Consider the following 275,902-nt stretch of genomic DNA (forward strand, 5'->3'; position numbering starts at 1 on the left):
CAGAGAGGGAGGAGGGGGGGGGGGAGGATTCAGGAGGGAGGAGAAGGGAGAAGGTGGCAAAGAGCTTCCTAGGGTTAGAGGCAGATGCTTGGAATTTAGAGTGGTAGAAAGTGGCTTTAGCAGCAGAGACAAAAGAGGAGAATGTAGAGAGGAGGGAGTGAAAGGATGCCAGGTCCGCAGGGAGGCGAGTTTTCCTCCATTTCCGCTCGGCTGCCCGGAGCCCTGTTCTGTGAGCTCGCAATGAGTCGTCGAGCCACGGAGCAGGAGGGGAGGACCGAGCCGGCCTGGAGGATAGGGGACATAGAGAGTCAAAGGATGCAGAAAGGGAGGAGAGGAGGGTTGAGGAGGCAGAATCAGGAGATAGGTTGGAGAAGGTTAGAGCAGAGGGAAGAGATGATAGGATGGAAGAGGAGAGAGTAGCGGGGGAGAGAGAGCGAAGGTTGGGACGGCGCGATACCATCCGAGTAGGGGCAGTGTGGGAAGTGTTGGATGAGAGCGAGAGGGAAAAGGATACAAGGTAGTGGTCGGAGACTTGGAGGGGAGTTGCAATGAGATTAGTGGAAGAACAGCATCTAGTAAAGATGAGGTCAAGCGTATTGCCTGCCTTGTGAGTAGGGGGGGAAGGTGAGAGGGTGAGGTCAAAAGAGGAGAGGAGTGGAAAGAAGGAGGCGGAGAGGAATGAGTCAAAGGTAGACGTGGGGAGGTTAAAGTCACCCAGAACTGTGAGAGGTGAGCCATCCTCAGGAAAGGAACATATCAAGGCGTCATGCTCATTGATGAACTCTCCAAGGGAACCTGGAGGGCGATAAATGATAAGGATGTTAAGCTTGAAAGGGCTGGTAACTGTGACAGCATGGAATTCACAGGAGGCGATAGACAGATGGGTCAGGGGAGAAAGAGAGAATGTCCACTTGGGAGAGATGAGGATCCCAGTGCCACCACCCCGCTGACCAGAAGCTCTCGGGGTGTGCGAGAACACGTGGGCAGACGAGGAGAGAGCAGTAGGAGTAGCAGTGTTATCTGTGGTAATCCATGTTTCCGTCAGTGCCAAGAAGTCGAGGGACTGGAGGGAAGCATAGGCTGAGATGAACTCTGCCTTGTTGGCCGCAGATCGGCAGTTCCAGAGGCTGCCGGAGACCTGGAACTCCACGTGGGTCGTGCGCGCTGGGACCACCAGGTTAGAGTGGCAGCGGCCACGCGGTCTGAAGCGTTTGTATGGTCTGTGCAGAGAGGAGAGAAGAGGGATAGACAGACACATAGTTGACAGGCGACAGAAGAGGCTACGCTAATGCAAAGGAGATTGGAATGACAAGTGGACTACACGTCTCGAATGTTCAGAAAGTTAAGCTTACGTTGCAAAACATCTTATTGACTAAAATGATACAGTACTGCTGGCTGGTGAAGTAGGCTAGCTAGCAGTGGCTGCGTTGTTGACTTTGTTTGAAAGTGTAGCTGGCTAGGTAACCTCGATAACTGGCTAGGTAACCTCGATAACCTCGATAATTACTCTAAACTACACAATTATCTTGGATACAAAGACAGCAAAGACAACTATGTAGCTAGCTAACACTACACTAATCAAGTCGTTCCGTTGTAATGTAATAGTTTCTACAGTGCTGCTATTCGGTAGAAGTTGGCTAGCTGGCTAGCTAGCAGTGTTGACTAGGTAGGAGAACGGCGGCGCGGCGGACAAAAATAGCTGGCTAGCTAACCTCGATAATTACTCTAAACTACACAATTATCTTAGATACAAAGACAGCAAAGACAACTATGGAGCTAGCTAACACTACACTAATCAAGTCGTTCCGTTGTAATGTAATAGTTTCTACAGTGCTGCTATTCGGTAGAAGTTGGCTAGCTGGCTAGCTAGCAGTGTTGACTACGTTAGAAGGACGAAAATAGCTGGCTAGCTAACCTCGATAATTACTCTAAACTACACAATTATCTTTGATACAAAGACGGCTATGTAGCTAGCTAAGAAAAAAATGCTAAGATCAAACAAATCAAACCGTTGTACTGTAATGAAATGAAATGAAATGTAATACTACCTGTGGAGCGAAGCGAAATGCGACTACTATAAAAACTCAGTTTAGCTGGCACGCTTCATTCAATAATCCACCGGTTTCCCTCCTTCAAAATGCATACAAAATGAATCCCATACGTTACAAATCAACTTATCCAAACAAGTGAAACAATGTTTATAATCAAACCTCAGTTCCACTAATATGTAAATAAATTATCAAATTTAAGATGGAGAATAGTATGTTCATTACCGGAGAAAAATAACAAAGAACGCGCTTTCACCCATGCGCATGGTAACACTACAGCCAAAATGGGAGCCACTTAGAAGAACTACAACTTCTAGCTCATTTTTCCAAAAACCAGCCTGAAACTCTTTGAAAAGACTAGTGGACGCCGAAGGAACTGCAATCTAGGAGGACTTCGCCTCAAAATTCACATGAAAGCCATTGGAAACAGTGGCAGGATGAAATGTTAATTTTTTGGGATGGTTTGTCCTCAGGGTTTCGCCTGCAATATCAGTTCTGTTATACTCACAGACATAATTATAACAGTTTTAGAAACTTTAGATTGTTTTCTATCCAAATCTACCAATTATATGCTTATCCTAGCTTCTGGGCCTGAGCAACAGGCAGTTTACTTTGGGCACGCTTTTACTGCCCCCTACCCAAGAGAGTTTATTGCAGACAGAGAAGAGCTACAATTTCTTAATCATAGCCTCAATTTTGTCCATCACATTGAATATAGTTATGGAGATTCCCTGTAATCCTAGATTCAGATCTTTCAGGCGAGAAAAAACATCACCCAGATAGGCCAGTCGTGTGAGAAACTCGTCATCATGCAAGCTGTCAGACAAGGGAAAACTATGGTCAGTTAAGAAAACTTTAAGCTTGTCTTTCAATTAAAAATAACGTGTCAATACTTTGCAACTTGATAACCGGTGCACTTCTGAATGTTGTGAGAGCTTTACATGGTTGCTGCCCATATCATTACATAGTGCAGAAATACACAACATTTCAGGTGCCTTGCATTAACAAAGTTATCCATTTTCGTTGTAGTGTCCAAAACATCTGTCAAGCTGTCAGGCATTCCCTTTGTAGCAAGAGCCTCTCGGTGGATGCTGCAGTGTACCCAGGTGATGTCGGTGACAACTGCTTGCACGCGCATTACCACTCCCCTATGTCTTCCTGTCATGGCTTTTGCGCCATCAGTACAGATACCAACACATCTTGACCCCCAACGTCCGTTTGATGTCACAAAGCCGTCCAGTACTTTAAAAATATCCCCTCCTGTTGTCCTGGTTTCCAGTGTTTTGCAGAAGAGGATGTCTTCCTTAACTTCTCTGCGCTACGGATCCCTTTTACGGGATCACTTTCCTGAACAACCACTAGAATTGCAGGGCGCCATATGCATAAATATTACTAAAAATATTTATAATCATGCAATCACAAGTGAAATATACAAAAACACAGCTTAGCTTGTTGTCAATCCACCTATCGTGTCAGATATTGAAAATATATTTTACAGCGAAAGAAATCCAAGCTTTTGTGAGTGTAGCTTTCAATGCTACAACAGCTAGCCCCAAATTAGCATGGTCACGAAAGTCATAAGAGCATTAAAATTAATCGCTTACCTTAGATAATCTTCGGATGTTTCCACTCACGAGAATCCCAGTTACACAACAAATCTTCTTTTTTTTCGATAAATATTACTTTTATCACAAAAAAACGCCATTTGGGTTGTGCGTTATGTTCAGAAAACTACAGCCTCGTTCCGGTCCTGAAAGGAAGAAGAAAATTCCCAAACGTATCAGATAAAAAAATATTACTAAAAATATTTATAATCATGCAATCACAAGTGAAATATACAAAAACACAGCTTAGCTTGTTGTCAATCCACCTATCGTGTCAGATATTGAAAATATATTTTACAGCGAAAGACATCCAAGCTTTTGTGAGTGTAGCTTTCAATGCTACAACAGCTAGCCCCAAATTAGCATGGTCACGAAAGTCATAAGAGCATTAAAATTAATCGCTTACCTTAGATAATCTTCGGATGTTTCCACTCACGAGAATCCCAGTTACACAACAAATCTTCTTTTTTTTCGATAAATATTACTTTTATCACTAAAAAACGCCATTTGGGTTGCGCGTTATGTTCAGAAAACTACAGCCTCGTTCCGGTCCTGAAAGGAAGAAGAAAATTCCCAAACGTATCAGATAAAAAAATATTACAAAAAATATTTATAATCATGCAATCACAAGTGAAATATACCAAAACACAGCTTAGCTTGTTGTTAATCCACCTATCGTGTCATATTTTGAAAATTTATTTTACAGCGAAAGAAATCCAAGCTTTTGTGAGTGTAGCTTTCAATAGTAGAACAGTTAGCCTTATATTAGCTTGGTTAGCTTGGTCACGAAAGTAAGAAAAACAATACAATTAATCGCTTACCTTTGATAATCTTCGGATGTTTCCACTCACGAGACTCCCAGTTACACAACAAATCTTCTTTTTGTTTCGATAAATATGACTTTTTATTAAAAAAAACGCCATTTGGGTTGCGCATTATGTTGAGAAAACAAAAGCCGTGTTCCGTTCGACAAATTCCAAAAAGTATCCGTAATGGTCGTAGAAACATGTAAAATGTTTTTTATAATCAATCATCAGGTTGTTTTTAACAAACATAATCGATAATATTTCAAACGGACCATAACCTATTCTTTAAGAGAGAAACGGAAAATGGTGAGCCCCTCTGTCGCGCGCAGGAAATATTCAGAGGACACATGACTACTTTTGAAAAATGTCGCTCATTTTTCAAAATAAAAGCCTGAAACTATGTCTAAAGCCTGGTCACAGCCTGAGGAAGCCATTGGAAAAGGAATCTGGTTGATACCCCTTTAAATGGAGGTTAGACGGGCCAGGAAACACAGTTTTTAAAAAATTATCGCTTCCGGGTTACATTTTCTCAGGGTTTCGCTTGCAGAATAAGTACTGTTATACTCACAGACAATATTTTGACAGTTTTGGAAACTTTTGAGTTTTTTCTATCCTAATCTGTAAATGATATGCATATTCTACGATCTGGGCCAGAGAAAATGTCCGTTTACGTTGGGCACGTTATTAAAAAAAATAATAATAACAATTCTGACCCCTAGCGCTAAGAAGTTAATTGACATCCCATAAACGTAAAAGACATATGCCAGGAGCTGTGCCAGTCCCACCACATCTGACTCATCCATCTGTAACGCATAGATTTCACTGGTTTATATGCAAAGCAGTAATTGTTTCAAAACATCTCTTGCCATTTCACTGATGCATTGTGAAACAGTGTTGGTTGTTGAAGGCACTGTCTGTATAGTTTTTGGGGCCTTTTCCCTCAGCATTGTCCCAGCCATATCCTGGCAGGAAGAATTAAGTCCTCCACAATAGTATGGGGCTTGTCTGTCCTCGCCACTCGGTAGCTCAACATATAAGACGCTTCTAGCCCCTTCTTATTAATGTCATCTGTTGCTCTTATACATGTCTTATTACTCGAAAGTCGTCTTAATTCTCGCTCAAAAAACTCCTGTGGCTTATTTTTCAAATTGGCATGTTTTGTTTCTAAATGTCTGCGTAAGAGTGAAGGTTTCATCGAGTTGTGAGATAGTACTTTTGAACATATAACACACTCTGACTGAGGAAAGGCACTACTCCCAATATAAGTGAACCCCAAATCAATGTAATTCTCATCATATTTGCGCCTCTTTGATGGTCCAACGTCCCTATCTGTTGTTCGGTTCTTTCCCGGGTAAGGGGGCAGTAGATTCACAACTGTCAGTGTCCATGCTAGCTGGTCTATCAACAAATGTAGAATTACTGATGCTAGCATTGAATGTGCCCGTGGAAGCAGAACAACTTGTGTCATTGACAGGTGCCGGTTTAGTACTGCTGGTAGTATTAGTACTACCAGTAGAGCTGGTATGTGTCTCTATGGACGCTGGTATGTGTCTCTATGGACATATATTCTCCGCCTCGGGCTCGTCAGTGTCGTGAAAGAAGAAAAAATGATTCTGCTAGTCCGTGGTGAGTAATCGCAGTCCAGATGTCTAGAAGTTATTTTCGATCAAAAGAGACGGTAGCGGCAACATTATGTACAAAATTTGTAAAAAAAAAAAGTTACAAACAACGCAGATAAGCAAAAAAAAAAACTAGCGGTTGGGGGCACGTAAAACGCCTGCCTTCTGCTCCAGCGCCATTTTTTTTCATGTGACCTATGCTGATGTAGACCTTAAACAGAAGGCCAAAGCCAAGAAGAAGAAAGGTAAGACTGGACATCCCTCCTTCCATATTCCCCCTATCATAACCTCACACCTCTGAACCCATATTGATTAGCTGTATAATATTCTGTATATAACTGTTATATTATTCTGATGTTTTATCCTCACTCCTTACAGAAACAGAAACCCCACCTGAGGCAGATTCAGTCTATTCTCAAGTGAAGCCAGGCACATCCCCAGGTAAGACTAATAGCCATATGCTACTGATATTTAATGTGATACTAATTTGGAACTAATTATCAGATATCAAAGTATAAGCTATCTATTTAAAATATGTCTCTTTGTTTTATTCTTAAAAGTGTGTTTGACTGCATGTCCTAAACAACTTTGTGTGATGATATGTTGCAGGTCCTTGAGGGGGAAAGGGATGGAGGGATGGAGGGATAAAAGGATGGAGGGATGGAAATATGGAGGGGTGGAGTGAGGGAAGGATGAAGGGATGGAAAGATAGGATGGAGGGATGGATGGACGATTGGAAATATTGTGGGATGGAGGGATGGACGGACGGAACAATGGAGAGCGAAGGAGAGATGGCGGGATGGAGGGACACACCATCAGAGGAGGAGCAGAAGGAACCCAGCAACATGGATTATGCACGTTCAACGAACACAAGCAAACACACACACAATAACATATTGTACATTAAGGATTTTTGTCTTATTTTATTTACCAACAGATGTATTATACTTAGGGTTAGGGTTAGCATGGTTTAATTGTGTTTCACTGTAACAGTTTTTTATTATAATGTTTAATGATGATGGATCTTATCTGCAGCTACAGTAATTGTGTCTGCTTTGTATTGTGTATTCCACATGTTTTTTTGTGTAAGTTTAGTAAAACGTATTATCTTTGATTTATTATATCTGTAATTCAGATGATAGAATAACATATTTGTATATGCATTTCCAAAATATTACAAGAATTATTCAGGTTTTCATCTAATTGCCTGTACTTTTACAATATCTTTGCATTTTGCTTTTTTAATAAGACATTTTTTATCCACCAGATGGAATGAGTGCTTTCTTACAGTTAATAGATTTTGTCATCGTCATCAACTTTTCCATAAAACCTAACTTGTTCAAAACTCCTTTCAGCCTAGTATAGATCTCAGGCTCCACAATGTGTGAGTTAAAGGGACAATGTGCTATTTCTACATCCATTTTGGACTTATTTATATCTAACCATTGAATCTTGAATGTAACATTAATGCCCCATGAGCAAAGTTCAAATGCCATACCCCATCTGAAGACCCATTGAGATTTTCAGAATGACTTTTTGGGGAAGATTGTCCCTGAAGAGAACAATTCTTCTCAGTTGTATGATGTCATATACTCTGCAGGAGTTCTGAGGAGCTAGTAACCTACGTATGAATGACTACCTGTTCTCCCATATTACCTGTTCATCCTACAGACAGGTCAAAACGATTAATGACATTAGTGGTGTATGACTCTGACTGATATTTTCAGTGTCCCTGCATGGTCCGGAAGGTCACTGTTCCAGTTCGGGGGTTTCTGTGTCTATGTGTTTATGTCTATGTGGTCAGACAGACAGCCGGCAGCCAGGTCATTGTCACTGGTTCTGATAAAATAAACCAGGTTGCCACGGAGACCACAAGTCACAGGAAGTGACAACACCACAAGATGTTGCCTGGAACATAGAAGGGGGGCCTTTGTCAGTAACCTGGGACCCACTACCTTCCCAAAAAGTTGGCAGGTGTTTCATGTCCCTCAGTCACACTGACCTATGAGCATGCAGAACAAGTCATGCCAATGTAACAGTGTGATGTTGTTCCCCTAGATTATGCACCAAGTTGCACACAAGGACCAATTCAAATAGGCCAGGTCAAGACGGGATGTTAATAACTTGATAATAAAAAATAATTATTCTGTGGTTTTTAAAAATTTAATTACAACTGCATAGCTAATGGTTTTCTTTGGTGTACAAACACTTTTTCATATCAATATTGTACATACATGTGATTGTAAAAGTTTTGTATATTTTGGTTTGGCCCATCACGGGTTGTCTGTATTTCCGTACCCCCTTATTGTTCTCTTTTGTCTGACCTTTGGCTAGCAAGGTGCCTGAGAGCTAGGACTGCGCCAAGGGATAACATAATGTGTGTTGTCTCTTTGTGTGCAGGGCAAATAAAAATAATTCAACTAGCAGACCTTCAGTTGTGGCAGCGTCCTAATTAAAAGTACACAACGCAGAACGAACCACGCTACACAAACACTTCTGCAGGCATATGAAGCCAAGATGAAAATGCCCACAAACTGATTTGATATTTTTGCTCTCTCTAACTCACTCTCTCTAACCTCCCCCCCCCCCACCCCCACTCTCTCTCGTTCTGTCTCTTTCTCACTCTCTCTCTCTAACCCCCCCCACCCCCACTCTCTCTCTTTCATTCTCTTTTGTTCTCTCTCTCTCTCTCTTCCCCCGAGCCCTCTATCTACCTCCTTTCTCTTTCTCTGCAACTTTGAGTGGTCTGCTCATAAAGTAACAAGTTACCGGTATCTGTGAAACACCAAGACCACGAACCACACAACCAGTAGCAGCTTGGAAACACATGCTCCACCACCATCAGACTGATCAACACAGTGACAGACCCCAAACACACCCACGCCTCATCTTCTAACTCTCAAGCTGAGTGAAGGGGTATTTTCAGAGAGCAACTATAGAATGTGACCTCCTTTTCAGCTAACAAACAGGAATTATTTTATAGAACAGCTGCCCTCATCAAAAGGAAGTCTGCTCTTTCTCTACTCTACAATTCCTTCTCTGTGTTTATCGGTTAGTCAACTGCTAGCTACCAGTGACAGTGATAGATAAGGACATACAGCCTGAGGAAACAGTCAAATCCTTACAGAGATGTCTGGGGGTCCCTTCTCCTGCTTCTCCAAACAGGGAATACTACTTATCCTATTCTCCAACCTCCACTATGGTAAGTTTTGTAAAAAATATATATATTATCTTAGCTTTGAATCTATTGCATGGACTTTCTTGAATTATAAAGTTAGTAAAACCGTTAGCTTTCTCTAACTTCCTTGTTTGTCTTTGCAACGGTGTGTATTGACTGTAGAATACCTAGCCATCAGTGATTGTTTGGGTATTTAGAATCTTTTGCTTTACTCCTTTTTGATAAAACTTACATAATACCTATATTCAGGAACATATCATGATGAAGTGATTCTGCTGTTTTGAATGAGTGCCAATGGTGTGGTTGGGTCAGCAGCTGTTGCAGTGTGTTGGATTCGGGGTGAACTTTGAACATTGAGATATTAAAGACATGATAGATCAGACGCATAGTGTATAAAGGATTGAAAGAGACTGGGTTTTATGTCAGAAGGTAATGGGTCTCTGTAGAAGGACACATGGCTTTGGAATGTGTTGGGTGGACGGGAGGAGGTCACAGGGGAAGCAGATTGACATCTGTGGATTAGGCGAAGGAGGGGTTGAGGTCAGGTCAGATCCACTGAAGGGAGAAAAAATTGATTATTATCCTATTACCCTCTTCCTGTTGAACCATAAGATGTAAGGATTGGTGAGAAGGAGGAGTATATATACTTGTGATCGAGTATATATACTTGTGGAGTATATATACTTATGATAGAGTATATATACTTGTGATGGTGGGAGCATGTCTTTGTCTGACTACAGCTGTGTTGACCCTTTGGGAAGAATTCAACTTGTTTAAAACCTGTTTAGGCCAGGGGTGCCGCTAGCGGCACTCCTCCCACATTCCATTGAAAAGGCAGAGCGGCAAATTCAAAAAAAATAATTGAAATATTTAACTTTCACACATTAACAAGTCCAATACAGCATTTGAAAGATAAACATATTGTCAATCCATCCAACATGTCCGATTTTTTAAATGTTTTACAGAGAAAACACCACATATATTTATGTTAGGTCACCACCAAATAAAAAAAGACAGACAGACATTTTTCACAGCACAAGTAGGCTGCAGGTAGCATGCACAAGCCAACCTAACTAACCTAGAACCAACCTAAATAACCTAGAAAAAACTACCTCAGATGACAGTCCTATAACATGTTACACAATAAATCTATGTTTTGTTCAAAAAAATTGCATATTTTAGCTATAAATCAGTTTTACATTACTGCTACCATCATAGCTACAGTCAGAAATCGCACGGGAGTAGCCAGAGTAAATACAGACACCAACTACCTAATTACACATCATAAAACATTTCAGACAAATATATGGTGGATAGCTAATGAAAGACAAATATCTTGTGAATACAGACAATATTTCCGATTGTTGAAGTGTTTTACAGCGAAAACACCACATATATTTATGTTAGTTCACCACCAAATACAAAAGACAGACAGACATTTTTCACAGCAACGGTAGCATGCAAGTAGCTAACCTAACTAACCTAGAACCAACCTAGAACCAACCTAAATAACCTAGAAAAAACTCCCTCAGATGACAGTCCTATAACATGTTACACAATAAATCTATGTTTTGTTCGAAAAATGTGCATATTTGAGCTATAAATCAGTTTTACATTACTGCTACCATCATAGCCACCATCACAGCTACAGTCAGAAATCGCACGGCAGTAGCCAGAGAAAATACAGACACCAACATCAACTACTAATTACACATCTTAAAACATTTCAGAACAATATATGGTGGATAGCTAATGAAAGAATAAGATCTTGTGAACAGAGCCAATATTTCCGATTTTTGAAGTGTTTTACAGCGAAAACACAATATATCGTTATATTAGCTTACTACAATAGCTAACACACAGCAGCATTGATTCTAGTCAAACGGTAGCATAGCACAGTTCGACAGATATATATGAAAAAGCATCCCAAATTGGGTCCTTATCTTTGTTGATCTTCCATCAGAATGTTCTCCAAGGGGTCCTTTGTTCAGAACCGACTTTATTTGGATCCATAACGAACGATTTCCCTCAGAATTAGCAAACACACTGGCTGTGCGTTGCTAGCCTCTCGTTCTTGAACCAATTCTTGCGACGCATCACGTCTAAAGTCCAGAATAAATTTCAATAATATAATTAAACTATATTGAAAAAACATACTTTAGGATGATATTGTGACATGTATCAAAGAAAATCGAAGCCAGAGATCATATTCACCTTTAAAAAGGTTCTTCCATGAGCCGAGTACAGGTCCTATTTCGCGCCCAAGAAAAAAATGAAAGTGCGCATGTCTCAGTCCAAGAGGTTGTGTTCAGTCCCTGGTCGAGATAATCAACTGATTTCTTCTCTCACTTCCGCATGACACCCAGGCGAAGGCGTATGACGTGTTTCTACAGTCATAAGTGACATGCCCTTTTATAGACAAGCTCCTGAAGAGAGAGTTCGCTTTTGGAAATCTCACTTCCGGTTAGGAAATGGTCTGTAAAAGGAGTTCTGTTTCACTTAGAGAAATAATTCAAACGTTTTTAGAAACTAGAGACTGTTTTCTATCCAATAGTAATAATAATATGCATATTGTACGAGCAAGAATTGAGTACGAGGCCGTTTAAAAATCATACGATTTTCACCAAAAGTGAAAATAGCACCCCCTGGTCCCCAACAGGTTAAGCTTCTCTAGTGTCTAAGAACCTAACAATTGCTTCTAGAACGTAACAGATCTTAACACCCTGTGCCTAATGGCTGTAATTCATGACAGATGTATTTTCGTGTAAGGGTTTATAATTCATTTCTTCAGACTGACATGTATTTATAATGTAGCCAACGCTATATATGATACATTTCAGGTGAATAATTACACATTTAACACAGTGGGAGTTGTACTTGTGAGCTGAGGAGGGGTTATCAGATCCACCCCCACTTCTCTTTTCCTGTCATCTCATCCTGTTCTACTGAATGTGGGGGAGGAGTGGACTTTAATGAAGTGAAATAGGACCCACACACTCAGATATGTAAAGATATAAAGCGAAAATATGTAAAGTGTCATGTACAGTATAAATGAAACCTGGAAATGGGCTATGTAAATCTAATCCATTATTATCTATTATTGATTAGGTAGGACTTTGCGTTGCAGTTTATTATTGTCTAATTATTAAATGTAGGCACACTGTAACAAGTATTATTAAAGTGTAACAATGAGTAATTACAGTACTTGCTACATCTTACTTACATTAATAATTACACAGTAATAAGATCATTGTAACATAGTGTCCAACCATTGATTGATGTCAGAATAACGTGTGTATTTGTGTGTTTTCAGTTGTGGGTGTTCCTCTGATCATCAACAAGAGACTGGGGGACTCCGTGGAGTTGCTGGCAGGCTTAGAGTGGGGACATTTCAAATCCTTGGTGTGGAAGTATATCGGAAAGGTTATTGCAGAATTCAACTCAGAAGTTGTATATTCACCTGGATCCCAGTTTGAGGGGAGACTAAAGATGAACACCAAAAACGTCAGTTTAACAGTCAGAGAACAGACACTGCAAGACTCAGGGGATTTTCTACTTACAGGCGAAGGGGACAAAGGTCAGATTGACAGTAAGACCAACACTCTGAAAGTCCACGGTAGGCTGTTTTCATCTTTTCTGCATCCTGTTTTGATATCATTCTTATTTTTATACATGACCACAGCTGATGATCTTTACACTATAACACTGAATTTGGGGTTTTACACTGACCTTACTCACCATGCTTTGTTACATTTCAATCACATTTTCAAGTTTAATCCTCAGTCGTCTTTCTTCTGGTTTTATGGCTATGGTAGGATTCATTTAGAGGACTCATTATGAGTCTCTATCTCTCTCCTGGTTGGTCAGAGCCTATATCCAAGGTGGCGATCCAGAAAAATATCAAGCTATTGGCCAACCACTCCTGTACGGTACGGCTGGAGTGCAACGTGTCCTGCTACCCCAACCTTACCTACACCTGGGAGAGAGACAATGAGATCTATGGGGACGCCCAGCAGATTTACTTCTCTCTCTCACCAGCAGAGAGAGACATCAGTGTAAAGTGCAATGCCTCCAACCTGGTCAGTTGGAAAACTGCCTTTGAGACAGTAAAGTGTAGAAATGACACAACCACCCCAGGTACCTAGACATCATAATAATCCCTTCTATACACTTTTCAGTGTGCTTATACGCTTATGTTGTCAAATATAATATGTAATGCATGTGATTACATTGGATTTATATGATATAGAGCCATTTAGTCTTTATCATATTGTATAGTCTAATCATGTGTGTTGAACAATATGTGACAGGACTGGCGTGGTATACCATCTATATCGGAGTACCAGTGGGAGGCGCTGTGGTGCTGATTCTTATTGTAGCTGTGGCAATGTGCTACTGCAGGTGCCGAAGTAACACAGGTATGTACAGCTTAGGGGCCTCCACTATACTTAAGGTGACATTTCTGTTTGTTCTAGAAGTATTCTTCAGCTGATATGATTTGCTAGAAATTAGAAAAAGAGTGAGACCCCTCATTAATTACTGGGTATGTTTGTTGATATCCTGTACGAAATGTATCTGATTGGTTGATATTTTGTTCTTATAAAACACAGCAGATCTAACTGACAACGCAATATATGCTGATGTTATGATCAACACAAGAAGTAGAGATGTAAGTATGCATTGCCATTATTATGTATCTGAGTGTGTGAAGCTGTATGTACTGTATTGTAATGGGCTGTATTTTGATTCCAGACAAGATCAAACAGTCATGTAAACCCAATATCCATCTATGAGATCTGTCAGTGATCTGGTTATCCCAAGATTGAACAAGGTAAGATATAAATGGTCATAATGGTAGAATGTCTGTGGTTGAATGGAAGACTATGCTGTCTACTTTGAGAATAGTCTATACCTTTCTTGATGCTGAAACAGTTTCTCCTTGATTATCTGTCACATGTAGCCGCAGACTCTGTATGACAAGATCGCATTTGGACGCCCAGAAGGCCCCCCTTGTCCCTACCAGAAAGTACTGTGAGCTGAACAGGATGTGGTCATAGGCTGGGCCTTGCATAGATATAGAACCCTCTGCATCCTCTGCATCTTAAACGTGTACATTCTGTAGATAGGCCTAGATGTTTCTTTTGAATTTCATCACGATCTACACAATTTGCTTACAATTTGATGATTGTACTCTTCTCCCTTTATTAATGATCATATATATAGTGTATCATCAGGCCTTATGCCTTTCTTTGAGGGCCTAGTTACAATTAGATTCTGAAATGTGTCATAGGCAGTTATAGGTGTTGTGATCAGACCAGCTCATATGTCGTATTTCTAGTTTCTAGATTAAATAAAATAGTTGTAGATAATAGTATGACATTGATTAGTGGGGTTGATTTATGTCTGTGTACTCTTTTGCATTAGGATTATGTGCTCGCCAGGCATCGATGAGGTTGTAATCAGAGAGTATATGATGGAGAGTCTTTGTTACATGTGGACTGTAGTTGTTCTTATTTGATTTGTCCGCATGTCCATAATGGCATTAATGTCTGTCCCAATAACCAGATGGAATTCAATTCATTCCCAAAAATATTCCATTCACAGAATAAAAAATGTTTCTACCTTTTTGCATACGTTGAGTGCCTTGCTTTTAGAGTGAATTGTAATTAACACTCACAACTGTACTTGTTAGCGACAGAGGCATGATTGTTGTATTGAATGGTTTTCAGTACTGTAGCCTTCACCAAGTGAATGTCTAAGTGGATATGTTACCTTTAAAATTAACTCATTATGACAACACATTACATATATCATAAAGCCCCTGAGGGCATAGTTACACCCTAACACACTGGTCTGAAACTCCTGGTTTAGTCAAATTATGCCGGCTTGCAAAGGGATGTGTCATTTCTATTGGAATCCAGTCAAAGTTAGGATATCCAACTATTTCAAATTTCAGTCACATGCAACCTGCATTCAGAATGACTGTTGGGGTAGAGAAGATTGATTATTGAGACTACCTAAATTATATAAACTGGAACAAACATATCAGTAATGTGTGAAATAAGTCCAACTAGTAACAGATAGGATTAGTTTAGAAAAATGTATGTTATCTATGTTTGTGTAGCATAAGATTATTCAACCAGTCATTGTACATGCAAATACACAGGTATTGAAACAAACCATTCTGAAAATCAACCTGTGAAGAGATCATGCTGGAATAATGATAATGATGATGATTGGTGTAACGGCAGTCTAGCTCTTCCTCCTCCTCGGACAAGGAGAGGCGAGAAGGATCGGAGGACCAATGTGCAGCGTGGTAAGTTTCCATGATTTAATATACACGAAACTATACACAATACAAAATAACAAACAAACTAACCGTCACAGTCCCGTGTGGCACAATCACTGACACAGGAAACAACCACCCACAAAATCCCAACACAAAACAAGCCACCTATATATGATTCTCAATCAGGGACAACGATTGACAGCTGCCTCTGATTGAGAACCATATTAGGCTGAACACAGAAACAGACAAACTAGACACACAACATAGAATGCCCACCCAGCTCACTGTCCTGACCAACACTAAAACAAGCAAAACACATAAGCACTATGGTCAGGACGTGACAGTACCCCCCTCCTGAGGTGCGGACTCCGAACGCACCCCTAAAACTCAAGGGGAGGGTCTGGGTGGGCATCTGTCCGCGGTGGCGGCTCCGGCGCAGGACGAGGACACCACTCCACCATTGTCTTTGTCCCCCTCCTTAGCGTCCTTTGAGTGGCGACCCTCGCCCCCGACCCTGGTCTAGGAACCTTCACAAAGGTCCCCCCTAGATAGAGGAGACAGCTCAGGACAGAGAGGTAGCTCGGGACAGAGAGGTAGCTCAAGACAGAGAGGTAGCTCAGGACAGAGAGGTAGCTCAGGACAGAGAGGTAGCTCAGGACAGAGGGGCGACTCCGGACTGAAGGGCAGCTCCGGACTAATGGCAGCTCCGGACTGAGGGGCAGCTCCGGGCTGAGGGGCAGCTCCGGGCTGAGGGGCAGCTCCGGGCTGGAGGGCGGCTCCGGGCTGGAGGGCGGCTCATGACTGGAGGGCGGCTCATGACTGGAGGGCGGCTCATGACTGGAGGGCGGCTCATGACTGGAGGGCGGCTCATGACTGGAGGGCGGCTCATGACTGGAGGGCGGCTCATGACTGGAGGGCGGCTCATGACTGGAGGGCGGCTCTGGCAGCTCCTGGCGGCTCTGGCAGCTCCTGACTGGCTGGCGGCTCTGGCAGCTCCTGACTGGCTGGCGGCTCTGGCAGCTCCTGACTGGCTGGCGGCTCTGGCAGCTCCTGACTGACGGACGGCTCAGATGGCACTGGGCAGACGGATGGCTCAGACGGCGCTGGGCAGACGGATGGCTCAGACGGCGCTGGGCAGACGGATGGCTCAGACGGCGCTGGGCAGACGGATGGCTCAGACGGCGCTGGGCAGGCAGGCAGCTCAGATGGCGCTGGGCAGACGGATGGCTCAGACGGCGCTGGGCAGACGGATGGCTCAGACGGTGCTGGGCAGGCAGGCAGCTCAGACGGCGCTGGGCAGGCAAGCAGTGCAGGCGGCGTTGAGCAGACGAGCAGTGCAGGCGGCGTTGGACAGACGGCCGACTCTGACCTGCTGAGGCGCACAGTAGGCCTGGTGCGTGGTGCCGGAACTGGTGGTACCGGACTGGAGACCCGCACCTCAAGGCTAGTGCGGGGAGCAGGAACAGGGCACACTGGACTCTCGAGGCGCACTATAGGCCTGGTGCGTTGTACCGGCACTGGTGGTACCGGGCTGAGGGCACGCACCTCAGGGCGAGTGTGGGGAGAAGGAACCGTGCGTACAGGGCTCTGAAGACGCACAGGAGGCTTGGTGCGTGGTGCCGGAACTGGAGGTACTGGGCTGGAGACACGCACCACAGGGAGAGTGCGTGGAGGAGGAACAGGGCTCTGGAGACGCACTGGAAGCCTGGTGCGTGGTGTAGGCACTGGTGGTACTGGGCTGGGGCGGGAAGGTGGCGCCGGATATACCGGACCGTGCAGGTGTACTGGCTCCCTTGAGCACCGAGCCTGCCCAACCTTACCTGGTTGAATGCTCCCCGTAGCCCGACCAGTGCGGGTTATTCCACCTCCCCGCACTGGTCGGGCTACGGGGAGCATGTGTGGGCTGTGTTGGCGAACCGGGGACACCATACGTAAGGCTGGTGCCATGTACACCGGCTTCATGGCACCTGGCTCAATGCTCAATCTAGCCCGGCCAGTGCGGGGAGGTGGAATAACCCGCACCGGGCTAAGCACACGTACAGGAGACACCGTGCGCTCTTCCGCATAACACGGTGTCTGCCCGTACTCCCGCTCTCCATGGTAAGCATGGGAAGTGGGCGCAGGTTTCCTACCTGACTTCGCCACACTACCCTTTACCCCCATCCCCCCCCCCCCCCACAAGAAATGTTTGGGTGAGCCTCTCGGGCTTCCAGCCGCTCTGCCTTGCTAGCGCCTCATAATGCCGCCTCTCCGCTTTTGCTGCCCCCAGCTCTGCTTTGGGGCGGCGACACTCCTCTGGCTCTGCCCAGGGTCCTTTACCGTCCAGAATTTCCTCCCATGTCTATTCCTCCTGGTACCGCTGCTGCTGTCGCTGCTGCCCGTTGCCACGCTGCTTGGTCCGAGTTAGGTGGGCGGTTCTGTAACGGCAGTCTAGCTCTTCCTCCTCCTCGGACGAGGAGAGGCGAGAAGGATCGGAGGACCAATGTGCAGCGTGGTAGGTTTCCATGATTTAATATACACGAAACTATACACAATACAAACTAACCGTCACAGTCCCGTGTGGCACAAACACTGACACAGGAAACAACCACCCACAAAATCCCAACACAAAACAAGCCACCTATATATGATTCTCAATCAGGGACAACGATTGACAGCTGCCTCTGATTGAGAACCATATTAGGCTGAACACAGAAACAGACAAACTAGACACACAACATAGAATGCCCACCCAGCTCACGTCCTGACCAACACTAAAACAAGCAAAGCACATAAGCACTATGGTCAGGACGTGACAATTGGTGTCGTTTTGAGCAAAGAATCATTTTGTATTTTACTCAACAAGCTTGTTCAAATTCAACTGACTTCAAGCAGAGTTTGTTGATTTAAGACTCTAACAGATTGGCTCAAATTCTTGTCCTTTTTAAGTCCACTCAACTTGCATAATAATGATAATTAAGCAATTGGTTAAGTTTGACTTTTTCCAGTGCACAGTGTATAAAATTACAAGGCTGAGGAACTTCACATTAGGTCACCTGTTTGTCATAGTTGAGGGGTCATGGTTTGCTCTCTTCGTCTTTAGCAGTGTGGGTTTGTGAAGGAAGGCGCTGTGTGATGCTGATCAGAGAGAGTCAAATAGAGAAATGGTTGTAATCATATGCGAAAACCTGCGAAAACCTTGTTGTTGGGCTGATGAGGACACATGAAAAGTTGTGCAGGGATTTATGTCCTTTCAGAGAGAAGAATGACATTGTTCTTGCAGCATACATTTTCTGTAGTTCACTCATTAATTTATCTCTTTTACATTCAATCTACCACTGTGATCAGTACTTTCCTGGGTTATTACTTTGAACAGTTGACAGACTGTAACTCAAGAACATCTACATGCAGTTGACCTCCAAATAGCTACAACATAAACCAAATGATAAACATGCCATGACGTCAAACCTTTGACACCTCTCCTAGTGTCATTAAAGACTGTCCTGAACATGTCAACATGACCAGGTATGATAAATATAATATTGACTTCACTTTTTGTACAACTATGTTTTATCCACTAAGTTTCTTTCTCTGATACATACTACAGTTCTCTCTTCCTCCCACAAAAAGACCACAGATCTGATGTGTCAATTTTTTACTTTTACAGCAACAGGAAGTTGTGTAGAGATGAACATGACATCAGATGCTATTTTTTCTGTTTCTCTTTTAGCATCTGTACCTTTCTAATTCTGTCAAAGCCCCATTCGTGTCACAGCCACATGAACTGTAGGGGTCCAGAAGACTTGCCAGAGGCTTAGAATGGAGTATACTTTATAATATAAATATATAATATAATATAAATATAATATAAACTAATATGATGACATAGAGAGATGAAGGAATAAGGGGACAGACCCAGTAGACTGAGGGATTATGTTGTTGCTAAGTGACCAATCAAATAAAAAACTTTGTTCAATCAGTTAAACAAAGCATATTAATTATAAGTGTAGACAATATATTCAGTAAACAAAAAAAAACATATTTGATTATATGTGGGTACATGTGTTTGTGTGTGTGAGTGAGAGTTAGGCTACATGAAGGAGATTATTGGGTAGTTTGGTTCATCAGGCTGACCCCCTGTCACGGCTGTCAAAAGGAGGAGACCAAGGTGCAGCGTGGTGAGCGTACATATTCCTTTTTATTAGAAATGACGCCGACAAAAACAATAAACAATACAAAACAACAGTGAAGCTTAAGAGCTATGTGCCACAAACAACGTTAACTTCCCAAAAAGACAGGTGGGAAAAAGGGCTACCTACGTATGGTTCTCAATCAGAGACAACGATAGACAGCTGTCCCTGATTGAGAACCCTACCCGGCCAAAACATAGAAATACAAATAATAGAACATAGAATACCCACCCCAACTCACACCCTGACCAAGCCAAAAATTTGATTGATTGATTATTTCGATATTGTGATCCACAAGAATGTGGAGTAGTTACAGGCCTGTCCCTGAAGGGGGCGATAAGAAACCCCAGACGTTTACCATAGTATACAAACTAAAGGTGAAGTCAGTAACTGCTTCCCCTGTAACCTTTCTCCTGGTTTCTTCACAAATGTTGTACATGTGTCCCACACTCTACACTCTACAACATACCACTTAGATATTTTTAGAGGTAAATAGTTAACGAAAATAGATTAATGTATTCAACATGTAATGATGTGAAGCTAAATGAACCTCTAGACTTTAACCTAGAAACCCAGTTCCCCAGTTACAGCTTTGAAACTCCTCCCATCTCTGGTCAGTGGTAATAAATAACACACAAATCAAATGTTATTTGTCACATCCGCCGAATACAAAAGTGAAATGCTTACTTACAAGCCCTTTACCAACAATGCGGTTTTAAGAAAATACAAAAAAATATAAATATATATATATATAATGTATATAAAAATAAATTAATAAATAAGTAAAAAAATAATTTACAAAAAGAGAAGCAATTGAAAAAGTTTAAAATAATGACAAAAATAAACAATAGGCAAGCACAAACATTATACACACACCCACACACACACACACACACACACACACACACACACACACACACACACACACACACACACACACACACACACACACACACACACACACACACACAAACAACACACACATAATACAGTACATGAACAATAGCCCTAATAAACATCACAAATACAAACAAATTGAAATACAACCATAAGCAACACAATAACAAACATATCTATGTAGACAGTAGCTAACTAAACATATTACTCATAACAGAACCATCTGAGGTGTGTGTGTGTGTGTGTGTGTGTGTGTGTGTGTGTGTGTGTGTGTGTGTGTGTGTGTGTGTGTGTGTGTGTGTGTGTGTGTGTGTGTGTGTGTGTGTGTGTGTGTGTGTGTGTGTGTGTGTGTGTGTATATTGTTTGTGTTTGCCTATTGTTAATTTTTGTCATTATTTTAAACTTTTTTCAATTGCTTTTCTTTTTGTCAATAATTTTTTTACTTATTTATTCATCTATTTTTATGAGTGAGAGAGAGAGTGATTGAGAAGTGAGAGGTGGCTGGAGATGTCCATTTCCATTGTGCCACAACTGAGGTTAGCTGGCTTGGCTTGCCACCTGACAACTGAGCAAAGGTTTGAGTGAAGGCCTACACTTACTTATCTATCTATTTTTACATTTCTCAAGAATCTTTCTCTCTGTTTTTCTGTGTGCGGTGAAGAGGTGTGATCTCAGAGTGAAGTGGTGGGATCTAAGCAGACTGTCATCATATAGGAAGTAAAGGGGTTTGTTAGAAGGACTGTAGTCATAGAGAAAGTCACTTGTCTGTGGGGACAGAATGGAGCACACCTTGCTCTGTTTGCTGCTATGTAAGTACTGAGTTAGTGTGTTTGTTTATGAACACTAATTACCTGATTTACTAAGAATTTAAAAGAAAAGGGAATAAGACATTAATCAAAATGAAGACAGTTTCACGCTTTAGCTTTGTTTTTGGTGTTTTAGCCCTTATTGAGAAAATATTAGTAAATGGCACTCAAAGGAAATTGCAGCAAATATGGTTAGATATGAAGTAAGAAAGTGACCACCCTACATTGATGTTGCATCTCTGTGAGAACCTGAGCTTGTATAGCCGATGCCATGCAGACCTGGTTAGTGTGGTGCTGTGCATTTAACCAAGTCATTAATCAGGAACTAAAGAGTGGTGTTAACTCAGTGGTTGCAAAATGTGCTGTCAATGACAATGAATATAAAATGCAATATTTGTTGGATGTGTTGTATAATCAAGTTGTGATTATTGTAAATGGTTGAGGGTTCCTTCACTACAGTCATAGTAAACTGTGTTAAGAGATTAATGAGTGGTGTTTTGGTGTTTTTGGTCTCTGTACACTCTCTGTGTGCAGAACATGGGAAGTCAGTGGCCATTTAAAGCTGCAGTCCGTAATTCAAACTACCACAAAATGGCCACCCTGACACTTTTTGTGGTATATGGCTGAGGGATGGGGCTAAGGAAATTCATTCATCTGCATTGTTTACAGTAGTTGTCATAACATAACCATATATTTTGGTTTATGATGGGATCAGACAGTTTTGAGGGAATTAAAAGTTATACTCTTCAAGAATAAATGCCAACGACTAATTTAATGATAAAAAATGTGTATAGAAATCATAGATTGCACCTTTAAAATAAAGTACAGAGTGGATTTGGTAATCAGTAACATGATTATGGCATGTTATTATTTATTTCAAGTTAATATTGGAGCAATGTGACTTTCTTTGTTGCAGTGCTGAGTACACACATCTACTCTGGACACTCTGAAGACGATGATGGTAGATATTTTTACACTTGATCAAGCCTCCATCTCTTAATGCTTCATCAAATGTTTTATTTGTAATTTTTAAGCTACTTTTGGAAAGACATATTTTGTGTTTTGAATGTCTCAAAATAACATGTGTATAGTATTGTTTCATGCTGGTTTTATTTTGTGCAGGAAAGGCAAAGGCTGTTCTGACCATAAACCCCACATCCTCCCAGATATTCAGTGGAGAGTCTGTCATTCTCAGATGTCACATACAAAGGGGAGAAGTCACTGACTGGGAATACACATGGAGCAAGGATGCTGTAGACTTATTCAGTAGGGAGCATAAATATGAGATCAGTGAGGTTATGATTTCAAACAATGGAGACTACTCGTGTCTGGGTAAACATATTGATAATGGGAAGTATTCTATGTGGAGTGATGCAGTCAGACTGACAGTGACAGGTATATCATCTTATCACTCAAGTGCCTCCATGCCCATAACCACTTGACATAGATACATCTCTCTACATTAGTGTCACTGGTGAGCTCACTATTAATCTTCAATCACTATCTGGACTTTATGAATTTTGAGCCAAGGAGGGTTAATCTAAATACAGATATACTGTGTAGACTGTAAATTCTAACTGAATAGAGTCAACATACCCCTATTTGAAATAAACTTTAATCAAAACTTAAACCTTTCACGGCTACTAAACCCGGATCCGGGAGCACCCCCCACAGTAAAAAAAGCTGACTAGCATAGCCTAGCATAGCGTCACAAGTAAATAGTAGCATCTAAATATCATTAAATCACAAGTCCAAGACACCAGATGAAAGATACAGATCCTGTGAATCCAGCTATCATTTCTGATTTTTAAAATGTTTTACAGGGAAGACACAATATGTAAATCTATTAGCTAACCACTGATAGCAAAAGACACAACTTTTTTTCTCCACCATTTTTTTCCTGCATCAGTAGCTATCACTAATTCGACTAAATAAAGATATATATAGCCACTAACCAAGAAACAACTTCATAAGATGACAGTCTGATAACATATTTATGGTATAGGATATTTTTTTTTAGAAAATGTGCATTTTTCAGGTATAAATCACAGTTTACCATTGCAGCTGCAATCTGAAATAGCGTTGGAAGCAGCCGGAATAATTACAGAGACCGACGGCAAATTATAATTACTCATCATAAAACACTTCTGAAAAATACACAGCCTACAGCAATCGAAAGACACAGATCTTGTGAATCCAGACAATATTTCAGATTTTCTAAGTGTTTTACAGCGAAAACACAATATAGCATTATATGAGCGTACCACAATAGCCAGAATCACAACCGCATTTACCAGCTGTAAATGTTAGCGATCGTAACAACCCAACAAAAGATATATAATTTTACTAACCTTGATATACTTCATCAGATGACAGTCCTTGTCACGTTCCTGACCTGTTTTCTCTTGTTTTGTATGTCTTTATTGGTCAGGGCGTGAGTGTTGGGTGGGTAGTCTATGTTTTGTATTTCTATGTTGGGTTTTGTGTTCGGCCTGGTATGATTCTCAATTAGAGACAGGTGTGTATCATTTGTCTCTGATTGAGAGTCATACTAAGGCAGCCAGGGTTTCACTGGGGTTTTGTGGGTGTTTGTTCCTGTGTCAGTGTTTGGGCCACACAGGACGGTTGAAGGTTAGTCACGTTTGTTGTTTTGTAGTTTTGTAGTGTCTTGTTTGCTGTTTTCATTAAAAGTATGATTAATCACCAATCCGCATCTTGGTCCGATCCATGCTCCTCCTCGTCTGAGGAGGAGAACAACAATGACTGCCTTTACAGAAACACCCACCACAACAGGACCAAGCGGATTGGAGCCAGAGGAAAGGAACTAAAGCAATGGAGAGAAGAGGAATGGAGTTGGGAACAAATATTCAACGGAGAAGGACCCTGGGCTAAGGTTGGTGTGAATCGCCGCTCGCGGGAGGAGAAGAAGGCAGCCACAGCCCAGGAGCGGTGGATTAAGGAGGCAGCACGTATGAGAGGCTGGAAGCCCGAGAGGCTCACCCAAACATTTCTTGGGGGGGGGGGGGGGCTAAAGGGGAGTGTGGCGAAGCCGGGTTGGATACCTGAGCCAACTCCCCGGGCTTGCCGTGGAGTAAGAGGGCGTCGTACTGGTCAGACACCGTGTTATGCGGTAAAGCGCACGGTGTCCCCAGTACGCGTGCTTAGCCCAGTGCGGGCTATTCCACCTTGCCGCACTGGGAGGGCTAGGTTGGGCATCGAGCCGAGTGCCATGAAGCCGGCCCAACGTATCTGGTCTCCAGTACGTCTCCTCGGGCCGGCGTACATGGCACCAGCCTTACAGGTGGTGTCCCCGGTTCGCCTGCATAGCCCAGTGCGGGCTATTCCACCTCGCCGCACTGGCAGGGCTACGGGGACCATTCAACCTGGTAAGGTTGGGGAGGCTCGGTGCTCAAGAGCACGTGTCCTCCTTCACGGTCCGGTATATCCGGCGCCACCTTCCCACCCCAGCTCAGTACCACCAGTGCCTACACCACGCACCAGGCTTCCAGTGCATCTCCAGAGCCCTGTTCCTCTTCCACGCACTCTCCCTATGGTGCGTGTCTCCAGCCCAGTGCCTCCAGTTCCGGCACCACGCACCAAGCCTCCTGTGCGTCTCCAGAGCCCTGGACGCACTGTTCCTTCTCCCCGCACTCGCCCTGAGGTGCGTGCCCTCAGCCCGGTACCTCCAGTTCCGGTACCACGCACCAGGCCTATAGTGCGTCTCAGCCGGCCAGAGTCTGCCGTCTGCCCAGCGGTGCCTGAACGGCCCGTCTGCCCAGCGGTGCCTGAACTGCCCATCTGCCCAGCGGCGCCTGAACTGCCCGTCTGCCAAGCGCCATCTGAGCCATCCGTCTCCCCAGCGCCATCTGAGCCATCCGTCTCCCCAGCGCCGTCTGAGCCATCCGTCTCCCCAGCGCCGTCTGAGCCATCCGTCTCCCCAGTGCCGTCTGAGCCATCCGTCTCCCCAGTGCCGTCTGAGCCATCCGTCTGCCAAGTGCCGTCTGAGCCATCCGTCTGTCCCGAGCCATTAGAGCCGCCCGTCTGTCCCGAGCCGTCAGAACCGATAGTCAGTCAGGAGCCGCTAGAGCCAGTCGTCAGTCAGGATCTGCCAGGGCCGCCAACCAGACAGGATCTGCCAGAGACGCCAACCAGACAGGATCTGCCAGAGACGCCAACCAGACAGGATCTGCCAGAGACGCCAACCAGACAGGATCTGCCAGAGACGCCAACCAGACAGGATCTGCCGGAGCCGTCAGACAGTCATGAGCTGCCCTACAGTCATGAGCTGCCCTACAGTCATGAGCTGCCCTACAGTCATGAGCTGCCCTACAGTCATGAGCTGCCCTACAGTCAGGAGCTGCCAGTCAGTCAGGAGCTGCCAGTCAGTCCGGAGCTGCTGCCCCTTATCCCGGAGCTGCTGCCCCTTATCCCGGAGCTGCTGCCCCTTATCCCGGAGCTGCTGCCCCTTATCCCGGAGCTGCTGCCCCTTATCCCGATGCTGCCCCTTTATTTAGGTGGGTTGAGTTGGAGGGTGGTCATTGGGAGGGGGATACGGAAGCGGGGAGTGACTATGGTGGGGTGGGGACCTCGTCCACCGCCAGAGCCGCCACCGTGGACAGACGCCCACCCAGACCCTCCCCTAGACTTTGTGCTGGTGCGCCCGGAGTTCGCACCTTAAGGGGGGGGTTCTGTCACGTTCCTGACCTGTTTTCTCTTGTTTTGTATGTCTTTATTGGTCAGGGCGTGAGTGTTGGGTGGGTAGTCTATGTTTTGTATTTCTATGTTGGGTTTTGTGTTCGGCCTGGTATGATTCTCAATTAGAGACAGGTGTGTATCATTTGTCTCTGATTGAGAGTCATACTAAGGCAGCCAGGGTTTCACTGGGGTTTTGTGGGTGTTTGTTCCTGTGTCAGTGTTTGGGCCACACAGGACGGTTGAAGGTTAGTCACGTTTGTTGTTTTGTAGTTTTGTAGTGTCTTGTTTGCTGTTTTCATTAAAAGTATGATTAATCACCAATCCGCATCTTGGTCCGATCCATGCTCCTCCTCGTCTGAGGAGGAGAACAACAATGACTGCCTTTACAGTCCTGTAACATCATATTACACAATGCATATAGCTTTTGTTCGAAAATGTGCATATTTAGCAGCATAAATCGTGGTTATACTATGTAATCAGTACAAACATTGCATGCATTCTGGCCGGCGCCATCTTGGATTAGCGCCTATTCTAATAAAAATACTATTCATAAACTTGACTAAAAAATATAAGTTGGACAACAATCGAAAGATAAATTAGTTCTTAATGCAATCGCTATGTTAGATTTTTAAAATTAACGTTACTAGACATATAGTGTGCGTTGCAGCCAGACCAGTGCCTGCAAACATTGTGATCAAACACTATTACATTTTTCCACATAAATACGGAATAACATCATAAATAGTTCCTACTTTTGGACGAGCTTCCATCAGTATCTTGGGCAATGTGTCCTTTCTTCAAAAGAATAGTTGCTTTGTTGTAAAACGTCCTCTTCACCTTTGGAATTAGCTGCTATGTCGCACACACATGTCCAAATCCTCAAACGAAATACTAAGGAAATTCAGAAAAATAGCAATATACTCGCATAAACTGATATAAATCGGTTTCAAATAACTTCGTTATGATGTTTCTAACACCTATATTTAATTAAATTACAGACGGATACATCTCTGGTCGATAACTGAGCGTTCCAAAATTTCATCCTGAGTTCTTGCCTTGCGCCATGACGAAGGAGGAAAAGAAATGTACTCTCGTTCCTTCTGGCTTTATAAACTCGGACAGCTACGCAGAGAGCCCATTCCACTTCTCATTGGTTACTGACATCCAGGGGAAGGCGGGTGCAGTTCATTTCCAGCCATAGGATATACACAGACTTTTAAACTGAACCCAGATCAGAGCATAATTCTCAGACCTTCGCAAGTCATGTCAGGATTTTTGCTGTAGAAGGAGTTCTGTTCCACCCACAGACATAATTCAAACGGTTTTAGAAACTAGAGAGTGTTTTCTATCCAATAGTAGTAATAATATGCATATTGTACGAGCAAGAATTGAGCACTAGGCAGTTTAATTTGGAGACCAATTTTCGCTAAGTCGAAACAGCACCCCGTATAGTGACAAGAAGTTAAATGCAACAGCAAAATTATTTAAAATGACCAAGCATGTATCCAGATGTTTTGATATTCTGCTCTCTGTTTTCTTAGCTGTTCCTGAAACTACACTGACCGTAAATCCAGACCCTGCATACACTGGAGAGACAGTAACTCTGACGTGTTCAGTGGGATCTGACAGTGGCTGGAGGTATACATGGTACAAATACAACACTAACAAAGTAGTGACCTTGTCTAGCAGACACACTACAACAGGAGCCACCTTCACCATCAGTAGAGCTGCTGAGTCTGACCAGGGTATCTACTGGTGTCAGGGAGAGATCCAGTCCAGATCCATATCATCAATCATCAGTGATCCTGTCACTATCACTGTGAAAGGTGAGTTACTTTATGTGTTTTTTTAATCAAACAAATGGACACAATTTATATTGAGTCAATCATGTAGATGTGGTCTGTGTGTCAGTATGAATGGAAAAATGAATAGTTACAGTACTACCTACAGAAGTAAGATCATACGTTGGAGAGATTTGTGCTCTGACTGCATTTGTCTTCATATATAACTGTGTTTCCACAGCTCTGCCCACGGCCTCAGTGAAAGCCTCTCCACGCGGTCCCCTCTATTCTGGAGAGACAGTAACTCTGACGTGTTCAATGGGGTCTGACAGTGGCTGGAGGTATACATGGTACAAAGACAAAAAAATGAAAGTAGTGACCTTGTCTAGCAGACACACTACAAAAGGAGCCACCTTCACCATCAGTAGAGCTGCTGAGTCTGACCAGGGTCTCTACTGGTGTCAGGGAGAGATCCAGTCCAGATCCATATCATCAATCATCAGTGATCCTGTCACTATCACTGTGAAAGGTGTGTGTGTGTGTGTGTGTGTGTGTGTGTGTGTGTGTGTGTGTGTGTGTGTGTGTGTGTGTGTGTGTGTGTGTGTGTGTGTGTGTGTGTGTGTGTGTGTGTGTGTGTGTGTGTGTGTAGACATCACTGTATATGTCAGTATTCTGATAGACCTTGGTAAGTCAGACAGTTCAGAGTGCATAGTGTATGTTCAGAAATGACAACTTATGATATGGTCATGTTGTGATAAATGCTGATCAAAATTATTTTACATTCTAATGTGTGTGATAATGTTTATTTTCTGTGTTGTGTCTGTGCAGAGAGACCTGTGGCTGTTCTGACCCTCCAACCCATCTGGCCCCAGATATTCAGTGGGGAGACTGTCACTCTCAGTTGTGACATTCAAGGGGGAGAAGAGATTGAGTATGTGTTTTATAACAGTGGGAAGTCGGTCTACACGAATACAGAGCCTGAGTACAGAATCAGTCCTGCAAAGAATTGTCTATATACCTGTGAAGGTCTTCAGAAAACAAATGGCTTAAAACACTCCCAGACAAGTAATGCTATACAATTGACTGTGTTAGGTAAGTCTGTTTTAATGGGATTGAAAGAGAAAGACAGAAGGGATGAGGTCAAATAGCAGACAGTGGTTTCAATGATGTAACAAAACTATAGTTTGATTGTGGGGTGAGGTACAATACCATAATAACAAAATGGTTAAACATTTTAAAGACTGAACATTTGATTTGTGTCATTTCCTTCATAACAGATAAACCCCAAGCTGTCCTGAGTGTCTCTCCTCAGTGGCTGAACCCTGGAGACTCAGTTACTCTGAGCTGTGGGGTTAAAGAGTCATCTACAGGCTGGAGGTTCTTCTGGTACCGAACTGTTCCCTACACAGCTGGGTTACTCTCCCTATCGGACAGGTCCTACTCTGTAGAGCCTCTATCTGGCAATGGGACTAGTGAAGACTCCTACACTCTGATCCCTGCTGGTCTTAGTCACACAGGAGGATATGTGTGTAGAGCTGGGAGAGGAGACCCAGTCTATGACACACTCTACAGTGAACCTCAGTTTCTCTGGTCAGGAGGTAACTAACTGCATTGAAACAGCATTTTATCACATTTAAGTCACCCTCATGTGTATATATAACCACTGTGTACGTTTGACTCTGTCACTCTTTATTTCAGATCCGCAACCATCAGTGTCTCTCAAAATAAGACCTAACAGAACTCAACACTTTACATCAACGTCTCTCTCACTAAGCTGTGAGGAGAAGAGGAACTCTACTGGATGGAGACTGAAGAGATACAGAGAGAAAGCAGTGGAGTCAGAGTATGTCTCTAACTGGGGATCAAGAGCAGGGTCCACATGTACCATCAGGTCCACATACACAGGGAACAGTGGAGTGTACTGGTGTGAGTCTGGATCAGGAGAGTACAGTAATGCTGTCAACATCACAGTGGATGGTACGTCTGTTGTACAACAGTCACTAACCTTTTTAACATTACAATGTTTGATAATGATGTTCAATTCTGTAACTGAATGGTTGCATCTCATAAAATACAAGCTCATGTTGGTGATTACTCCAGATTTACAGTATTATTTATATATTATGTTATACAGTTGGCAATCTGATCCTGGAGAGCCCTCCCTATCCCATAACTGAGGGAGAATCTATGACTCTCAGCTGTACAAATAGATATCAGGAAACAAACCCGAACCCCAAGGTTGATTTCTACAAAGATGGAGTTCTCATCAGGAATGAGACCACAGGAGAGATGACCATCCCTACAGTTTCCAAGTCAGAAGAAGGCTTCTATAAGTGTAAATCTAATGAAGGAGAATCACCAGAGAGCTGGGTGACAGTGAGAGGTGAGAAAAACAATTATGATCACATGACCTTTTCATAATATCTGTGGTCAGCTGTGATTTATAGTGTTAAAAAGTGTACTGTAGGTTTGGAGTTACAACCTCTGCTACTTTATTTATTTTCTACAACTACCTCAGAGTCGGATGGTGATTTGCTGTTCTCTCTCCAGGCGTAACTCCTGGACCGTCTACATCAGTCCTCGTAGGAGTGGTTGTGGGCCTGGTTGTTGCTGGTGTTTTACTGGCCATTCTCCTGGTACTGCTGTGTCGATATAAAAAAGCCGGAGGTGAGACTTTTATCAATTCATATTTATCTTTTTGGTTCATGTTTAGGAGAAAAATGTCTAATTACAAAAGTTTTAAACATTAACGAATTGATACAATATAATATTACGCATTTCTCATTACAGGTTCCTGTTGCAACAGAATATTCTGGTGAGTACACCTGTCTTTCAACTTTTCATACAGTAAAATAGGATCTGTGTGTTTCATGAGTATCTCTCTCCCTGTAGGCCCCCCCAGCCCCAGAGGACCAACCTGGACCCCCAACAGGACCAAGGATCTACCCAGGGCCGGGCTCCTGATGCTGAGTATAATAATCTGCAGCATGGTCAGTCTCTCGTCCCAGACCACTGTCACTCTCCTCTCTGTAACTTCACATACTGACTTTTCACCATTCACTTTATATAGATGTTACCGTACTCTATGTCCCTAGGCAAGCTTATGGAAAACCAACCTATTAATCTAACTCTCTCTACTTTGACCAACAGGTGTCGCTAACATCTATGATACAATCACGCCCTCAGACAGTAATGACAATGGTACTGGGAAAGGGAAAGGGGGATACCTAGTCAGTTGTACAACTGAATACCTTCAAATGAAATGTGTCTTCTGCATTTAACCCAACCCCTCTGAATCAGAGAGGTGCGGGGGGGGGGGGGGGGCTGCCTTAATTGACATCCACGTCTTCGGTGCCTGGGGAACAGTGGGTTAACTGCCTTGCTCAGTTGCAGAACGACAGATTTTTCCCTTGTCAGCTCAGGGATTCGATCCAGCAACCTTTCGGTTACTGGCCCAGCAACCTTTCGGTTACTAAACACCAGGCTACCTGTATGTTTTAATTTAGCATGAATACAGTATAGAGTTGTTGTTGCTGTTATTCTTCATATGTTTAATATGACTAGCATACTAACAGTAAGTAGAGATATTAGTGTATTACCGGTATATTTCAGATGCTGGTGCTGCTACTGCTGGACCAAGTGATGTGATGTACGCCAAGATTCAACTCAAAAAGTTGGACAAGAAAAAGAAAAGTAACTCTCAACTGTCACACAAAATGCAGCAGTGTTTTTTACTCATCAAATTTGATAAAAACATACAAATTCTCTTCACCTCCTCAGAAATGACAGCTGATCCAAAAGAAAATCCAGTCTATTCTGAGGTCAAGACAGGGAAGACCACAGGTGAGACTCATTCTACAGGTTGGCAGTCAGTAAAATCTAAATGTGCGATTTGGGAGTTTCAAAAAGGATGCAAAATATTCAATAAGCTACTTCCTTAATTTGCTGACTGGAAATGTCAATTTTCAGCAGCAACTGGACCTGTGGATGTGACCTATGCTGAGGTTGACCTTAAACAGAATGCCAAAGCCAAGAAGAAGAAAAGTAAGACTGGACATCCCTCCTTCCATATTCCCCCTATCATACCCTTACACCTCTGACCCCATATTGACTAGGTGCATAATATTCTGTATATAACTGTTATATTATTCTGATGTTTTATCCTCACCCCTTACAGAAACATCAACCCCACCTGAGGCAGATTCGGTCTATTCTCAATTGAAGCCAGTCACAGCCCCAGGTAAGACTAATAGTCATATGTGATTGATAATTAATATGATACTAATATGGATCTAATTCTCTGATATCAAAATATAATGTATTTAAAGTATGTCTCTTTGTTTAATTCTTAACAGTTTATTTGACTGCATGTCCTGAACAACTTTGTGTGATGACATGTTGCAGGTACCTGAGGGATGGAGGGATGGAGGGATGGAAGGACACACCATCAGAGGAGGAGGAGGAACCCGGAACATGGATTTTGTTCGCTCAACACACACAAGCAAACACACACATGCACAAACACACACGCAATAACACCTTGTACATTAAGGCGTTACTTATTTTATTTACTTATTTTATTGTATTTAAGCATGGTTTAATTGTGTTTCACTGTAAAAGCATATTTTTTCTACTATATGGTGCAATGATGATGCATCTTATCTGCAGCTACTGCAATTGTATCTGCTTTGTATTGTGAATTGAGTTTTATTGTTGATCTATTCATATGATAGAATAACATATTTGTATATGAATTTCCCAAAAAGTATTATCCACGTTTTCTTCTAATGGCCTGTACTTTTACAATATCTTTGCATTGTGCTTTTTTAATAAACTATTTTTTATCCACCAGATGGCATGAGTGCTTTCTTACAGTAAATAGATATTGTCCTCATCATCATCAACTTTTCCATACAACCTCATTTGGTCAAACCTCCTTTCAGCCTAGTAATGATCTCACTCTCCACAATGTGTGAGTTAAAGGGCAATCTGCTATTTCTACATACATTTTTGGACTTAATTATATATACCCATTGAATCTTGAGAAATATAACATCAATGCCCCATGAGCAAAGTTCAAAAGCCGTACCCCATCTGCTGAAGACCCGTTGAGATTTTCAGAATGACTTTTGGGGGAAGAGTGTGCCTGAAAAGAACAGTTCTTCTCAATTTTATGATGTCATATACTCTGCAGGAGTTCTGAGGAGCTAGTAACCTACGTATGAATGACTACCAGTTCTCCCATATTGCCTCCTCATCCTACAGACAGGTCATAACGATTAATGACATTAGTGGTGTATGACTCTGACTGATATTTTCAGTGTCCCTGCATGGTCCGGAAGGTCACTGTTCCAGTTAGGGGGTTTCTGTGTCTATGTGTTAATGTCTAAGTGGTCAGACAGACAACCGGCAGCCAGGTCATTGTCACTGCTCCTGAGAAACAGTCACAGGAAGTGACATCACCACAAGCTGTTATATGAAACGTAGAAGGGGGGCCTCTATCAGTAACCTGGGACCCATTACCTTCCGAAAAAGTTGTCAGGTGTTTCATGTCCCTCAGTCACACTGACCTATGAGCATGCAGAAGAAGTCATGCAAACACTTCTGCAGACATATGAAGCCAAGATCAAACTGCACAGACACTGTTATGACATTTTTGCTCTCTCTCGCTCGCTCTCTCTAACCCCCCCTCTCTCCCCCCTCTCTCTCTCTCTGTCTTTCTTTCTCTTTCTCTGTCTCTGTCTCAATCTCGCTCTCTGTCTTTCTCTCTCTTCTCCCGAGCCCTCTATCTAGCTCCTTCCTCTTTCTCTGCAACATTGAATGGTCTGCTCATAAAGTAACAAAGCTACCGGTATCTGTGAAACACCATGACCATTAACCACACAACCAGCAGCAGCTAGGAAACACATGCACCAAAACCACCACCATCACACTGATCAACACAGTGACAGACCCCAAACACACCCACGCCTCATCTTCTAACTCTCAAGCTGAGTGAAGAGGTAGAATGTGACTTATTTTTCAGCTAACATACAGGAATTATTTTATAGAACAGCAGCCCTCATCAAAAGGAAGTCTCTGCTCTTTCTTCTCTGTGTGTTTTGGATAGTCAACTGCTAGCCGTCAGTGACAGTGAAAGACAAGGACATACAGCCAGAGGAAACAGCCAACACCTTAAAGAGATGTCTGGTGGTCCCATCTCCTGCTTCTCCAAACAGGGAATACTACTTCTCCTACTCTCCAACCTCCACTATGGTAAGTTCTGTAACTATTCTTATTTATTTCAACATTTTAAACACAGTAGAACCATCAATGAGGATGACACAAACAAGTTTAAAAACGTATCCCCATTGTGGTCCTCTTGAATATACAATAAAACAAAAATACAGTGTACACAAGATAACATGAAAACAAAATACATCTCAAATACATCTCATGAATAGAGAGGAACCTGTAAAAGGAATAAAATAGATTACCAAGTAACGTTCATTGAAACAATTATACATGCACAGTTTTGAAGCATTTTGAACATAAACCATGTCTTAAAGGTATATATCAAATCAAATCAAATCAAATTTTATTTGTCACATACACATGGTTAGCAGATGTTAATGCGAGTGTAGCGAAATGCTTGTGCTTCTAGTTCCCGACAATGCAGTAATAACCAACAAGTAATCTAACCTAACAATTCCACAACTACTACCTTATACACACAAGTGTAAAGGGATAAAGAATATGTACATAAAGATATATGAATGAGTGATGGTACAGAACGGCATAGGCAAGATGCAGTAGATGGTATAGAGTACAGTATATACATATGAGATGAGTAATGTAGGGTATATAAACATAAAGTGGCATAGTTTGAAGTGGCTAGTGATACATGTATTACATAAAGATGGCAAGATGCAGTAGATGATATAGAGTACAGTATATACATATACATATGAGATGAGTAATGTAGGGTATGTAAACATTATATTAAGTGGCATTGTTTAAAGTGGCTAGTGATATATTTTTACATAATTTCCATCAATTCCCATTATTAAAGTGGCTGGAGTTGAGTCAGTATGTTGGCAGCGGCCACTAAATGTTAGTGGTGGCTGTTTAACAGTCTGATGGCCTTGAGATAGAAGCTGTTTTTCAGTCTCTCGGTCCCTGCTTTAATGCACCTGTACTGACCTCGCCTTCTGGATGACAGCGGGGTGAACAGGCAGTGGCTCGGGCGGTTGTTGTCCTTGATGATCTTTATGGCCTTCCTGTGACATCGGGTGGTGTAGGTGTCCTGGAGGGCAGGTAGTTTGCCCCCGGTGATGCGTTGTGCAGACCTCACTACCCTCTGGAGAGCCTTACGGTTGTGGGCGGAGCAGTTGCCGTACCAGGCGGTGATACAGCCCGACAGGATGCTCTCGATTGTGCATCTGTAGAAGTTTGTGAGTGCTTTTGGTGACAAGCCGAATTTCTTCAGCCTCCTGAGGTTGAAGAGGCGCTGCTGCACCTTCTTCACAACGCTGTCTATGTGGTTGGACCAATTCAGTTTGTCCGTGATGTGTACACCGAGGAACTTAAAACTTTCCACCTTCTCCACAACTGACCCGTCGATGTGGATAGGGGGGTGCTCCCTCTGCTGTTTCCTGAAGTCCACAATCATCTCCTTTGTTTTGTTGACGTTGAGTGTGAGGTTATTTTCCTGACACCACACTCCGAGGGCCCTCACCTCCTCCCTGTAGGCCGTCTCGTCGTTGTTGGTAATCAAGTCTACCACTGTAGTGTCGTCCGCAAACTTGATGATTGAGTTGGAGGCGTGCATGGCCACGCAGTCGTGGGTGAACAGGGAGTACAGGAGACGGCTCAGAACGCACCCTTGTGGGGCCCCAGTGTTGAGGATCAGCGGGTTGAAGATGTTATTACCTACCCTCACCACCTGAGGGCGGCCCGTCAGGAAGTCTAGGACCCAGTTGCACAGGGCGGGGTCGAGACCCAGGGTCTCGAGCTTGATGACGAGTTTGGAGGGTACTATGGTGTTAAATGCTGAGCTGTAGTCGATGAACAGCATTCTCACATAGGTGTTCCTCTTGTCCAGATGGGTTAGGACAGTGTGCAGTGTGGTTGCGATTGCGTCGTCTGTGGACCTATTGGGTCGGTAAGCAAATTGGAGTGGGTCTAGGGTGTCAGGTAGGGTGGAGGTGATATGGTCCTTGACTAGTCTCTCAAAGCACTTCATGATGACGGAAGTGAGTGCTACGGGGCGGTAGTCGTTTAGCTCAGTTACCTTAGCTTTCTTGGGAACAGGAACAATGGTGGCCCTCTTGAAGCATGTTTGAACAGCAGACTGGGATAAGGATTGATTGAATATGTCCTTAAACACACCAGCCAGCTGGTCTGCGCATGCTCTGAGGACGCGGCTGGGAATGCCGTCTGGGCCTGCAGCCTTGCGAGGGTTAACACGTTTAAATGTTTTACTCACCTCGGCTGCAGTGAAGGAGAGCCCGCAGGTTTTGGTAGCGGGCCGTGTCAGGGGCACTGTATTGTCCTCAAAGCGAGCAAAAAAGTTACTTAGTCTGTCTGGGAGCAAGACATCCTGGTTTTCTTTTTGTAATCCGTGATTGACTGTAGACCCTGCCACATACCTCTTGTGTCTGAGCTGTTGAATTGCGACTCTACTTTGTCTCTATACTGGCACTTAGCTTGTTTGATTGCCTTGCGGAGGGAATAGCTACACTGTTTGTATTCGGTCATATTTCCGGTCACCTTGCCCTGGTTAAAAGCAGTGGTTCGCTCTTTCAGTTTCACGCGAATGCTGCCATCAATCCACGGTTTCTGGTTTGAGAATGTTTTAATCGTTGCTGTGGGTACGACATCGTCAATGCACTTTCTAATGAACTCGCTCACCAAATCAGCGTATTCGTCAATGTTGTTGTTGTTGGACGCAATGCGGAACATATCCCAATCCACGTGATCGAAGCAGTCTTGAAGCGTGGAATCAGATTGGTCGGACCAGCGTTGAACAGACCTGAGCGCGGGAGCTTGCTGTTTTAGTTTCTGTTTGTAGGCTGGAAGCATTAAAATGGAGTCGTGGTCAGCTTTTCCAAAAGGAGGGCGGGGGAGGGCCTTATATGCGTCGCGGAAGTTAGTATAACAATGATCCAAGGTTTTACCAGCCCTGGATGCGCAATCGATATGCTGGTAGAATTTAGGGAGTTTTGTTTTCAGATTAGCCTTGTTAAAATCTCCAGCTACGATGAATGCAGCCTCAGGGTGTGTGGTTTCCAGTTTACATAGAGTCAGATAAAGTTCGTTCAGGGCCATCGATGTGTCTGCTTGGGAGGTAATATATACGGCTGTGATTATAATCGAAGAGAATTCCCTTGGTAGATAATGCGGTTGACATTTGATTGTGAGGAATTCTAAATCAGGTGAACAGAATGACTAGAGTTCCTGCATGTTGTTATGATCACACCACGTCTCGTTAATCATAAGGCATACACCCCCGCCCCTCTTCTTACCAGAAAGATGTTTGTTTCTGTCGATGCGATGCGTGAAGAAACCAGCTGGCTGCACCGACTCCGTTAGCGTCTCTCGAGTGAGCCATGTTTCCATGAAGCAAAGAACGTTACAGTCTCTGATGTCTCTCTGGAATGTTACCCGTGCTCGGATTTCATCAACCTTGTTGTCAAGAGACTGAACATTGGCGAGTAGTATGCTAGGGAGTGGAGCGCGATGTGGCCGTCTCCGAAGCCTGACCAGAAGACCGCTTCGTTTGCCCCTTTTACGGCGTCGTTGTTTAGGGTCGCCGGCTGGGATCAGATCCATTGTACTGGGTGGAAGGCAAAACACAGGATCCGCTTCGAGAGAGTCATATTCCTGGTTGTAATGATGGTAAGTTGACGTTGCTCTTATATTCAGTAGTTCCTCCTGACTGTATGTGATGAAACCTAAGATTACCTGGGGTACCAATGTAAGAAATAACACATAAAAAAACAAAATACTGCATAGTTACCTAGGAACGCGAAGCGAGGCGGCCATCTCTGTCGGCGCCGGAAGTTATTTAAACTCCCTAGTGTATTGACAGATGTTATATGGTTTGGTACACCATTCCATTCCTCTGCACCAGTGTTTAGGAAAGAGCTTTTTCCAGCCATGCTCCTATAGAGCATAGAGAAGCACTTCCGGTTGGAGCGAGTAGTCGCATTCCGCTTCGCTCCACAGGTAGTATTTTATTTCATACATTTCATTTCATTTCATTACAGTACAACGGTTTGATTTGTTTGATCTTAGCTAGCTACATAGCCGTCTTTGTATCAAAGATAATTGTGTAGTTTAGAGTAATTATTGAGGTTCGCTAGCCAGCTATTTTCGTCCTTCTAACGTAACGTAGTCAACACTGCTAGCTAGCCAGCTAGCCAGCTAGCCAGCTAGCCACCGAATAGCAGCACTGTATAAACTATTACATTACAACGGAACGACTTGATTAGTGTAGTGTTAGCTAGCTACATAGTTGTCTTTGCTGTCTTTGTATCTAAGATAATTGTGTAGTTTAGAGTAATTATCGGTTAGCTAGCCAGCTATTTTCGTCCGCCGCGCTGCCGTTCTCCTACCTAGTCAACACTGCTAGCTAACACTGCTAGCTAGCCAACTCCTACTGAATAGTAGCACTGTAGAAACGATTACATTACAACGGAACGACTTGATTAGCGTAGTGTTAGCTAGCTACATAGTTGTCTTTGCTGTCCTTGTATCCAAGATAATTGTGTAGTCTAGAGTAATTGTCGAGGTTACCTAGCCAGTTAGAGGTTACCTAGCCAGCTACACTTTCAAACAAAGTCAACAACGCAGCCACTGCTAGCTAGCCTATTTCACCAGCCAGCAGTACTATATCATTTTAGTCAATAAGATTTTTTGCAACGTAAGCTTAACTTTCTGAACATTCGAGACGTGTAGTCCACTTGTCATTCCAATCTCCTTTGCATTAGCGTAGCCTCTTCTGTAGCCTGTCAACTATGTGTCTGTCTATCCCTCTTCTCTCCTCTCTGCACAGACCATACAAACGCTTCACACCGCGTGGCAGCTGCTACTCTAATTTGGTGGTCCCAGCGCGCACGACCCACGTGGAGTTCCAGGTCTCCGGCAGCATCTGGAACTGCCGATCTGCGGCCAACAAGGCAGAGTTCATCTCAGCCTATGCTTCCCTCCAGTCCCTCGACTTCTTGGCACTGACGGAAACATGGATTACCACTGATAACACTGCTACTCCTACTGCTCTCTCCTCGTCTGCCCACGTGTTCTCGCACACCCCGAGAGCTTCTGGTCAGCGGGGTGGTGGCACTGGGATCCTCATCTCTCCCAAGTGGACATTCTCTCTTTCTCCCCTGACCCATCTGTCTATCACCTCCTTTGAATTCCATGCTGTCACAGTTACCAGCCCTTTCAAGCTTAACATCCTTATCATTTATCGCCCTCCAGGTTCCCTTGGAGAGTTCATCAATGAGCTTGATGCCCTGATAAGTTCCTTTCCTGAGGATGGCTCACCTCTCACAGTTCTGGGTGACTTTAACCTCCCCACGTCTACCTTTGACTCATTCCTCTCTGCCTCCTTCTTATCACTCCTCTCCTCTTTTGACCTCACCCTCTCACCTTCCCCTCCTACTCACAAGGCAGGCAATACGCTTGACCTCATCTTTACTAGATGCTGTTCTTCCACTAATCTCATTGCAACTCCCCTCCAAGTCTCCGACCACTACCTTGTATCCTTTTCCCTCTCGCTCTCATCCAACACTTCCCACACTGCCCCTACTCGGATGGTATCGCGCCGTCCCAACCTTCGCTCTCTCTCCCCCGCTACTCTCTCCTCTTCCATCCTATCATCTCTTCCCTCTGCTCAAACCTTCTCCAACCTATCTCCTGATTCTGCCTCCTCAACCCTCCTCTCCTCCCTTTCTGCATCCTTTGACTCTCTATGTCCCCTATCCTCCAGGCCGGCTCGGTCCTCCCCTCCTGCTCCGTGGCTCGACGACTCATTGCGAGCTCACAGAACAGGGCTCCGGGCAGCCGAGCGGAAATGGAGGAAAACTCGCCTCCCTGCGGACCTGGCATCCTTTCACTCCCTCCTCTCTACATTCTCCTCTTCTGTCTCTGCTGCTAAAGCCACTTTCTACCACTCTAAATTCCAACCTTCTCCTCCCTCCTGAATCCTCCTCCCCCTCCTCCCCCCTCCTCCCTCTCTGCGGATGACTTCGTCAACCATTTTGAAAAGAAGGTCGACGACATCCGATCCTCGTTTGCTAAGTCAAACGACACCGCTGGTTCTGCTCACACTGCCCTACCCTGTGCTTTGACCTCTTTCTCCCCTCTCTCTCCAGATGAAATCTCGCGTCTTGTGACGGCCGGCCGCCCAACAACCTGCCAGCTTGACCCTATCCCCTCCTCTCTTCTCCAGACCATTTCCGGAGACCTTCTCCCTTACCTCACCTCGCTCATCAACTCATCCTTGACCGCTGGCTACGTACCTTCCGTCTTCAAGAGAGCGAGAGTTGCACCCCTTCTGAAAAAACCTACACTCGATCCCTCCGATGTCAACAACTACAGACCAGTATCCCTTCTTTCTTTTCTCTCCAAAACTCTTGAACGTGCCGTCCTTGGCCAGCTCTCCTGCTATCTCTCTCAGAATGACCTTCTTGATCCAAATCAGTCAGGTTTCAAGACTAGTCACTCAACTGAGACTGCTCTTCTCTGTGTCACGGAGGCGCTCCGCACTGCTAAAGCTAACTCTCTCTCCTCTGCTCTCATCCTTCTAGACCTATCGGCTGCCTTTGATACTGTGAACCATCAGATCCTCCTCTCCACCCTCTCCGAGCTGGGCATCTCCGGCGCGGCCCACGCTTGGATTGCGTCCTACCTGACAGGTCGCTCCTACCAGGTGGCGTGGCGAGAATCTGTCTCCGCACCACGTGCTCTCACCACTGGTGTCCCCCAGGGCTCTGTTCTAGGCCCTCTCCTATTCTCGCTATACACCAAGTCACTTGGCTCTGTCATATCCTCACATGGTCTCTCCTATCATTGCTATGCAGACGACACACAATTAATCTTCTCCTTTCCCCCTTCTGATAACCAGGTGGCGAATCGCATCTCTGCATGTCTGGCAGACATATCAGTGTGGATGACGGATCACCACCTCAAGCTGAACCTCGGCAAGACGGAGCTGCTCTTCCTCCCGGGGAAGGACTGCCCGTTCCATGATCTCGCCATCACGGTTGACAACTCCATTGTGTCCTCCTCCCAGAGTGCTAAGAACCTTGGCGTGATCCTGGACAACACCCTGTCGTTCTCAACTAACATCAAGGCGGTGACCCGTTCCTGTAGGTTCATGCTCTACAACATTCGCAGAGTACGACCCTGCCTCACACAGGAAGCGGCGCAGGTCCTAATCCAGGCACTTGTCATCTCCCGTCTGGATTACTGCAACTCGCTGTTGGCTGGGCTCCCTGCCTGTGCCATTAAACCCCTACAACTCATCCAGAACGCCGCAGCCCGTCTGGTGTTCAACCTTCCCAAGTTCTCTCACGTCACCCCGCTCCTCCGCTCTCTCCACTGGCTTCCAGTTGAAGCTCGCATCCGCTACAAGACCATGGTGCTTGCCTACGGAGCTGTGAGGGGAACGCCACCTCCGTACCTTCAGGCTCTGATCAGGCCCTACACCCAAACAAGGGCACTGCGTTCATCCACCTCTGGCCTGCTCGCCTCCCTACCTCTGAGGAAGTACAGTTCCCGCTCAGCCCAGTCAAAACTGTTCGCTGCTCTGGCACCCCAATGGTGGAACAAACTCCCTCACGACGCCAGGTCAGCGGAGTCAATCACCACCTTCCGGAGACACCTGAAACCACACCTCTTTAAGGAATACCTAGGATAGGATAAAGTAATCCTTCTAACCCCCCCCCCCCCCCTTAAGAGTTAGATGCACTATTGTAAAGTGGTTGTTCCACTGGATATCATAAGGTGAATGCACCAATTTGTAAGTCGCTCTGGATAAGAGCGTCTGCTAAATGACTTAAATATAAATGTAAATAGAGCAGCGGTCTCTTATTGGCAACACTGGCTCTGGTGTGATGCTATGAGAGTCTCCAATGAAATTAAAATAACCAGACAGGTAACTGGGGGAAAGGTCATGTATCACTTTAAAAACCATCAACAGTTTAATCTGCACCACCACCAGATCAACTGGAAACTGGCACTTTAGTTTGTTTTGGGCCGTTGGAAGTTTGTCCTTCAGATTTTTTGTTATGCCACTGAATCATGAGATACAAGCATAGTCATAGTGGCCCTGTATCAGAGATGTTGCCAGGGTCCTCATTGTCTCTCTATCCAGGAACTTGGCTACCTTTGCCAGGAACCTGGTCCTGGAGTGAACATTCCCAATGGCCTTCAGAGCCACAAGTTCGCATGTCATGTGTTGGTCCCAGTTCACATCCCAATGAATGTAACAGAGCATTTTTCCTTCACCGCTACGTCATTAATTAAACTTGACCGAGAAGTTGGAGAGTTTTTCACTTTGTGTTTGGAACCAAACAGGATACATTCTGTCTTGCCTAAATGGATAACCACTGACTGACTTTAGTCAGTTGGCTGCTTAGGGTCTTTTCAATGGTCTCCTTATTCTAATGTGAAACCAAGAGGGTAGAATCATCCCCAAACAGGATCTATTGCATGTGCTTGCTTGCATGATAAAGTAAGGAAAACCATCAGCTTTCTCTAACTTCCTTGTTGGTTTTTACATGGTGTGTGTTGCCTGTAAGAATGCCTAGTCATCAGTGATTGGTTGGATATCTCGAAACATTTGCTTTATTACTGTTTGATAACACCTACATAATACCTATATTCAGGAACATAACATGATGTATTGATTCTGCAGGAGACCCAAATTGGTCTACACGGACAAGTTCTGGCCTGGTTTAGATCTTATGACCCTGTGCCTAAAGGCTGTCATTCATTACATTTAAGGTCATATGGGACTGTATCAAATTATTGTTTCTATTACATAATATGATACATTGCAGGACTAGGATAACTGCAGTTATGTCTTAAATTCTTCAATGAACTGTAACTGTATTTAGTCTTAATTCATGACTGACATTTTTTTTATAAGGGTTTATAAAACATTACGTCAGACTGATATGTAATTATAATGTTGCCCATGCAGTATATGATGCATTTCTGGTGAATAATTACACAGTAAAACAGTGGTATTTGTACTTGTGAGCCGAGGAGGGGTTATCAGATCCACCCCCACTTCTCTTTTCCTGTCATCTCATCCTGTTCTACTGAATGTGGGGGAGGAGTGGACTTTAATGAAGTAAAATAGGACCCACACACTCAGATACATAAAGATATAAAGTGAAAATATGCTAAGTTCCACGTACAGCATAAATGAAACCTGGAAATGCGCTATATAAATCCAATCCATTATTATCTATTATTGATTAAGTAGGACTTTGTATTGTAGTGTATTATTGTGTAGTTATTCATGTTGGCACACTGTCACAAGTATTACAGTCACACTGTAACAAGTATTAGAGTGTAACAATGAGTAATTACGTCACTTGCTACATCGTACTACATGAATAATTATACAGTAATAAGATCATTGTAATATAGTGTGCAACCATTGACTGATGTCAGAATGTTTTATTTCACCTTTATAACGTGTGTATTTGTGTGTTTCAGGTGTAGGTGTTCCTCTGATCATCAACAAGAGAGTGGGGGACTCCGTGGAGCTGCTGGCAGGCATAGAGAATGGACATTTCAAATCCTTGGTGTGGAAGTATATGGGAAAGGAAATTGCAGAATTCAACTCAGAAGTTGTATATTCACCTGGATCCCAGTTTGATGGGAGACTAAAGATGAACACCAAAAACTTCAGTTTAACAGTCAGAGAACTGACACTGCAAGACTCAGGGGATTTTCTACTTACAGGCGAAGGGGACAAAGGTCAGATTAACAGTAAAACCATCACTCTGAAAGTCCACGGTAGGCTGTTTTCATCTTTTTGCATCCTATTTTAAATATCATTCTTATTTATATCCATAACCATGGCTGATGATCTGTAAACTATAACACAGGTTTTGTGGTTTCATACAGACTTTACTCACCATGCTTTGTTAAATATCATCACATTTTCAAGTTGTCTTTCTCCTGGTGGTATGGCTATGGTAGGGTTCATTTAGAAGACTGATTATGAGTCTTTATCTCTCTCCTGGTTGGTCAGAGCCTATATCCAAGGTGGCGATCCAGACAGACATCAAGCTATTGGCCAACCACTCCTGTACGGTACGGCTGGTGTGCAACGTGTCCTGCTACCCCAACCTTACCTACACCTGGGAGAGAGACAATGAGATCTACGGGGACGCCCAGCAGATTTACTTCTCTCTCTCACCAGCAGAGAGAAACATCAGTGTAAAGTGCAACGCCTCCAACCTGGTCAGTTGGAAAACTGCCTTTGAGACAGTAAAGTGTAGAAATGACACAACCGCCCCAGGTACCTAGATATCATAATAATCCCTTCCATACACTTTTCAGTGTGCTTATACGCTTATGTTGTCAAATATAATATGTAATGCATGTGAATACATTGGATGTATATGATATAGAGCCATTTAGTCTTTATCATATTGTATAGTCTAATCATGTGTGTTGTAGAATATGTGACAGGACTGGTGTGGTATACCATCTATATCGGAGTATCAGTGGGAGGCGCTGTGGTGCTGATCCTCACTGCAGCTGTGGCAATGTGCTACTGCAGGGGCCAAAGTAACACAGGTATGTACAGCTTAGGGGCCTCCACTATTCTTAAGGTGAAATTTCAGGTGGTTCTAGAAGTATTCTTCAGCTGATATGATTTTTTGGGGGGATTTGCTAGAAATTAGAAAAAAGAGTGAGACCCCTCATTAATTCCTGGGTACGTTTGTTGATATCCTGTATGAAATGTATCTGATTGGTTGATATTTTGTTCTTATAAACCACAGCAGATCTAACTGACAACACAATATATGCTGATGTTATGATCAACACAAGAAGTAGAGATGTAAGTTTGCATTGCCATTATTATGTATCTGAGTGTGTGAAGCTGTATGTACTGTATTGTAATGGGCTGTATTTTGATTCCAGACAAGATCAAACAGTCAGGTAAACCCAATATCCATCTATGAAACTGTCAATGATCTGGTTATCCCAAGATTGAACAAGGTAAGATATAAATGGTCATAATGGTAAAATGTATGTGATTGAATGGAAGACTATGTAGTCTACTTTAAGAATAGTCACTACCTTTCTTGATGCTGAAACAGTTTCTTCTTGACTGTCTGTCACATGTAGCCGCAGACTCTGTATGACAAGATCACATTTGGACGCCCAGAAGGCCCCCTTCTCTCCCTACCAGAAAGTACTGTGAGCTGAACAGGATGTTGTCATAGGCTGCGCCTTCCATAGATATAGATCCCTTTGCATCCTCTGCATCTTACACGTGTATATTCTGTAGATAGGCCTAGATGTTACTGCTTAATTTCATCACAACCTGCACTATTTGCTTTCTTTTTCACGATTGTACTCTTCTCCCATTATTAATTATCATATGTACAGTATATCATTGGGCCTTATGCATTTCTTAGAAGGCCTAGTTACAATTAGGAGATTCTGAAATGTGTTGTTCACAGAATAAAAAAATGTTCTACCTTTTTGCGTACCATGAGTGCCTTGCATTTAGAGTGAATTGTAAATAAACACTCATGACTGTATTTGTTTGCGACAGAGACATGATTGTTCTATTGAATGGTTTTGAGTACTCTAGCCTTCACCAAGTGAGTGCCTAAGTGAATATGTTGTCTTTAAAATGAAACTCATTAAGACACACATTACATATATCATAAAGCATTTGAGGGCCTAGTTACACCCTAACACACTGGTCTGAAACTCCTGGTTAACAGGCCACATCAAGCCTGCAAGTCACATTATGTTGGCTTGCAAAGTGCTGTTTATTTCCTATTGGAATCCAGCCAGAGTTAGGATATCCAACAATTGGAACTTTTAATCACACGCAACCTGCATTCAGAATGACTGTTGGGGTATGGAAGATTGATTACTGAGACTACCTAAATCATATTAACTGGAACAGCCATAACAGTAAAGGGTGAAATAAGTCGAACTACTAACAGATTGGATTAGTTTGATTGGTTGATTAATCTTATGCTACACAAACATAGATAACATAATTTTTTCTAAGGTACATACAAATACACAGGTATTGAAACAAACCATTCTGAAAATCAACCAGCAAGAGATCATGCTGGAATAATGATAATGATGATGATTGGTGTCGTTTTGAGTTGTTTTGAGCAAACATTAATTTTGTATTTTACTCAACAAGCTTGTTCAAATACAACTGACTTCAAGCAGAGTGTCTTGACTAAAGACACAAACACTTTGGCTTAAATTCTTGTCATTTTTAAATTAAGTCCACTCAACTTGCATAATAACGCTAATCAAGCAATTGGTTAAGTTTGACTTTTTCCAGTGCACAGTGTATGAAATTACAAGGCTGAGGAACTTCACATGAGGTCACCTGTTTGTTATAGTTGAGTGGTCATGGTTTGCTCTCTTCATCTTTAGCAGTGTGGGTTTGTGAAGGAAGGCACTCTGTGAAGCTGTCTTTTCCCGCTGTGATCAGAGAGAGTCAAATAGAAAAATGGATGTAATCATATGCAAAAACCTGCGAAAACCTAGTTGTTGGGCTGATGAGTACACATGAAAAGTTGTGCAGGGATGTATGTCCTTGTCAGAGAGAAGAATGACAATGTTCTTGCAGCATACATTTTCTGTAGTTCACTTATTAATTTATCTCTTTTACATTCGATCTACCACTGTGATCACTACTTTCCTGGGTTATTACTTTGAACAGTTGACAGACTGTAACTAAAGAACATCTACATGCAGTTGACCTCCAAATAGCTACAACATAAACCAAATGATAAACATGCCATGACGTCAAACCTTTGACACCTCTCTTAGTGACATTAAAGATTGTACTGAACAAGTCAACATGACCAGGTATGATAAATGCAATATTGACTTCACAAAAACAAACATATTTGATTATATGTGGGTACATGTGTTTGTGTGTGTGAGTGAGAGTTAGGCTACATGAAGGGGATTATTGGGTAGTTTGGTTCATCAGGCTGACCCCCTGTCACGGCCGTCAAAAGGAGGAGACCAAAGCACAGCGTGGTGAGCTTACATATTCCTTTTGATTAGAAATGACGCCGACAAAAACAATATACATTACAAAACAACCGTGAAGCTTAAGGGCTATGTGCCACAAACAAAGTTAACTTCCCACAAAGACAGGTGGGAAAAAAGGCTACCTAAGTATGGTTCTGAATCAGAGACAACGATAGACAGCTGTCCCTGATTGAGAACCCTACCCGGCCAAAACATAGAAATACAAATAATAGAACATAGAATACCCACCCCAACTCACACCCTGACCAAACCAAAATAGAGACATAAAAAGAGATCTAAGGTCAGGGCGTGACAGTACCACCCCCCCAAAGGTGCGGACTCCGGCCGCAAAACCTAAACCTATCGGGGAGGGTCTGGGTGGATATCTATCTGCGGTAGCGGCTCAGGTGCGGGACGACGACCCCGCTCCACCACTGGCTCACCCCACTTTGGTGGCACCTCTGGTGTGGGGACCCTCGTTGCGGGCCCCGAACTGGGCACCCTCGTTGCGGGCCCCGGACTGGGCACCCTCGTTGCGGTCCCCGGACTGAGCACCCTCGTTGCGGTCCCCGGACTGGGCACCCTCGTTGCGGGCCCCGGACTGGGCACCCTTGTTGCGGTCCCCGGACTGAGCACCCTCGTTGCGGGCCCCGGACTGGGCACCCTCGTTGCGGTCCCCGGACTGGGCACCCTCGTTGCGGTCCCCGCTCTGTGCACCGTCGTTGCGGGCCCCGGACAGGGCACCCTCGTTGCAGGCCCCGGACTGGAGACCGTCGCTGGGGGCTCCGGACTGGGGACCGTCGCTGGGGGCTCCAGACTGGAGACCGTCGCTGGAGGCTCCGGACTGGAGACCGTCGCTGGAGGCTTAAAGGCTATGTGCCACAAACAAAGTTAACATCCTACAAAGACAGGTGGTAAAAAGGGCTACCTAAGTATGGTTCTCAATCAGAGACAACGATAGACAGCTGTCCCTAATTGAGAACCCTACCCGGCCAAAACATAGAAATACAAATAATAGAACATAGAATACCCACCCCAACTCACACCCTGACCAAACCAAAATAGAGACATAAAAAGGGTCTCTAAGGTCAGGGCGTGACACCCCTAGTCTTCACTTGAAGTTATTGAGGGATGATGAGGTTTTGACAATGTGAAGATAAGAATTCCAGAATTTGGTACCTCTGTATCTGATAGAAGCTGCATTGTGACATATCAGACTTCACAGGCTTTACTTACCACTGGTTAATAAATAAAGAACAGATTTCAGGTCAGACCAGTTATACCACCACAATCTCTCTCTCTGACCAGGCTGGTCAGAACCAGTGCGAGGGTACAAGGACAAGACCGCCCCAAAATTCATATCTCATTTTATCTCTCCACATCAACGTCACTGGTGAGTTCATTATTCATCTTCAATCACTATCTGGACTTTCTGAATTCTGAGCCAAGGAGGGTTAATGTAAATACCATACTGTAAACACTTAATTCTAACTGAATGGAGTCAACATACCCCTATTTAAAATAAACTTTAATCAAAACTTAACTTCAACAGATAAATAATTTTATATTAACCAAGCATGTACCCAGATTTTACATTGTAGTCTGTGTTTCCTTAGCTCTGCCTGAAACTACGCTGACCGTGAATCCAAACACTGCAGACACTGGAGAGACAGTAACTCTGACATGTTCAGTGGGGTCTGACAGTGGCTGGAAGTATACATGGTACAAAGACAACAGTAAGAAAGTAGTGACCTTGGCAGACACACTACAACAGGAGCCACCTTCACCATCAGTAGAGCTGCTGAGTCGGACCAGGGTCTCTACTGGTGTCAGGGAGAGATCCAGTCCAGACCCACATAATCAATTATCAGTGATCTTGTCACTATCACTGTGAATGATGTTGTGTGTGTGTACGTGTCTGTGTAGAAATGTGTAGTAATGTTTTGCATTGTCCACTACTTTATTTATTTTCTACAACTACCTCAGAACCTGATAGTGATTTGCTGTTCTCTCTCCAGGTGTAACTCCTGGACCCTCTACATCAGTCCTAGTAGGAGTGGTTGTGGGCCTGGTTATTGCTGATGTTCTACTGGCCATTCTCCTGGTACTGCTGTGTAGATATAAAAACGCCATAGGTGAGACCTTTATAATTTCTCATTTAACTTTTTGGTTCATGTTTAGGAGAAAAATGTCTAATTACAAAAGTTTAAAACAGTATTATAATATTCATTTCTCATTACAGGTTCATGTTGAAACAGAATAATATCACGAGTACACATGTCTTTCAACTACGTTCCTTTTCACACAGTAAAATCTCATCTGTGTGTTTCATGACTATCTTTCTCCCTGTAGGCCCCCCCAGCCCCAGAGGACCAAACTGGTCCCCCAACAGGACCAAGGATCTACCCAGGGCCAGGCTCCTGGTGCTGAGTATACACATCTGCAGCATGGTCAGTCTCTTAATCCAGACCACTCTACCCTCTCTGTAACATCACACACTGACTTTTCACCATCCACTCTGTATACAACATGTTACCGTACTCTATGTCCCTAGGCAAGCTGAGGGAAAACAATCCAATTAATCTATCTCTCTCTTTTTTGACCAGCAGGTGGCGCTAACATCTATGATACAATCACTCCCTCAGACAGTAATGACAGTGGTACTGTACACTTTGTTAAGTTAAGCATGAATACAGTATTGAGTTGTTGTTGCAGTTGTTCTTCACATGTTTAATATTACTAACATACTAACACTAAGTAGAGATATTAGTGTATTACCTGTATATTTCAGATGCTGATGCTGCTACTGCTGGACCAAGTGATGTGACTTACACACAGATTCAACTCAAAAGGTTGGACAAGAAAAAGAAAAGTAATACTCAACTGTCATATAAATTAATACAAAATGTAGCAGTGTTTTTTACTCATCAAAATTGATAGAAACGTACAAATTCTCTCCACATCCTCTGAAATGCCAGCTGATCCAACAGAAAATCCAGTCTCTTCTGAGGTCAAGACAGGGAAGACCACAGGTGAGAACCATTCTACAGGTTGGCAGTCAGTGAAATCTAAATGTGCGATTTTGGAGTTTCAAAAAAGATGCAGAATATTCAATAAGCTACTTCCTTCATTTGTTGACTGGAAATGTTCATTTTCAGCAGCAACTGGACCTGTTGATGTGACCTATGCTGAGGTTGACCTTAAACAGAAGGCCAAAGCCAAGAAGAAGAAAGGTAAGACTGGATATCCCTCCTTCCATGTTCCCCCTATCATAACCTCACACTTCTTTGACCCCATATTGACTAGCTGTATAATATTCTGTATATAACTGTTATATTTGTCTGGTGTTTTATCCTCACCCCTTACAGAAACATCAACCCCACCTGAGGCAGATTCGGTCTTTTCTCAAGTTAAGCCAGGCACAGCCCCAGGTAAGACTAATAGCCATATGCTATTGATACTTAATATGATAGTAAAATGGAACTAATGCTCTGATATCAAAGTATAAGCTATCTATTTAAAATAAGTCTCTTTGTTTGATTCTTAAGAGTTTATTTCACTGCATGTCCTGAACAACTTTGTGTGGTGACATGTTGCAGGTACCTGAGGGGCGAAGGGATGGAGGGATGGAGGGATGGTGGTATGGAAGGATGGAACAATGTGGAGAAGGAGGGATGGAGGGACACACCATCAGAGGAGGGAGCAGAAGGAACCCAGCAACATGGATTATAGAAGGTCAAGGTACACAAGCAAACACACACACACACACACACACACACACACACACACACACACACACACACACACACACACACACACAATAACATATTATACAGTAAAGATTTTTTTCTTATTTTATTTACCAACAGATATATTATACTTAAGCATGGTTTAATTGTGTTTCACTGTAACAGATGTTTTATTATAAGGTGTAATGATGATGGATCTTATCTGCAGCTACAGTAATTGTATCTGCTTTGTATTGTGTATTGCATTGTGATGTTGATTTATGTCTGTCATTCAGATGATAGAATAACATATTTGTATATGTATTTCCCAACAAGTATTATTCACGTATTCTTGTGAATGGCCTGTACTTTTACAACATGTTTGCATTGTGCTTTTTAATTAAAATAAATGTCTCCACCAGATGGCATGAGTGCTTTCTTACAGTAAATGGATATTGTCATCATCATCAACTTTTCTATAAAACCTAATTTGGTCAAACCTCCTTTAAGCCTAGTATAGATCTCAGACTCCACAATGTGTGAGTTAAAGGGGCAATCTGCTATTTCTACATACATTTCTGGACTTAATTATATCTACCCATTGAATCTTGAGAAATATAACATAAATGCCCCGTGAGCAAAGTTCAAAAGCCGTACCCCATCAGCTGAAGACCCTTTGAGATTTTCAGAATGACTTTTTGGGGAAGAGTGTGTCTGAAGATAACAATTCTTCTCAGTTGTATGATGTCATATACTCTGCAGGAGTTCTGAGGAGCTAGTAACCTACGTATGAATGAGTACCTGTTCTCCCGTATTACCTGTTCATCCTACAGACAGGTCATAACGATTAATGGCATTAGTGGTGTATGACTCTGACTGATATTTTCAGTGTCCCTGCATGGTCTGGAAGGTCACTGTTCCAGTTAGAGGGTTTCTGTGTCTATGTGTTAATGTCTATGTGGTTAGACAGACAGCCGCCAGCCAGGTCATTGTCACTGGTTCTGATAAAATAAAGCAGGTTTCCACGGAGACCACACGTCACAGGAAGTGACATCACCACAAGATGTTGCCTGAAACATAGAAGGGGGGCCTTTGTCAGTAACCTGGGACCTACTACCTCCCGAAAAAGTTGGCAGGTGTTTCATGTCCCTCAGTCACACTGACCTATGAGCATGCAGAAGAAGTCATGCACATGTAACAGTGTGATGTTGTTCTCCTAGATTATGCACCAAGTTGCACACCAGGACCAATTCAAATAGGCCAGTTCAAGAGGGGATGTTAATCATTTGATAATAAAAAAGAATAATTCAGTGTATTTTTTTATTTAATTACAGCTGCATAGCTAATGGTTTTCTTTGGTGTACAAACACTTTTTCATATCAATATTGTACATACATGTGATTGTAAAAGTTTTGTATATTAAGGTTTGGCCCATCGCTGGTTGTCTGTATTTCCGTACTCCCTTATTGTTCTCTTTTGCCTGACCTTTGGCTAGCAAGGTGCCTGAGAGCTAGGACTGCACCAAGGGTTAACATAATGTGTGTTGTCTCTTCGTGTGCAGGACAAATGAAAATAATTCAACTAGCAGACCTTCAGTTGTGGCAGCGTCCTAATTAAAAGTACACAACGCGGAACGAACCACGCTACACAAACACTTCTGCAGGCATATGAAGCCTAGATGAAAATGCCCACAAACTGCTTTGATATTTTTGCTCTCCCTCACTCACTCTCTCTAATCCCCCCCCCCCACTCTCTCTCTCTCTCTCTCTCTCTCTTTATCTATTTCTCTATTACTTTCTCTCTTTCTCTCTCTGTCTCTGTCTCACTCTCTTTCTCTTCCCCCGAGCCCTCTATCTACCTCCTTTCTCTTTCTCTGCAACTTTGAGTGGTCTGCTCATAAAGTAACAAGTTACCGGTATCCGTGAAACACCAAGACCATGAACCACACAACCAGCAGCAGCTAGGAAACACATGCTCCACCACCATCAGACTGATCAACACAGTGACAGACCCCAAACACACCCACGCCTCATCTTCTAACTCTCAAGCTGAGTGAAGGGGTATTTTCAGAGAGCAACTATAGAATGTGACCTCCTTTTCAGCTAACAAACAGGAATTATTTTATAGAACAGCTGCCCTCATCAAAAGGAAGTCTGCTCTTTCTCTACTCTACAATTCCTTCTCTGTGTGTATCGGTTAGTCAACTGCTAGCTACCAGTGACAGTGATAGATAAGGACATACAGCCTGAGGAAACAGTCAAATCCTTACAGAGATGTCTGGTGGTCCCTTCTCCTGCTTCTCCAAACAGGGAATACTACTTATCCTATTCTCCAACCTCCACTATGGTAAGTTTTGTAAAATAAAATAACAAAAATATCCTGTTCGTGCTTTGAATCTATTGCATGGGCTTTCTTGAATTATAAAGTTAGTAAAACTGTTAGCTTTCTCTAACTTCCTTGTTTGTCTTTGCAATGGTGTGTATTGACTGTGGAATGCCTAGCCATCAGTTATTGGTTGGGTATTTAGAATCGTTTGCTTTACTCCTGTTTGATAAAACCTACATAATACCCATATTCAGGAACATATCATGATGAAGTGATTCTGCAGTTTTGAATGAGTGCCAGTGGTGTGGTTGGGTCAGCAGCTGTTGCATTGTGTTGGATTCGGGGTGAACTTTGAACATTGAGATATTCAAGACATGATAGATCAGACGCATAGTGTATAAAGGAGTGAAAGTGACTGGGTTTTATGTCAGAAGGTAATGGGTCTCTGTAGAAGGACAGATGGCTTTGGAATGTGTTGGGTGGACGGGAGGAGGTCACAGGATTGCTATTGGGGAAGCAGATTGACATCTGTGGATTAGGCGAATGAGGGGTTGAGGTCAGGAGGTCAGGTCAGATCCACTGAAGGGAGAGAAAATGGATTATTATCCTATTACCCTCTTCCTGTTGAACCATAAGATGTAAGGATTGGAGAGAAGGAGGAGTATATATACTTGTGGAGTATATATACTTGTGATCGAGTATATATACTTGTGATGGTGGGAACATGTCTTTGTCTGACTACAGCTGTGTTGACCCTTTGGGAAGAATTCAACTTGTTTAAGTTTCTCTAGTGTCTAAGAACCTAACAATTGCTTCTAGAACGCAACAGATCTTAACACCCTGTGCCTAATGGCTGTCATTCATTAAATTTAAGGCGATATGGGACTGTATCAAATGATTGTTTTTATTACATAATAAGATACTCTGCAGGACTAGGATAACTGCAGTTATGCCCTAAATACCACACCTCATTGAGTTGTAACTTTATTTTGTCTTAATTCATGACAGATGTTTTTTCGTGAAAGGGTTTATAATTCATTTCTTCAGACTGACATGTATTTATAATGTCGACAACGCTGTATATGACACATTTCAGGTGAATAATTAAACATTTAACACAGTGGGAGTTGTACTTGTGAGCTGAGGAGGGGTTATCAGATCCACCCCCACTTCTCTTTTCCTGTCATCTCATCCTGTTCTACTGAATGTGGGGGAGGAGTGGACTTTAATGAAGTAAAATAGGACCCACACACTCAGATACATAAAGATATAAAGTTAAAATATGTAAAGTGTCATGTACAGTATAAATGAAACCTGGAAATGAGCTACGTAAATCTAATCCATTATTATCTATTATTGATTAGGTAGGACTTTGCATTGCAGTGTATTATTGTGTAATTATTAAATGTAGGCACACTGTAACAAGTATTACAGTGTAACAATGAGTAATTACAGTACTTGCTACATCTTACTTACATGAATAATTACACAGTAATAAGATCATTGTAACATAGTGTCCAACCATTGATTGATGTCAGAATAACGTGTATTTGTGTGTTTTCAGGTGTGGGTGTTCCTCTGATCATCAACAAGAGAGTGGGGGACTCTGTGGAGCTGCTGGCAGGCTTAGAGAGGGAACATTTCCAATCCTTGGAGTGGAAGTATATGGAAAAGGTTATTGCAGAATTCAACTCAGAAGTTGTATATTCACCTGGATCCCAGTTTGAGGGGAGACTAAAGATGAACACCAAAAACATCAGTTTAACAGTCAGAGAACTGACACTGCAAGACTCAGGGGATTTTCTACTTACAGGCGATGGGGACAAAGGTCAGATTAACAGTACGACCATCACTCTGAAAGTCCACGGTATGCTGTTTTCATCTTTTTGCATCCTATTTTGATATCATTCTTATTTTTATACATGACCACAGCTGATGGTCTTTACACTATAACACTGAATTTGGGGTTTTACACTGACCTTACTCACCATGCTTTGTTACATTTCAATCACATTTTCAAGTTTAATCCTCAGTCGTCTTTCTTCTGGTTGTATGGCTATGGTAGGATTAATTTAGAAGACTCATTATGAGTCTCTATCTCTCTCCTGGTTGGTCAGAGCCTATATCCAAGGTGGTGATCCAGAAAAACATCAAGCTCTTGGCCAATCACTCCTGTATGGTACGGCTGGTGTGCAACGTGTCCTGCTACCCCAACCTCACCTACACCTGGGAGAGAGACAATGAGATCTACGGGGACGCCCAGCAGATTTACTTCTCTCTCTCACCAGCAGAGAGAAACATCAGTGTAAAGTGCAACGCCTCCAACCTGGTCAGTTGGAAAGCTGCCTTTGAGACAGTAAAGTGTAGAAATGACACAACCACCCCAGGTACCTAGATATCATAATAATCCCTTCCATACACTTTTCAGTGTGCTTATAAGCTTATGTTGTCAAATATAATATGTAATGCATGTGATTACATTGGATGTATATGATACAGAGCCATTTAGTGTTTATCATATTGTATAGTCTAATCATGTGTGTTGAACAATATGTGACAGGACTGGCGTGGTATACCATCTATATCGGAGTATCAGTGGGAGGTGCTGTGGTGCTGATTCTTATTGTAGCTGTGGCAGTGTGCTACTGCAGGGGTCAAAGTATCACGGGTATGTACAGCTTAGGGGCCTCCACTATATTTAAATTGACATTTCTGTTGGTTCTAGAAGTATTCTTCAGCTGATATGATTTTGGGGGGGATTTGCTATAAATTTGAAAAAGAGTGAGACCCCTCATTAATTCCTGGGAATGTTTGTTGATATCCTGTATGAAATGTATCTGATTGGTTGATATTTTGTTCTTATAAAACACAGAAGATCTAACTGACAACACAATATATGCTGATGTTATGATCAACACAAGAAGTAGAGATGTAAGTTTGCATTGCCGTTATTATGTATCTGAGTTTGTGAAGCTGTATGTACTGTATTGTAATGGGCTGTATTTTGATTCCAGACAAGATCAAACAGTCAGGTAAACACAATATCCATCTATGAAACTGTCAGTGATCTGGTTATCCCAAGATTGAACAAGGTAAGATATAAATGGTCATAATGGTAACATGTCTGTGATTGAATGGAAGACTATGTAGTCAACTTTGAGAATAGTCTATACCTTTCTTGATGCTGAAACAGTTTCTTCTTGACTGTCTGTCACATGTAGCCGCAGACTCTGTATGACAAGATCGCATGTGGACGCCCAGAAGGCCCCCCTTGTCCCTACCAGAAAGTACTGTGAGCTGAACAGGATGTGGTCATAGGCTGTGCCTTGCATAGATATAGAACCCTCTGCATCCTCTGCATCTTACACGTGTACATTCTGTAGATAGGCCTAGATGTTACTGCTTAATTTCATCACGATCTACACAATTTGCTTACAATTTGATGATTGTACTCTTCTCCCTTTATTAATTATCATATATATAGTGTATCATCATGCCTTATGCCTTTCTTTGAGGGCCTAGTTACAATTAGATTCTGAAATGTGTCATAGGCAGTTATAGGTGTTGTGATCAGACAAGCTCATATGTCGAATTTCTAGTTTCTAGATGAAAGAAAATAGTTGTAGATAATAGTGTGACATTGATTAGTGAGGTTGATTTATGCCTGTGAATAGAAAGTGTACTCTTTTGCATTAGGATTATGTGCTCGCCAGGTATCGATGAGGTTGTAATCAGAGAGTATATGATGGAGAGTCTTTGTTACATGTGGATTGTAGTTGTTCTTATTTGATTTGTCCGCATGTCCAAAATGGCATTCATGTCTGTCCCAATAACCAGATGGAATTCAATTCATTCCCCAAAATATTCCATTCACAGAATAAAAAATGTTTCTACCTTTTTGCATACGTTGAGTGCCTTGCTTTTAGAGTGAATTGTAATTAACACTCACAACTGTACTTGTTAGCGACAGAGGCATGATTGTTGTATTGAATGGTTTTCAGTACTGTAGCCTTCACCAAGTGAATGTCTAAGTGGATATGTTATCTTTAAAATTAAACTCATTATGACAACACATTACATATATCATAAAGCCGCTGAGGGCCAAGTTACACCCTAACACACTGGTCTGAAACTCCTGGTTTAGTCAAATTATGCCGGCTTGCAAAGGGATGTGTCATTTCTATTGGAATCCAGTCAAAGTTAGGATATCCAACTATTTAACATTTCAGTCACATGCAACCTGCATTCAGAATGACTGTTGGGGTAGAGAAGATTGATTATTGAGACTACCTAAATCATATAAACTGGAACAGCCATAACAGCAGTGGTGGGCCGTCAGGGCCTGCAAGGCCTTCTCTGCTGGCCTAAACATCATCAGAATATAATTTTTTTTTAAATATATTTTCCCACAAATATGTATTAAATTATTCCCCAGAGTAAGAGTTATACTCTTCATTTCATAGCTTTCCTCTTGGTTGCACTGCTTCCAGCCCCAGGTTGAGATTTGGAGGGCTGGTCTTTACGTTAGATCTTTTATCCAATCATATTCAGCCATCATGTGTTGCCAGGGGTCTAAAATCTGCCCTCAGGCCTTCAGAATCAACAGTGCGGGCGCTTGTAGCTTAAAGTGAATGGAAATTAAAATTTTGTGTCAACCAATCAGCTTTAGAGTTGGCTATTGTACGCCTGCTGGCTGGCTCCAGTGTTACACAGGAGCCAGCTAGCAGGCGTAGGGCGTCCACGTCTTTTGATTGGATTACCAATATTGAGAGGCAGGTCCTATGGGCAGGTCTATGCAGATCTAGGAAACTAAATTTGATAAACGAATTAATTCGCGTTCTACTGTCTTTTGAACCCACAATGGCGGAAGGAGAAGAAGATATCGATTTGGTCGAGGATATAATTATAACGCCATTCTCAAGACGAACTTTTCAAGAAAAGTTAGACATTGTAAGGAGAGGTCGCCCGACGCCACAAAGCCTGTCACAGGCGGGAAAGGGGTTCGTTCGTTCGCCACTTTCAAAGTTTCAACTATGAGCGCTGTCAATGGCTCACAGGCTCCGAGAAGCACTGCAAACTGTACTGCTGGGAATGCCTATTATTTGCAAGTGATCGATTTGGTGTTTGGAGCCACACTGGCTTTGCAAACTTGAGTTGTCTAACCAAGGCAGCAACGAGACACCAAAGTACGGCTGGGCACTTACAAGCAATGGTGCTTTTGAAAACGTTTGGGGACACCAGAGTGGAGCTACAGCTCTCACTCGTCCTGCGTTATGTGACGGACACGGGAGTCAAGGAGCGATTTATCCGGTTTGAAGATGTGACAAGCGGCAAGCGAGCTGATGACATTGCCGCTCTTATTTTCCGTTTCTTGGAGGAAAATGAATGTAGTCTGGATAAAGTTGTGGCACAGTGTTTTGATGGCGCAGCAGTCATGGCATCTGGACTCAATGGGGTGCAGGCTAAAGTTAAGGAGAGGGCACCGATGGCCTTATTCATTCACTGCTATGCACATCGACTAAATTTAGTACTGACTCAAGGAGCCTCAAAGCTTAAAGAATGCAAGGTCTTCTTTGCCAACCTCAATGGCCTTGCAGCATTTTTCTCACGATCCCCTAAGCGCACGCAACTGTCTAATAATCAGTCTTTGGTGTGTAGGCATACAATGCATGTTATTTTTTATTAAATGTGTATGTATGTTTCGCATTTTATTTCGTTAATATTAAATAGCCTATATATTAACAAAATAAAATGGCAAATAGCCTATGTTGCAAATTATTTGTTTTCTTTTATTTTCAGTGAATAGTTATGTGTCTTTATCATCACGGTGAAACTGCTTTGGGTGCGACAATGCGCTGTTTAGTGAACACACTGTATTTATTTTTTGGGGGACTTAAAGCTCAAAGTTTGTGGACCAGAAATGGATAGAAGAAGAATATTAATATAACTCTGTTGCACTCGACTATGTACTTGCCTATTAGTTGAACTGTACTGTATTGTACTCTTCCCCTGCAATTCTCTGAAAAAAATGTCAATTTCAAGGTGACGCAACGCCTGGTTATACTGCGTTTCTGTCTAAATGTATAGTGTCTAGAGCCATGGCATCTAAATGATGGTAATAACAGGTGGATTAATTCGGGTGGGACTGTGTAGGACCTCACTGAAGGCCCAGGCGCCAGGCCCACGGCACGCTACTGCATAACAGTAATGTGTGAAATAAGTCCAACTAGTAACAGATAGGATTAGTTTAGAAAAATGTATGTTATCTATGTTTGTGTAGCATAAGATTACTCAACCAGTCATTGTACATGCAAATACACAGGTATTGAAACAAACCATTCTGAAAATCAACCTGTGAAGAGATCATGCTGGAATAATGATAATGATGATTGGTGTCTTTTTGAGTTGTTTTGAGCAATCATTAATTTTTGCATTTTACTCAACTAGCTTGTTCAAATACAACTGACTTCAAGCAGAGTTTGTTGATTTAAAAACTCACACATTGGCTCAAATTCTTGTCATTTTTAAGTCCACTCAACTTGCATAATAATGCAAATTAAGCAATTGGTTAAGTTTAACTTTTTCTAGTGCACAGTGTATGAAATTACAAGGCTGAGGAACTTCACATTAGGTCACCTGTTTGTCATAGATGAGGGGCCATGGTTTGCTCTCTTCCTCTTTAGCAGTGTGGGTTTGTGAAGGAAGGCGCTGTGTGATGCTGATCAGAGAGAGTCAAATAGAGAAATGGTTGTAATCATATGCAAAAACCTGTGAAAACCTAGTTGTTGGGCTGATGAGTACACATGAAAAGTGTCCTTGTCAGGGATTTATGTCCTTGTCAGAGAGAAGAATGACATTGTTCTTGCAGCATCCATTTTCTGTAGTTCACTTATTAATTTATCTCTTTTACATTCGATCTACCACTGTGATCACTACTTTCCTGGGTTATTACTTTGAACAGTTGACAGACTGTAACTCAAGAACATCTACATGCAGTTGACCTCCAAATAGCTACAACATAAACCAAATGATAAACATGCCATGACGTCAAACCTTTGACACCTCTCCTAGTGACATTAAAGATTGTACTGAACATGTCAACATGACCAGGTAAGATAAATGCAATATTGACTTCACTTTTTGTACAACTATGTTTTATCCACTAAGTTTCTTTCTCTGATATATACTACAGTTCTCTCTTCCACCCACAGAAAGACCACAGTGTTGATGTGTCCATTTTTTACTTTTACAGTAAGAGGAAGTTGTGTAGAGATGAACATGACATGAGATGCTATTTTTTCTGTTTATCTTTTAGCATCTGTACCTTTCTAATTCTGTCAAAGCCCCATTCGTGTCACAGCCACAGGAACTGTAGGGGTCCGGAAGACTTGCAAGAGACTTAGAATGGAGTACACTTTATGTGCAACTCTGCGATGATGATTAATGTATTTCTCTGGATTTTGAATATTGTTAGCTAACAATTTCCTTTATTGGACAAGAAAAATTCTCATTCATAGAATATGAAGTATGTCATATATGCACAATAAATGTGGCAACTGATGATGACGTTGTTTGGTTACAATGTGTTTTCTGACTGCAGAGAAATGGAGTTGTTGGTCACTACAGCTTTTAATCAGGTTGTAGCATGAGCCTGAGAAGCATATAATATAAACTAATATGATGACATAGAGAGAGGAAGGAATAAGGGGACAGACCCAGTAGACCGAGTGGTTATGTTGTTGCTATGTGACCAATCACATCTTAGTTTCTATATTGTGTTCGACAAGAATGTGGAGTAGTTACACGTCTGTCCTGAAGGGGGCGATAAGAAACCCCAGATGTTTACCTTGTTTCTTCACACAGTGTCTCAAACTCTACACACTACAAGGTACATACAACTAAGGTTAGTTGTCTAGGCTTGCCACCTGACAACTTAGCAACGGTTTGAGGGGAGGCCTACACTATCTATCTATCCATCTTTTATTTATTGAGGTTAGATGCCCAAATTGGCTGATATGAAAACCACACCACAAATATAAGTTAAAAAAAACTTTGTTCAATCAGTTAAACAAAGCATATTAATTATAAGTGTAGATAATATATTCAGTAAAAAAACAAACATATTTGATTATATGTGGGTACATGTGTTTGTTTGTGTGTGTGTGTGAGAGTTAGGCTACATGAAGGGGATTATTGGGTAGTTTGGTTCATCAGGCTGACCCCCTGTCACGGCCGTCAAAAGGAGGAGACCAAAGCACAGCGTGGTGAGCTTACATATTCCTTTTTATTAGAAATGACGCCGACAAAAACAATATACATTACAAAACAACCGTGAAGCTTAAGGGCTATGTGCCACAAACAAAGTTAACTTCCCACAAAGACAGGTGGGAAAAAAGGCTACCTAAGTATGGTTCTCAATCAGAGACAACGATAGACAGCTGTCCCTGATTGAGAACCCTACCCGGCCAAAACATAGAAATACAAATAATAGAACATAGAACACCCACCCCAATTCACACCCTGACCAAACCAAAATAGACATAAAAAAAAGATCTAAGGTCAGGGCGTGACAATACCCCCCCCCCAAAGGTGCGGACTCCGGTCGCAAAACCTAAACCTATAGGGGAGGGTTTGGGTGGGCATCTATCTGCGGTGGCGGCTCAGGTGCGGGACGAAGACCCCGCTCCACCACTGGCTCACCCCACTTTGGTGGCACCTCTGGTGCGGGGACACACTACAAACACACTACAACAGGAGTCACCTTCACCATCAGTAGAGCTGCTGAGTCTGACCAGGGTCTCTACTGGTGTCAGGGAGAGATCCAGTCCAGATCCATATCATCAATCATCAGTGATCCTGTCACTATAACTGTGAAAGGTGAGTAACTGTGTGTGTGTGTGTGTGTGTGTGTGTGTGTGTGTGTGTGTGTGTGTGTTACGCACACCTCTGAGAAGAGGGAACGCAACTCCCTGCTACAACTCAACTCTCTGTGAAGTGCAAGAGGTATGAACTGTAGGTGGGAGAAAGGACGACAAAGGCAGAACTTACCGTTTACTAGGATTTATTTCCTACACGGTAATATGGGGAAAAGGGTCTGGACGGAACCAAAGCAAAGAAAGTAAATATCAAAACTCCCCCTCTCCTATCTAACCTGCCTACTCACTTAACTTACCTAACTTAATTGAGGCCACGGGTGCCGCTAGCGGCACTCCTCCCACATTCCATTGAAAAGGCAGAGCGGCAAATTCAAAAAACAATATTGAAATATTTAACTTTCACACATTAACAAGTCCAATACAGCATTTGAAAGATAAACATCTTGTCAATCCATCCAACATGTCCGATTTTTTAAATGTTTTACAGAGAAAACACCACATATATTTATGTTAGGTCACCACCAAATAAAAAAAGACAGACAGACATTTTTCACAGCACAAGTAGGCTGCAGGTAGCATGCACAAGCCAACCTAACTAACCTAGAACCAACCTAAATAACCTAGAAAAATCTACCTCAGATGACAGTCCTATAACATGTTACACAATAAATCTATGTTTTGTTCCAAAAAATTGCATATTTTAGCTATAAATCAGTTTTACATTACTGCTACCATCATAGCTAAAGTCAGAAATCGCACGGGAGTAGCCAGAGTAAATACAGACACCAACTACCTAATTACACATCATAAAACATTTCAGACAAATATATGGTGGATAGCTAATGAAAGACAAATATCTTGTGAATACAGACAATATTTCCGATTGTTGAAGTGTTTTACAGCGAAAACACCACATATATTTATGTTAGTTCACCACCAAATACAAAAGACAGACAGACAGTTTTTCACAGCAACGGTAGCATGCAAGTAGCTAACCTAACTAACCTAGAACCAACCTAGAACCAACCTAAATAACCTAGAAAAAACTCCCTCAGATGACAGTCCTATAACATGTTACACAATAAATCTATGTTTTGTTCGAAAAATGTGCATATTTTAGCTATAAATCAGTTTTACATTACTGCTACCATCATAGCCACCATCACAGCTACAGTCAGAAATCGCACGGCAGTAGCCAAAGAAAATACAGACACCAACGTCAACTACTAATTACACATCATAAAACATTTCAGAACAATATATGGTGGATAGCTAATGAAAGAATAAGATCTTGTGAACAGAGCCAATATTTCCGATTTTTGAAGTGTTTTACAGCGAAAACACAATATATCGTTATATTAGCTTACTACAATAGCTAGCACACAGCAGCATTGCTTCTAGTCAAACGGTAGCATAGCACAGTTCGACAGATATATATGAAAAAGCATCCCAAATTGGGTCCTTATCTTTGTGGATCTTCCATCAGAATGTTCTCCAAGGGGTCCTTTGTTCAGAACCGACTTTATTTGGATCCATAACGAACGATTTCCCTCAGAATTAGCAAGCACCATTAGCTAGCATTGCTAGCCTCTCGTTCTTGAACCAATTCTTGCGTCGCATCACGTCTAAAGTCCAGAATAAATTTCAATAATATAATTAAACTATATTGAAAAAACATACTTTAAGATGATATTGTGACATGTATCAAAGAAAATCGAAGCCAGAGATCATATTCACCTTTAAAAAGGCTCTTCAATGAGCCGAGTACAGGTCCGACTTCGCGCCCAGGAAATAAATAAAAGTGCGCACGTCTCAGTCCAAGACGTTGTGTTCAGTCCCTGGTCGAGATAATCAACAGATTTTTTCTCTCACTTCCGCATGACACCCAGGCGAAGGCGTATGACGTGTTTCTACAGTCATAAGTGACATGCCCTTTTATAGACAAGCTCCTGAAGAGAGAGTTCGCTTTTGGAAATCTCACTTCCGGTTAGGAAATGGTCTGTAAAAGGAGTTCTGTTTCACTTAGAGAAATAATTCAAACGTTTTTAGAAACTAGAGACTGTTTTCTATCCAATAGTAATAATAATATGCATATTGTACGAGCAAGAATTGAGTACGAGGCCGTTTAAAAATCATACGATTTTCCCCAAAAGTGAAAATAGCACCTCCTGGTCCCCAACAGGTTAACACCACCTGGTGCCCTAAACCAAAATACAGGGGGTGGTCCGCCCAGGTCTTACCTAGTGTGCCTAGACAATGAATATACTACGGGTATATGTATGCCCGCGGGCCTCTTGCCTAAGCACTCCCTAAGTGCCTTCCCCTTCCCCCCTGGGAACAAATGAAACAGAATAATTATTAACAATTTCACAAACACTTTACAACAAAACTGAGTAAACTAACTCAGGACACTAAAGAACAACAAACACAGAACATAGCAAAGCTGCTACCAACAACAACTAACATAGTAAATTACCCCAAAGCCATCAGCCTCCTCTCTTAGCAAATATCTCTCTCACAATCAAACTCTCTGCATTCCTCAGCCTACAATGATCTCTCTCTCTAATCTTTCTCCAAAACATTCAATCTCCGTCTAATCTCTTCTCTCTTTCAATCAAACTCTCTGCATTCCTCAGCCTTCAATGATCTCTCCCTGCCTATCCTCTCTCTCTAATAATTTCTCTCTCTCTCCTGAACAGAACACTGGCTTTTATAGCTTCAGGTGGCAATGGTGATTAGAAAAAGCTGTATCTTGACGAGGCGCCGGAGTCAGCTCCAATCATCAATTAGCCTGGGGTCGACCAATCAGCTGGTTGGGGAGAACTTCAGGAAGCCATCTCCTGAAACACACACTCAAATACAAACGCTACAACACAGAAACTGGGGAACGTAACAGTGTGTGTGTGTGTGTGTGTGTGTGTGTGTGTGTGTGTGTGTGTGTGTGTGTGTGTGTGTGTGTGTGTGTGTGTGTGTGTGTGTGTGTGTGTAGAGATCACTGTATATGTCAGTATTCTGATAGATCTTGGTAAGTCAGACAGTTCAGAGTGCATACTGTATGTTCAGAAATGACAACATATGATATGGTCATGTTGTGATGAATGCTGATCAACATTATTTTACATTCTAAGGTGTGTGATAATGTTTATTTTCTGTGATGTGTCTGTGCAGAGAGACCTGTGGCTGTTCTGATCCTCCAACCCAACTGGCCCCAGATATTCAGTGGCGAGACTGTCACTCTCAGTTGTAACATTCAAGGGGGTGAAGAGATTGAATATGCTTTTTATAACAGTGGGATGTCGGTCTACACCAAAACAGAGCCTGAGTACAGAATCAGTCTTGCAAAGAATGGTCTATATACCTGTGAAGGTCTTCAGAAAACAAATGGCTTAAAACACTCCCAGACAAGTAATGCTATACAATTGACCGTGTTAGGTAAGTCTGTTTTTATGAGATTGCAAGAGAAAGACAGAAGGGATGAGGTCAAATAGCAGACAGTGGTTTCAATGATGAAACAAAACTATAGTTAGATTTTGGGGTGAGGTACAATCCCATAATAACAAAATGGGTAAACATTTTAAAGACTGAACTTTTGATTTGTGTCATTTCCTTCATAACAGATAAACCCCAATCTGTCCTGATTGTCTCTCCTCAGTGGCTGAACCCTGGAGACTCAGTTACTCTGAGCTGTGGGGTTAAAGAGTCATCTACAGGCTGGAGGTTCTTCTCGTACCGAACTGTTCCCTACACAGCTGGGTTACTCTCCCTATCAGACAGGTCCTACTCTGTAGAGCCTCTATCTGGCAATGGGACTAGTGAAAACTCATACACTCTGATCCCTGCTGGTCCTAGTCACACAGGAGGATAGTAACTCTGACGTGTTCAGTGGGGTCTGACAGTGGTTGGAAGTATACATGGTACAAAGACAACACTAAGAAAGTAGTGACCTTGTCTAGCAGACACACTACAACAGGAGCCACCTTCACCATCAGTAGAGCTGCTGAGTCTGACCAGAGTCTCTACTGGTGTCAGGGAGAGATCCAGTCCGATCCATATCATCAATCATCAGTGATCCTGTGTGTAGAGCTGGGAGAGGAGACCCAGTCTATGACACACTCTACAGTAAACCTCAGTTTTTCTGGTCAGGAGGTAACTAACTGCATTGAAACTGCATTTAATCATATTTAAGTCACCCTCATGTGTATATATAACCACTGTATATGTTTGACTCTGTCGCTCTTTCAATCAATTTCAATCAATTTTATTTTATATAGCCCTTCGTACATCAGCTAATATCTCGAAGTGCTGTACAGACACCCAGCCTAAAACCCCAAACAGCTAGTAATGCAGGTGTAGAAGCACGGTGGCTAGGAAAAACTCCCTAGAAAGGCCAAAACCTAGGAAGAAACCTAGAGAGGAACCAGGCTATGAGGGGTGGCCAGTCCTCTTCTGGCTGTGCCGGGTGGAGATTATAACAGAACTATGCCAAGATGTTCAAAAATGTTCATAAGTGACAAGCATGGTCAAATAATAATCATGAATAATTTTCAGTTGGCTTTTCATAGCCGATCATCAAGAGTTGAAAAACAACAGGTCTGGGACAGGTGGCGGTTCCATAACCGCAGGCAGAACAGCTGAAACTGGAATAGCAGCAAGGCCAGGCGGACTGGGGACAGCAAGGAGTCACCACGGGCGGCAGTCCCGACGCATGGTCCTAGGGCCCAGGTCCTCCGAGAGAAAGAAAGAGAGAAGGAGAAAATTAGAGAGAGCCAAGATTTTCAAAATTTCCATAAATGACAAGCATGGTCAAATAATAATCAGGAATAAATCTCAGTTGGCTTTTCATAGCCGATCATTAAGAGTTGAAAACAGCAGGTCTGGGACAGGTAGGGGTTCCATGACCGCAGGCAGAACAGTTGAAACTGGAATAGCAGCAAGGCCAGGCGGACTGGGGACAGCAAGGAGTCACCACGGCCGGTAGTCCCGACGTATGGTCCTAGGGCTCAGGTCCTCCGAGAGAAAGAAAGAGAGAAGGAGAAAATTAGAGAGAGCCAAGATTTTCAAAATGTTCATAAATGACAAGCATGGTCAAATAATAATCAGGAATAAATCTCAGTTGGCTTTTCATAGCCGATCATTAAGAGTTGAAAACAGCAGGTCTGGGACAGGTAGGGGTTCCGTAACCACAGGCAGAACAGTTGAAACTGGAATAGCAGCAAGGCCAGGCGGACTGGGGACAGCAAGGTGTCATCATGCCCGGTAGTCCTGACGTATGGTCCTAGGGCTCAGGTTCTCAGAGAGAAAGAGAGAACGAGAGAATTAGAGAGAGCATACTTAAATTCACACAGGACACTGGATAAGACAGGAGAAGTACTCCAGGTAACCAACTGACCCTAGCCCCCCGACACAAACTACTGCAGCATAAATACTGGAGGCTGAGACAGGAGCGGTCAGGAGACACTGTGGCCCCATCCGAAGAAACCCCCGGACAGGGACAAATAGGAAGGATATAACCCCACCCACTTTGCCAAAGCACAGCCCCCGCACCACTAGAGGGAAATCCTCAACCACCAACTTACAATCCTGAGACAAGGCCGAGTATAGCCCACAAAGGTCTCCACCACAGCACAAACCAAGGGGGGGCGCCAACCCAGACAGGAAGATCACGTCAGTAACTCAACCCACTCAAGTGACGCACCCCTCCTAGGGACGGCATGAAAGAGCACCAGCAAGCCAGTGACTCAGCCCCTGTAACAGGGTTAGAGGCAGAGAATCCCAGTGGAGAGAGGGGAACCGGCCTGGCAGAGACAGCAAGGGCGGTTCGTTGCTCCAGAGCCTTTCCGTTCACCTTCACACTCCTGGGCCAGGCTACACTCAATCATATGACCTACTGAAGAGATAAGTCTTCAGTAAAGACTTAAAGGTTGAGACCGAGTCTGCGTCTCTCACATGGGTAGGCAGACTGTTCCATAAAAATGGAGATCTATAGGAGAAAGCCCTGCCTCCCGCTGTTTGCTTAGAAATTCTAGGGACAATTAGGAGGCCTGCGTCTTGTGACCGTAGCGTACGTATTGGTATGTACGGCAGGACCAACTCGGAAAGATAGGTAGGAGCAAGCCCATGTAACGCTTTATAGGTTAACAGTAAAACCTTGAAATCAGCCCTTGCCTTAACAGGAAGCCAGTGTAGGGAAGCTAGCACTGGAGTAATATGATCAAATTTCTTGGTTCTAGTCAGGATTCTAGCAGCCGTATTTAGCACTAACTGAAGTTTATTTAGTGCTTTATCCGGGTAGCCGGAAAGTAGAGCATTGCAGTAGTCTAACCTAGAAGTAACAAATGCATGGATTAATTTTTCTGCATCATTTTTGGACAGAAAATTTCTGATTTTTGCAATGTTACGTAGATGGAAAAAAGCTGTCCTTGAAACAGTCTTGATATGTTCGTCAAAAGAGAGATCAGGGTCAAGAGTAACGCCGAGGTCCTTCACAGTTTTATTTGAGACGACTTTACAACCATCAAGATTTAACAGAAGATCTCTTTGTTTCTTGGGACCTAGAACAAGCATCTCTGTTTTGTCCGAGTTTAAAAGTAGAAAGTTTTCAGCCATCCACTTCCTTATGTCTGAAACACAGGCTTCTAGCGAGGGCAATTTTGGGGCTTCACCATGTTTCATTGAAATGTACAGCTGTGTGTCATCCGCATAGCAGTGAAAGTTAACATTATGTTTTCGAATAACATCCCCAAGAGGTAAAATATATAGTGAAAACAATAGTGGTCCTAAAACGGAACCTTGAGGAACACCGAAATGTACAGTTGATTTGTCAGAGGACAGACCATTCACAGAGACAAACTGATATCTTTCCGACAGGTAAGATCTAAACCAGGCCAGAACTTGTCCGTGTAGACCAATTTGGGTTTCCAGTCTCTCTTTGTTTCTCTTTGCTCTTTGTTTCAGATCCGCAACCATCAGTGTCTCTCAAAATAAGACCTAACAGAACTCAACACTTTACATCAAAGTCTCTCTCACTAAGCTGTGAGGAGAAGAGGAACTCTACTGGATGGAGACTGAAGAGATACAGAGAGAAAGCAGTGGAGTCAGAGTGTGTCTCTAACTGGAGATCAATAGCAGGGTCCACATGTACCATCAGGTTCACATACACAGGGGACAGTGGAGTGTACTGGTGTGAGTCTGGATCAGGAGAGTACAGTAATGCTGTTAACATCACAGTGGCTGGTACGTCTGTTGTACAACAGTCACTAACCTTTTTTACATTACAATGTATGATAATGATGTTCAATTCTGTAACTGAATGGTTGCATCTCATAAAATACAAGCTCATGTGGTCGATTACTCCAGATTTACAGTATTATTTATATATTATGTTATACAGTTGGCCCTCTGATCCTGGAGAGCCCTCCCTATCCCATAACTGAGGGAGAGTCTGTGACTCTGAGCTGTACAAATAGATTTCAGGAAACAAACCTGAACCCCAAGGTTGATTTCTACAAAGATGGAGTACTCATCAGGAATGATACCACAGGAGAGATGACCATCCCTGCAGTTTCCAAGTCAGATGAAGGCTCCTACAAGTGTAAATCTAATGAAGGAGAATCACCAGAGAGCTGGGTGACAGTGAGAGGTGAAAAAACTATTATAATCACATGACCTTTTCATAATATCTGTGGTCATCAGTCATTTGTTGTGTTAAAAAGCATACTGTAGGTTTGGAGTTACAAGCTCAGGCTGGTCATCTGATCTCAAGTCAGATGTCAAATATATATTCACTTTATCCACTACTTTATTTATTTTCTACAACTACCTCAGAACCTGATAGTGATTTGCTGTTCTCTCTCCAGGTGTAACTCCTGGACCCTCTACATCAGTCCTAGTAGGAGTGGTTGTGGGCCTGGTTGTTGCTGGTATTCTACTGGCCATTCTCCTGGTACTGCTGTATCGTTATAAAAACGCCGGAGGTGAGACTTAAATCAATTCACATTTATCTTTTTAGTTCATGTTTAGGAGAAAAATGTCTAATTACAAAAGTTTAAAACAGTAACGAATTGATACAGTATAATTTTATGCATTTCTCATTACAGGTTCCTGTTGCAACAGAATATTCTGGTGAGTACACCTGTCTTTCAACTTTTCATACAGTAAAATCTAATCTGTGTGTTTCATGAGTATCTCTCTCCCTGTAGGCCCCCCCAGCCCCAGAGGACCAACCTGGACCCCCAACAGGACCAAGGATCTACCCAGGGCCAGGCTCCTGATGCTGACTCTCTGAGGTCATTAAAGATCCCATGGCACTTATCGTAAGAGTAGGGGTGTTAACCCCGGTGTCCTGGCTAAATTCCCAATCTGGCCCTCAAACCATCATGGTCACCTAATAATCCCCAGTTTACAATTGGCTCATTCATCCCCCTCCTCTCCCCTGTAACTATTCCCCAGGTCGTTGCTGCAAATGAGAACGTGTTCTCAGTCAACTTACCTGGTAAAATAACGGTAAAATAAATTTTAAAAAAAATACACGTCTGCAGCATGGTCAGTCTCTCATCCCAGACCACTGTCACTCTCCTCTCTGTAACTTCACATACTGACTTTTCACCATTCACTTTATATAGATGTTACCGTACTCTATGTCCCTAGGCAAGCTGAGGGAAAACCAACCTATTAATCTTGCTCTCTCTTCTTTGACCAACAGGTGGCGCTAACATCTATGATACAATCATGCGCTCAGACAGTAATGCCAATGGTACTGGGAAAGGGAAAGGGGGATACCTAGTCAGTTGTACAACTGAATACCTTCAAATGAAATGTGTCTTCTGCATTTAACCCAACCCCTCTGAATCAGAGAGGTGCGGGGGGGGGGGGCTGCCTTAATTGACATCCACGTCTTCGGCGCTTGGGGAACAGTGGGGAACATTTTTACCTTGTCAGCTCGGGGATCCGATCCAGCAACCTTTCGGTTACTGGCCCAGCAACCTTTCGGTTACTAAACACTAGGCTACCTGTATGTTAAATTTAGCATGAATACAGTATAGAGTTGTTGTTGCTGTTGTTCTTCATATGTTTAATATTACTAGCATACAAACAGTCAGTAGAGATATTAGTGTATTACCTGTATATTTCAGATGCTGGTGCTGCTACTGCTGGACCAAGTGATGTGATGTACGCCCAGATTCAACTCAAAGAGTTGGACAAGAAAAAGAAAAGTAACTCTCAACTGTCACATAAATTCATCCAAAATGTAGCAGTGTTCTTTACTCATCAAATTTGATAAAAACATACAAATTCTCTCCCCCTCCTCAGAAATGACAGCTGATCCAAAAGAAAATTCAGTCTATTCTGAGGTCAAGACAGGGAAGACCACAGGTGAGAACCATTCTACAGGTTGGCAGTCAGTGAAATCTAAATGTGTGATTTTGGAGTTTCAAAAAAGATGCAGAATATTCAATAAGCTACTTCCTTAATTTGCTGACTGGAAATATCCATTTTCAGCAGCAACTGGACCTGTTGATGTGACCTATGCTGAGGTTGACCTAAAACAGAAGGCCAAAGCCAAGAAGAAGAAAGGTAAGACTGGACATCCCTCCATCAATATTCCCCCTATCATCCCCTTACACCTCTGACCCCATATTGACTAGGTGCATAATATTCTGTATATAACTGTTATATTATTCTGATGTTTTATCCTCACCCCTTACAGAAACATCAACCCCACCTGAGGCAGATTCGGTCTATTCTCAATTGAAGCCAGTCACAGCCCCAGGTAAGACTAATAGCCATATGTGATTGATAATTAATATGATACTAATATGGATCTAATTCTCTGATATCAAAATATAATATATTTAAAGTATGTCTCTTTGTTTAATTCTTAACAGTTTATTTGACTGCATGTCCTGAACAACTTTGTGTGATGACATGTTGCAGGTACCTGAGGGATGGAGGGATGGAGGGATGGAAGGATGGAAGGATGGAGGGTTGGAGGGATGGAGGGTTGGAGGGATGGAAGGATGGAGGGACGAAGGGATGGAAGGACACACCATCAGAGGAGGAGAAGGAACCCGGAACATGGATATTGTACGCTCAACACACACAAGCAAACACACACATGCACAAACACACACACAATAACAGCTTGTACATTAAGGCGTTCTTACTTATTTTATTTACTTATTTTATTGTATTTAAGCATGGTTTAATTGTGTTTCACTGGAAAAGCTTTTTTTTCCTACTATATGGTGCAATGATGATGCATCTTATCTGCAGCTACTGCAATTGTATCTGCTTTGTATTGTGTATTGAGTTGGATTGTTGATTTATTCAGATGATAGAATAACATATTTGTATATGAATTTCCCAAAAAGTATTATTCACGTTTTCTTCTAATGGTCTGTACTTTTACAATATCTTTGCATTGTGCTTTTTTAATAAACTATTTTTTATCCACCAGATGGTATGAGTGCTTTCTTACAGTAAATAGATATTGTCATCATCATCATCAACTTTTCCATACAACCTCATTTGCTCAAAAACTCCTTTAAGCCTAGTAATGATCTCAGTCTCCACAATGTGTGAGTTAAAGGGCAATCTGCTATTTCTACATACATTTTTGGACTTAATTATATATACCCATTGAAACTTGAGAAATATAACATAAATGCCCCATGAGCAAAGTTCAAAAGCCGTACCCCATCAGCTGAAGACCCGTTGAGTTTTTCAGAATGACTTTTGGGGGAAGAGTGTGCCTGAAAAGAACAGTTCTTCTCAATTTTATGATGTCAAATACTCTGCAGGAGTTCTGAGGAGCTAGTAACCACGTACGAATGACTACCAGTTCTCCCATATTACCTCCTCATCCTACAGACAGGCCAAAACGATTAATGACATTAGTGGTGTATGACTCTGACTGATATTTTCAGTGTCCCTGCATGGTCTGGAATGTCACTGTTCCAGTTAGGGGGTTTCTGTGTCTATGTGTTTATGTCTAAGTGGTCAGACAGACAGCCGGCAGCCAGGTCATTGTCACTGCTCCTGAGAAACAGTCACAGGAAGTGACATAACCACAAGCTGTTATATGAAACGTAGAAGGGGGGCCTCTATCAGTAACCTGGGACCCATTACCTTCCCGAAAAAGTGTACAGGTGTTTCATGTCCCTCAGTCACACTGACCTATGAGCATGCAGAAGAAGTCATGCAAACACTTCTGCAGGCATATGAAGCCAAGATGAAACTGCACAGACAGTGTTATGACATTTTTGCTCTTTCTCTCTCTCTCTAACCCCACCCACCCCCCCTCTCTCCCCCCCCCTCTCTCTCTCTGTCTTTCTTTTCTCTTTCTCTGTCTCTGTCTCAATCTCGCTCTCTGTCTTTCTCTTTCTTCCCCCGAGCCGTCTATCTCCCTCCTTTCTCTTTCTCTGCAACATTGAGTGGTCTGCTCATAAAGTAACAAAGCTACCGGTGTCTGTGAAACACCATGACCATGAACCACACAACCAGCAGCAGCTAGGAAACACATGCTCCAAAACCACCACCATCAGACTGATCAACGCAGTGACAGACCCCAAACACACCCACGCCTCATCTTCTAACTCTCAAGCTGAGTGAAGGGGTAGAATGTGACTTATTTTTTCAGCTAACATACAGGAATTATTTTATAGAACAGCAGCCCTCATCAAAAGGAAGTCTCTGCTCTTTCTTCTCTGTGTGTTTTGGATAGTTAACTGCTAGCCATCAGTGACAGTGAAAGACAAGGACATACAGCCAGAGGATAACAGCCAACGCCTTAAAGAGATGTCTGGTGGTCACATCTCCTGCTTCTACAAACAGGGAATACTACTTCTCCTACTCTCCAACCTCCACTATGGTAAGTTCTGTAACTATTCTTATTTATTTCAACATTTTAAACACAGTAGAACCATCAACGAGGATGACACAAACACGTTTAAAAACGTATCCCCATTGTGGTCCTCTTGAATATACAATAAAACAAAAATACAATACATCTCATGAATAGAGAGGAACCCGTAAAAGGAATAAAATAGAAGCATTTTGCACATAAACCATGTCTTAAGGTTTATCTTTAAACTCCCTAGCGTATTGATAGATTTTATATGGTTTGTTACACCATTCCATTCCTCTGCACCAGTGTTAAGGAAAGAGCTTTTTCCAACCATGCTCCTATAGAGCTGTGGTCTCATATTGGCAACACTGGCTCTGGTCTGAAGGCTATGAGAGTCTCTAAGAAATAAAAATAACTCGACAGGTAATTGGGGGCAAGGTCATGTATCACTTTAAAAACCATCAACAGTTTAATCTGCACCACCACCAGATCAACTGGAAGCCAGTTCAGTTCCCTGAAATGATCAGGACCAACGTGCGTCCCTATGGCTGAGCTTGAATACAATTCTCATTCGTTTGTTTTGGGCCATTTGAAGTTTGTCCTTCAGATTTTTTGTTATGCCACTGAACCATGAGATACAAGCATAGTCATAGTGGCCCTGTATCAGAGATGTTGCCAGGGTCCTCATAGTCTCTCTATCCAGGAACTTGGCTACCTTTGCCAGGAACTTTGTCCTGGAGTGAACATTCCCAATGGCCTTCATAGCCACAAGTGCGCATGTCATGTGTTGGTCCAGTTCACATCCCAATGAATGTAACAGAGCTTTTTTCCTTCACCGCTACGTCATTAAACTTGACCGAGAAGTTGGAAGAGTTGTTCACTTTGTGTTTGGAACCAAACAGGAAACATTCTGTTTTACCTAAATGGATAACCACTTACTGACTTCAGTCAGTTGGCTACTTAGGGTCTTTTCAACGGCCTCCTTATTCTAATGTGAAACCAAGAGGGTAGAATCATCCCCAAACAGGATCTATTGCATGTGCTTGCTTGCATGATAAAGTAAAGAAAACCGTCAGCTTTCTCTAACTTCCTTGTTGGTTTTTACATGGTGTGTGTTGCCTGTAAGAATGCCTAGTCATCAGTGATTGGTTGGATATCTCGAAACGTTTTCTTTATTACTGTTTGATAACATCTACATAATACCTATATTCAGGAACATAACATGATGTAAATATTCTGCAGTTTTGAATGAGTGCCGATGGTGTGGTTGGGACAGCAGCTGTTGCAGTGCTTCTAGAACGTAACAGATCTTACGACCCTGTGCGTAAAGGCTGTCATTCATTACATTTAAGGCGATATGGGACTGTATCAAATTATTGTTTCTATTACATAATATGATACATTGCAGGACTAGGATAACTGCAGTTATGTCTTAAATTCTTCAATGAACTGTAACTGTATTTAGTCTTAATTTATGACTGACATTTTTTTATAAGGCTTTATAAAACATTACGTCAGACTGATATGTAATTATAATGTTGCCCATGCAGTATATGATGTATTTCTGGTGAATAATTACACAGTAAACACAGTGGTATTTGTACTTGTGAGCTGAGGAGGGGTTATCAGATCCACCACCGCTTCTCTTTTCCTGTCATCTCATCCTGTTCTACTGAATGTGGGGGAGGAGTGGACTTCAATGAAGTAAAAAAGGACCCACACACTCAGATACATAAAGATATAAAGTGAAAATATGCTAAGTTCCACGTACATCATAAATAAAACCTGGAAATGCGCTATATAAATCCAATCCATTATTGTCTATTATTGATTAAGTAGGACTTTGCATTGTAGTGTATTATTGTGTAGTTATTCATGTTGGCACACTGTCACAAGTATTACAGTCACACTGTAACATGTATTAGAGTGTAACAATGAGTAATTACATCACTTGCTACATCGTACTACATGAATAATTATACAGTAATAAGATCATTGTAATATAGTGTGCAACCATTGACTGATGTCAGAATTTTTTATTTTTTATTTCACCTTTATAACGTATTTATTTGTGTGTTTCAGATGTGGGTGTTCCTCTGATCATCAACAAGAGAGTGGGGGACTCCGTGGAGCTGCTGGCAGGCATAGAGAGGAGAAATTTCCAATCCTTGGAGTGGAAGTATATGGGAAAGGAAATTGTAGAATTCAAAACAGAAGCCGTTTATTCACCTGCATCCCAGTTTGAGGGGAGACTAAAGATGAACACCAAAAACTTCAGTTTAACAGTCAGAGAGCTGACACTGCAAGACTCAGGGGATTTTCTACTTACAGGCGAAGGGGACAAAGGTCAGATTGGCAGTAAGACCATCACTCTGACTGTTTTCATCTTTTTGCATCCTATTTTAAATATCATTCTTATTTATATCCATAACCATGGCTGGTGATCTTTAAACTACAACACAGGTTTTGTGGTTTCATACTGACCTTACTCACCATGCTTTGTTAAATATCATCATATTTTCAAGTCGTCTTTCTCTTGGTGGTATGGCTATGGTAGGGTTCATTTAGAAGACTGATTATGAGTCTTTATCTCTCTCCTGGTTGGTCAGAGCCTATATCCAAGGTGGCGATCCAGACAGACATCAAGCTATTGGCCAACCGCTCCTGTACAGTACGGCTGGTGTGCAACGTGTCCTGCTACCCCAACCTCACCTACACCTGGGAGAGAGACAATGAGATCTACGGGGACGCCCAGCAGATTTACTTCTCTCTCTCACCAGCAGAGAGAAACATCAGTGTAAAGTGCAACGCCTCCAACCTGGTCAGTTGGAAAACTGCCTTTGAGACAGTAAAGTGCAGTAATGACACAACCACCCCAACCACCCCAGGTACCTAGATATCATAATAATCCCTTCCATACACTTTTCAGTGTGCTTATACGCTTATGTTGTCAAATATAATATGTAATGCATGTGATTATATTGGATGTATATGATATAGAGCCATTTAGTCTTTATCATATTGTATAGTCTAATCATGTGTGTTGAACAATATGTGACAGGACTGGCGTGGTATACCATCTATATCGGAGTATCAGTGGGAGGCGCTGTGGTGCTGATTCTTATTGTAGCTGTGGCAGTGTGCTACTGCAGGGGCCAAAGTATCACGGGTATGTACAGCTTAGGGGCCTCCACTATACTTAAGGTGACATTTCTGTTGGTTCTAGAAGTATTCTTCAGCTGATATGATTTTGGGGGGGATTAGAAATTAGAATAAGAGTGAGACCCCTCATTAATTTCTGGGTATGTTTGTTGATATCCTGTATGAAATGTATCTGATTGGTTGATATTTTGTTCTTATAAAACACAGAAGATCTAACTGACAACACAATATATGCTGATGTTATGATCAACACAAGAAGTAGAGATGTAAGTATGCATTGCCGTTATTATGTATCTGAGTGTGTGGAAGCTGTATGTACTGTATTGTAATGGGCTGTATTTTGATTCCAGACAATATCAAACAGTCATGTAAACCCAATATCCATCTATGAAACTGTCAGTGATCTGGTTATCCCAAGATTGAACAAGGTAAGATATAAATGGTCATAATGGTAAAATGTCTGTGATTGAATGGAAGACTATGTAGTCTACTTTGAGAATAGTCACTACCTTTCTTGATGCTGAAACAGTTTCTTCTTGACTGTCTGTCACATGTAGCCGCAGACTCTGTATGACAAGATTACATTTGGACGCCCAGAAGGCACCCTCCTCTCCCTACCAGAAAGTACTGTGAGCTGAACAGGATGTGGTCATAGGCTGGGCCTTGCATAGAAATAGAACCCTCTGCATCCTCTGCATCTTACACGTGTACATTCTGTAGATAGGCCTAGATGTTACTGTTTCATTTCATCAGGATCTACACAATTTGCTTACAATTTGATGATTGTACTCTTCTCCCTTTATTAATTATCATATTTATAGTGTATCATCAGGCCTTTTGCCTTTCTTTGAGGGCCTAGTTACAATTAGGAGATTCTGAAATGTGTCATAGGCAGTTATAGGTGTTGTGATCAGACAAGCTCATATGTATCTTTCTAGATAAAAGAAAATAGTTGTAGATAATAGTATGACATTGATTAGTGAGGTTGAGTTATGCCTGTGAATAGAAGGTGTACTCTTTTGCATTAGGATTATGTGCTGGCCAGGCATTGATGAGGATGTAATCAGAGAGTATATGATGAGTCTTTGTTACATGTGGACTGTAGTTGTTCTTATTTGATTTGTCCGCATGTCCAAAATGGAATTCATGTCTGTCCCAATAACCAGATGGAATTCAATTAATTCCCCAAAATATTCCGTTCACAGAATAAAAAAAAATTCTACCTTTTTGCATACATTAAGTGCCTTGCTTTTAGAGTGAATTGTAATTAACACTCACAACTGTACTTGTTAGCAACAGAGGCATGAATGTTGTATTGAATGGTTTTCAGTACTGTAGCCTTCACCAAGTGAATGTCTAAGTGGATATGTTATCTTTATAATTAAACTCATTATGACACCACATTACATATATCATAAAGCCGCTGAGGGCCTAGTTACACCCTAACACAGTGGTCTGAAACTCCTGGTTTAGTCAAATTATGCCGGCTTGCAAAGGGATGTGTCATTTCTATTGGAATCCAGTCAAAATTAGGATATCCAACTATTTAACATTTCAGTCACATGCAACCTGCATTCAGAATGACTGTTGGGGTAGAGAAGATTGATTATTGAGACTACCCAAATCATATTAACTGGAACAAACATATCAGTAATGTGTGAAATAAGTCCAACTAGTAACAGATAGGATTAGTTTAGAAAAATGTACAGTATGTTATCTATGTTTGTGTAGCATAAGATTATTTAACCAGTCATAGTACAAACAAATACACAGGTATTGAAACAAACCATTCTGAAAATCAACCTGCAAGAGATCATGCTGGAATAATGATAATGATGATGATTGGTGTCGTTTTGAGCAAAGAATCATTTTGTATTTTACTCAACAAGCTTGTTCAAATACATCTGACTTCAAGCAGAGTTTGTTGATTTAAGACTCTAACAGATTGGCTCAAATTCTTGTCCTTTTTAAGTCCACTCAACTTGCATAATCACGCTAATTAAGCAATTGGTTAAGTTTGACTTTTTCCAGTGCACAGTGTCTGAAATTACAAGGCAGAGGAACTTCACATTAGGTCACCTGTTTGTCATAGTTGAGGGGTCATGGTTTGCTCTCTTTGTCTTTAGCAGTGTGTGTTTGTGAAGGAAGGCACTGTGTGATGCTGATCAGAGAGAGTCGAATAGAGAAATGGTTGTAGTCATATGCAAAAACCTGCGAAAACCTAGTTGTTGGGCTGATGAGGACACATGAAAAGTTGTGTAGGGATGTATGTCCTTGTCAGAGAGAAGAATGACATTGTTCTTGCAGCATACATTTTCTGTAGTTCACTTATTAATTTATCTCTTTTACATTCAATCTACCACTGTGATCACTACTTTCCTGGGTTATTACTTTGAACAGTTGACAGACTGTAACTCAAGAACATCTACATGCAGTTGACCTCCAAATAGCTACAACATAAACCAAATGATAAACATGCCATGACGTCAAACCTTTGACACCTCTCTTAGTGACATTAAAGACTGTACTGAACATGTCAACATGACCAGGTATGATAAATATAATATTGACTTCACTTTTTGTACAACTATGTTTTATCCACTAAGTTTCTTCTCTGATACATACTATAGTTATCTCTTCCTCCCACAAAAAGACCACAGATCTGATGTGTCCATTTACTTTTACAGCAACAGGAAGTAGTGTAGAGATGAACATGACATCAGATGCTATTTTTTCTGTTTCTCTTTATGCATCTGTACCTTTCTAATTCTGTCAAAGCCCCATCCGTGTCACAGCCACAGGAACTGTAGGGGTCCGGAAGACTTGCCAGAGGCTTAGAATGGAGTACACTTTATGTGCAACTCTGAGATGATGATGATTCATGTATTTCTCTGTATTTTGAATATTGTTAGCTAACTATTTCCTTTATTGGACAAGAAAATGTTTCATTCATAGAATATGAAGTACGTCATATATGCACAATAAATGTGGCAACTGATGATGACGTTGTTTGGTTACACTGTGTTTACCGACTGCAGAGAAATGGAGTTGTTGGTCACTTCAGCTTTTAATCAGGTTGTAGCATGAGCCTGAGAAACATTTAATATAAACGAATATGATGACATAGAGAGATGAAGGAATAAGGGGACAGACCCAGTAGACTGAGGGATTATGTTGTTGCTAAGTGACCAATCAAATAAAAAACTTTGTTCAATCAGTTAAACAAAGCATATTAATTATTTGTAGATAATATATTCAGTAAACAAAAAAGAACATATTTGATTATGTGTGGGTACATGTGTTTGTGTGTGTGAGTGAGAGTTAGGCTACATGAAGGAGATTATTGGGTAGTTTGGTTCATCAGGCTGACCCCCTGTCACGGCCTTCAAAAGGAGACCAAGGTGCAGCGTGGTGAGAGTACATATTCCTTTTTATTAGAAATGACGCCGACAAAAACAATAAACCATACAAAACAACAGTGAAGCTTAAGAGCTATGTTCCTCAAACAACGTTAACTTCCCAAAAAGACAGGTGGGGAAAAGGGCTACCTAAGTATGGTTCTCAATCAGAGACAACGATAGACAGCTGTCCCTGATTGAGAACCCTACCCGGCCAAAACATAGAAATACAAATAATAGAACATAGAATACCCACCCCAACTCACACCCTGACCAAGCCAAACATTTGATTGATTGATTATTTCGATATTGTGATCCACAAGAATGTGGAGTAGTTACAGGCCTGTCCATGAAGGGGGCGATAAGAAACCCCAGATGTTTACCATAGTATACAAACTAAAGGTGAAGTCTGTAACTGCTTTCCCCTCTAACCTTTCTCCTGGTTTCTTCACAAATGCTGTACATGTGTCCCACACTCTACACTCTACAACATACCACTTAGATATTTTTAGAGGTAAATAGTTAACGAAAATAGATTCATGTATTCAACATGTGATGATGTGAAGCGAAATGAACCTCTAGACTTTAACCTGGAAACCCAGTTCCCCAGTTACAGCTTTGAAACTCCTCCCATCTCTGGTCAGTGGTAATAAATAACACACAAATCAAATGTTATTTGTCACATCCGCCGAATACAAAAGTGAAATGCTTACTTACTAGCCCTTAACCAACAATGCGGTTTTAAGAAAATACAAAAAAATATAAATATATATATATAATGTATATAAAAATAAATGAATAAATAAGTAAAAAAATAATTTACAAAAAGAAAAGCAATTGAAAAAAGTTTAAAATAATGACAAAAATAAACAATAGGCAAACACAAACATTATTCACACACACACACACACACAACACACACATAATACAGTACATGAACAATAGCCCTGTTCTGACCATATACCCCACATCCTCCCAGATATTCAGTGGAGAGTCTGTCACTCTCAGATGTAACATACAGAGGGGAGAAGTCACTGACTGGGAATACACATGGAGCAAGGATGATGTAGCCACAATCAATAGGAATCATGAATATGAGATCAGTGAGGTTAATATTTCAGACAATGGTGACTACAGGTGTGTGGGTTCACATATTGATCAGAATAAGTATTCTGAGTGGAGTGATGCAGTCAGACTAACGGTAACAGGTATATCATCTTATCTCTCAAGTGCCTCCATGCCCATAACCACTTGACATAGGGCCCATCTCTCTACATTAGTGTCACTGGTGAGCTCACTGTTAAATTTCAATCACTATCTGGACTTTATTAATTTTGAGCCAATGAGGGTTAATCTAAATACAGATATACTGTGTAGACTGTAAATTCTAACTGAATAGAGTCAACATACCGCTATTTAAAATAAACTTTAATCAAAACTTAAATGCAACAGCAAAAAAAATAAAAATGACCAAGCATGAATCCAGATGTTTTGATATTCTGCTCTCTGTTTTCTTAGCTCTTCCTGAAACTACACTGACCGTAAATCCAAAGCCTGCATACAATGGAGAGACAGTAACTCTGACGTGTTCAGTGGGGTCTGAGAGTGGCTGGAGCTTTACATGGTACAAAGACAAAAAAAAGAAAGTAGTGACCTTGTCTGGCAGACACACTACAACAGGAGCCACCTTCACCATCAGTAGAGCTGCTGAGTCTGACCAGGGTCTCTACTGGTGTCAGGGAGCGATCCAGTCCAGATCCATATCATCAATCATCAGTGATCCTGTCACTATCACTGTGAAAGGTGAGTAACTGTGTGTGTGTGTGTGTGTGTGTGTGTGTGTGTGTGTGTGTGTGTGTGTGTGTGTGTGTGTGTGTGTGTGTGTGTGTGTGTGTGTGTGTGTGTGTGTGTGTGTGTGTGTGTGTGTGTGTGTGTGTGTGTGTGTGTGTAGACATCACTGTATATGGCAGTATTCTGATAGATCTTGGGAAGTCAGACAGTTCAGAGTGCATACTGTATGTTCAGAAATGACAACTTATGACATGGTCATGTTGTGATGAATGCTGATCAACATTATTTTACATTTTAAGGTGTGTGATAATGTTTATTTTCTGTGATGTGTCTGTGCAGAGAGACCTGTGGCTGTTCTGACCCTCCAACCCATCTGGCCCCAGATATTCAGTGGGGAGACTGTCACTCTCAGTTGTGACATTCAAGGGGGAGAAGAGATTGAGTATGTTTTTTATAACAGTGGGAAGTCGGTCTACACGAATACAGAGCCTGAGTACAGAATCAGTCCTGCAAAGAATGGTCTATATACCTGTGAAGGTCTTCAGAAAACAAATGTCTTAAAACACTCCCAGACAAGTAATGCTATACAATTGACCGTGTTAGGTAAGTCTGTTTTTATGGGGTTGCAAGAGAAAGACAGAAGGGATGAGGTCAAATAGCAGACAGTGAGATTAATGATGAAACAAAACAATAGTTTGATTTTGGGGTGAGGTACAATCCCATAATAACAAAATGGGTAAACATTTTAAAGACTGAACATTTGATTTGTGTCATTTCCTTCATAACAGATAAACCCCAAGCTGTCCTGAGTGTCTCTCCTCAGTGGCTGAACCCTGGAGACTCAGTTACTCTGAGCTGTGGGGTTAAAGAGTCATCTACAGGCTGGAGGTTCTTCTGGTACCGAACTGTTCCCTACACAGCTGGGTTACTCTCCCTATCGGACACGTCCTACTCTGTAGAGCCTCTATCTGGCAGTGGGACTAGTGAAGACTCCTACACTCTGATCCCTGCTGGTCCTAGTCACACAGGAGGATATGTGTGTAGAGCTGGGAGAGGAGACCCAGTCTATGACACACTCTACAGTGAACCTCAGTTTCTCTGGTCAGGAGGTAACTAACTGCATTGAAACTGCATTTAATCACATTTAGGTCCCCCTCGTGTATATATAACTACTGTATACATTTGTCTCTGTCACTCTTTGTTACAGATCTTCAACCATCAGTGTCTCTCAAAGTAAGACCTAACAGAACTCAACACTTTACATCAAAGTCTCTCTCACTAAGCTGTGAGGAGAAAGGGAACTCTACTGGATGGAGACTGAAGAGATACAGAGAGAAAGCAGTGGAGTCAGAGTGTGTCTCTAACTGGGGATCAATAGCAGGGTCCGCATGTACCATCATGGAAACATACACATGGGACAGTGGAGTGTACTGGTGTGAGTCTGGATCAGGAGAGTACAGTAATGCTGTCAACATCACAGTGGATGGTACGTCTGTTGTACAACAGTCACTAACGTGTTTTACATTACAATGTATGATAATGATGTTCAATTCTGTAACTGAATGGTTGCATCTCATAAAGTACAAGCTCATGTGGGTGATTACTCCAGATTTACAGTATTATTTATATATTATGTTATACAGTTGGCCCTCTGATCCTGGAGAGCCCTCCCTATCCCATAACTGAGGGAGAATCTATGACTCTGAGCTGTACAAATAGATTTCAGGAAACAAACCCGAACCCCAAGGTTGATTTCTACAAAGATGGAGTACTCATCAGGAATGAGACCACATTAGAGATGACCATCCCTGCAGTTTCCAAGTCAGATGAAGGCTCCTACAATTGTAAATCTAATGAAGGAGAATCACCAGAGAGCTGGGTGACAGTGAGAGGTGAAAAAACTATTATAATCACATGACCTTTTCATAATATCTGTGGTCATCAGTCATTTGTAGTGTTAAAAAGCATACTGTAGGTTTGGAGTTACAAGCTCAGGCTGGTCATCTGATCTCAAGTCAGTTGTCAAATATATATTCACTTTGTCCACTACTTTATTTATTTTCTACAACTACCAGAACCTGATAGTGATTTGCTGTTCTCTCTCCAGGTGTAACTCCTGGACCCTCTACATCAGTCCTAGTAGGAGTGGTTGTGGGCCTGGTTGTTGCTGGTGTTCTACTGGCCATTCTCCTGGTACTGCTGTGTCGATATAAAAAAGCCGGAGGTGAGACTTTTATCGATTCACATTTATCTTTATAGTTCATGTTTAGGAAAAAAAAAATGTCTTATAACAAAAGTTTAAAACAGTAACGAATTGATACAGTATAATATTATGGATTTCTCATTACAGGTTCCTGTTGCAACAGAATATTCTGGTGAGTACACCTATCTTTCAACTTTTCATACAGTAAAATAGAATCTGTGTGTTTCATGAGTATCTCTCTCCCTGTAGGCCCCCCCAGCCCCAGAGGACCAACCTGGACCCCCAACAGGACCAAGGATCTACCCAGGGCCAGGCTCCTGATGCTGTTTATACACGTCTGCAGCATGGTCAGTCTCTCATCCCAGACCACTGTCACTCTCCTCTCTGTAACTTCACATACTGACTTTTCACCATTAACTTTCTATAGATTTTACCGTACTCTATGTCCCTAGGCAAGCTGAGGGAAAACCAACCTATTAATCTTTCTCTCTCTTTCTCTCTCATCTTTGACCAATATTATTAGCATACTAACAGTCAGTAGAGATATTAGTGTATTACCTGTATATTTCAGATGCTGGTGCTGCTACTGCTGGACCAAGTGATGTGATGTACGCCCAGATTCAACTCAAAAAGTTGGACAAGAAAAAGAAAAGTAACTCTCAACTGTCACATAAATGCATCCAAAATGTAGCAGTGTTTTTTACTCATCACATTTGATAAAAACATACAAATTCTCCCCTCCTCCTCAGAAATGACAGCTGATCCAAAAGAAAATCCAGTCTATTCTGAGGTCAAGACAGGGAAGACCACAGGTGAGACTCATTCTACAGGTTGGCAGTCAGTGAAATTAAATGTGTGATTTTGGAGTTTCAAAAAAGCTGCAGAATATTCAATAAGCTACTTCCTTAATTTGTTGACTGGAAATGTTCATTTTCAGCAGCAACTGGACTTGTTGATGTGACCTATGCTGAGGTTGACCTTAAACAGAAGGCCAAAACCAAGAAGAAAGGTAAGACTGGACATCCCTCCTTCCATATTCCCCCTATCATACCCTCACACCCCTTTGACCCCATATTGACTAGGTGCATAATATTCTATATATAACTGTTATATTATTCTGATGTTTTATCCTCACCCCTTACAGAAACATCAACCCCACCTGAGGCAGATTCAGTCTATTCTCAATTGAAGCCAGTCACAGCCCCAGGTAAGACTAACAGCCATATGCGATTGATAATTAATATGATACTAATATGGATCTAATTCTCTGATAACAAAATATAATGTATTTAAAGTATGTCTCTTTGTTTAATTCTTAACAGTTTATTTGACTGCATGTCCTGAACAACTTTGTGTGATGACATGTTGCAGGTACCTGAGGGATGGAGGGATGGAAGGATGGAGGGACGAAGGGATGGAAGGATGGAAGGTTGGAGGGTTGGAGGGATGGAAGGACACATCATCAGAGGAGGAGAAGGTACTCGGAACATGGATTTTGTACGCTCAACACACACGCACAAACACACACGCAATAACAGCTTGCACATTAAGGTGTTCTTACTTATTTTCTTTACTTATTTTATTGTATTTAAGCATGGTTTAATTGTGTTTCACTGTAAAAGCTTTTTTTTCTACTATATGGTGCAATGATGATGCATCTTATCTGCAGCAACTGCAATTGTATCTGCTTTGTATTGTGAATTTAGTTTTATTGTTGATTTATTCAGATGATAGAATAACATATTTGTATATGAATTTCCCAAAAAGTATTGTTCACGTTTTCTTCTAATGGCCTGTACTTTTACAATATCTTTGCATTGTGCTTTTTTTATAAAAAAAATTTATCCACCAGATGGAATGAGTGCTTTCTTACAGTAAATAGATATTGTCATCGTCATCAACTTTTCCATAAAACCTAATTTGGTCAAAACTCCTTTCAGCCTAGTAATGATCTCACTCTCCACAATGTGTGAGTTAAAGGGCAATATGCTATTTCTACATACATTTTTGGACTTAATTATATATACCCATTGAATCTTGAGACATATTACATAAATGCCCCATGAGCAAAGTTCAAAAGCCATACCCCATCTGCTGAAGACCCGTTGAGATTTTCAGAATGACTTCTGGGGGAAGAGTGTGCCTGAAAAGAACAGGTCTTCTCAATTTTATGATGTCATATACTCTGCAGGAGTTCTGAGGAGCTAGTAACCTACGTACGAATGACTACCAGTTCTCCCATATTGCCTCCTCATCCTACAGAGAGGTCATAACGATTAATGACATTAGTGGTGTATGACTCTGACTGATATTTTCAGTGTCCCTGCATGGTCTGGAAGGTCACTGTTCCAGTTAGGGGGTTTCTGTGTCTATGTGTTAATGTCTATGTTGTCAGACAGACAGCCGGCAGCCAGGTCATTGTCACTGCACCTGAGAAACAGTCACAGGAAGTGACATCACCACAAGCTGTTATATGAAACGTATAAGGGGGGACTCTATCAGTAACCTGGGACCCACTACCTTCCGAAAAAGTTGGCAGGTGTTTCATGTCCCTCAGTCACACTGACCTATGAGCATGCAGAAGTTATGCAAACACTTCTGCAGGCATATGAAGCCAAGAGGGAACTGCACAGACACTGTTATGACATTTTTGCGCTCGCTCGCTCTCTCTAACCCCCCCTCTCTCCCCCCTCTCTCTCTCTCTCTGTCTTTCTTTCTCTTTCTCTGTCCCTGTCTCAATCTCTACTCCCGAGCCCTCTATCTAGCTCCTTCCTCTTTCTCTGCAACATTGAATGGTCTGCTCATAAAGTAACAAAGCTACCGGTATCTGTGAAACACCATGACCATGAACCACACAACCAGCAGCAGCTAGGAAACACATGCTGCAAAACCACCACCATCAGACTGATCAACACAGTGACAGACCCCAAACACACCCACGCCTCATCTTCTAACTCTCTGAGCTGAGTGAAGGGGTAGAGTGTGATTCTTTTTCAGCTAACATACAGGAATTATTTTATAGAACAGCAGCCCTCATCAAAAGGAAGTCTCTGCTCTTTCTCCTCTCTGCTCTATCTTCTCTGTGTGTTTTGGATAGTCAACTGCTAGCCGTCAGTGACAGTGAAAGACAAGGACATACAGCCAGAGGAAACAGCCAACGCCTTAAAGAGATGTCTGGTGGTCCCATCTCCTGCTTCTCCAAACAGGGAATACTACTTCTCCTACTCTCCAACCTCCACTATGGTAAGTTCTGTAACTATTCTTATTTATTTAAACATTTTAAACACAGTAGAACCATCAACGTGGATGACACAAATAAGTTAAAAAACGTATCCCCATTGTGGTCCTCTTGAATATACAATAAAACAAAAATACAGTGTACACAAGATAACATGAAAACAAAATACATCTCAAATACATCTCATGAATAGAGAGGAACCCGTAAAAGGAATAAAATAGATTACCAAGTAACGTTCATTGAAACAATTATACTTGCACAGTTTTGAAGCATTTTGCACATAAACCATGTCTTAAGGCAGTCCTTCTCAAATAGTGGGGCGCGCCCCCCTGGAGGGGCTCGGAGCGATGCCAGGGGGGGGGGGGGGCGTGTGACCCCGGGGTACATGCTTTTTTTTGCCGCAGGGAGTAGTTTTTTTTGCACCGAACAAGAGCACACAGCACAGAGCAGGATATGTGAAGTGCAGATAACAAACCCTTAAGAGACACCATGGAAAAATATTTAACAGGGATGAAAAGAAAGACGGAGAGAGACGGAGATAATGAGACAAACGTAAGTCTCCCGAAAGCTAAGACGAGGAAATATGACGACGCGTATGTAGCGCTTGGCTTCACTGTGACTACGGTGGGAGACGGGGAAAGACCGGTATGTTTACTGTGTCTAAAAATGTTGGCAGCGGACAGCATGAAGCCAAATAAATTAAGGCGTCACTTAAAGACATTACATCCCAATCACGCTGATAAGCCGCTTTAGTTTTTTCAGCGAAAACGTGCCGAATATTGCCAACGATCGTCCCGCTTTGGGAATGCTACTTCAGTAAACCAGCGAACACTGTTAGCATCATATAAGGTGGCGTACCAAATTGCTCAGTGCTGATACTACCTGCAGCATTAGACATGGTCTCTGTCATGCTGGATGACGCAAGTGCTGCAAAAATAAAAACTATGACTTCCTAATTTATTTATTTTTTAAATCAGCACAAATTGTTTTATTCATTTTTGTTTTATAGGTCAGTGTTTCATATATTGTGCTCCTGAGTTAATGTTGCTGATCAATTTGAATGTATTATTATTCATTGATTATATTTTATTTTTCAGTATCAAATGGTCAAAAAATGTTTACAGCTTAAATAAGGCTTGAATTTTTTTTTAAATTTCAGGCAAATTGATGCACTTTAAGTCTTTTCTGTTACAGACTAAAAAACAATGTTAATAAAGTTATTCTTTGTTGTAAGTTGATCTATATTTCTTTCTTTTTTCTTTTTTTGTTTTCTTTAATGTTAATAAGGATACAATGTTATGCAGAGGTGTACTTATAACAATTTTATAGACAAATTATACTATTTACAGTCGCGGCGGAGAGTTGGGGGGCGCGAAATGTTTACTTCTTCCTGGGGGGGGGGGGGGGGGGGGGTTGGCGTAACAGAAAATTATTGAGAAGCACTGTCTTAAGGTATATATCAAATCAAATCAAATCAAATTTTATTTGTCACATACACATGGTTAGCAGATGTTAATGCGAGTGTAGCGAAATGCTTGTGCTTCTAGTTCCGACAATGCAGTAATAACCAACAAGTAATCTAACCTAACAACTCCACAACTACTACCTTATACACACAAGTCTAAAGGGATAAAGAGTATGTACATAAAGATATATGAATGAGTGATGATACAGAACGGCATAGGCAAGATGCAGTAGATGGTATGGAGTACAGTATTTACATATGAGATGAGTAATGTAGTGTATATAAACATAAAGTGGCATAGTTTAAAGTGGCTAGTGATACATGTATTACATAAAGATGGCAAGATGCAGTAGATGATATAGAGTACAGTATATACATATACATATGAGATGAGTAATGTAGGGTATGTAAACATTATATTAAGTGGCATTGTTTAAAGTGGCTAGTGATACATTTTTACATAATTTCCATCAATTCCCATTATTAAAGTGGCTGGAGTTGAGTCAGTATGTTGGCAGCGGCCACTAAATGTTAGTGGTGGCTGTTTAACAGTCTGATGGCCTTGAGATAGAAGCTGTTTTTCAGTCTCTCAGGCCCTGCTTTGATGCACCTGTACTGACCTCGCCTTCTGGATGATAGCAGGGTGAACAGGCAGTGGCTCGGGTGGTTGTTGTCCTTGATGATCTTTATGGCCTTCCTGTGACATCGGGTGGTGTAGGTGTCCTGGAGGGCAGGTAGTTTGCCCCCGGTGATGCGTTGTGCAGACCTCACTACCCTCTGGAGAGCCTTACGGTTGTGGGCGTAGCAGTTGCCGTACCAGGCGGTGATACAGCCTGACAGGATGCTCTCGATTGTGCATCTGTAGAAGTTTGTGAGTGCTTTTGGTGACAAGCCAAATTTCTTCAGCCTCCTGAGGTTGAAGAGGCGCTGCTGCGCCTTCTTCACAACGCTGTCTGTGTGGGTAGACCAATTCAGTTTGTCCGTGATGCGTACACCGAGGAACTTAAAACTTTCCACCTTCTCCACTACTGTCCCGTCGATGTGGATAGGGGGGTGCTCCCTCTGCTGTTTCCTGAAGTCCACAATCATCTCCTTTGTTTTGCTGACGTTGAGTGTGAGGTTATTTTCCTGACACCACACTCAGAGGGCCCTCACCTCCTCCCTGTAGGCCATCTCGTCGTTGTTGGTAATCAAGCCTACCATTGTAGTGTCGTCCGCAAACTTGATGATTGAGTTGGAGGCGTGCATGGCCACGCAGTCGTGGGTGAACAGGGAGTACAGGAGAGGGCTCAGAACGGACCCTTGTGGGGCCCCAGTGTTGAGGATCAGCGGGGTGGAGATGTTGTTACCTACCCTCACCACCTGGGGGCGGCCCGTCAGGAAGTCCAGGACCCAGTTGCACAGGGCGGGGTCGAGACCCAGGGTCCCGAGCTTGATGACGAGTTTGGAGGGTACTATGGTGTTAAATGCTGAGCTGTAGTCGATGAACAGCATTCTCACATAGGTATTCCTCTTGTCCAGATGGGTTAGGGCAGTGTGCAGTGTGGTTGCGATTGCGTCGTCTGTGGACCTATTGGGTCGGTAAGCAAATTGGAGTGGGTCTAGGGTGTCAGGTAGGGTGGAGGTGATATGGTCCTTGACTAGTCTCTCAAAGCACTTCATGATGACGGAGTGAGTGCTACGGGGCGGTAGTCGTTTAGCTCAGTTACCTTAGCTTTCTTGGGAACAGCAACAATGGTGGCCCTCTTGAAGCATGTGGGAGCAGCAGACTGGGATAAGGATTGATTGAATACGTCCTTAAACACACCAGCCAGCTGGTCTGCGCATGCTCTGAGGACGCGGCTGGGAATGCCGTCTGGGCCTGCAGCCTTGCGAGGGTTAACACGTTTAAATGTTTTACTCACCTCGGCTGCAATGAAGGAGAGCCCGCAGGTTTTGGTAGCGGGCCATGTCAGTGGCACTGTATTGTCCTCAAAGCGAGCAAAAAAGTTATTTAGTCTGTCTGGGAGCAAGACATCCTGGTCCGCGACAGGGCTGGTTTCCTTTTTGTAATCCGTGTATGACTGTAGACCCTGCCACATACCTCTTGTGTCTGAGCTGTTGAATTGCGACTCTACTTTGTCTCTATACTGGCGGTTAGCTTGTTTGATTGCCTTGCGGAGGGAATAGCTACACTGTTTTGTATTCGGTCATATTTTTGGTCACCTTGCCCTGGTTAAAAGCAGTGGTTCGCGCTTTCAGTTTCACGCGAATGCTGCCATCAATCCACGGTTTCTGGTTTGGGAATGATTTAATCGTTGCTGTGGGTACGACATCGTCAATGCACTTTCTAATGAACTCGCTCACCGAATCAGCGTATTCGTCAATGTTGTTGTTGGACGCAATGCGGAACATATCCCAATCCACGTGATTGAAGCAGTCTTGAAGCGTGGAATCAGATTGGTCGGACCAGCGTTGAACAGACCTGAGCGCGGGAGCTTGCTGTTTTAGTTTCTGTTTGTAGGCTGGAAGCAACAAAATGGAGTCCTGGTCAGCTTTTCCGAAAGGAGGGCGGGGGAGGGCCTTATATGCGTTGCGGAAGTTAGTATAACAATGATCCAAGGTTTTACCAGCCCTGGTTGCGCAATCGATATGCTGATAGAATTTAGGGAGTATTGTTTTCAGATTAGCCTTGTTAAAATCCCCAGCTACGATGAATGCAGCCTCAGGGTGTGTGGTTTCCAGTTTACATAGAGTCAGATAAAGTTCGTTCAGGGCCATCGATGTGTCTGCTTGGGGGGTAATATATACGGCTGTGATTATAATCGAAGAGAATTCCTTTGGTAGATAATGCGGTCGACATTTGATTGTGAGGAATTCTAAATCAGGTGAACAGAATGACTTGAGTTCCTGTATGTTGTTATGATCACACCACGTCTCGTTAATCATAAGGCATACACCCTCGCCCTTCTTCTTACCAGAAAGATGTTTGTTTCTGTCGGCACGATGCGTGAAGAAACCAGCTGGCTGCACATACTACGTTAGCGTCTCTCGAGTGAGCCATGTTTCCGTGAAGCAAAGAACGTTACAGTCTCTGATGTCTCTCTGGAATGTTACCCTTGCTCGGATTTCATCAACCTTGTTGTCAAGAGACTGGACATTGGCGAGTAGTATGCTAGGGAGTGGAGCGCGATGTGCCCGTCTCCGAAGCCTGACCAGAAGACCGCTTCGTTTGCCCCTTTTACGGCGTCGTTGTTTAGGGTCGCCGGCTGGGATCAGATCCATTGTACTGGGTGGAAGGCAAAACACAGGATCCGCTTTGGGAGAGTCATATTCCTGGTTGTAATGATGGTGAGTTGACGTTGCTCTTATATTCAGTAGTTCCTCCCGACTGTATGTAATGAAACCTAAGACTACCTGTGGTACCAATGTAAGAAATAACACATAAAAAAACAAAATACTGCATAGTTTCCTAGGAATGCGAAGCGAGGTGGCCATCTCTGTCGGCGACGGAAGTTATTTAAACTCCCTAGTGTATTGACAGATGTTATATGGTTTGGTACACCATTCCATTCCACTGCACCAGTGTTAAGGAAAGAGCTTTTTCCAGCCATGCTCCTGTAGAGCAGCGGTCTCATATTGGCAACACTGGCTCTGGTGTGATGCTTTGAGAGTCTCTAATGAGACTCAGGGAAAGGCTTAGGTAACTCAGGGAAAGGTCATGTATCACTTTAAAAACCATCAACAGTTTAATCTGCACCATCACCAGATCAACTGGAAGCCAGTTCAGTTGTCTGAAATGATTAGGACCTACGTGCGTCCCTATGGCTGAGCTTGAATACAATTCTCATTAGTTTGTTTTGGGCCGTTTGAAGTTTGTCCTTCAGATTTTTTGTTATGCCACTGAACCATGAGATAAAAGCATAGTCATAGTGGCCCTGTATCAGAGATGTTGCCAGGGTCCTCATAGTCTCTCTATCCAGGAACTTGGCTACCTTTGCCAGGAACTTGGTCCTGGAGTGAACATTCCCAATGGCCTTCAGAGCCACAAGTTCACATGTCATGTGTTGGTCCAGTTCACATCCCAATGAATGTAACAGAGCATTTTTCCTTCACCGCCACACTATTAAACTTGACCGAGAAGTTGGAAGAGTTGTTCACTTTGTGTTTGGAACCAAACAGGATACATTCCGTCTTGCCTAAATGGATAACCACTTACTGACTTTAGTCAGTTGGCTGCTTAGGGTCTTTTCAACGGTCTCCTTATTCTAATGTGAAACCAAGAGTGTAGAATCATCACCAAACAGGATCTATTGCATGTGCTTGCTTGCATGATAAAGTAAGGAAAACCGTCAGCTTTCTCTAACTTCGTTGTTGGTCGTTACATGGTGTGTGTTGACTGTAAGAAGGCCTAGTCATCAGTGATTGGTTGGATATCTCAAAACATTTGCTTTATTACTGTTTGATAACACCTACATAATACCTATATTCAGGAACATAACATGATGTATTGATTCTGCAGTTTTGAATGAGTGCCGATGGTGTGGTTGGGACAGCAGATGTTGCAGTGCTTCTAGAACGTAACAGATCTTAAGACCCTGTGACTAATGGCTGTCATTCATTACATTTTAGGCGATATGGGACTGTATCAAATTATTGTTTCTATTACATAATATGATACATTGCAGGACTAGGATAACTGCAGTTATGTCTTAATTTCTTCAATGAACTGTAACTGTATTTAGTCTTAATTCATGACTGACATTTTTTTATAAGGGTTTATTGTCAGGTTTTGGCCAGGACTGTTCAGGTTTTGTTCACTAGATGTCCCCCTTGCACCTTTTTTGTCCCTTTTGTTTTTCTTGCCCTAATTATTGTTTGCACCTGTAAGTCATTCCCTTGTTAGTATTTAAACCCTGTGTGTTCCTCAGTTCCTTGCTCAGTGTTTGTATGTTAGCACCCAGCCCCAGCCTTTGTGATCATTTTTCTCTTGTTGGATTTTCCAGAGGTTCTCTGGTTTTGTTCTCGTGTATTTTTGGATTGGTCTTTTGAGGTTTGTTTTTTCCCTTGCTGTTTTTACCACTTTGTGGATTTTCTTTGTATTTTGGAAGATATCTATTTTTTATTAACCTCTAACGAGCCTCTACCCCGGGTCCGGGATCACCCCCCATCCCCCCACACACTGATTAGCATAGCTAGCATAGCTTCACAAGTAGATAGTAGCATCTAAATATCATTAAATCACAAGTCCAAGACACCAGATGAAAGATACAGATCTTGTGAATAAAGCCACCATTTCAGATTTTTTAAATGTTTTACAGGGAAGACAAAATATGTAAATCTATTAGCTAAACACGTTAGCAAAATACACAATTTCTTTGTCCACCATTTTTTCTCTCCACCAGTAGCTATCACCAATTCGGCTAAACTAAGATATTGATAGCCCATAACCTATAAAAAACCTCTTCAGATGACAGTCTGATAACATATTTATGGTATAGGATAGGTTTTGTTAGAAAAAAGTGCATATTTCAGGTAGAAATCACAGTTTACAATTGCACCGACCATCACAAGACGACTAGAATTACTATAGAGAGCAACGTGTATGACCAATTTACTCTTAATAAAACATTTCATAAGAATAGACAAAGCATAGCAATGGAAAGACCCAGATCTTGTGATTCCAGACAATATTTCAGATTTTCTAAGCGTTTTACAGCGAAAACACAATAAATCGATAAGTTAGCATACCACATGTGAAAACGTTACCAGAGCATCGATTCCAGCCAAAGAGCGCTATAACGTAATCACCGCCAAAATATATTAATTTTTTCACTAACCTTCTCAGAATTCTTCCGATGACACTCCTGTAACATCATTTTACAACATACATATACAGTTTGTTCGAAAAGGTGCATATTTAGCCATACAAAACCGTGGTTACACAATGAAAATACTAGGAAATCAAGCCTCAAAATGTCTGACGTCATCTATCAGAGTGATCTAGTTTAATTGAAAGCTAATCATATACTTGACTAAAAAATACAGGGTTGACAGGAATCGAAAGACAAATTAGTTCTTAATGCAACCGCTGACTTACATTTTTAAAATTATCCTTACTTTTCAATACAGGGTTCGCCAAGTGACGCGATAACAAACAAAATGGCGAAATATGCGTTTAAAATATTTCGACAGAACAACGATTTATCATATTAAATATTGCTTACTTTGAGCTGTTCTTCCATCAGATTCTTGGGCAATGTATCCTTTCTATGTTGTAATCTTCTTTTGGTCGATAGATGTCCTCTGTCCTTCGAAATATCCACTAACGATCGAACGGGACCCCAAAACGTGTCCAAAGTTTCAGAGTGCACAACAAAGAAATTCCTCAAAATCGCACTAAACGGATATAAATTGCTATAAAACGGTTCAAATTAACTACATTATGATGTTTTTAACAACTATAACGAGTAAAAACATGACCGGAGAAATATTGCTGGTTAGACAACGATTTGGAATGAGGCAAGTCCGATGTCCTTCACGCTTCAGGCGCGCGACGAGAAAGGGAGGTACCTCTACGTTTTGTTGATTTATAGTGGCTGTGATTGTGCAATCGATTCCATTCAAAACGTGATGACGTACAGACACCCAGAGGAAGACGTAGGCAGTGTCGGTTTCTTCATAGCATTCACTGTCGCCTTAAAAACAGACTCCAGATCAGGGGTAAAAATTTCTGAAATCTGACCCCTGTCATGAAAAGTGCTGTAGATATTGTTCTGTACCACTCAGAGACAAAATTCCAACGGCTATAGAAACTAGAAAGTGTTTTCTATCCAATAATAACAATAATATGCATATTGTACGATCAAGAATTTAGCACGAGGCAGTTTAATTTGGAGACCCAAATATGCTAATGCGGAACAGCACCCCCTATAGTTCCAAGAGGTTAAACGGCTTCCTACTCAATTCTTGCTCGTACAATATGCATATTATTGTTATTATTGGATAGAAAACACTCTCTAGTTTCTATAGCCGTTGGAATTTTGTCTCTGAGTGGTACAGAACTCAATCTACAGCACTTTTCATGATAGGGAGTCAGATTTCAGACATCTTGGCCCCTGATCTGGAGTCAGTTTAAAGGTCCCTGTAAATGCTATGGAGAAACAGACACTTCTTACGTCTTCCCCTGGATGTCAGTACGTGATGACGCTTTGAATGGAGTCGATTGCGCAATCAGGGGCTGCATAAAAGAGCAAATACCGGAAGTAGCATCCCTTTGCTGCCTGCGCCTTGCGCACGGAGGACGTCGGACTCGTCTCCTTCCAAGCTTTTGTTTAGCCAGTAATATTTCTCTGGTCATGTTTTTACTCGTTAGAGGTGTTAAAAACATCATAAGGTAGTTAATTTAAACCGTTTTATAGCAATTTATATCCGTTTAGTGCGATTTTGAGCCATTTATTTCTGAGGCACTTTGAACCGCTGGGCACGTTTCCAGTTCATGCCGAACGTTAGTGGGCATTTCCACATGGCAAGAGGACAGCTTTCGACCAAAAGACGATTAGACCCAAGAAAGGATTCTTTGCCCAAGATTCTGATGGAAGAACAGCTCACAGTAAGAACAATTTATGATGATAAATCGTGTTTCTGTCGAAAAATGTTAAACGCTTATGCCGCCATTTTGTTTTGTATAGCTTCGCTTGGCGCAACCTGTATTGAAAAGTAAGGATAATTTAAAAAATGTAAATCAGCGATTGCATTAAGAACTAATTTGTCTTTCGATTCCTGTCAACCCTGTATTTTTTAGTCAAGTATATGATTAGCTTTTGATTAAACTAGATCACTAAAAGATGGCGACCGACATTTCCAGGCTTGTTTTGCTACTATTTTCATTGTATAACCACGGTTTTTTATGGCTAAATATGCACATTTTCGAACAAACTCTATATGTATGTTGTAAAATGATGTTACTGGAGTGTCATCGGAAGAATTCTGAGAAGGTTAGTGAAAAAATTAATATATTTTGGCGATGATAACGATATCGCTCTCTTTAGCTTGAATTCATGCTGGGGTAACGTTTGCATATGTGGTATGCTAATATAACGATTTATTGTGTTTTCGCCGTAAAACACTTAGAAAATCTGAAATATTGTCTGAATTCACAAGATCTGTGTCTTTCCAATGCTATGCTTTGTCTATTTTTAAGAAATGTTTTATGATGAGTAAATTGGTAATACACGTTGCTCTCTGTAGTAATTCTAGTCGCTTTGGTGAGATTTGTGATGGTGGCTGCAATGGCAAACTATGATTTATACCTGAAATATGCACATTTTTCTAACAAAACCTATCCTATACCATAAATATGTTATCAGACTGTCATCTGATGAGGTTTTTTCTTGGTTAGTGGCTATCAATATCTTAGTTTAGCCGAATTGATGATAGCTACTGGTGGAGAGAAAAAATGGTGGACAAAGAAATTGTGTATTTTGCTAACGTGTTTAGCTAATAGATTTACATATTGTGTCTTCCCTGTAAAACATTTTAAAAATCTGAAATGGTGGCTTTATTCACAAGATCTGTATCTTTCATTAGGTGTCTTGGACTTGTGATTTAATGATATTTAGATGCTACTATTTAATTGTGACGCTATGCTAGCGATGCTAATCAGTGTGGGGGGGGGGTGGGGGGTGATCCCGGATCCGGGGTTGAGGCTCGTTAGAGGTTAACAAAAATATCTTCCCCTGGTCACTTTGTCTATTTACATTTGAAATGAACCATTTGAGTAATATAAGAGGATGACATAAAGAAAGAGAATATCAAGCTGGATAAGTTGATTGTAGATACACACTGAAATAAAGTGGTCACCTCGAGCCCTGCAGCATTTCACCATGAGCACGATAGACACCAGTAGAAAGGGAGACGCAACCAGTAAACCACACAGCAGCCTGGGAAGCACAGAGATGGAGACAATGGAACCTGGAGGGAATATCAAAACACATGTTTTACCATCAACACACACACACACACACACACACACACACACACACACACACACACACACACACACACACACACACACACACACACACACACACACACACACACACACACACACACACACACACACACACACACACACACACACACAGCTCTTCTCACCTCTCACTGTCACCCAGCTCTCTGGTGATTCTCCTTCATTAGATTTACACTTATAGAAGCCTTCATCTGACTTGGATACTGCAGGGATGGTCATCTCTCCTGTGGTATCATTCCTGATGAATTTTCCATCTTTGTAGAAATGAACCATGGGGTTCGGGTTTGTTTCCTGATATCTATTTGTACAGCTCAGAGTCACAGAGTCTCCCTCAGTTAATGGATAGGGAGGGCTCTCAAGGATCAGACTGCCAACTGTGTAACAGAATATAAAAATAATACTGTAAATCTGGAGTTATCACTCATATGAGCTATTATTTTATGAGATGCAACCATTCAGTTACAGAATTGAACATCATTATCATACATTGTAATGTAAAAAAGGTTAGAATAGATGTACCGTCCACTGTAATGTTGACAGCATTACTCTACTCTCCTGATCCAGACTCACACCAGTACACTCCACTGTCCTTTTTACGTGTGGACCTGATGGTACATGTGGACCCTGCTTTTGATCCCCAGTTAGAGACCCACACTGACTCCACTGCTTTCTCTCTGTATTTCTTCAGTCTCCATCCAGTAGAGTTCCTCTTCTCCTCACAGCTTAGTGAGAGAGACGTTGATGTAAAGTGTTGAGTTCTGTTAGGTCTTATTTTGAGAGACACTGATGGTTGCGGATCTGAAACAAAGAGTGACAGAGTCAAACGTACACAGTGGTTATATATACACATGAGGGTGACTTAAATGTGATTAAATCCAGGTTCAATGCAGTTAGTTACCTCCTGACCAGAAAAACTGAGGTTCACTGTAGAGTGTGTCATAGACTGGGTCTCCTCTCCCAGCTCTACACACATATCCTCCTGTGTGACTAAGACCAGCAGGGATCAGAGTGTAGGAGTTTTCACTAGTCCCACTGCCAGATAAAGGCTCTACAGAGTAGGACGAGTCCGATAGGGAGAGTAACCCAGCTGTGTAGGGAACAGTTCGGTACCAGAAGAACCTCCAGCCTGTAGATGACTCTTTAACCCCACAGCTCAGAGTAACTGAGTCTCCAGGGTTCAGCCACTGAAGAGAGACACTCAGAACAGCTTGGGGTTTATCTGTTATGAAGGAAATGACACAAATCAAATGTCCAGTCTTTAAAATGTTTACCCATTTTGTTATTATGGTTTTGTACCTCACCCCAAAATCAAACTATAGTTTTGTTACATCATTGAAACCACTGTCTGCTATTTGACCTCATCCCTTCTGTCTTTCTCTTGCAATCCCATAAAAACAGACTTACCTAACACGGTCAATTGTATAGCATTACTTGTCTGGGAGTGTTTTAAGCCATTTCTTCTCTGAAGACCTTCACAGGTATATAGACCATTCTTTGCAGGACTGATTCTGTACTCAGGCTCTGTATTCATGTAGACTGACATCCCACTGTTATAAAAAACATACTCAATCTCTTCTACCCCCTGTATGTCACATCTGAGATTGACAGTCTCCCCACTGAATATCTGGGGCCAGATGGGTTGGAGGGTCAGAACAGCCACAGGTCTCTCTGCACAGACACAACACAGAAAATGAACATTATCACACACATTAGAATGTAAAATAATGTTGATCAGAATTCATCACAACATGACCATATCATAAGTTGTCATTTCTGAACATACAGTATGCACTCTGAACTGTCTGACTTACCAAGATCTATCAGAATACTGACATATACAGTGATGTCTACACACACACACACACACACACACACACACACACACACACACACACACACACACACACACACACACACACACACACACACACACACACACACACACACACACACACACACACACACACACACACACATAGAGTGGAGGCACTGATGTGAATGAGAGATAAGATGATATACCTGTTACCGTCAGTCTGACTGCATCACTCCACTCAGAATACTTCTTCTGATCAATATGTCTACCCAGACACCTGTCGTCACCATTGTCTGAAATCTTAATCTCACTGATCTCATTTTCATGATTCCTACTGATTGAGTCTACATCATCCTTGCGCCATGTGTATTTCCAGTCAGTGACTTCTCCCCTCTGTATATTACATCTGAGAGTGACAGATGTACAATCTCTATCGCACTCCACACTGCCCTTTCCCACCTGGACAAAAGGAACACCTATGTGAGAATGCTATTCATTGACTACAACTCAGCGTTCAACACCATAGTACCCTCAAAGCTCATCACTAAGCTACGGATCCTGGGACTAAACACCTCCCTCTGCAACTGGATCCTGGACTTCCTGACGGGCCGCTCCCATGTGGTGAGGGTAGGTACCAACACATCTGCCATGCTAATACTCAACACTGGAGCCCCTCAGGGTTGCGTGCTCAGTTCCCTCCTGTACTCCCTGTTCACCCACAACTGCGTGGCCAGGCACTACTCCAACCCCATCATTAAGTTTGCAGACGACACAATAGTGGTAGGCCTGATCACCGACAACGATGAGACAGCCTATAGGGAGGAGGTCAGAGACCTGGCCGGGTGGTGCCAGAATAACAACCTATCCCTCAACGTAACCAAGACTAAGGAGATGGTTTTGGACTACAGGAAAAGGAGGGCCGAGCACTTCCCCATTCTCATCGACGAGGCTGTAGTGGAGCAGGTTGTTCTCTCTACCACCGCATCGCAAGCGGTACCGGAACGCCAAGTCTAGGACAATAAGGCTTCTCAACAGTTTTTACCCCAAAGCCATAAGACTCCTGAACAGGTAATCAAATGGCTACCCGGACTATTTGCATTGTGTGCCCCCCCCCCAACCCCTCCTTTCCGCTGCTGCTACTCTCTGTTTATCATATATGCATAGTCACTTTAACTATACTTTCATGTACATACTACCTCAATTTGCCCGACTAACCGGTGCCCCCTCACATTGGCTGCCTGGACAATATGCATTGTGTCCCGCCACCCACCACCCGCCAACCTCTCTTTTATGCTAATGCTACTCTCTGTTTATCATATATGCATAGTTACTTTAACCATACCTACATGTACATACTACCTCAATCAGCCCGACTAACCGGTGTCTGTATGTAGCCTCGCTACTGTTATAGCCTCACAACTGTATATAGCCTTGCTACTGTTATAGCCTCACAACTGTATATAGCCTCGGTATTGTTATTTTTCACTGTCTTTTTTACTGTTGTTTTTATTTCTTCACTTATGTATTGTTCACCTAATACCTTTTTTTTACTTAAAAATTGCACTGTTGTTTAGTAGGCATTTCACTGTAGGTTGTATTCGGCACACGTGACAAATACACGTTGATTTGATTTGACTCTCCACTGAATATCTGGGAGGATGTGGGGTATATGGTCAGAACAGCCTTTGCCTTTCCTGCACAAAATAAAACCAGCATGATACAATTGTTTTTTTGAGACACTCAAAACTAAAAATATGTCTAGTCAAAAGAAGCTTTAAAAATCACAAATAAAACATTTGATGAAGCATTAAGAAATGGAGGCTTGATCAAGTGTACAAATATCTACCATCATCATCTTCAGAGTGTCCAGAGTAGATGTGTGTACTCAGCACTACAACAAAGAATGTCACATTGCTCCAATATTAGCTTGAAATAAATAATAACATGCCATAATCATGTTACTGATTACCAAATTCATTCTGTACTTTATTTTAAAGGTGCAATCTTTGATTTCTACACACATTTTTTTTCATTAAATAAGTCGTAGGCATTTATTCTTGAAGAGTATAACTTTTAATTCCCTCAAAACTGTCTTATCCCATCAAAAACCGAAATATATGGTTATTTTATGACAATTATTTTAAACAATGTAGATTAATGAATTTCCTTAGCCCCATCCCTCAGCCATATACCACAAAAAGTGTCAGGGTGGCCATTTTGTGGTAGTTTGAATTACGGACGGCAGCTTTAAATGGCCGCTAACTTCCCATGTTCTGCACACAGAGAGTGTACAGAGACCAAAAACACCAAAACACCACTCATTAATCTCTTAACACAGTTTACTATAACTGTAGTGAAGGAACCCTCAACCATTTACAATAATCACAACATGATAATACAACACATCCAACAAATATTGCATTTTATATTCATTGTCATTGACAGCACATTTTGCAACCATTGAGTTAACACCACTCTTTAGTTCCTGAGTAATGACTTGGTTAAATGCACACCACCACACTAACCAGGTCTGCATGGCATCGGCTATACAAGCTCAGGTTCTCACAGAGATGCAACATCTATGTAGGGTGGTCACTTTCTTACTTCATATCTACACCATATTTGCTGATATTTCCTGTGAGTGCCATTTACTAATATTTTCTCAATAAGGGCTAAAACTCCAAAAACAAAGCTAAAGCATGAAACTGTCTTCATTTTGATTAATGTCTTATTCCCTTTTCCTTTAAATTCTTAGTAAATCAGGTAATTAGTGTTCATAAACAAACACACTAACTCAGTACTTACATAGCAGCAAACAGAGCAAGGTGTGCTCCATTCTGTCCCCTGACAAGTGACTTTCTCTACAACTACAGTCCTTCTAACAAACCCCTTTACTTCCTATATGATGACAGTCTGCTTAGATCACACCACTTCACTCTGAGATCACACCTCTTCACTGTACACAGAAAAACAGAGAGAAAGATTCTTGAGAAATGTAAAAATAGATATAAAGTAAGTTTAGGCCTTCCCTCAAACCTTTGCTCAGTTGTCAGGTGGCAAGCCAAGCCAGCTAACCTCAGTTGAGGCACAATGGAAATGGACATCTCCAGCCACCCCTCACTTCTCAACCACTCTCTGGATAAGCTGGATAAGTTGATTGTAGATACACACAACACCTCAGATGGTTCTGTTATGAGTAATACGTTTAGTTAGCTACTGTCTACATATATATGTTTGTTATTGTGTTGTTTATGGTTGTATTTCACTGTGTCTGTATATGTGATGTGTATCAGGGCTATTGTTCATGTACTGTATTATGTGTGTGTTGTTTGTGTGTGTGATGGTGTGTGTGTGTGTGTGTGTGTGTGTGTGTGTGTGTGTGTGTGTGTGTGTGTGTGTGTGTGTGTGTGTGTGTGTGTGTGTGTGTGTGTGTGTGTGTGTGTGTGTGTGTGTGTGTGTGTGTGTGTGTGTGTATATTGTTTGTGTTTGCCTATTGTTTATTTTTGTCATTGTTTTAAACTTTTTTCAATTGCTTTTCTTTTTGTAAATATTTTTTTTACTTATTTATTCATTTATTTTTATATACATTATATATATATATATATATATATATATATTTATATTTTTTTGTATTTTCATTTCACTTTTGTATTTGGCGGATTTGACAAATAACATTTGATTTGTGTGTTATTTATTACCACTGACCAGAGATCGGAGGAGTTTCAAAGCTGTAACTGGGGAACTGGGTTTCCAGGTTAAAGTCTAGAGGTTCATTTAGCTTCAAATCATTCGTTAACTATTTACCTCTAAAAATATCTAAGTGGTATGTTGTAGAGTGTAGAGTGTGGGACACATGTACAACATTTGTGAAGAAACCAGGAGAAAGTTTACAGGGGAAAGCAGTTACAGACTTCACCTTTAGTTTGTATACTATGGTAAACATCTGGGGTTTCTTATCGCCCCCTTCAGGGACAGGCCTGTAACTACTCCACATTCTTGTGGATCACAATATCGAAATAATCAATCAATCAAATTTTTGGTTTGGTCAGGGTGTGAGTTGGGGTGGGTATTCTATGTTCTATTATTTGTATTTGTATTTCTATGTTTTGGCCGGGTAGGGTTCTCAATCAGGGACATTGTTGTCTCTGATTGAGAACCATACTTAGGTAGCCTTTTTTCCCACCTGTCTTTTTGGGAAGTTAACGTTGTTTGTGGCACATACAGAGCTCTTAAGCTTCACTGTTGTTTTGTATTGTTTATTTTTGTCGGTGTCATTTCTAATAAAAAGGAATATGTACTCTCACCACGCTGCACCTTGGTCTCCTCCTTTTGACGGCCGTGACAGGGGGTCAGCCTGATGTACCAAACTACCCAATAATCCCCTTCATGTAGCCTAACTCTCACTCACACACACAAACACATGTACCCACATATAATCAAATATGTTGTTTTTTTACTGAATATATTATCTACACTTATAATTAATATGCTTTGTTTAACTGATTGAACAAAGTTTTTTATTTGATTGGTCACTTAGCAACAACATAACCCCTCAGTCTACTGGGTCTGTCCCCTTATTCCTTCCTCTCTCTATGTCATCATATTAGTTTATATTATATGTTTCTCAGGCTCATGCTACAACCTGATTAAAAGCTGTAGTGACCAACAACTCCATTTCTCTGCAGTCAGAAAACACAGTGTAACCAAACAACGTCATCATCAGTTGCCACATTTATTGTGCATATATGACATACTTCATATTCTATGAATGAAACATTTTCTTGTCCAATAAAGGAAATAGTTAGCTAACAATATTCAAAATCCAGAGAAATACATGAATCATCATCATCTCAGAGTTGCACATAAAGTGTACTCCATTCTAAGCCTCTGGCAAGTCTTCCGGACCCATACAGTTCCTGTGGCTGTGACACGAATGGGGCTTTGACAGAATTAGAAAGGTACAGATGCTAAAAGAGAAACATAAAAAATAGCATCTGATGTCATGTTCATCTCTACACAACTTCCTCTTACTGTAAAAGGAATGGACACATCAACACTGTGGTCTTTCTGTGGGTGGAAGAGATAACTGTAGTATATATCAGATGAAACTTAGTGGATAAAACATAGTTGTACAAAAAGTGAAGTCAATATTGCATTTATCATACCTGGTCATGTTGACATGTTCAGTACAGTCTTTAATGACACTAGGAGAGGTGTCAAAGGTTTGACGTCATGGCATGTTTATCATTTGGTTTATGTTGTAGCTATTTGGAGGTCAACTGCATGTAGATGTTCTTGAGTTACAGTCTGTCAACTGTTCAAAGTAATAACCCAGGAAAGTAGTGATCAAAGTGATAGATTGAATGTAAAAGAGATAAATTAATAAGTGAACTACAGAATATGTATGCTGCAAGAACAATGTCATTCTTCTCTCTGACAAGGACATACATCCCTACACAACTTTTCATGTGTCCTCATCAGCCCAACAACTAGGTTTTCACAGGTTTTTGCATATGATTACAACCAATTCTCTATTTGACTCTCTCTGATCACGGTGGGAAAAGACAGCTTCACACAGTGCCTTCCTTCACAAACCCACACTGCTAAAGAGGAAGAGAGCAAACCATGACCACTCAACTATGACAAACAAGTGACCTAATGTGAAGTTCCTCAGCCTTTTAATTTCATGCACTTTGCACTAGAAAAAGTCAAACTTAACCAATTGCTTGATTAGCGGTATTATGCAAGTTGAGTGGACTTAAAAATGACAAGAATTTGAGCCAAAGTGTTAGTCTTTAATCAACAAACTCTGCTTGAAGTCAGTTGTATTTGAACAAGCTTGTTGAGTAAAATACAAAATTTATGTTTGCTCAAAACAACTCAAAAAGACACCAATCATCATTATCATCATTATTCCAGCATGATCTCTTGCATGTTGATTTTCAGAATGGTTTGTTTCAATACCTGTGTATTTGCATGTACTATGACTGGTTGCTTACGCTGCACAAACATAGATTACATAAATATTTCTAAACGAATCCAATCTGTTAGTAGTTGGACTTATTTCACACATTACTGATATGTTTGTTCCAGTTTATATGATTTAGGTAGTCTCAATAATCAATCTTATCTTCCCCGTCAGTCATTCTGAATGCAGGTTGCGTGTGACTGAAAGTTTCAGTTGTTGGATATCCTAACTTTGACTGGATTCCAATAGAAATGACACATCCCATTGCAAGCCCGCATAATTTCACTAAACCAGGAGTTTCAGACCAGTGTGTTAGGGTGTAACTAGGCCCTCAGCGGCTTTATGATATATGTAATGTAATGTCATAATGAGTTTAATTTTAAAGGTAACATATCCACTTAGACATTCACTTGGTGAAGGCTACAGTACTGAAAACCATTCAATACAACAAGTGGGAATTACAATTCACTCTAAATGCAAAGCACTCAAGGTATGCAAATAAGTTAGAATTATTTTTGATTCTCTGAACAGCATATTTTTTAAGAATGAACTGAATTCCATCTGGTTATTGGGACAGATATGAATGCCATTTTGGACATGCGGATAAATCAAATAAGAACAACTACAATCCACATGTAACAAAGACTCTCCATCATATACTCTCTGATTACAACCTCATTGATGCCTGGCGAGCACATAATCCTGGTGCAAAAGAGTACACTTTCTATTCACAGGTTTAAATCAACCTCACTAGTCAATGTCATACTAGTATGTAAATCAATTTTCTTTCATCTAGAAAATAGAAATTCGACATATGAGCTTGTCTGATCACCACGCCTTCTACTGCCTATTACACATTTCCGAATCTTCTAATTGTATCTAGGCCCTCAAACAAAGGTATAAGTGTAACGTTCGACGTCGGTGGAAGGAAGAATGGACCAAAGCGCAGCATGGAAAGTGTTCATGATATTTATTTTCAAGAAATACTCAAACAAAAATAACAAATTCAAAAAACCGAAAGCGAACAGTTCCGTCAGGCACAGACACTAAACAGAAAATAACACCCCACACAACCCAAACGGAAAATCGCAACTTCTATATGATCCCCAATCAGAGACAACGATAGACAGCTGCCTCTGATTGGGAACCATACTCAGCCAAAAACAAAAAGAAATAGAAAACATAGATTTTCCCACCCGAGTCACACCCTGACCTAACCAAACATAGAGAATAATAAGGATCTCTAAGGTCAGGGCGTGACAATAAGGCCTTATGACATACTGTATATATGAGAATCATCAAAGGGAGAAGGAAATAAAGCAAATAGTGTAGGTTGTGATGAAATTAAACAGTAACATCTAGGCCTATCTACAGAATATACACGTGTAAGATGCAGAGGATGCAGAGGGTTCTATTTCTATGGTAGGCCCAGCCTATGACAACATCCTGTTCAGCTCACAGTACTTTCTGGTAGGGAGAGGGTGCCTTCTGGAAGTCCAAATGTAATCTTGTCATATAGAGTCTACGGCTACAAGTGACAGATAATCAAGAAGAAACTGTTTCAGCATCAAGAAAGGTATAGACTATTCTCAAAGTAGACTACATAGTATTCCATTCAATCACAGACATTTTACAATTATGACCATTTATATCTTACCTTGTTCAATCTTGGGATAACCAGATCATTGACGGTCTCATAGATGGATATTGGGTTTACCTGACTGTTTGATCTTGTCTGGAATCAAAATACAGCCCATTACAATACAGTACATACAGCTTCACACATTCAGATACATAATAATGGCAATGCATACTTACATCTATACTTCTTGTGTTGTCCATAACATCGGCATATATTGTGTTGTCAGTTAGATCTTCTGTGATTTTTATAAAATATCAAAATATCAACCAATCAGAAACATTTTATACAGGATATCAACAAACATACCCAGGAATTAATTAGGGGTCTCACTCTTTTTCTATTTTCTAGCAAATCCCCCCAAAATCATATCAGCTGAAGAATACATCTAGAACCAACAGAAATGTCACCTTAAGTATAGTGGAGGCCCCTAAGCTGTACATACCTGTGTTACTTCGGCCCCTGCAGTAGCACACTGCCACAGCTACAGTGAGGATCAGCACCACAGCACCTCCCACTGATACTCCGATGTAGATGGTATACCACACTAGTCCTGTCACATATTCTACAACACACGCGATTAGACTATACAATATGATAAAGACTGAATGGCTCTATATCAATGTACAGTACATCCAATGTAATCACATTGCGTTCAACATTATCGTATAAGCACACTGAAAAGTGTATGGAAGGGATTATTATGATATCTAGGTACCTGGGGTGGTTGTGTCATTACTGCACTTTACTGTTGCTGAGGCAGTTTTCCAACTGACCAGGTTGGAGGCGTTGCACTTTACACTGATGTTTCTCTCTGCTGGTGAGAGAGAGAAGTGAATCTGCTGGGCGTCCCCGAAAATCTCATTGTCTCTCTCCCAGGTGTAGGTGAGGTTGGGGTAGCAGGACATGTTGCACAGCAGCCGTACCGTACAGGAGCGGTTGGCCAATAGCTTGATGTCTATCTGGATCGCCACCTTGGATATAGGCTCTGACCAACCAGGAGAGAGATAAAGACTCTTAATTAGTCTTCTCAATGAACCCTACCATAGCCATACCACCAGGAGAAAGATGACTTGAAAATGTGACGGATATGTAACAAAGCATTGTGAGTAAGGTCAGTATGAAACCACAAAACCTGTGTTATAGTTTAAAGATCTTTAGCCATGGTTATGGATATAAATTAGAATGATATCAAAATAGGATGCAAAAATGGTGAAAACAGCCTACCGTGGACCTTCAGAGTGATGGTCTTACTGCCAATCTGACCTTTGACCCCTTCGCCTGTAAGTAGAAAATCCCCTGAGTCTTGCAGTGTCAGCTCTCTGTGTCAGGACCCGATGCGAGAAACAGTCACTTAATAATTGGCAGAACCCAGAAGATGAGGCAGACACAGCAGTACTAGAGATGGTGGTTTAATGAAAAATGGATAACCTCCAAAATACAACGAAAAATCCACAAAGTGGTAAAAAACAGCAGGGAAAAACAAACCTCAAAAGACTACTCAAATAATAAACAAGAACAAAACCAGAGAACCTCTGGAAAATCCAACAAGAGAAAAGTCTATATAAAACAAGGCTTGGGCTGGGGCTGGGTGCTAACTTACAAACACTGAGCAAGGAACTAAGGAACACACAGGGTTTAAATACTAACAAGGGAATGACTTACAGGTGCAAACAATAATTGGAGCAAGAAAAACAAAAGGTACAAAAAAGGTGCAAGGGGGACATCTAGTGAACAAAACCTAAACAGTCCTGGCCAAAACCTGACAGAATCCCCCCCCTAGGAACGGCTCCTGACGTTCCTACCAGCCTTCTCAGGGTGGAGGACCCTGAACTGACGAATGAGGTCAGGGTCCAGTATGTACTTGGCAGGAACCCAGGAGCGCTCCTCGGGACCGTAGCCTTCCCAGTCCACCAGATACTGCCAGGACCGCTGCACCCGGCGGGAATCCAGTATCCGGTGGACGGTATAAGCCGACTGGCCTCCGATGACACGGGGCGGAGGGGGAGGTCTGCCTGCCGGGATAAGGGGAGAAAAAACAACAGGTTTTAATAAGGAAATGTGAAATGTGGGATTGATCTTAAGGGATCTGGGTAAGTGCAGGCGAAAAGTAACGGGATTGACTCTCCTGGCAATCTTAAAGGGACCGATGAATCTCTGGGACAGCTTGCGAGACTCCACCCTTAGCGGTAAGTCTTTTGTTGAGAGCCATACTCTCTGGCCGGGGTACAGGGTAGGACCGGGACGGCGACGTCTGTTGGCTTGTCGCTGGTACTGCTGTGAGGAACGCAGAAGATTAAGACGGGCCTTCTTCCACGTAAGCCGACAGCGTCTGATGAACCTCGAGGCTGAAGGCACTCTGACTTCTGCCTCCTGGTCCGGGAACAATAGCGGAGCATAGCCAAACTGACACTCATGCGGAGACATACCAGTGGAGGAGGAGCACAAGGTGTTGTGCGCGTACTCGGCCCAAACAATGAAGGATGACCATGTGGACGGGTTGTTGGAAACCATACATCTGAGGGTGGTTTCCAGCTCCTGATTCATCCTCTCAGTTTGGCCGTTGGACTCCGGATGGTACCCTGAAGATAAACTGGACGTGGCCCCTATGAGTTGGCAGAAGGCCTTCCAAAACCTTGAGGCGAACTGGGGACCTCTGTCGGAAACCATATCTTGCGGGATACCAAAGACTCGGAACACATGGTTAATCACCAACTCAGCTGTTTCCTTGGCAGAAGGTAATTTGGTCAAGGGAACAAACCTGGCCGCCTTAGAAAACCTGTCGATGATGACTAGGATAGTAGTATTACCATGGGACGGAGGAAGGCCAGTAATAAAGTCCAACGAGATATGGGACCAGGGTCGGTGGGGAATAGATAAAGGGTGAAGGAGTCCTTGAGGGCGGAGGTGAGAAGATTTGCCCTGGCAGCACACGGGACAGGCCTAGACGAAAGTGGCAACGTCTTCTTTTATGGTGGGCCACCAGAACTTACGCTGAATGAACTCCAAGGTGCGACCTACGCCCGGGTGACAGGTGAGGCGAGAGGAGTGCCCCCACAGAAGGACTTGGGATCTTGCTGCCTTGGGAACAAACAACCGATTAGCAGGACCTCCTCCAGGGCCCGGTTCGATGGCTTGAGCTTGTTTCACGGTATCCTCCACTTGCCACGAGATCGGAGCCACGATCTTAGCGGCCGGAAGGACAGTCATGTCAGTATCTTCTCGAATGGCAGGAGAGTAGATTCGTGACAAGGCGTCCGGTTTGAGATTCTTCGACCCGGGTCTATAGGTGAGGATAAACTGAAATCGGCTGAAGAAAAGAGACCATCGAGCTTGTCTGGAGTTCAACCGCTTCGCCTGCTGGATATACTCCAGATTTTTGTGGTCCGTAAGCACTTGAAACGGTTGAGAAGCCCCCTCGAGCCAGTGTCTCCATTCCTTCAATGCCATCTTAACTGCTAGGAGTTCACGATCCCCCACATCGTAATTCCTCTCGGCCGGGGTAAGCCGGTGAGAGAAGAAGGCGCAAGGATGAAGCTTCTTGTCTTCACCCCTCTGAGACAGGACAACTCCAACCCCAACCTCTGATGCGTCTACCTCCACCACAAAAGGTTCATCCGCCGTTGGTAGTGTCAGGATGGGAGCAGAGAGGATGCGCTGCTTGAGTCCTTGGAAGGCCGTCTCAGCTTCTCTTCCCCACAGAAACCTTGTGTTGCCACCCTTGGTTACAGCTGAGAGAGGGGCTGCCACCGAGCTGAAGTTCTTGATGAACTTGCGGTAAAAGTTGGTGAAGCCCAGGAAACGCTGAACTTCCTTAACGGACTTGGGGGTGGGCCAATCCGCTACCGCCCCTACCTTCTTGGGGTCCATCTGGACTCGACCGGGTTCCACTATAAATCCCAGGAATTGTACTCGAGAGGAATGGAATTCACACTTTTCCGGCTTAACGTACAAATGGCTGTCTAGGAGGCGTTTGAGCACTTGTCTGACATGCTTGGTGTGTTCTTGAAGGGAGCTCGAAAAGATGAGGATGTCATCCAAGTAAACAAACACGAAAATGTTAAGCATATCCCTAAGCACATCGTTTATGAGCGCTTGGAACACAGCCGGGGCGTTGGTCAGGCCGAAGGGCATCACCAAGTATTCGTAGTGACCAGTAGGCATGTTGAAAGCGGTCTTCCACTCGTCACCGGGTTTGATCCGCACAAGATGGTATGCGTTCCGCAGGTCAAGCTTAGTGAAGACCACTGCTTCCTGGAGCAGCTCAAAGGCTGTGGCCATAAGGGGTAGCGGGTAGCGGTTACGGACGGTTATGGCATTAAGTCCCCGGTAGTCGATGCAAGGACGTAATCCTTGCATCGGTAGACTCGATCCCTCCGATGTCAACAACTACAGACCAGTATCCCTTCTTTCTTTTCTCTCCAAAACTCTTGAACGTGCCGTCCTTGGCCAGCTCTCCTGCTATCTCTCTCAGAATGACCTTCTTGATCCAAATCAGTCAGGTTTCAAGACTAGTCATTCAACTGAGACTGCTCTTCTCTGTGTCACGGAGGCGCTCCGCACTGCTAAAGCTAACTCTCTCTCCTCTGCTCTCATCCTTCTAGACCTATCGGCTGCCTTTGATACTGTGAACCATCAGATCCTCCTCTCCACCCTCTCCGAGCTGGGCATCTCCGGCGCGGCCCACGCTTGGATTGCGTCCTACCTGACAGGTCGCTCCTACCAGGTGGCGTGGCGAGAATCTGTCTCCGCACCACGTGCTCTCACCACTGGTGTCCCCCAGGGCTCTGTTCTAGGCCCTCTCCTATTCTCGCTATACACCAAGTCACTTGGCTCTGTCATATCCTCACATGGTCTCTCCTATCATTGCTATGCAGACGACACACAATTAATCTTCTCCTTTCCCACCTCTGATAACCAGGTGGTGAATCGCATCTCTGCATGTCTGGCAGACATATCAGTGTGGATGACGGATCACCACCTCAAGCTGAACCTCGGCAAGACGGAGCTGCTCTTCCTCCCGGGGAAGGACTGCCCGTTCCATGATCTCGCCATCACGGTTGACAACTCCATTGTGTCCTCCTCCCAGAGTGCTAAGAACCTTGGCGTGATCCTGGACAACACCCTGTCGTTCTCAACTAACATCAAGGCGGTGACCCGTTCCTGTAGGTTCATGCTCTACAACATTCGCAGAGTACGTCCCTGCCTCACGCAGGAAGCGGCGCAGGTCCTAATCCAGGCACTTGTCATCTCCCGTCTGGATTACTGCAACTCGCTGTTGGCTGGGCTCCCTGCCTGTGCCATTAAACCCCTACAACTCATCCAGAACGCCGCAGCCCGTCTGGTGTTCAACTTTCCCAAGTTCTCTCACGTCACCCCGCTCCTCCGCTCTCTCCACTGGCTTCCAGTTGAAGCTCGCATCCGCTACAAGACCATGGTGCTTGCCTACGGAGCTGTGAGGGGAACGGCACCTCCGTACCTTCAGGCTCTGATCAGGCCCTACACCCAAACAAGGGCACTGCGTTCATCCACCTCTGGCCTGCTCGCCTCCCTACCTCTGAGGAAGTACAGTTCCCGCTCAGCCCAGTCAAAACTGTTCGCTGCTCTGGCACCCCAATGGTGGAACAAACTCCCTCACGACGCCAGGTCAGCGGAGTCAATCGCCACCTTCCGGAGACACCTGAAACCCCACCTCTTTAAGGAATACCTAGGATAGGATAAAGTAATCCTTCTAACCCCCCCCCCCCTTAAAAGAGTTAGATGCACTATTGTAAAGTGGTTGTTCCACTGGATATCATAAGGTGAATGCACCAATTTGTAAGTCGCTCTGGATAAGAGCGTCTGCTAAATGACTTAAATGTAAAATGTAAATGTAATCCCCCGTCTTTTTTGGCCACAAAGAAAAACCCTGCTCCCGCTGGCGAGGTGGATGGACGCATGAGGCCTGCTGCCAGAGAGTCCTTGATGTAGGTATCCATAGCAGCTCGTTCGGGAGGAGATAGGGAAAAGATCCGACCCCTGGGGGGGCAGGTGCCCTGAAACAGGTCGATGGGGCAATCGTAAGGTCTATGGGGTGGTAGTTTGGTGGCCCTCTGTTTGCTAAATACCGGTTTGAGGTCATGGTAACACTCGGGAACTCGGGACAGGTCGATGGATTCTAGAGACTCAGGAGGGGAACTCGGGGAACTTGGGAAGATACAAGTGGCTTGGCACGTAGGACCCCACTGCTTGATAGTGCCCACAGACCAGTCGATGTGAGGGTTATGGCTGTGAAGCCAGGGGTATCCAAGGACGAGAGGGAACTCGGAACACGAGGTCAGATGAAAGTTCATCACTTCCTGGTGTTGGGAAACTGAAAGTCGCAAGGGGGTAGTGACACGAGTGACAAGTCCAGATCCCAAAGGGCTTCCATCCAACGTAGTAACCCTTATGGGGTCACTTAGAGGTTCAGAGGGAACGCCATTCTCCTTCGCCCAGACACCATCCATGAAGTTACCTGCGGCTCCAGAGTCTACCAAGGCTTGAAGGGGAAGCTCGTGGTTGTCCCAGGAAAGGGTAACTGGAATGAGCAGGCGGGAGTTGGATGGATGGGTTATGTTTCCCGTTACAGTCCTCCCAGGCCTGCACGGGAGAGTGCATTTTCCCTGGAGCCCGGAACACGTGGAGAGGAAATGGCCCGGTTTGCCGCAATATAGACAGCATCGCTTCCTCATCCGGCGGTCTCTCTCAGCCTGGGAGATGCGTCCAACCTGCATGGGTTCCGGTGGAGTCAGCGAGGATAAAGGTGGAGACTCGGAGCTGGGACCGATAGGAGCTAGGGTGAGAGATCTACGGTTGAGCTCTCTCTCTCTCAGACGCTGGTCTATGCGTGAAGCCAACTTGATCAGGGACTCGAGGTTGTCTGGTGGTTCCCGAGTGGCCAGTTCATCTTGGATGGTGTCGGAAAGACCCTTCAAAAAGCACACTGTGAGCGCCTCGTCGTTCCAGCCACTCGCTGCTGCCACCGTGTGGAACTGGATGGCATAGTCCGTCACGCTGCGCCGACCTTGGCGGAGAGTCAGGAGCTGTTTGGCTGAGTCAGGACCGCTGGTAGGACCTTGAAACACTCGCTTGAATTCTTCAGCAAAGGTAGAGTAGCTGGCACAGCAGGGACTTTGGGCATCCCACACAGCAGTAGCCCAGGCTAGGGCTTTTTCCGACAGCAGGGTGATGATATATGCTATCTTGGACCGGTCGGTGGGAAACGACGAGGGTTGCAGCTCGAAGGAGAGAGAACATTGGGTGAAAAAACCCTTACAAACACTCGGATCACCTGAGAACCGTTGGGGAGGCGGCAGACGAGGTTCAGCCAGGGGGTTAACTGCCACGGGCACTTGAATCTGATGAACTGGAGCAGAAGCGGTTGCAGGAGAAAGTTGATCAGAAATCTGCTTTATGGAAGTCATCATCTCCGACAGAAGTTGAGAATGTCCAGCCAGTAAGGCCTCTTGCTGAACCAGAGCAGCTTCGTGACGTTGGACAATCCCCTCGTGGTGGGACAGCATGGGAAAAAAGTCCTGGGTACTGGCTGCCTCTGGGTTCATATTAATGGCTCAGTGTTTCTGTCAGGACCCGGTGCGAGAAACAGTCACTTAATAATTGGCAGAACCCAGAAGATGAGGCAGACACAGCAGTACTAGAGATGGTGGTTTAATGAAAAATGGATAACCTCCAAAATACAACGAAAAATCCACAAAGTGGTAAAAAACAGCAGGGAAAAACAAACCTCAAAAGACTACTCAAATAATAAACAAGAACAAAACCAGAGAACCTCTGGAAAATCCAACAAGAGAAAAGTCTATATAAAACAAGGCTTGGGCTGGGGCTGGGTGCTAACTTACAAACACTGAGCAAGGAACTAAGGAGCACACAGGGTTTAAATACTAACAAGGGAATGACTTACAGGTGCAAACAATAATTGGAGCAAGAAAAACAAAAGGTACAAAAAAGGTGCAAGGGGGACATCTAGTGAACAAAACCTAAACAGTCCTGGCCAAAACCTGACACTCTGACTGTTAAACTGAAGTTTTTGGTGTTCATCTTTAGTCTCCCCTTAAACTGGGATGCAGGTGAATAAATGGCTTCTGTGTTGAATTCTACAATTTCCTTTCCCATATACTTCCAATCCAAGGATTTGAAATGTCCATTCTCTATGCCTGCCAGCAGCTCCACAGAGTCCCCCACTCTCTTGTTGATGATCAGAGGAACACCTACATCTGAAACACACAAATAAATACGTTATAAAGGGTAAATCAAATTTAAAATAAAACAATTATGACAACAATCAATGGTTGCGCACTATATTTCAATGATCTTATTACTGTGTAATTATTCATGTAAGTACGATGTAGCAAGTGATGTAATTACACATTGTTACACTCTAATACTTGTTACAGTGTGACTGTAATACTTGTGACAGTGTGCCAACATGAATAACTACACAATAATACACTACAATGCAAAGTCCAACTTAATCAATAATAGATAATAATGGATTGGATTTATAGAGCGCATTTCCAGGTTTCATTTATGCTGTACGTGGAACTTAGCATATTTTCACTTTATATCTTTATGTATCTGAGTGTGTGGGTCCTATTTTACTTCATTAAAGTCCACTCCTCCCCCACATTCAGTAGAACAGGACGAGATGACAGGAAAAGAGAAGTGGGGGTGGATCTGATAACCCCTCCTCAGCTCACAAGTACAAATACCACTGTGTTTACTGTGTAATTATTCACCAGAAATGCATCATATACTGGATGGGCAACATAATAATTACATATCAGTCTGAAGTAATGTTTTATAAACTCTTATAAAAAAATGTTAGTCATTAATTAAGAAAAAAAAACAGTTACAGTTCATTGAAGAATTTAAGACATAACTGCAGTTATCCTAGTCCTGCAATGTATCATATTATGTAATAGAAACAATAATTTGATACAGTCCCATATCGTCCCACAGGGTGTTAAGATCTGTTACGTTCTAGAAGCACTGCAACAGCTGCTGACCCAACAGCACCATCGGCACTCATTCAAAACTGCAGAATCAATACAACATGTTATGTTCCTGAATATAGGTATTATGTAGGTGTTATCAAACAGTAATAAAGCAAATATTTCGAGATATCCAACCAATCACTGATGACTAGGCATTCTTACAGGCAACACACATCATGTAAAAACCAACAAGGAAGTTAGAGAAAGCTGACGGTTTTCCTTACTTTATCATGCAAGCAAGCACATGCAATAGATCCTGTTTGGTGATGATTCTACACTCTTGGTTTCACATTAGAATAAGGAGACCGTTGAAAAGACCCTAAGCAGCCAAATGACTAAAGTCAGTAAGTGGTTATCCATTTAGGCAAACAGAATGTATCCTGTTTGGTTCCAAACACAAAGTGAACAACTCTTCCAACTTCTCGGTCAAGTTTAATGGTGTAGCGGTGAAGGAAAAATGCTCTGTTACATTCATTGGGATGTGAACTGGACCAACACATGACATGTGAACTTGTGGCTCTGAAGGCCATTGGGAATGTTCACTCCAGGACCAAGTTCCTGGCAAAGGTAGCCAAGTTCCTGGATAGAGAGACTATGAGGACCCTGGCAACATCTCTGATACAGGGCCACTATGACTATGCTTGTATCTCATGGTTCAGTGGCATAACAAAAAATCTGAAGGACAAACTTCAAATGGCCCAAAACAAACTAATGAGAATTGTATTCAAGCTCAGCCATAGGGACGCACGTTGGTCCTGATCATTTCAGGGAACTGAACTGGCTTCCAGTTGATCTGGTGGTGGTGCAGATTAAACTGTTGATGGTTTTTAAAGTGATACATGACCTTGCCCCCAATTACCTGTCGAGTTATTTTTATTTCTTAGAGACTCTCATAGCCTTCAGACCAGAGCCAGTGTTGCCAATATGAGACCACAGCTCTATAGGAGCATGGCTGGAAAAAGCTCTTTCCTTAACACTGGTGCAAAGGAATGGAATGGTGTACCAAACCATATAAAATCTATCAATACGCTAGGGAGTTTAAAGATATACCTTAAGACATGGTTTATGTGCAAAATGCTATTTTATTCCTTTTACGGGTTCCTCTCTATTCATGAGATGTATTGTATTTTTGTTTTATTGTATATTCAAGAGGACCACAATGGGGATACGTTTTTAAACGTGTTTGTGTCATCCTCGTTGATGGTTCTACTGTGTTTAAAATGTTGAAATAAATAAGAATAGTTACAGAACTTACCATAGTGGAGGTTGGAGAGTAGGAGAAGTAGTATTCCCTGTTTGGAGAAGCAGGAGATGTGACCACCAGACATCTCTTTAAGGCGTTGGCTGTTATCCTCTGGCTGTATGTCCTTGTCTTTCACTGTCACTGATGGCTAGCAGTTGACTATCCAAAACACACAGAGAAGAAAGAGCAGAGACTTCCTTTTGATGAGGGCTGCTGTTCTATAAAATAATTCCTGTATGTTAGCTGAAAAAGAAGTCACATTCTACCCCTTAACTCAGCTTGAGAGTTAGAAGATGAGGCATGGGTGTGTTTGGGGTCTGTCACTGTGTTGATCAGTCTGATGGTGGTTTTGGAGCATGTGTTTCCTAGCTGCTGCTGGTTGTGTGGTAAATGGTCATGGTGTTTCACAGACACTGGTAGCGTTGTTACTTTATGAGCAGACCACTCAATGTTGCAGAAAAAGAGAAAGGAGGTTGATAGACGGCTCGGGGGAAGAAAGAGAAAGACAGAGATCGAGATTGAGACAGAGACAGAGAAAGAGAAAAAAAGACAGAGAGAGAGAGGGGGGAGAGAGGGGGGGTGGGGGGGTTAGAGAGAGAGAGAGCAAAAATGTCATAACACTGTCTGTGCAGTTTCATCTTGGCTTCATATGCCTGCAGAAGTGTTTGCATGACTTCTTCTGCATGCTCATAGGTCAGTGTGGCTGAGGGACATGAAACACCTGCCAACTTTCTCGTTAGGTAGTGGGTCCCAGGTTACTGATAGAGGCCCCCCTTCTACGTTTCATATAACAGCTTGTGGTGATGTCACCACCTGTGACTGTTTCTCAGGAGCAGTGACAATGACCTGGCTGCCGGCTGTCTGTCTGACCACTTAGACATTAACACATAGACACAGAAACCCCCTAACTGGAACAGTGACCTTCCAGACCATGCAGGGACACTGAAAATATCAGTCAGAGTCATACACCACTAATGTCATTAATCGTTATGACCTGTCTGTAGGATGAGGAGGCAATATGGGAGAACTGGTAGTCATTCGTACGTAGGTTACTAGCTCCTCAGAACTCCTGCAGAGTATATGACATCATAAAATTGAGAAGAACTGTTCTTTTGAGGAACACTCTTCCCCAGAAGTCATTCTGAAAATCTCAACGGGTCTTCAGCAGATGGGGTATGGCTTTAGAACTTTGCTCATGGGGCATTTATGTTATATTTCTCAAGATTCAATGGGTATATATAATTAAGTCCAAAAATGTATGTAGAAATAGCAGATTGCCCTTTAACTCGCACATTGTGGAGAGTGAGATCATTACTAGGCTTAAAGGAGTTTTGACCAAATTAGGTTTTATGGAAAAGTTGATGACGATGATAATATCTATTTACTGTAAGAAAGCACTCATTCCATCTGGTGGATAAAAAATTGTTTATTAAAAAAGCACAATGCAAAGATATTGTAAAAGTACAGGCCATTAGAAGAAAACGTGAATAATACTTTTTTGGGAAATTCATATACAAATATGTTATTCTATCATCTGAATAAATCAACAATAAAACTCAATTCACAATACAAAGCAGATACAATTGCAGTAGCTGCAGATAAGATGCATCATGATTGCACCATATAGTAGAAAAAAAAGCTTTTACAGTGAAACACAATTAAACCATGCTTAAATACAATAAAATAAGTAAATAAAATAAGTAAGAACGCCTTAATGTACAAGCTGTTATTGCGTGTGTGTTTGTGCATGTGTGTGTTTGCTTGTGTGTGTTGAGCCTACAAAATCCATGTTCCGAGTTCCTTCTCCTCCTCTGATGGTGTGTCCTTCCATCCCTCCAACCCTCCAACCTTCCATCCTTCCATCCCTTCGTCCCTCCATCCCTCCGTCCCTCCATCCCTCAGGTACCTGCAACATGTCATCACACAAAGTTGTTCAGGACATGCAGTCAAATAAACTCTTAAGAATTAAACAAAGAGACATACTTTAAATACATTACATTTTGATATCAGAGAATTAGATCCATATTAGTATCATATTAATTATCAATCACATATGGCTATTAGTCTTACCTGGGGCTGTGACTGGCTTCAATTGAGAATAGACTGAATCTGCCTCAGGTGGGGTTGATGTTTCTGTAAGAAGTGAGGATAACACCAGAATAATATAACAGTTATAAACAGAATATTATGCAGCTAGTCAATATGGGGTCAGAGGTGTGAGGGTATGATAGGGGGAATATTGATGGAGGGATGTCCAGTCTTACCTTTCTTCTTCTTGGCTTTGGCCTTCTGTTTAAGGTCAATCTCAGCATAGGTCACATCAACAGGTCCAGTTGCTGCTGAAAATTAACATTTCCAGTCAACAAATTAAGGAAGTGGCTTATTGAATATTCTGCATCTTTTTTGAAACTCCAAAATCACACATTTAGATTTCACTGACTGCCAACCTGTAGAATGAGTCTCACCTGTGGTCTTCCCTGTCTTGACCTCAGAATAGACTGGATTTTCTTTTGGATCAGATGTCATTTCTGAGGAGGAGGAGATCATTTGTATGTTTTTATCAAATTTGATGAGTAAAAAACACTGCTACATTTTGGATGAATTTATGTGACAGTTGAGAGTTACTTTTCTTTTTCTTGTCCAACTCTTTGAGTTGAATCTGGGCGTACATCACATCACTTGGTCCAGCAGTAGCAGCACCAGCATCTGAAATATACAGGTAATACACTAATATCTCTACTGACAGTTAGTATGCTAGTCATATTAAACATATGTTGAATAACAGCAACAACAACTCTATACTGTATTCATGCTTAATTTAACATACAGGTAGCCTAGTGTTTAGTAACCGAAAGGTTGCAGGGCCAGTAACCGAAAGGTTGCTGGATCGAATCCCCGAGCTGACAAGGGAAAAATATGTCGTTCTGCAAATGAGCAAGGCAGTTAACCCACTGTTCCCCAGGCCCCAAAGACATGGATGTCAATTAAGGCAGCCCCCCCGCACCTCTCTGATTCAGAGGGGTTGGGTTAAATGCAGAAGACACATTTCATTTGAAGGTATTCAGTTGTACAACTGACTAGGTATCCCCCTTTCCCTTTCCCAGTACCATTGTCATTACTGTCTGAGTGCATGATTGTATCATAGATGTTAGTGCCACCTGTTGGTCAAAGAAGAGAGAGAAAGATTAATAGGTTGGTTTTCCCTCAGCTTGCCTAGGGACATAGAGTACGGTAACATCTATATAAAGTGAATGGTGAAAAGTCAGTATGTGAAGTTACAGAGAGGAGAGTGACAGTGGTCTGGGCTGAGAGACTGACCATGCTGCAGACGTGTATACCCAGCTTCAGGTGCCTGGCCCTGGGTAGATCCTTGGTCCTGTTGGGGGTCCAGGTTGGTCCTCTGGGGCTGGGGGGGCCTACAGGGAGAGAGATACTCATGAAACACACAGATTCTATTTTACTGTATGAAACGTTGAAAGACAGGTGTACTCACCAGAATATTCTGTTGCAACAGGAACCTGTAATGAGAAATGCATAATATTATATTGTATCAATTCGTTACTGTTTTATACTTTTGTAATTAGACATTTTTTTCCTAAACATGAACTAAAAAGATAAATGTGAATTGATGAAAGTCTCACCTCCGGCTTTTTTATATCGACACAGCAGTACCAGGAGAATGGCCAGTAGAACACCAGGAACAACCAGGCCCACAACCACTCCTACTAGGACTGATGTAGAGGGTCCAAGAGTTACGCCTGGAGAGAGAACAGCAAATCACCATCCGACTCTGAGGTAGTTGTAGAAAATAAATAAAGTAGTGGATAAAGTGAATATATATTTGACATCTGACTTGAGATCAGATGACCAGCCTGAGCTTGTAACTCCAAACCTACAGTATGCTTTTTAAACACTACAAATGACTGATGACCACAGATATTATGAAAAGGCCATGTGATTATAAAAGTTTTTTTCACCTCTCACTGTCACCCAGCTCTCTGGTGATTCTCCTTCATTAGATTTACACTTGTTGGAGCCTTCATCTGACTTGGAAACTGCAAGGATGGTCATATCTCCTGTGGTATCATTCCTGATGAGTACTCCATCTTTGTAGAAATCAACCTTGGGGTTCGGGTTTGTTTCCTGATATATATTTGTACAGCTGAGAGTCATAGACTCTCCCTCAGTTATGGGATAGGGAAGGCTCTCCAGGATCAGAGTGCCAACTGTATAACAAAATATATAAATAATACTGTAAATCTGGAGTAATCGACCACATGAGCTTGTATTTTATGAGATGCAACCATTCAGTTACAGAATTGAACATCATTATCATACATTGTAATGTAAAAAACGTTAGTGACTGTTGTACAACAGACGTACCATCCACTGTGATGTTGACAGCATTACTGTACTCTCCTGATCCAGACTCACACCAGTACACTCCACTGTCCTTTTTACGTGTGGACCTGATGGTACATGTGGACCCTGCTTTTGATCCCCAGTTAGAGACACACTCTGACTCCCCTGCTTTCTCTCTGTATCTCTTCAGTCTCCATCCAGTAGAGTTCCTCTTCTCCTCACAGTTTAGTGAGGGAGACGTTGATGTAAAGTGTTGAGTTCTGTTAGGTCTTATTTTGAAAGACACTGATGGTTGCGGATCTGAAACAAAGAGTGACAGAGACAAACGTATACAGTGGTTATATATACACGAGGGGAACTTAAATGTGATTAAATGCAGTTTCAATGCAGTTAGTTACCTCCTGACCAGAGAAACTGAGGTTCACTGTAGAGTGTGTCATAGACTGGGTCTCCTCTCCCAGCTCTACACACAAATCCTCCTGTGTGACTAGGACCAGCAGGGATCAGAGTGTAGGAGTCTTCACTAGTCCCACTGCCAGATAGAAGCTCTACAGAGTAGGACGTGTCCGATAGGGAGAGTAACCCAGCTGTGTAGGGAACAGTTCGGTACCAGAAGAACCTCCAGCCTGTAGATGACTCTTTAACCCCACAGCTCAGAGTAACTGAGTCTCCAGGGTTCAGCCACTGAGGAGAGACAATCAGGACAGATTGGGGTTTATCTGTTATGAAGGAAATGACACAAATCAAAAGTTCAGTCTTTAAAATGTTTACCAATTTTGTTATTATGGGATTGTACCTCACCCCAAAATCTAACTATAGTTTTGTTTCATCATTGAAACCACTGTCTGCTATTTGACCTCATCCCTTCTGTCTTTCTCTTGCAATCTCATAAAAACAGACTTACCTAACACGGTCAATTGTATAGCATTACTTGTCTGGGAGTGTTTTAAGCCATTTGTTTTCTGAAGACCTTCACAGGTATATAGACCATTCTTTGCAAGACTGATTCTGTACTCAGGCTCTGTTTTGGTGTAGACCGACATCCCACTGTTATAAAAAGCATATTCAATCTCTTCACCCCCTTGAATGTTACAACTGAGAGTGACAGTCTCGCCACTGAATATCTGGGGCCAGTTGGGTTGGAGGATCAGAACAGCCACAGGTCTCTCTGCACAGACACATCACAGAAAATAAACATTATCACACACCTTAGAATGTAAAATAATGTTGATCAGCATTCATCACAACATGACCATATCATATGTTGTCATTTCTGAACATACAGTATGCACTCTGAACTGTCTGACTTACCAAGATCTATCAGAATACTGACATATACAGTGATCTCTACACACACACACACACACACACACACACACACACACACACACACACACACACACACACACACACACACACACACACACACACACACACACACACACACACACACACACACACACACACACACACACACACTGTTACGTTCCCCAGTTTCTGTGTTGTAGCGTTTGTATTTGAGTGTGTGTTTCAGGAGATGGCTTCATGAAGTTCTCCCCAACCAGCTGATTGGTCGACCCCAGGCTAATTGATGATTGGAGCTGACTCCGGCGCCTCGTCAAGATACAGCTTTTTCTAATCACCATTGCCACCTGAAGCTATAAAAGCCAGTGTTCTGTTCAGGAGAGAGAGAGAAATTATTAGAGAGAGAGGATAGGCAGGGAGAGATCATTGAAGGCTGAGGAATGCAGAGAGTTTGATTGAAAGAGAGAAGAGATTAGACGGAGATTGAATGTTTTGGAGAAAGATTAGAGAGAGAGATCATTGTAGGCTGAGGAATGCAGAGAGTTTGATTGTGAGAGAGATATTTGCTAAGAGAGGAGGCTGATGGCTTTGGGGTAATTTACTATGTTAGTTGTTGTTGGTAGCAGCTTTGCTATGTTCTGTGTTTGTTGTTCTTTAGTGTCCTGAGTTAGTTTACTCAGTTTTGTTGTAAAGTGTTTGTGAAATTGTTAATAATTATTCTGTTTCATTTGTTCCCAGGGGGGAAGGGGAAGGCACTTAGGGAGTGCTTAGGCAAGAGGCCCGCGGGCATACATATACCCGTAGTATATTCATTGTCTAGGCACACTAGGTAAGACCTGGGCGGACCACCCCCTGTATTTTGGTTTAGGGCACCAGGTGGTGTTAACCTGTTGGGGACCAGGAGGTGCTATTTTCACTTTTGGGGAAAATCGTATGATTTTTAAACGGCCTCGTACTCAATTCTTGCTCGTACAATATGCATATTATTATTACTATTGGATAGAAAACAGTCTCTAGTTTCTAAAAACGTTTGAATTATTTCTCTAAGTGAAACAGAACTCCTTTTACAGACCATTTCCTAACCGGAAGTGAGATTTCCAAAAGCGAACTCTCTCTTCAGGAGCTTGTCTATAAAAGGGCATGTCACTTATGACTGTAGAAACACGTCATACGCCTTCGCCTGGGTGTCATGCGGAAGTGAGAGAAAAAATCTGTTGATTATCTCGACCAGGGACTGAACACAACGTCTTGGACTGAGACGTGCGCACTTTTATTTATTTCCTGGGCGCGAAGTCGGACCTGTACTCGGCTCATTGAAGAGCCTTTTTAAAGGTGAATATGATCTCTGGCTTCGATTTTCTTTGATACATGTCACAATATCATCTTAAAGTATGTTTTTTCAATATAGTTTAATTATATTATTGAAATTTATTCTGGACTTTAGACGTGATGCGACGCAAGAATTGGTTCAAGAACGAGAGGCTAGCAATGCTAGCTAATGGTGCTTGCTAATTCTGAGGGAAATCGTTCGTTATGGATCCAAATAAAGTCGGTTCTGAACAAAGGACCCCTTGGAGAACATTCTGATGGAAGATCCACAAAGATAAGGACCCAATTTGGGATGCTTTTTCATATATATCTGTCGAACTGTGCTATGCTACCGTTTGACTAGAAGCAATGCTGCTGTGTGCTAGCTATTGTAGTAAGCTAATATAACGATATATTGTGTTTTCGCTGTAAAACACTTCAAAAATCGGAAATATTGGCTCTGTTCACAAGATCTTATTCTTTCATTAGCTATCCACCATATATTGTTCTGAAATGTTTTATGATGTGTAATTAGTAGTTGACGTTGGTGTCTGTATTTTCTTTGGCTACTGCCGTGCGATTTCTGACTGTAGCTGTGATGGTGGCTATGATGGTAGCAGTAATGTAAAACTGATTTATAGCTAAAATATGCACATTTTTCGAACAAAACATAGATTTATTGTGTAACATGTTATAGGACTGTCATCTGAGGGAGTTTTTTCTAGGTTATTTAGGTTGGTTCTAGGTTGGTTCTAGGTTAGTTAGGTTAGCTACTTGCATGCTACCGTTGCTGTGAAAAACTGTCTGTCTGTCTTTTGTATTTGGTGGTGAACTAACATAAATATATGTGGTGTTTTCGCTGTAAAACACTTCAACAATCGGAAATATTGTCTGTATTCACAAGATATTTGTCTTTCATTAGCTATCCACCATATATTTGTCTGAAATGTTTTATGATGTGTAATTAGGTAGTTGGTGTCTGTATTTACTCTGGCTACTCCCGTGCGATTTCTGACTTTAGCTATGATGGTAGCAGTAATGTAAAACTGATTTATAGCTAAAATATGCAATTTTTTGGAACAAAACATAGATTTATTGTGTAACATGTTATAGGACTGTCATCTGAGGTAGATTTTTCTAGGTTATTTAGGTTGGTTCTAGGTTAGTTAGGTTGGCTTGTGCATGCTACCTGCAGCCTACTTGTGCTGTGAAAAATGTCTGTCTGTCTTTTTTTATTTGGTGGTGACCTAACATAAATATATGTGGTGTTTTCTCTGTAAAACATTTAAAAAATCGGACATGTTGGATGGATTGACAAGATGTTTATCTTTCAAATGCTGTATTGGACTTGTTAATGTGTGAAAGTTAAATATTTCAATATTGTTTTTTGAATTTGCCGCTCTGCCTTTTCAATGGAATGTGGGAGGAGTGCCGCTAGCGGCACCCGTGGCCTCAATTAAGTTAGGTAAGTTAAGTGAGTAGGCAGGTTAGATAGGAGAGGGGGAGCTTTGATATTTACTTTCTTTGCTTTGGTTCCGTCCAGACCCTTTTCCCCATATTACCGTGTAGGAAATAAATCCTAGTAAACGGTAAGTTCTGCCTTTGTCGTCCTTTCTCCCACCTACAGTTCATACCTCTTGCACTTCACAGAGAGTTGAGTTGTAGCAGGGAGTTGCGTTCCCTCTTCTCAGAGGTGTGCGTAACACACACACACACACACACACACACACACACACACACACAGTTACTCACCTTTCACAGTTATAGTGACAGGATCACTGATGATTGATGATATGGATCTGGACTGGATCTCTCCCTGACACCAGTAGAGACCCTGGTCAGACTCAGCAGCTCTACTGATGGTGAAGGTGACTCCTGTTGTAGTGTGTTTGTAGTGTGTCCCCGCACCAGAGGTGCCACCAAAGTGGGGTGAGCCAGTGGTGGAGCGGGGTCTTCGTCCCGCACCTGAGCCGCCACCGCAGATAGATGCCCACCCAAACCCTCCCCTATAGGTTTAGGTTTTGCGACCGGAGTCCGCACCTTTGGGGGGGGGGTATTGTCACGCCCTGACCTTAGATCTTTTTTTTATGTCTATTTTGGTTTGGTCAGGGTGTGAGTTGGGGTGGGTGTTCTATGTTCTATTATTTGTATTTCTATGTTTTGGCCGGGTAGGGTTCTCAATCAGGGACAGCTGTCTATCGTTGTCTCTGATTGAGAACCATACTTAGGTAGCCTTTTTTCCCACCTGTCTTTGTGGGAAGTTAACTTTGTTTGTGGCACATAGCCCTTAAGCTTCACGGTTGTTTTGTAATGTATATTGTTTTTGTCGGCGTCATTTCTAATAAAAAGGAATATGTAAGCTCACCACGCTGTGCTTTGGTCTCCTCCTTTTGACGGCCGTGACAGGGGGTCAGCCTGATGAACCAAACTACCCAATAATCCCCTTCATGTAGCCTAACTCTCACACACACACACAAACAAACACATGTACCCACATATAATCAAATATGTTTGTTTTTTTACTGAATATATTATCTACACTTATAATTAATATGCTTTGTTTAACTGATTGAACAAAGTTTTTTTTAACTTATATTTGTGGTGTGGTTTTCATATCAGCCAATTTGGGCATCTAACCTCAATAAATAAAAGATGGATAGATAGATAGTGTAGGCCTCCCCTCAAACCGTTGCTAAGTTGTCAGGTGGCAAGCCTAGACAACTAACCTTAGTTGTATGTACCTTGTAGTGTGTAGAGTTTGAGACACTGTGTGAAGAAACAAGGTAAACATCTGGGGTTTCTTATCGCCCCCTTCAGGACAGACGTGTAACTACTCCACATTCTTGTCGAACACAATATAGAAACTAAGATGTGATTGGTCACATAGCAACAACATAACCACTCGGTCTACTGGGTCTGTCCCCTTATTCCTTCCTCTCTCTATGTCATCATATTAGTTTATATTATATGCTTCTCAGGCTCATGCTACAACCTGATTAAAAGCTGTAGTGACCAACAACTCCATTTCTCTGCAGTCAGAAAACACATTGTAACCAAACAACGTCATCATCAGTTGCCACATTTATTGTGCATATATGACATACTTCATATTCTATGAATGAAAATTTTTCTTGTCCAATAAAGGAAATTGTTAGCTAACAATATTCAAAATCCAGAGAAATACATTAATCATCATCGCAGAGTTGCACATAAAGTGTACTCCATTCTAAGTCTCTTGCAAGTCTTCCGGACCCCTACAGTTCCTGTGGCTGTGACACGAATGGGGCTTTGACAGAATTAGAAAGGTACAGATGCTAAAAGATAAACAGAAAAAATAGCATCTCATGTCATGTTCATCTCTACACAACTTCCTCTTACTGTAAAAGTAAAAAATGGACACATCAACACTGTGGTCTTTCTGTGGGTGGAAGAGAGAACTGTAGTATATATCAGAGAAAGAAACTTAGTGGATAAAACATAGTTGTACAAAAAGTGAAGTCAATATTGCATTTATCTTACCTGGTCATGTTGACATGTTCAGTACAATCTTTAATGTCACTAGGAGAGGTGTCAAAGGTTTGACGTCATGGCATGTTTATCATTTGGTTTATGTTGTAGCTATTTGGAGGTCAACTGCATGTAGATGTTCTTGAGTTACAGTCTGTCAACTGTTCAAAGTAATAACCCAGGAAAGTAGTGATCACAGTGGTAGATCGAATGTAAAAGAGATAAATTAATAAGTGAACTACAGAAAATGGATGCTGCAAGAACAATGTCATTCTTCTCTCTGACAAGGACATAAATCCCTGACAAGGACACTTTTCATGTGTACTCATCAGCCCAACAACTAGGTTTTCACAGGTTTTTGCATATGATTACAACCATTTCTCTATTTGACTCTCTCTGATCAGCATCACACAGCGCCTTCCTTCACAAACCCACACTGCTAAAGAGGAAGAGAGCAAACCATGGCCCCTCATCTATGACAAACAGGTGACCTAATGTGAAGTTCCTCAGCCTTGTAATTTCATACACTGTGCACTAGAAAAAGTTAAACTTAACCAATTGCTTAATTTGCATTATTATGCAAGTTGAGTGGACTTAAAAATGACAAGAATTTGAGCCAATGTGTGAGTTTTTAAATCAACAAACTCTGCTTGAAGTCAGTTGTATTTGAACAAGCTAGTTGAGTAAAATGCAAAAATTAATGATTGCTCAAAACAACTCAAAAAGACACCAATCATCATTATCATTATTCCAGCATGATCTCTTCACAGGTTGATTTTCAGAATGGTTTGTTTCAATACCTGTGTATTTGCATGTACAATGACTGGTTGAGTAATCTTATGCTACACAAACATAGATAACATACATTTTTCTAAACTAATCCTATCTGTTACTAGTTGGACTTATTTCACACATTACTGTTATGCAGTAGCGTGCCGTGGGCCTGGCGCCTGGGCCTTCAGTGAGGTCCTACACAGTCCCACCCGAATTAATCCACCTGTTATTACCATCATTTAGATGCCATGGCTCTAGACACTATACATTTAGACAGAAACGCAGTATAACCAGGCGTTGCGTCACCTTGAAATTGACATTTTTTTCAGAGAATTGCAGGGGAAGAGTACAATACAGTACAGTTCAACTAATAGGCAAGAACATAGTCGAGTGCAACAGAGTTATATTAATATTCTTCTTCTATCCATTTCTGGTCCACAAACTTTGAGCTTTAAGTCCCCCAAAAAATAAATACAGTGTGTTCACTAAACAGCGCATTGTCGCACCCAAAGCAGTTTCACCGTGATGATAAAGACACATAACTATTCACTGAAAATAAAAGAAAACAAATAATTTGCAACATAGGCTATTTGCCATTTTATTTTGTTAATATATAGGCTATTTAATATTAACGAAATAAAATGCGAAACATACATACACATTTAATAAAAAATAACATGCATTGTATGCCTACACACCAAAGACTGATTATTAGACAGTTGCGTGCGCTTAGGGGATCGTGAGAAAAATGCTGCAAGGCCATTGAGGTTGGCAAAGAAGACCTTGCATTCTTTAAGCTTTGAGGCTCCTTGAGTCAGTACTAAATTTAGTCGATGTGCATAGCAGTGAATGAATAAGGCCATCGGTGCCCTCTCCTTAACTTTAGCCTGCACCCCATTGAGTCCAGATGCCATGACTGCTGCGCCATCAAAACACTGTGCCACAACTTTATCCAGACTACATTCATTTTCCTCCAAGAAACGGAAAATAAGAGCGGCAATGTCATCAGCTCGCTTGCCGCTTGTCACATCTTCAAACCGGATAAATCGCTCCTTGACTCCCGTGTCCGTCACATAACGCAGGACGAGTGAGAGCTGTAGCTCCACTCTGGTGTCCCCAAACGTTTTCAAAAGCACCATTGCTTGTAAGTGCCCAGCCGTACTTTGGTGTCTCGTTGCTGCCTTGGTTAGACAACTCAAGTTTGCAAAGCCAGTGTGGCTCCAAACACCAAATCGATCACTTGCAAATAATAGGCATTCCCAGCAGTACAGTTTGCAGTGCTTCTCGGAGCCTGTGAGCCATTGACAGCGCTCATAGTTGAAACTTTGAAAGTGGCGAACGAACGAACCCCTTTCCCGCCTGTGACAGGCTTTGTGGCGTCGGGCGACCTCTCCTTACAATGTCTAACTTTTCTTGAAAAGTTCGTCTTGAGAATGGCGTTATAATTATATCCTCGACCAAATCGATATCTTCTTCTCCTTCCGCCATTGTGGGTTCAAAAGACAGTAGAACGCGAATTAATTCGTTTATCAAATTTAGTTTCCTAGATCTGCATAGACCTGCCCATAGGACCTGCCTCTCAATATTGGTAATCCAATCAAAAGACGTGGACGCCCTACGCCTGCTAGCTGGCTCCTGTGTAACACTGGAGCCAGCCAGCAGGCGTACAATAGCCAACTCTAAAGCTGATTGGTTGACACAAAATTTTAATTTCCATTCACTTTAAGCTACAAGCGCCCGCACTGTTGATTCTGAAGGCCTGAGGGCAGATTTTAGACCCCTGGCAACACATGATGGCTGAATATGATTGGATAAAAGATCTAACGTAAAGACCAGCCCTCCAAATCTCAACCTGGGGCTGGAAGCAGTGCAACCAAGAGGAAAGCTATGAAATGAAGAGTATAACTCTTACTCTGGGGAATAATTTAATACATATTTGTGGGAAAATATATTTTAAAAAAAATTATATTCTGATGATGTTTAGGCCAGCAGAGAAGGCCTTGCAGGCCCTGACGGCCCACCACTGCTGTTATGGCTGTTCCAGTTTATATGATTTAGGTAGTCTCAATAATCAATCTTCTCTACCCCAACAGTCATTCTGAATGCAGGTTGCATGTGACTGAAATGTTAAATAGTTGGATATCCTAACTTTGACTGGATTCCAATAGAAATGACACATCCCTTTGCAAGCCGGCATAATTTGACTAAACCAGGAGTTTCAGACCAGTGTGTTAGGGTGTAACTTGGCCCTCAGCGGCTTTATGATATATGTAATGTGTTGTCATAATGAGTTTAATTTTAAAGATAACATATCCACTTAGACATTCACTTGGTGAAGGCTACAGTACTGAAAACCATTCAATACAACAATCATGCCTCTGTCGCTAACAAGTACAGTTGTGAGTGTTAATTACAATTCACTCTAAAAGCAAGGCAAAACTCAACGTATGCAAAAAGGTAGAAACATTTTTTATTCTGTGAACGGAACATTTTGGGGAATTAATTGAATTCCATCTGGTTATTGGGACAGACATGAATGCCATTTTGGACATGCGGACAAATCAAATAAGAACAACTACAATCCACATGTAACAAAGACTCTCCATCATATACTCTCTGATTACAACCTCATCGATACCTGGCGAGCACATAATCCTAATGCAAAAGAGTCCACTTTCTATTCACAGGCATAAATCAACCTCACTAATCAATGTCACACTATTATCTACAACTATTTTCTTTCATCTAGAAACTAGAAATTCGACATATGAGCTTGTCTGATCACAACACCTATAACTGCCTATGACACATTTCAGAATCTAATTGTAACTAGGCCCTCAAAGAAAGGCATAAGGCCTGATGATACACTATATATATGATAATTAATAAAGGGAGAAGAGTACAATCATCAAATTGTAAGCAAATTGTGTAGATCGTGATGAAATTAAGCAGTAACATCTAGGCCTATCTACAGAATGTACACGTGTAAGATGCAGAGGATGCAGAGGGTTCTATATCTATGCAAGGCACAGCCTATGACCACATCCTGTTCAGCTCACAGTACTTTCTGGTAGGGACAAGGGGGGCCTTCTGGGCGTCCACATGCGATCTTGTCATACAGAGTCTGCGGCTACATGTGACAGACAGTCAAGAAGAAACTGTTTCAGCATCAAGAAAGGTATAGACTATTCTCAAAGTTGACTACATAGTCTTCCATTCAATCACAGACATGTTACCATTATGACCATTTATATCTTACCTTGTTCAATCTTGGGATAACCAGATCACTGACAGTTTCATAGATGGATATTGTGTTTACCTGACTGTTTGATCTTGTCTGGAATCAAAATACAGCCCATTACAATACAGTACATACAGCTTCACACACTCAGATACATAATAACGGCAATGCAAACTTACATCTCTACTTCTTGTGTTGATCATAACATCAGCATATATTGTGTTGTCAGTTAGATCTTCTGTGTTTTATAAGAACAAAATATCAACCAATCAGATACATTTCATACAGGATATCAACAAACATTCCCAGGAATTAATGAGGGGTCTCACTCTTTTTCAAATTTATAGCAAATCCCCCCCAAAATCATATCAGCTGAAGAATACTTCTAGAACCAACAGAAATGTCAATTTAAATATAGTGGAGGCCCCTAAGCTGTACATACCCGTGATACTTTGACCCCTGCAGTAGCACACTGCCACAGCTACAATAAGAATCAGCACCACAGCACCTCCCACTGATACTCCGATATAGATGGTATACCACGCCAGTCCTGTCACATATTGTTCAACACACATGATTAGACTATACAATATGATAAACACTAAATGGCTCTGTATCATATACATCCAATGTAATCACATGCATTACATATTATATTTGACAACATAAGCTTATAAGCACACTGAAAAGTGTATGGAAGGGATTATTATGATATCTAGGTACCTGGGGTGGTTGTGTCATTTCTACACTTTACTGTCTCAAAGGCAGCTTTCCAACTGACCAGGTTGGAGGCGTTGCACTTTACACTGATGTTTCTCTCTGCTGGTGAGAGAGAGAAGTAAATCTGCTGGGCGTCCCCGTAGATCTCATTGTCTCTCTCCCAGGTGTAGGTGAGGTTGGGGTAGCAGGACACGTTGCACACCAGCCGTACCATACAGGAGTGATTGGCCAAGAGCTTGATGTTTTTCTGGATCACCACCTTGGATATAGGCTCTGACCAACCAGGAGAGAGATAGAGACTCATAATGAGTCTTCTAAATTAATCCTACCATAGCCATACAACCAGAAGAAAGACGACTGAGGATTAAACTTGAAAATGTGATTGAAATGTAACAAAGCATGGTGAGTAAGGTCAGTGTAAAACCCCAAATTCAGTGTTATAGTGTAAAGACCATCAGCTGTGGTCATGTATAAAAATAAGAATGATATCAAAATAGGATGCAAAAAGATGAAAACAGCATACCGTGGACTTTCAGAGTGATGGTCGTACTGTTAATCTGACCTTTGTCCCCATCGCCTGTAAGTAGAAAATCCCCTGAGTCTTGCAGTGTCAGTTCTCTGACTGTTAAACTGATGTTTTTGGTGTTCATCTTTAGTCTCCCCTCAAACTGGGATCCAGGTGAATATACAACTTCTGAGTTGAATTCTGCAATAACCTTTTCCATATACTTCCACTCCAAGGATTGGAAATGTTCCCTCTCTAAGCCTGCCAGCAGCTCCACAGAGTCCCCCACTCTCTTGTTGATGATCAGAGGAACACCCACACCTGAAAACACACAAATACACGTTATTCTGACATCAATCAATGGTTGGACACTATGTTACAATGATCTTATTACTGTGTAATTATTCATGTAAGTAAGATGTAGCAAGTACTGTAATTACTCATTGTTACACTGTAATACTTGTTACAGTGTGCCTACATTTAATAATTACACAATAATACACTGCAATGCAAAGTCCTACCTAATCAATAATAGATAATAATGGATTAGATTTACGTAGCTCATTTCCAGGTTTCATTTATACTGTACATGACACTTTACATATTTTAACTTTATATCTTTATGTATCTGAGTGTGTGGGTCCTATTTTACTTCATTAAAGTCCACTCCTCCCCCACATTCAGTAGAACAGGATGAGATGACAGGAAAAGAGAAGTGGGGGTGGATCTGATAACCCCTCCTCAGCTCAAAAAAAAAATGTCAGTCATGAATTAAGACTAAATACAGTTACAGTTCATTGAAGAATTTAAGACATAACTGCAGTTATCCTAGTCCTGCAATGTATCATATTATGTAATAGAAACAATAATTTGATACAGTCCCATATGACCTTAAATGTAATGAATGACAGCCTTTAGGCACAGGGTCATAAGATCTAAACCAGGCCAGAACTTGTCCGTGTAGACCAATTTGGGTCTCCTGCAGAATCAATACATCATGTTATGTTCCTGAATATAGGTATTATGTAGGTGTTATCAAACAGTAATAAAGCAAATGTTTCGAGATATCCAACCAATCACTGATGACTAGGCATTCTTACAGGCAACACACACCATGTAAAAACCAACAAGGAAGTTAGAGAAAGCTGATGGTTTTCCTTACTTTATCATGCAAGCAAGCACATGCAATAGATCCTGTTTGGGGATGATTCTACCCTCTTGGTTTCACATTAGAATAAGGAGACCATTGAAAAGACCCTAAGCAGCCAACTGACTAAAGTCAGTCAGTGGTTATCCATTTAGGCAAGACAGAATGTATCCTGTTTGGTTCCAAACACAAAGTGAAAAACTCTCCAACTTCTCGGTCAAGTTTAATGACGTAGCGGTGAAGGAAAAATGCTCTGTTACATTCATTGGGATGTGAACTGGGACCAACACATGACATGCGAACTTGTGGCTCTGAAGGCCATTGGGAATGTTCACTCCAGGACCAGGTTCCTGGCAAAGGTAGCCAAGTTCCTGGATAGAGAGACAATGAGGACCCTGGCAACATCTCTGATACAGGGCCACTATGACTATGCTTGTATCTCATGATTCAGTGGCATAACAAAAAATCTGAAGGACAAACTTCCAACGGCCCAAAACAAACTAAAGTGCCAGTTTCCAGTTGATCTGGTGGTGGTGCAGATTAAACTGTTGATGGTTTTTAAAGTGATACATGACCTTTCCCCCAGTTACCTGTCTGGTTATTTTAATTTCATTGGAGACTCTCATAGCATCACACCAGAGCCAGTGTTGCCAATAAGAGACCGCTGCTCTATTTACATTTATATTTAAGTCATTTAGCAGACGCTCTTATCCAGAGCGACTTACAAATTGGTGCATTCACCTTATGATATCCAGTGGAACAACCACTTTACAATAGTGCATCTAACTCTTAAGGGGGGGGGGGGTTAGAAGGATTACTTTATCCTATCCTAGGTATTCCTTAAAGAGGTGTGGTTTCAGGTGTCTCCGGAAGGTGGTGATTGACTCCGCTGACCTGGCGTCGTGAGGGAGTTTGTTCCACCATTGGGGTGCCAGAGCAGCGAACAGTTTTGACTGGGCTGAGCGGGAACTGTACTTCCTCAGAGGTAGGGAGGCGAGCAGGCCAGAGGTGGATGAACGCAGTGCCCTTGTTTGGGTGTAGGGCCTGATCAGAGCCTGAAGGTACGGAGGTGCCGTTCCCCTCACAGCTCCGTAGGCAAGCACCATGGTCTTGTAGCGGATGCGAGCTTCAACTGGAAGCCAGTGGAGAGAGCGGAGGAGCGGGGTGACGTGAGAGAACTTGGGAAGGTTGAACACCAGACGGGCTGCGGCGTTCTGGATGAGTTGTAGGGGTTTAATGGCACAGGCAGGGAGCCCAGCCAACAGCGAGTTGCAGTAATCCAGACGGGAGATGACAAGTGCCTGGATTAGGACCTGCGCCGCTTCCTGTGTGAGGCAGGGTCGTACTCTGCGAATGTTGTAGAGCATGAACCTACAGGAACGGGTCACCGCCTTGATGTTAGTTGAGAACGACAGGGTGTTGTCCAGGATCACGCCAAGGTTCTTAGCACTCTGGGAGGAGGACACAATGGAGTTGTCAACCGTGATGGCGAGATCATGGAACGGGCAGTCCTTCCCCGGGAGGAAGAGCAGCTCCGTCTTGCCGAGGTTCAGCTTGAGGTGGTGATCCGTCATCCACACTGATATGTCTGCCAGACATGCAGAGATGCGATTCGCCACCTGGTTATCAGAAGGGGGAAAGGAGAAGATTAATTGTGTGTCGTCTGCATAGCAATGATAGGAGAGACCATGTGAGGATATGACAGAGCCAAGTGACTTGGTGTATAGCGAGAATAGGAGAGGGCCTAGAACAGAGCCCTGGGGGACACCAGTGGTGAGAGCACGTGGTGCGGAGACAGATTCTCGCCACGCCACCTGGTAGGAGCGACCTGTCAGGTAGGACGCAATCCAAGCGTGGGCCGCGCCGGAGATGCCCAGCTCGGAGAGGGTGGAGAGGAGGATCTGATGGTTCACAGTATCAAAGGCAGCCGATAGGTCTAGAAGGATGAGAGCAGAGGAGAGAGAGTTAGCTTTAGCAGTGCGGAGCGCCTCCGTGACACAGAGAAGAGCAGTCTCAGTTGAGTGACTAGTCTTGAAACCTGACTGATTTGGATCAAGAAGGTCATTCTGAGAGAGATAGCAGGAGAGCTGGCCAAGGACGGCACGTTCAAGAGTTTTGGAGAGAAAAGAAAGAAGGGATACTGGTCTGTAGTTGTTGACATCGGAGGGATCGAGTGTAGGTTTTTTCAGAAGGGGTGCAACTCTCGCTCTCTTGAAGACGGAAGGTACGTAGCCAGCGGTCAAGGATGAGTTGATGAGCGAGGTGAGGTAAGGGAGAAGGTCTCCGGAAATGGTCTGGAGAAGAGAGGAGGGGATAGGGTCAAGCTGGCAGGTTGTTGGGCGGCCGGCCGTCACAAGACGCGAGATTTCATCTGGAGAGAGAGGGGAGAAAGAGGTCAAAGCACAGGGTAGGGCAGTGTGAGCAGAACCAGCGGTGTCGTTTGACTTAGCAAACGAGGATCGGATGTCGTCGACCTTCTTTTCAAAATGGTTGACGAAGTCATCCGCAGAGAGGGAGGAGGGGGGAGGAGGGGGAGGAGGATTCAGGAGGGAGGAGAAGGTTGGAATTTAGAGTGGTAGAAAGTGGCTTTAGCAGCAGAGACAGAAGAGGAGAATGTAGAGAGGAGGGAGTGAAAGGATGCCAGGTCCGCAGGGAGGCGAGTTTTCCTCCATTTCCGCTCGGCTGCCCGGAGCCCTGTTCTGTGAGCTCGCAATGAGTCGTCGAGCCACGGAGCAGGAGGGGAGGACCGAGCCGGCCTGGAGGATAGGGGACATAGAGAGTCAAAGGATGCAGAAAGGGAGGAGAGGAGGGTTGAGGAGGCAGAATCAGGAGATAGGTTGGAGAAGGTTTGAGCAGAGGGAAGAGATGATAGGATGGAAGAGGAGAGAGTAGCGGGGGAGAGAGAGCGAAGGTTGGGACGGCGCGATACCATCCGAGTAGGGGCAGTGTGGGAAGTGTTGGATGAGAGCGAGAGGGAAAAGGATACAAGGTAGTGGTCGGAGACTTGGAGGGGAGTTGCAATGAGATTAGTGGAAGAACAGCATCTAGTAAAGATGAGGTCAAGCGTATTGCCTGCCTTGTGAGTAGGAGGGGAAGGTGAGAGGGTGAGGTCAAAAGAGGAGAGGAGTGATAAGAAGGAGGCAGAGAGGAATGAGTCAAAGGTAGACGTGGGGAGGTTAAAGTCACCCAGAACTGTGAGAGGTGAGCCATCCTCAGGAAAGGAACTTATCAGGGCATCAAGCTCATTGATGAACTCTTCAAGGGAACCTGGAGGGCGATAAATGATAAGGATGTTAAGCTTGAAAGGGCTGGTAACTGTGACAGCATGGAATTCAAAGGAGGTGATAGACAGATGGGTCAGGGGAGAAAGAGAGAATGTCCACTTGGGAGAGATGAGGATCCCAGTGCCACCACCCCGCTGACCAGAAGCTCTCGGGGTGTGCGAGAACACGTGGGCAGACGAGGAGAGAGCAGTAGGAGTAGCAGTGTTATCAGTGGTAATCCATGTTTCCGTCAGTGCCAAGAAGTCGAGGGACTGGAGGGAAGCATAGGCTGAGATGAACTCTGCCTTGTTGGCCGCAGATCGGCAGTTCCAGATGCTGCCGGAGACCTGGAACTCCACGTGGGTCGTGCGCGCTGGGACCACCAAATTAGAGTAGCAGCTGCCACGCGGTGTGAAGCGTTTGTATGGTCTGTGCAGAGAGGAGAGAAGAGGGATAGACAGACACATAGTTGACAGGCTACAGAAGAGGCTACGCTAATGCAAAGGAGATTGGAATGACAAGTGGACTACACGTCTCGAATGTTCAGAAAGTTAAGCTTACGTTGCAAAAAATCTTATTGACTAAAATGATATAGTACTGCTGGCTGGTGAAATAGGCTAGCTAGCAGTGGCTGCGTTGTTGACTTTGTTTGAAAGTGTAGCTGGCTAGGTAACCTCTAACTGGCTAGGTAACCTCGACAATTACTCTAGACTACACAATTATCTTGGATACAAGGACAGCAAAGACAACTATGTAGCTAGCTAACACTACGCTAATCAAGTCGTTCCGTTGTAATGTAATCGTTTCTACAGTGCTACTATTCAGTAGGAGTTGGCTAGCTAGCAGTGTTAGCTAGCAGTGTTGACTAGGTAGGAGAACGGCAGCGCGGCGGACGAAAATAGCTGGCTAGCTAACCGATAATTACTCTAAACTACACAATTATCTTAGATACAAAGACAGCAAAGACAACTATGTAGCTAGCTAACACTACACTAATCAAGTCGTTCCGTTGTAATGTAATAGTTTATACAGTGCTGCTATTCGGTGGCTAGCTGGCTAGCTGGCTAGCTGGCTAGCTAGCAGTGTTGACTACGTTACGTTAGAAGGACGAAAATAGCTGGCTAGCGAACCTCAATAATTACTCTAAACGACACAATTATCTTTGATACAAAGATGGCTATGTAGCTAGCTAAGATCAAACAAATCAAACCGTTGTACTGTAATGAAATGAAATGAAATGTAATACTACCTGTGGAGCGAAGCGGAATGCGACTACTCGCTCCAACCGGAAGTGCTTCTCTATGCTCTATAGGAGCATGGCTGGAAAAAGCTCTTTCCTAAACACTGGTGCAGAGGAATGGAATGGTGTACCAAACCATATAACATCTGTCAATACACTAGGGAGTTTAAATAACTTCCGGCGCCGACAGAGATGGCCGCCTCGCTTCGCGTTCCTAGGTAACTATGCAGTATTTTGTTTTTTTATGTGTTATTTCTTACATTGGTACCCCAGGTAATCTTAGGTTTCATTACATACAGTCGGGAGGAACTACTGAATATAAGAGCAACGTCAACTTACCATCATTACAACCAGGAATATGACTCTCTCGAAGCGGATCCTGTGTTTTGCCTTCCACCCAGTACAATGGATCTGATCCCAGCCGGCGACCCTAAACAACGACGCCGTAAAAGGGGCAAACGAAGCGGTCTTCTGGTCAGGCTTCGGAGACGGCCACATCGCGCTCCACTCCCTAGCATACTACTCGCCAATGTTCAGTCTCTTGACAACAAGGTTGATGAAATCCGAGCACGGGTAACATTCCAGAGAGACATCAGAGACTGTAACGTTCTTTGCTTCATGGAAACATGGCTCACTCGAGAGACGCTAACGGAGTCGGTGCAGCCAGCTGGTTTCTTCACGCATCGCACCGACAGAAACAAACATCTTTCTGGTAAGAAGAGGGGCGGGGGTGTATGCCTTATGATTAACGAGACGTGGTGTGATCATAACAACATGCAGGAACTCTAGTCATTCTGTTCACCTGATTTAGAATTCCTCACAATCAAATGTCAACCGCATTATCTACCAAGGGAATTCTCTTCGATTATAATCACAGCCGTATATATTACCTCCCAAGCAGACACATCGATGGCCCTGAACGAACTTTATCTGACTCTATGTAAACTGGAAACCACACACCCTGAGGCTGCATTCATCGTAGCTGGAGATTTTAACAAGGCTAATCTGAAAACAAAACTCCCTAAATTCTACCAGCATATCGATTGCGCATCCAGGGCTGGTAAAACCTTGGATCATTGTTATACTAACTTCCGCGACGCATATAAGGCCCTCCCCCGCCCTCCTTTTGGAAAAGCTGACCACGACTCCATTTTAATGCTTCCAGCCTACAAACAGAAACTAAAACAGCAAGCTCCCGCGCTCAGGTCTGTTCAACGCTGGTCCGACCAATCTGATTCCACGCTTCAAGACTGCTTCGATCACGTGGATTGGGATATGTTCCGCATTGCGTCCAACAACAACAACATTGACGAATACGCTGATTTGGTGAGCGAGTTCATTAGAAAGTGCATTGACGATGTCGTACCCACAGCAACGATTAAAACATTCTCAAACCAGAAACCGTGGATTGATGGCAGCATTCGCGTGAAACTGAAAGAGCGAACCACTGCTTTTAACCAGGGCAAGGTGACCGGAAATATGACCGAATACAAACAGTGTAGCTATTCCCTCCGCAAGGCAATCAAACAAGCTAAGTGCCAGTATAGAGACAAAGTAGAGTCGCAATTCAACAGCTCAGACACAAGAGGTATGTGGCAGGGTCTACAGTCAATCACGGATTACAAAAAGAAAACCAGGATGTCTTGCTCCCAGACAGACTAAGTAACTTTTTTGCTCGCTTTGAGGACAATACAGTGCCCCTGACACGGCCCGCTACCAAAACCTGCGGGCTCTCCTTCACTGCAGCCGAGGTGAGTAAAACATTTAAACGTGTTAACCCTCGCAAGGCTGCAGGCCCAGACGGCATTCCCAGCCGCGTCCTCAGAGCATGCGCAGACCAGCTGGCTGGTGTGTTTAAGGACATATTCAATCAATCCTTATCCCAGTCTGCTGTTCAAACATGCTTCAAGAGGGCCACCATTGTTCCTGTTCCCAAGAAAGCTAAGGTAACTGAGCTAAACGACTACCGCCCCGTAGCACTCACTTCCGTCATCATGAAGTGCTTTGAGAGACTAGTCAAGGACCATATCACCTCCACCCTACCTGACACCCTAGACCCACTCCAATTTGCTTACCGACCCAATAGGTCCACAGACGACGCAATCGCAACCACACTGCACACTGTCCTAACCCATCTGGACAAGAGGAACACCTATGTGAGAATGCTGTTCATCGACTACAGCTCAGCATTTAACACCATAGTACCCTCCAAACTCGTCATCAAGCTCGAGACCCTGGGTCTCGACCCCGCCCTGTGCAACTGGGTCCTAGACTTCCTGACGGGCCGCCCTCAGGTGGTGAGGGTAGGTAATAACATCTTCAACCCGCTGATCCTCAACACTGGGGCCCCACAAGGGTGCGTTCTGAGCCGTCTCCTGTACTCCCTGTTCACCCACGACTGCGTGGCCATGCACGCCTCCAACTCAATCATCAAGTTTGCGGACGACACTACAGTGGTAGACTTGATTACCAACAACGACGAGACGGCCTACAGGGAGGAGGTGAGGGCCCTCGGAGTGTGGTGTCAGGAAAATAACCTCACACTCAACGTCAACAAAACAAAGGAGATGATTGTGGACTTCAGGAAACAGCAGAGGGAGCACCCCCCTATCCACATCGACGGGTCAGTTGTGGAGAAGGTGGAAAGTTTTAAGTTCCTCGGTGTACACATCACGGACAAACTGAATTGGTCCAACCACATAGACAGCGTTGTGAAGAAGGTGCAGCAGCGCCTCTTCAACCTCAGGAGGCTGAAGAAATTCGGCTTGTCACCAAAAGCACTCACAAACTTCTACAGATGCACAATCGAGAGCATCCTGTCGGGCTGTATCACCGCCTGGTACGGCAACTGCTCCGCCCACAACCGTAAGGCTCTCCAGAGGGTAGTGAGGTCTGCACAACGCATCACCGGGGGCAAACTACCTGCCCTCCAGGACACCTACACCACCCGATGTCACAGGAAGGCCATAAAGATCATCAAGGACAACAACCGCCCGAGCCACTGCCTGTTCACCCCGCTGTCATCCAGAAGGCGAGGTCAGTACAGGTGCATTAAAGCAGGGACCGAGAGACTGAAAAACAGCTTCTATCTCAAGGCCATCAGACTGTTAAACAGCCACCACTAACATTTAGTGGCCGCTGCCAACATACTGACTCAACTCCAGCCACTTTAATAATGGGAATTGATGGAAATTATGTAAAAATATATCACTAGCCACTTTAAACAATGCCACTTAATATAATGTTTACATACCCTACATTACTCATCTCATATGTATATGTATATACTGTACTCTATATCATCTACTGCATCTTGCCATCTTTATGTAATACATGTATCACTAGCCACTTCAAACTATGCCACTTTATGTTTATATACCCTACATTACTCATCTCATATGTATATACTGTACTCTATACCATCTACTGCATCTTGCCTATGCCGTTCTGTACCATCACTCATTCATATATCTTTATGTACATATTCTTTATCCCTTTACACTTGTGTGTATAAGGTAGTAGTTGTGGAATTGTTAGGTTAGATTACTTGTTGGTTATTACTGCATTGTCGGGAACTAGAAGCACAAGCATTTCGCTACACTCGCATTAACATCTGCTAACCATGTGTATGTGACAAATAAAATTTGATTTGATTTGATTTGATATATACCTTTAAGACATGGTTTATGTGCAAAATGCTTTAAAACTGTGCAAATATAATTGTTTCAATGAACGTTACTTGGTAATCTATTTTATTCCTTTTACAGGTTCCTCTCTATTCATGAGATGTATTTGAGATGTATTTTGTTTTCATGTTATCTTGTGTACACTGTATTTTTGTTTTATTGTATATTCAAGAGGACCACAATGGGGATACGTTTTTAACCTTGTTTGTGTCATCCTCGTTGATGGTTCTACTGTGTTTAAAATGTTGAAATAAATAAGAATAGTTACAGAACTTACCATAGTGGAGGTTGGAGAGTAGGAGAAGTAGTATTCCCTGTTTGGAGAAGCAGGAGATGGGACCACCAGACATCTCTTTAAGGTGTTGGCTGTTTCCTCTGGCTGTATGTCCTTGTCTTTCACTGTCACTGACGGCTAGCAGTTGACTATCCAAAACACACAGAGAAGAAAGAGCAGAGACTTCCTTTTGATGAGGGCTGCTGTTCTATAAAATAATTCCTGTATGTTAGCTGAAAAATAAGTCACATTCTACCTCTTCACTCAGCTTGAGAGTTAGAAGATGAGGCGTGGGTGTGTTTGGGGTCTGTCACTGTGTTGATCAGTGTGATGGTGGTGGTTTTGGTGCATGTGTTTCCTAGCTGCTGCTGGTTGTGTGGTTAATGGTCATGGTGTTTCACAGATACCGGTAGCTTTGTTACTTTATGAGCAGACCATTCAATGTTGCAGAGAAAGAGGAAGGAGCTAGATAGAGGGCTCGGGAGAAGAGAGAGAAAGACAGAGAGCGAGATTGAGACAGAGACAGAGAAAGAGAAAGAAAGACAGAGAGAGAGAGAGGGGGGAGAGAGGGGGGGTTAGAGAGAGCGAGCGAGAGAGAGCAAAAATGTCATAACAGTGTCTGTGCAGTTTGATCTTGGCTTCATATGTCTGCAGAAGTGTTTGCATGACTTCTTCTGCATGCTCATAGGTCAGTGTGACTGAGGGACATGAAACACCTGCCAACTTTTTCGGAAGGTAATGGGTCCCAGGTTACTGATAGAGGCCCCCCTTCTACGTTTCATATAACAGCTTGTGGTGATGTCACTTCCTGTGACTGTTTCTCAGGAGCAGTGACAATGACCTGGCTGCCGGTTGTCTGTCTGACCACTTAGACATTAACACATAGACACAGAAACCCCCTAACTGGAACAGTGACCTTCCGGACCATGCAGGGACACTGAAAATATCAGTCAGAGTCATACACCACTAATGTCATTAATCGTTATGACCTGTCTGTAGGATGAGGAGGCAATATGGGAGAACTGGTAGTCATTCATACGTAGGTTACTAGCTCCTCAGAACTCCTGCAGAGTATATGACATCATAAAATTGAGAAGAACTGTTCTTTTCAGGCACACTCTTCCCCCAAAAGTCATTCTGAAAATCTCAACGGGTCTTCAGCAGATGGGGTACGGCTTTTGAACTTTGCTCATGGGGCATTGATGTTATATTTCTCAAGATTCAATGGGTATATATAATTAAGTCCAAAAATGTATGTAGAAATAGCAGATTGCCCTTTAACTCACACATTGTGGAGAGTGAGATCATTACTAGGCTGAAAGGAGGTTTGACCAAATGGGGTTGTATGGAAAAGTTGATGATGATGAGGACAATATCTATTTACTGTAAGAAAGCACTCATGCCATCTGGTGGATAAAAAATAGTTTATTAAAAAAGCACAATGCAAAGATATTGTAAAAGTACAGGCCATTAGAAGAAAACGTGGATAATACTTTTTGGGAAATTCATATACAAATATGTTATTCTATCATATGAATAGATCAACAATAAAACTCAATTCACAATACAAAGCAGATACAATTGCAGTAGCTGCAGATAAGATGCATCATCATTGCACCATATAGTAGAAAAAATATGCTTTTACAGTGAAACACAATTAAACCATGCTTAAATACAATAAAATAAGTAAATAAAATAAGTAACGCCTTAATGTACAAAGTGTTATTGCGTGTGTGTTTGTGCATGTGTGTGTTTGCTTGTGTGTGTTGAGCGAACAAAATCCATGTTCCGGGTTCCTCCTCCTCCTCTGATGGTGTGTCCTTCCATCCCTCCATCCCTCCATCCCTCAGGTACCTGCAACATGTCATCACACAAAGTTGTTCAGGACATGCAGTCAAATAAACTGTTAAGAATTAAACAAAGAGACATACTTTAAATACATTATATTTTGATATCAGAGAATTAGATCCATATTAGTATCATATTAATTATCAATCACATATGACTATTAGTCTTACCTGGGGCTGTGACTGGCTTCAATTGAGAATAGACCGAATCTGCCTCAGGTGGGGTTGATGTTTCTGTAAGGGGTGAGGATAAAACATCAGAATAATATAACAGTTATATACAGAATATTATGCACCTAGTCAATATGGGGTCAGAGGTGTAAGGGTATGATAGGGGGAATATGGAAGGAGGGATGTCCAGTCTTACTTTTCTTCTTCTTGGCTTTGGCATTCTGTTTAAGGTCAACCTCAGCATAGGTCACATCCACAGGTCCAGTTGCTGCTGAAAATTGACATTTCCAGTCAGCAAATTAAGGAAGTAGCTTATATAATATTTTGCATCCTTTTTGAAACTCCCAAATCGCACATTTAGATTTTACTGACTGCCAACCTGTAGAATGAGTCTCACCTGTGGTCTTCCCTGTCTTGACCTCAGAATAGACTGGATTTTCTTTTGGATCAGCTGTCATTTCTGAGGAGGTGAAGAGAATTTGTATGTTTTTATCAAATTTGATGAGTAAAAAACACTGCTGCATTTTGTGTGACAGTTGAGAGTTACTTTTCTTTTTCTTGTCCAACTTTTTGAGTTGAATCTTGGCGTACATCACATCACTTGGTCCAGCAGTAGCAGCACCAGCATCTGAAATATACCGGTAATACACTAATATCTCTACTTACTGTTAGTATGCTAGTCATATTAAACATATGAAGAATAACAGCAACAACAACTCTATACTGTATTCATGCTAAATTAAAACATACAGGTAGCCTGGTGTTTAGTAACCGAAAGGTTGCTGGGCCAGTAACCGAAAGGTTGCTGGATCGAATCCCTGAGCTGACAAGGGAAAAATCTGTCGTTCTGCAACTGAGCAAGGCAGTTAACCCACTGTTCCCCAGGCACCGAAGACGTGGATGTCAATTAAGGCAGCCCCCCCCCCCCCCCCCCGCACCTCTCTGATTCAGAGGGGTTGGGTTAAATGCAGAGGACACATTTCATTTGAAGGTATTCAGTTGTACAACTGACTAGGTATCCCCCTTTCCCTTTCCCAGTACCATTGTCATTACTGTCTGAGGGCGTGATTGTATCATAGATGTTAGCGACACCTGTTGGTCAAAGTAGAGAGAGTTAGATTAATAGGTTGGTTTTCCATAAGCTTGCCTAGGGACATAGAGTACGGTAACATCTATATAAAGTGAATGGTGAAAAGTCAGTATGTGAAGTTACAGAGAGGAGAGTGACAGTGGTCTGGGACGAGAGACTGACCATGCTGCAGATTATTATACTCAGCATCAGGAGCCCGGCCCTGGGTAGATCCTTGGTCCTGTTGGGGGTCCAGGTTGGTCCTCTGGGGCTGGGGGGGCCTACAGGGAGAGAGATACTCATGAAACACACAGATCCTATTTTACTGTATGAAAAGTTGAAAGACAGGTGTACTCACCAGAATATTCTGTTGCAACAGGAACCTGTAATGAGAAATGCGTAATATTATATTGTATCAATTCGTTAATGTTTAAAACTTTTGTAATTAGACATTTTTCTCCTAAACATGAACCAAAAAGATAAATATGAATTGATAAAAGTCTCACCTCCGGCTTTTTTATATCGACACAGCAGTACCAGGAGAATGGCCAGTAAAACACCAGCAACAACCAGGCCCACAACCACTCCTACGAGGACTGATGTAGACGGTCCAGGAGTTACGCCTGGAGAGAGAACAGCAAATCACCATCCGACTCTGAGGTAGTTGTAGAAAATAAATAAAGTAGCAGAGGTTGTAACTCCAAACCTACAGTACACTTTTTAACACTATAAATCACAGCTGACCACAGATATTATGAAAAGGTCATGTGATCATAATTGTTTTTCTCACCTCTCACTGTCACCCAGCTCTCTGGTGATTCTCCTTCATTAGATTTACACTTATAGAAGCCTTCTTCTGACTTGGAAACTGTAGGGATGGTCATCTCTCCTGTGGTCTCATTCCTGATGAGAACTCCATCTTTGTAGAAATCAACCTTGGGGTTCGGGTTTGTTTCCTGATATCTATTTGTACAGCTGAGAGTCATAGATTCTCCCTCAGTTATGGGATAGGGAGGGCTCTCCAGGATCAGATTGCCAACTGTATAACATAATATATAAATAATACTGTAAATCTGGAGTAATCACCAACATGAGCTTGTATTTTATGAGATGCAACCATTCAGTTACAGAATTGAACATCATTATCAAACATTGTAATGTTAAAAAGGTTAGTGACTGTTGTACAACAGACGTACCATCCACTGTGATGTTGACAGCATTACTGTACTCTCCTGATCCAGACTCACACCAGTACACTCCACTGTTCCCTGTGTATGTGGACCTGATGGTACATGTGGACCCTGCTCTTGATCCCCAGTTAGAGACATACTCTGACTCCACTGCTTTCTCTCTGTATCTCTTCAGTCTCCATCCAGTAGAGTTCCTCTTCTCCTCACAGCTTAGTGAGAGAGACGTTGATGTAAAGTGTTGAGTTCTGTTAGGTCTTATTTTGAGAGACACTGATGGTTGCGGATCTGAAATAAAGAGTGACAGAGTCAAACGTACACAGTGGTTATATATACACATGAGGGTGACTTAAATGTGATAAAATGCAGTTTCAATGCAGTTAGTTACCTCCTGACCAGAGAAACTGAGGTTCACTGTAGAGTGTGTCATAGACTGGGTCTCCTCTCCCAGCTCTACACACATATCCTCCTGTGTGACTAAGACCAGCAGGGATCAGAGTGTAGGAGTCTTCACTAGTCCCATTGCCAGATAGAGGCTCTACAGAGTAGGACCTGTCCGATAGGGAGAGTAACCCAGCTGTGTAGGGAACAGTTCGGTACCAGAAGAACCTCCAGCCTGTAGATGACTCTTTAACCCCACAGCTCAGAGTAACTGAGTCTCCAGGGTTCAGCCACTGAGGAGAGACACTCAGAACAGCTTGGGGTTTATCTGTTATGAAGGAAATGACACAAATCAAATGTTCAGTCTTTAAAATGTTTAACCATTTTGTTATTATGGTATTGTACCTCACCCCACAATCAAACTATAGTTTTGTTACATCATTGAAACCACTGTCTGCTATTTGACCTCATCCCTTCTGTCTTTCTCTTTCAATCCCATTAAAACAGACTTACCTAACACAGTCAATTGTATAGCATTACTTGTCTGGGAGTGTTTTAAGCCATTTGTTTTCTGAAGACCTTCACAGGTATATAGACAATTCTTTGCAGGACTGATTCTGTACTCAGGCTCTGTATTCGTGTAGACCGACTTCCCACTGTTATAAAACACATACTCAATCTCTTCTCCCCCTTGAATGTCACAACTGAGAGTGACAGTCTCCCCACTGAATATCTGGGGCCAGATGGGTTGGAGGGTCAGAACAGCCACAGGTCTCTCTGCACAGACACAACACAGAAAATAAACATTATCACACACATTAGAATGTAAAATAATTTTGATCAGCATTTATCACAACATGACCATATCATAAGTTGTCATTTCTGAACATACACTATGCACTCTGAACTGTCTGACTTACCAAGGTCTATCAGAATACTGACATATACAGTGATGTCTACACACACACACACACACACACACACACACACACACACACACACACACACACACACACACACACACACACACACACACACACACACACACACACACACACACACACACACACACACACCTTTCACAGTGATAGTGACAGGATCACTGATGATTGATGATATGGATCTGGACTGGATCTCTCCCTGACACCAGTAGAGACCCTGGTCAGACTCAGCAGCTCTACTGATGGTGAAGGTGGCTCCTTTTGTAGTGTGTCTGCTAGACAAGGTCACTACTTTCATTTTTTTGTCTTTGTACCATGTATACCTCCAGCCACTGTCAGACCCCATTGAACACGTCAGAGTTACTGTCTCTCCAGAATAGAGGGGACCGCGTGGAGAGGCTTTCACTGAGGCCGTGGGCAGAGCTGTGGAAACACAGTTATATATGAAGACAAATGCAGTCAGAGCACAAATCTCTCCAACGTATGATCTTACTTCTTTAGGTAGTACTGTTACTATTTATTTCCCATTCATACTGACACCCAGACCACATCTACATGATTGACTCAATATAAATTGTGTCCATTTGTTTGATTAAATAAACACATAAAGTAACTCACCTTTCACAGTGATAGTGACAGGATCACTGATGATTGATGATATGGATCTGGACTGGATCTCTCCCTGACACCAGTAGATACCCTGGTCAGACTCAGCAGCTCTACTGATGGTGAAGGTGGCTCCTGTTGTAGTGTGTCTGCTAGACAAGGTCACTACTTTGTTAGTGTTGTATTTGTACCATGTATACCTCCAGCCACTGTCAGATCCCACTGAACACGTCAGAGTTACTGTCTCTCCAGTGTATGCAGGGTCTGGATTTACGGTCAGTGTAGTTTCAGGAACAGCTAAGAAAACAGAGAGCAGAATATCAAAACATCTGGATACATGCTTGGTCATTTTAAATAATTTTGCTGTTGCATTTAACTTCTTGTCACTATAGGGGGTGCTGTTTCGACTTAGCGAAAATTGGTCTCCAAATTAAACTGCCTAGTGCTCAATTCTTGCTCGTACAATATGCATATTATTACTACTATTGGATAGAAAACACTCTCTAGTTTCTAAAACCGTTTGAATTATGTCTGTGGGTGGAACAGAACTCCTTCTACAGCAAAAATCCTGACATGACTTGCGAAGGTCTGAGAATTATGCTCTGATCTGGGTTCAGTTTAAAAGTCTGTGTATATCCTATGGCTGGAAATGAACTGCACCCGCCTTCCCCTGGATGTCAGTAACCAATGAGAAGTGGAATGGGGTCTCTGCGTAGCTGTCCGAGGTTATAAAGCCAGAAGGAACGAGAGTACATTTCTTTTCCTCCTTCGTCATGGCGCAAGACAAGATCTCAGGATGAAATTTTGGAACGCTCAGTTATCGACCAGAGATGTATCCGTCTGTAATTTAATTAAATATAGGTGTTAGAAACATCATAACGAAGTTATTTGAAACCGATTTATATCAGTTTATGCGAGTATATTGCTATTTTTCTGAATTTCCTTAGTATTTCGTTTGAGGATTTGGACATGTGTGTGCGACATAGCAGCTAATTCCAAAGGTGAAGAGGACGTTTTACAACAAAGCAACTATTCTTTTGAAGAAAGGACACATTGCCCAAGATACTGATGGAAGCTCGTCCAAAAGTAGGAACTATTTGATGTTATTCCGTATTTATGTGGAAAAATGTAATAGTGTTTGATCACAATGTTTGCAGGCACTGGTCTGGCTGCAACGCACACTATATGTCTAGTAACGTTAATTTTAAAAATCTAACATAGCGATTGCATTAAGAACTAATTTATCTTTCGATTGTTGTCCAACTTATATTTTTTAGTCAAGTTTATGAATAGTATTTTTATTAGAATAGGCGCTAATCCAAGATGGCGCCGGCCAGAATGCATGCAATGTTTGTACTGATTACATAGTATAACCACGATTTATGCTGCTAAATATGCACATTTTCGAACAAAAGCTATATGCATTGTGTAATATGATGTTACAGGACTGTAAAGGCAGTCATTGTTGTTCTCCTCCTCAGACGAGGAGGAGCATGGATCGGACCAAGATGCGGATTGGTGATTAATCATACTTTTAATGAAAACAGCAAACAAGACACTACAAAACTACAAAACAACAAACGTGACTAACCTTCAACCGTCCTGTGTGGCCCAAACACTGACACAGGAACAAACACCCACAAAACCCCAGTGAAACCCTGGCTGCCTTAGTATGACTCTCAATCAGAGACAAATGATACACACCTGTCTCTAATTGAGAATCATACCAGGCCGAACACAAAACCCAACATAGAAATACAAAACATAGACTACCCACCCAACACTCACGCCCTGACCAATAAAGACATACAAAACAAGAGAAAACAGGTCAGGAACGTGACAGAACCCCCCCCTTAAGGTGCGAACTCCGGGCGCACCAGCACAAAGTCTAGGGGAGGGTCTGGGTGGGCGTCTGTCCACGGTGGCGGCTCTGGCGGTGGACGAGGTCCCCACCCCACCATAGTCACTCCCCGCTTCCGTATCCCCCTCCCAATGACCACCCTCCAACTCAACCCACCTAAATAAAGGGGCAGCATCGGGATAAGGGGCAGCAGCTCCGGGATAAGGGGCAGCAGCTCCGGGATAAGGGGCAGCAGCTCCGGGATAAGGGGCAGCAGCTCCGGACTGACTGGCAGCTCCTGACTGACTGGCAGCTCCTGACTGTAGGGCAGCTCATGACTGTAGGGCAGCTCATGACTGTAGGGCAGCTCATGACTGTAGGGCAGCTCATGACTGTCTGACGGCTCCGGCAGATCCTGTCTGGTTGGCGTCTCTGGCAGATCCTGTCTGGTTGGCGTCTCTGGCAGATCCTGTCTGGTTGGCGTCTCTGGCAGATCCTGTCTGGTTGGCGTCTCTGGCAGATCCTGTCTGGTTGGCGGCCCTGGCAGATCCTGACTGACGACTGGCTCTAGCGGCTCCTGACTGACTATCGGCTCTGACGGCTCGGGACAGACGGGCGGCTCTAATGGCTCGGGACAGACGGATGGCTCAGACGGCACTGGGCAGACGGATGGCTCAGACGGCACTGGGGAGACGGATGGCTCAGACGGCACTGGGGAGACGGATGGCTCAGATGGCGCTGGGGAGACGGATGGCTCAGATGGCGCTGGGGAGACGGATGGCTCAGATGGCGCTTGGCAGACGGGCAGTTCAGGCGCCACTGGGCAGATGGGCAGTACAAGCACCGCTGGGCAGACGGGCCGTTCAGGCACCGCTGGGCAGACGGCAGACTCTGGCCGGCTGAGACGCACTATAGGCCTGGTGCGTGGTACCGGAACTGGAGGTACCGGGCTGAGGGCACGCACCTCAGGGCGAGTGCGGGGAACAGGAACAGGAACAGGGCACACTGGACTCTCGTGGCGCACTCTAGGCCTGGTGCGTGGTACCGGAACTGGAGGTACCGGGCTGAGGGCACGCACCTCAGGGCGAGTGCGGGGAGAAGGAACATTGCGTCCAGGGCTCTGGAGACGTACAGGAGGCTTGGTGCGTGGTGCCGGAACTGGAGGCACTGGGCTGGAGACACGCACCATAGGGAGAGTGCGTGGAAGAGGAACAGGGCTCTGGAGATGCACTGGAAGCCTGGTGCGTGGTGTAGGCACTGGTGGTACTGAGCTGGGGTGGGAAGGTGGCGCCGGATATACCGGACCGTGAAGGAGGACACGTGCTCTTGAGCACCGAGCCTCCCCAACCTTACCAGGTTGAATGGTCCCCGTAGCCCTGCCAGTGCGGCGAGGTGGAATAGCCCGCACTGGGCTATGCAGTCGAACCGGGGACACCACCTGTAAGGCTGGTGCCATGTACGCCGGCCCGAGGAGACGTACTGGAGACCAGATACGTTGGGCCGGCTTCATGGCACTCGGCTCGATGCCCAACCTAGCCCTCCCAGTGCGGCAAGGTGGAATAGCCCGCACTGGGCTAAGCACGCGTACTGGGGACACCGTGCGCTTTACCGCATAACACGGTGTCTGACCAGTACGACGCCCTCTTACTCCACGGCAAGCCCGGGGAGTTGGCTCAGGTATCCAACCCGGCTTCGCCACACTCCCCTTTAGCCCCCCCCCCCCCCAAGAAATGTTTGGGTGAGCCTCTCGGGCTTCCAGCCTCTCATACGTGCTGCCTCCTTAATCCACCGCTCCTGGGCTGTGGCTGCCTTCTTCTCCTCCCGCGAGCGGCGATTCACACCAACCTTAGCCCAGGGTCCTTCTCCGTTGAATATTTGTTCCCAACTCCATTCCTCTTCTCTCCATTGCTTTAGTTCCTTTCCTCTGGCTCCAATCCGCTTGGTCCTGTTGTGGTGGGTGTTTCTGTAAAGGCAGTCATTGTTGTTCTCCTCCTCAGACGAGGAGGAGCATGGATCGGACCAAGATGCGGATTGGTGATTAATCATACTTTTAATGAAAACAGCAAACAAGACACTACAAAACTACAAAACAACAAACGTGACTAACCTTCAACCGTCCTGTGTGGCCCAAACACTGACACAGGAACAAACACCCACAAAACCCCAGTGAAACCCTGGCTGCCTTAGTATGACTCTCAATCAGAGACAAATGATACACACCTGTCTCTAATTGAGAATCATACCAGGCCGAACACAAAACCCAACATAGAAATACAAAACATAGACTACCCACCCAACACTCACGCCCTGACCAATAAAGACATACAAAACAAGAGAAAACAGGTCAGGAACGTGACAAGGACTGTCATCTGATGAAGTATATCAAGGTTAGTAAAATTATATATCTTTTGTTGGGTTGTTACGATCGCTAACATTTACAGCTGGTAAATGCGGTTGTGATTCTGGCTATTGTGGTACGCTCATATAATGCTATATTGTGTTTTCGCTGTAAAACACTTAGAAAATCTGAAATATTGTCTGGATTCACAAGATCTGTGTCTTTCGATTGCTGTAGGCTGTGTATTTTTCAGAAGTGTTTTATGATGAGTAATTATAATTTGCCGTCGGTCTCTGTAATTATTCCGGCTGCTTCCAACGCTATTTCAGATTGCAGCTGCAATGGTAAACTGTGATTTATACCTGAAAAATGCACATTTTCTAAAAAAAAATATCCTATACCATAAATATGTTATCAGACTGTCATCTTATGAAGTTGTTTCTTGGTTAGTGGCTATATATATCTTTATTTAGTCGAATTAGTGATAGCTACTGATGCAGGAAAAAAATGGTGGAGAAAAAAAGTTGTGTCTTTTGCTATCAGTGGTTAGCTAATAGATTTACATATTGTGTCTTCCCTGTAAAACATTTTAAAAATCAGAAATGATAGCTGGATTCACAGGATCTGTATCTTTCATCTGGTGTCTTGGACTTGTGATTTAATGATATTTAGATGCTACTATTTACTTGTGACGCTATGCTAGGCTATGCTAGTCAGCTTTTTTTACTGTGGGGGGTGCTCCCGGATCCGGGTTTAGTAGCCGTGAAAGGTTTAAGTTTTGATTAAAGTTTATTTCAAATAGGGGTATGTTGACTCTATTCAGTTAGAATTTACAGTCTACACAGTATATCTGTATTTAGATTAACCCTCCTTGGCTCAAAATTCATAAAGTCCAGATAGTGATTGAAGATTAATAGTGAGCTCACCAGTGACACTAATGTAGAGAGATGTATCTATGTCAAGTGGTTATGGGCATGGAGGCACTTGAGTGATAAGATGATATACCTGTCACTGTCAGTCTGACTGCATCACTCCACATAGAATACTTCCCATTATCAATATGTTTACCCAGACACGAGTAGTCTCCATTGTTTGAAATCATAACCTCACTGATCTCATATTTATGCTCCCTACTGAATAAGTCTACAGCATCCTTGCTCCATGTGTATTCCCAGTCAGTGACTTCTCCCCTTTGTATGTGACATCTGAGAATGACAGACTCTCCACTGAATATCTGGGAGGATGTGGGGTTTATGGTCAGAACAGCCTTTGCCTTTCCTGCACAAAATAAAACCAGCATGAAACAATACTATACACATGTTATTTTGAGACATTCAAAACACAAAATATGTCTTTCCAAAAGTAGCTTAAAAATTACAAATAAAACATTTGATGAAGCATTAAGAGATGGAGGCTTGATCAAGTGTAAAAATATCTACCATCATCGTCTTCAGAGTGTCCAGAGTAGATGTGTGTACTCAGCACTGCAACAAAGAAAGTCACATTGCTCCAATATTAACTTGAAATAAATAATAACATGCCATAATCATGTTACTGATTACCAAATCCACTCTGTACTTTATTTTAAAGGTGCAATCTATGATTTCTATACACATTTTTTATCATTAAATTAGTCGTTGGCATTTATTCTTGAAGAGTATAACTTTTAATTCCCTCAAAACTGTCTGATCCCATCATAAACCAAAATATATGGTTATGTTATGACAACTACTGTAAACAATGCAGATGAATGAATTTCCTTAGCCCCATCCCTCAGCCATATACCACAAAAAGTGTCAGGGTGGCCATTTTGTGGTAGTTTGAATTACGGACTGCAGCTTTAAATGGCCACTGACTTCCCATGTTCTGCACACAGAGAGTGTACAGAGACCAAAAACACCAAAACACCACTCATTAATCTCTTAACACAGTTTACTATGACTGTAGTGAAGGAACCCTCAACCATTTACAATAATCACAACTTGATTATACAACACATCCAACAAATATTGCATTTTATATTCATTGTCATTGACAGCACATTTTGCAACCACTGAGTTAACACCACTCTTTAGTTCCTGATTAATGACTTGGTTAAATGCACAGCACCACACTAACCAGGTCTGCATGGCATCGGCTATACAAGCTCAGGTTCTCACAGAGATGCAACATCAATGTAGGGTGGTCACTTTCTTACTTCATATCTAACCATATTTGCTGCAATTTCCTTTGAGTGCCATTTACTAATATTTTCTCAATAAGGGCTAAAACACCAAAAACAAAGCTAAAGCGTGAAACTGTCTTCATTTTGATTAATGTCTTATTCCCTTTTCTTTTAAATTCTTAGTAAATCAGGTAATTAGTGTTCATAAACAAACACACTAACTCAGTACTTACATAGCAGCAAACAGAGCAAGGTGTGCTCCATTCTGTCCCCACAGACAAGTGACTTTCTCTATGACTACAGTCCTTCTAACAAACCCCTTTACTTCCTATATGATGACAGTCTGCTTAGATCCCACCACTTCACTCTGAGATCACACCTCTTCACCGCACACAGAAAAACAGAGAGAAAGATTCTTGAGAAATGTAAAAATAGATAGATAAGTAAGTGTAGGCCTTCACTCAAACCTTTGCTCAGTTGTCAGGTGGCAAGCCAAGCCAGCTAACCTCAGTTGTGGCACAATGGAAATGGACATCTCCAGCCACCTCTCACTTCTCAATCACTCTCTCTCTCACTCATAAAAATAGATGAATAAATAAGTAAAAAAATTATTGACAAAAAGAAAAGCAATTGAAAAAAGTTTAAAATAATGACAAAAATTAACAATAGGCAAACACAAACAATATACACACACACACACACACACACACACACACACACACACACACACACACACACACACACACACACACACACACACACACACACACACACACACACACACACACACACACACACACACACACACACCTCAGATGGTTCTGTTATGAGTAATATGTTTAGTTAGCTACTGTCTACATAGATATGTTTGTTATTGTGTTGCTTATGGTTGTATTTCAATTTGTTTGTATTTGTGATGTTTATTAGGGCTATTGTTCATGTACTGTATTATGTGTGTGTTGTTTGTGTGTGTGTGTGTGTGTGTGTGTGTGTGTGTGTGTGTGTGTGTGTGTGTGTGTGTGTGTGTGTGTGTGTGTGTGTGTGTGTGTGTGTGTGTGTGTGTGTGTGGGTGTGTGTATAATGTTTGTGCTTGCCTATTGTTTATTTTTGTCATTATTTTAAACTTTTTCAATTGCTTCTCTTTTTGTAAATTATTTTTTTACTTATTTATTAATTTATTTTTATATACATTATATATATATATATTTATATTTTTTTGTATTTTCTTAAAACCGCATTGTTGGTAAAGGGCTTGTAAGTAAGCATTTCACTTTTGTATTCGGCGGATGTGACAAATAACATTTGATTTGTGTGTTATTTATTACCACTGACCAGAGATGGGAGGAGTTTCAAAGCTGTAACTGGGGAACTGGGTTTCTAGGTTAAAGTCTAGAGGTTCATTTAGCTTCACATCATTACATGTTGAATACATTAATCTATTTTCGTTAACTATTTACCTCTAAAAATATCTAAGTGGTATGTTGTAGAGTGTAGAGTGTGGGACACATGTACAACATTTGTGAAGAAACCAGGAGAAAGGTTACAGGGGAAGCAGTTACTGACTTCACCTTTAGTTTGTATACTATGGTAAACGTCTGGGGTTTCTTATCGCCCCCTTCAGGGACAGGCCTGTAACTACTCCACATTCTTGTGGATCACAATATCGAAATAATCAATCAATCAAATTTTTGGCTTGGTCAGGGTGTGAGTTGGGGTGGGTATTCTATGTTCTATTATTTGTATTTCTATGTTTTGGCCGGGTAGGGTTCTCAATCAGGGACAGCTGTCTATCGTTGTCTCTGATTGAGAACCATACGTAGGTAGCCCTTTTTCCCACCTGTCTTTTTGGGAAGTTAACGTTGTTTGTGGCACATAGCTCTTAAGCTTCACTGTTGTTTTGTATTGTTTATTGTTTTTGTCGGCGTCATTTCTAATAAAAAGGAATATGTACGCTCACCACGCTGCACCTTGGTCTCCTCCTTTTGACAGCCGTGACAGGGGGTCAGCCTGATGAACCAAACTACCCAATAATCTCCTTCATGTAGCCTAACTCTCACTCACACACACAAACACATGTACCCACATATAATCAAATATGTTTTTTTTTGTTTACTGAATATATTGTCTACACTTATAATTAATATGCTTTGTTTAACTGATTGAACAAAGTTTTTTATTTGATTGGTCACTTAGCAACAACATAATCCCTCAGTCTACTGGGTCTGTCCCCTTATTCCTTCATCTCTCTATGTCATCATATTAGTTTATATTATATTTATATTATATTATATATTTATATTATAAAGTATACTCCATTCTAAGCCTCTGGCAAGTCTTCTGGACCCCTACAGTTCATGTGGCTGTGACACGAATGGGGCTTTGACAGAATTAGAAAGGTACAGATGCTAAAAGAGAAACAGAAAAAATAGCATCTGATGTCATGTTCATCTCTACACAACTTCCTGTTGCTGTAAAAGTAAAAAATTGACACATCAGATCTGTGGTCTTTTTGTGGGAGGAAGAGAGAACTGTAGTATGTATCAGAGAAAGAAACTTAGTGGATAAAACATAGTTGTACAAAAAGTGAAGTCAATATTATATTTATCATACCTGGTCATGTTGACATGTTCAGGACAGTCTTTAATGACACTAGGAGAGGTGTCAAAGGTTTGACGTCATGGCATGTTTATCATTTGGTTTATGTTGTAGCTATTTGGAGGTCAACTGCATGTAGATGTTCTTGAGTTACAGTCTGTCAACTGTTCAAAGTAATAACCCAGGAAAGTACTGATCACAGTGGTAGATTGAATGTAAAAGAGATAAATTAATGAGTGAACTACAGAAAATGTATGCTGCAAGAACAATGTCATTCTTCTCTCTGAAAGGACATAAATCCCTGCACAACTTTTCATGTGTCCTCATCAGCCCAACAACAAGGTTTTCGCAGGTTTTCGCATATGATTACAACCATTTCTCTATTTGACTCTCTCTGATCAGCATCACACAGCGCCTTCCTTCACAAACCCACACTGCTAAAGACGAAGAGAGCAAACCATGACCCCTCAACTATGACAAACAGGTGACCTAATGTGAAGTTCCTCAGCCTTGTAATTTTATACACTGTGCACTGGAAAAAGTCAAACTTAACCAATTGCTTAATTATCATTATTATGCAAGTTGAGTGGACTTAAAAAGGACAAGAATTTGAGCCAATCTGTTAGAGTCTTAAATCAACAAACTCTGCTTGAAGTCAGTTGAATTTGAACAAGCTTGTTGAGTAAAATACAAAATGATTCTTTGCTCAAAACGACACCAATTGTCACGTCCTGACCATAGTGCTTATGTGCTTTGCTTGTTTTAGTGTTGGTCAGGACGTGAGCTGGGTGGGCATTCTATGTTGTGTGTCTAGTTTGTCTGTTTCTGTGTTCAGCCTAATATGGTTCTCAATCAGAGGCAGCTGTCAATCGTTGTCCCTGATTGAGAATCATATATAGGTGGCTTGTTTTGTGTTGGGATTTTGTGGGTGGTTGTTTCCTGTGTCAGTGTTTGTGCCACACGGGACTGTGACGGTTAGTTTGTATTGTGTATAGTTTCGTGTATATTAAATCATGGAAACCTACCACGCTGCACATTGGTCCTCCGATCCTTCTCGCCTCTCCTCGTCCGAGGAGGAGGAAGAGCTAGACTGCCGTTACAGAACCGCCCACCTAACTCGGACCAAGCAGCGTGGCAACGGGCAGCAGCGACAGCAGCAGCGGTACCAGGAGGAATAGACATGGGAGGAAATTCTGGACGGTAAAGGACCCTGGGCAGAGCCAGAGGAGTGTCGCCGCCCCAAAGCAGAGCTGGGGGCAGCAAAAGCGGAGAGGCGGCATTATGAGGCGCTAGCAAGGCAGAGCGGCTGGAAGCCCGAGAGGCTCACCCAAACATTTCTTGGGGGGGGGGGGGGGGGGGGGGGGGGTAAAGGGTAGTGTGGCGAAGTCAGGTAGGAAACCTGCGCCCACTTCCCATGCTTACCATGGAGAGCGGGAGTACGGGCAGACACCGTGTTATGCGGAAGAGCGCACGGTGTCTCCTGTACGTGTGCTTAGCCCGGTGCGGGTTATTCCACCTCCCCGCACTGGCCGGGCTAGATTGAGCATTGAGCCAGGTGCCATGAAGCCGGTGTACATGGCACCAGCCTTACGTATGGTGTCCCCGGTTCGCCAACACAGCCCACACATGCTCCCCGTAGCCCGACCAGTGCGGGGAGGTGGAATAACCCGCACTGGTCGGGCTACGGGGAGCATTCAACCAGGTAAGGTTGGGCAGGCTCGGTGCTCAAGGGAGCCAGTACACCTGCACGGTCCGGTATATCCGGCGCCACCTTCCCGCCACAGCCCAGTACCACCAGTGCCTACACCACGCACCAGGCTTCCAGTGCGTCTCCAGAGCCCTGTTCCTCCTCCACGCACTCTCCCTGTGGTGCGTGTTTCCAGCCCAGTACCTCCAGTTCCGGCACCACGCACCAAGCCTCCTGTGCGTCTTCAGAGCCCTGTACGCACGGTTCCTTCTCCCCACACTCGCCCTGAGGTGCGTGCCCTCAGCCCGGTACCACCAGTGCCGGTACAACGCACCAGGCCTATAGTGCGCCTCGAGAGTCCAGTGTGCCCTGTTCCTGCTCCCCGCACTAGCCTTGAGGTGCGGGTCTCCAGTCCGGTACCACCAGTTCCGGCACCACGCACCAGGCCTACTGTGCGCCTCAGCAGGTCAGAGTCGGCCGTCTGTCCAACGCCGCCTGCACTGCTCGTCTGCTCAACGCCGCCTGCACTGCTTGCCTGCCCAGCGCCGTCTGAGCTGCCTGCCTGCCCAGCACCGTCTGAGCCAACCGTCTGCCCAGCGCCGTCTGAGCCATCCGTCTGCCCAGCGCCGTCTGAGCTGCCTGCCTGCCCAGCGCCGTCTGAGCCATCCGTCTGCCCAGCGCCGTCTGAGCCATCCGTCTGCCCAGCGCCGTCTGAGCCATCCGTCTGCCCAGCGCCGTCTGAGCCATCCGTCTGCCCAGCGCCATCTGAGCCGTCCGTCAGTCAGGAGCTGCCAGAGCCGCCAGCCAGTCAGGAGCTGCCAGAGCCGCCAGCCAGTCAGGAGCTGCCAGAGCCGCCAGCCAGTCAGGAGCTGCCAGAGCCGCCAGGAGCTGCCAGAGCCGCCAGCCAGTCATGAGCCGCCCTCCAGTCATGAGCCGCCCTCCAGTCATGAGCCGCCCTCCAGTCATGAGCCGCCCTCCAGTCATGAGCCGCCCTCCAGTCATGAGCCGCCCTCCAGCCCGGAGCCGCCCTCCAGCCCGGAGCTGCCCCTCAGCCCGGAGCTGCCCCTCAGCCCGGAGCTGCCCCTCAGTCCGGAGCTGCCATTAGTCCGGAGCTGCCCTTCAGTCCGGAGTCGCCCCTCTGTCCTGAGCTACCTCTCTGTCCTGAGCTACCTCTCTGTCCTGAGCTACCTCTCTGTCTTGAGCTACCTCTCTGTCCCGAGCTACCTCTCTGTCCTGAGCTGTCTCCTCTATCTAGGGGGGACCTTTGTGAAGGTTCCTAGACCAGGGTCGGGGGCGAGGGTCGCCACTCAAAGGACGCTAAGGAGGGGGACAAAGACAATGGTGGAGTGGTGTCCTCGTCCTGCGCCGGAGCCGCCACCGCGGACAGATGCCCACCCAGACCCTCCCCTTGAGTTTTAGGGGTGCGTTCGGAGTCCGCACCTCAGGAGGGGGGTACTGTCACGTCCTGACCATAGTGCTTATGTGTTTTGCTTGTTTTAGTGTTGGTCAGGACAGTGAGCTGGGTGGGCATTCTATGTTGTGTGTCTAGTTTGTCTGTTTCTGTGTTCAGCCTAATATGGTTCTCAATCAGAGGCAGCTGTCAATCGTTGTCCCTGATTGAGAATCATATATAGGTGGCTTGTTTTGTGTTGGGATTTTGTGGGTGGTTGTTTCCTGTGTCAGTGATTGTGCCACACGGGACTGTGACGGTTAGTTTGTTTGTTATTTTGTATTGTGTATAGTTTCGTGTATATTAAATCATGGAAACTTACCACGCTGCACATTGGTCCTCCGATCCTTCTCGCCTCTCCTTGTCCGAGGAGGAGGAAGAGCTAGACTGCCGTTACACCAATCATCATCATTATCATTATTCCAGCATGATCTCTTCACAGGTTGATTTTCAGAATGGTTTGTTTCAATACCTGTGTATTTGCATGTACAATGACTGGTTGAATAATCTTATGCTACACAAACATAGATAACATACATTTTTCTAAACTAATCCTATCTGTTACTAGTTGGACTTATTTCACACATTACTGATATGTTTGTTCCAGTTTATATAATTTAGGTAGTCTCAATAATCAATCTTCTCTACCCCAACAGTCATTCTGAATGCAGGTTGCATGTGACTGAAATTTGAAATAGTTGGATATCCTAACTTTGACTGGATTCCAATAGAAATGACACATCCCTTTGCAAGCCGGCATAATTTGACTAAACCAGGAGTTTCAGACCAGTGTGTTAGGGTGTAACTATGCCCTCAGGGGCTTTATGATATATGTAATGTGTTGTCATAATGAGTTAATTTTAAAGGTAACATATCCACTTAGACATTCACTTGGTGAAGGCTACAGTACTGAAAACCATTCAATACAACAATCATGCCTCTGTCGCTAACAAGTACAGTTGTGAGTGTTAATTACAATTCACTCTAAAAGCAAGGCACTCAACGTATGCAAAAAGGTAGAAACATTTTTTATTCTGTGAATGGAATATTTTTGGGAATGAATTGAATTCCATCTGGTTATTGGGACAGACATTAATGCCATTATGGACATGCGGACAAATCAAATAAGAACAACTACAGTCCACATGTAACAAAGACTCTCCATCATATACTCTCTGATTACAACCTCATCGATGCCTGGCGAGCACATAATCCTAATGCAAAAGAGTACACAGACATAAATCAACCCCACTAATCAATGTCATACTATTATCTACAACTATTTTATTTAATCTAGAAACTAGAAATACGACATATGAGCTGGTCTGATCACAACACCTATAACTGCCTATGACACATTTCAGAATCTAATTGTAACTAGGCCCTCAAAGAAAGGCATAAGGCCTGATGATACACTATATATATGATCATTAATAAAGGGAGAAGAGTACAATCATCAAATTGTAAGCAAATTGTGTAGATCGTGATGAAATTCAAAAGAAACATCTAGGCCTATCTACAGAATGTACACGTTTAAGATGCAGAGGATGCAGAGGGTTCTATATCTATGCAAGGCCCAGCCTATGACCACATCCTGTTCAGCTCACAGTACTTTCTGGTAGGGACAAGGGGGGCCTTCTGGGCGTCCAAATGCGATCTTGTCATACAGAGTCTGCGGCTACATGTGACAGATAATCAAGGAGAAACTGTTTCAGCATCAAGAAAGGTATAGACTATTCTCAAAGTAGACAGCATAGTCTTCCATTCAATCACAGACATTCTACCATTATGACCATTTATATCTTACCTTGTTCAATCTTGGGATAACCAGATCACTGACAGATCTCATAGATGGATATTGGGTTTACATGACTGTTTGATCTTGTCTGGAATCAAAATACAGCCCATTACAATACAGTACATACAGCTTCACACACTCAGATACATAATAATGGCAATGCATACTTACATCTCTACTTCTTGTGTTGATCATAACATCAGCATATATTGCGTTGTCAGTTAGATCTGCTGTGTTTTATAAGAACAAAATATCAACCAATCAGATACATTTCGTACAGGATATCAACAAACATACCCAGTAATTAATGAGGGGTCTCACTCTTTTTCTAATTTCTAGCAAATCATATCAGCTGAAGAATACTTCTAGAACAAACAGAAATGTCACCTTAAGTATAGTGGAGGCCCCTAAGCTGTACATACCTGTGTTACTTCGGCCCCTGCAGTAGCACATTGCCACAGCTACAATAAGAATCAGCACCACAGCGCCTCCCACTGGTACTCCGATATAGATGGTATACCACGCCAGTCCTGTCACATATTGTTCAACACACATGATTAGACTATACAATATGATAAAGACTAAATGGCTCTATATCATATAAATCCAATGTAATCACATGCATTACATATTATATTTGACAACATAAGCGTATAAGCACACTGAAAAGTGTATAGAAGGGATTATTATGATGTCTAGGTACCTGGGGTGGTTGTGTCATTTCTACACTTTACTGTCTCAAAGGCAGTTTTCCAACTGACCAGGTTGGAGGCATTGCACTTTACACTGATGTCTCTCTCTGCTGGTGAGAGAGAGAGAAGTAAATCTGCTGGGCGTCCCCATAGATCTCATTGTCTCTCTCCCAGGTGTAGGTAAGGTTGGGGTAGCAGGACACGTTGCACTCCAGCCGTACCGTACAGGAGTGGTTGGCCAATAGCTTGATATTTTTCTGGATCGCCACCTTGGATATAGGCTCTGACCAACCAGGAGAGAGATAGAGACTCATAATGAGTCCTCTAAATGAATCCTACCATAGCCATAAAACCAGAAGAAAGACGACTGAGGATTAAACTTGAAAATGTGATTGAAATGTAACAAAGCATGGTGAGTAAGGTCAGTGTAAAACCCCAAATTCAGTGTTATAGTGTAAAGATCATCAGCTGTGGTCATGTATAAAAATAAGAATGATATCAAAACAGGATGCAGAAAAGATGAAAACAGCCTACCGTGGACTTTCAGAGTGTTGGTCTTACTGTCAATCTGACCTTTGTCCCCTTCGCCTGTAAGTAGAAAATCCCCTGAGTCTTGCAGTGTCTGTTCTCTGACTGTTAAACTGACGTTTTTGGTGTTCATCTTTAGTCTCCCCTCAAACTGGGATCCAGGTGAATATACAACTTCTGAGTTGAATTCTGCAATAACCTTTCCGATATACTTCCACACCAAGGATTTGAAATGTCCCCACTCTAAGCCTGCCAGCAACTCCACGGAGTCCCCCAGTCTCTTGTTGATGATCAGAGGAACACCCACAACTGAAAACACACAAATACACACGTTATTCTGACATCAATCAATGGTTGGACACTATGTTACAATGATCTTATTACTGTGTAATTATTAATGTAAGTAAGATGTAGCAAGTACTGTAATTACTCATTGTTACACTTTAATAATACTTGTTACAGTGTGCCTACATTTAATAATTAGACAATAATAAACTGCAACGCAAAGTCCTACCTAATCAATAATAGATAATAATGGATTAGATTTACATAGCCCATTTCCAGGTTTCATTTATACTGTACATGACACTTTACATATTTTCGCTTTATATCTTTACATATCTGAGTGTGTGGGTCCTATTTCACTTCATTAAAGTCCACTCCTCCCCCACATTCAGTAGAACAGGATGAGATGACAGGAAAAGAGAAGTGGGGGTGGATCTGATAACCCCTCCTCAGCTCACAAGTACAACTCCCACTGTGTTAAATGTGTAATTATTCACCTGAAATGTATCATATATAGCGTTGGCTACATTATAAATACATGTCAGTCTGAAGAAATGAATTATAAACCCTTACACGAAAATACATCTGTCATGAATTACAGCCATTAGGCACAGGGTGTTAAGATCTGTTACGTTCTAGAAGCAATTGTTAGGTTCTTAGACACTAGAGAAGCTTAACCTGTTGGGGACCAGGGGGTGCTATTTTCACTTTTGGTGAAAATCGTATGATTTTTAAACGGCCTCGTACTCAATTCTTGCTCGTACAATATGCATATTATTATTACTATTGGATAGAAAACAGTCTCTAGTTTCTAAAAACGTTTGAATTATTTCTCTAAGTGAAACAGAACTCCTTTTACAGACCATTTCCTAACCGGAAGTGAGATTTCCAAAAGCGAACTCTCTCTTCAGGAGCTTGTCTATAAAAGGGCATGTCACTTATGACTGTAGAAACACGTCATACGCCTTCGCCTGGGTGTCATGCGGAAGTGAGAGAAGAAATCAGTTGATTATCTCGACCAGGGACTGAACACAACCTCTTGGACTGAGACATGCGCACTTTTATTTTTTTCTTGGGCGCGAAATAGGACCTGTACTCGGCTCATGGAAGAACCTTTTTAAAGGTGAATATGATCTCTGGCTTCGATTTTCTTTGATACATGTCACAATATCATCCTAAAGTATGTTTTTTCAATATAGTTTAATTATATTATTGAAATTTATTCTGGACTTTAGACGTGATGCGTCGCAAGAATTGGTTCAAGAACGAGAGGCTAGCAACGCACAGCCAGTGTGTTTGCTAATTCTGAGGGAAATCGTTCGTTATGGATCCAAATAAAGTCGGTTCTGAACAAAGGACCCCTTGGAGAACATTCTGATGGAAGATCAACAAAGATAAGGACCCAATTTGGGATGCTTTTTCATATATATCTGTCGAACTGTGCTATGCTACCGTTTGACTAGAATCAATGCTGCTGTGTGTTAGCTATTGTAGTAAGCTAATATAACGATATATTGTGTTTTCGCTGTAAAACACTTCAAAAATCGGAAATATTGGCTCTGTTCACAAGATCTTATTCTTTCATTAGCTATCCACCATATATTGTTCTGAAATGTTTTAAGATGTGTAATTAGTAGTTGATGTTGGTGTCTGTATTTTCTCTGGCTACTGCCGTGCGATTTCTGACTGTAGCTGTGATGGTGGCTATGATGGTAGCAGTAATGTAAAACTGATTTATAGCTCAAATATGCACATTTTTCGAACAAAACATAGATTTATTGTGTAACATGTTATAGGACTGTCATCTGAGGGAGTTTTTTCTAGGTTATTTAGGTTGGTTCTAGGTTGGTTCTAGGTTAGTTAGGTTAGCTACTTGCATGCTACCGTTGCTGTGAAAAATGTCTGTCTGTCTTTTGTATTTGGTGGGGAACTAACATAAATATATGTGGTGTTTTTGCTGTAAAACACTTCAACAATCGGAAATATTGTCTGTATTCACAAGATATTTGTCTTTCATTAGCTATCCACCATATATTTGTCTGAAATGTTTTATGATGTGTAATTAGGTAGTTGGTGTCTGTATTTACTCTGGCTACTCCCGTGCGATTTCTGACTGTAGCTATGATGGTAGCAGTAATGTAAAACTGATTTATAGCTAAAATATGCAATTTTTTTGAACGAAACATAGATTTATTGTGTAACATGTTATAGGACTGTCATCTGAGGTAGTTTTTTCTAGGTTATTTAGGTTGGTTCTAGGTTAGTTAGGTTGGCTTGTGCATGCTACCTGCAGCCTACTTGTGCTGTGAAAAATGTCTGTCTGTCTTTTTTTATTTGGTGGTGACCTAACATAAATATATGTGGTGTTTTCTCTGTAAAACATTTAAAAAATCGGACATGTTGGATGGATTGACAAGATGTTTATCTTTCAAATGCTGTATTGGACTTGTTAATGTGTGAAAGTTAAATATTTCAATTATTTTTTTTGAATTTGCCGCTCTGCCTTTTCAATGGAATGTGGGAGGAGTGCCGCTAGCGGCACCCCTGGCCTAAACAGGTTTTAAACAAGTTGAATTCTTCCCAAAGGGTCAACACAGCTGTAGTCAGACAAAGACATGTTCCCACCATCACAAGTATATATACTCTATCATAAGTATATATACTCCACAAGTATATATACTCGATCACAAGTATATATACTCCTCCTTCTCACCAATCCTTACATCTTATGGTTCAACAGGAAGAGGGTAATAGGATAATAATCAATTTTTTCTCCCTTCAGTGGATCTGACCTGACCTCAACCCCTCCTTCGCCTAATCCACAGATGTCAATCTGCTTCCCCTGTGACCTCCTCCCGTCCACCCAACACATTCCAAAGCCATGTGTCCTTCTACAGAGACCCATTACCTTCTGACATAAAACCCAGTCTCTTTCAATCCTTTATACACTATGCGTCTGATCTATCATGTCTTTAATATCTCAATGTTCAAAGTTCACCCCGAATCCAACACAATGCAACAGCTGCTGACCCAACCACATCATTGGCACTCATTCAAAACTGCAGAATCACTTCATCATGATATGTTCCTGAATATAGGTATTATGTAAGTTTTATCAAAAAGGAGTAAAGCAAAAGATTCTAAATACCCAAACAATCACTGATGGCTAGGTATTCTACAGTCAATACACACCGTTGCAAAGACAAACAAGGAAGTTAGAGAAAGCTAACGGTTTTACTAACTTTATAATTCAAGAAAGTCCATGCAATAGATTCAAAGCTAAGATAATATATATATTTTTTACAAAACTTACCATAGTAGAGGTTGGAGAATAGGATAAGTAGTATTCCCTGTTTGGAGAAGCAGGAGAAGGGACCCCCAGACATCTCTGTAAGGATTTGACTGTTTCCTCAGGCTGTATGTCCTTATCTATCACTGTCACTGGTAGCTAGCAGTTGACTAACCGATAAACACAGAGAAGGAATTGTAGAGTAGAGAAAGAGCAGACTTCCTTTTGATGAGGGCAGCTGTTCTATAAAATAATTCCTGTTTGTTAGCTGAAAAGGAGGTCACATTCTATAGTTGCTCTCTGAAAATACCCCTTCACTCAGCTTGAGAGTTAGAAGATGAGGCGTGGGTGTGTTTGGGGTCTGTCACTGTGTTAATCAGTCTGATGGTGGTGGAGCATGTGTTTCCAAGCTGCTACTGGTTGTGTGGTTCGTGGTCTTGGTGTTTCACAGATACCGGTAACTTGTTACTTTATGAGCAGACCACTCAAAGTTGCAGAGAAAGAGAAAGGAGGTAGATAGAGGGCTCGGGGGAAGAGAGAGAGAGAGAGAACAAAAGAGAATGAAAGAGAGAGAGTGGGGGTGGGGGGGGTTAGAGAGAGAGAGTGAGAAAGAGACAGAACGAGAGAGAGTGGGGGTGGGGGGGGGGAGGTTAGAGAGAGTGAGTTAGAGAGAGCAAAAATATCAAATCAGTTTGTGGGCATTTTCATCTTGGCTTCATATGCCTGCAGAAGTGTTTGTGTAGCGTGGTTCGTTCTGCGTTGTGTACTTTTAATTAGGACGCTGCCACAACTGAAGGTCTGCTAGTTGAATTATTTTTATTTGCCCTGCACACAAAGAGACAACACACATTATGTTATCCCTTGGCGCAGTCCTAGCTCTCAGGCACCTTGCTAGCCAAAGGTCAGACAAAAGAGAACAATAAGGGGGTACGGAAATACAGACAACCCGTGATGGGCCAAACCAAAATATACAAAACTTTTACAATCACATGTATGTACAATATTGATATGAAAAAGTGTTTGTACACCAAAGAAAACCATTAGCTATGCAGTTGTAATTAAATTTTAAAAAAACACAGAATAATTATTTTTTATTATCAAGTTATTAACATCCCGTCTTGACCTGGCCTATTTGAATTGGTCCTTGTGTGCAACTTGGTGCATAATCTAGGGGAACAACATCACACTGTTACATTGGCATGACTTGTTCTGCATGCTCATAGGTCAGTGTGACTGAGGGACATGAAACACCTGCCAACTTTTTGGGAAGGTAGTGGGTCCCAGGTTACTGACAAAGGCCCCCCTTCTATGTTCCAGGCAACATCTTGTGGTGTTGTCACTTCCTGTGACTTGTGGTCTCCGTGGCAACCTGGTTTATTTTATCAGAACCAGTGACAATGACCTGGCTGCCGGCTGTCTGTCTGACCACATAGACATAAACACATAGACACAGAAACCCCCGAACTGGAACAGTGACCTTCCGGACCATGCAGGGACACTGAAAATATCAGTCAGAGTCATACACCACTAATGTCATTAATCGTTTTGACCTGTCTGTAGGATGAACAGGTAATATGGGAGAACAGGTAGTCATTCATACGTAGGTTACTAGCTCCTCAGAACTCCTGCAGAGTATATGACATCATACAACTGAGAAGAATTGTTCTCTTCAGGGACAATCTTCCCCAAAAAGTCATTCTGAAAATCTCAATGGGTCTTCAGATGGGGTATGGCATTTGAACTTTGCTCATGGGGCATTAATGTTACATTCAAGATTCAATGGTTAGATATAAATAAGTCCAAAATGGATGTAGAAATAGCACATTGTCCCTTTAACTCACACATTGTGGAGCCTGAGATCTATACTAGGCTGAAAGGAGTTTTGAACAAGTTAGGTTTTATGGAAAAGTTGATGACGATGACAAAATCTATTAACTGTAAGAAAGCACTCATTCCATCTGGTGGATAAAAAATGTCTTATTAAAAAAGCAAAATGCAAAGATATTGTAAAAGTACAGGCAATTAGATGAAAACCTGAATAATTCTTGTAATATTTTGGAAATGCATATACAAATATGTTATTCTATCATCTGAATTACAGATATAATAAATCAAAGATAATACGTTTTACTAAACTTACACAAAAAAACATGTGGAATACACAATACAAAGCAGACACAATTACTGTAGCTGCAGATAAGATCCATCATCATTAAACATTATAATAAAAAACTGTTACAGTGAAACAATTAAACCATGCTAACCCTAACCCTAAGTATAATACATCTGTTGGTAAATAAAATAAGACAAAAATCCTTAATGTACAATATGTTATTGTGTGTGTGTTTGCTTGTGTTCGTTGAACGTGCATAATCCATGTTGCTGGGTTCCTTCTGCTCCTCCTCTGATGGTGTGTCCCTCCATCCCGCCATCTCTCCTTCGCTCTCCATTGTTCCGTCCGTCCATCCCTCCATCCCACAATATTTCCAATCGTCCATCCATCCCTCCATCCTATCTTTCCATCCCTTCATCCTTCCCTCACTCCACCCCTCCATATTTCCATCCCTCCATCCTTTTATCCCTCCATCCCTCCATCCCTTTCCCCCTCAAGGACCTGCAACATATCATCACACAAAGTTGTTTAGGACATGCAGTCAAACACACTTTTAAGAATAAAACAAAGAGACATATTTTAAATAGATAGCTTATACTTTGATATCTGATAATTAGTTCCAAATTAGTATCACATTAAATATCAGTAGCATATGGCTATTAGTCTTACCTGGGGATGTGCCTGGCTTCACTTGAGAATAGACTGAATCTGCCTCAGGTGGGGTTTCTGTTTCTGTAAGGAGTGAGGATAAAACATCAGAATAATATAACAGTTATATACAGAATATTATACAGCTAATCAATATGGGTTCAGAGGTGTGAGGTTATGATAGGGGGAATATGGAAGGAGGGATGTCCAGTCTTACCTTTCTTCTTCTTGGCTTTGGCCTTCTGTTTAAGGTCTACATCAGCATAGGTCACATGAAAAAAAATGGCGCTGGAGCAGAAGGCAGGCGTTTTACGTGCCCCCAACCGCTAGTTTTTTTTTTTGCTTATCTGCGTTGTTTGTAACTTTTTTTTTTTACAAATTTTGTACATAATGTTGCCGCTACCGTCTCTTTTGATCGAAAATAACTTCTAGACATCTGGACTGCGATTACTCACCACGGACTAGCAGAATCATTTTGTCTTCTTTCACGACACTGACGAGCCCGAGGCGGAGAATATATGTCCATAGAGACACATACCAGCGTCCATAGAGACACATACCAGCTCTACTGGTAGTACTAATACTACCAGCAGTACTAAACCGGCACCTGTCAATGACACAAGTTGTTCTGCTTCCACGGGCACATTCAATGCTAGCATCAGTAATTCTACATTTGTTGATAGACCAGCTAGCATGGACACTGACAGTTGTGAATCTACTGCCCCCTTACCCGGGAAAGAACCGAACAACAGATAGGGACGTTGGACCATCAAAGAGGCGCAAATATGATGAGAATTACATTGATTTGGGGTTCACTTATATTGGGAGTAGTGCCTTTCCTCAGTCAGAGTGTGTTATATGTTCAAAAGTACTATCTCACAACTCGATGAAACCTTCACTCTTACGCAGACATTTAGAAACAAAACATGCCAATTTGAAAAATAAGCCACAGGAGTTTTTTGAGCGAGAATTAAGACGACTTTCGAGTAATAAGACATGTATAAGAGCAACAGATGACATTAATAAGAAGGGGCTAGAAGCGTCTTATATGTTGAGCTACCGAGTGGCGAGGACAGACAAGCCCCATACTATTGTGGAGGACTTAATTCTTCCTGCCAGGATATGGCTGGGACAATGCTGAGGGAAAAGGCCCCAAAAACTATACAGACAGTGCCTTCAACAACCAACACTGTTTCACAATGCATCAGTGAAATGGCAAGAGATGTTTTGAATCAATTACTGCTTTGCATATAAGCCAGTGAAATCTATGCGTTACAGCTGGATGAGTCAGATGTGGTGGTACTGGCACAGCTCCTGGCATATGTCTTTTACGTTTATGGGATGTCAATTAACTTCTTAGCGCTAGGGGTCAGAATTGTTATTATTATTTTTTTTAATAACGTGCCCAACGTAAACGGACATTTTCTCTGGCCCAGATCGTAGAATATGCATATCATTTACAGATTAGGATAGAAAAAACTCAAAAGTTTCCAAAACTGTCAAAATATTGTCTGTGAGTATAACAGTACTTATTCTGCAAGCGAAACCCTGAGAAAATGTAACCCGGAAGCTATAAACATGTTTTAACTGTGTTTCCTGGCCCGTCTAACCTCCATTTAAAGGGGTATCAACCAGATACCTTTTCCAATGGCTTCCTCAGGCTGTGACCAGGCTTTAGACATAGTTTCAGGCTTTTATTTGGAAAAATTAGCGACATTTTTCAAAAGTAGTCATGTGTCCTCTGAATATTTCCTGCGCGCGACAGAGGGGCTCACCATTTTCCGTTTCTCTCTTAAAGAATAGGTTATGGTCCGTTTGAAATATTATCGATTATGTTTGTTAAAAACAACCTGATGATTGATTATAAAAAACATTTTACATGTTTCTACGACCATTACGGATACTTTTTGGAATTTGTCGAACGGAACACGGCTTTTGTTTTCTCAACATAATGCGCAACCCAAATGGCATTTTTTTGTGATAAAAAGTCATATTTATCGAACAAAAAGAAGATTTGTTGTGTAACTGGGAGTCTCGTGAGTGGAAACATCCGAAGATTATCAAAGGTAAGCGATTAATTTTATTGTTTTTCTTACTTTCGTGACCAAGCTAACCAAGCTAATATAAGGCTAACTGTTCTAGCATTGAAAGCTACACTCACAAAAGCTTGGATTTCTTTCGCTGTAAAATATATTTTCAAAATATGACACGATAGGTGGATTAACAACAAGCTAAGCTGTGTTTTGGTATATTTCACTTGTGATTGCATGATTAGAAATATTTTTTGTAATATTTTTTTATCTGATACGTTTGGGAATTTTCTTCTTCCTTTCAGGACCGGAACGAGGCTGTAGTTTTCTGAACATAACGCGCAACCCAAATGGCGTTTTTTTGTGATAAAAGTAATATTTATCGAAAAAAAAGAAGATTTGTTGTGTAACTGGGATTCTCGTGAGTGGAAACATCCGAAGATTATCTAAGGTAAGCGATTAATTTTATTGCTCTTATGACTTTCGTGACCATGCTAATTTGGAGCTAGCTGTTGTAGCATTGAAAGCTACACTCACAAAAGCTTGGATTTCTTTCGCTGTAAAATATATTTTCAATATCTGACACGATAGGTGGATTGACAACAAGCTAAGCTGTGTTTTTGTATATTTCACTTGTGATTGCATGATTATAAATATTTTTAGTAATATTTATGCATTTGGCACCCTGCAATTCTAGTGGTTGTTTAGGAAAGTGATCCCGTAAAAGGGATCCGTAGCGCAGAGAAGTTAAGGAAGACATCCTCTTCTGCAAAACACTGGAAACCAGGACAACAGGAGGGGATATTTTTAAAGTACTGGACGGCTTTGTGACATCAAACGGACGTTGGGGGTCAAGATGTGTTGGTATCTGTACTGATGGCGCAAAAGCCATGACAGGAAGACATAGGGGAGTGGTAATGCGCGTGCAAGCAGTTGTCACCGACGTCACCTGGGTACACTGCAGCATCCACCGAGAGGCTCTTGCTACAAAGGGAATGCCTGACAGCTTGACAGATGTTTTGGACACTACAACGAAAATGGATAACTTTGTTAATGCAAGGCACCTGAAATGTCGTGTATTTCTGCACTATGTAATGATATGGGCAGCAACCATGTAAAGCTCTCACAACATTCAGAAGTGCACCGGTTATCAAGTTGCAAAGTATTGACACGTTATTTTTAATTGAAAGACAAGCTTAAAGTTTTCTTAACTGACCATAGTTTTCCCTTGTCTGACAGCTTGCATGATGACGAGTTTCTCACACGACTGGCCTATCTGGGTGATGTTTTTTCTCGCCTGAAAGATCTGAATCTAGGATTACAGGGAATCTCCATAACTATATTCAATGTGCTGGACAAAATTGAGGCTATGATTAAGAAATTGTAGCTCTTCTCTGTCTGCAATAACCTCTCTTGGGTAGGGGGCAGTAATTTTACGTCCGGATGAAAAGCGTGCCCAAAGTAAACTGCCTGTTGCTCAGGCCCAGAAGCTAGGATAGGCATATAATTGGTAGATTTGGATAGAAAACAATCTAAAGTTTCTAAAACTGTTATAATTATGTCTGTGAGTTTAACTTCTACCAAGTCAGAAACCCGGATCAGGGAGCACCCCCCACCCCCCACCAGTAAAAAAGCTGAATAGCATAGCTAGCATAGCGTCACAAGTAAATAGTAGCATCTAAATATCATTCAATCACAAGTCCAAGATACCAGATGAAAGATCCACTTCTTGTGAATCCAGCAATCATTTCTGATTTTTAAAATGTTTTACAGGGAAGACACAATATGTAAATCTATTAGCTAACCACGTTAGCAAAAGACACCATTTTTCTTTGTCCACCATTTTTTCTCTCCACCAGTAGCTATCACCAATTCGGCCAAATAAAGATATTGATAGCCACTAACCAAGAAAAAACCTCATCAGATGACAGTCTGATAACATATTTATTGTATAGGATAGTTTTTGTTAGAAAAATGTGCATATTTCAGGTAGAAATCATAGTTTACAATTGCACCCACCATCACAACTCGACTAGAATAAATACAGAGAGCAACGTGTATTACCAATTTACTCATCATAAAACATTTCATAAAAATAGACAAAGCATAGCAATGGAAAGACACAGATCTTGTGAATTCAGACAATATTTCAGATTTTCTAAGCGTTTTACAGCGAAAACACAATAAATTGTTATATTAGCATACCACATGTGCAAACGTTACCCCAGCATGAATCCAAGGCAAGGGGAGCGATAACGTTATGATCACCAAAATATATTATTTTTTTCACTAACCTTCTCAGAATTCTTCCGATGACAGTCCTGTAACATCATATTACAACATACATATAGAGTTTGTTCGAAAATGTGCATATTTAGCCACAAAAAAACGTGGTTATACAATGAGAATAGTAGCAAAACTGGCCTGAAAATGTCGGGCGCTATATTTGAGAGTGATCTAGTCTAATCGATAGCTAATCATAAACTTGACTAAAAAATACAGGGTTGACAGGAATCGAAAGACAAATTAGTTCTTAATGCAATCGCTGACTTACATTTCTAAAATTATCCTTACTGTGCAATACCGGGTCCGCCAAGCGAAGCTACACATAACAAAATGGCGATATATGCGTTTAAAAATTTTCAACAGAACAGCGATTTATCATCATAAATAGTTCTTACTGTGAGCTGTTCTTCCATCAGTATCTTGGGCAATGTATCCTTTCTTGGGTCTAATCTTCTTTTGGTCGAAAGATGTCCTCTTGTCCGTCGAAATGCCCACTAACGTTCGACCGGGACCCCGAAACGTGCCCGGCGCTTCAAAGTGCATCACAAAGCAATGCCTCAAAATCGCACTAAACGGATATAAATTGCTATAAAACGGTTTAAATTAACTACCTTATGATGTTTTTAACACTTATAACGAGTAAAAACATGACCGGCGATATATAAGTGGCTAAACCAACGCTTGGAAAGAGAGCCAGTCCGACGACCATCTTGCGTCAGGCACAGCAGGAAAAGAACGGTACATCCGGTCTTTGGCGTTTTATACGGGCCCTGATTGCGCAATCGACTCCATTCAAATTGTCACCTCTTACTGACATCTAGAGGAAGGCATGGGCAGTGTTTGTATCCTCATAGGATTTACAGGGACTTTAAAACTGACCTGGGACCAGAGGCCAACATTTCTGAAATCTCACTCCATATCAGGAAAAGTGCTGTAGAATGAGTTCTGTTTCACTCAGAGACATAATTCAAACGGCTATAGAAACTAGAGAGTGTTTTCTATCCAATAATAACAATAATATGCATATTGTACGAGCAAGAATTGAGTATGAGGCAGTTTAATTTGGAGACGATAAATGCTAACGTTGAAACAGCACCCCCTATATTGAGAAAAGGTTAACAGAACTGATATTGCAGGCGAAACCCCGAGGACAAACCATCCCAAAAAATTAACATTTCATCCTGCCACTGTTTCCAATGGCTTTCATGTGAATTTTGAGTCGAAGTCCTCCCAGATTGCAGTTCCTACGGCGTCCACTAGTCTTTTCAAAGAGTTTCAGGCTGGTTTTTGGAAAAATGAGCTAGAAGTTGTAGTTCTTCTAAGTGGCTCCCATTTTGGCTGTAGTGTTACCATGCGCATGGGTGAAAGCGCGTTCTTTGTTATTTATCTCCGGTAATGAACATACTATTCTCCATCTTTAATTTGATAATTTATTTACATATTAGTGGAACTGAGGTTTGATTATAAACATTGTTTCACTTGTTTGGATAAGTTGATTTGTAACGTATGGGATTCATTTTGTATGCATTTTGAAGGAGGGAAACCGGTGGATTATTGAATGAAGCGGGCCAGCTAAACTGAGTAGTCGCATTTTGCTTCGCTCCACAGGTAGTATTACATTTCATTTCATTTCATTACAGTACAACGGTTTGATTTATTTGATCTTAGCATTTTTTTCTTAGCTAGCTACATAGCCGTCTTTGTATCAAAGATAATTGTGTAGTTTAGAGTAATTATCGAGGTTAGCTAGCCAGCTATTTTCGTCCTTCTAACGTAGTCAACACTGCTAGCTAGCCAGCTAGCCAACTTCTACCGAATAGCAGCACTGTAGAAACTATTACATTACAACGGAACGACTTGATTAGTGTAGTGTTAGCTAGCTACATAGTTGTCTTTGCATCTAAGATAATTGTGTAGTTTAGAGTAATTATCGAGGTTAGCTAGCCAGCTATTTTCGTCTGCCGCGCCGCCTTTCTCCTACCTAGTCAACACTGCTAGCTAGCCAGCTAGCCAACTTCTAACGAATAGCAGCACTGTAGAAACTATTACATTACAACGGAACGACTTGATTAGTGTAGTGTTAGCTAGCTACATAGTTGTCTTTGCTGTCTTTGTATCCAAGATAATTGTGTAGTTTAGAGTAATTATCGAGGTTATCGAGGTTACCTAGCCAGTTATCGAGGTTACCTAGCCAGCTACACTTTCAAACAAAGTCAACAACGCAGCCACTGCTAGCTAGCCTACTTCACCAGCCAGCAGTACTGTATCATTTTAGTCAATAAGATTTTTTGCAACGTAAGCTTAACTTTCTGAACATTCGAGACGTGTAGTCCACTTGTCATTCCAATCTCCTTTGCATTAGCGTAGCCTCTTCTGTCGCCTGTCAACTATGTGTCTGTCTATCCCTCTTCTCTCCTCTCTGCACAGACCATACAAACGCTTCAGACCGCGTGGCCGCTGCCACTCTAACCTGGTGGTCCCAGCGCGCACGACCCACGTGGAGTTCCAGGTCTCCGGCAGCCTCTGGAACTGCCGATCTGCGGCCAACAAGGCAGAGTTCATCTCAGCCTATGCTTCCCTCCAGTCCCTCGACTTCTTGGCACTGACGGAAACATGGATTAACACAGATAACACTGCTACTCCTACTGCTCTCTCCTCGTCTGCCCACGTGTTCTCGCACACCCCGAGAGCTTCTGGTCAGCGGGGTGGTGGCACTGGGATCCTCATCTCTCCCAAGTGGACATTCTCTCTTTCTCCCCTGACCCATCTGTCTATCGCCTCCTTTGAATTCCATGCTGTCACAGTTACCAGCCCTTTCAAGCTTAACATCCTTATCATTTATCGCCCTCCAGGTTCCCTTGAAGAGTTCATCAATGAGCTTGACGCCTTGATAAGTTCCTTTCCTGAGGATGGCTCACCTCTCACAGTTCTGGGTGACTTTATTAACCTCCCCACGTCTACCTTTGACTCATTCCTCTCTGCCTCCTTCTTTCCACTCCTCTCCTCTTTTGACCTCACCCTCTCACCTTCCCCCCCTACTCACAAGGCAGGCAATACGCTTGACCTCATCTTTACTAGATGCTGTTCTTCCACTAATCTCATTGCAACTCCCCTCCAAGTCTCCGACCACTACCTTGTATCCTTTTCCCTCTCGCTCTCATCCAACACTTCCCACACTGCCCCTACTCGGATGGTATCGCGCCGTCCCAACCTTCGCTCTCTCTCCCCCGCTACTCTCTCCTCTTCCATCCTATCATCTCTTCCCTCTGCTCAAACCTTCTCCAACCTATCTCCTGATTCTGCCTCCTCAACCCTCCTCTCCTCCTTTTCTGCATCCTTTGACTCTCTATGTCCACTATCCTCCAGGCCGGCTCGGTCCTCCCCTCCTGCTCCGTGGCTCGACAACTCATTGCGAGCTCACAGAACAGGGCTCCGGGCAGCCGAGCGGAAATGGAGGAAAACTCGCCTCCCTGCGGACCTGGCATCCTTTCACTCCCTCCTCTCTACATTCTCCTCTTCTGTCTCTGCTGCTAAAGCCACTTTCTACCACTCTAAATTCCAAGCATCTGCCTCTAACCCTAGGAAGCTCTTTGCCACCTTCTCCTCCCTCCTGAATCCTCCTCCCCCTCCTCCCCCCTCCTCCCTCTCTGCGGATGACTACGTCAACCATTTTGAATAGAAGGTCGACGACATCCGATCCTCGTTTGCTAAGTCAAACGACACCGCTGGTTCTGCTCACACTGCCCTACCCTGTGCTTTGACCTCTTTCTCCCCTCTCTCTCCAGATGAAATCTCGCGTCTTGTGACGGCCGGCCGCCCAACAACCTGCCCGCTTGACCCTATCCCCTCCTCTCTTCTCCAGACCATTTCCGGAGACCTTCTCCCTTACCTCACCTCGCTCATCAACTCATCCTTGACCGCTGGCTACGTCCCTTCCGTCTTCAAGAGAGCGAGAGTTGCACCCCTTCTGAAAAAACCTACACTCGATCCCTCCGATGTCAACAACTACAGACCAGTATCCCTTCTTTCTTTTCTCTCCAAAACTCTTGAACGTGCCGTCCTTGGCCAGCTCTCCTGCTATCTCTCTCAGAATGACCTTCTTGATCCAAATCAGTCAGGTTTCAAGACTAGTCATTCAACTGAGACTGCTCTTCTCTGTGTCACGGAGGCGCTCCGCACTGCTAAAGCTAACTCTCTCTCCTCTGCTCTCATCCTTCTAGACCTATCGGCTGCCTTTGATACTGTGAACCATCAGATCCTCCTCTCCACCCTCTCCGAGTTGGGCATCTCCGGCGCGGCCCACGCTTGGATTGCGTCCTACCTGACAGGTCGCTCCTACCAGGTGGCATGGCGAGAATCTATCTCCGCACCACGTGCCCTCACCACTAGTGTCCCTCAGGGCTCTGTTCTAGGCCCTCTCCTATTCTCACTATACACCAAGTCACTTGGCTCTGTCATATCCTCACATGATCTCTCCTATCATTGCTATGCAGACGACACACAATTATTCTTCTCCTTTCCCCCTTCTGATAACCAGGTGGCGAATCGCATCTCTGCATGTCTGGCAGACATATCAGTGTGGATGACGGATCACCACCTCAAGCTGAACCTCGGCAAGACGGAGCTGCTCTTCCTCCCGGGGAAGGACTGCCCGTTCCATGATCTCGCCATCACGGTTGACAACTCCATTGTGTCCTCCTCCCAGAGTGCTAAGAACCTTGGCGTGATCCTGGACAACACCCTGTCGTTCTCAACTAACATCAAGGCGGTGACCCGTTCCTGTAGGTTCATGCTCTACAACATTCGCAGAGTACGACCCTGCCTCACACAGGAAGCGGCGCAGGTCCTAATCCAGGCACTTGTCATCTCCCGTCTGGATTACTGCAACTCGCTGTTGGCTGGACTCCCTGCCTGTGCCATTAAACCCCTACAACTCATCCAGAACGCCGCAGCCCGTCTGGTGTTCAACCTTCCCAAGTTCTCTCACGTCACCCCGCTCCTCCGCTCTCTCCACTGGCTTCCAGTTGAAGCTCGCATCCGCTACAAGACCATGGTGCTTGCCTACGGAGCTGCGAGGGGAACGGCACCTCCGTACCTTCAGGCTCTGATCAGGCCCTACACCCAAACAAGGGCACTGCGTTCATCCATCTCTGGCCTGCTCGCCTCCCTACCTCTGAGGAAGTACAGTTCCCGCTCAGCCCAGTCAAAACTGTTCGCTGCTCTGGCACCCCAATGGTGGAACAAACTCCCTCACGACGCCAGGTCAGCGGAGTCAATCACCACCTTCCGGAGACACCTGAAACCCCACCTCTTTAAGGAATACCTAGGATAGGATAAAGTAATCCTTCTAACCCCCCCCCCCCCCCCCCTTAAAAGAGTTAGATGCACTATTGTAAAGTGGTTGTTCCACTGGATATCATAAGGTGAATGCACCAATTTGTAAGTCGCTCTGGATAAGAGCGTCTGCTAAATGACTTAAATGTAAATGTAATAAAGAAGGACTTTATCGAACAAAAGGACCATTTGTGATGTAACTGGGACCTTTTGGAGTGCCAACAGAAGACGATCTTCAAAGATAAGGCATTTATTATATCGCTATTTCGGACTTTCGTGTCGCACCTGCCTGGTTGAAAAATGTTTTCCATGTTTTTGTATGCGGGGCGCTGTTCTCAGATAATCGCATGGTGTGCTTAAAGCCTTTTTGAAATCTGACACAGCGGCTGGATTAACAAGAAGTTAAGCTTTTTTATGTATAATACTTCTATTGTCATGAATGCTAAATAATGTCAAATCTGATATAACGAAGCACCTGAGTGAGTTGGGTGCGCAATTACACAGGTTCTTTCCCGAAACGGATGACACAAACAACTGGATTCGTTATTCCTTTCATGTCCTGCCTCCAGTCCACTTACCGATATCTGAAAAAGAGAGCCTCGTCGAAATTGCAACAAGCGGTTCAGTGAAAATTGAATTTAATCAGAAGCCATTGCCAGATTTCTGGATTGGGCTGCACTCAAAGTATCCTGCCTTGGTAAATCACACTGTTAAGACACTGATGCCCTTTGCAACCACATACCTATGTGAGACTGGATTCTTGGCCCTTACTAGCATGAAAACTAAATATAGGGTAATTTACATCCTTTCAAGCGCACACTTTTCATTAACCTGTGGTGAGTTATTCACAATTTTCAATGAACAAATAAGGTTTTATATGTAAGATGGTTAAATAAAGAGCAAATGATTGATTATTATTATATTATTATCATTTGTGCCATTATCCTATAAGAGCTCTATGTCACTTCCCATGAGCCAGGTTGTGACAAAAACTCACTCATTCTTATGTAGGCTTACAATGATGGGGAAAATAATATGGTCCCATTACAAAAACTCCAAATACTTGTTCGTTTTTCAAAAAAGAAGCCTGAAACCATGAATAAAGATAATTGGCATCTAGTTTAAGCCATAATAGTTGCAATTTGGGTGCCAGAGATGTATAGAAACAATAGGATTCCATAATCAGAGCCTGGGAGGTGAAGAAACAGAAATTCTGGTCAGATTTTCGCCCGCCATATCAATTCTGTTATAGTCTCAGACATTATTTTAACAGTTTTAGAAACTTCAGAGTGTTTTCTATCCAATGCAACCAATTATATGCATATCCTGGCTGGGCCTGAGTAACAGGCATTTTATTTGGGGCAGTGTGTTCATTTTCATCTAGGCTTCGTATACCTGCGGAAGTGTTTGCATGACTTCTTCTGCATGCTCATAGGTCAGTGTGGCTGAGGGACATGAAAAACCTGCCAACTTTCTCGTTAAGTAGTGGGTCCCAGGTTACTGACAAAGGCCCCTCTTCTACGTTTCAGGTAACATCTTGTGGTGATGTCACTTCCTGTGATTTGTGGTCTCCGTGGCAATCTGTTTCTGTTTCTCAGGAGCAGTGACAATGACCGGGCTGCTGGGTGTCTGTCTGAAAACATAAACACATAGACACGGAAACCCCCTAACTGGAACAGTGACCTTCCAGACCATGCAGGGACACTGGAAATGGCAGTAAGAGTAATACACCACTAATGTCATTAATCGTCATGTCTGAGGGAGTGATTGTATCATAGATGTTAGCGCCACCTGTTGGTCAAAAAAGAGAGAGATAGATTAATTGGATGGTTTTCCCTCAGCTTGCCTAGGGACATAGAGTACGGTAACATGTTGTATACAGAGTGGATGGTGAAAGTCAATGTGTGAGGTTACAGAGAGAGTAGAGTGGTCTGGATTAAGAGACTGACCATGCTGCAGATGTGTATACTCAGCACCAGGAGCCTGGCCCTGGGTAGATCCTTGGTCCTGTTGGGGGTCAAGGTTGGTCATCTGGGGCTGGGGGGGCCTACAGGGAGAGAGATAGTCATGAAACACACAGATGAGATTTTACTGTGTGAAAAGGAACGTAGTTGAAAGACATGTGTACTCGTGATATTATTCCGTTTCAACATGAACCTGTAATGAGAAATGCATATTATAATACTGTTTTAAACTTTTGTAATTAGACATTTTTCTCCTAAACATGAACCAAAAAGTTAAATGAGAAATTATAAAAGTCTCACCTATGGCGTTTTTATATCGACACAGCAGTACCAGGAGAATGGCCAGTAGAACACCAGCAATAACCAGGCCCACAACCACTCCTACTAGGACTGATGTAGAGGGTCCAGGAGTTACACCTGGAGAGAGAACAGCAAATCACTATCAGGTTCTGAGGTAGTTGTAGAAAATAAATAAAGTAGTGGACAATGCAAAACATTACTACACATTTCTACACAGACATGTACACACACACAACATCATTCACAGTGATAGTGACAAGATCACTGATAATTGATTATGTGGGTCTGGACTGGATCTCTCCCTGACACCAGTAGAGATCCTGGTCAGACTCAGCAGCTCTACTGATGGTGAAGGTGGCTCCTGTTGTAGTGTGTCTGCCAGACAAGGTCACTATTTTCTTACACGGAACCCAAACCGGTGTGCCATCGTGCGCTATCATGCATACATTTTTTTTGTCCCCCTACACCAAACGCGATCACGACACACAGGTTAAAATATCAAAACAAACTCTGAACCAATTACTATAATTTAGGTACAGGTCGAAAAGCATTAAACATGTATGGCAATTTAGCTAGTTAGCTTGCACTTGCTAACACATTTTTCCTATTTAGCTAGCTTGCTGTTGCTAGATAATTTGTCCTGGGATATAAACATTGAGTTGTTATTTTACCTGAAATGCACAAGGTCCTCGACAATTAATCCACACATAAAACGGTCAATCGAATCGTTTCGAATCGTCATTTCTCCGCCCAGGCTTTTACATCTTTGAACTTATATGGTGATTGGCATCTCCACTTTCATAGTATTACCACGACAACCAGCAAAACAGTTCGTCTTTCAATCACCCACGTGGGTATAACCAATGAGGAGATGGCACATGGGTACCTGCTTCTTTAAACCAATGGGGAGATGGGAGAGGCAGGACCTGCAGCGCGAGGTATGACTTCTATTTTAGCCCTTGGCAACGCAGACGCTCGTTGTCGCGCACAAGCAGTGTCGGTGCAATAATTGAATAACATGTATTTCTAAATGTATTTTGTACCGCTCGCGCACGTGACTTGTCCGGTCTGGTCAGCATGTTAGCATTGTCTTTGTACCATGTATAGCTCCAGCCACTGTCAGATCCCACTGAACATGTCAGAATTACTGTCTTTCCTGTGTATGCAGGTGTCATGACTTCCCCCGAAGTTGGTCCATCTCCTTGTTCGGGCGGCGTTCGGCGGTCGACGTCACCGGCTTTCTAGTCACCACCGATCCATGTTTCATTTTCGTTTTGTTTTGTCTTCATTGTACATACCTGGATTCCATTCCATAATCACGTTCCTTATTTAACCCTCTGGCGTCCCCTTTTGTTTTGTGCGTTCTTGTGTTTGTCAAGTGGTTCCGTGTACGTGTTCTGGATTGTTTATATTCATCCTTGTTGGATTATTGTTGATATTGAGTAAAGATCGTGGCTTTACTCATACCTGTGTCCTGCGCCTGACTCCGCTTTATTCCATTCACCTGGAACACTGACAGCAGGGTTTGGATTTACAGTTAACGTAGTTTCAAGCAGAGCTAAGAAAACAAAGACAGGAATGAAAAATGTGGATAAATTCCAGGTTATTTAAAATCATTTATCTGTTTTCAGTTTTGATGAAAGTTGAGTTAACATACTGTAGGGGTATGTTGACTCCATTCAGTTAGAATTTACAGTGTTTACAGTACGATATTTACATTAACCCTCCTTGGCTCAGAATTCAGAAATTCCAGATAGTGATTGAAGATAAATAATGAACTCACCAGTGACGTTGATGTGGAGAGATGAGCTGAGATATGAATTTTGGGGGAGTCTTGTCCTTGTCCCCTAGCACTGGTTCTGACCAGCCTGGTCAGAGAGAGAGATGGTGGTGGTTTTACTGTGTAATGGCTGTCGTCGGGATAAGGAGAACAGGACCAAGGTGCAGCGTGGTAAGTGTCCATATTAACTTTTAATAAATACTAACACTTGAACAAAAACAACAAAATGACAAACGAACAGTTCTGCAAGGTGCACTACACTAAACATGAAACAACTACCCACAAACATAGGTGGGAACAGGCTACCTAAGTATGGTTCTCAATCAGAGACAACGATTGACAGCTGCCTTTGATTGGGAACCATACCAGGCCAAACACATAGAAATACAACACACAGAACAAAACATAGAATGCCCACCCCAACTCACGCCCTAACCAACCAAAATAGAGACATAAAAAGGATCTCTAAGGTCAGGGCGTGACAGTACAACCCCCCCCCCCCCCCCCCCACACACACAAAGGTGCGGACTCCGGCCGCAAAACCTGAACCTATAGGGGAGGGTCTGAGTGGGCATTTCACCGCGGTGGCGGCTCTGATGCGGGACGTAGACCCCGCTCCACCTCTGGCTTGGCCCACTTAGGTGGCGCCTCTAGAGCGGGGACCCTCGACACGACCCCGGACTGGGGACCCTAGCAGCAGGCCCCAGACAGGAGGGCGACTCTGGCAGCTCCTGACAGGAGGGCGACTCTGGCAGCTCCGGACAGGAGGGCGACTCTGGCAGCTCCGGACAGGAGGGCGACTCTGGCAGCTCCGGACAGGAGGGCGACTCTGGCAGCTCCGGACAGGAGGGCGACTCTGGCAGCTCCGGACAGGAGGGCGACTCTGGCAGCTCCGGACAGGAGGGAGACTCTGGCAGCTCCGGACAGGAGGGAGACTCTGGCAGCTCCGGACAGGAGGGAGACTCTGGATGGAGGAGACGGAGAGACAGCCTGGTCCTTGGAGGAGGCACAGGATAAACCGGGCCGTGGAGGCGCACTGGAGGTCTCGAACTAAGGGCCTGCACAACCCGTCCTGGCTGGATGGTGATTTTAGCCCGGCACGTGCGGGGCGCAGGCACAGGACGCACTGGGCTGTGCAGACACACGGGAGACACAGTGCTCAGAGCCGACGCAGGATATCCTGGCCCGAGGAAACGCACTGGCGGTCTGGAGAGCAGGGCTGGCACCATCCGTCCTGGCTGGATCCTCACCCTAGCCCGGCAGATGCGGGGAACTGGAATGTAGCGCACCGGGCTCAGAGCACGTATTGAAGAGCTGTAGCGCCGAGCTGGCACAGGACGTGCAGGGCTAGGGAGGCGCACAGGAGGCCTGGTGCGTGGGGCTGGCACAGTCTTCACCAGACGGCTAGCACGCAACTCAGGACGAGTATGGAGAGCTGACTCAGGTGACATCAAATCGCGGTGACGCTCCGTCGGGCGGATGTCGTGCCTCATGCACCAACACAGCAGCTCTCTCATTGTTCTCTCCACCAATCTCCCCATCAACTCCTTCACAGTCTCGGCTTCGCTTCCTTTGCTCACCTCCAATTTCACCCCATAGCCCGGGGCCTGACCAGTCCCATTATCGCCACGGTAAGCATGGGGAGTGGGCTCAGGTCTTCAACCTGACTCTGTCCCCCCCAAAAAAAGTTTTTGTGGCTGCCTCTCGGGCTTCCTTGCCAACCGTGTTCCCTCGTATCTCCGGTTCCCTTCTCCTGCTGCCTCCACCTGTTCCCATGTCCAGTCCTCTTCTCCACGCTGCTTGGTCCTTTGGAGGTGGGTAGTTCTGAAACGGCTGTCGTCGCGATAAGGACAAGAGGACCAAGGTGCAGCGTGGTAAGTGTCCATATTAACTTTTAATAAATACTAACACTTGAACAAAAACGACAAACGAACAGTTCTGCAAGGTGCACTACACTAAACAGAAAACAACTACCCACAAACACAGGTGGGAACAGGGTACCTAAGTATGGTTCTCAATCAGAGACAACGATTGACAGCTGTCTCTGTTGGGAACCATACCAGGCCAAACACATAGAAATACAACACACAGAACAAAACATAGAATGCCCACCCCAACTCACGCCCTGACCAACCAAAATAGAGACATGAAAAGGATCTCTAAGGTCAGGGCGTGACATACTGGTCTGACCTGATATCTGTTCTTGATTTATTAACCAGTGGTAAGTCCAGCCTGTGAAGTCTGATATGTCACAATGCAGCTTCTATCAGATACAGAGGTACCAAACTCTGGAATTCTTATCTTCACATTGTCAAAACCTCATCATCCCTCAATAACTTCAAGCGAAGACTTGGGGTCAGCCTGATGAACCAAACTACCCAATAATCCCTTTCATGTAGCCTCTCACTCACACACACAAACACATGTACCCACATATAATCAAATATGTTTTTTCTTGTTTACTGAATATATTATGTACACTTATAATTAATATGCTTTGTTTAACTGATTGAACACACTTTTTTAAAAACATATATTTGTGGTGTGGTTTTCATAACAGCCATTTTGGGCTTCTAACCTCAATAAATAAAATATATATTGATAGATAGATATATAGATAGATAGTGTAGGCCTCCCCTCAATTCGTTGCTAAGTTGTCAGGTGGCAAGCCTGCCCAGCTAACCTTAGTTGTCCCCCCCCCCCCCACACACAGAGTGTAGTTTAATTTTGCTTCACATCATTACATTTTGAAGAGTTGAGACGCTGTGTGAAGAAACAAGGTAAACATCTGGGGTTTCTTATCGCCCCCTTCAGGACAGACCTGTAACTACTCCACTATCTTGTGGAACACAATATATATACTAAGATGTGATTGGTCACATAGCAACAACATAACCCCTCAGTCTCCTGGGTCTGTCCCCTCATTCCTTCCTCTCTCTATCTCATCATATTAGTTTATATTATATGTTTCTCAGGCTCATGCTACAAGCCTGAGCTTGAGTATAATTCTCATTAGTTTGTTTTGGGCCGTTTGAAGTTTGTTCGTCAGATTTTCTGTCATGTTTTTTGTTATGCTACTGAACCATGAATTATGATTGTATCTCATGGTTCAGAGGCATGACAAAAAATCTGAAGAACATACTTCAAACTAATGAGAATTGTACTCAAGCTCAGCCATAGGGACACACGTTGTTCCTGATCATTTCAGGGAACTGAACTGGCTTCCAGTTGATCTGGTGGTGGAGCAGATTAAACTGTTGATGGTTTTTAAAGTGATACATGACCTTTCCCCCAATTTCCTGTCTGGTTATTTTAATTTCATTACAGACTCTCATAGCATCACACCAGAGCCAGTGTGGGGGAGGAGTGGACTTCAATGAAGTCAAGAAGGACCCAAACATTCAGATATGTAAAGATATAATGTGAAAATATGTAAAGTGCCACATACAGCATAAATTAAACCTGGAAATGTGCTATATAAAACCAAATACATTTTTGATTAGGTAAGACTCTGCATTGCAGTGTATTATTGTGTAATTATTCATTTAGGCACACTGTAACAAGTATTACAGTGTAACAATAAGTACTTACAACACTTGCTACATTGTACTACATGAATAATTACACAGTAATAAGATCATTGTAATATAGTGTGCAACCATTGATTGATGTCAAAATAACGTGTGCATTTGTGTGTTTCAGGTGTGGGTGTTCCTCTGATCATCAACAAGAGAGTGGGGGACTCTGTGGAGCTGCTGGCAGGCATAGAGAATGGACATTTCAAATCCTTGGTGTGGAAGTATATGGGAAAGGATATTGCAGAATTCAACTCAGAAGTTGTATATTCACCTGGATCCCAGTTTGAGGGGAGACTAAAGATGAACACCAAAAACGTCAGTTTAACAGTCAGAGAACTGACACTGCAAGACTCAGGGGATTTTCTACTTACAGGCGAAGGGGACAAAGGTCAGATTGACAGTAAGACCATCACTCTGAAAGTCCACGGTAGGCTGTTTTCATCTTTTTGCATCCTATTTTAAATATCATTCTAATTTATATCCATAACCATGGCTGATGATCTTTAAACTATAACATAGATTTTGTGCTTTTATACTGACCTTACTCACCATGCTTTGTTAAATATCCATAACATTTTCAAGTCTTTCTCCTGGTGGTCTCAATCTCTCTCCTGGTTGGTCAGAGCCTATATCCAAGGTGCGGATCCAGACAGACATCAAGCTATTGGCCAACCACTCCTGTACAGTACGGCTGGTGTGCAACGTGTCCTGCTACCACAACATTACCTACACCTGGGAGAGAGACAATGAGATCTACGGGGACGCCCAGCAGATTTACTTCTCTCTCTCACCAGCAGAGAGAAACATCAGTGTAAAGTGCAACGCCTCCAACCTGGTCAGTTGGAAAACTGCCTCTGCAACAGTAAAGTGTAGAAATGACACAACCACCCCAGGTACCTAGATATCATAATAATCCCTTCTATACACTTTTCACTGTGCTTATACGCTTATGTTGTCAAATATAATATGTAATGCATGTGATTACATTGGATGTATATGATATAGAGCCATTTAGTCTTTATCATATTGTATAGTCTAATCATGTGTGTTGTAGAATATGTGACAGGACTGGCGTGGTATACGATCTACATCGGAGAACCATTGGGAGGCGCTGTGGTGCTGATCCTCACTGTAGCTGTGGCAGTGTGCTACTGCAGGGGCCAAAGTATCACGGGTATGTACAGCTTAGGGGCCTCCACTATATTTAAATTGACATTTCTGTTGGTTCTAGAAGTATTCTTCAGCTGATATGATTTTTGGGGGGATTTGTTAGAAATTAGAAAAAGAGTGAGACCCCTCATTAATTCCTGGGTATGTTTGTTGATATCCTGTATGAAATGTATCTGATTGGTTGATATTTTGTTCTTATAAAACACAGAAGATCTAACTGACAACACAATATATGCTGATGTTATGATCAACACAAGAAGTAGAGATGTAAGTACGCATTGACGTTATTATGCATCTGAGTGTGTGGAAGCTGTATGTACTGTATTGTAATGGGCTGTATTTTGATTCCAGACAATATCAAACAGTCATGTAAACTCAATATCCATCTATGAAACTGTCAATGATCTGGTTATCCCAAGATTGAACAAGGTAAGACATAAATGGTCATAATGGTAAAATGTCTGTGATTGAATGGAAGACTATGTAGTCTACTTTGAGAATAGTCTATACCTTTCTTGATGCTGAAACAGTTTCTTCTTGACTGTCTGTCACATGTAGCCGCAGACTCTGTATGACAAGATCGCATTTGGATGCCCAGAAGGACCCCTTGTCCCTACCAGGAAGTACTGTGAGCTGAACAGGATGTGGTCATAGGCTGGGCCTTGCATAGATATACAACCCTCTGCATCCTCTGCATCTTACACATGTACATTCTGTAGATAGGCCTAGATGTTACTGTTTAATTTCATCAGGATCTACACAATTTGCTTACAATTTGATGATTGTAATCGTCTCCCTTTATTAGTTATCATATATACAGTATATCATCAGGCCTTATGCCTTTCTTTGAGGGCCTAGTTACAATTAGGAGATTCTGAAATGTGTCATAGGCAGTTATAGATGTTGTGATCAGACAAGCTCATATGTCGAATTTCTATTTTCTAGATTAAAGAAAATAGTTGTAGATAATAGTATGACATTGATTAGTGAGGTTGATTTATGCCTGTGAATAGAAAGTGGACTCTTTTGCATTAGGATTATGTGCTCGCCAGGCATTGATGAGGTTGTAATCAGAGAGTATATGATGGAGAGTCTTTGTTACATGTGGATTGTAGTTGTTCTTATTTGATTTGTCCGCATGTCCAAAATGGCATTCATGTCTGTCCCAATAACCAGATGGAATTCAATTAATTCCCCAAAATATTCCATTCACAGAATAAAAAATGTTTCTACCTTTTTGCATACGTTGAGTGCCTTGCTTTTAGAGTGAATTGTAATTAACATTCACAACTGTACTTGTTAGCGACAGAGGCATGATTGTTGTATTGAATGGTTTTCAGTACTGTAGCCTTCACCAAGTGAATGTCTAAGTGGATATGTTACCTTTAAAATTAAACTCATTATGACAACACATTACCTATATCATAAAGCCGCTGAGGGCCTAGTTACACCCTAACACACTGGTCTGAAACTCCTGGTTTAGTCAAATTATGCCGGCTTGCAAAGGGATGTGTCATTTCTATTGGAATCCAGTCAAAGTTAGGATATCCAACTATTTAACATTTCAGTCACATGCAACCTGCATTCAGAATGACTGTTGGGGTAGAGAAGATTGATTATTGAGACTACCTAAATCATATAAACTGGAACAGCCATAACAGTAATGTGTGAAATAAGTCTAACAAGTAACAGATAGGATTAGTTTTGAAAAATGTATGTTATCTATGTTTGTGTAGCATAAGATTATTCAACCAGTCATTGTACATGCAAATACACAGGTATTGAAACAAACCATTCTGAAAATCAACCTGCAAGAGATCATGCTGGAATAATGATAATGATGATGATTGGTGTCGTTTTGAGCAAAGAATCATTTTGTATTTTACTCAACAAGCTTGTTCAAATACAACTGACTTCAAGCAGAGTTTTTTGATTAAAGACTAACACTTTGGCTTAGTCCACTCAACTTGCATAATAACGCTAATTAAGCAATTGGTTAAGTTTGACTTTTTCTAGTGCAAAGTGTATGAAATTAAAAGGTTGAGGAACTTCACACTAGGTCACTTGTTTGTCATAGTTGAGTGGTCATGGTTTGCTCTCTTCCTCTTTAGCAGTGTGGGTTTGTGAAGGAAGGCACTGTGTGAAGCTGATCAGAGAGAGTCAAATAGAGAAATGGTTGTAATCATATGCAAAAACCTGTGAAAACCTTGTTGTTGATTTGATGAGATCACATGAAAAGGTGTGCTGGGATGTATGTCCTTGTCAGAGAGAAGAATGACATTGTTCTTGCAGCATACATGTTCTGTAGTTCACTTATTAATTTATCTTTTACATTCAATCTACCACTGTGATCAGTACTTTCCTGGGTTATTACTTTGAACAGTTGACAGACTGTAACTCAAGAACATCTACATGCAGTTGACCTCCAAATAGCTACAACATAAACCAAATGATAAACATGCCATGACGTCAAACCTTTGACACCTCTCCTAGTGACATTAAAGACTGTACTGAACATGTCAACATGACCAGGTATGATAAATATAATATTGACTTCACGTTTTGTACAACTATGTTTTATCCACTAAGTTTCTTTCTCTGATATATACTACAGTTCTCTCTTCCTCCCACAAAAAGACCACAGATCTGATGTGTCCATTTACTTTTACAGCAACAGGAAGTTGTGTAGAGATGAACATGACATCAGATGCTATTTTGTCTGTTTCTCTTTATGCATCTGTACCTTTCTAATTCTGTCAAAGCCCCATTCGTGTCACAGCCACATGAACTGTAGGGGTCCGGAAGACTTGCCAGAGGCTTAGAATGGAGTTATGTGCAACTCTGCGATGATGATGATTAATGTACTTATCTGTAATTTGAATATTTTTAGCTAACTATTTCCTTTATTGGACAAGAAAATGTTTCATTCATAGAATATGAAGTATGTCATATAGGCACAATAAATGTGGCAACTGATGATGACGTTGTTTGGTTACAATGTGTTTTCTGACTGCAGAGAAATGGAGTTGTTGGTCACTACAGCTTTTAATCAGGTTGTAGCATGAGCCTGATAAACATATAATATAAACTAATATGATGAGATAGAGAGAGGAAGGAATACGGGGACAGACCCAGTAGACTGAGGGGTTATGTTGTTGCTATCTAACTAATCACATCTTAGTATCTATATTGTGTTCCACAAGATAGTGGAGTAGTTACAGGTCTGTCCTGAAGGGGGCGATAAGAAACCCCAGATGTTTAACTTGTTTCTTCACACAGCGTCTCAAACTCTACACACTACAAGGTAAATAGTAAAAAAAAAAAATGGATTCATGTCTTCAAAATGTAATGATGTGAAGCAAAATTAAACTACACTCTGTGTGTGGGGGGGAGCAACTAAGGTTAGCTGGCTAGGCTTGCCACCTGACAACTTAGCAACGAATTGAGGGGAGGCCTACACTATCTATATATCTATCTATCTATCTATCTATCAATATATCTTTTATTTATTGAGGTTAGAAGCCCAAAATAGCTGATATGAAAACAACACCACAAATATATGTTTTTAAAAAAGTGTGTTCAATCAGTTAAACAAAGCATATTCATTATAAGTGTACATAATATATTCAGTAAACAAGAAAAAACATATATGATTATATGTGGGTACATGTGTTTGTGTGTGTGAGTGAGAGTTAGGCTACATGAAGGGGATTATTGGGGAGTTTGGTTCATCAGGCTGATCCCAAGTCTTCGCTTGAAGTTATTGAGGGATGATGAGGTTTTGACAATGTGAAGAAAGAATTCCAGAGTTTGGGACCTCTGTATCTGATAGAAGCTGCATTGTGACATATCAGACCTCACAGGCTGGACTTACCACTGGTTAATAAATAAAGAACAGATTTCAGGTCAGACCAGTAAAACCACCACCATCTCTCTCTCTGACAAGGCTGGTCAGAACCAGTGCGAGGGGACAAGGACAAGACCGCCCCAAAATTCATATCTCATTTTATCTCTCCACATCAACGTCACTGGTGAGTTCATTATTTATCTTCAATCACTATCTGGACTTTCTGAATTCTGAGCCAAGGAGGGTTAATGTAAATACCGTACTGTAAACACTGTAAATTCTAACTGAATGGAGTCAACATACCCCTACAGTATGTAAACTCAACTTTCATCAAAACTGCAACAGATAAATGATTTTAAATAACCAGGAATTTATTCACATTTTTCATTCCTGTCTTTGTTTTCTTAGCTCTGCCTGAAACTACGTTAACTGTAAATCCAAACCCTGCTGTCAGGGTTCCAGGTGAATGGAATAAAGCGGAGTCAGGCACAGGACACAGGTATGAGTAAAGCCACGATCTTTACTCAATATCAACAATAATCCAACAAGGATAAATATAAACAATCCAGAACACGTACACGGAACCACCTGACAAACACAATCACGCACAAAACAAAAGGGGAAGCCAGAGGGTTAAGTAAGGAACATGATTATGGAATGGAAACCAGGTGTGTACAAAGAAGACAAAACAAAACGAAAATGAAACATGGATCGGTGGTGACTAGAAAGCGGGTGACGTCGACCGCCAAACGCCGCCCGAACAAGGAGATGGACCAACTTCGGCGGAAGTCCTGACACCTGCATACACTGGAAAGACAGTAATTCTGACATGTTCAGTGGGATCTGACAGTGGCTGGAGCTATACATGGTACAAAGACAATGCTAACATGCTGACCAGACCGGACAAGTCACGTGCGCGAGCGGTACAAAATACATTTAGAAATACATGTTATTCAATTATTGCACAAACACTGCTCGTGCGCGACAACGAGCGTCTGCGTTGCCAAGGGCTAAAAATAGAAGTCATTCCTATTTTTGACATATCGCGCTGCAGGTCCTGCCTCTCCCATCTCCTCATTGGTTTAAAGAAGCAGGTACCCATGTGCCATCTCCTCATTGGTTATACCCACGTGGGTGATTGAAAGACTAACTGTTTTGCTGGTTGTTGTGGTAATACTATGAAAGTGGAGATGCCAATCACCATATAAGTTCAAAGATGTAAAAGCCTGGGAGGAAAAATGACTAGAAACGATTCGGATGACCATTTTATGTGTGGATTAATTGTCGGAGTAGAGGACCTTGTGCATTTCAGGTAAAATAACGACTCAATGTTTATTTCCCAGGACAAATTAGCTAGCAACAGCAAGCTAGCTAAATAGGAAAAATTTGCTAGCAAGTGCAAGCTAACTAGCTAAATTGCCATACATGTTTAATGCTTTTCGGCCTATACCTAAATTAATGTAATTGGTTCAGAGTTTGTTTTGATATTTTAACCTGCGTGTCGTGATCGCGTTTGGTGTAGGGGGACCAAAAAAATGTATGCGTGATAGTGCACGATGGCGCACGCGCGCAGCCGGTTTGGGTTACGTGTAAGAAAGTAGTGACCTTGTCTGGCAGACACACTACAACAGGAGCCACCTTCACCATCAGTAGCGCTGCTGAGTCGGACCAGGGTCTCTACTGGTGTCAGGGAGAGATCCAGTCCAGACCCACATAATCAATTATCAGTGATCTTGTCACTATCACTGTGAATGATGTTGTGTGTGTGTGTACGTGTCTGTGTAGAAATGTGTAGTAATGTTTTGCTTTGTCCACTACTTTATTTATTTTCTACAACTACCTCAGAACCTGATAGTGATTTGCTGTTCTCTCTCCAGACGTAACTCCTGGACCCTCTACATCAGTCCTAGTAGGAGTGGTTGTGGGCCTGGTTGTTGCTGGTGTTCTACTGGCCATTTTCCTGGTACTGCTGTGTCGATATAAAAAAGCTGGAGGTGAGACTTTTATCAATTCACATTTATCTTTTTAGTTTATGTTTAGGAGAAAAATGTCTAATTACAAATGTTTAAAACAGTAACGAATTGATACAGTATAATATTATGCATTTCTCATTACAGGTTCCTGTTGCAACAGAATATTCTGGTGAGTACACCTGTCTTTCAACTTTTCATACAGTAAAATCTAATCTGTGTGTTTCATGACTATCTTTCTCCATGTAGGCCCCCCCAGCCCCAGAGGACCAACCTGGACCCCCAACAGGACCAAGGATCTATCCAGGGCCGGGCTCCTGATGCTGGGTATACACGTCTGCAATATGGTCAGTCTCTCATCCCAGACCACTGTCACTCTCCTCTCCGTAACCTCACATACTGACTTTTCACCATTCACTTTATATAGATGTTACCGTACTCTATGTCCCTAGGCAAGCTGAGGGAAAACCAACTTTTTAATCTTTCTCTCTCTCTTCTTTGACCAACAGGTGGCGCTAACATCTATGATACGATCACGCCCTCAGACAGTAATGACAATGGTACTGGGAAAGGGAAAGGGGGATACCTAGTCAGTTGTACAACTGAATACCTTCAAATGAAATGTGTCTTCTCCATTTAACCCAACCCCTCTGAATCAGAGATGTGCGGGGGGGCTGCCTTATTTGACATCCACGTCTTCGGCGCCTGGGGAACAGTGGGTTAACTGCCTTGCTCAGTTGCAGAATGACAGATTTTTCCCTTGTCAGCTCGGGGATTCGATCCAGCAACCTTTCGGTTACTGGCCCAGCAACCTTTCGGTTACTAAACACTAGGCTACCTGTATATTAAATTTAGCATGAATACAGTGTAGAGTTGTTGTTGCTGTTATTCTTCATATATTTAATATGACAAGCATACTAACAGTAAGTAGAGATATTAGTGTATTACCGGTATATTTCAGACGCTGGTGCTGCTACTGCTGGACCAAGTGATGTGATGTACGCCCAGATTCAACTCAAAAAGTTGGACAAGAAAAAGAAAAGTAACTCTCAACTGTCACAAATTCATACAAAATGCAGCAGTGTTTTTTACTCATCACATTTGATAAAAACATACAAATTTTCTCCACCTCATCAGGTCAAGATGGGGAACACCAGAGGTGAGAACCATTCTACAGGTTGGCAGTCAGTGAAATCTAAATGTGTGATTTTGGAGTTTCAAAAAAGATGCAGAATATTCAATAAGCTACTTCCTTAATTTGCTGACTGGAAATGTCAATTTCATCAGCAACCGGACCTGTTGATGTGACCTATGCTGAGGTTGACCATAAACAGAAGGCCAAAGCCAAGAAGAAGAAAGGTAAGACTGGACATCCCTCCATCAATATTCCCCCTATCATACCCTCACACCTCTGACCCCATATTGACTAGCTGCATAATATTCTGTAAATAACTGTTATATTATTCTGATGTTTTATCCTCACTCCTTACAGAAACATCAACCCCACCTGAGACAGATTCAGTCTATTCTCAACTGAAGCCAGTCACAGCCCCAGGTAAGACTAATAGCCATATGTGATTGATAATTAATATGATACTAAAAAAAATGTAATTGATTTATTTACCAACAAATATATTTATTTAAGGTTTAATAGTGTATTACTGTAACAGCTTTGTTTAATTATATGGTGTAATAATGATGGATCTTATCTGCAGCTACAGAAATTGTCTACTTGTTGTGTATTGAATTATATTGTTTTGTTTTAATGTATTAAAATGTATTATATTTGATTTGTTATGTCTGTCGTTCAGATGATAGAATAACATATGTATATGAATTTCCAAAATATTGTATTATTCAAGTATTATTCATGTTTTCTTCTAATGGCCTGTACTTTTACAATATCTTAGCATTGTACTTTCTTAATTAATAAACTGTCTTTTACCCACCAGATGGCATGAGTACTTTCTTACAGTAAATGGATATTGTCATCAACTTTTCCATACAACCTAATTTGGTCAAACCTCCTTTAAGCCTAGTATAGATATTATGCTCCACAATGTGTGATTTAAAGGGACATTCTGCTATTGCTAAATATATTTTTGGACTTAATCATATGTACCCATTGAATCTTGAAGAATATAACATAAATGCCCCATGACCAAAGTTCAAAAGCCGTACCCCATCAGCTGAAGACCCATTGAGATGTTCAGAACGACTTTAGGGGGAAAAGTGTGCCTGAAAAGAAAAGTTCTTCTCAGTTTAATGATGTGATATACTCTGCTGGAGTTCTGAGGAGCTGGTTAGTACTGGTACTTCCTCTCAAAAAGTGTTTCATGTCCCTCAGCCACACTGACCTATGAGAATGTGAAATAAGTCATGCAATCACTTCTGCAGGCATATGAAGCCAAGATGAAATTGCACAGACACTTGTGACATTTTTGCTCTCTCCCCCCTCTTTGTCTTTCTATCTCGCTGTCTCTGTCTCTATATCGTTCTGTCTTTCTCTCTTTAATCCCGAGCCCTCTATCTCCCTATTTCTCTGAAAGATTGAGTGGTCTGCTCATAAAGTAAGAAAGCTACCGGTATCTGTGAACACCATGGCCATTCAACCAGCAGCAGCTAGAAAACACAGGCTCCAAAACCACCACCAGACCGCAAACACACCCACACCTCATCGTCTAACGCTCAAGCTGAGTGAAGGGGTATTTTCAGAGAGCAACTATAGAATGTGACTTCCTTTTCAACTAACACACAGTAACAATTAAATAGAACAGCAGCCCTCAAAAGCAAGTCTCTTATCTTTCTTCACCTCTACTCTATCTTCTCTGTGTGTTTTGGTTAGTCAACTGCTAGCTACCAGTGACAGTGATAGATAAGGACATACAGCCAGAGGAAACAGTAAACGCCTTACAGAGATGTCTGGTGGTCCCATCTCCTGCTTCTCCAAACAGGGAATACTACTTCTCCTACTCTCCAACCTCCACTATGGTAAGTTCTGTAACTATTCTTATTTATTTCAACATTTTAAACACAGTAGAACCATCAACGAGGATGACACAAACAAGTTTAAAAACGTATCCCCATTGTGGTCCTCTTGAATATACAATAAAACAAAAATACAGTGTACACAAGATAACATGAAAACAAAATACATCTCAAATACATCTCATGAATAGAGAGGAACCCGTAAAAGGAATAAAATAGATTACCAAGTAACGTTCATTGAAACAATTATACTTGCACAGTTTTAAAGCATTTTGCACGTAAACCATTTCTTAAGATTTATCTTAAAACTCCCTAGTGTATTGATAGATTTTATATGGTTTGGTACACCATTCCATTCCTCTGCACCAGTGTTAAGGAAAGAGCTTTTTCCAGCCATGCTCCTATAGAGCTGTGGTCTCGTATTCGCAACACTGGCTCTGGTGTGATGCTATGAGAGTCTGTAATGACATTAAAATAACCAGACAGGTAACTGGGGGAAAGGTCATGTATCACTTTAAAAACCATCAACAGTTTAATCTGCACCATCACCAGATCAACTGGAAGCCAGTTCAGTTCCCTGAAATGATCAGGACCAACGTGTGTCCCTATGGCTGAGCTTGAATACAATTCTCATTAGTTTGTTTTGGGCCATTTGAAGTTTGTCCTTCAGATTTTTTGTTATGCCACTGAACCATGAGATACAAGCATAGTCATAGTGGCCCTGTATCAGAGATGTTGCCAGGGTCCTCATAGTCTCTCTATCCAGGAACTTGGCTACCTTTGCCAGGAACTTTGTCTTGGAGTGAACATTCCCAATGGCCTTCAGAGCCACAAGTTCACATGTCATGTGTTGGTCCAGTTCACATCCCAATGAATGTAACAGAGCATTTTTCCTTCACCGCTACACCATTAAACTTGACCGAGAAGTTGGAAGAGTTGTTCACTTTGTGTTTGGAACCAAACAGGATACATTCTGTTTTACCTAAATGGATAACCACTTACTGACTTCAGTCAGTTGGCTGCTTAGGGTCTTTTCAACGGCCTCCTTATTCTAATGTGAAACCAAGAGGGTAGAATCATCCCCAAACAGGATCTATTGCATGTGCTTGCTTGCATGATAAAGTAAGGAAAACCGTCAGCTTTCTCTAACTTCCTTGTTGGTTTTTACATGTTGTGTGTGTTGCCTGTAAGAATGCCTAGTCATCAGTGATTGGTTGGATATCTCGAAACGTTTTCTTTATTACTGTTTGATAACATTTACATAATACCTATATTCAGGAACATAACATGATGTACATATTCTGCAGTTTTGAATGAGTGCCGATGGTGTGGTTGGGACAGCAGCTGTTGCAGTGCTTCTAGAACGTAACAGATCTTACGACCCTGTGCGTAAAGGCTGTCATTCATTACATTTAAGGCGATATTGGACTGTATCAAATTATTGTTTCTATTACATAATATGATACATTGCAGGACTAGGATAACTGCAGTTATGTCTTAAATTCTTCAATGAACTGTAACTGTATTTAGTCTTAGTTCATGACTGACATTTTTTTTATAAGGGTTTATAAAACATTACGTCAGACTGATATGTAATTATAATGTTGCCCATGCAGTATATGATGTATTTCTGGTGAATAATTACACAGTAAACACAGTGGTATTTGTACTTGTGAGCTGAGGAGGGGTTATCAGATCCACCCCCACTTCTCTTTTCCTGTCATCTCATCCTGTTCTACAGTCACACTCAGATACATAAAGATATAAAGTGAAAATATGCTAAGTTCCACGTACAGCATAAATGAAACCTGGAAATGCGCTATATAAATCCAATCCATTATTATCTATTATTGATTAAGTAGGACTTTGCATTGTATTGTATTATTGTGTAGTTATTCATGTTGGCACACCGTCACAAGTATTACAGTCACACTGTAACATGTATTAGAGTGTAACAATGAGTAATTACAACACTTGCTACATCGTACTACATGAATAATTACAGTAATAAGATCATTGTAATATAGTGTGCAACCATTGACTGATGTCAGAATTTTTTATTTTTTATTTCAACTTTATAACGTATTTATTTGTGTGTTTCAGATGTGGGTGTTCCTCTGATCATCAACAAGAGAGTGGGGGACTGCGTGGAGCTGCTGGCAGGCACAGAGAGGAGACATTTCCAATCCTTGGAGTGGAAGTATATGGGAAAGGAAATTGTAGAATTCAACACAGAAGCCGTTTATTCACCTGCATCCCAGTTTGAGGGGAGACTAAAGATGAACACCAAAAACTTAATTTTAACAGTCAGAGAACTGACACTGCAAGACTCAGGGGATTTTCTACTTACAGGTGAAGGGGACAAAGGTCAGATTGACAGTAAAACCATCATTCTGAAGGTCCACGGTAGGCTGTTTTCATCTTTTTGCATCCTATTTTGATATCATTCTTATTTATATCCATAACCATGGCTGATGATCTTTAAACTACAACACAGGTTTTGTGGTTTCATACTGACCTTACTCACGATGCTTTGTTAAATATCATCATATTTTCAAGTCGTCTTTCTCCTGGTGGTATGGCTATGGTAGGGTTCATTTAGAAGAATGATTATGAGTCTCTATCTCTCTCCTGGTTGGTCAGATCCTATATCCAAGGTGGCGATCCAGACAGACATCAAGCTATTGGCCAACCACTCCTGTACGATACGGCTGGTGTGAAACGTGTCCTGCTACCCCAACCTCACCTATACCTGGGAGAGAGACAATGAGATCTACGGGGACGCCCAGCAGATTTACTTCTCTCTCTCACCAGCAGAGAGAAACATCAGTGTAAAGTGCAACGCCTCCAACCTGGTCAGTTGGAAAACTGCCTCTGCAACAGTAAAGTGTAGAAATGACACAACCACCCAAGGTACCTAGATATCATAATAATCCCTTACATACACTTTTCAGTGTGCTTATACGCTTATGTTGTCAAGTAGAATATGTAATGCATGTGATTACATTGGATGTATATGATATAGAGCCATTTAGTCTTTATCATATTGTATAGTCTAATCATGTATTTTGTAGAATATGTGACAGGACTGGTGTGGTATACCATCTACATCGGAGTATCAGTGGGAGGCGCTGTGGTGCTGATCCTCACTGCAGCTGTGGCAGTGTGCTACTGCAGGGTCCGAAGTTACGCAGGTATGTACTACTTAGGGGCCTCCACTATACTTAAGGTGACATTTCTGTTCTAGAAGTATTCTTCAGCTGATATGATTTTGGGGGGGATTTGCTAGAAATTAGAAAAAGAGTGATACCCCTAATTAATTCCTGGGTATGTTTGTTGATATCCTGTATAAAATGTTTCTGATTGGTTGATATTTTGTTCTTATAAAAATCACAGAAGATCTAACTGACAACACAATATATGCTGATGTTATGGACAACACAAGAAGTAGAGATGTAAGTATGCATTGCCGTTATTATGTATCTGAATGTGTGAAGCTGTATGTACTGTATTGTAATGGGCTGTATTTTGATTCCAGACAAGATCAAACAGTCAGGTAAACCCAATATCCATCTATGAGACTGTCAATGATCTGGTTATCCCAAGATTGAACAAGGTAAGATATAAATGGTCATAATGGTAAAATGTCTGTGATTGAATGGAAGACTATGTAGTCTACATTGAGAATAGTCTATACCTTTCTTGATGCTGAAACTGTTTCTTCTTGATTATCTGTCACATGTAGCCGCAGACTCTGTATGACAAGATTACATTTGGACTTCCAGAAGGCATCCTCCTCTCCCTACCAGAAAGTACTGTGAGCTGAACAGGATGTGGTCATAGGCTGGGCCTTCCATAGATATAGAACCCTCTGCATCCTCTGCATCTTACACGTTTATATTCTGTAGATAGGTCTAGATGTTAATGTTTAATTTCATCACAACCTACACTATTTGCTATATTTCCTTCTCCCTTTGATGATTCTCATATATACGGTATATCATAAGGCCTTATATCTTTCTTTGAAGGCCTAGATACAATTAGAAGATTCGGAAATGTGTAATAGGCAGTAGAAGGCGTGGTGAACAGATAGGCTCATGTGTAAAATGTATAATTTCTAGATTAAAGAAAATTGTTTTAGATACTAGTATGACATTGATTAGTGATGTTGATGTACTCTTTTGCATTAGGATTATGTTCTCGCCAGGCATCAATGAGGTTGTAATCAGAGAGTATACGCTGGAGAGCCTTGGTTGCGTGTTGATTGTAGATGGTCTAATTTGATTTGTCCGCATGTCCAAAATCGCATTAATGTCTGTCCCAATAACCAGATGGAATTCAGTTCATTCTAAAAAAAAATATGCTGTTCAGAGAATCAAAAATAATTATACCTTATTTGCATGCCTTGAGTGGTTTGCATTTAGAGTGAATTGTAATTAACACTCACGACTGTATTTGTTAGCAACAGAGGCATGATTGTTGTATTGAATGGTTTTCAGTACTGTAGCCTTCACCAAGTAAATGTCTAAGTGGATATGTTATCTTTAAAATTAAACTCATTATGACAACACATTACATATATCATAAAGCCCCTGAGGGCCTAGTTACACCCTAACACACTGGTCTGAAACTCCTGGTTTAGTCAAATTATGCCGGCTTGCAAAGGGATGTGTCATTTCTATTGGAATCCAGTCAAAGTTAGGATATCCAACAATTGAAACTTTCAGTCACACGCAACCTGCATTCAGAATGACTGACGGGGAAGAGAAGATTGATTATTGAGACTACCTAAATCATATAAACTGGAACAAACATATCAGTAATGTGTGAAATAAGTCCAACTACTAACAGATTGGATTCGTTTAGAAAAATGTATGTTATCTATGTTTGTGTAGCATAAGATTAATCAACCAGTCATAGTACATGCAAATACACAGGTATTGAAACAAACCATTCTGAAAATCAACCTGCAAGAGATCATGCTGGAATAATGATAATGATGATGATTGGTGTCGTTTTGAGTTGTTTTGAGCAAACATACATTTTTTTTTGTTCAAATACAACTGACTTCAAGCAGAGTTTGTTGACTAAAGACTAACACATTGGCTCAAATTCTTGTCCTTTTTAAGTCCACTCAACTTGCATAATAACGCTAATCAAACAATTGGTTAAGTTTGACTTTTTACAATGCACAGTGTATGAAATTAAAAGGCTGAGGAACTTCACATTAGGTCACTTGTTTGTCATAGTTGAGTGGTCATGGTTTTCTCTCTTCCTCTTTAGCAGTGTGGGTTTGTGAAGGAAGGCACTGTGTGAAGCTGCCGTTTCCCGCCGTGATCATAGAGAGACACATAGAGAATTGGTTGTAATCATATGCAAAAACCTGTGAAAACCTTGTTGCTGGGCTGATGAGTACACATGAAAAGTTGTGCAGGGATGTATGTCCTTGTCAGAGAGAAGAATGACATTGTTCTTGCAGCATACATTTTCTGTAGTTCACTTATTATTTCTTTTTTACATTCGATCTACCACTGTGATCACTACTTTCCTGGGTTATTACTTTGAACAGTTGACAGACTGTAACTCAAGAACATTTACATGCAGTTGACCTCCAAATAGCTACAACATAAACCAAATGATAAACATGCCATGATGTCAAACCTTTGACACCTCTCCTAGTGACATTAAAGATTGTACTGAACATGTCAACATGACCAGGTATGATAAATATAATATTGGCTTCACTTTTTGTACAACTATGTTTTATCCATTGAGTTTCTTTCTCTGATATATACTATAGTTCTCTCTTCCACCCACAGAAAGACCACAGTGTTGATGTGTCCATTTACTTTTACAGTAAGAGGAAGTTGTGTGGAGATGAACATGACATCAAATGCAATTTTTTCTGTTTCTCTTAATGCATCTGTACCTTTCTAATTCTGTCAAAGCCCCATTCGTGTCACAACCACAGGAACTGTGGTGGTCCGGAAGACTTGCCAAAGGCTTAGAATGGAGTTATGTGCAACTCTGCGATGATGATGATTAATGTACTTCTCTGTATTTTGAATATTGTTAGCTAACTACTTCCTTTATTGGACAAGAAAATGTTTCATTCATAGAATATGAAGTATGTCATATATGCACAATAAATGTGGCAACTGATGATGACGTTGTTTGGTTACACTGTGTTTTCTGACTGCAGAGAAATGGAGTTGTTGGTCACTACAGCTTTTAATCAGGTTGTAGCATGAGCCTGAGAAGCATATAATATAAACTAATATGATGACATAGAGAGAGGAAGGAATAAGGGGACAGACCCAGTAGACTGAGGGGTTATGTTGTTGCTATGTGACCAATCACATCGTTTCTATATTGTGTTCCACAAGAATGTGGAGTAGTTACAGGTCTGTCCTGAAGGGGGCGATAAGAAACCCCAGATGTTTACCTTGTTTCTTCACACAGTGTCTCAAACTCTACACACTACAAGGTAAATACAACTAAGGTTAGTTGTCTAGGCTTGCCAACTGACAACTTAGCAACGGTTTGAGGGGAGGCCAACACTATCTATCTATCTTTTATTTATTGAGGTTAGAAGCCCAAAATAGCTGATATGAAAACCACACCACAAATATAAGTTTAAAAAATAATTTTGTTCAATCAGTTAAACAAAGCATATTAATTATAAGTGTAGATAATATATTCAGTAAACAAAAAAAAACATATTTGATTATATGTGGGTACATGTGTCTGTGTGTGTGAGTGAGAGTTAGGCTACATGAAGGGGATTATTGGGGAGTTTGGTTCATCAGGCTGACCCCAAATCTTCGCTTGAAGTTATTGAGGGATGATGAGGTTTTGACAATGTGAAGATAAGAATTCCAGAGTTTGGTACCTCTGTATCTGATAGAAGCTGCAGTGTGACTTATCAGACTTCACAGGCTGGACTTACCACTGGTTAATAAATAAAGAACAAATTTCAGGTCAGACCAGTAAAACCACCACCATCTCTCTCTCTGACCAGGCTGGTCAGAACCAGTGCGAGTGGACAAGGACAAGACCGACCCAAAATTCATATCTCATTTTATCTATCCACATCAATGTCACTGGTGAGTTCATTATTTATCTTCAATCACTATCTGGACTTTCTGAATTCTGAGCCAAGGAGGGTTAAGAACTAGTGTATCTATCATTTCCTATACAACATGTATTTTTTGTAATGTTTATGAATAGTTATTTGGTCAGAATATGTGAGTGTCAGAAAAATATCCGGACGTTGTGGGAAAAAGATGCTACGTTAGCACAATGTATAACCACTGATTTCAGCTCTAAATATGCACATTTTCGAACAAAACATAAGTGTATGTATAACCTGATGTTATAGGACTGTCATCTGATGAAGCTTATCAAGGTTAGTCAAAAATTATATATCTTTTGCTGGTTTGTTACGATGTAACATGTATGTATTTTTCAGAAATGTTTTATGATGAGTATTTAGGTATTTGACGTTGGTGTCTGTAATTACTCTGGCTGCTTCGGTGTTATTTCTGACGGTAGCTGTGATGGTAGCTGCAATGTAAAAATGATGTATAGCTCAAATATGCAAATTTTTCGAACAAAACATAGATTTATTGAATAACATGTTATAAGACTGTCATCTGATGAAGTTGTTTCTTGGTTAGTTTGGTTGGTTCTTGGTTAGTTAGGTTGGTTTTGTGCATGCTACCTGTGCTGTGAAAAATGTCTGTCCTTTTTTGTATTTGGTGGTGAGCTAACATAAATATACGTGGTGTTTTCGCTGTAAAACATTTTAAAAATCGGACATGTTGGCTGGATTCACAAGATGTTTATCTTTCATATGCTGTATTGGACTTGTTAAAACTTCTCACGAGTCACCAACCCTGATCCGGTAGCACCCCCCACCCCCCACCCCACTGAGTAGCATAGCTAGCATAGCGTCACAAGTAACTTGTAGCATCTAAATATCATTAAATCACAAGTCTAAGACACCAGATGAAAGATACAGGTCTTGTGAATAAAGCCACCATTTCAGATTTTTAAAATGTTTTACAGGGAAGACACAATATGTAAATCTATTAGCTAACCACGTTAGCAAAGGACACGATATTTTTACTCCCAACAGCTTTTTCCTGCGTCAGTAGCTATCACTAATTCGACGAAATAAAAATATATATAGCCACTAACCAAGAAACAACTTCATAAGATGACAGTCTGATAACATATTTATGGTATAGCATAGTTTTTTTTTTTTAAATGTGCATTTTTCAGGTATAAATCACAGTTCTACATTGCAGCTGCAATCTGAAAAGGTGCCGACCAAGCCAGAACAATTACAGAGACCAACGTCATATAACTAATTACTCATTTTAAAACATTTCAGAAAAATACACAGCGTACAGATATTGAAAGCCCAACATCTGGTGAATCCAAACAATATAAAACATTTAATAAATCTGAAATAACGAAAACAAAATGTAGCGCTAAATTAGCATAGCTATACCAGGCAGATTCGGCTGGGCGCCCACGGCAAGTTCACATGCAAAACAGATATGATATAACATCGTAAATTGGGTCTTACTATGGCTGATCTTTCATCAGAATGTTGATCAAAGTGTCCTTTGTCAAGATGAGTCGTTGGTTCCGTTCAGACATGTTCCTTTCCCACTCCATTTAGCACAGGTACCGGTCGAGTGGCACGGATTTCTCAAACGATACTAAAATCAGACAACGGAACACCGCAAAACTCCCGGAAAAATTCAAATAATCTGATTAAACTATATTGAAAAAACATACATTACGATGATATGGTCACATGTATCAAACAAAATTCGACACGGAGATAGTTTTCATACATAACGCCAGCAAAACAGTACACAATCGCAGCTCCAATTCGAGCGATTCAGTAAACCGGAAGTTGTCGGTCACGCCAAAGAAATGGCTCCTATTTCACGTCAGTCCCAGATAAACAAAGAATTTCTCCTCTGACGTCCTCTTGACAACCAGAGGAAGGCGAATGAAGTGTGTTTCTGGTCATAGGGGGCACGACCATATATAGGCAGAGCTTTGAAGCCAGCATAACACATCTTGATTTTATGTTCTTGGTCATGGAAAGTGCTGTGAAATGACTTCTGTATCACTCAGAGACAAAATTGAAACGGTTTTAGAAACTAGAGATTGTTTTCTTTCCAATGGTATTATTTATATGCATATAGTAAGAGCAATAATTGAATAAGAGGCAGTTTAACTTCTCACGAGTCAGCAACCCTGATCCGGTAGCACCCCCCAACTCACCCCACTGATTAGCACAGATAGCATAGCGTCACAAGTAACTTGTAGCATCTAAATATCATTAAATCACAAGTCCAAGACACCAGATGAAAGATACAGGTCTTGTGAATAAAGCCACCATTTCAGATTTTTAAAATGTTTTACAGGGAAGACAGAATATGTAAATCTATTAGCTAACCACGTTAGCGGAGGACACGATATTTTTACCAGGCAGATTCGGCTAGGCGCCCACGTCCAGTTCACATGCACAACAGATATGATATAAAATCGTAAATTGGGTCTTACTATGGCTGATCTTTCATCAGAATGTTGATCAAAGTGTCCTTTGTCAAGATGAGTCGTTGGTTCCGTTCAGAAATGTTCTTTTCCCACTGCATTTAGCACAGGTACCGGCCGAGTGGCACGAATTTCTCAAACGTAAATACAATCCGACAACGGTACACCGAAAAACTCCCGGAAAAATTCAAATAATCTGATTAAACTATATTGAAAAAACATACATTACGATGATATGGTCACATGTATCAAACAAAATTCGACACGGAGATAGTTTGCATACATAACGCCAGCAAAACAGTACACCAACGCAGCTCAAATTCGAGCGATTCAGTAAACCGGAAGTTGTCGGTCACGCCAAAGAATTGGGTCCTATTTCACGTCAGTCCCAGATAAACAAAGAATTTCTCCTCTGACGTCATCTTGACAACCAGAGGAAGGAGAACGAGGTGTGTTTCTGGTCATAGGGGGCACGACCATATATAGGCAGAGCTTTGAAGCCAGCATAACACATCTTGATTTTATGTTCTTGGTCATGGAAAGTGCTGTTGAATGACTTCTGTATCACTCAGAGACAAAATTGAAACGGATTTAGAAACTAGAGATTGTCTTCTTTCCAATGGTATGATTCATATGCATATAGTAAGAGCAATGATTGAATAAGAGGCAGTTTAATCTGTAGAGCAAATTATGCTAAAGCGAAAATATTACCTCCAGTATTCTCAAGAGGTTAATCTGTAGAGCAAATTATGCTAATGCAAAAATAGCACCCCCTGTATTCTCAAGAGGTTTTAATGTGTGAAAGTTAAATATTTATAAAATAATATATTTTGAATTTCGCGCCCTGCACTTGAAGTGGCTGTTGTCATATTGTGCCCGGCTTCGGGCTTGCAGCCCAAAGAAGTTAACGAAGCGTTTGACCTTTTTCTTCGCAACCTTTGTATCAGAGTTTATAGACAAAGCCCGTGGGCTTGTTTCTTGGTCAATCGGGCCCTGGATAGGGTCTCGAGTGAAAGCAGGAGGGATTTGAATTTTAACGTCCTTGCTATGGGTGTTAATTCCTGCGGACCTGGAGTCCGGTAATTCCCTGTCTAGTCCTTGTGACTTATCTTTTACCCTTTTCTCAAATGTTTCTCGCTTTAGTTCTTCACGTAGTGGAACTTCTGGAGAACATTGGTCTACGTTTTGATCATCCTTCAACCCTTTGTTACCCTTGTGCTCTGACACTTTGTGTGGGTTGGGTGCAGGAACGTAGTGAACAGGTCGATTGTAGCGGTAGTCGTTTTGATGGCGACGTACTTTACAGTTATTTCGACCGCGAAGGTTATTGGAATCATGGTTTCGTGGTAGAAACTGTTGTTGTGCGTCATCTCTTAACGCTCCAATACCTGATAATGCACCCTCTGACTGGAGCGAGTGCTCCTGGTCAAACTTCAAAACCGAGTGGTCAGGGCTCTTGGCGTTGCGAGCTTTTGATGCCTCAAAAGCTGTGCTTGCAAGCTCTCTGAGTTGTAAGATAGGCAAGCCAATGTGGGCTGCAGTGCCCAAGTAGGTTATGAAGGTGGGATACATGTTCGACAGGAACATTTGTTTAAATGGTAACAGGTCTTCCATGCCTGTTTCAGTGAGTAGGCCAAAGTAAGCTGAACGAAGCCTATGATAGTAAGCTTGTGGGTGTTCATTCCGAGCTTGTTTGACCATGTTAGCCAGTGAGCTATCGTGTTTGCGAGTTGCAGAACCACTGAATTCTAATTTCAAAGCTGTGGCAAGTTTAGCGTAGTCATTTAGCACGTGTTGCTCTTGTAGGCGAATTAACCTTGTCACGTGTCTATTCGACGTTCGCTTCAACAGGTAAACCCTGTCAGAACCCGTAGCGTTCGGGTAGCCATCCAACGCGTCCTCTATGTCAGCTAGGAACGTCTCAGTATCGTTTGGCTGACCTGGAACGGGGTCAAAGGTGGGGAAATACTTGACGAGTTTGTCAAGGTATTCCGCGTCAAGCGGGCGGAGAGGGTGGGCTTTATCCTGTGGGGAAAGTGGGGCCAAAAGGCCAAGAGGAGAAGCCACGCTTTGGCTTTGTTGTCCAAGAGGCGCCATATTACTCAGTGCCGAATGGCCAAGCGGAGAAGACTGGGGGACACCTGACGGAGGCAATGTCTGAAACCTATCGTCTTCACTCCTTTGAGTACCGGGCTCCGGTTGCTTGGATTGATAGTCACGCTGTAGAGCGTGACCCTTCTGGACTTCCTCCAGATGGTACCTAAGGGTGGTATTCTGCTGCATTGCAGAGTCCACTTGAGCGCTTAGAGTACTGATTTTGGACACGTGAGTGTCGCACTTCCTCTTTTCAGTCTCAAACTTATCTGTCATGGCTTGCAGATAGATGTCTTGAGTACGGAGCGAGAGATTCAGTGATGAGATTTCTTCCGCTTGCTTAGAAATCAAGATTTCCATCTTCATCACCTGAGTTCTCTCATCATTCATTTGGTCAGCGACTTCAATGAGTTCTGCTGATTTGTCATCCAACTTCGTCATTGTGTTCATAAACTGATCGTCTTTGGTCTGCAGAATTTTGAGTAGAGCCGTGTTACTCTGAATAACGTTCAACAAAACTGCCTGCATGTTATCAAATTGCGCGCTCCTATTTGTAGATAACTCAACAGATTTATCTAGTTTGGAGTGGACCACCTCGTATTTAGTTTTGGCTAAATCGAGTTGTTCCTGGAGACGACGATTTTGTTGAAGAGTTTGTGCTCGTTCATCGTCATAAGTATTTGCAATTACTTTCAATTGTTCAGATTTCAAACGCAGTTCCTCGACTAGCAGAATGTTTTCATTTCCTGCTTTTGTCAATAGTTGCTCAGTTCTCTCCACCTGTACCCCCATGACTGGCACGTGCTTCAGCTGTGCACGGTGGTATTGAACCGATGCCACATTTTTATGGCGATACATCAGTGCAAAAGTGGGGAGAACCGTCACAAAGCCTGTGTTTGATGGTTGATTTTGGAGAGCGTTCGCAATTTCGGCTGTTTTTTCACTAATGGCATAATTAGGGTTGGTATCGCTGCTGAGGTCAGAGATCAATCCTTTTATGGGTGGAGGTTCACTACTTAGCGGAGGAGTGGTGACCACCTCCTTTGATAGCTTGCACATTATTAGAAAAAGTTAGAGGAAAAATGTTCCCTAAATGTATTCAAAGTTTGGGTTTGGACTTCATTGGAAGCTGCAGAGACAAGTTTAATCTATTTATAGATGTTGACGAACTACCAGTACTGTACCAGTAATGTGGAAGTTGGACGTGAATGAATTTACAAAAGCAAATTGAATTAATTAATCAATGCCAATGATTAATCCTACCTGTGTAGGCTATCTGGGTATTAAACTTTAATTAACATGAGATGTGGCTTCATCTAGGTTAATATGAGAAGTTTAACCTTTTGTCAATAGGGGGAGCTGTTAGCACTATTTATTTTTTTACATTTCCAAATTAAACTGCCTCGTACTCAATTCTTGCTCGTACAATATGCATATTATTATTACTATTGGATGGAAAACAATCACTAGTTTCTAAAACCGTTTGAATTATGTCTGTGGGTGAACCAGAACTCTTTCTACAGCGAAAATCATGACAGGACATGCGAAGGTCTGAAAACTAGGCTCTGTTCTGAGATCAGTTTAAAACTCTGTATGTGCCCTATGGGTCGAAATGAACTGCACCCGCCTTCCCCTGGATGTTAGTAACCAATGAGAAGTGGAATGGAGTCTCTACGTATTTCTCAGAGTTTATAAAACGCCATGGAGTGACATGTCCGTTCTTTTGGACGCTCCTCAAGACGCAAGAGAGGACATCAGAATGGCATGCTCAAAAGCTCTCGTTATCGGGCTAAGATATATCCGTCTGTGATTTAATTCGATATAGGTGTTAGAAACATCATAACGAAGTTATTTTAAACCGATTTATATCAGTTTATGCGAGTATATTGCTATTTTCGGAATTTTCGTAGAATTGCGCTTTGAGGATTTGGACATGTGTGTGCCACGTAGCTATTGTTAGCTGCTAGTTCCGAAGTTGAAGAGGACGTTTTACAACAAAGCAACGATTCTTTTGGACAAAGGACACCTTGCCCAAGATACTGATGGAAGCTCGTCCAAAAGTAAGAGCTATTTATGATTTTATTCCGTATTTATGTGGAAAAATGTAAACGCATTTGCCGGCCATTGTTGCGGCACTAGTCTGGCTGTAACGCACACTGTATGTCTAGTAACGTTAATTTTAAAAATCTAACTCAGCGGTTGCATTAATAACTAATGCATCTTTCATTAGCTGTCCAACCTGTATTTTTTTAGTCAATCTAATCGATAAATAATCGTAAACTTAGGTGCCTTTCCAAGATGGCGCCGGCCAGAATGCATGCCATGTTTTGACAGATTACATTGCATAACCACGATTTGTGATGCTAAATATGCACATTTTCGAACAAACTCTATATGCATTGTGTAATATGATGTTACAGGACTGTCATCTGAAGAATTCTGAGAAGGTTAGTGAAAAAATTAATATATTTTGGTGGTGATAACGTTATCGCTCTTTTTGCCTTGAATCAATGCTGGGGTGATGTTAGCTCATGTGGTATGCTAATATAACGATATATTGTGTTTTCGCTGTAAAACACTTAGAAAATCTGAAATATTGTCTGGATTCACAAGATCTGTGTCTTTCAATTGCTGTACGCTGTGTATTTTTAAGAAATGTTTTATGATGAGTAATTAGGTAATACACGTTGCTCTCTGTAGTTATTCTAGTCGCTTTGGTGAGTTTTGTGATAGTGGCTGCAATGGTAAACTATGATTTATACCTGAAAAATGCACATTTTTCTAAAAAAACATATGCTATACCATAAATATGTTATCAGACTGTCATCTTATGAAGTTTTTTCTTGGTTAGTGGCTATATATATATATATATCTTTATTTAGTCGAATTAGTGATAGCTACTGATGGAGTAAAAAACTGGTGGAGTAAAAAAAGTGGTGTCTTTTGCTAACGTGGTTAGCTAATAGATTTACATATTGTGTCTTCCCTGTAAAACATTTTAAAAATCAGAAATGATGGCTGGATTCACAAGAAGTGTATCTTTCATCTGGTGTCTTGGACTTGTGATTTAATGATATTTAGATGCTAGTATTTACTTGTGACGCTATGCTAGGCTATGCTAGTCAGCTTTTTTACTGTGGGGGGTGCTCCCGGATCCGGGTTTGGGAGGAACTAGAAGTTAAAAGTGTCTCATTTTATTGGAAGAACATTAAATTATGTTCAACAATTTAACTTATTAAATTGAATGAGACGATAATCCATAAAATCTCTGTTGATTGGATATCATAAGTGTAAACAGTAGACCAAATGTTGGGCACATTCAACACTGTGGCACTTCTTCCTAAGGCCGAAACCACATGGGATTCCCGCTGGGGCGGGGCTTCTGTCAGTACTGGATTACTGAATTGGTTTTGAAAAACCCAAATTTTACTGATTGATCAATTTAATGATAAATCAAACCTGTATAGGCAATTTGTGAATTAAACTTTAATTAACCTGAGAAGTTGCTACATCTAGATTAGTTTGGAAAAAGTTGTCTTATTTAGAGAACTCAACAATTTGGATATTATTTAAAATATCCATTTCAGAATGTAAATGGCCAGATTTACACTTATTAGTTCAACTGGATAAGACATTGATATTCGTCTGGATATCATAAGTAATGACTTGAGTGTGACCTGAATAATTCTTCATGAACGAATATACTGGGCACACTTCAGCGGTCACTGATTTCACACGCTGAAATAAAACGGAACTACCCGGTGCGGGATTTCCGTTCCGCGAGGCGGAGGAATTTCAGCGTGGCACCAGAAAAAAATGCTATTTTCCCTTGTTAGCTTTAGCACCTCGTGCCACCTCGTAACAGTACCATGTAGGATTCCCTTGGCAGGGAAAAGGTTTTACTTATAACGTATTATGTTCAAACCCTTTTCGGCGTTTTTTGACGATGTTTTAACCGGAACCGCGGCAAACACGAAATGCACCGTGGTCTCCTCGCGTTGAATCGCGCGAGAGAGAGATATAATTATCGCTGGTCGAGCTATATCTCCTGAATTTCAATCGGCTGGCTCTTTGTCCTCGCTCGAGAAATGAATAATGACCTCGCCTACCCGCGTATGAAACGCGCCAGGCAGAAATAGCCCTGCGTTTGGCCAAACGCTCTATTTCTCAGATTTCTATATTTAGCTTTCTCAGCCTCTTACAAGAAATGTATTCGCTTACGTTATCCACTGACTGCGTCAGAGAACAACGCGGGGCGGGGGAATCTTCAGCATACACAACCAACAATGCTTGTCTATCACTCCAAAAAAGTGTATAATAAACTTGGTATATTATGGAATCTGCTTTTCAATTTTATACAGGCTGAATCAAAATGAAAGCGTCATTCTATCTTAGATTCCACGCAGGGGGCTCCATTATGTCGTGTCTTTGGCTATGCCAGATTAATTGCTATGACATGCTATTCTATAAAATAATTTCTCCGTAATTAATATTACCTGATTGAACTAATCATGTAAATATTAATTAACTAGAGAGGGACACCACAAAATAATATTTATAGAGCTGTTATCTTCCGAATAAACTCTTAAAGATTTAGTAATATTTTACATCCATAGCAGTCACCTTAATCGTCATTTTATTCAGTCTCATCTGAAAGTGGTAAATCCTTGTTATCTGCAAGAATCCTGGCTAACAAGTTGAATCAGCAATACAAAATTGGGTTTAATTATTTATTTACTAAATACCTAACTAATCCCACAGAATCACACATTTACAATTAAATCATATAACTTGATTACAAAGTGCCGTCATACAGAAAAACGTCCCTAGCGGGCGGAATAGATATGACAGCTTGTTACACAAAGAAAAGGGGCGGGATTTTAGTGAAAGAGCAGGAGACTGGAACAGAGGCGAAGCTGTGCTATCGTAAATACAGTATCTTATGCATTCTAAATTACCGCCCATTTGAAGAAGGAAAATGCAATAAATATTTACTCTGAGCTGCGCTTCAGTAGGTTGGTGGTAGATGGACCGTGTCGCGTCCTCTGTCCTTTGAAGAATGTCTCTGGTGCCTTACTGGATACGTTGGAGTAGCGTTGTGTGTAGTAGACGGGATACTCGGACTGTCCTTCCTAACCTACGTTTGTAGCAGCTGTTGCTAACTCAACGGCTAGGAGATATCACTTCTGTAGTGAATACGAGTTCAAAGTTCATACCATTCACAATCAAAGTCCATGCTGCTGTTGGCTTAGTTCTGTAGTTATTATCTGAACCATTCTGACACCGGATCGTCATCCTAGCGTCCCCGGAACAGAAAGTTATATTTTTGTCAATGGCTTTTATAGTGGAGGGAGAGGGGTGTGTCTGAAAAGTCTATTACCCATGTCTCTTCACAGGGGCGGGCCCCTAGTTGAGCAGAAGCCCAAACTTATGAAAACACAAATCTCTCATTTGGAAGCTAAAATTAAATTTAATCTCTTCACAAATAATTTCATATTCAAACATTTGAATTAAACAACAATTCCATGTGAATCCGATACCTCTGACGTTTAGACTTTCCACAGTAGAGTTTATGTCACTCTATCATTGATGAGAATGTGTCAGAGGGCAACCGAACCGACATAATATACCTTAAGTACCACCGCATATGTTCAGTTGGTCGGATTACCAGAATATAGTTCATTCCCCCCCACTTTCTGATGTCCCCAGAATCTCTATGTTAACCAAGGGGCTTTCTTATGTCACATCAGTAGGGAAGAGAAAAAGGGGGAAAGAGGTATTTATGACTGTCATAAACCTACCCCCACTGCCAACGTCATGACATAAGATATAAATGGTCATAATGGTAGAATGTCTGTGGTTAAAAGGAAGACTATGTAGTCTACTTTGAGAATAGTCTATACCTTTCTTGATGCTGAAACAGTTTCTTCTTGATTATCTGTCACATGTAGCCACAGACTCTGTATGACAAGGTTACATTTGGACTTCCAGAAGGCATCCTCCTCTCCCTACCAGAAAGTACTGTGAGATGAACAGGATGTTGTCATAGGCTGGGCCTACCATAGAAATAGAACCCTCTGCATCCTCTGCATCTTACACGTTTATATTCTGTAGATAGGCCTAGATGTTCCTGTTTAATTTCATCACAACCTACACTATTTGCTTTATTTCCTTCTCTCTTTGATGATTCTCATATATACAGTATGTCATAAGGCCTTATTGTCACGCCCTGACCTTAGAGATCCTTATTATTCTCTATGTTTGGTTAGGTCAGGGTGTGACTCGGTTGGGAAACTCTATGTTTTCTATTTCTTTGTGTTTTTGGCTGAGTATGGTTCCCAATCAGAGGCAGCTGTCTATCGTTGTCTCTGATTGGGGATCATATATAAGTTGTGATTTTTCCGTTTGGGTTGTGTGGGGTGTTATTTTCTGTTTAGTGTCTGTGCCTGACGGAACTGTTCGATTCGTTTTTTTAAATTTGTTATTTTTGTTATTTTTGTTTCCACGCTGCGCTTTGGTCCAATCTTCCTTCCACCGACGACGAACGTTACACTTATACCTTTCTTTGAAGGTCTAGATACAATTAGAAGATTCGGAAATGTGTAATAGGCAGTAGAAGGCGTGGTGATCAGACAAGCTCATATGTCGAATTTCTATTTTCTAGATTAAAGAAATTTGATTTAGATTCTAGTATGACATTGATTAGTGAGGTGGATTTAAACCTGTGAATAGAAAATGTACTCTTTTGCATTAGGATGTGCTCACCAGGCATCAATGAGGTTGTAATCAGTGAGTATATGATAGAGAGCCTTTGTTACATGTGGATTGTAGTTAGTCTTATTTGATTTGTCCGCATGTCCAAAATGGCATGCATGTCTGTCCCAATAATCAGATGGAACTCAGTTCATTCTAAAAAAAATATGCTGTTCAGAGAATCAAAAATAATTCTACCTTATTTGCATACCTTGAATGCTTTGCATTTAGAGTGAATTGTATTTTCCACTCATGAATGTATTTGTTAGCAACATGATTGTTGTATTGAATGGTTTTCAGTACTGTAGCCTTCACCTAGTGAATGCCTAAGTGGATATGTTACCTTCAAAATTAAACTCGTTATGACAACACATTACATATATCATAAAGCCCCTGAGGGTCTAGTTACACCCTAACACACTGGTCTGAAACTCCTGGTTTAGTCAAATTATGCCGGCTTGCAAAGGGATGTGTCATTTCTATTGGAATCCAGTCAAAGGTAGGATATCCAACAATTGAAACTTTCAGTCACAAGCAACCTGCATTCAGAATGACTGTTGGGGTAGGGAAGATTGATTATTGAGACTACCTAACTCATATAAACTGGAACAAACATATCAGTAATGTGTGAAATAAGTCCAACTACTAACAGATTGGATTCGTTTAGAAAAATGTATGTTATCTATGTTTGTGTAGCGTAAGCAACCAGTCATAGTACATGCAAATACATGAAACAAGCCATTCTGAAAATCAACCTGCAAGAAATCATGCTGGAATAATGATAATGATGATGATTGGTGTGGTTTTGAGTTGTTTTGAGCAAACATTAATTTTGTATTTTACTCAACAAGCTTGTTCAAATACAACTGAGTTTGTTGATTAAAGACTAACACTTTGGCTCAAATTCTTGTCATTTTTAAGTCCACTCAACTTGCATAATAACGCTAATCAAGCAATTGGTTAAGTTTGACTTTTTCCAATGCACAGTGAATGAAATTAAAAGGCTGAGGAACTTCACATTAGGTCACTTGTTTGTCATAGTTGAGTGGTCATGGTTTGCTCTCTTCCTCTTTAGCAGTGTGGGTTTGTGAAGGAAGGCACTGTGTGAAGCTGCCGTTTCCCGCTGTGATCATAGAGAGACACATAGAGAGGCCAAACGAGAACCAACATAGAAACACAAAACATAGATAACCCACCCAACTCACGTACTGTCCAACTAAAACAAAGAAATAACACAAGAACTAGGGTCAGAACGTGACACCCAGACGCTGCTGAAAATTGACACTTCCGGTCAACAAATTTAGGAATTAGCTTATTGCATATTCTGCATCTTCTTTGAAACTCAAAATTCGCACATTTAGATTTCACTGATTGCCAACCTGTAGAATGTGTCTTACCTGTGGTCTTCCCCGTCTTGACCTCAGAATAGACTGGCTTTTCTTTTGGATCAGCTGGCATTTCAGAGGAGGAGGAGGAGGAGAGAATTTGTATATTTTTATCAAATTTGATGAGTAAAAACACAGCTAGATTTTGTATTAATTTATGTGACAGTTGAGTATTACTTTTCTTTTTCTTGTCCAACTTTTTGAGTTGAATGTTGGCGTACATCACATCACTTGGTCCAGCAGTAGCAGCACCAGCATCTGAAATATACAGGTAATACACTAATATCTCTATTTAGTGTTAGTATGCTAGTAATATTAAACATATGAAGAATAACAGCAATAACAACTCTATACTGTATTCATGCTTAACTTAACATAGACAGTAATGACAGTGGTACTGTACATTGAGGGAGTGATTGTATCATAGATGTAAGCGCCACCTGTTGGTCAAAGAAGAGAGAGAAAGATGAATTGGTTGGTTTTCCCTCAGCTTGTCTAGGGACATAGAGTATGGTAACATGTTTTATACATATTGGATGGTGGTAAGTGAGTGTGTAAAGATGCAGAGAGAGGAGAATGACAGTGGTCTGGCCTGAGAGACTGACAATGCTGCAGACGTGCATACCTAGCATCATGAGCTTGGCGCTGGGTAGATCCTTGATCCTGTTGGGGTTCCAGGTTGGTCCTCTGGGGCTGGGGGGGCCTACAGGGAGAGAGATAATCATGAAACACACAGATTATATTTTACTGTATGAAAAGGAACATAGTTGAACGACAGGTGTACTCGTGAGAATATTCTGTTTCAACATGAACCTGTAATGAGAAATGTATACGATTATATCAGGTCTTTACAGTTTTGACATTTTAATATCGACACAGCAGTACCAAGAGAATGGCCAGTAGAACACCAGCAACAACCAGGCCCACAACCACTCCTACTAGGACTGATGTAGAGGGTCCAGGACTTACACCTGGAGAGAGAACAGCAAATCACTATCAGGTTCTGAGGTAGTTGTAGAAAATAAATAAAATAGTGGACAAAGTGAATATATATTTGACAACTGACTTGAGATCAGATGACCAGCCTGAGCTTGCAACTCCAAACCTACAGTATGCTTTTTTAACACAACAATTGACTGATGACCACAGATATTATGAAAAGGTCATGTGATCATGACCATTTTCTCACCTCTCACTGTCACCCAGCTCTCTGGTGATTCTCCTTCATTAGATGTACACTTATAGAAGCCTTCATCTGACTTGGAAACTGCAGGGATGGTCATCTCTCCTGTGGTATCATTCCTGATGAATACTCCATCTTTATAGAAATCAACCTTGGGGTTCGGGTTTGTTTCCTGATATCTATTTGTACATCTGAGAGTCATAGATTCTCCCTCAGTTATGGGATAGGGGGGGCTCTCCAGGATCAGAGTGCCAACTGTGTAACAAAATATATAAATAATACTGTAAATCTGGAGTTATCACTCACAATATATTAACCTCTTATGAGCTTAGATTGAGTATAAGATACATTCATTCTATTCTTTCAAAAACAAGGACATTTCAAAGTGACCCCAAACTTTTGAACGGTAGTTTACATCAGAGGCAGAGCTGTGTGGAATTTTTTACCACTGACCAGAGATGGGAGGAGTTTCAAAGCTGTAACTGGGGAACTGGATTTCCAGGTTAAAGTGTAGAGTTTCATTTAGCTTCACAGCATTACATTTTGAATACATTAATCCATTTTTAAAACTATTTACCTCTAAACATATCTAAGTGTTTTGTTGTTAATTCTGAGACACTGTGTGACGAAGCAAGGTAAACATCTGGGACTTCTTATCGCCCCCTTCAGGACAGACCTGTAACTACGCCACATTATTGTAGATCACAATATAGATACTAATACGGTGATTGGTCCACAGCAACAACATAACCCCTCAGTCTACTGTGTCTGTCCTGTTATTCCTTCCTCTCTCTATGTCATCATATTAGTACAGACATGGACCACTTCTGTATGGGTTCATATCAGTAGAAGTCAAATCTGGATGTGGTTTACAGAAGACTGACAGCAATGTTTTCAAAGCAATACAATGATGTAGGGAATCATTACTTTTTGTTTGACATATGAGATTTAATACAACATTTAAAATCCAAAATACAACACACCCTCCATTTTCTTACGTCAGTTGGCGTCACTCCTATGCAATCGTCGTCATGCGGAATCATTGCGCTATCTGATGTAAGACAATAAACACTCTCTTCATTCAAGTTCCATAGTGGAATATTAATCTGGATCCTGCAACTACTGTAAAAAAATTTAAAAAACATAGAGACATAGAAGTGAATATTATGTAAAATATATAAAAAAAATAAGCCGTAATTGAATTAAAAACAAACATAAATGTGCCAACTTAACTGTTAAAGTGGTATTAGCAGGTCGGCCAATCAAGTATAAACCCACCTTTAGTCTTAATTAAAAAAAAATATGTATATAAAAAGCTTGACATTGTGCAAAATACAAAATAGAAAAAAAATACAAATGCAACTTTTAAACAAAACAGGCACTACACTATTGTTTAATCAACAAACAGTAGTCAAAGAGGGGTAAGTATAATATTTAAAGAAAATTAACCTCTTTCAGCTAGGGGGCACTATTTTTATGTTTGGAAAAATAACGTTCCCAATGTAAATGGCGTATTTCTGTAACGTTCGTCTATTTCTTCCTCCTCCTCGGATGAGGAGAGGCGAGAAGGTTCGGACCAAAATGCAGCGTAGGTGGAATACATGATGAAATTTATTTAACCTGTTTGGGCTATAGGGGCAGTATTGAGTAGCCTGGATAAAATGTGCCCAATTTAAACGGCCTCGTACTCAATTCTTGCTCGTACAATATGCATATTATTATTACTATTGGATAGAAAACAGTCTCTAGTTTCTAAAACCGTTTGAATTTTGTCTGTGGGTAAAACACAACTCATTTGGCAGCACACTTTCTGACCAGGAAGTCATCCTCTTGGAATGACGTGTCCCCCATTTTAGGTTTTCTGGAAGGCGCGTGGAGGGACCTGTTATTGCCTACTGGAAAGCGGTCGTTATGGGCGAATACTATCTCCGGCTTTGATTTTATTTGATACATGTCACAATATCATCGTAAAGTATGTTTTTTCAATATAGTTTTATTAGAATATTGAAATTTATTCGGGACGTTAGGCGTGTTGCGTTGTTTGCGTTTGTTCACGAAGGAGAGCTTAGCACCACTTGGCCAGTGTGCTTGCTAATTCAAGAGGGAAAAACGACGTTCTGAATCCAAACAAAGACGGTTCTGGACAAAGGACCCCTTGTACAACATTCTGATGGAAGATCAGCAAAAGTAGGAACCATTTTGTGATGCTATTTCATATATCTGTCGAACTGTTTACTAGTAGTTTTGCGCTCAGGTTTTGGTTATTCCCTTACCATAACTAAGTCTTATGTCGTAATGAAGATATTTTTAGAATTCTAACACTGCGATTGCATTAAGAACTAATGGATCTATCGTTTCCTATACAACATGTATTTTTTTGTAATGTTTATGAATAGCTATTTGGTCAGAATAGGTGAGAGTCTAATAGAAATATCCGCACATTCTGGGAAAAATATGCTACGTTAGCACATTGTATAACCACGGATTTCAGCTCTAAATATGCACATTTTCAAACAAAACATAAGTGTATGTATAACCTGATGTTATAGGACTGTCATCTGAGGAAGGTTTATGAAGGTTAGTGAAATTTAATATCTTTTGCTGGTTTATTCGCTAACGCTAACGTGCCTATTGCTATCGCTAAAGTGCCTTGATGAATGAATGCGGTAGTGTGGTAGGCTATTGTAGTAAGCTAATATAATGCTATATTGTGTTTTCGCTGTAAAACACTTAAAAAAATCGGAAATATTGGCTGGATTCACAAGATGTTTGTCTTTAATTTGCTGTACACCATCGATTTTTCAGAAAAGTTATATGATGAGTATTTAGGTAATTCACGTTGGTCTCTATAATTACTCTGGCTGCTTCAGTGCTATTTTTGACGGTAGCTGTGGTCAGGAACGTCAGGAACGTGATGTGGGAGGATTTCCGCTAGCGGAACGCCGGGGGTGTAAAGGTTAATATGGTTCTCAATCAGAGGAAACGTCAAACACTGGCTGGCTGGCGGCTCTGGCTGCTCATGGCTGGCTGGCGGCTCTGGCTGCTCATGGCTGGCTGGCGGCTCTGGCTGCTCATGGCTGGCTGGCGGCTCTGGATGCTCATGGCTGGCTGGCGGCTATGGCTGCTCATGGCTGGCGGAAGGCTCTGGCTGCTCCTGTCTGGCGGAAGGCTCTGGCTGCTCCTGTCTGGCGGAAGGCTCTGGCTGCTCCTGTCTGGCGGAAGGCTCTAGCGGCTCCTGTCTGGCGGAAGGCTCTAGTGGCTCCTGTCTGGCGGACGGCTCTAGCGGCTCCTGTCTGGCGGACGGCTCTAGCGGCTCCTGTCTGGCAGACGGCTCTGAAGGCTCAGGACAGACGGGCGGCTTTGAAGGCTCAGAACAGACGGGCGGCTTTGAAGGCTCAGGACAGACGGGCGGCTTTGAAGGCTCAGGACAGACGGGCGGCTTTGAAGGCTCCGTACAGACGGGTAGCGCAGGCGGCGCTTGGCAGACGGACAGCTCCGACGGCGTTGGGCAGACGGGCAGTTCAGGCGCCGCTGGGCAGACGGCAGACTCTGGCCGGCTGAGGTGCACTGTAGGCCTGGTGCGTGGTACCGGAACTGGAAGTACCGGCCTAAGGACACGCACCTTAAGGCTAGTGCGGGGAGCAGCAACAGGACGCACAGGACTCTGGAGATGCACAGGAGGCTTGGTGCGTGGTGCCGGAACTGGTGGTACCGGGCTGGAGACACGCACCACAGGGCTAGTGCGTGGAGGAGGAACAGGGCTCTGGAGACGCACAGGAAGCCTGGTGCGTGGTGTAGGCACTGGTGGTACTGGGCTGGGGCGGGGAGGTGGCGCCGGATATACCGGACCATGCAGGCGTACTGTTTCCCTTGAGCACCGAGCCTGCCCAACCTTACCTGGTTGTATGCTCCCCGTAGCCCGACCAGTGCGGGGAGGTTGAATAACCCGCACTGGGCTGTGTTGGCGAACCGGGGACACCATGCGTAAGGCTGGTGCCATGTACACCGGCCCAAGGAGACGTACTGGAGGCCAGATATGTTGAGCCGGCTTCATGGCACTTGGCTCAATGCTCAATCTAGCCCTGCCAGTGCGGGGAGGTGGAATAACCCGCACCGGGCTATGCACACGTACAGGAGACACCGTGCGCTCTACCGCATAACACGGTGTCTGCCCGTACTCTCGCTCTCCACGGTAGGATCGGGAAGTTGGCGCAGGTCTCCTACCTGCCTTCGCCACACTACCCTTTAGCCCCCCCCCCCCCCAAGAAATGTTTGGGCTTGACTTACAGGCTTCCTACCGCGTCGTCGTGCTGCCACCATTCGCCGGTATCCCTCCTCACACTGCGCCAGAGAATCCCAGGCGGGATCCGGCATTCTCCCTGGGTCGATCGCCCACCTGTCGATCTCCTCCCACGTAGTGTAATCCAGATTTTGCTCCTGCTTCCGTGCTGCCTCCTCATACCGCCGCCTCTCGGCTTTAGCTGCCTCCAGCTCGTCACGAGGGCGGCGATATTCTCCAGGTTGTGCCCATGGACCTTTACCGTCCAGTATTTCCTCCCATGTCCAGAAATCCTGCGATCGCTGCTGCTGCTTTTTCCCACGCTGCTTGATCCTTGGTTGGTGGGTGATTCTGTTACGTTCGTCTATTTCTTCCTCCTCCTCGGATGAGGAGAGGCGAGAAAGATCGTACCAAAATGCAGCGTAGGTGGAATACATGATGAAATTTATTTAAACAAAACGACGAACACGAAGAACACTTTAATAACTACAAAACAATAAACGATGTGAACAAACCTGAACTAGAGAACATAACGCACTAACAGGAACGAACACATACACGAACGAAAACGAAAACGGCCCGTGTGGTGCGACATACACAGACACAGGAACAATCACCCACAAACAAACAGTGAGAACAGCCTACCTTAATATGGTTCTCAATCAGAGGAAACGTCAAACACCTGTCCCTGATTGAGAACCATATAAGGCTAATAGAAAAGAACCCAACATAGAAACACATAACATAGAATGCCCACCCCAACTCACGCCCTGACCATACTAAACAAATACAAAAACAAAGGAAAACAGGTCAGGAACGTGACAATTTCTCAGGCCCAAATGCTAGAATATGCATATAATTGACAGATTAGGATAGAAAACACTCTAAAAATGTAAAAAAAACTGTCAAAATATTGTCTGTGAGTATAACAGCACTGATTTTGGAGGCGAAAACCTGAGGAAATCCAACCCGGAAGTGCCTTTTATTTGGAAAAATCCCTGTTTCATTGCCTGCCCATCCTCCATTTAAAGGGGTATCAACCAGATTCCTTTTCCAATGGCTTCCTCAGGCTGTGACCAGGCTTTAGACATAGTTTCAAGCTTTTATTTTGAAAACTGAGCGAGATTTATTAAAAACCCGTCAGGTGTCATTTGATTAGTTCATGCGCGGGAGAGTTGTGGCTCGACATTTTCTTTCTCTGTAGTATTGAATAGTTTACCGTCCGGTTGAAATATTATCGATTATGTATGTTAAAAGCAACCTGAGGATTGATTATAAAAAACGTTTGACATGTTTCTACGAACATTACGGATACTTTTTGGAATTTTCGTCTGCCCTTCAGGACCGGCACGAGCCTGTGGTTTTCTGAACATAACGCACAAACCAAATGGAGGTTTTTGGTTATAAAAATTATCTTTATCGAACAAAAATAACATTTATTGTGTAACTGGGAGTCTCGTGAGTGCAAACATCCGAAGATCATCAAAGGTAAGCGATTAATTTTATTGCTTTTCTGACTTTCGTGACCAAACTAATTTGCAGCTAGCTGTTCTTACTGTTTTGTCTAGTGATTGATAAACTCATAAACGCTTGGGTTGCTTTCGCTGTAAAGCATATTTTCAAACTCTGACACTATAGGTGGATTAACAACAAGCTAAGCTGTGTTTTGGTATATTTCACTTGTTATATCATGAATATAAATATTTGTAAAAAAAATATGATTTGGCACTCCGCAATTCAGCGGTTATTTATGAAAATGATCCCGCTAAAGGGATCCGTGCGTCAAGAAGTTAAACAGCTACAAAGAATTCAGATAAAAACTCTCGGTAGGTAGTGTGGTCTACAGCTTATCATGATATACTCAACCTCAGGCGAGCAATAGCTCAAAACATCCATAGTCCGCCGCCCCTTGTCTTACCAGACGCCGCTGTTCTATCCTGCCGGTACATCGTTTAACCAGCCAGCTGTATGTTGATATTGTCGTCATTCAGCCACGACTCCGTGACGCATAAGATGTCACAGTTTTTAATGTCCCGTTGGTGGTTTAATCTTCCCCGTACCTCATCGATTTTATTGTCCAAAGATTGCACGTTTGCTAGCAGAATTGAGGGAAGTAGGGTTTATTAGATTGCCTTCGAAATCTCAGCAGGCAGCCCAGTCTCCCACCTCTCTTTCTCCGCCTCCTCTTCACGCAGATCATGGGGGTCGGGCCTGTTCCAGAGGGAGCCATATATCCTCCGCCTCGGGCTCGTCAGAGTCGTGAAAGAAGACAAATGATTCTGCTAGTCCGTGGTGAGTAATCGCAGTCCAGATGTCTAGAAGTTATTTTCGATCAAAAGAGACGGTAGCGGCAACATTATGTACAAAATTAGTAAAAAAACAAGTTACAAACAACGCAGATAAGCAAAAAAAAAAACTAGCGGTTGGGGGCACGTAAAATGTCTGCCTTCTGCTCCAGCGCCATTTTTTTTCATGTGACCTATGCTGATGTTGACCTTAAACAGAAGGCCAAAGCCAAGAAGAAGAAAGGTAAGGCAGGACATCCCTCCTTCCATATTCCCCCTATCATAACCTCACACCTCTGAACCCATATCGATTAGCTGTATAATATTCTGTATATAACTGTTATATTATTCTGATGTTTTATCCTCACTCCTTACAGAAACAGAAACCCCACCTGAGGCAGATTCAGTCTATTCTCAAGTGAAGCCAGGCACAGCACCAGGTAAGACTAATAGCCATATGCTACTGATATTTAATGTGATACTAATATGGAACTAATTATCTGATATCAAAGTATAATGTATTTATTTAAAGTATGTCTCTTTGTTTGATTCTTAAGAGTATGTTTGACTGCATGTCCTAAACAACTCTGTGTGGTGATATGTTGCAGGTACCTGAGGGGGAAGGGATGGAGGGATGGAGGGATTAAAGGATGGAAATATGGAGGGGTGGAGTGAGGGAAGGATGAAGGGATGGAAAGATAGGATGGACGGAAGGGATGGATGGACGATTGGAAAGATTGTGGGATGGAGGGATGGACGAATGGAACAATGGAGAGCGAAGGAGGGATGGAGGAATGGAGGGACACACCATCAGAGGAGGAGCAGAAGGAACACAGGAACATGGATTATGCACGTTCAACGAACACAAGCTAACACATACAAACACACACAATAACATATTGTACATTAAGGATTTTTGTCTTATTTTATTTACCAACATATGTATTTTATTTAAGCATGGTTTAATTGTGTTTCATTTTTTATTATAAGGTGTAATGATGATGGATCTTATCTGCAGCTACAGTAATTGTGTCTGCTTTGTATGGTGTATTGCAAATGTTTTTTTGTGTAAGTTTATTAAAACGTATTATCTTTGATTTATTATATCTGTAATTCAGATGATAGAATAACATATTTGTATATGAATTTCCTAAATATTCGAAGAATTATTCACGTTTTCATCTAATGGCCTGTAGTTTTACAATATCTTTGCATTTTGCTTTTTTAATAAGCAATTTTTTATCCAGTCCATTCTTACAGTAAATAGATATTGTCATCATCATCAACTTTCCATAAAACCTCATTTGGTCAAAACTCCTTTAAGTCTAGTATAGATCTTATGCTCCACAATGTGTGAGTTAAAGGGACAATCAGCTATTTCTACATCAATTTATGGACTTAATTATATCTACCCATTGAATCTTGAAGAATATAACATAAATGCCCCATGAGCAAAGTTCAAAAGCCGTACCCCATCAGCTGAAGACCCGTTGAGATGTTCAGAATGACTTTTTGGGGAAGATTGTCCCTGAAGAGAACAAATCTTCTCAGTTGTATGATGTCATATACAGGAGTTCTGAGGAGCGAGTAACCTACGTATGAATGAGTACCTGTTCTCCCATATTACCTGTTCATCCTACAGACAGGTCATAACGATTAATGACATTAGTGGTGTATTACTCTGACTGATATTTTCAGTGTCCCTGCATGGTCCGGAAGGTCACTGTTCCAGTTAGGGGGTTTCTGTGTCTATGTGTTAATGTCTATGTGGTCAGACAGACAGCCGGCAGCCAGGTCATTGTCACTGGCTCTGATAAAATAAAGCAGGTTGCCACGGAGACCACACGTCACAGAAAGTGACATCACCACAAGATGTTGCCTGAAACATAGAAGGGGGGCCTTTGTCAGTAACCTGGGACCTACTACCTTCTGAAAAAGTTGGCAGGTGTTTCATGTCCCTCAGTCACACTGACCTATGAGCATGCAGAAGAAGTCATGCACATGTAACAGTGTGATGTTGTTCCCCTAGATTATGCACCAAGTTGCACACAAGGACCAATTCAAATAGGCCAGGTCAAGAGGGGATGTTAATCATTTGATAATAAAAAATTATAATTCAGTGTATTTTTTTATTTTATTACAGCTGCATAGCTAATGGTTTTCTTTGGTGTACAAACACTTTTTCATATTAATATTGTACATACATGTGATTGTAAAAGTTTTGTATATTTTGGTTTGGCCCATCGCGGGTTGTCTGTATTTCCGTACCCCATTATTGTTCTCTTTTGCCTGACCTTCGGCTAGCAAGGTGCCTGAGAGCTTGGACTGCACCAAGGGTTAACATAATGTGTGTTGTCTCTTCGTGTGCAGGGCAAATGAAAATAATTCAACTAGTAGACCTTCAGTTGTGGCAGCGTCCTAATTAAAAGTACACAACGCAGAACGAACCACGCTACACAAACACTTCTGCAGGCATATGAAGCCTAGATGAAAATGCCCACAAACTGCTTTGATATTTTAGCTCTGTCTCACTCACTCTCTCTAACCCCCCCCCCCCCACTCTCTCTCTTTCTGTCTCTGTCTCACTCACTCTCTCTAACCCCCCCCCCACTCTCTCTCTTTCTGTCTCACTCACTCTCTCTAACCCCCCCCACTCTCTCTCTTTCTGTCTCTGTCTCACTCACTCTCTCTAACCCCCCCACTCTCTCTCTTTCTGTCTCTCTCTCACTCACTCTCTCTAACCCCCCCACTCTCTCTCTTTCTGTCTCTCTCTCACTCACTCTCTCTAACCCCCCCCACTCTCTCTCTTTCTGTCTCTGTCTCACTCACTCTCTCTAACCCCCCCCCACTCTCTCTCTTTCTGTCTCTGTCTCACTGTCTTTCTCTAACCCCCCCCCACTCTCTCTCTTTCTGTCTCTGTCTCACTCTCTTTCTCTAACCCCCCCACTCTCTCTCTTTTGTTCTCTTTTGTTCTCTCTCTCTCTCTTTATCTATTTCTCTATTACTTTCTCTCTTTCTCTCTCTGTCTCTGTCTCACTCTCTTTCTCTTCCCCAAGCCCTCTATCTAGCTCCTTTCTCTTTCTCTGCAACTTTGAGTGGTCTGCTCATAAAGTAACAAGTTACCGGTATCTGTGAAACACCAAGACCATGAACCACACAACCAGCAGCAGCTAGGAAACACATGCTCCACCACCATCAGACTGATCAACACAGTGACAGACCCCAAACACACCCACGCCTCATCATCAAACTCTCAAGCTGAGTGAAGGGGTATTTTCAGAGAGCAACTATAGAATGTGACCTCCTTTTCAGCTAACAAACAGGAATTATTTTTTAGAACAGCAGCCCTCATCAAAAGGAAGTCTGCTCTTTCTCTACTCTACAGTTCCTTCTCTGTGTGTATCGGTTAGTCAACTGCTAGCTACCAGTGACAGTGATAGATAAGGACATACAGCCTGAGGAAACAGTCAAATCCTTACAGAGATGTCTGGTGGTCCCTTCTCCTGCTTCTCCAAACAGGGAATACTACTTATCCTATTCTCCAACCTCCACTATGGTAAGTTTTGTAAAAAAAAGATATATATATTATCCTGTTCGTGCATTGAATCTATTGCATGGGCTTTCTTGAATTATAAAGTTAGTAAAACCGTTACCTTTCTCTAACTTCCTTGTTTGTCTTTGCAACGGTGTGTATTGACTGTAGAATGCCTAGCCATCAGTGATTGGTTGGGTATTTAGAATCTTTTGCTTTACTCCTTTTTGATAAAACTTACATAATACCTATATTCAGGAACATATCATGATGAAGTGATTCTGCAGTTTTGAATGAGTGCCAATGGTGTGGTTGGGTCAGCAGCTGTTGCGTTGTGTTGGATTCGGGGTGAACTTTGAACATTGAGATATTAAAGACATGATAGATCAGACGCATAGTGTAAAAAGGAGTGAAAGAGACTGGGTTTTATGTCAGAAGGTAATTGGTCTCTGTAGAAGGACAGATGGCTTTGGAATGTGTTGGGTGGACGGGAGGAGGTCACAGGATTGCTATTGGGGAAGCAGATTGACATCTGTGGATTAGGCGAAGGAGGGGTTGAGGTCAGGTCAGATCCACTGAAAGGAGAAAAAATGTATTATTATCCTATTACCCTCCTCCTGTCGAACCATAAGATGTAAGGATTGGAGAGAAGGAGGAGTATATATATGTGTGGAGTATATATACTTGTGGAGTATATATACTTGTGATGGAGTATATATACTTGTGATGGTGGGAACATGTCTTTGTCTGACTACAGCTGTGTTGACCCTTTGGGAAGAATTCAACTTGTTTAAGCTTCTCTAGTGTCTAAGAACCTAACAATTGCTTCTAGAACGCAACAGATCTTAACACCTTGTGCTTAATGGCTGTCATTCATTACATTTAAGGTGATAGGGGACTGTATCAAATTATTGTTTTTATTACATAATAAGATACACTGCAGGACTAGGATAACTGCAGTTATGCCCTATATACCACACCTCATTGAGTTGTAACTTTATTTTGTCTTAAATGGCTGCAAGCCCTAAGTCGGGATCAATATGACAACAGCCAGTCCAAGTGCAGGGCGCCAAATTCAAAAACCATAAATCTCATAATTAAAATTCCTCAAACATACATGTGTCTTATATCATTTTAAAGGTAATCTTGTTGTTAATCCCACCAAACTGTCCGATTTCAAATAGGCTTTTCAGCGAAAACACTACAAACGATTATGTTAGGTCACCACAAAACTAAAAATAATCATAGCATTTTTCCCAGCTAATGATAGCATCACAAAAACCAGAATAGAGATAAAATGATTCACTAACCTTCGATTATGTTCATCAGATGACACTCATAGGACTTCATGTTACACCATACATGCGTTTTTTGTTTGATTCAATTCATATTTATATCAAAAAATCTGAGTTTACATTGAGGCTACAAGAATCACTAAATGCAGAACATCAAGTGACTTTGCATAGCCCGTCGTTTCAACATGAATACTCATCATAAATATAGATGATAATACAAGTTATACACATTGAGTTATAGATATACCTCTCCTTAATGTAACCGCAATGTCAGATTTAAAAAAAACTTGAAGGAAAAATAACTGCACGCTATAATCTGAGACGGCGCTCAAATTAGCATGTCACAGCTAACAAAGATAGCGTCACTATAAACAACAATATATATTATAAATATTTCATTACCTTTGTTGGTTTCGATCAGAAGGCTTAGCAGAAACTCCAGGTGCACAATAAATGTTTGTTTTGTTCGAAAAAATCCGTTATTTATGTCCAATTGTTAGCGCGTTTGGTAAACATATCCAAATGCTAATTCTGGTCAGCTTCATATCGGACAAAAACTTCAAAATGTGATATTACCGGTCGAAGAAACATTTCAAACTAAGTACCGAATCAATCATTAGGATGTCTTTAACATATAGCTTCAATAAAGTTCCAACCGGAATATTCCTTCTGTCTGCGTGAGCCATGGAACGGCAGTGGCTTGAAGAAAACGCATGATCAGGAAATGGGTGCTTGATGGTCACCTGACTGATTCTGCACTCATTATCTCCCAGAACACCATAGAGGTCTCACTGGAATTTATATTTATTGCTGACATCTAGTGGAACCCCTAGGCAGTGCAACTTCAGCCATACGTCATTTGGAATTCTTTTGGGACTCTGTTGAATACAGACAATCTCAGATTTCTGACTTCCGGTTTGATTTCAACTCAGGATTTTGCCTGCCAATATGAGTTCTGTTAACCTCTAACGAGCCTCTACCCCGGGTCCGGGATCACCCCCCACCCCCCCACACACTGATTAGCATAGCTAGCATAGCTTCACAAGTAGATAGTAGCATCTAAATATCATTAAATCACAAGTCCAAGACACCAGATGAAAGATACAGATCTTGTGAATAAAGCCACCATTTCAGATTTTTAAAATGTTTTACAGGGAAGACAAAATATGTAAATCTATTAGCTAAACACGTTAGCAAAATACACCACTTTTCTAACTCCATCAGTTTCTTACTACTTCAGGTGCTATCACCAATTCGGCTAAACTAAGATATTGATAGCCACTAACCAAGAAAAAACCTCTTCAGATGACAGTCTGATAACATATTTATGGTATAGGATAGGTTTTGTTAGAAAAAAGTGCATATTTCAGGTAGAAATCACAGTTTACAATTGCACCGACCATCACAAGACGACTAGAATTACTATAGAGAGCAACGTGTATGACCAATTTACTCTTAATAAAACATTTCATAAGAATAGACAAAGCATAGCAATGGAAAGACCCAGATCTTGTGATTCCAGACAATATTTCAGATTTTCTAAGCGTTTTACAGCGAAAACACAATAAATCGATAAGTTAACATACCACATGTGAAAACGTTACCAGAGCATCGATTCCAGCCAAAGAGCGCTATAACGTAATCACCGCCAAAATATATTAATTTCTTCACTAACCTTCTCAGAATTCTTCCGATGACACTCCTGTAACATCATTTTACAACATACATATACAGTTTGTTCGAAAATGTGCATATTTAGCCATACAAAACCGTGGTTATACAATGAAAATAGTAGCAACTCAAGCATCAAAATGAGGGACGTCAGCTTTCAGAGTGATCTAGTTTAATCGAAAGCTAATCATATACTTGACTAAAAAATACAGGGTTGACAGGAATCGAAAGACAAATTAGTTCTTAATGCAACCGCTGACTTACATTTTTAAAATTATCCTTACTTTTCAATACAGGGTTCGCCAAGTGACGCGATAACAAACAAAATGGCGAAATATGCGTTTAAAATATTTCGACAGAACAACGATTTATCATATTAAATATTGCTTACTTTGAGCTGTTCTTCCATCAGATTCTTGGGCAATGTATCCTTTCTATGTTGTAATCTTCTTTTGGTCGATAGATGTCCTCTGTCCTTCGAAATATCCACTAACGATCGAACGGGACCCCAAAACGTGTCCAAAGTTTCAGAGTGCACAACAAAGAAATTCCTCAAAATCGCACTAAACGGATATAAATTGCTATAAAACGGTTCAAATTAACTACATTATGATGTTTTTAACAACTATAACGACTAAAAACATGACCGGAGAAATATCACTCTCTAAACAACGATTTGGAAGGAGGCAGGTCTGATGTCCATCTTGCGCACGACGCATGCAGGAAGAGAGCGGTACTTCTACGTTTTCTTGTTTTATAGTGGCTGTGATTGTGCAATAGACTCCATTCAAAACGTGATGACGTACAGACACCCAGAGGAAGACGTAGGCAGTGTCGGTTTCTTCATAGCATTCACTGTCCAGACTCCAGATCAGGGGTAAAAATTTCTGAAATCTGACCCCTGTCATGAAAAGTGCTGTAGATATTGTTCTGTACCACTCAGAGACAAAATTCCAACAGCTATAGAAACTAGAAAGTGTTTTCTATCCAATAATAACAATAATATGCATATTGTACGATCAAGAATTTAGCACGAGGCAGTTTAATTTGGAGACCCAAATATGCTAATGCGGAACAGCACCCCCTATAGTTCCAAGAAGTTAATCTCAGAGAAATAATTCAAACAGTTTTAGATACTTTGGAGTGTTTTCTATCCAATATTAATAATAATATGCAAATATTAGGAACTATGACTAAGGAGCATGCCGTTTGAAATGGACACCTTTCATCCAAGCTACTCAATACTGCCCCTGCAGCCATAAAAGGTTAATTCATGACAGATGTTTTTTCGTGTAAGGGTTTATAATTCATTTTTTCAGACTGACATGTATTTATAATGTTGACAACACTGTATATGACACATTTCAGGTGAATAATGAAACATTTAACACAGTGGGAGTTGTACTTGTGAGCTTCTCTTTTCCTGTCATCTCATCCTGTTCTGCTGAATGTGGGGGAGGAGTGGACTTTAAAGACGTAAAATAGGACCTACACACTCAGATACATAAAGATATAAAGTTAAAATATGTAAAGTGTCATGTACAGTATAAAAGAAACCTGGAAATTGGCTAATTAAATCTAATCCATTATTATCTATTATTGATTAGGTAGGACTTTGCATTTCAGTGTATTATTGTGTAATTATTAATGTAGGCACACTGTAACAAGTATTATTACAGTGTAACAATGAGTAATTACAGTACTTGTTACATCTTACTTACATTAATAAATACACAGTAATAAGATCATTGTAACATAGTGTCCAACCATTGATTGATGTCAGAATAACGTGTGCATTTGTGTGTTTCAGGTGTAGGTGTTCCTCTGATCATCAACAAGAGAGTGGGGGACTCCGTGGAGCTGCTGGCAGGCTTAGAGAGGGGACATTTCAAATCCTTGGAGTGGAAGTATTTGGGAAAGGTTATTGCAGAATTCAACTCAGAAGTTGTAAATTCACCTGGATCCCAGTTTGAGGGGAGACTAAAGATGAACACCAAAAACTTCAGTTTAACAGTCAGAGAGCTGACACTGCAAGACTCAGGGGATTTTCTACTTACAGGTGAAGGGAACAAACGTCAAATTGACAGTAAGACCATCACTGTGAAGGTCCACGGTAGGCTGTTTTCATCTTTTTGCATCCTATTTTGATATCATTCTTATTTTTAAGAACAGCTGATGGTCTTTACACTATAACACTGAATTTGGGGTTTTACACTGACCTTACTCACCATGCTTTGTTACATTTCAATCACATTTTCAAGTTTAATCCTCAGTCGTCTTTCTTCTGGTTGTATGGCTATGGTAGGATTCATTTAGAAGACTCATTATGAGTCTCTATCTCTCTCCTGGTTGGTCAGAGCCTATATCCAAGGTGGTGATCCAGAAAAACATCAAGCTCTTGGCCAACCACTCCTGTACAGTACGGCTGGTGTGCAACGTGTCCTGCTACCCCAACATTACCTACACCTGGGAGAGAGACAATGAGATCTACGGGGACGCCCAGCAGATTCACTTCTCTCTCTCACCAGCAGAGAGAAACATCAGTGTAAAGTGCAACGCCTCCAACCTGGTCAGTTGGAAAACTGCCTCTGCAACAGTAAAGTGTAGAAATGACACAACCACCCCAACCACCCCAGGTACCAAGATATCATAATAATCCCTTCCATACACTTTTCAGTGTGCTTATACGCTTATGTTGTCAAATATAATATGTAATGCATGTGATTACATTGAATGTATATGATATAGAGCCATTTAGTCTTTATCATATTGTATAGTCTAATCATGTGTGTTGAACAATATGTGACAGGACTGGCGTGGTATACCATCTACATCGGAGTATCAGTGGGAGGTGCTGTGGTGCTGATTCTTATTGTAGCTGTGGCAGTGTGCTACTGCAGGGGCCAAAGTATCACGGGTATGTACAGCTTAGGGGCCTCCACTATATTTAAATTGACATTTCTGTTGTTTCTAGAAGTATTCTTCAGCTGATATGATTTTGGGGGGGATTTGCTAGAAATTAGAAAAAGGGTGAGACCCCTCATTAATTCCTGGGAATGTTTGTTGATATCCTGTATGAAATGTATCTGATTGGTTGATATTTTGTTCTTATAAAACACAGAAGATCTAACTGACAACACAATATATGCTGATGTTATGATCAACACAAGAAGTAGAGATGTAAGTAATCATTGCCGTTATTATGTATCTGAGTGTGTGGAAGCTGTATGTACTGTATTGTAATGGGCTGTATTTTGATTCCAGACAAGATCAAACAGTCAGGTAAACCCAATATCCATCTATGAGACTGTCAGTGATCTGGTTATCCCAAGATTGAACAAGGTAAGATATAAATGGTCATAATGGTAGAATGTCTGTGATTGAATGGAAGACTATGTAGTCTACTTTGAGAATAGTCTATACCTTTCTTGATGCTGAAACAATTTCTTCTTGATTATCTGTCACATGTAGCCGCAGACTCTGTATGACAAGATCGCATTTGGACGCCCAGAAGGCCCCCCTTGTCCCTACCAGAAAGTACTGTGAGCTGAACAGGATGTGGTCATAGGCTGGGCCTTGCATAGATATACAACCCTCTGCATCCTCTGCATCTTACACGTGTACATTCTGTAGATAGGCCTAGATGTTACTGCTTAATTTCATCACGATCTACACAATTTGCTTACAATTTGATGATTGTACTCTTCTCCCTTTTTTATATATCATATATATAGTGTATCATCAGGCCTTATGCCTTTCTTTGAGGGCCTAGTTACAATTAGGAGATTCTGAAATGTGTCATAGGCAGTTATAGGTGTTGTGATCAGACAAGCTCATATGTCGAATTTCTAGTTTCTAGATGAAAGAAAATAGTTGTAGATAATCGTATGACATTGATTAGTGAGGTTGATTTATGCCTGTGAATAGAAAGTGTACTCTTTTGCATTAGGATTATGTGCTGGCCAGGCATCGATGAGGTTGTAATCAGAGAGTATATGATGGAGAGTCTTTGTTACATGTGGACTGTAGTTGTTCTTATTTGATTTGTCCGCATGTCCAAAATGGCATTCATGTCTGTCGCAATAACCAGATGAAATTCAATAAATTCCCAAAAATATTCCATTCACAGAATAAAAAATGTTTCTACCTTTTTGCATACGTTGAGTGCCTTGCTTTTAGACTGAATTGTAATTAACACTCACAACTTTACTTGTTAGCGACATGATTGTTGTATTGAATGGTTTTCAGTACTGTAGCCTTCACCAAGTGAATATTTTATCTTTAAAATTAAACTCATTATGACAACACATTACATATATCATAAAGCCGCTGAGGGCCAAGTTACACCCTAACACACTGGTCTGAAACTCCTGGTTTAGTCAAATTATGCCGGCTTGCAAAGGGATGTGTCATTTCTATTGGAATCCAGTCAAAGTTTGGATATCCAACTATTTAACATTTCAGTCACATGCAACCTGCATTCAGAATGACTGTTGGGGTAGAGAAGATTGATTATTGAGACTACCTAAATCATATAAACTGGAACAGCCATAACAGTAACGTGTGAAATAAGTCCAACTAGTTACAGATAGGATAAGTTTTGAAAAATGTATGTTATCTATGTTTGTGTAGCATAAGATTACTCAACCAGTCATTGTACAAGCAAATACACAGGTATTGAAACAAACCATTCTGAAAATCAACCTGTGAAGAGATCATGCTGGAATAATGATAATGATGGTGATTGGTGTGGTTTTGAGCAAAGAATCATTTTGTATTTTACTCAACAAGCTTGTTCAAATACAACTGACTTCAAGCAGAGTTTGTTGATTTAAGACTCTAACAGATTGGCTCAAATTCTTGCCATTTTTAAGTCCACTCAACTTACACAATAATGCAAATTAAGCAATTGTTTAAGTTTGACTTTTTCCAGTGCACAGTGTCTGAAATTAAAAGGCTGAGGAACTTCACATTAGGTCACCTGTTTGTCATAGTTGAGTGGTCATGGTTTGCTCTCTTCGACTTTAGCAGTGTGGGTTTGTGAAGGAAGGCACTCTGTGAAGCTGTCTTTTCCCGCTGTGATCATAGAGTCAAATAGAGAAATGGTTGTAATCATATGTAAAAACCCTTGGAAACCTAGTTGTTGGGCTGATGAGGACACATGAAAAGTTGTGCAGGGATCTATGTCCTTTTCAGAGAGAAGAATGACATTGTTCTTGCAGCATACATTTTCTGTAGTTCACTTATTAATTTATCTCTTTTACATTCAATCTATCACTGTGATCATGCAGTTGACCTCCAAATATCTACAACATAAACCAAATGATAAACATGCCATGACGTCAAACATTTGACACCTCTCTTAGTGACATTAAGGATTGTACTGAACATGTCAACATGTCCAGGTATGATAAATATAATATTGACTTCACTTTTTGTACAACTATGTTTTATCCACTAAGTTTTTTCTCTGATATATACTATAGTTATCTCTTCCACCCACAGAAAGACCACAGATCTGATGTGTCCATTTACTTTTACAGTAACAGGAAGTTGTGTAGAGAGGAACATGACATCAGATGCTATTTTTTCTGTTTCTCTTTTAGCATCTGTACCTTTCTAATTCTGTCAAAGCCCCATTCGTGTCACAGCCACAGGAACTGTAGGGGTCCAGAAGACTTGCCAGAGGCTTAGAATGGAGTACACTTTATGTGCAACTCTGAGATGATGATGATTCATGTATTTCTCTGGATTTTGAATATTGTTAGCTAACTATTTCCTTTATTGGACAAGAAAATGTTTCATTCATAGAATGAATGACGTTGTTTGGTTACACTGTGTTTACCGACTGCAGAGAAATGGAGTTGTTGGATACTACAGCTTTTAATCAGGTTGTAGCATGAGCCTGAGAAACATATATTATATACTAATATGATGACATAGAGAGATGAAGGAATAAGGGGACAGACCCAGTAGACTGAGGGATTATGTTGTTGCTAAGTGTTAGGCTACATGAAGGGGATTATTGGGTAGTTTGATTCATCAGGCTGACCCCCTGTCACGGCCGTCAAAAGGAGGAGACCAAGGTGCAGCGTGGTGAGAGTACATATTCCTTTTTATTAGAAATGACGCCGAAAAAAACAATAAACAATACAAAACAACCGTGAAGATGAAGAGCTATGTGCCACAAACAACGTTAACTTCCCAAAAAGACAGGTGGGAAAAAGGGCTGCCTAAGTATGGTTCTCAATCAGAGACAACGATAGACAGCTGTCCCTGATTGAGAACCCTACCCGGCCAAAACATAAAAATACAAATAATAGAACATAGAATACACACCCTGACCAAACCAAAAATGTGATTGATTGATTATTTCGATATTGTGATCCACAAGAATGTGGAGTAGTTACAGGCCTGTCCCTGAAGGGGGCGATAAGAAACAGATGTTTCCATAGTATACAAACTAAAGGTGAAGTCTGTAACTGCTTTCCCCTGTAACCTTTCTCCTGGTTTCTTCACAAATGTTGTACATGTGTCCCACACTCTACACTCTACAACATACCACTTAGATATTTTTAGAGGTAAATAGTTAACGAAAATAGATTCATGTATTCAACATGTAATGATGTGAAGCTAAATGAACCTCTAGACTTTAACCTGGAAACCCAGTTCCCCAGTTACCGATTTGAAACTCCTCCCATCTCTGTTCAGTGGTAATAAATAACACACAAATCAAATGTTATTTGTCACATCCGCCAAATACAAAAGTGAAATGCTTACTTACAAGCCCTTAACCAACAATGCGGTTTTAAGAAAATACAAAAAAATATAAATATATATATATATATAATGTATATAAAAATAAATTAATAAATAAGTTTAAAAAAATAATTTTTAAAAGAAAAGCAATTGAAAAAAGTTTAAAATAATGACAAAATTAAACAATAGGCAAACACAAACAATATACACACACACACACACACACACACACACACACACACACACACACACACACACACACACACACACACACACACACACACACACACACACACACACACACACACACACACACACACACACACACACACACATACACTATCACACACACAAACAACACACACATAATACAGTACATGAACAATAGCCCTGATACACAGCACATATATAAAACAAATTGAAATACAACCATAAACAACACAATAACAAACATATCTATGTAGACAGTAGCTAACTAAACGTATTACTCAGAACCGTCTGAGGTGTGTGTGTGTGTGTGTGTGTGTGTGTGTGTGTGTGTGTATATTGTTTGTGTTTGCCTATTTTTTCTTTTTGTCATTATTTTAAACTTTTTTCAATTGCTTTTCTTTTTGTCAATTATTTTTTTACTTATTTATTCATTTATTTTTATGAGTGAGAGAGAGAGTGATTGAGAAGTGAGAGGTGGCTGGAGATGTCCATTTCCATTGTGCCACAACTGAGGTTAGCTGGCTTGGCTTGACACCTGACAACTGAGCAGAGGTTTGAGGGAAGGCCTACACTTACTTATCTATCTATTTTTACATTTCTCAAGAATCTTTCTCTCTGTTTTTCTGTGTGCGGTGAAGAGGTGTGATCTCAGAGTGGAGTAAAGGGGTTTGTTAGGACTGTAGTCATAGAGAAAGTCACTTGTCTGTGGGGACAGAATGGAGCACACCTTGCTCTGTTTGCTGCTATGTAAGTACTGAGTTAGTGGGTTTGTTAATGAACACTAATTACCTGATTTACTAAGAATTTAAAGGAAAAGGGAATAAGACATTAATCAAAATGAAGACAGTTTCATGCTTTAGGTTTGTTTTTGGTGTTTTATCCCTTATTGAGAAAATATTAGTACATGGCACTCAAAGAAAGTGACCACCCTACATTGATGTTGCATCTCTGTAAGAACCTGAGCTTGTATAGCCGATGCCATGCAGACCTGGTTAGTGTGGTGGTGTGCACTTAACCAAGTCATTACTCAGGAACTAAAGAGTGGTGTTAACTCAATGGTTGCAAAATGTGTTGTCAATGACAATGAATATAAAATGCAATATTTGTTGGATGTGTTGTATAATCAAGTTGTGATTATTGTAAACGGTTGAGGGTTCCTTCGCTACAGTTATAGTAAACTGTGTTTAGAGATTAATGCGTGGTGTTTTGGTGTTTTTGGTCTCTGTACACTCTCTGTGTGCAGAACATGGGAAGTCAGCGGCCATTTAAAGCTGCCGTCCGTAATTCAATCTACCACAAAATGGCCACCCTGACACTTTTTAAGGTATATGGCTGGGATGGGAATAAGGAAATTCATCCATCTACATTGTTTACAATAATTGTCATAAAATAACCATATATTTCGGTTTATGATGGGATCAGACAGTTTTGAGGGAATTAAAAGTTATACTCTTCAAGAATAAATGCCTACGACTAATTTAATGATAAAAAATGTGTATAGAAATCATAGATTGCACCTTTAAAATAAAGTACAGAATGGATTTGGTAATCAGTAACATGATTATGGCATGTTATTATTTATTTCAAGTTAATATTGAAGCAATGTGACTTTCTTTGTTGTAGTGCTGAGTACACACATCTACTCTGGACACTCTGAAGATGATGATGGTACATATTTGAACACTTGATCAAACCTCAAACTCTTAATGCTTCATCAAATGTTTTATTTGTGATTTTTAAAGCTTCTTTTGACGAGACATATTTTTAGTTTTGAGTGTCTCAAAAAAATAATTGTATCATGCTGGTTTTATTTTGTGCAGGAAAGGCAAAGGCTGTTCTGACCATATACCCCACATCCTCCCAGATATTCAGTGGAGAGTCTGTCACTCTCAGATGTAACATACAGAGGGGAGAAGTCACTGACTGGGAATACACATGGCGCAAGGATGATGTAGACACAATCAGTAGGAATCATGAATATGAGATCAGTGAGGTTAATATTTCAGACAATGGTAACTACTGGTGTCTGGGTAAACATATTGATCAGAAGAAGCATTCTGAGTGGAGTGATGCAGTCAGACTAACGGTAACAGGTATATCATCTTATCTCTCAAGTGCCTCCATGCCCATAACCACTTGACATAGATACATCTCTCTACATTAGTGTCACTGGTGAGCTCACTATTAATCTTCAATCACTATCTGGACTTTATGAATTTTGTGAGGGTTAATCTAAATACAGATATACTGTTTACACTATACATTTTAACTGAATAGAGTCAACATACCCCTATTTAAAATAAACTTTAATCAAAACTTAAATGCAACAGCAAAATTATTTAAAATGACCAAGCATGAATCCAGATGTTTTGATATTCTGCTCTCTGTTTTCTTAGCTCTTCCTGAAACTACACTGACCGTAAATCCAGACCCTGCATACAATGGAGAGACAGTAACTCTGACGTGTTCAGTGGGATCTGACAGTGGCTGGAGCTATACATGGTACAAAGACAACAGTAACAAAGTAGTGACCTTGTCTAGCAGACACACTACAACAGAAGCCACCTTCACCATCAGTAGAGCTGCTGAGTCTGACCAGGGTCTCTACTGGTGTCAGGGAGAGATCCAGTCCAGATCCATATCATCAATCATCAGGGATCCTGTCACTATCACTGTGAAAGGTGAGTTACTTGATGTGTTTTTTTAATCAAACAAATGGACACTATTTATATTGAGTCAATTATGTAAATGTGGTCTGTGTGTCAGTATGAATGGACAAATGCATAGTTACAGTACTACCTACAGAAGTAAGATCATACGTTGGAAAGATTTGTGCTCTGACTGCACTGGACTTTTATAGTAAGAAAACGTTCCAACAACAACTAAATCTTTGGATGTTGCTAAGCATGTATCCAGATCTTTAAATCATGCTCTTTTCTCACAGCCCTGCCCAAAGCTACACTGACCATAACACCAAACCCTGCATACAATGGAGAGACAGTAACTCTGACGTGTTCCGTGGGGTCTGACAGTGGCTGGAGGTATACATGGTACAAAGACAACACTAAGAAAGTAGTGACCTTGTCTGGCAGACACACTACAACAGGAGCCACCTTCACCATCAGTAGAGCTGCTGAGTCGGACCAGGGTCTCTACTGGTGTCAGGGAGAGATCCAGTCCAGACCCATATCATCAATCATCAGTGATCCTGTCACTATCACTGTGAAAGGTGTGTGTGTGTGTGTGTGTGTGTGTGTGTGTGTGTGTGTGTGTGTGTGTGTGTGTGTGTGTGTGTGTGTGTGTGTGTGTGTGTGTGTGTGTGTGTGTGTGTGTGTGTGTGTGTGTGTGTGTGGACATCACTGTATATGTCAGTATTCTGATAGATATTGGTAAGTCAGACAGTTCAGAGTGCATACTGTATGTTCAGAAATGACAACTTATGATATGGTCATGTTGTGATGAATGCTGATCAACATTATTTTACATTCTAAGGTGTGTGATAATGTTTATTTTCTGTGTTGTGTCTGTGCAGAGAGACCTGTGGCTGTTCTGACCCTCCAACCCAACTGGTCCCAGATATTCAGTGGGGAGACTGTCACTCTCAGATGTGACATACAGGGGGGAGAAGAGATTGAGTATGCGTTTTATAACCGTGGGAAGTCGGTCTACACCAAAACAGAGCCTGAGTACAGAATCAGTCCTGCAAAAAATGGTCTATATACCTGTGAAGGTCTTCAGAAAACAAATGGCTTAAAACACTCCCAGACAAGTAATGCTATACAATTGACAGTGTTAGGTAAGTCTGTTTTTATGGGATTGCAAGAGAAAGACAGAAGGGATGAGGTCAAATAGCAGACAGTGGTTTCAATGATGAAACAAAACTATAGTTTGATTTTGGGGTGAGGTACAATACAATAAAAACAAAATGGGTAAACATTTTAAAGACTGAACATTTGATTTGTGTCATTTCCTTCATAACAGATAAACCCCAAGCTGTCCTGAGTGTCTCTCCTCAGTGGCTGAACCCTGGAGACTCAGTTACTCTGAGCTGTGGGGTTAAAGAGTCATCTACAGGCTGGAGGTTCTTCTGGTACCGAACTGTTCCCTACACAGCTGGGTTACTCTCCCTATCAGACAGGTCCTACTCTGTAGAGCCTCTATCTGGCAGTGGGACTAGTGAAGACTCCTACACTCTGATCCCTGCTGGTCCTAGTCACACAGGAGGATATGTGTGTAGAGCTGGGAGAGGAGACCCAGTCTATGACACACTGTACAGTGAACCTCAGTTTCTCTGGTCAGGAGGTAACTAACTGCATTGAAACTGCATTTAATCACATTTAAGTTCCCCTCGTGTATATTTAACTACTGTGTACGTTTGACTCTGTCACTCTTTGTTTCAGATCTGCAACCATCAGTGTCTTTCAAAATAAGACCTAACAGAACTCAACACTTTACATCAACGTCTCTCTCACTAAGCTGTGAGGAGAAGAGGAACTCTACTGGATGGAGACTGAAGAGATACAGAGAGAAAGCAGTGGAGTCAGAGTGTGTCTCTAACTGGGGATCAATAGCAGGGTCCACATGTACCATCAGGTCCACACGTAAAAAGGACAGTGGAGTGTACTGGTGTGAGTCTGGATCAGGAGAGTACAGTAATGCTGTCAACATCACAGTGAATGGTACGTCTGTTGTACAACAGTCACTAACGTTTTTTATATTACAATGTATGATAATGATGTTCAATTCTTTAACTGAATGGTTGCATCTCATAAAATACAAGCTCATGTTGGTGATTACTCCAGATTTACAGTATTATTTATATTTTTTGTTACAGTTGGCACTCTGATCCTGGAGAGCCCTCCCTATCCCATAACTGAGGGAGAGTCTATGACTCTCAGCTGTACAAATAGATATCAGGAAACAAACCCGAACCCCAAGGTTGATTTCTACAAAGATGGAGTACTCATCAGGAATGAGACCACAGGAGAGATGACCATCCCTGCAGTATCCAAGTCAGATGAAGGCTCCTACAAGTGTAAATCTAATGAAGGAGAATCACCAGAGAGCTGGGTGACAGTGAGAGGTGAAAAAAACTTTTATAATCACATGGCCTTTTCATAATATCTGTGGTCATCAGTCATTTGTAGTGTTAAAAAGCATGCTGTAGGTTTGGAGTTACAAGCTCAGGCTGGTCATCTGATCTGAAGTCAGATGTCAAATATATATTCACTTTGTCCACTACTTTATTCATTTTCTACAACTACCTCAGAACCTGATAGTGATTTGCTGTTCTCTCTCCAGGTGTAACTCCTGGACCCTCTACATCAGTCCTAGTAGGAGTGGTTGTGGGCCTGGTTGTTCCTGGTGTTCTTCTGGCCATTCTCCTGGTACTGCTGTGTCGATATAAAAAAGCCGGAGGTGAAACTTTCATCAATTCACATTTATCTTTTTAGTTCATGTTTAGGAGAAAAATGTCTAATTACAAAAGTTTAAAACAATAACGAATTGATACAGTAATATACTATTGTCGTGTCTTTGTCTATGCCAGATTGATTGCTATGACATGCTATTCTATAAAATAATTTCTCCGTAATTAATATTACCTGATTGAACTAATCATGTAAATATTAATTAACTAGAGAGGGACACCACAAAATAATATTTATAGAGCTGTTATCTTTCGAATAAACTCTTAAAGATTTAGTAATATTTTACTAAATAGCAGTCACATGAATCGTCATTTTATTCAGTCTCAGCTGAAAGTTGTAAGTCCTTGGTTATCTGCAAGAATCCTGGCTAACAAGTTGAATCAGCAATACAAAATTGGGTTTAATTATTTATTTACTAAATACCTAACTAATCACACAGAATCACACATATACAATTAAATCATAACTTGATCACAAATTACGTCATACAGAAAACGTCCCTAGCGGGCGGAATAGATATGACAGCTTGCTACACAAAGGGAAGGGGCGGGATTTTAGTGAAAGAGCGGGAGGCTGGAACATAGGCGAGCTGTGCTGTCGTAAATACAGTATCTGATGCATTCTAAATTACCGCCCATTTGAAAAAGAAAATGCAATAAATATTTACTCTGAGCTGCGCTTCAGTAGGTTGGTGGTAGATGGAAGACCGTATCGCCAACCCGAGTCCTCTGTCCTTTGGAGAATGTCTCTGGTAGTCACGGGATACGTTGTAGTAACGTTGTGGGTAGTAGACGGGATACTCGGACTGTCCTTCCTAACCTGCGTTTGTAGCAGCTGTTGCCAACTCAACGGCTAGGAGATATCACTTCTGTAGTGAACACGAGTTCAAAGTTCATACCATTCACAATCAAAGTCCATGCTGATGTTGGCCTAGTTCTGTAGTTATTGTCTGAACCATTCTGACACAGGACCGTCATCCTGGTGTATCCGGAACAGGAAGTTATATTCTTGTCACTGGCTTTATATAGTGGAGGGAGAGGGGTGTGTCTGAAAAGTTTGTAACCCATGCCTCTTCACAGGGGCGGGCCACTGTGAGCAGAGGAAAACTTATGAAAGTACAGATCTCTCATTTGGAAGCTAAAATTACATTTCACCTCTTCACAAATAATGTCATATTCAAACATTTCAATTAAACAACAATTCCATGTGAATCCGATACCTCTGACGTTTAGACTTTTCACAGTAGAGTTTATGTCATTCTATCATTGATTAGAATGTGTCAGAGGGCAACCGAACTGACATAATATACCTTAAGTACCACCACATATGTTCAGTTGGTTGGATTACCAGAATATAGTTCATTTCCCCCAACTTCTGATGTTACCCAGAAGCTCTATGTTAACCCATAGGTTTCCTTATGTCACATCAGTTATAGTGGGGAGAGAGAAAAAGGGGGAAAGAGGTATTTATGACTGTCGTAAACCTACCCCCAACCCAACGTCATGACACTATGCATTTCTCATTACAGGTTCCTGTTGCAACAGAATATTCTGGTGAGTACACCTGTCTTTCAACTTTTCATACAGTAAAATAGAATCTGTGTGTTTCATGAGTATCTCTCTCCCTGTAGGCCCCCCCAGCCCCAGAGGACCAACCTGGACCCCCAACAGGACCAAGGATCTACCCAGGGCCAGGCTACTGATGCTGTGTATACACGTCTGCAGCATGGTCAGTCTCTCATCCCAGACCACTGTCACTCTCCTCTCTGTAACTTGACATACTGACTTTTCACCATTCACTTTATATAGATGTTACCGTACTCTATGTCCCTAGGCAAGCTGAGGGAAAACCAACCTATTAATCTGTCTCTCTCTTCTTTGACCAACAGGTGGCGCTAACATCTATGATACAATCACACCCTCAGACAGTAATGACAATGGTACTGGGAAAGGGAAAGGGGGATACCTAGTCAGTTGTACAACTGAATACCTTCAAATGAAATGTGTCTTCTGCATTTAACCCAACCCCTCTGAATCAGAGAGGTGCGGGGGGGCTGCCTTAATTGACATCCACGTCTTCGATGCCTGGGGAACAGTGGGTTAGCTGCCTTGCTCAGTTGTAGAATGACAGATTTTTCCCTTGTCAGCTCGGGGATTCGATCAACAACCTTTTGGTTACCAGCAACCTTTTGGTTACTAACCTCTAGGCTACCTACCTGTATGTGAAATTTAGCATGAATACAGTATAGAGTTGTTGTTGTTGCTGTTCTTCATATGTTTAATATTACTAACATATTAATACTAAGTAGAGATATTAGTGTATTACCTGTATATTGCAGATGCTGGTGCTGCTACTGCTGGACCAAGTGAGGTGATGTACGCCAAGATTCAACTCAAAAAGTTGGACAAGAAAAAGAAAAGTAACTCAACTGTCACATAAATTCATACAAAATGTAGCAGTGTTTTTTACTCATCACATTTGATAAAAACATAAATATATGATCAAATTCTCCCCTCCTCCTCAGAAATGACAGCTGATCCAAAAGAAAATCCAGTCTATTCTGAGGTCAAGACAGGGAAGACCACAGGTGAGAACCATTCTACAGGTTGGCAGTCAGTGAAATTAAATGTGTGATTTTGGAGTTTCAAAAAAGCTGCAGAATATTCAATAAGCTACTTCATTCATTTGTTGACTGGAAATGTTCATTTTCAGCAGCAACTGGACTTGTTGATGTGACCTATGCTGAGGTTGACCTTAAACAGAAGGACAAAACCAAGAAGAAGAAATGTAAGACTGGACATCCCTCCATCAATATTCCCCCTATCATCCCCTCACACCTCTGACCCCATATTGACTAGGTGCATAATATTCTGTATATAACTGTTATATTATTTTGATGTTTTATCCTCACTCCTTACAGAAACATCAACCCCACCTGAGGCAGATTCGGTCTATTCTCAATTGAAGCCAGGCACAGCCCCAGGTAAGACTAATAAATATATGCTATTGATAATTAATATGATACTAATATGGATCTAATTCTCTGAAATCAAAATATAATGTATTTAAAGTATGTCTCTTTGTTTAATTCTTAACAGTTTATTTGACTGCATGTCCTGAACAACTTTGTGTGATGACATGTTGCAGGTACCTGAGGGATGGAGGGATGGAGGGATGGAAGGACACACCATCAGAGGAGGAGGAGGAACCCGGAACATGGATTTTGTACGCTCAACACACACAAGCAAACACACACATGCACAAACACACACGCAATAACACCTTGTACATTAAGGCGTTACTTATTTTATTTACTTATTTTATTGTATTTAAGCATGGTTTAATTGTGTTTCACTGTAAAAGCATCTTTTTTCGACTATATGGTGCAATGATGATGCATCTTATTTGCAGCTACTGCAATTGTATCTGCTTTGTATTGTGAATTGAGTTTTATTGTTGATCTATTCAGATGATAGAATAACATATTTGTATATGAATTTCCCAAAAAGTATTATCCACGTTTTCTTCTAATGGCCTGTACTTTTACAATATCTTTGCATTGTGCTTTTTTAATAAACAATTTTTTATCCACCAGATGGTATGAGTGCTTTCTTACAGTAAATAGATATTGTCCTCATCATCATCAACTTTTCCATACAACCTCATTTGGTCAAACCTCCTTTCAGCCTAGTAATGATCTCACTCTCCACAATGTGTGAGTTAAAGGGCAATCTGCTATTTCTACATACATTTTTGGACTTAATTATATATACCCATTGAATCTTGAGAAATATAACATCAATGCCCCATGAGCAAAGTTCAAAAGCCGTACCCCATCTGCTGAAGACCCGTTGAGATTTTCAGAATGACTTTTGGGGGAAGAGTGTGCCCGAAAAGAACAGTTCTTCTCAATTTTATGATGTCATATACTCTGCAGGAGTTCTGAGGAGCTAGTAACCTACGTATGAATGACTACCAGTTCTCCCATATTACCTGTTCATCCTACAGACAGGTCATAACGATTAATGACATTAGTGGTGTATTACTCTGACTGATATTTTCAGTGTCCCTGCATGGTCTGGAAGGTCACTGTTCCAGTTAGAGGTTTTCTGTGTCTATGTGTTTATGTCTAAGTGGTCAGACAGACAGCCGGCAGCCAGGTCATTGTCACTGCTCCTGAGAAACAGTCACAGGAAGTGACATCACCACAAGCTGTTATATGAAACGTAGAAGGGGGGCCTCTATCAGTAACCTGGGACGCATTACCTTCCGAAAAGTTGGCAGGTGTTTCATGTCCCTCAGTCACACTGACCTATGAGCATGCAGAAGAAGTCATGCAAACAATTCTGCAGACATATGAAGCCAAGATGAAACTGCACAGACAGTGTTATGACATTTTTGCTCTCTCTCGCTTGCTCTCTCTAACCCCCCCTCTCTCCCCCCTCTCTCTCTCTCTGTCTTTCTTTCTCTATCTCTGTCTCTGTCTCAATCTCGCTCTCTGTCTTTCTCTCTCTTCTCCCGAGCCCTCTATCTAGCTCCTTCCTCTTTCTCTGCAACATTGAATGGTCTGCTCATAAAGTAACAAAGCTACCGGTATCTGTGAAACACCATGACCATTAACCACACAACCAGCAGCAGCTAGGAAACACATGCTCCAAAACCACCACCATCACACTGATCAACACAGTGACAGACCCCAAACACACCCACGCCTCATCTTCTAACTCTCAAGCTGAGTGAAGAGGTAGAATGTGACTTATTTTTCAGCTAACATACAGGAATTATTTTATAGAACAGCAGCCCTCATCAAAAGGAAGTCTCTGCTCTTTCTCCTCTCTGCTCTAGCTTCTCTGTGTGTTTTGGATAGTCAACTGCTAGCTATCAGTGACAGTGATAGATAAGGACATACAGCCAGAGGATAACAGCCAACACCTTTAAGAGATGTCTGGTGGTCCCATCTCCTGCTTCTCCAAACAGGGAATACTACTTCTCCTACTCTCCAACCTCCACTATGGTAAGTTCTGTAACTATTCTTATTTATTTCAACATTTTAAACACAGTAGAACCATCAACGAGGATGACACAAACAAGGTTAAAAACGTATCCCCATTGTTGTCCTCTTGAATATACAATAAAACAAAAATACAGTGTACACAAGATAACATGAAAACAAAATACATCTCAAATACATCTCATGAATAGAGAGGAACCCGTAAAAGGAATAAAATAGATTACCAAGTAACGTTCATTGAAACAATTATACTTGCACAGTTTTGAAGCATTTTGCACATAAACCATGTCTTAAAGGTATATATCAAATCAAATCAAATCAAATTGTATTTGTCACATACACATGGTTAGCAGATGTTAATGCGAGTGTAGCGAAATGCTTGTGCTTCTAGTTCCGACAATGCAGTAATAACCAACAAGTAATCTAACCTAACAATTCCACAACTACTACCTTATACACACAAGTGTAAAGGGATAAAGAATATGTACATAAAGATATATGAATGAGTGATGGTACAGAACGGCATAGGCAAGATGCAGTAGATGGTATAGAGTACAGTATATACATATGAGATGAGTAATGTAGGGTATATAAACATAAAGTGGCATAGTTTGAAGTGGCTAGTGATACATGTGTTACATAAAGATGGCAAGATGCAGTAGATGATATAGAGTACAGTATATACATATACATATGAGATGAGTAATGTAGGGTATGTAAACATTATATTAAGTGGCATTGTTTAAAGTGGCTAGTGATATATTTTTACATAACTTCCATCAATTCCCATTATTAAAGTGGCTGGAGTTGAGTCAGTATGTTGGCAGTGGCCACTAAATGTTAGTGGTGGCTGTTTAACAGTCTGATGGCCTTGAGATAGAAGCTGTTTTTCAGTCTCTCGGTCCCTGCTTTGATGTACCTGTACTGACCTCGCCTTCTGGATTATAGCGGGGTGAACAGGCAGTGGCTCGGGCGGTTGTTGTCCTTGATGATCTTTATGGCCTTCCTGTGACATCGGGTGGTGTAGGTGTCCTGGAGGGCAGGTAGTTTGCCCCCGGTGATGCGTTGTGCAGACCTCACTACCCTCTGGAGAGCCTTACGGTTGTGGGCGGAGCAGTTGCCGTACCAGGCGGTGATACAGCCCGACAGGATGCTCTCGATTGTGCATCTGTAGAAGTTTGTGAGTGCTTTTGGTGACAAGCCGAATTTCTTCAGCCTCCTGAGGTTGAAGAGGCGCTGCTGCACCTTCTTCACAACGCTGTCTGTGTGGTTGGACCAATTCAGTTTGTCCGTGATGTGTACACAGAGGAACTTAAAACTTTCCACCTTCTCCACTACTGTCCCGTCGATGTGGATAGGGGGGTGCTCCCTCTGCTGTTTCCTGAAGTCCACAATCATCTCCTTTGTTTTGTTGACGTTGACTGTGAGGTTATTTTCCTGACACCTATTTTCCTGACACCTGAGGGCCCTCACCTCCTCCCTGTAGGCCATCTCGTCGTTGTTGGTAATCAAGTCTACCACTGTAGTGTCGTCCGCAAACTTGATGATTGAGTTGGAGGCGTGCATGGCCACGCAGTCGTGGGTGAACAGGGAGTACAGGAGACGGCTCAGAACACACCCTTGTGGGGCCCCAGTGTTGAGGATCAGCGGGGTGAAGATGTTGTTACCTACCCTCACCACCTGAGGGCGGCCCGTCAGGAAGTATAGGACCCAGTTGCACAGGGCGGGGTCGAGACCCAGGGTCTCGAGCTTGATGACGAGTTTGGAGGGTACTATGGTGTTAAATGCTGAGCTGTAGTCGATGAACAGCATTCTCACATAGGTATTCCTCTTGTCCAGATGGGTTAGGGCAGTGTGCAGTGTGGTTGCGATTGCGTCGTCTGTGGACCTATTGGGTCGGTAAGCAAATTGGAGTGGGTCTAGGGTGTCAGGTAGGGTGGAGGTGATATGGTCCTTGACTAGTCTCTCAAAGCACTTCATGATGACGGAAGTGAGTGCTACGGGGCGGTAGTCGTTTAGCTCAGTTACCTTAGTTTTCTTGGGAACAGGAACAATGGTGGCCCTCTTGAAGCATGTGGGAACAGCAGACTAGGATAAGGATTGATTGAATATGTCCGTAAACACACCAGCCAGCTGGTCTGCGCATGCTCTGAGGACGCGGCTGGGAATGCCGTCTGGGCCTGCAGCCTTGCGAGGGTTAACACGTTTAAATGTTTTACTCACCTCGGCTGCAGTGAAGGAGATTCCGCAGGTTTTGGTAGCGGGCCGTGTCAGGGGCACTGTATTGTTCTCAAAGCGAGCAAAAAAGTTACTTAGTCTGTCTGGGAGCAAGACATCCTGGTCCGCGACAGGGCTGGTTTTCTTTTTGTAATCCGTGATTGACTGTAGACCCTGCCACATACCTCTTGTGTCTGAGCTGTTGAATTGCGACTCTAGTTTGTCTCTATACTGGCACTTAGCTTGTTTGATTGCCTTGCGGAGGGAATAGCTACACTGTTTGTATTCGGTCATATTTCCGGTCACCTTGCCCTGGTTAAAAGCAGTGGTTCGCTCTTTCAGTTTCACGCGAATGCTGCCATCAATCCACGGTTTCTGGTTTGGGAATGTTTTAATCGTTGCTGTGGGTACGACATCGTCAATGCACTTTCTAATGAACTCGCTCACCAAATCAGCGTATTCGTCAATGTTGTTGTTGTTGGACGCAATGCGGAACATATCCCAATCCACGTGATCGAAGCAGTCTTGAAGCGTGGAATCAGATTGGTCGGACCAGCGTTGAACAGACCTGAGCGCGGGAGCTTGCTGTTTTAGTTTCTGTTTGTAGGCTGGAAGCATTAAAATGGAGTCGTGGTCAGCTTTTCCGAAAGGAGGGCGGGGGAGGGCCTTATATGCGTCGCGGAAGTTAGTATAACAATGATCCAAGGTTTTACCAGCCCTGGTTGCGCAATCGATATGCTGATAGAATTTAGGGAGTTTTGTTTTCAGATTAGCCTTGTTAAAATCCCCAGCTACGAGGAATGCAGCCTCAGGGTGTGTGGTTTCCAGTTTACATAGAGTCAGATAAAGTTTGTTCAGGGCCATCGATGTGTCTGCTTGGGAGGTAATATATACGGCTGTGATTATAATCGAAGAGAATTCCCTTGGTAGATAATGCGGTCGACATTTGATTGTGAGGAATTCTAAATCAGGTGAACAGAATGACTAGAGTTCCTGCATGTTGTTATGATCACACCACGTCTCGTTAATCATAAGGCATACACCCCCGCCCCTCTTCTTACCAGAAAGATGTTTGTTTCTGTTGGCGCGATGCGTGAAGAAACCAGCTGGCTGCACCGACTCCGTTAGCGTCTCTCGAGTGAGCCATGTTTCCGTGAAGCAAAGAACGTTACAGTCTCTGATGTCTCTCTGGAATGTTACCCTTGCTCGGATTTCATCAACCTTGTTGTCAAGAGACTGAACACTGGCGAGTAGTATGCTAGGGAGTGGAGCGCGATGTGCCCGTCTCCGAAGCCTGACCAGAAGACCGCTTCGTTTGCCCCTTTTACGGCGTCGTTGTTTAGGGTCGCCGGCTGGGATCAGATCCATTGTACTGGGTGGAAGGCAAAACACAGGATCCGCTTCCTGGTTGTAATGATGGTAAGTTGACGTTGCTCTTATATTCAGTAGTTCCTCCCGACTGTATGTAATGAAACCTAAGATTACCTGGGGTACCAATGTAAGAAATAACACATAAAAAAACAAAATACTGCATAGTTTCCTAGGAACGCGAAGCGAGGCGGCCATCTCTGTCGGCGCCGGAAGTTATTTAAACTCCCTAGTGTATTGACAGATGTTATATGGTTTGGTACACCATTCCATTCCTCTGCACCAGTGTTAAGGAAAGAGCTTTTTCCAGCCATGCTCCTATAGAGCAGCGGTCTCATATTGGCAACACTGGCTCTGGTGTGATGCCATGAGAGTCTCCAATGAAATTAAAATAACCAGACAGGTAACTGGGGGAAAGGTCATGTATCACTTTAAAAACCATTAACAGTTTAATCTGCACCACCACCAGATCAACTGGAAACTGACACTTTAGTTTGTTTTGGGCCGATTGAAGTTTGTCCTTCAGATGTTTTGTTATGCCACTGAATCATGAGATACAATCATAGTCATAGTGGCCCTGTATCAGAGATGTTGCCAGGGTCCTCATTGTCTCTCTATCCAGGAACTTGGCTACCTTTGCCAGGAACTTGGTCCTGGAGTGAACATTCCCAATGGCCTTCAGAGCCACAAGTTCACATGTCATGTGTTGGTCCAGTTCACATCCCAATGAATGTAACAGAGCTTTTTTCCTTCACCGCTACACCATTAAACTTGACCGAGAAGTTGGAGAGTTTTTCACTTTGTGTTTGGAACCAAACAGGATACATTCTGTCTTGCCTAAATGGATAACCACTTACTGACTTTAGTCAGTTGGCTGCTTAGGGTCTTTTCAACGGTCTCCTTATTCTAATGTGAAACCAAGAGGGTAGAATCATCCCCAAACAGGATCTATTGCATGTGCTTGCTTGCATGATAAAGTAAGGAAAACCATCAGCTTTCTCTAACTTCCTTGTTGGTTTTTACATGGTGTGTGTTGCCTGTAAGAATGCCTAGTCATCAGTGATTGGTTGGATATCTCGAAACATTTGCTTTATTACTGTTTGATAACACCTACATAATACCTATATTCAGGAACATAACATGATGTATTGATTCTGCAGGAAACCCAAATTGGTCTACACGGACAAGTTCTGGCCTGGTTTAGATCTTATGACCCTGTGCCTAAAGGCTGGCATTCATTACATTTAAGGTCATATGGGACTGTATCAAATTATTGTTTCTATTACATAATATGATACATTGCAGGACTAGGATAACTCCAGTTATGTCTTAAATTCTTCAATGAACTGTAACTGTATTTAGTCTTAATTCATGACTGACATTTTTTTTATAAGGGTTTATAAAACATTACTTGAGACTGATATGTAATTATAATGTTGCCCATGCAGTATATGGTGCATTTCTGGTGAATAATTACACAGTAAACACAGTGGTATTTGTACTTGTGATCTGAGGAGGGGTTATCAGATCCACCCCTACTTCTCTTTTCCTGTCATCTCATCCTGTTCTACTGAATGTGGGGGAGGAGTGGACTTTAATGAAGTAAAAAAGGACCCACACACTCAGATACATAAAGATATAAAGTGAAAATATGCTAAGTTCCACGTACAGCATAAATGAAACCTGGAAATGCACTATATAAATCCAATCAATTATTATCTATTATTGATTAAGTAGGACTTTGTATTGTAGTGTATTATTGTGTAGTTATTCATGTTGGCACACTGTCACAAGTATTACAGTCCCACTGTAACATGTATTAGAGTGTAACAATGAGTAATTACATCACTTGCTACATCGTACTACATGAATAATTATACAGTAATAAGATCATTGTAATATAGTGTGCAACCATTGACTGATGTCAGAATTTTTTATTTTTTATTTCACCTTTATAACGTGTGTATTTGTGTGTTTCAGGTGTAGGTGTTCCTCTGATCATCAACAAGAGAGTGGGGGACTCTGTGGAGCTGCTGGCAGGCATAGAGAATGGACATTTCAAATCCTTGGTGTGGAAGTATATGGGAAAGGAAAGTGCAGAATTCAACTCAGAAGTTGTATATTCACCTGGATCCCAGTTTGAGGGGAGACTAAAGATGAACACCAAAAACTTCAGTTTAACAGTCAGAGAACTGACATTGCAAGACTCAGGGGATTTTCTACTTACAGGCGAAGGGGACAAAGGTCAGATTAACAGTAAGACCATCACTCTGAAAGTCCACGGTAGGCTGTTTTCATCTTTTTTGCATCCTATTTTAAATATCATTCTTATTTACATCCATAACCATGGATGATGATCTTTAAACTACAACATAGGTTTTGTGGTTTCATACTGACCTTACTCACCATGCTTTGTTAAATATCATCACATTTTCAAGTCGTCTTTCTCCTGGTGGTATGGCTATGATAGGGTTCATTTAGAAGACTGATTATGAGTCTTGATCTCTCTCCTGGTTGGTCAGAGCCTATATCCAAGGTAGCGATCCAGACAGACATCAAGCTATTGGCCAACCACTCCTGTACGGTACGGCTGGTGTGCAACGTGTCCTGCTACCCCAACATTACCTACACCTGGGAGAGAGACAATGAGATCTACGGGGACGCCCAGTAGATTCACTTCTCTCTCTCACCAGCAGAGAGAAACATCAGTGTAAAGTGCAACGCCTCCAACCTGGTCAGTTGGAAAACTGCCTCTGCAACAGTAAAGTGTAGAAATGACACAACCACACCAGGTACCTAGATATCATAATAATCCCTTCCATACACTTTTCTGTGTGCTTATAAGCTTATGTTGTCAAATATAATATGTAATGCATGTGATTACATTGGATGTTAATGATATAGAGCCATTTAGTCTTTATCATATTGTATTGTCTAATCATGTGTGTTGTTGTAGAATATGTGACAGGACTGGCGTGGTATACCATCTACATCGGAGTATCAGTGGGAGGCGCTGTGGTGCTGATCCTCACTGTAGCTGTGGCAGTGTGCTACTGCAGGGGCCAAAGAAACACAGGTATGTACAGCTTAGGGGCCTCCACTATACTTAAGGTGACATTTCTGTTGGTTCTAGAAGTATTCTTCAGCTGATATGATTTTTGGGGGGATTTGCTAGAAATTAGAAAAAGAGTGAGACCCCTAATTAATTCCTGGGTATGTTTGTTGATATCCTGTAATAAATGTATCGGATTGGTTGATATTTTGTTCTTATTAAACACAGCAGATCAAACTGACAACACAATATATGCTGATGTTATGATCAACACAAGAAGTAGAGATGTAAGTATGCATTGCCATTATTATGTATCTGAGTGTGTGAAGCTGTATGTACTGAATTGTAATGGGCTGTATTTTGATTCCAGACAAGATCACACAGTCAGGTAAACCCAATATCCATCTATGAAACTGTCAATGATTTGGTTATCCCAAGATTGAACAAGGTAAGATATAAATGGTCATAATGGTAAAATGTATGTGATTGAATGGAAGACTATGTAGTCTACTTTGAGAATAGTCTATACCTTTCTTGATGCTGAAACAGTTTCTTCTTGACTGTCTGTCACATGTAGCCGCAGACTCTGTATGACAAGATCACATTTGGACGCCCAGAAGGCCCCCTTCTCTCCCTACCAGAAAGTACTGTGAGCTGAACAGGATGTGGTCATAGGCTGCGCCTTCCATAGATATAGAACCCTTTGCATCCTCTGCATCTTACACGTGTATATTCTGTAGATATGCCTAGATGTTACTGTTTCATTTCATCACAACCTGCACTATTTGCTTTCTTTTTCACGATTGTAATCTTCTCCCTTTATTAATTATCAGATATACAGTATATCATCGGGCCTTATGCCTTTCTTAGAAGGCCTAGTTACATTTAGGAGATTCTGAAATGTGTCATAGGCAGTTATAGGTGTTGTGATCAGACAAGCTCATATGTCGAATTTCTAGTTTCTTGATTAAAGAAAATAGTTGTAGATAATAGTATGACATTGATTAGTGAGGTTGATTTATGCCTGTGAATAGAAAGTGTACTCTTTTGCATCAGGATTATGTGCTGGCCAGGCATTGATGAGGATGTAATCAGAGAGTATATGATGGAGAGTCTTTGTTACATGTGGATTGTAGTTGTTCTTATTTGATTTGTCCGCATGTCCAAAATGGCATTCATGTCTGTCCCAATAACGGGAGGAATTCAATTCATTCCAAAAAAGATGCCGTTCACAGAATAAAAAATGTTTCGAACTTTTTGCGTACGTTGAGTGCCTTGCATTTAGAGTGAATTGTAATTAAACACTCATGACTGTATATGTTTGCGACAGAGACATGATTGTTGTATTGAATGGTTTTGAGTACTCCAGCCTTCACCAAGTGAGTGCCTAAGTGAATATGTTGTCTTTAAAATGAAACTCATTATGACACACATTACATATATCATAAAGCCTTTGAGGGCCTAGTTACACCCTAACACACTGGTCTGAAACTCCTGGTTTACAGGCCACATCAAGCCTGCAAGTCACATTATGTTGGCTTGCAAAGTGATGTTTATTTCCTATTGGAATCCAGCCAGAGTTAGGATATCCAACAATTGGAACTTTTAATCACACGCAACCTGCATTCAGAATGACTGTTGGGGTATGGAAGATTGATTACTGAGACTACCTAAATCATATTAACTGGAACAGCCATAACAGTAAAGGGTGAAATAAGTCGAACTACTAACAGATTGGATTAGTTTGATTGGTTGATTAATCTTATGCTACACAAACATAGATAAAATAAACATTTTCTAAAGTACATGCAAATACACAGGTATTGAAACAAAGCATTCTGAAAATCAACCAGCAAGAGATCATGCTGGAATAATGATAATGATAATGATTGGTGTCGTTTTGAGTTGTTTTGAGCAAACATTCATTTGTAATTTTACTCAACAAGTTTGTTCAAATACAACTGACTTCAAGCAGAGTTTCTTGAAGAAACTCTAAAGACTCAAACACATTGGCTCAAATTCTTGTCCTTTTTAAGTCCACTCAACTTGCATAATAACACTAAATAAGTAATTGGTTAAGTTTTACTTTTTCCAGTGCACAGTGTATGAAATTACAAGGCTGACGAACTTCACATTAGGTCACCTGTTTGTCATAGTTGAGGGGCCATGGTTTGCTCTCTTCCTCTTTAGCAGTGTGGGTTTGTGAAGGAAGGCGCTGTGTGATGCTGATCAGAGAGAGTCAAATAGAGAAATGGTTGTAATCATATGCAAAAACCTGCAAAAACCTAGTTGTTGGGCTGATGAGGACACATGAAAAGGTGTGCAGGGATGTATGTCCTTGTCAGAGAGAAGAATGACATTGTTCTTGCAGCATACATTTTCTGTAGTTCACTTATTAATTTCTCTTTTACATTCAATCTACCACTGTGATCACTATTTTCCTGGGTTATTACTTTGAACAGTTGACAGACTGTAACTCAAGAACATCTACATGCAGTTGACCTCCAAATAGCTACAACATAAACCAAATGATAAACATGCCATGACGTCAAACCTTTGACACCTCTCCTAGTGTCATTAAAGATTGTACTGAACATGTCAACATGACCAGGTATGATAAATGCAATATTGACTTCACTTTTTGTACAACTATGTTATTATACACATTTTCTCTTCCACCCACAGAAAGACCACAGATCTGATGTGTCCATTTATTTTTACAGTAAGAGGAAGTTGTGTAGAGATGAACATGACGTCAGATGCTATTTTTTCTGTTTCTCCTTAAGCATCTGTAACTTTCTAATTCTGTCAAAGCCCCATTCGTGTCACAGACCGCAGGAACTGTAGGGGTCCGGAGGACATGCTGGTGTCGACAGTCACTTACCAGCGGCTCAGAATGGAGCACACTTCAATTTATGTGCTACTCTGTGTATGATTAATGTATTTATCTGTATTTTGAATATTGCTAGCTAACTATTTCCTTTATTGGAAGAGAAAATGTTTCAACCGAAGAATATGAAGTATGTCGCATACGCACAATAAATGTGGCAACAGATGACAACGTTGTTTGGTTACACTATGTTTACAGACTAAAGAGAAATGGAGATGTTGGTCAATGCAGCTTTTAAATAGGCTATAGTATGAGCCTGAGAGAGAGGAAACCATTTTTTATTTAACTTTTATTTAACTAGGTAAGTCAGTTGTAAACAATTTCTCATTTACAATGACGGCCTACCCCGACCACACCATAACCCAGACGACGCTGGGCCAGTTGTGCGCCGCCCTATTGGACTCCCAATAACGGCCTGTTGTGATACAGCCTGAAATCGAACCAGGGTCTGTAGTGATGCCTCTAACACTGAGATCCAGTGCCTTATACCGCTGCACCACTCATGAGTCTATATAGTGTAGTTTTATACTATATACAGTCAGGTCCAAAATTATTGGCATCCTTGATAAAGATTACCAAAAATACTGTTTAAAATAAATAATACAAATACTGAGGTATATTGTATGACTTTTAGTATTTCATTATTATTTTATTGTCACCCCTGATTTCAATACATTTCAATACCAAGGCACTGAGCCTTTTTTTTATGTTTTGGGGTGGGTGCTTATATTTGTCCTGTTTCACACATGTACAAGTGGGTCCTAAGTTGGCTCCTGTTGTAGTGTGTCTGCCAGACAAGGTCACTACTTTGTTAGTGTTGTCTTTGTACCATGTATACCTCCAGCCACTGTCAGACCCCACTGAACACGTCAGAGTTACTGTCTCTCCTTTGTATGCAGGGTTTGGATTTACGATTTTCAATGATGAAACAAAACTATACTCTAACCACTAGGATACCTGCCGCCCCGAGGTCAAGCCAGGGAAGGCCACCAGTAAGACCCACTGTACTGGTCGACAATCAGTGAAATCTAATTGTGGGATTTTGCAATTTCGATGAATATGGAATAAGCTAATTCCTTCATTTGTTGACTGGAAATTTCAATTTTCAGCAGCAACTGGACCTGTTGATGTGACCTATGTTGAGTTTGAGCTTAAACAGAAGGCCAAAGCCAAGAAGAAGAAAGGTAAGACTGGACATCCCTCCTTCCATATTCCCCCTATCACAACCTCACACCTCTGAACCCATATTGATTAGATGTATAATATTCTTTATATAACTGTTATATTATTCTGGTGTTTTATCCTCACTCCTTACAGAAACATCAACCCCACCTGAGGCAGATTCAGTCTATTCTCAATTGAAGCCAGGTACAGCCCCAGGTAAGACTAATAGCCATATGCTATTGATACTTAATATGATACTAATATGGAACTAATGCTCTGATATCAAAGTATAATGTATCTATTTAAAATATGTATCTTTGTTTGATTCTAAAGAGTTTATTTGACTGCATGTCTTTAACAACTTTATGTGGTGACATGTTGCAGGTACCTGAGGGATGGAGGGATAAAAGGATGGCTGAATAGAAATATGGAGGGATGGAGGGATGGAATGATGGAGGGATGGATGTAGGGATGGAAGGATGCCAGGGTGGAGGGATGGAGGGATTTAAAGATGGAAGGATAGAGGGATGGAGGGATGGAGGGATGGAGGGACACATCTTCAGAGGAGGAGCAGAAGGAACCCTGGAACATGGATTATGCATGCTCAACGTACACGCACAAACACACACACACACAGACTCAAACACAAAAACACACACACAAGCACAAACACACACACACACACACACACACAATAGCACCTTGTACATTAAGGATTTTTTTTTACCAACAGATATATTGTATTTAAGCATGATTTAATTGTGTTTCACTGTAACAGCTTTGTTGAATTATATGGTGTAATGATGATGGATCTTATCTGCAGCTACAGTAATTGTATCTGCTTTGTATTGTGTATTGAGTTGTATTGTTTTGTTGTCTGTCATTCAGATCTTTTTTATGTCTGTCATTCAGATGATAGAATGACATATTTGTACATGAATTTCCAAAATATTACAAGTATTATTCACGTTTTCTTCTAATGGCCTGTACTTTTACATTATCTTTGCATTGTGCTTTTTTAAAAAGCGATTTTTTTATCCACCAGATGGCATGAGTGCTTTCATACAGTAAATGGATATTGTCATCATCGTCAACCTTTCCATACAACCTAATTTGGTCAAATCTCCTTTCAGCCTAGTATAGATCTCAGGCTCCACAATGTGTGAGTTAAAGGGGCAATCTGCTATTTCTACATCAATTTTTGGACTTAATTATATATACCCATTGAATCTTTAAGAATATAACATTAAGGCCCCATTAACAAAGTTAAAATGCCTTACCCCATCAGCTGAAGACCCACCGCGAGTTTCAGAATGATTTTGGGGGGGAAGGGTGTGCCTGAAAATAACAGTTCTTCTCAATTTCATGACGTCATATACTCTGCGGGAGTTCCTTTTTAATATTGAATTGTGGACATGCATGTCTACGATTGCATAGCGGTCTTCCAAGTAAGCAAAGGTTAGACTCATGAGCCAAGGTGTGGTATTTACACAGAAACAACATTGAATATTTCCATTACTGTGTTGAATTCCAAGTAGAAGAGGGGATTTATCAGTAACCAGGGACCCACTACTTTCCGAGAAAGTTGGCAGGTGTTTCATTTCCCTCAGCCACACTGACCTATGAGCATGCAGAAGAAGTCATGCAAACACTTCTGCAGGTATATGAAGACTAGATGAAAACTGCACACACACTGTTATGATATTTTTGCTCTCTCTCACTCGCTCTCTCTAACCCCCCCTCTCTTCCTCTTTCCGTCTCACTCTTTCTGTCTCCCTCCTTTTTCCTTTCCGCAACATTGAGTGGTCAGCTCATAAAGTATCAAAGCTACCGGTATCTGTGAAACACCATGACCGTTAACCACAAAACCAGCAGCAGCTAGGAAACACATGCTCCAAAAACCACCACCATCAGACAGATCAACACAGAGCCAAACCCCAAATAACACGCACGCCTCATACGGGAAATCTTTTTATAAAACAGCAGCCCTCGTCAAAAGGAGGTCTCTGCTCTTTCTCTACTCTTTCTTCTCTGTGTTTTGGATAGTCAACTGCTAGCTACCAGTGACAGTGATAGATAAGGACATACAGCCAGAGGAAACAGTCGTACAACACCTTAAAGAGATGTCTGGTGGTCCCTTCACCTGCTTCTCCAACCTGGGAATACTCCTTCTCCTACTCTCCAACCTCCACTATGGTAAGTTTTGTAAAAAAAATAAAAAATACTTTCTCCTATTCATGCTTTGTATCTATTGCATACAAAGTTAGTAAAACCGTTAGCTTTCTCTAACTTCCTTGTTGGTCTTTGCAACGGTGTGTGTTGCCTGTAGAATGCCTAGTCATCAGTGATTGGTTGGGTATTTAGAATCGTTTGCTTAATATCTGTGTGATAACACCTACATAATACCTATATTTAGCAACATATCATGATGAAGTGATTCTGCAGTTTAGAATGAGTGCCAATGATGTGGTTGGATCGGCAGTTGTTGCAGTGCTTCTAGAACGCAACAAATCTCACGCCCCTGTGCCTAAAGGCTGTCATTCATTACATTTAAGGCGATATGGGACTATCAAATTATTGTTTTTATTACATAATAAGATACTCTGCAGGACTAGGATAACTGCAGTTATGCCCTAAATACCACACCTCATTGAGTTGTAACTTTATTTTGTCTTAATTCATGACAGAGGATTTTTTGGTGTAAGGGTTTATAAAACATTACGTCAGACTGATATGTAATTATAATGTTGCCCATGCAGTATATGATGTATTTCTGGTGAATAATTACACAGTAAACACAGTGGTATTTGTACTTGTGAGCTGAGGAGGGGTTATCAGATCCACCACTGCTTCTCTTTTCCTGTCATCTCATCCTGTTCTACTGAATGTGGGGGAGGAGTGGACTTTAATGAAGTAAAAAAGGACCCACACACTCAGATACATAAAGATATAAAGTGAAAATATGCAAAGTGTCATGTACAGCATAAATGAAACCTGGAAATGGGCTGTATAAATCCAATCAATTACTATCTATTATTGATTAGGTAGGACTTTGCATTGCAGTGTATTATTGTGTAATTATTCATGTAGGCACACTGTCACAAGTATTACAGTCCCACTCTAACAAGTATTACAGTGTAACAATGAGTAATTACAATACTTGCTACACAGTACTTACATGAATAATTACACAGTAGTAAGTGCACTGAAATGTAAAGTGTAACCATTGATTGGTGTCAGAATGCTAATGTCAATTTTTGTGTTTCAGGTGTGGGTGTTTCGTCATACTCATCGTTCCACAAGACAGTAGGGGAATCCGTGGAGATGCCTGCAGACTTAGAGGGGCACAATGTCACCGCAATGCAGTGGAAGTACAGAGGAAAGATTATTGCAGAATTCAACTCAAAAGTAGTTGTATATTCACCAGGATCCCAGTTCGATGGGAGACTAGAGATGAATGTATTTAACTTCAGTTTAACAATTAGGAAACTGACTCTGCAAGACTCAGGAGAATTTCTAGTTATTGCTGAAACAGACAAGCAGATTCCCACTAAGGCTGTCACTCTGCAGGTTCAGGGTAGGCCACTGTCAGCTTTTTTACATAGTTTGTTTCCTTTTCTATGACGATAGTGTTAATGACATAATCCATCCATTGTCTTACACTCTGGTAACATCTCGTTGACGACTGATTACATCTCTCTCTCTCTCCCTCTCTCTCTCTCTCTCTCTCTCTCTCAGAGCCTATATTGAAGATAGCGATCCAGACAGACATCAAGCATTTGGCCAACCACTCCTGCACGGTACGGCTGGTGTGCAACGTGTCCCGCTACCTCAACATTACCTACACCTGGGAGAGAGACAATGAGATGTACGGGGACACCCAGCAGATTCACTTCTCTCTCTCACCAGCAGAGAGAGACATCAGTGTAAAGTGCAACGCCTCCAACCTGGTCAGTTGGAAAACTGCCTCTGCAACAGTAAAGTGTAGTAATGACACAACCACCCCAGGTACCTAGATAACATAATAATCCCTTCTATTCACTTTTCAGTGTGCTTATACACTTATGTTGTCAAGTAGAATATGTAATACTTTTGATTACGTTTACATCATTTAGCAGACACTTCTTTCCGGCTCGGGGTTTCAAATGGTGTGTGAAAAACGCTGTCTCAGACGCCACTCCAGAATCCCCCATAAGTGTTCAATTGGGTTGAGACCTGGTGACTGAGACACACACACACCTTTTAAACCCCCTATAATCCATTGAGACCCCTCTTTCAAAGTCATTGACATCTCTTCTTCTAGTCATGGTAGCCAAAATAATGGGCACATTTTTAATTTATTTTACCCCTTTTTCTCCCCAATTTTGTCGTATCCAATTGGTAGTTACAGTCTTGTCCCATCGCTGCAACTCCCGTACAGACTCGGGAGAGGCAAAGGTCGAGAGCCGTGCATCCTCCGAAACACAACCCAGCCAAGCCGCACTGCTTCTTGACACAATGCCCGCTTAACACGGAAGCCAGCCACACCAATGTGTCGGAGGAAACACCGTACACCTGGCGACCGTGTCGGTGTGCATTGCGCCCGGCCCACCACAGGACCACTGCGCCACTCGGGAGGCCCGCAACTGGGCATTTTTATTCATGACCCTAAGCATGACGGGATGTTAATGGCTTAATTAACTAAGGAACCACACCTGTGTGGAAGCACCTGGTTTCATTTTACTTTGTATCTGTCATTTACTCAAGGGTTTCCTTTATTTTGGCAGTTACCTGTATAAGACATAGAGCCCTGTAGTCGTTATCATATTGTATAGCCTAATCATGTGTGGTGTACAATATGTGACAGGACTGGTGTGGTATACCATCTACATCGGAGTATCAGTGGGAGGCGCTGTGGTGCTGATCCTCACTGTAGCTGTGGCAGTGTGCTACTGCAGGGGCCGAAGTAACACAGGTATGTACAGCTTAGGGGCCTCCACTATACTTAAATTGACATTTCTGTTGGTTCTATAAGTATTCTTCAGCTGATATGATTTTGTTTTCAATTTAGGGATTTACAAAAAATTGGTAAAAGAGTGAAACCCGTTATGAGTGTTGTTTATTCATTCCTGGGTATGTTTGTTGATACCCTCTTTAAAATGTTTCTGATTGGTTGATATTTTGTTCTTATAAAACACAGAAGATCTAACTGACAACACAATATATGCTGATGTTATGGACAACACAAAAAGTAGAGATGTAAGTATGCATTGTTGTTATTATGTATCTGAGTGTGTGGAAGCTGTATGTACTGAATTGTAATGGGCTGTATTTTGATTCCAGACAAGATCAAACAGTCAGGTAAACCCAATATCCATCTATGAGACTGTCAGTGATCTGGTTATCCCAAGATTGAACAAGGTAAGATATAAATGGTCATAATGGTAGAATGTCTGTGATTGAATGGAAGACTATGTAGTCTACTTTGAGAATAGTCTATACCTTTCTTGATGCTGAAACAGTTTCTTCTTGACTGTCTGTCACATGTAGCCGCAGACTCTGTATGACAAGATCACGTTTGGACGCCGGGAAGCCCACCCTTCTCATTTCCAGGAAGTACTGTGAGCTGAACAGGATGTGGTCATAGGCTGTGCCTTCCATAGATATAGAACCCTCTGCATCCTCTGTATCTTACACGTGTATATTCTGTAGATAGGCCTAATGTTACTGTTAAATTTCATCACGCCCTACACTATTTGTTTACTTTCTCATGATTGTAATCTTCCCCCTTTTGTTGATCTCATATATACAATTGTATATATTTACAAGTATGTGGACACCTATTAAAATGTGTGGATTCAGCTATTTCAGCCAATCTCCACAGACAAACATTGGCAGGAGAATGGCAGTACTGAAGAGCTCAGTGACTTTAATCGTGGCACTGTCATGTTTGGGGCTGTTTTTCATGGTTCACGCTAGGCCCCTTAGTTTCAGTCAAGGGAAATCTTAACACTACAGAATACAATGACATGCTAGAAGATTCTATGCTTCCAACTTTGTGGCAACAGTTTTTATTTGTACCTTTATTTAACTAGGCAAGTCAGTTAAGAACACATTCTTATTTTCAATGACGGCCTAGGAACAGTGGGTTAACTGCCTGTTCAGGGGCAGAACGACCGATTTTTACCTTGTCAGCTCAGGGATTCGATCTTGCAACCATTCGGTTACTAGTCCAACGCTCTAGACTAGGCTACGCTGCCACCCTTTTCTGTTTCAGCATTAATGCCGTCGTGCACAAAGGGAGGTGCATACAGAAATGGCTTGTTGAGATCGGTGTTGAAGAACTTGACTGGCCTGCACAGAGCCCTGACCTCAACCCCAATGAACACCGTTGGGATGAATTGGAACGCTGACTGCGAGCCAGGCCTAATTGCCCAACATCAGTGCCTGACCTCATTAATGCTCGTGGCTGAATGGAAGCAAGTGCCCACAGCAATGTTCCAACATCTAGTGGAAAGCCTTCCCAGAAGAGTGGATGCTGTTATAGCATATGTGTCCACATACTTTTGGCCATGTTGTATATATATATATACAGTACCAGTAAAATCTTGGACACACCTACTCATTCAAGGGTTTTTCTTTATTTCTACTATTTTCTACATTGAAGAATAATAGTCAAAACATGAAAACCATGAAATAACACATGGAATCATGTAGTAAGCAAAAAAGTGTTAAACAAATCAAAATGTATTTTATATTTGAGATTCTTCAAAGTAGCCACCCTTTGCCTTGATGACAGCTTTGCACACTCTTGGCATTCTCTCAACCAGCTTCATGAGGTAGTCACCTGGAACGCATTTCAATTAAAAGGATCAGATGACCTGGCCTCCACAATCACCCAACCTCAACCCAATTGAGATGGTTTGGGATGAGTTGGACCGCAGAGTGAAGGAAAAGCAGCCAACAAGCGCTTAGCATATGCGGGAACTGCTTCATATGTGGGAACTGTTGGAAAAGCATTCTTCATTAAGGTTGTTGAGAGAATGCCAAGAGTGTGCAAACCTGTCATCAAGGCAAAGGGTGGCTACTTTGAACAAAAATATAAAAGAATTCTTCATTTGTTTAACACTTTTTTGGTTACTCTTGATTCCATATATGTTATTTCATAGTTTTGATGTCTACACTAGTATTCTACAATGTGAAAAATAGTACAAATAAAGAAAAACCCTTGAATGAGTAGGTGTGTCCAAACTTTTGACTGGTACTGTATACAGTTAAAGTCAGAAGTTTACACACACTTATGTTGGAGTCATTAAAACTTGTTTTTCAACCACTCCACAAATTTCTTGTTAACAAACTATAGTTTTGGCAAGTCGGTCACCGGCTTTCTAGCTGCCACCGATCCACATTTCTTTTTCCATTTGTTATGTCTTGATTGTACACACCTGGTTCCCATTACGTTATTATTATTTCCCTATTTAACCCTCTGGTTCTCATTATGTTTTGTGCGTGATTGTTCCTGTTTTGTGTTAGTCTGTGTGTTAGGATTTGTTATCCCTACGTGGATTTATTGTACTGTTTATTTTTCCAGAGTAAAATACGTTATTTTTGTTTCCTGTTTCCTGTGCTTGACTCCGTCCTCACCTATACACCACTGATGCTGTGTGTGTGTGTGTGTGTGTGTGTGTGTGTGTGTGTGTGTGTGTGTGTGTGTGTGTGTGTGTGTGTGTGTGTGTGTGTGTGTGTGTGTGTGTGTGTGTGTGTGTGTGTGTGTGTGTGTGTGTGTGTGTGTGTGTGTGTGTGTGTGTGTGTGTGTGTGTGTGTGTGTGTGCGTGCGGATGCGTGCATGCATGCATTAGAAACTTTTGTTTTCAAGAGATTCAGGCTTACATTACTTTTTTTATTAAAGGTTCAGTGCATCCATTTTTATCTCAATATAACATCATTTCTGGGTAACAATTAAGTACCTTACTGTGATTGTTTTCAATTCAAATAGTCAAAAAGAAACTAAAGACCTTAGTAAATGGGTATTTTCTCAAGCAATAATTTTGGTAGCACTGTCTGGTAGTGGTCTGAGTGGGGAGGGGAAAACTGAAGATTTGCTGTTTTGGCAAAGAGGTTTGGAACACTCTTTCTTATTGGTCTATTAACTAATTTACCACATGGTGATGTCACCATGGAAGGGCAAAACTCCATTCCACCAAAAAGAGGCTGAAATTTCAGGCGGTCTTTTCAACAGCTCTTATTTATCATAATTATCATAATTTATCATAATATCAGCATTATCATAATTTTCACAATTTCACAGTAATATTCCAACCTCATAGTGTGGAAATATATATAAAACACAAGATAATCACATTTCTGACTGCACTGGTCCTTTAAGTTATAGCCATTGTATTCTATTGTTGCATTAACTGTTTATAGTTGTTGTGCAATAACGACTAATAATAGCAGTAAAATATATATATATTCTGAAAGCGGTGATTCTATTATAGTGGACATTTATTTCTTTGTGTTTTTGTGTATTTTAAGTTAAAGTTTGTTTATTGTAGAGTAAATAGCTGTACATTTCCTTATAATAACAATTGTTTTAATACCTCATCTTCAGTCACATTCACAGAAATTCAACATGCTATATCTGCTCACAAAATGTGGATCTTTGCAATCAGACAATAAATATATCATATTACAATAAAAAGGAGAGACAGGGTGTTGAATTAACTTAGAAATGCAGTAGCACTTGATAAGCACAGTGTGATGGACTCGGACGAACATAATACACCCATCTACAACAGTCCCATTTGATTTAGCAGCTATAAACACATATGGAAACATCTCGAGACACGGTGAAATGATATAAATAAAAATGAAAACCCTTTTACTTCTGAGAACATATGTAGAAAAACCTCCGAAAAACAAATCCTAAAACCAATATTCCAATGACAATTCCAGCATTGCAGTTCTCTTTCACCACCACGGCAAGCTTGGGCTGTTCCACTAATCACAAGGGGAGAAATAAAGAGAGTAAGAACAGATATACAATCAACTCTGCTCACAAACCGAACAGAAAGTTGGAGCGGTGTAATAAGTTCCTCCCGATAGTTTCCTGAATACACAACTGTTTTCCTGGATAAGTAGTGGACAGAACACACGTCGATGTATTTTTGGCCCAGCGGTTGGGTCACTTAGTTGGGTTATTGAGCTATGACCAGATGGGTGGTATGTCTGTATTTTAAATACATATTTCTGTATTTTTTGTTGAAGTAGGCTAATCTAAACTGTATTTTGTAACAAGATACTTTCAAAAGCTGTCAGTTGTGTTTTCAAAATACTTTTCTATACTATTACTTCATAGCGGTTCACAATTTTGTGGCCCCCTTTCACCCTAAATTGGTATCAAAAGTCTGACGGCACTATTGTGTGATATAAGCGCCTGCCAAATTAACTAAATATAAATGTATATGTAAAAATGAACAATTGTAAAGCATGCTGAGTATTATTCTAATGAGCTCTGCCATAAAAACCAAGGCCAATAACAATACCCAGTCTGCTTTGCAGTTCTTCATTTTCCCATATACACACATTTACATTTTGGTTATCCAGAGTGACAGTGCATTCAACTAAGGGAGATAAACAACATACAGTCTCACTGTCATAGTAAGTAAGACGTTACTGAGAAAAGTGTTGATTGGGAGCATTCCCAGTAAACCGGGAACATTCCCATAACATTCCCATAACATTCCCATAACATTCGCGAACATGCCCATTGAGCTCTGGTTAGGGTTTGAACTAAAATGACAAACGTTCAAAGACTGTTTCAGATCCCCAAATGTTTTTTTTTCTAGGGGGCCCCCATTGATTTTGTTAGTCATTCTCATTCAGATATCATATTAACACGGCGTAAGTCATTACAAAGTTTGAGAATCACAAGATTATCCAGAAGTCATGCAAACCCTTCTGCAGGCACATGAAGCCTAGATGAAAATGCACACAGATGTATCTTGTTACAAAATATATTTGAGTTTAGTTCCGCCCACTTCAATGCAAAACACTCAGAAGTAATTCAAATATGTATTTATTATACATTCTCAATCAGATATCATATTAACACGGCATAAGCCGTTATCCAGAAGTAATGCAAACCCTTCTGCAGGCATAGTGTATGAAGCTGTATGAAGCTGCCATCTCTGTCGGCACCATCTTCTTCTAACCACACAACCAGCAGCAGCTAGGAAACACATGCTCCAAAACCACCACCATTAGACTGATCAACACAGTGACAGACCCCAAACACAGCCACGCCTCATCGTCTAACTTTCAAGCTAAGCGAAAGGGGTATATTCAGACAGGAAATATAGAATTTGACTTCATTTTCAACTAACACACAGGAATTATTGTATAGAACAGCAGCCCTCATCAAAAGGAAGTCTCTGCTCTTTCTCTACTCTACTCTTTCTTCTCGGTGTGTTTTGGTTAGTCAACTGTTAGATACCAATGACATTGATAAGAACAGAGGTGCCATGCCCATAGGGGGTACAGGGGCATGTGCCCCCTCAGATTTGTCCTGTAAAAAATACATTAAAAACAACTTTCTTGAATTAAAACCAAAAAAATGTATGTTGTTTCTCTGAAATACTACTAGCCACCTAGCAATTTTATGAAGTTGGCTTTAGCTTGCCCAGATAAGTTCCCAATTTTCCAACCTAGCTACCAAGAAGCCATTCCAGGCTGTCAGTCAAGTTAGCTTGTCTAACTATCTTAGCTGGCTAACTAGTCTAACTATCTTAGCTGGTTTGGTAGACTTTAGAAAAGCAAGCAATAACTACATGTACTGAATAAGCATCACATTCCTTTCAATCTTTTACCAGATTTTAGCAGAGCTGCAGAGAAGCATATTTAGCTGGGGTTTTTTGCATCACCAGAGAGGATGATACAGACAGCACTTGTCATGCAGGAGGGTCATGTCAGGATGAGCCTGCAGGAAGGGTACCACATGAGGGAGGAGGGTGTCTTCCCTGTAACGCACAGCGTTGAGATTGCCTGCAATGACAACAAGCTCAGTCCGATGATGCTGGGACACACCGCCCCAAACCATGATAGACCCTCCACCTCCAAATCGATCCCGCTCCAGAGTACAGGCCTCGGTGTAACGCTCACGATAAACGTGAATCCGACCATCACCCCTGGTGAGACAAAACCGCGACTCGTCAGTGAAGAGCACTTTTTGCCAGTCCTGTCTGGTCCAGCGACGGTGGGTTTGTGCCCATAGGCGACGTTATTGCCTGTGATGTCTGGTGAGGACCTGCCTTACAACAGGCCTACAAGCCCTCAGTCCAGCCTCTGATGGAGGGATGGAGGGATTGCGCGTTCCTGGTGTACCTCGGGCAGTTGTTGTTGCCATCCTGTACCTGTCCCGCAGGTGTGATGTTCGGATGTACCGATCCTGTGCAGGTGTTGTTACACATGGTCTGCCACTGCGAGGACGATCAGCTGTCCGTCCTGTCTCCCTGTAGCGCTGTCTTAGTCATCTCACAGTACGGACATTGCAATTTATTGCCCTGGCCACATCTGCAGTCCTCATGTCTCCTTACAGCATGCCTAAAGCACATTTACGCAGATGAGCAGGGACCCTGGGCATCTTTCTTTTGGTGTTTTTCAGAGTCAGTAGAAAGGCCTCGTTAGCCACAGGTGCATGTTCATTAATTGTTTATGGTTTATTGAAGCATGGGAAACAGTGTTAAAACCCTTTACAGTGAAGATCTGTGAAGTTATTTGGATTTTTTCGAATTATCTTTAAAGACAGGCTCCTGAAAAAGGGACGATTATTTTTTTGCTGAGTTTAGATGCATGTCATTCATTAAATTTAATGTGATATGGGACTGTATAAAACGTTTGTTTCTATTACATATTAAGATACAGTACACTGTAGGATAACTGCAGTTATGCCCTAAATACCACACTTTAAATACCACACTTCACTGAACTGTAACTGTATTTTGTTTTAATTTATGACAGTTGTTTTGGTTTAAGGGTTTATAATACATTACTTCAGACTGACATGTATTTATAATGTCGCCTATGCAGTATATGATGCATTTTTCAAATCAATTTGTATTTTTCACATGCGCCGAATACAACAGGTGTAGACTGTGAAATGCTTACTTTACAAGCCCTTGACCAACAATGCAGTTTTAAGAAAAATAAAAGTTAAGAAAAGATTTGTAAAAATATATATAATAATAATAATAATGACACAGTAAACACAGTGGTATTTGTACTTGTGAGCTGAGGAGGGGTTATCAGATCCACCCCCACTTCTCTTTTCCTGTCATCTCATCCTGTTCTACTGAATGTGGGGGAGGAGTGGACTTTAATGAAGTAAAATAGGACCCACATGCTTAGATACGTAAAAAGTGCAAATATGTAAAGTGCCACGTACAGTATAAATCAAAGCCGGAAATGTGCTATATAAATCCAATCAATTACTATCTATTATTGATTAGGTAGGACTTTGCATTGCAGTGTATTATTGTGAAATGATTTATGTAAACACACAGTAACAAGTATTACAGTGTAACAATGAGTAATTACAATACTTGCTACACCATACTTACATGAATAATTACACAGTGGTAAGTGCACTGTAATATAAAGTGTCAACGTTGATTGATGTCAGAATGCCAATGTACGTTTTTGTGTTTCCGTTGTGGTAGTTTCTTCATACCTGTCGTTCCACAAGACAGTAGGGGACTCCGTGGAGATCCCTGCAGGCTTAGAGGGGCAAAACGTCACCATAAAGCAGTGAAAGTATAGAGGAAAGGATATTTCAACTCAGAAGTTGTATATTCACCTGTATCCCAGTTTGAGGGGAGACTAGAGATGAATGCCAATGAATGCTTCAGTTAAAAAAATTATGAAACTGACTTTGCAAGAATATAACTAGAAAATACCATTTCTAAAATATCACTACTGTGGTCTAGTTTGGAAATGGGCTGAAATGGTTCATTTTTGGTTGTCTGTCACATTTTGCCGCAGACTGTGTATGACAATATCACATTTGGACACCCCTCTTCTCCCTACCAGGAAGTGCTGTAAGTTGAACAGGAAGTTCTCTAGGCTGAACAGGATGTGGTCATAGGCTGGACTTCCATAGATATACTGTAGAACCGTCTGCATCCGGGGTGTCGAACTCATTCCACGGAGGGCAGAGTGTCTGCAGGTTTTCCCTTTCAATTAAGACCTAGACAACCAGGTGCGGGGGGAGTTCCTTAATTACTGACATTAATTCATCAATCAAGTACAAGACTGGAGTGAAAACTCACAGACACTCGGCCCTCCGTGGAATGAGTTTGACACGTGCTCTGCATCATACAGTGGGGCAAAAAAGTATTTAGTCAGCCACCAATTGTGCAAGTTCTCCCACTTAAAAAGATGAGAGAGGCCTGTAATTTTCATCATAGGTACACTTCAACTATGACAGACAAAATGAGAAAAAAAATCCAGAAAATCACATTGTAGGATTTTTTATGAATTTATTTGCAAATTATGGTGGAAAATAAGTATTTGGTCACATACAAACAAGCAAGATTTCTGGCTCTCACAGACCTGTAACTTCTTCTTTAAGAGGCTCCTCTGTCCTCCACTCGTTACCTGTATTAATGGCACCTGTTTGAACTTGTTATCAGTATAAAAGACACCTGTCCACAACCTCAAACAGTCACACTCCAAACTCCACTATGGCCAAGACCAAAGAGCTGTCAAAGCACACCAGAAACAAAATTGTAGACCTGCACCAGGCTGGGAAGACTGAATCTGCAATAGGTAAGCAGCTTGGTTTGAAGAAATCAACTGTGGGAGCAATTATTAGGAAATGGAAGACATACAAGACCACTGATAATCTCCCTCGATCTGGGGCTCCACGCAAGATCTCACCCCGTGGGGTCAAAATTATCACAAGAACGGTGAGCAACAATCCCAGAACCACACGGGGGACCTAGTGAATGACCTGCAGAGAGCTGGGACCAAAGTAACAAAGCCTACCATCAGTAACACACTACGCCGCCAGGGACTCAAATCCTGCAGTGCCAGACGTGTCCCCCTGCTTAAGCCAGTACATGTCCAGGCCCGTCTGAAGTTTGCTAGAGAGCATTTGGATGATCCCGAAGAAGATTGGGAGAATGTCATATGGTCAGATGAAACCAAAATATAACTTTTTGGTAAAAACTCAACTCGTCGTGTTTGGAGGACAAAGAATGCTGAGTTGCATCCAAAGAACACCATACCTACTGTGAAGCATGGGGGTGGAAACATCATGCTTTGGGGCTGTTTTTCTGCAAAGGGACCAGGACAACTGATCCGTGTAAAGGAAAGAATGAATGGGGCCATGTATCGTGAGATTTTGAGTGAAAACCTCCTTCCATCAGCAAGGGCATTGAAGATGAAACGTGGCTGGGTCTTTCAGCATGACAATGATCGCAAACACACCGCCCGGGCAACGAAGGAGTGGCTTCGTAAGAAGCATTTCAAGGTCCTGGAGTGGCCTAGCCAGTCTCCAGATCTCAACCCCATAGAAAATCTTTGGAGGGAGTTGAAAGTCTGTGTTGCCCAGCAACAGCCCCAAAACATCACTGCTCTAGAGGAGATCTGCATGGAGGAATGGGCCAAAATACCAGCAACAGTGTGTGAAAACCTTGTGAAGACTTACAGAAAACGTTTGACCTCTGTCATTGCCAACAAAGGGTATATAACAAAGTATTGAGATAAACTTTTGTTATTGACCAAATACTTATTTTCCACCATAATTTGCAAATACATTCATTAAAAATCCTACAATGTGATTTTCATTTTGTCTGTCATAGTTGAAGTGTACCTATGATGAAAATTACAGGCCTCTCTCATCTTTTTAAGTAGGAGAACTTGCACAATTGGTGGCTGACTAAATACTTTTTTGCCCCACTGTATATACATGTACATTTTCTATATAGGCGTAGAAGAGTAGACTAGCGGTGAAAAGTTTTGGGCCAGTAACCTAATGGTTGCTGGTTTGAATCCCCAAATGACTAAGTGAAAGATTTGTTGATGTGCCCTTCAGCAAGGCACTTAACCCTAATTGCTCCAGGGTCCCTGTCAATAATGGCTGATCCTTGGCTGTGACCCCACTCTCAGGGGGAGTGGGATATACAAGAAAAACACATTTCACATTTGTATAATACACACTTTTAAATGATTGAAATAGGACAAATGTAAGCACGCACCTAATGGTTATTAAGATGTTACTGTTTAATTTCATTATGACCTGCACATTGCAGAATTTGTTTTGCCTACTTTTTCATTATTCAATATTTTCCCTTTGTAGATAGATAGATATAACCTTTTATTTTGAAGAGATTCAGGCTTACATAACTTGTTTGATTAAGTTGTATTGTATTGAGTAAATAGTTGTACATTTTCCTTTTAATAAAACATTTTAAATACCTCATCTTAAGACACATTCACATCAATTCAACATGATATACAGTACCAGGCAAACGTTTAGACACACCTACTCATTCAAGGGTTTTTCTTTATGTTTACTATTTTCTACATTGTAGAATAATAGTGAAGACATCAAAACTATGAAATAACACATATGGAATCAAGCAGTAACCAAAAAAGTGTTA

The 275,902-nt window shown here is 41.9% G+C and overlaps 13 protein-coding genes, 5 long non-coding RNA genes and 3 pseudogenes across 20 annotated transcripts; 15 read left to right on the forward strand and 6 right to left on the reverse strand.

The window, feature by feature from the left end:
- Positions 1-9,206: 9,206 nt before the first annotated feature.
- LOC139534908 (SLAM family member 8-like) lies at positions 9,207-14,061 on the forward strand. Its single transcript, XM_071334444.1, has 6 exons — positions 9,207-9,279; positions 12,569-12,871; positions 13,123-13,392; positions 13,554-13,673; positions 13,866-13,897; positions 14,008-14,061. The coding sequence occupies exons 1-6, from the start codon at positions 9,207-9,209 to the stop codon at positions 14,059-14,061; spliced, it is 852 nt and encodes a 283-aa protein (XP_071190545.1).
- Positions 14,062-21,046: 6,985 nt separating this feature from the next.
- LOC139534894 (Fc receptor-like protein 4) lies at positions 21,047-32,717 on the forward strand. Of its 2 annotated transcripts, none has more exons than XM_071334426.1 (18): positions 21,047-21,419; positions 22,333-22,377; positions 22,539-22,811; positions 27,653-27,937; positions 28,134-28,421; positions 28,721-28,984; positions 29,170-29,490; positions 29,591-29,869; positions 30,027-30,275; positions 30,443-30,559; positions 30,683-30,707; positions 30,785-30,882; positions 31,043-31,093; positions 31,505-31,585; positions 31,673-31,735; positions 31,862-31,936; positions 32,070-32,132; positions 32,297-32,717. In XM_071334426.1, the coding sequence occupies exons 1-18, from the start codon at positions 21,389-21,391 to the stop codon at positions 32,302-32,304; spliced, it is 2,616 nt and encodes an 871-aa protein (XP_071190527.1). In that variant the 5' UTR covers positions 21,047-21,388; the 3' UTR covers positions 32,305-32,717. The 2 variants fall into 2 exon arrangements, with proteins under 2 accessions (XP_071190527.1, XP_071190528.1); XM_071334427.1 differs by having other exon boundaries at positions 31,865-31,936.
- A 1,134-nt stretch (positions 32,718-33,851) lies between these two features.
- Positions 33,852-45,473, forward strand: LOC139534905 (SLAM family member 8-like). Its single transcript, XM_071334440.1, has 7 exons — positions 33,852-34,147; positions 43,610-43,912; positions 44,151-44,420; positions 44,582-44,701; positions 44,908-44,939; positions 45,050-45,127; positions 45,257-45,473. Exons 1-7 carry the CDS (start codon positions 34,075-34,077, stop codon positions 45,335-45,337), a joined length of 957 nt encoding a protein of 318 aa, XP_071190541.1. The 5' UTR covers positions 33,852-34,074; the 3' UTR covers positions 45,338-45,473.
- Positions 45,474-55,294: 9,821 nt separating this feature from the next.
- On the forward strand, positions 55,295-69,901 carry LOC139533330 (low affinity immunoglobulin gamma Fc region receptor III-A-like). The gene is made up of 4 exons (XM_071331384.1): positions 55,295-55,595; positions 55,769-55,876; positions 69,039-69,317; positions 69,475-69,901. Exons 1-4 carry the CDS (start codon positions 55,295-55,297, stop codon positions 69,747-69,749), a joined length of 963 nt encoding a protein of 320 aa, XP_071187485.1. The 3' UTR covers positions 69,750-69,901.
- A 1,678-nt stretch (positions 69,902-71,579) lies between these two features.
- On the forward strand, positions 71,580-72,068 carry LOC139534918 (uncharacterized). Its single transcript, XR_011667032.1, has 3 exons — positions 71,580-71,657; positions 71,791-71,853; positions 72,018-72,068. It is a non-coding gene; the product is annotated as an uncharacterized lncRNA (long non-coding RNA).
- A 4,379-nt stretch (positions 72,069-76,447) lies between these two features.
- Positions 76,448-80,090, forward strand: LOC139534909 (SLAM family member 8-like). Its single transcript, XM_071334445.1, has 5 exons — positions 76,448-76,817; positions 76,991-77,098; positions 77,299-77,357; positions 77,442-77,519; positions 77,649-80,090. The coding sequence occupies exons 1-5, from the start codon at positions 76,508-76,510 to the stop codon at positions 77,727-77,729; spliced, it is 636 nt and encodes a 211-aa protein (XP_071190546.1). The 5' UTR covers positions 76,448-76,507; the 3' UTR covers positions 77,730-80,090.
- Positions 80,091-81,598: 1,508 nt separating this feature from the next.
- On the forward strand, positions 81,599-84,886 carry LOC139533331 (Fc receptor-like protein 4). Its single transcript, XM_071331385.1, has 8 exons — positions 81,599-82,292; positions 82,620-82,883; positions 83,069-83,389; positions 83,488-83,766; positions 83,924-84,172; positions 84,388-84,504; positions 84,631-84,655; positions 84,733-84,886. The coding sequence occupies exons 1-8, from the start codon at positions 81,956-81,958 to the stop codon at positions 84,884-84,886; spliced, it is 1,746 nt and encodes a 581-aa protein (XP_071187486.1). The 5' UTR covers positions 81,599-81,955.
- Positions 84,887-85,016: 130 nt separating this feature from the next.
- Positions 85,017-85,492, forward strand: LOC139534912 (uncharacterized). Its single transcript, XR_011667027.1, has 3 exons — positions 85,017-85,135; positions 85,233-85,295; positions 85,421-85,492. It is a non-coding gene; the product is annotated as an uncharacterized lncRNA (long non-coding RNA).
- A 2,012-nt stretch (positions 85,493-87,504) lies between these two features.
- On the forward strand, positions 87,505-204,270 carry LOC139534900 (SLAM family member 8-like). The gene is made up of 7 exons (XM_071334435.1): positions 87,505-87,726; positions 188,252-188,554; positions 188,751-189,020; positions 189,182-189,301; positions 189,506-189,564; positions 201,641-201,718; positions 201,848-204,270. Exons 1-7 carry the CDS (start codon positions 87,654-87,656, stop codon positions 201,926-201,928), a joined length of 984 nt encoding a protein of 327 aa, XP_071190536.1. The 5' UTR covers positions 87,505-87,653; the 3' UTR covers positions 201,929-204,270.
- LOC139534819 (low affinity immunoglobulin gamma Fc region receptor II-a-like) lies at positions 93,243-99,471 on the reverse strand (annotated as a pseudogene).
- Positions 107,555-121,026, reverse strand: LOC139534820 (uncharacterized). The gene is made up of 10 exons (XM_071334275.1): positions 121,002-121,026; positions 120,520-120,600; positions 120,360-120,422; positions 120,159-120,233; positions 119,965-120,027; positions 115,775-115,871; positions 108,844-108,938; positions 108,335-108,604; positions 108,062-108,181; positions 107,555-107,854 (listed from the first exon to the last, which is right to left on the reverse strand). The coding sequence occupies exons 1-10, from the start codon at positions 121,024-121,026 to the stop codon at positions 107,691-107,693; spliced, it is 1,053 nt and encodes a 350-aa protein (XP_071190376.1). The 3' UTR covers positions 107,555-107,690.
- On the reverse strand, positions 120,159-126,426 carry LOC139534821 (high affinity immunoglobulin gamma Fc receptor I-like). The gene is made up of 10 exons (XM_071334276.1): positions 126,415-126,426; positions 122,655-123,012; positions 122,278-122,556; positions 121,872-122,120; positions 121,536-121,652; positions 121,388-121,412; positions 121,002-121,310; positions 120,520-120,600; positions 120,360-120,422; positions 120,159-120,230 (listed from the first exon to the last, which is right to left on the reverse strand). Exons 1-7 carry the CDS (start codon positions 126,424-126,426, stop codon positions 121,157-121,159), a joined length of 1,194 nt encoding a protein of 397 aa, XP_071190377.1. The 3' UTR covers positions 120,159-120,230; positions 120,360-120,422; positions 120,520-120,600; positions 121,002-121,156.
- On the reverse strand, positions 131,599-132,674 carry LOC139534920 (uncharacterized). Its single transcript, XR_011667034.1, has 3 exons — positions 132,571-132,674; positions 132,410-132,487; positions 131,599-132,280 (listed from the first exon to the last, which is right to left on the reverse strand). It is a non-coding gene; the product is annotated as an uncharacterized lncRNA (long non-coding RNA).
- Positions 144,656-156,375, reverse strand: LOC139534896 (Fc receptor-like protein 4). Of its 2 annotated transcripts, none has more exons than XM_071334429.1 (18): positions 156,004-156,375; positions 155,046-155,090; positions 154,612-154,884; positions 149,441-149,725; positions 148,958-149,245; positions 148,395-148,658; positions 147,889-148,209; positions 147,510-147,788; positions 147,104-147,352; positions 146,820-146,936; positions 146,672-146,696; positions 146,497-146,594; positions 146,286-146,336; positions 145,792-145,872; positions 145,642-145,704; positions 145,441-145,512; positions 145,245-145,307; positions 144,656-145,080 (listed from the first exon to the last, which is right to left on the reverse strand). In XM_071334429.1, the coding sequence occupies exons 1-18, from the start codon at positions 156,032-156,034 to the stop codon at positions 145,073-145,075; spliced, it is 2,613 nt and encodes an 870-aa protein (XP_071190530.1). In that variant the 5' UTR covers positions 156,035-156,375; the 3' UTR covers positions 144,656-145,072. The 2 variants fall into 2 exon arrangements, with proteins under 2 accessions (XP_071190530.1, XP_071190529.1); XM_071334428.1 differs by having other exon boundaries at positions 145,441-145,515; positions 156,004-156,374.
- LOC139534906 (SLAM family member 8-like) lies at positions 162,534-168,191 on the reverse strand (annotated as a pseudogene).
- Positions 197,818-201,629, forward strand: LOC139534903 (SLAM family member 8-like; annotated as a pseudogene).
- Positions 204,271-228,889: 24,619 nt separating the features above from the next.
- On the forward strand, positions 228,890-236,313 carry LOC139534902 (SLAM family member 8-like). The gene is made up of 7 exons (XM_071334439.1): positions 228,890-229,219; positions 233,972-234,274; positions 234,519-234,797; positions 234,971-235,078; positions 235,283-235,341; positions 235,426-235,503; positions 235,633-236,313. Exons 1-7 carry the CDS (start codon positions 229,147-229,149, stop codon positions 235,705-235,707), a joined length of 975 nt encoding a protein of 324 aa, XP_071190540.1. The 5' UTR covers positions 228,890-229,146; the 3' UTR covers positions 235,708-236,313.
- Positions 236,314-239,235: 2,922 nt separating this feature from the next.
- LOC139534897 (Fc receptor-like protein 5) lies at positions 239,236-248,150 on the forward strand. The gene is made up of 18 exons (XM_071334430.1): positions 239,236-239,877; positions 240,754-240,798; positions 240,951-241,223; positions 241,527-241,811; positions 242,075-242,359; positions 242,663-242,926; positions 243,112-243,432; positions 243,531-243,809; positions 243,965-244,213; positions 244,432-244,548; positions 246,088-246,112; positions 246,190-246,287; positions 246,448-246,498; positions 246,898-246,978; positions 247,084-247,146; positions 247,272-247,346; positions 247,480-247,542; positions 247,707-248,150. Coding segments are annotated over exons 1-17 (2,544 nt in total). The 5' UTR covers positions 239,236-239,846; the 3' UTR covers positions 247,482-247,542; positions 247,707-248,150.
- A 1,095-nt stretch (positions 248,151-249,245) lies between these two features.
- Positions 249,246-256,541, forward strand: LOC139534915 (uncharacterized). Its single transcript, XR_011667030.1, has 3 exons — positions 249,246-249,573; positions 255,136-255,947; positions 256,112-256,541. It is a non-coding gene; the product is annotated as an uncharacterized lncRNA (long non-coding RNA).
- Positions 256,542-258,978: 2,437 nt separating this feature from the next.
- LOC139534910 (uncharacterized) lies at positions 258,979-260,479 on the forward strand. The gene is made up of 3 exons (XR_011667025.1): positions 258,979-259,134; positions 260,207-260,281; positions 260,415-260,479. It is a non-coding gene; the product is annotated as an uncharacterized lncRNA (long non-coding RNA).
- A 516-nt stretch (positions 260,480-260,995) lies between these two features.
- Positions 260,996-267,853, forward strand: LOC139534370 (SLAM family member 8-like). Its single transcript, XM_071333469.1, has 7 exons — positions 260,996-262,457; positions 263,530-263,838; positions 264,000-264,269; positions 265,108-265,215; positions 265,441-265,499; positions 265,584-265,661; positions 265,791-267,853. The coding sequence occupies exons 1-7, from the start codon at positions 262,385-262,387 to the stop codon at positions 265,863-265,865; spliced, it is 972 nt and encodes a 323-aa protein (XP_071189570.1). The 5' UTR covers positions 260,996-262,384; the 3' UTR covers positions 265,866-267,853.
- Positions 267,854-275,902: the final 8,049 nt, after the last annotated feature.

Source organism: Salvelinus alpinus, chromosome 11 (assembly GCF_045679555.1).
Source record: "Salvelinus alpinus chromosome 11, SLU_Salpinus.1, whole genome shotgun sequence".
Lineage (NCBI taxonomy): Eukaryota > Metazoa > Chordata > Actinopteri > Salmoniformes > Salmonidae > Salvelinus > Salvelinus alpinus.

Coding starts and splice junctions, on each gene's coding strand:
- LOC139534908 (XM_071334444.1), top strand. CDS start 9,207: ATGTCTGGGGGTCCCTTCTCCTGCTTCTCCAAACAGGGAATACTACTT. Junction 9,280..12,568: donor ATTCTCCAACCTCCACTATG/GTAAGTTTTGTA, acceptor GTGTGTTTTCAG/TTGTGGGTGTTCCTCTGATC. Junction 13,393..13,553: donor AAATGACACAACCACCCCAG/GTACCTAGACAT, acceptor TGTGTGTTGAAC/AATATGTGACAGGACTGGCG.
- LOC139534894 (XM_071334426.1), top strand. CDS start 21,389: ATGGAGCACACCTTGCTCTGTTTGCTGCTAT. Junction 28,985..29,169: donor TATACAATTGACTGTGTTAG/GTAAGTCTGTTT, acceptor CCTTCATAACAG/ATAAACCCCAAGCTGTCCTG. Junction 31,937..32,069: donor CAAAGCCAAGAAGAAGAAAA/GTAAGACTGGAC, acceptor CACCCCTTACAG/AAACATCAACCCCACCTGAG.
- LOC139534905 (XM_071334440.1), top strand. CDS start 34,075: ATGTCTGGTGGTCCCATCTCCTGCTTCTCCAAACAGGGAATACTACTT. Junction 43,913..44,150: donor CATCACTCTGAAAGTCCACG/GTAGGCTGTTTT, acceptor CTGGTTGGTCAG/AGCCTATATCCAAGGTGGCG. Junction 45,128..45,256: donor TTATCCCAAGATTGAACAAG/GTAAGATATAAA, acceptor TGTCACATGTAG/CCGCAGACTCTGTATGACAA.
- LOC139533330 (XM_071331384.1), top strand. CDS start 55,295: ATGAGTCTCTATCTCTCTCCTGGTTGGTCAGAGCCTATATCCAAGGTG. Junction 55,596..55,768: donor AAATGACACAACCACCCCAG/GTACCTAGATAT, acceptor AATATGTGACAG/GACTGGCGTGGTATACCATC. Junction 69,318..69,474: donor TGTTAACATCACAGTGGCTG/GTACGTCTGTTG, acceptor TATGTTATACAG/TTGGCCCTCTGATCCTGGAG.
- LOC139534909 (XM_071334445.1), top strand. CDS start 76,508: ATGAGTCTTTATCTCTCTCCTGGTTGGTCAGAGCCTATATCCAAGGTG. Junction 77,358..77,441: donor TCAACACAAGAAGTAGAGAT/GTAAGTATGCAT, acceptor TTTTGATTCCAG/ACAATATCAAACAGTCATGT. Junction 77,520..77,648: donor TTATCCCAAGATTGAACAAG/GTAAGATATAAA, acceptor TGTCACATGTAG/CCGCAGACTCTGTATGACAA.
- LOC139533331 (XM_071331385.1), top strand. CDS start 81,956: ATGACCAAGCATGAATCCAGATGTTTTGATATTCTGCTCTCTGTTTTC. Junction 83,390..83,487: donor TCAGTTTCTCTGGTCAGGAG/GTAACTAACTGC, acceptor TCTTTGTTACAG/ATCTTCAACCATCAGTGTCT. Junction 84,656..84,732: donor TGTTGCAACAGAATATTCTG/GTGAGTACACCT, acceptor CTCTCCCTGTAG/GCCCCCCCAGCCCCAGAGGA.
- LOC139534900 (XM_071334435.1), top strand. CDS start 87,654: ATGTCTGGTGGTCCCATCTCCTGCTTCTCCAAACAGGGAATACTACTT. Junction 188,555..188,750: donor CATCACTCTGAAAGTCCACG/GTAGGCTGTTTT, acceptor CTGGTTGGTCAG/AGCCTATATCCAAGGTGCGG. Junction 189,021..189,181: donor AAATGACACAACCACCCCAG/GTACCTAGATAT, acceptor TGTGTGTTGTAG/AATATGTGACAGGACTGGCG.
- LOC139534820 (XM_071334275.1), bottom strand. CDS start 121,026: ATGCACTCAGACAGTAATGACAATG. Junction 120,234..120,359: donor CAAGACAGGGAAGACCACAG/GTGAGACTCATT, acceptor GTTAATTTTCAG/CAGCAACTGGACCTGTTGAT. Junction 108,605..108,843: donor CATCACTCTGAAGGTCCACG/GTAGGCTGTTTT, acceptor CTGGTTGGTCAG/AGCCTATATCCAAGGTGGCG.
- LOC139534821 (XM_071334276.1), bottom strand. Junction 121,413..121,535: donor TCGATATAAAAAAGCCGGAG/GTGAGACTTTCA, acceptor TTCTCATTACAG/GTTCCTGTTGCAACAGAATA. Junction 121,311..121,387: donor TGTTGCAACAGAATATTCTG/GTGAGTACACCT, acceptor CTCTCCCTGTAG/GCCCCCCCAGCCCCAGAGGA.
- LOC139534896 (XM_071334428.1), bottom strand. CDS start 156,034: ATGGAGCACACCTTGCTCTGTTTGCTGCTAT. Junction 147,789..147,888: donor TCAGTTTCTCTGGTCAGGAG/GTAACTAACTGC, acceptor TCTTTATTTCAG/ATCCGCAACCATCAGTGTCT. Junction 145,308..145,440: donor CAAAGCCAAGAAGAAGAAAA/GTAAGACTGGAC, acceptor CACCCCTTACAG/AAACATCAACCCCACCTGAG.
- LOC139534902 (XM_071334439.1), top strand. CDS start 229,147: ATGTCTGGTGGTCCCTTCTCCTGCTTCTCCAAACAGGGAATACTACTT. Junction 229,220..233,971: donor ATTCTCCAACCTCCACTATG/GTAAGTTTTGTA, acceptor TGTGTGTTTCAG/GTGTAGGTGTTCCTCTGATC. Junction 235,079..235,282: donor CAGGGGCCAAAGTATCACGG/GTATGTACAGCT, acceptor TATAAAACACAG/AAGATCTAACTGACAACACA.
- LOC139534897 (XM_071334430.1), top strand. CDS start 239,847: ATGGAGCACACCTTGCTCTGTTTGCTGCTAT. Junction 242,360..242,662: donor TGTCACTATCACTGTGAAAG/GTGTGTGTGTGT, acceptor GTGTCTGTGCAG/AGAGACCTGTGGCTGTTCTG. Junction 243,433..243,530: donor TCAGTTTCTCTGGTCAGGAG/GTAACTAACTGC, acceptor TCTTTGTTTCAG/ATCTGCAACCATCAGTGTCT.
- LOC139534370 (XM_071333469.1), top strand. CDS start 262,385: ATGTCTGGTGGTCCCTTCACCTGCTTCTCCAACCTGGGAATACTCCTT. Junction 263,839..263,999: donor TGTCACTCTGCAGGTTCAGG/GTAGGCCACTGT, acceptor TCTCTCTCTCAG/AGCCTATATTGAAGATAGCG. Junction 265,216..265,440: donor CAGGGGCCGAAGTAACACAG/GTATGTACAGCT, acceptor TATAAAACACAG/AAGATCTAACTGACAACACA.